We start from the raw sequence: 286,915 nt of genomic DNA on the forward strand, positions 1-286,915 counted from the left end.
GTCTAATCATAGTTGCATTTAAACTCACGGAGTATAAAAATACTGGAATCAGCCTATAAATTATGCACCATGTGTGTTTTCAACTGTCAGGTTGCTAAAACTGCAAATGCCCCCAAAATTACAGAGGACATCAATGACCTAAACAGCAACTGTGGCCATCATATCTACAGTAGGGCTGTGCAATTAATTGAATATCGATTTCGATTTTGGCTCCCAACGATCACCAAAATAGTACAATCGAGAAAAAAAGATTATTTTGCATGTTCTGTTTTGCAAGAACACTCTTATTTTGTCTTGAGTTCTGAATGACACGCGCACATCCGCCCCTCCCGAAGCCACAACCTCTCTCAGCCAGAGGGAGGCAGGTCGTGTGCATATCATCCGCTGGAATTTAAAAACTCAGCGATAGTAAAGATGGCAGAAGGAGGGCAGCTACAGCAGCGTTTGCTGAGCATAAAAGGCAAAACCAACTCCGTTGTCTGGGAACAGTTTGGCTTTGAGGAATCCGAGACAAGCAGAAACATGCTACGTGCAAGATTTGCTACATGGTAGTGGCTGCAACACAAGGGAACACCACGAATTTAGATGGCAAAAAAGGTGTGTTTTTAATAAATGCAACACGTTCCCAAAGTCATGTGAAATAATCGTGTTACATAATCGTGATTTCAATATTGACCAAAATAATCGTGATTATAATTTTTTTTTTTCTCCTCCTTGAACCGTCACCTTACCGTGGTGGAGGAGTTTGAGAGCACTAATGACCCTAGGAGCTACGTTGTCGGGGGCATTTTGCCCCTGGTAGGGTCTCCCAAGGCAGATTGGTCCTAGGTGAAGGGACAGACGAAGAACAGTTCAGAAGATCCCAATGATGAATACTATCCAGAACCCGAGTACCCGGCCCGGAGGGACACCGGGGCCCCGCCCTGGAGCCAGGCCTGGGATTGGGGCCCGTGGACGAGCGCCTGGTAGCCGGGCCTTAGCCCATGGGGCCCGGCCGGGCCCAGCCCGAACCGGCTACATGGGTTCGTCTCCCAGTGGGCTCACCACCTGCAGGAAGAATCAGAGGGATCCGGTGCATTGTGGATTGGGCAGCAGACCAAGGCGGGGGCCTTGGCGGTCCGATCCTCGGTTACGGAAACTGGTTTTTGGAACATGGAACGTCACCTCTCTGGCGGGGAAGGAGCGGGAGCTTGTGGAAGAGGTCGAGCGATACCGACTAGATATAGTCGGCCTCACCTCGACACATAGCGTCGGCAAACCGTCCGACGCCTCGGGGGGGAAGGCGGCAACTCGCTCACAGTGTTTACAGTGGGGGCGGGGAGCTGCTGACGTCAACTGAGGATATAGTAGGACGGTGGAAGGAATACTTTGAGGAGCTCCTCAATCCCACCAACACATATTCCGTAGAGGAAACAGAGCCAAAAGACCTGGGGATGGATGATCTAATCTCCGGGGCAGAAGTCGCCGGTGTAGTGAAACAACTGTGCGGTGGCAGAGACCCGGGGGTTGATGAGATCCGCCCTCAAGGCTCTGGATGTTGTAGGGCTGTCTTGGTTGACACGCCTCTGCAACATTGCGTGGACATCGGGGGCAGTGCCTTTGGAGTGGCAAACCGGGGTGGTGGTCCCCATCTTTAAGAAGGGAGACCAGAGGGTGTGTTCCAACTACCGTGGAATTACACTCCTCAGCCTCCCTGGTAAGGTCTATGCCAGGGTACTGGAAAAGAGGGTCCGATCGATAGTTGAACCTCAGATCGAGGAGGAGCAATGTGGTTTTCGTCCTGGGTGTGGAACTGTGGACTAGCTCTTTACCCTCGCTAGGGTGCTGGAGGGAGCATGGGAGTTTGCCAATCCAGTCCACATGTGTTTTGTGGATTTGGAGAAGGCTTGCAACCGTGTTCCCAGGGACACCCTGTGGGGGGCACTCCGGGAGTATGGGGTGGATGGCCCCTTGGGGACTCGGAGTAGAGCCGCTGCTCCTCCATGTCGAGAGGAACCAGTTGAGGTGGTTCGGGCATCTGGTGAGGATGCCTCCTGGACGCCTCCCTGGGGAGGTGTTTCGGGCATGTCCCACCGAGAGGAGACCTCGAGGTCGACCAAGGACACGCTGGAGGGATTATATCTCTCGGCTGGCCTTGGAACGCCTCGGGATTCTCCCGGAGGAACTGGTGGAAGTGGCTGGGGAGAGGGCCGTCTGGACCTCTCTGTTGAGCCTGCTGCCCCCGCGACCCGGATCCGGATAAGCGGGAGACGACGAGTGTGTGACGAGTGATTTTTTCTATAATCGAGCAGCCCTAATCTATAGTGCCTTGGAAACCCCAGTTAGTTTAGTTCCTACACTGCACAGTAGGTCTGTAAGTGTTCACATAATCATAGCTGCAAATAAATTTAGTGAGAGATCATCAAATTTATGCAATTTGACTTTCAAACATTCACCAAGGTTTGACTACAAACACACTGTAGCTGCATAGGATTTAATCCATGGTTCGCACACCAGTAGTTTCAGTACATCCTGACATTTTTCTAAGGTGGACTTTCTTCAGAATAGGGGTCAGTTTTTATTGAGTGTTACATTCATATTTATTTATACAAATCTATGAGCCATGTAACATTCTCCCTCCCTAAAGATGTCAGACAGGCTAACAATCACAAGGCCATACATGAATCATGAAGGAGCTGAGTCAGGAGTCTCCAGGTCTGCATTTGTGAATGAATAGATTTAGTTTCTTTAGACTTCTATACAGAAGTCATGATTCATGATTAATTCCTTCATTCAATTGTAATCAATCCTGTTTCTAAGCAACATGGCTGTTAAATATCATTTCCAGGCAGGCACAGCATTTCTCATTGAATTACAGATAATTTCCTGGCACTCTTGTAAGACTTTTTAAAAAACTTTGTATTTACTGCATATTTTAACTGCTGACATCTCTAACAGTTCTGTTGGTAGAACAGACATACTATCTATCCAAACACAGTTTACAGTGTGTTACATCCGCAGTAAATAACAGGCTAAAATGTACATTTATTTACCTTAAATACACAGATAGATGTCAGGTATGATTGGTTACCCTGCTCTGCTTTTCCTCTGTTTCCAGGTCATAGTTCACCTTTGCATTCTAAACTTCCCTCCACAGATTTCTTCCGTTACTATATTAAAATCATATATATATATATATATTGCTGCTTGTGATTCCATCATACTCTACTCGTCATAGAAAATGATTGACAAGTATGGTCTACGATGTTGCTGCTGCTGGTGCATATTTGCCTTAAGGCCCATTCCTGCATACTTAAAGCAACACTTTTCATCAAAAGCAAATTTTACTCATTTTCTACTCACCTCCACATCAACCGAAACGTCACTGAAGTTGGGAGGAGCACAGAGTAAATTAGCTCCTGTAGATCAATATGTCACCACTCAAAAACATCAAACAGGATATTTTAACAAGGTATGACTGTTGGACACATGGTCGCTATAAAACACATGAGCTGTCTGCAGAAAATCTGAAACTAGAGACACTAGCTTGTGTTATCTAGCTATGAAAATGGCACTAACTTGCTATGTGAGTGTGGTGGTCCAAGGGTAACCCCTCTACAGGGTTATATTTTGGGTAAAATGACTCCTTTAAATCAGGTTCTTTTATTTTTCCCTGTAAGCAGCTTAAAACACTGGGAATATTATATATGCTAATTCACATTGACAGTATCACATAAAGATCCATTACCAGCTTGTTCCAGCTCTTCAATGAAGAAATAGTTTGTTATTTAAAGAGTGAAATCCATGATTTTAGGGCCGCACCATTCAGTCAAATGTAAGTATTCTAGATTTTTCATGCAGCATTTTATACACATTTCCCCCAAATACAGCCCAACATATCTGACATCTTAGGGAATTCTGGAATCTCCACTAAAAATTTAAATCAAGTTCTTCAGATTTTAACAATGTTTGGCTGCACAGAAATAGTTTGCTCTGTGGCACTGAAGAGGTTAAGTGTTTGATTGTTGGCCAGATATTCAGAACTTGTCCACTACGGACATTTTTACCTTCAGGGACTCACAGAGGAGCTAACTGCAGGACAAAGGCATATCAGTTAAATTTTCATGGGGGGTGAGGACAGTTTGCTAATTAGTTTCCATCCTGAATTTCCATGTTGTTGAGCAACAAAACCAGAGGCCCTGCTCTTAGAGACCAACTTAACCACCTTCATGGTTGTCCCAATAAATACAGACTGTGTATCTGAAGAGGAAATGACTGGTAAATGAGCAGGAAACTCCACTTCCTCTTGTGTGGATTTACAACAACCCTATCTGCCGATGAAAACTGAGGGATAAGAATGCAAAAATGCAGCTTATGTAAGAGAGTAGATAGAAGTATTGCCTGTGTCAGACCTGTCTCAGAGTGTGTTTAAAGTGTAATGACAGACCTGTTGCTGTCTGCATCAAAAAAACTTTATTTCTTAAAGCGCCTGTTCAGAAAGTAGGGACCCATATTTGATGTACACATTAAATGAAGACTAGGCCACTGAAAAGAGAGCAACACTAATACTGTACAGGCTGCCTCTTGCTGTGCAAGGCTAAGGAAGACCCCCCCCCCATTTCTTTTTCATTTTTGGCCAAAAGAATAAGATTTGTGTAGAAACAAACAATGTTTTGCGTCTGTCGTCTTCTTTTAAACCTTCATAAGTCCTTTGCAGATGTAAACGTAAGAAAATAAAAGAAACCTGAACACAACTTCAGTTGAAAGGATTTAAGTTATAGCAATACGCACACTATCAAGTGTACAATTTGTCAATGTTCATTTGATTCTAATAAAATACTTTTTTTAAAACCCATATACATTTCATATATTTATCTTTTTGGGGTATATGGATCCAAAAATAGACATTTAAATCATAAAGAGAATGGGAGGATAGGGGAAAACAAAACTACAAAAGCTTCGAATGGCTGTCCTCTGTCCCGGGGGGGGGGGGGGGGGGGGGAGGGGGAAGAGAGAGAGAGAGAGAGAGAGAGAGAGAGAGAGAGAGAGAAGGAAATGGCGAGGAAGGCAGGGAGTTAGGAGGGGATTGGCCAAGCTATACAGCGCAGTATGACACCCACTTTAGCTCATTACACACGTACAGTCGTGATCAAGGCACAGGGATCTTCTAAAAGTTATTTTTTCAATAAAGTTGTACAAAATAATACATTTTACAGTCTGTACAAGAATAATAGTTCAGCAGTAAAGTAAAGATGGACATACAAAGGAGCGGGAGGTCGGGGAGGAAGGAGGACAGATGGAGGAATGACAGAGGGAGGAATGGCAGGGAGGTGTGAGCAGGTTGTTTGCCCAAAAAAACATTAGTGTCCTGTTTTGTTGTTTTTATCTTCTTGTTTTTTATATTCCAGGATTATTATATTTTATTTTCTCTTAAAACAAAACAGCACTACCAGACAGGTAAAAGTACAGATGGGAGGGTGGTGGAGGGGAGGAAGTGGGGGGTGGAAAGAGAGGGGGAGAAATGCGAAGATGGGGAAGTGAGTAGATCCTCAGAGGAGAAAGAGCAGGGGTGAAAAAAGGATAGAACGACAGAGAGGGAAAGAGCATACAGATAAAGAAAAAGAGCGCACAGGGCACAATGGCACAAAAGTCTACACAGACAAAAACAGCTGTGGAGACAATAAAACAGGGTCAATCATGACAAGATGAGAGCTCTTTTTAACTTATATGGTACTGTACTGCAGAAGGATGCTTTTTGCCCTCCGCTTGTTAAGTTCCAAAAAAGATGGCATATTTTTTGTTTCTTTTTTGTTTTAAACTCAATATATCCTCCTCACGTTTTGCTTCATTACCAACAAGGCAATGTAAGGTGGCAAAACAATTCTGTGAAGAAGTCGAGGGACCGTTGCCCCCCATCAAACATGTCCAGACTCCATCAGAGAAATTCACATCCGAGTCGGCTCTGTTCTGCTTTTATGACTGATCACAACACAGCCCTGGTCCATGTAGTCTGTGGCAACGTTGCTCCTCGGGGCTTGTCTGCACAGTCAGACACTCGGTCTGTTTAATCTCAAAGCACTGTGCCAGAAAAATCCACCAGCAGGTAGACGAGCCTGTCGATCATCAGCAGATCAGTACATTTCTGGATCCACTGCAGTTGTGCAGTCCAGTAAAAAGCAGATGTGATATGTTTCTGTGTGCAAGCAGACCCCGTGGTTAGATTTATGGATGTGTGTAAGTGATATGATCGATTGGTGTACATGGTTTGAGTCAAGTCCTGAGCACAGTGCTTGTGTTTTTTGTTAGATACAGTTTTCAGCTCTTGTGACATGTTTTTTTCCCTATTTGCAGTAATTCAACAGTTCCCACTTCCCACTTACACTGAAGTAGTAGCTCTCTCAGTTTTCATCCCAACCTGAACAAGATGGAAATTTTACAATCTCAACTATAGCTCAAACCCTCCTCACTGCAGGAAATACAGTCCAGACTGGGACTGTCAGGGTTTTTGGAGAGGTGAAGGAAAGGGATGATACGTGATGTGGAGAGGTGAGGAGCTGGGAGTTTGGCTGAAGGTGGAGAAAAGACTTCATTAATGTGTTCGCCCCTCAAACCAGTCCATCAAAACAGCTCTGTCTACTGCAGGTGGGGAGTTTGAATCAGGGGAAATTCTGGGTTCAGGGTGTGTTTACTGTAAGTGTGTGTCTGTGTATGAATGAATGAATGAATGAATGAATGAGAGAGAGAGAGTCTGTGTGTGTGTGTGTGTGTGTGTGTGTGTGTGTGTGTGTGTGTGTGTGTTTTTGGCCCCCGTTCCTTCACAAGAGCTCTCACACTTCTGTGGAAGAGGGGAATTAAGCGACTCAGGGTTCAGGGTTTCTCATTGTCCAATCCGTTTCTGTGTTTTTGGCCGAACCCCTTTCCTTTCCCATCACAACAGCTCGTACTGCCGCAGGTGCATCCGCTGGATGATGTCTCGACAGTCATTGAAGACACGCCGGATGTTTTCTGTGTCGACGGCACAGGTGAAGTGTGGGTAACAGTAGTGCCTCCCGTCCCCGCTTGCTGTACTGATCCTCTGTAAATGAAGAAAGCAAAATGTGAAAAACTGTTTCAAATAAATATTACAATCTAACACATTTTATGATTGGCTGCTGAGGTTTTTACTTTTTACTAAGAACTGATATAATGCAAACACATACAATACACAACACTTGGTGGTGATGCTATATTTAGCTTGAGATTCTACTCTTTTCTCAACAAATCCAATGAAAACACCAAAACCAACAATGTGTTAGTCCGTCTCTCAAAACTTTCTGAGTCACATGATTCCAGTGCTGGCCTCCCTTCATTGCCTCCCTTAGATTTCAGAATGATTTTAAAATTTTATTACTGACATTTAAGGTCTTAAATGGCTCTGCACCCAATTACATCTTTGACTTATTGACAAGGTATGCGCCCAAACGAGAGGTGAAATGTGCAGATGGAGGCCTGCTGGTCCCCCCAAGGTCAAGGCTTGTGGCTAAGGGTGAGCGGGCACTTGCTATTAGAGCTCAGACACTCTGGAGTCCCCTCACACATGAAATCAGACACTGTAACTCTAACTTCCTTTAAATCTCTTCTTAAAACACATTTCTTTGTCTCAGCCTTAGGTATGATACATGTTTAATTATATTGTTTTATACCTTATTGCCTCTTTTTACTTACTGTCAGATCTTCTTACATAATGTTGATTTGAGAGGTTTTTATTATGTGCCTGCAATGCAATAGCATTGAAGGCATATATTATTATTCTGCATACTTATTAGTGTGAATGCTGCAGCACTATTGTTATTCAAATCTTTAGTATTGGTGTGAATGCTGAGGCTACTCCTTCATACAAAAACTATTCAACTATCAAAACATTCAGCTTGTTCTGTAGATTATTGGATGTATACAATTTTTTTTCTACTATTTATAATTTTCAAAATATTATGCTTTTCCTGTGATTTTTTTGTTTTTTTGCTATTCAAATGAATGGAGAGAATATTCAAATCCTTGAAAGGTTCAGCCTCTAGCTTTAACTAATTCAGCATACTTTCAGCTACAGACTTCATTCATACTATAAAATGTTCAAAAGACATTCAGCTGTTAAACTTGTATTCAACGTTTTGATATCTTGTACAGTTTTTGAATTATCACAGTTTTAGTTACATGCTTTTTTCAGTAATTCTTGAGTTTATAATGGGTGTGTATGGCACCGAATGTTCAGGGTTAGAGTGGATTATATCGCTAGAGTGGGAGATGCTATAAACTTTGTCTGAAAAAAATCAGTGTAACTTACGGCCACATATTTCGATCTTGACACATAATTTCTTCCTCGAATTTCATAAATAAATAAAATAAAATAAATAAATAAATTTCTATTGTCTGCAATATAACTGACTCCACATTACATATATTCTAATTGGTGGATTACCTTTGGAGCTCATTCTGATTGGTGAATTAGGTTACCCAGTGTTTTCCAGGTGCTACCTTCTTCAGAGATAAAGAAAGGTAGGCAGCCAGACAGACAGACAGCATTGTCACCATGGCAACCTCTGATTGCAGGGAGGGGATACACAGCTAGGTAAAATTACCTGATTAGAAACTTTTTTGTTTTGTTTTGTTTTATCAACCACTTTACTGACATTTCTATAAAAAAACTGCTACAGACTGCTCCAACACTAAATACAGACAATGATTTACACACCTCTCAACTGTTTTCACTGGAAATATGTTTCAGTCCAGTTGTAATCAGGAAGCATTCGGCAGTTGATTTCAGTTTGTCATTCTAACTGACACAGAAACACACATAAATACAGACAAGCAGAGAGGCGCGCAGACAGATAGAAAGACACACACACAGAGACACAAACAGACACAGGCACACAAACAGATACTCACTTGCACACAAACAGATTCTCACTCACACACACACACGCACACACACACACACACGCGCACACGCACGCACACGCACACACACACGCACGCACGCACGCACGCACGCACGCACACGCACGCACGCACGCACGCACGCACGCACGCACGCACGCACGCACACACACACACACACACACACACACACACACAAAGCTGTTTACAAATTAGTAGTCATAGAGGGAGATACCAGTTCAGACTGGACGGAACAACATTTAATATAGCAGCACACATGTTGAATTTTATCTGCTCCACTAGTGTTATACTCCAGATCCTCCTTTTACTTTCCTTTGGTTGTTAACTACTCCTGCATACTTTGTGCTATATAAACTGTTCAACTATCAAATCGTTCAGCTTCTTGAAGACATTTTTTCACAGTGTAAGTGAATGGAGCTTCATTCAAACGTTAAAGTATTCACAACACTTCCAGCTATTAAGCGATTAATCAGCTTATTGAAATCTTAAATTAAAGTTTCTAATGTTCAGGATGCAGTTCATCTTTCATCATCATTACTTCTTCACATTTTTAAGGCATTTTATTCCTACTTCCACCTATGGTGGTAAATAATTTGTCTTTCAAGTGTTTCAACATGTTTCGGTTATCAGCTTTTGCAGCTAATGGACTTCAGCTCCTCAAGTTTAACATTTTGGCATCTACTTTTTTAAAGCACTGTACTTCTGTTAATATGAGTTGCTTTTTCAACAATTTCAGCATTGTGTCAGAAATTTAGGTTTTTCCAGCTATTTTAGGCCACTTAGCTTTCAACTTTGATGTTTATCTGTTTTTCACATTTTGTATATTTTGTAGTTTTGTGCTGTTTGTTACACTTTCAAACAACAACATAGGCTTTTTCAACCATTTCATACCATTCAACCTACAGCTTACAATTTCTGCTTTTAATCTTCAGCCATTGCATGAGCTACTTGAGCTTTGCTTCAGCAGTTAATTTAGCTTTTCAGCATTGCTTCAGCAATTTCATTCAGCTCTCAGCACTTTCAGCAGGAAATGCATTTTCTAGTTCGTCTTATTCATCTTCCATATCGACATTTTGGCGCGTAACTAGTCCCGCAGCTTTGAGAAAACCCAGACAATATATCAATGCGTGCAGCTCGATCTGGAATAGTGTGCTATGGCCTTTCTAAGCGATTCGAGTAACCATGGGAATGTAAATGGCCATGAAAGGCGAAAAAATTCCCATAGAGAAAAAATGGGGAGATATCTTCAAAACGACCAACTTTGGAGCTCTACTGCTGTGTCATACTTCAATGTAGAAAATTAATGAAACATTATATGGGTCACAAGACTTGAAACTCTTTTGGGTTAAATCAGTATTTTGAAAACTATTAGGGTTTACAAAAAAATCACAGTTTACGTTTTGTGTAATTTTTAGACCGTTTCAGACTTTATAATGGGTGTGTATTGCATGGAATGTTCAGAGTTAGAGTGGATGACATCACCGCTAGAGTGGGAGCAAAAAATTCTAGAACTAGAAACTTCTGTTTAACTCATCCTCACGGCCACATATTTCAATCTTCACGCATCACGGCTTCCTCGATAGTAGACAAATTCGTGCTGCTGTAGAAAGTGTTTACCTAGCACAGAAACTTACAGAATTTGAACATGAGCCTCAAAGCAATGCGATTACCCTCCACCTCTCTCATTGACTACAATACAAATTCAGGAGCTGATTTCCCGAGAAATGCATAAGTGACATTTTTCTGGGAACTGGTTACTGTGTCCACATTTTTGGCTCCAGAAACACCGAAGCCAGTGAAACAGTGCACAAAGATTTTCAAAATCACACCCAGATCTGAGTTAGCTCTCTTTTACAACTAGACACAGGGGTTCGAACTAGCTTGTTAAGAGACTCTTTGATCTCTGTGATGTTTACAAACACAGCCACACGCATGCACACACGCAGAAAGCTGCTTGCATACATATAAGTGCTCATACCGAAAGATTACAATTCAGACTGGACAGTCCAACAGTGGTTGATTTCGTTGCTGTTCTTACCTGGGAACTGATATATATGATAACCTAAAGATGTTCTTTAATTTCCTCATTTTATCATATATCATTATTGACGCCCTATAACATGTTTTACCCCTCTCTCCCCATTTTCAAATGTAACACAGTAACACCTTAACTCAAACATTTTTACTGACTTACTTTGTTTTTTTATCTGAGAACATTTTTCACAGTGATTTACTTCTACTGATGTCTTTACACTAATACAAGTGATGCCGTTCACATGCTGACTTCGGTGCGGTGTCCCATCTCCAGTCAGTTTCTGTTATTGTTAGAGTTTATTGCTGCTCTTTCTGAACAGTTAATGTTGCTGTTTTCTTCATCACAGTGTCTAACTACCTGCTGTACATTCAAACTTACTTACTAGTTCTTCTCTCTCTCTCTCTCTCTCTCTCTCTCTCTCTCTCTCTCTCTCTCTCTCTCTCTCTCTCTCTCTCTCTCTCTCTCTCTCTCTCTCTCTCTCTCTCTCTCTCTCTCTCTCTCTCTCTCTCTCTCTCTCTCTCTCTCTCTCTCTCTCTCTCTCTCTCTCTCTCTCTCTCTCTCTCTCTCTCTCTCTCTCTCTCTCACACAGTGGCACAGCTCCACTCATATAATCCATAATTAATAATGATAATTATTAATGTTATTAGCTGTCATTACTATTTTTATCAGTAGGAGCATTACAGTACTCACTGCATTACTATTGCTGTTACTGCCATTACTATCACTATTATTAATATTGCTATCATTGCACATTCTTGTTCTTTTCCTCTGCGCTCTCTCTTGCTCTTTCTCACTCTATCCCTCCAACCCTGAGTCCGGTTCTGCTCGAGGTTTCTGCTTCTTAAAAGGAAGTCTTTCCTTGCCACTGTCACCTAGTGCTTTCTCTTGGTGGGAATTGTTGAGTCTCTGTAAATAATATTATAAAGAGAAGGTCTAGACCTGCTCTATCTGGAAAGTGCCTTGAGAAAACTTATGTTGTGAATTGGCGCTATACAAATAAAAACTGACTTGACTTGACTAACCGAAGCTAACTGCGATCTCTAACTGCCATCCCTGAAAATTTTTGTCAAAAAAAGTGCTCCTTTAAAGCCCTTTTAAATACCACAATTTCCAACCTTGATTGACAATTTTTATATTAAAAATGTAGAGAATTGTTTTGTCCTGCATCACCCAGTTTTGGTCTCATTCTGACATCTTTTACGGTTTTTGAGGAAGTGATGGGAGTACCCTCCACCTCTCCCACTGACTGCAATACAATTCAGGAGCAGGTGTTACTGGGCAGAAATTGGCAAAGTTAATAAGCTAAATAAGATAACATAAATAATAATACGATAAATCAACAAGGTGTATTTGAGTGTACTTGTGTGTGCATATTGATGTGTGGTTCTTTGCGCCTGTGTACATGTCTTTTTCTACAATTGTGAGGACAATTTTGGTTAAAAACCATTATTATGAGGTCATTTTGACCAGTCCTCACAGACACACACAAACACCATCTTTTTTGATATTCACCTTCAAAATAAAAGTCTCAACCAGGTAAAAAAACTTACTGGAGGTTCTGTTGGGCAGCTCTACTGCCACACACACACACACACACACACACACACACACACACACACGTTGACAGAAACATACAAACACCATCTCCACAATTTGGATTAACCTTCAAGATAAAAGTCTCAACATGGTAAGAGGGAATTACTCTGTTGTACAAAACCTACTGCCAAACACAGAAGTACAAACACAAAATAAGCGTCTCAAAAAGGTAAGAGGTCAGGTAGGTCATAAAAGTTAGATCTTAAAAGCTGCCATCTATATGGGGATATAGTGTTATAGCATGCATGTATACATGTCTTGCTATGGTATTAGGGGCAAATTTGGGTTTGAAACCATCAGTGTGAGGTTATTTTGGCCAGCTGTGACAGCTTCAAAAGGCTTTTTGAGGGACACCTTAAGTAACTGAGGTGGATAAGTCTCTACGACATGAATGAAGCTGAAAGTAACATCCTTTGTGCAGATTGAAATGCGAGGAGTGAAGTACACACACCTAGTAGCAGGCACATTAAAAATTTCTCCAGTAATTATCTAGTTCCTTATTCATCTTCCGTATCGAAATTTTGGCACGTAACTAGTCCAACTTTGCGTGCGTCTTGATCGGGAATAGTGTGCTATGACTTTTCTTAGTGATTCAAGAAACCATGGCGACATAAATGGCGATAAAAAGCGAAAAACTCCCATAGAGAATGAATGGGGAGACATCTTCAAAACGACCAAACCCAGCCCTCTCTGGCACTCATTGTTCTGATAGGAGTACTGTTGGCACCGAGCCAAAATCTCACTCAGCTGTGTCAGCTCTGTGCCTCTCTCTTCCAGCTAGACACAGGTGTTCAAAACAGCTCATTAAGAGACTCTTTGATCTCTGTGATGTTTACAAACACAGCCACACCCACCCACATACACACGCACACACACAACTAACACAGGATCCGGGGAGAAATGGACAAAGCTGATTTTTATTGGCTAAATAGACTCATTAACTTTTACCGTTATTACTCTCAAGTATGAGAGCATTTATAAGGCAAATCAGCACTGTGTATGTGTTCATGTCTTTCTGTGATTGTGAGGACAATTTTGTTAAGAACCCATTTTGGTACACATATATGTACACACATATATTGACAGACACACAAACCATCTTTGGATATTCATCTTATTAAAAAATCAACCTGGTAACACAAACGTTTTGGAGGCTCTGTGGTAGACAGCTCTACTGCTACACAAAACAATACACACACACACGGTTGCTGCCCAAACTTTTACACAACTGACTAATTAGACTGATTAACTCAGGGCATTTTTTACTGTTGTCCATGTTGTTCTGTTCTAGCAGGAGAAATCAAGGTAGCTTTATTATAGATCAACTTCTGTTTGAGCATGTACATGTGTGTATACATGTCTTGCTAAGGTTGTGGGGACAAATTTATGTTCGAAATCATCATTGTGAGGTCACTTTGGCCAAAGATCTTTTTTGAGGGATACCTGCAGTGACTGAGGTCAGAGTTCAGATAATGCTCTACATGAATGAAACTCAAAGTAAAGTCCTCTGTAGAGATTGAAACGTGTGTGATGGATATGCACCAAGCAGCAAAGCACATTCAAAATTTCTTCAGGAATTTTATAGTTATTATTATCATTGTTATTATTTAAGAACAAAAGCATGCCTATGCACTTACCAGGAATTCATCTCTTATGAAGTACTTTGCCCTTGTAACACGTGGATCTTCTCCAGGCTCTGGTGTTGCTGAAAGAAGAGAGAGACACTAATGAGACCAAATTTTTTATGAAATTAATCTGTCAAGAGGTGATTGATCAAACATGAATGTATCATTCATGAAAAATGGCGTTTTCAAAATTAGTTACTCAGTACATATTATGATGAGTAATTATGTAACAATTTGAAAAACGAACCTCACCGGTGTGTATCAAGGATGACCTCTTGTGGTCAATGACACTAAAAGCACTGTCCCCCAGAGACCCCCAAGTTTTTTGGATGAATAACCAGACAAGAATTGTGCACAGCTGTTTTAATAATAGCCTCATAGTGGATAAAAACATGACACTAAAAGTAGATATATCAGTGTTTTTCTTGATGTATCTTTTTGAAAGCATGGGGATGTTTCTGCAGGTTCAGGTTTACAGTTATAAGCACAGGATTTCTTTTAAAATGGGACATATTTAACACAAGTGATGGAAAACTGGGACATTTTTCAGAGACCACTCACCAGTTGGGACAGTTTGAGGCAGTTTGGGGTGTCTGGTCACCCTACTTTAATAACAATGATTAGATTATTTCCTGAAATAAATGAGCTGTTTCTTAAAGGCGATATTCTCAAGTGGAAAAAGGGCAGCTGTATTGGTACAGCTACCAACATGGACAGTATTGCTGAGAATTGAAGGTGAACTTCACATGCTCCTGTCTAAAAGAATGGCCATATGAGGTCAAACATGTGGATGTAGACAGCTCACCGTCATCTGGTGTAGTGTAGCGAGCAAATTCAGGAAAGTATTCCTCGATTTTGGACTTCCCTGCCAGCACCTTCTCTGCTAGCAGGTCCTGTTTATTTAGGAACAAGATAACAGAAATGGTCCGCAGCCACCTGCAGAGAACAAAACACTGAATTTAAATCACAAACTGAGACAAACTGTGTCTGAGTGTGAAGAGAGATATGAGACAGAGTTGGTCAAAATAATTATAAACAAAAATAAAGTGAGGGAGAACTCTATAAGAGAAACTGCTTTTATATTTATTTTAAGATAATTTCTAGAGAATAAAGACTGTCTTAAGGTGTGCAAAATATTGTTCTGTGTCCTGCAGAAACCTAAACACTTCAGAACGTTTCCACTGGACCATGGCATATAATGGGTGATATACATTCTGATTTAGTTCAAGGACAAAAGCATTCAACTAAATGACCACCATGTCTGCTGCGGTGGGAGGTACACTGCCAAAGATCTTGGTCATTTTCTGCCATTCTGCAACTTTAGCATCTGCTGTTAGCCTAGCCGCCCGCTAGCTAGTTTGTCAACTAGTCGCCTAGCTCAGTTTTTTCAGTCCGTGTACCGAAAATCAGCGCCGTTAAACCAGGCAGTATTCAAGCCAAGGGTGTCCGCAGATAGTCCGAACTTTTATTTGCTGGAACCTCTAAATAAAAGTACATGATCCATCTTTGATTGGTCTTACACTGTGTTTGTTGCTAGGGAACCGCTGCACTTGGTTATTCAATCATTCATGAGAAAAAGCAAGCTGATTCATAAAAGGTTTACCAGCCTTGACACTTAGCTTGGTCAATAACCATCATCTGTCTGTAGTTACAAAAATGTGTCTGATTTAGTATCTACAAATAGAGTTCCTTATCGCTTTAAAACTGAGGGTCCATGGGAACACACTTTCCAAGAGACAGTTTTCCAACCATCTTTGCTACAGATCGGCAGAAGACAACAGGCCGACAGCATCTGCCTCTCTTCACCTGTTGTTCCAGATGTTCTTGAAGAGGTTGAGAGCCTCCTGTAATCGGTTTGTCTGATTGTCCTCTCTGATCACCATGTTGTAACTGCTACTGGCCACCACGAAAATGATGGCTGTTACATCTGACAGGACATGAGAAAGGGAAAGATAAACAGTTAGGGACAAAGATATGAGCTAAGTGCAGCGAGAGGAAGCAGAAATTAACAGAAGTTACCGTTAAAACACTGAATCCATTTCCGGCGTTCGTCTCTTTGACCCCCAACATCGAACATACTGTGTACATCAAATAAGAGACACTAGTGAAACACCACCATCGTTTGGAGAAACTTTGTTAAAAATCATCATAAACTAGTAATTGGTGGCCTTTTCTTTATGGTTTTACTTACTGGAAATTAACTTTGTCCACTTGGAATCTTGTCTCGAAGATCCCTGAAGTCAGTACTCTGCACCGCAGCAAATCCTGGTGACAAGGATTTATAGGATTTTGAAAGCTTGCACTTCAAAATTTGAAGAAAACATTAAACTTCACAAATCACTCCTGTGTCCTGGACTTGTTTTCTAGGTCAGGGTGAAAAGCTTCAAGAAAATGGGACACAAGATGTTTTTATTTTCTGTCTCCATTTCCGGACTTGCACAGGGCAGGTTGGTTAGAGTAACTAAATGAGACTCAACTTTGATGGTTTGGACAATTCTGACAAACTTGGAACTGAAAATAACAACATAAAGAAGCAATGTTGCTCTGCTGCAGGTCAAAAATTTCAACTGAAAACAAATGCACAACATCGATCAAGATCAATCTTCAACTCTGGTCCTTTTCACTCTCAAACATGGGTGTATCCTATTAAATTTCTGACTACTGAAATGCCTCTATGGGAAGAGTAGGCATACATATATTGAAGAGTAGGTCATATTAACTTTGTGGTTGCAGAACTTCACCCACCTGATCTGTTGGAGTGTAATCACTCTGTTTCACAATGTCAATCTTGTCTAGAAAGCTGAAGAGATAGAAGAGGAGACAATATTACTCAGATGACATTACTGATCAAATAACTGCTTCATATGGTTGAGGACTTGTACAGATGTGTTCAGGCATAACAATCAGTAACAAACTAGAATCACCCCCTCATGGTCGTCTGCCTCCTCCACTCAGACAAGTTTCAGGTTACATCCCTGTTTATCCAGAGTCATATCAAATATGAACCATTTTTCATTTTGTCAAAATTGCTGTAAAGTCTTGAGTAATGGCTAAAAAGTGTTTTGTGAGGTCACAATGACCTTGGCCTTTGACCTTTCACCACCAAAATCTAATCAGTTTGTCCTTCAGTCCGAGTGAACGTTTGTGCTAAATGTGAAGAAAATCCCTCAAGTCATTACTGAGATATTGTGTTCACAAGGCCAAACCTGCGTTTTGAGGGGTCACCGTGACCTTGACCTTTGACCCCCAAAATCTAATCAGTTCATCTTTGAGTCCTAGTGATGATTGTGCCAAATTTGAAGAAGTTCTGTCAAGGTGTTATTGAGATAATTAGTCCATGAGAATGAAACGGACAGACAACCTCTGAACAATATGGCTGTGAGTCTGACTGTTGGAGAGGAATAAAAACTAAAAGCAAGCTCTTAACATGACAATGGACTTCTCTGCAATAAGCATCATCCCTTTAACAACCATGCATCATGTGTGTCCTAGTAAAAAGGTTAAATAAAATGTTCATTCATACTTAACACCTCAGCTGGGATATCATATGAAATACAGCAGCTGTATTCCCACATAGGTTCTACATGACACATTGGAAAGGGCTAAAACACAACATTTTGACAATGTGACTGAAACTCTCCACTTAAACCAACATAAATTATACCATGTTTTGCTCAGCAGGCAACCTTCAAGGCAGTGGCACTCTCCCTTCACTCTTTCCTTCAATATGCAGGGAAAACACTAAAGCCTTCATCCAATATGTCAAAAAGCATCAGCACGTGTGACAGAAGGGAGTAAATATAGGTAGAAGTGACTGTACACCTGTCCAAAAATTACAGACTTACTACATGACTTTTATTTATTTGTGTACAAATATAAAATCCAGCTCTCCTACCTGATTGGCTCACAATCAAGACATAATACAGTGGTTTGCAGACAAAAAACCTGAAAACAGTTACAACTCGAGACATGACTAAGAAACATTCAATGATCCTGACCACTCTGAGTATCACATGTAAAACAGGTGAGGAACTGAGCAGTGAACTTCTCATCTCACAACAGTAAGAAGATCTGAGGGCATATTTCCCAAAATCTGTGAAAATGACTGAAAACCAAAAAGAAACTGAAGGGAATGGAGATGGTCAGAGGAAAAACTCAGGTGCACAGAGCAAGTGAACGTGGGAAGACAGAGAGGAGAGACAAGAGTGCATGAGGAGTGAATGTGAAGGAGGGGAAGAAAAAGGAGAGAGGGACAGACAGAGAATGAAAGTGTAGTGGCGTCTGTCTGACATTACATAGCAGATTTCAAAAATAGCTCCCCAGCGCCCTGGCCTCCAGCATGGTTACCATGGAGACCCAACCACAGGTGCTATTAATAGTTTATCAGCTCCCGATCTAGTGCGGCTGGAGTAGCTCCAGAAAGAAGACAGACAGACAGACAGACAGACAGACAGACAGACAGACAGACAGATGGAGATGGAGAAAAGGAAGACAGAGGAAGAGAAGAAGAAAAGCAAGAGAAGGATGAGTTTGTGTTTTTTCTGGATGTGTGAGCAAGAAGAGGGAAGGAACAGGAGACTGGGCTGTACCATCTCGACCACCAGGGGGAGAATTTCTCCTCATGTAAACTTTTTAAAAAGACCAAAACCAACCTAAAGTGCCAAAATAAATGCAAATAATATCAACTGAGAGTTATTTACTAGCAAAAAGCTGTTGAGGCTTTGGACTCATAGTCCACATGTGAGCAAAGGTATCCTCCTCTAACACCACCCGTCCACCTCCTTTAAACATCCTCAGATCTGCAGATGACTCAACCTCAGCCATGTTTGCTCCAAAACACTACAAACTGCTGCTGTTACATGAAAACTATGTCACAACAATCTTTCTTTTCTTTTTGCTTTGGAAATGATAACTGGGGATCAGTGTGCTAGTTGCAATCAACTCTGATCTGTTAAAACACATTCAATATGCTCTTTTGCAGTCTTAAAAACACATATGTATGATTTAGATATGACAACTAAAATGTAGAGTTTGAAAGATGCTGGGAGAAACATGGAGGAAGAGGTTTTAAAGAAAGGTGGCAGTGTTGGTCCTAGCTAATAGCTCATAATGTACCGTCTACTGCATAATTCTGCAACTGTATCTGACAAAACTGTCAGATGTGTGTGAGATGTTGAACACACACATCAATAGAGCCTCAACATTTTGCTTCAACTGGTTTTTAAATGTTCCAACTTGGCCCAGATTATCTGCTAGGATTACTCCATACGTGTTGTTAATGTTTATACAGGAAGGAATCACACAGAAGAAACTTTTCCAGTGAACCAATTTTCACTGTAAATAACATTTGGTACGCATAGAGACTGAAGTCATTTCTCTGACGTTAGTTAGTTAAGCTTGTAGTGGTATCCTGTGGCTGTTACTGAAGAGCCAAATCTTACAGCACCTTTGTGACTGTGCATAAACTATTTAGTACTAAGAATTTATCTGGTAAGGACACAGTACGGTAAAGCTGTTGAACGTTTACATCTATAATATGTTATTTGAATATGAAATAAACAAAACCGTACAAGTAACAAGAAACAACACAGAGACTTAAAAAATGGTTTCCTTTCCTAACATATAAGTGGTGAAGTCTCCACATGGTGCACATCAATCTGCTATCTGCTCAGGTGCTACTAGCATGAAAGACAAGTCCATGTGACTTTGCCCTGGTTTACTTGTAATCTGGCAGTGTGAACCAACACAAACCAAATAATAAAAGCGAGTACATTTTGCCACTAAATATTAGCATATTAAATAATATTTATTATTTCACAATAATGACTGTGAGACAAAAGAACTCACGGGGGGGAAACTTACTCAAGTTCTTCACATAAAGAAAAAAAAAAACATTGATACATTAGATTTTTAACTAACATTACATCTAATGTTTTCTCAAGTGTTCACATATTTAGAGTCTCTCTGTTAGAATGTGGTCCAGGGTCAGCTGATCCTCTCTTCTTTGTGCTATGTGATAGTGAACTGGGATTTGGACTGTTAGTCTTCACCTTCTTCACTTTGGGCTTAGGACACCATATCATATCACATTTTATAGACTGGTTGAGAAAATGGTTGAGAAAATAATAAGCAGATTAATTGAAAATACAAATTAATTAGTTTTAATTAATTAATTGCACCCCTAAATCCAATATAATGCCACCAACTTCCTTCAAAAATGACCTGAGCTGAATCAACACCTCTTAGAAACAGGGTCAATAAAAACTGATTATGAGCCTCATAAAGACTGTTGGAGCATTCTGTATTGCATGAGTCTGCCTAATAGATTTGCACCTCGGGGAAAAAGGAACGTGACCATGAAGCCGCAGTGGAAGGTAGTTACTTACTATTGTGCACAGTCGATCAGCTGGTACTCGTTGGATCTCTCGTAACACGCCCTGACCCCCTCGTCCTGCCACAGTGTCTTCGCATGTTCGTAAAACTCCTGAGGAGAACACAGAAATATGTTAATGACAGCAGGCAGAGACTGAAGAGTTAACATATTCATTCTTGTTTGGGTGCGTTTGCCAAGCTGACACCTGATGCACTGGTCGAAAACTTGGTTAAGATTAAATCACAAAAAGCACAGTCAGATCTGTCTGGTTGCAGGGAATGGAACGGTTACATTACATACTGGGTCGTGAGTACAAAATGTTTGATTAAATATTGTCAGCTGACAGTTCATCTGCTCAGTTAAAGAAGGAAAGAGTTCCTACAAGCAGGAGATGTTCTGTATTATTAACTGTGCATTTTATACCAAATATGACAGAAGTTAGAAAAGAGGCCGCGGATGTCTGTCATCCACGGTGCATGTCCGAGGGCACATGGCGCTCGTTTCTGTTGACACCACATGCAGTGTACGTTGTGCTTGGGCGATGCCTGTATACGTCTGTAAGCGTCAATAGTGGTGGAGGGAAAGAGCGCCTCACTATAGACAGACGCACTGACATGCTGGGACACAGTATGGATTAACCACTTCACTTCTTACATTCTTTGTGCTGACTGAACCATAGGTGTCCTCTGTAGATTTCACATCAATCATGTTAGAAAGCTGCTGAGAACTCAGTGATCCTAGCAGCACACATGGGCAGGTATAACAACACACATCCACAGTATGTGCCACACACAGGAGTGTATGTTAACAGCGTGCGAGAAACCATCATCACAATAAAGGACACAGTCACAACTGCAGGATTCAAATTCTTCAGAAAGGGAAGTGAAATTAAATGAGTCCTGGTATACAATATACTACATATATTTAAGATGTTTTTAATTGCATCATGAAGAAAATGTACAGAGTAGATGGTGGTGCCAATAAAACCTCTGAATTTTGGTGTTATTCTAAAATCCTTTTTTTTTCATTTAACAAAATAAGACAAATGTCTGTGGTGATTAGTGTTAAACGCTGAAAATGGATTTAGATCAACAACTGATCAAAGAATATGTTTCAATAAGATGCATTTGATACCAGCTTAGGATATGTGACAGTTTCTGGTATTTGATGATACAAGCACATTTTATTTGACACACAAAAGGTCTTGATGTGCAGCTCTATGTGTGGAGAAGCTGAAAGAATAAACTCACATAACTGTAATGTGGTGATAACTTGATATTACTGCTGGTCAAAACACACAGGTCTTGGACTTTTTCTGTTACCTTGATATTATTGTATTATTGTATGATGTAGATTAATATGAATTGTATATTGTATTTGATAAGTACATTAGATTAGGAATTTAATTAAATGTAAACATGTGTCATGTGATTTGCCACTGACTAAAGGCTGTTGAAAACCACAAGAATCTAAAATAACACCTGTTGTGGCTCATTGGGAAATGCATCGCTTGCAGATTTGTAATCATGTATGATTATTAATAAATGAAGATGATGAAGACACCCCTTGTGTGTGCTGGAATTTTTACTGAATGAATCTTTATAGTATTCATGGATACTGTCGTTGCAATGTGACTATATGTAACGTGGATCAAACAGACGGTCCTTCTGAAACTGAGGACGTTTGTTCGGTTCGTATTATATTACATTTTTAACCTGTAATAACATAATCCCATCAGGCTTAAAAATATCACTGAAATGTACCTGCTGCACCTATGTACCTATCTGACCTGCTCCATTCAATCTCATCCTGTCCAGATTGTGTTTAACTGGTGCATCATTGCTTAGTGTGTGTTAACTCTGAACACTTACTAAAGATGTGATCAGTCAAAAAAATCCACATAGTGCTGAAATGATTAGTCTATTAATCCATATATAATCAAGAATTTGATTGAATTTGATTTGAACGATTGAACATTTAAGTTATTTATTAAGAAAAACAGCAAACATTTCCTAGTTCCTCAAATATGAGAATTTTTTTTGCTTTTCTTTTCTTTTTGTAGATTAATACATAATCAATAGTAATCATTATCTGTGGCCTTAAAACCAAGTAACAGGTATTTTGAAGGAAAGGTAAAGACACAGCCTTTTAGAGTGACTCAGCAGTGTCTTCTATGTTTAAGGTAATTAACAGGAACTCTGTAGTCAGTGTGTCCATGAACTGTCCTAATGTAAGGCAAACACTGAATACTTCCTTCTTCTCCTTCTGTATCACTCTTATATTTACACACCTTATATCATTTAAATCAATTTAAAATAAAACAGATCATTTTACTGTGTCTAATCCTGTGTAGGACGTTATGCAATGTTACTAAAGCATAAAAGACTCAAGTGGTGATTTGCCCTTTGACGCCTGTGAGCGCACACACACCTCTCTCTTCTCACACACACACACCCACCTCTCTCTCTTCTCTCACACACACACACACACACACACACACACACACACAGAGTCAGAAACTGTGCTGTGCCATAAACAACTCAACCAACCAAACAAGTAAAGCCCAAAAGCAACTGTAAACAAACAATTGTTTCCCGACAGCAGGAGACAGCGGCGATCTTGTGGCTGAAGAGAGCGTCCCATGTGAGAAAATCAGATTTGTGAGGTGTCACTGAGTATGATCCCCCCCCCCCCCCGTGGAATAGAATGGATCATTATCTTCCATCAGTAACTTTTTCTTCATGTTTCATAGGGGATTTTTCTCCTCTTCTTGGTCTTATTTATCTGTTGTTTATCATTATGTTTTACAAATGAACACAATCATTCATGTGATGTAATCCAATCATTAACGCACCTGTCAATCATAACCATCCACTGCACTGTAAAACTTTTAATGCTCTCACTTATAGAACATACCGTGGGTCAAAGTTGAAACATGACAGTAGCTTTACAATTCACTCTTTTTTTCAACAAATATTTACAACATTTCTCTTTGTTTTCATTCCTGTATCTCTACAATTGACCTGTGTGTAAAAAGTTGTATTTATGTAAAGACAGGTTCTTCTGTTAAGCTGCTCTGGCTGGGTTGTGGTGAAGAGATGTACATTTATTCTAAGATTAAAACCACAAATCCCTGTAGGGCTACATTTAACGTTTATTCTCATTATTGATTAATATTCCTATTATTTTCTCAATTCATCGCTTTGTCTATTGAAGGTCAGAAAATACTGACAGATGGCCAAAGGCGACATCTTGAGGTTTTTTTTTTCTTTTATCTGACCAATAGTACAAAACCCAAAAATATTTAATTTACATCAGTGTGACAAAAAAAGCACCAAGTCTCACATTTAAGAAGGTGGATCCAGCCAATATTTGGCATTTTTGATTTTTAAAAAAAAAAAAAGTATAAAACGATTATCAATTATCACAGTAATTACTGATTAATTTCCTTTCCACTGACTAATCAATGAATTGTCTTATCGTTGCAGTTCTACATCCTTGTTTGCCTCAGTTGCTTCATGTTGCCACTAAACTTAGAAAATGTCTTTAATTAACCTATTGGACTGGGCGCCCATGCAAACCCCAATTCTCCAATGTGAGATCTGACACTATCACTCCCCATCAGGAGGTCGGAGTGCAGCATCAACAGAGTCACTGCAGCTGACCCTGTCTGCTGAAGGCCGGCATCTATGACTGTGTGAGAAGAAACCTCCACAATCACCATCATACATTAAACATAAGCAGTAGTGCTAATTAGCTTGTTACACAGTTACAAATAAATGCATTAATTAGCAGGCAAGTCAAAATACTCTTCTTGCACGATGCATGGATTCTATAAATATGAAGTTTTAAGGGACAGTGTTTTTACAATGCTCATTTAATACTAATCACAACATACTGGACTTACTATACTAGCTCAGTACAGCACCAGGGTTTTTCAGACTTCATCATGACTTTTAAAAAACTGAATCAATAATTGATTAATTAAAATGATCATTATGAGAAAATTTTAAAAAAGCAACAACAAAAAGAGGATGAGAAAGCAATACTGCTTAAATTGCTGGCTCCTATGTCTCTGGTTTCCCCACAAGGACGTGCCACAGTTGGAAACTCATCAAATTAATCCACACTTCCATCTGCATTCAAACGCCATGATACTTTGACTTTGACAACCAAAATAAATCTCACAAAAACACTGTTACGAATGTCACGGACAACATATTTCAAGCATGATTTTCATACTGCACTGAGATGCACTCAAATAGAAGGTTGCCAGACGGTTAGTTAAAAATAAGGGTTGACTTTTGAAAATAGTCAGCAGGAGGGTTTATATGGTTTGTGATAAATGGGCTGAAGATTCAAACATGGTATAGTTGTTCAAAAAAGAGTGTGTGATTGTGATGTATGAATGTGTGAGTGAATGGGTGAATGTGGTGAGTATTGTAAAGCTCTTTGAGTGGTCAGTAAGAGTAAGTTTACAATTTACACTGTGGCATGATCAATAAGACAGATTCTGGGTTAGACATTTTCTGAAACACTTATTCAGTGTAAATTCTCAGGCAGCAGCAACAACTTTATGACTTTATGAGAGTATTTATCAGCGACAAGTACAAAAGATAGTAAAAAGCTAAGTCTACTAATGAACAGACAAAACTTACATATGAAGTAATCTTTCACATGTTTGTGACTGATTTCACTGTGTGCCATAAAAGATAATAATAACAATATAACACTTGTTAAACAAGACTTAGAGTGAAGGGATTTGAACTGTGATGTGCTCATCCTCCCAAAGTCAGATATTAACCAGCTGATTTTATCTTTATCTTATTCATACACTTATTGATTCAGCTAAGAATATCACTGGTTCTTTTTTTTTTTTTTTTTTTTATATAAAAGTGAATAAATTCAGAACAGGATTTGAATTGATTGTTCTGGTTTGTTTCAGCCAGTTACAGCCAGCAGTCGCTCAGTTTACAACAATAATAAGATAATCAGTTACAGACAGCTTTCGTTGTAGCGTTTCCTTCCAGTTCGTTATTAGCTTAACCAGTGCTGTGTTGTTTTGTAAAAGACACCGGGACTCGGTGGAGGAAACAGATGAAAATATCTCTTTTCTCTGTTGCTTGTTAAACAGGTATTTGGATAAAGTTCGTATAGGCCTTTTACATTTTATTGCACTTACAGTAAAGTTCAATGATAGTTGTCGTCAGTAATCTTCAGTTATCTTTACTTCACCTGGTTCTGTGTCCGGAGTGAGATGTGAAGATATCATAAAGGTTCATTTTGGTTTAAATCGTACTTATTTTCTGTCAGAAGTTGAACATGACAAATACACTGTAGAATATTATATTACTGTATTTCAAATAAATGAAAAAGGTATATACTATAAACTAAAATCTTAACTCTGACCATCAAAAGCTTCTTCTTGGACTGTAAAGGTTTGCACTGTCGTGCTCTTAGAGGATGGAACTACTTCAGATGATATAACACATTAGTGGTATTACCTGTCTTTGTGGGAACATGTTTTCGACACAGTTTGCAGCGCATGCTACGCTGCTTCTTATCAGACTTTAATCAGCCAAAGTATCTCCACACTACAGAATTCCTCTGACCCTTCTTTTCAACCATATCAGCGTCCTTTGAGCCTTGGGCAGTGGCCGTTGGGGTTTCTTCTTCGGTAACACTGTCGCTCTAGTTTCTTTAACATTTTCTGCCGTCATTTTCTCTTTTATCTCTCTCCCACCTGACGTACAGGTGGGCACGGCAAACATTAGCGCGTGTGCCGGTAACGGCTGCTACTCCAACGCTCTGTCCTGTGTGCAATCACCTAACCTGACATGGATGTAAATCTATTCCAGCGACATGATTGATTTGGTGCAACGCTATTCTCATTATCATTGGCTGTTCGTGTTTTCTGTCAAAACATGGATGAATGAGTTCTATCGACGTTGTATCGACCATGTCTTATATTTCTATTGAGGAAAAGTTATTTCGCGATGATTGTGTGTGTGTGTGTGTGTGTGTGTGTGTGTGTGTGTAGTCTGATATTGTACTACTCACTGATGGAAACTCAAAGTCCTTCTGGTTGACGAGGTTGAGGACGTATTCGATGCGGTACTGGTTCTCTGGGCTCACCAGCTGCACTGGCGGTGTCAGGTGGCTCATAGCTGTTACTATGGTCTGTCACAAATATACAAAACCAAACAGAACACATTTATTTAAATGGATCGCAGACAGATGGCAGATGAATAAGATTTTGAATTTTAAATGAAAAAGAGGACTGTTTACTTTATCTGCTCATATGTCTCAACAGTTCTTTTAACCCAAGTAAAAATATGTTTTCATGTGCTATAAGCAACAATTACACCAACACAACCACTTACCTCAATAGCCTCTTTAATATTATTTTTGATGTCCTGAATTTTCTGCTTCTTCTCTCTGAAACAGGTAAAAAGCTTCAGTGACAATCATGTCAGGGATTATTGCTGCACAGCAGTAACATACAGAGTCAGACTAAAGGTAAGAAATACAAAATAAAGAAAGTAATAAAGAAAGACTGAGATCGGATGTGGGCTACAAAGAGTTTTCAGATTTTCAAGTGGGCCGTGTGTTGGAAGAGGAAGGGAAACCCTGATTTAAACTATACAATGTCAAAAAGAGTGAAAAATGAATTAATATCTAATTTAAATCTGTCTTTAAATTACTTATGTCACAGAAGAGAGAACATTTCAGCAGCTGGAAGAAGGAAATATTAACATAAAAACACATTTGTAAATCAATTTAAAAAACTCAACTATGATAAATATTTTCATATGAACAAGGGGTGAAAAAAATACTTGCATGTGAAAGGGGCGTCTTTCAGCTCGTTGTTTTGGCCCGCAAAATGCACTGTTTTCATTCAGCCTCACCGCTTTCATAAACATCAGAGATCTTACATCAGTTTTTTAGGATCTTAGTCTTTCTTTGTATTTGTATTTCTTACCAGTTCTGGGTATAATAAATATCTGCTAATGATTTTATTGCAGCCAAATTGTCCAAACTCAGAGTAAAACTGCACCAATATGTAGCTGCAGATAGAACAAGACACTACGGAATATTACAATAACAATAAATCTGTATAAGTGTGACAGTTTCCAATAAATTCCTGTTCATGCAGAGTGAGAATAACAATCTGACAGCAATAAGTAAAACACACTTAATTACATGATTTAAAATAAAATTACTATTGATTGCATAATGTTGATCACAGTGCACTGTCACTACCACTCATCATTCTCAAACTGACATCTATGGTTAGGACAAAACTAAAATGTGATTTACAGGCATCATAAAGGACACAGCGCTTACATTATCACTACTGCTTACCTTCTCTTTAACACACACAAGTGTAGTTTAGTTAGCAAATAATGTTTGAGTCGACTAAAACAAAGGTAAAGGGAGGGAGTTCCATGTTACCATGACATGGTAAACTCCAGCGCGCTGCATGAAGTTTGTTTATGATGTGGGAGGGACAAACAGACCTTCATTGGCACGTGTGGTAGAGAAATTATGTCTGTGTTGTGTGAAGGATAGCTCCTTGTACTTTTGGTCTCTCTGACAGAAATGAATCTAATAAAGGCAAGCAGAGGACCACTTGGTCTATCTTTCACCTTGAGCCTGCCAGGACAACAGCACATTGTGTTTACAATAGTGACAAAGGGCGAGATGGGCCTCTTTGTTCTGTGCCAGTTTTACTTTTTGACAAGGGATGCTACTGCACTGCTCCAAATCTATACACAGATAACTGAGAGACCGCTGCCAATTTAAACTTGGTTGATTCATTTCTTTAGACCGATGCGATTTCCATGCTCATCTGTTTGATTACTGAAGACGAAGACTGCACAATTGTTCCACACCTTCACCTAACAGGTAAAATCTATTTGGGGGAAATTGTTATAACAGTCCAGGTGAGGGCTGCATGACACATGAGATGGAAGTGGTTTCTAACTCACTCACTTACATTTAACAAGCTGTAGATTGTCCATAGGGGGGTGCTGTTTTGTTACAGTCACACTAGTTGTAGTCATGCCAATTTGTACCTCATACAAGGGGAGTAATTGCAGTAGCAGTTTAGACATGCAGAAGCAGACATATCAATGTTGTCAACTACAGACAAATGAAGCAATCACTACAGTTGGACACTGTCTCAAACAGCACTGTACTTACTCAATAGCCCAAACTCTCATACTGAGTGCATACACACATGGCAAATATACCTTCATGGGCCAAGCTGCCATGAAGCTACACTACAATAAGCCTGTTTTCGCCTTTTATAGATACCTGTCACAACATTTGCTCTCTCGCAGATGAATTAATAACATGAACATAAAAACAAGAGGAATAATATTCCAATTACTAGAAATTGTAGCTTTGACAAAAAAAGAAAGGCACAAACCAAATTCACAAGTCACAACTTATTTCCTTCACAGAACTGGTTCAGAATTTGGTCCAGAAGGGCTTGAATTAAACTACAGTGTGTTGTTATATTCCCACTACAATAATTGTATGTATTGGACTGAAAAACACACACAGACGTAAATATAATTTGTGTAATACTCATTGGCAAATAGTAACAGAGCCTGAGAGGTCACTGTGCACCAAGAAACACAAGAGAGAGTGAGAGAAAAAGAGAAAAGAGGGGGTAAGACAGAGTTTATTGGGTTAGGAGGGAGATTGAGAAGGCCTTGTTTACATTTTCAACATGATAGTCATTAAAAATCACATGGTCGTGTGTGTGCGCATTCTCTAGCTTGGAGAGTGTGACTGATGTCTGTGTGTGGCTAGAGAGGGGAAGAAGACTAGAGGACACGTTTGTCACATTGACCATGTCTAGTGATACGTTAAGGTGAATAAAAGCAGACAATTAACAGTAAGATGTAAACGAAGATGACGGGGACTTACGAGCCGATTATGAAATCAATATGACAACATTTTTGTCATAGATTTTTTTTCTAATCTTATGATAAATGATCAAATTTATGATCATTATATTTAAGTGCACAGAAAAAGAAAAAGCTGGAACTAATGTCCCATGAATGCACAAAAACTGGCACTCCAACCTGGGGCTGCAACTGAGGACTAGCAATTAATGGATCGATTGTTTTGTCAATTAACTAAGCAATAGTTTAGTCCAGTGGTTCCCAACCAGCGGTGGGCCACAAGATATTGCAAGTTGGCCAACAAATCATCTGCGAAACAGTACAGTTTTGATGAAAAGATGTACTTGTAAAAAAAAAATGTAAACATAAATGATGTTTTTAAATGTTTTAAAATAAAATGATCCTTAAAAACATTAAAAATGTTTCAAAACTCCTGTCTTTTTTTGACAAAAACAGCCTCAACTGTCAACCACTTAACAGTTCCAGTAATGAAGCTGGCAGAGAGAGAGCTGAGTCAGTCATTCAGTCCTTTTCCAAATCAGGCCAGCAATTGGAACCAGCAGTCTTCCGGTCATAAGCCAATTACTCTGACCTTAAGGTTACCGCAACATTCAATACATTCACCCAGTGTCTTTTATCACTAATGTTACCGAACTCTTTCAGTCTCAAATCAGTAAATTTATGTTCTGCCTCAGAATCCAGGCTCATTAAAACGTATTACTATGCTTGTCATGTGGAGACCTACAAGCAACGAGCCTGCAAGTCTGTTGTTTTGGTTTTAATAGAACTTCACAAACAAAGATGATTCATTGTTACACATTTGAAAGATTACATTTGAGCGCAAAAAAAAATAATCAACCGGATAATCCAACACAATGTCACAGTTCAGACTCAGAATTATGATGCAGGATTTGTTTATGTGCCTTGTCAATGAAGACACCTACCCACCCCTACAGACACATATATTGACTGACTGACACACACACACACATTCTCACACACACACACACACAGTTCAGTGTTATGGAGTCACGCGCTGGGTCATACGCTCTTTTCTGCCTAAGGTGCTGATTTTCTCTTCTAATCTTGCAAAGAAGATTCCATCCTCATTACAACCACCAGACCAATACATGCCAAGTCACTGACATACAGAAACAAACACAAAGATGAATACTTCAGTTTTTCCTACTGAAACAAGCACAATTCAAGTATGCCATCTGGAAAGCAAAAAGCTAGAAAAAGAAAACAGCAGAATTGTAATCTTTCGTAAGAAACACTTGAGAGTTGTGTGTACAGACTAACTTGAAGAACTGTAAATGAAAGAAGACCAAAAACAGACAAATCAATTAAGCAAAAACAGTGGGACGTCTAGAAGCGGTATGTCTTCTAATGACGTGAGAAAAATAGTATCTGGAAAAATAATTCCAGCGGCTAGTTTTATTCTGGACTATATTGTATATATAACAATATAGAAGCTAGCACCACAGGGATTAGCTCACTGAATAGAAGCCAAAAACAAGTGTGTATGTGACAAACTGTCCATCATCTCTTCCTGCCAATACTGATATATGTTAAATACATAACTTCAATGCTCTAGGCTTGACTTTGCCTCTTTTGCAGAGGGTCAAACATCAATTTCTGCTCTGCAGTCTGACTAGCTTCAATGTCGATGGCAGAGTTTTGCCAAACACACTGTTACTTCGGTCTCTGTGAGGAGGTGCAGATTCAGCCGGGGCACAGGTGATTCACTCAGCAGATACTGAATAAACCCTACTTCTGATGTGCACTCATGTTCAGCAACTCATATCACACTCACTCTGCATTGAAGCCGTTGACATGTAGGATTCTCATCTGTTTCACTATGGTGCTCTTTCCTGACTCTCCAGCTCCTGAGAAAGAGAGAGAAGAAAATATGGATCTGTTGACATGTGAAACAAAAACATGCACACACATATATACATATACATATATATATATATATATATATATATAGCAGTGTTGGGACATAGATCATACACATTTGCCTGAAATACCACTTTACAGTAAGCGTATAATAGTTCCATTTCCTGTATCTGGATAAAAGCATTGTACCTGGCTGAAAGTTCTCAAATTCCTAAGATTGGCCTCTTGGCTGTGACTTACCATGCTCTATTGGAAACTTTCAATGGACAAACACCAGATTTCATACACAACTGTGACTGCTTTGGGGGGGAAACTCGTGGTAGAGGCAAGGACAGTGCTGCTGTCTGTCATGGCTGAAATAATAAAGTAAACTCCACTAGATACTAGAGTTATAAGATTACATTTTTAGACTTAATCATGACTACCTTTAGACTCTTCAATGGAAAGTGAGTTTAACATTTCCCTTTAAAAACAGGTACTATAGTGTTAACTACAAAAGAGTTTGACGGACAGTATACTCCACCACTACTAAACAAAGCTGAGTTAGGCATACAGCCAGAAAAATAAGATAGCTTCACCACCAAAAACTTTCATATTTATAATTTTCCCACTGCTTCGATGAACACCACCAATATACAGTTGCCTTGCTTGCCTATGACAATAATGTCATGCGACTGATTTTGTGACATGCAGTTTGGTTTATTGTACTTTCTATTAGAGGATCTCTTCGTACAGTTACTCCCTCCTTTTGTACCACTACACAAACTGACCTCTTCAAATTTCTGAATTCCCATCTCTCCACTCATGATAAAACTCTTTCTGCTAATAAACAACTAGTTCAGAAGATCTTCATATCCTGTGGAGAAATTATTATCACAGGGTATAAAGTGAAAGGAGCATGCAATCGTGGTTTACGATTCTTATGGTCGATATAATGTACCTCTGTTAGCTAACAATCACGTTTAGTGAATCAGCATTCATTTATTTGGCTGCCAACAAACAGCAGAAGGCATGAAGAGAAAGTGTCAGAATGTAGTTAGTTGGCTGCATTCAGCAGGGCCCTGGATGGTTGGTGTGTATCTGCTGTAAGAATGAAACTTGCAGCCCTTCCTCTGTAATGTGAAGCCTACATGATATACAGCTGCATGAGTGAGCAACATTTACAAGTTGCAGCTCTTTCACACCGTGCAATGCTTTTCCTATCGCTTAAACATGTTTTACTGTTCAGCCGTCTGCTCTATTTTATCTTAATTTTGTATTTACAACTGAAGTGAAGACCAAGAATTAACAATGAGTCAAAGATTTTCCTTATATGAAATACATTTCATATGTTAGGCAAAAAGATTAGAATATTTTGTACATGAAATCAAAACTTAAATGGTACTCTTCCTTGAAAGTCCAAATGTGAAGTTTAAAAGTGCACCATTAAATCAAAGAAACATCAATCTTCACGAAACATTGAAGCTAATATTGAATCTGTCTTATGAGTGAAGATGAAACTAGATCCATATTTACCAACAATAATTCTCATTTTATTGCTGCTCTGAAGCCTACAGTTCAAGGACTACAGAAAATGCACAATGTCGGAATTATTATACACTATCCTTGTACAGCCTCATTTCAAGATGACGTTGCTTGTTTATAGCTAAATGTATAAAAACATTTTAGCCTCAATATGTGGCTAATGGACATGTTTGGATGGGCAGGTTGTGGTTTGTGTTCCCTCAGGTGAGCTGGACCCCCTGCTGAGTTTTTGGTGACTTTTGGAGGAGTGATTAGGGTGAAAACAAGCAGTTATAGCTGTGATTATTCTAAATATTATGATTTGATATAAAGAGACAGGCATGAAACCTCAAAAAGGAGACTTTAACCTCGGCCATGCTGGATCTTTCTAATGGTTTCTAATGATGTTGTTTGTCCAATGTTTTTGAACTGTATTTTTGGGTAAAAGTAGGCACCTGGAAATCTAAACTAATAAAAAAGATTAAAAAAATAATATACCACTTATTTAATGACAATCCCACTACTGAGTGGTTAAACTGACTGGCAGTTTGAAATAGTTTTATATTTGTAGGTTTTAGCCAGCATTTCCCACCCATGAGATGTACTTGTGGCAGTCAGACAAGCCACAGAACAGTCTGGGACTTGGGCATTATGGAGGCTCAGCAAGCTACAGCACATACCATGAACTCATAACATCATGCTCTCAAACCTGACTGATGACCTCATGTGACAAAGTCAGCTCTCCCACTTCTCTCCCATCTCCCTGTCTCTTCACACACACACCATACTGTTTGATGAAGCGAAAATGCCATAATATCTTCCAAAATAAAGGCATTAAAAGTGAAATACAGTAGTGTGGCGGTGACTTGTGCGTCTTGTGTACTAGAAACCATTTTGGTTGCATGTTTAAAAAACACACTGAATCACGTTGGCGAGTAGCAGCAGAATGTGTCCACAATACAAAGCATGGTCAGATTCTAAGACTTATATAAAATGATTTTTTGAATGGTGTGTCTTAATGTATATCATATATATCTGTGTTTTGTTTATGCAAAGTTTTCATTGCGCGGTTTGTTTAACAGCATTAAACACTGCATTTGAGAAGTTTGAGGAACCTGGCCATTGGTTGTTAACATATCTTCAAAATAACAAAAATCTGTTTGTTTTGTGAAATAACCTTAATGAACTCAAGTTGGGTGACTTTTACAACACGAAATATCAAAACTGTGTAACTGTCATCACATGAGATCAGACCAGGTACAGCGGCCATTTAAGTTAGGGATGATACTATAATCTAGCGATATTCTCAGGGGAAGCCTGTAATTTAACTGTTTCTTCCCTTGTAGATATTATGAGACATGGAAACACATAGACAAACGTTGCCACTGGAATGGAGACACAGACGGAAACTGCGCCATGTGTCAGTGAACAGTCAGAGAAAAGTCACAAACTCTGACCAACTAAAATGTAAATTATCTCTGGGGCAAGATTCAACAGTCAATTTAACATTCACTGTAATAAGGTAACAGATGAGTAAAGCAGGACTTTACCATATAACAAACATTTGCAGAGTTTTGTGCACACAGGATTTAGTCTTTGATTTGCTAATATTGTGGCGATATTACATTAGAACTGGACTTATTATTTTACCATCAATACCATCAAGTTCACTTCAATTATAGAATGTCAAGGAAATGTTTAAATGAATCTATGGTCATGTTAGGTAAAAATATAAAGATAGATACACTCAAACAAACAGACTCAAATGACCTCACAAGCAATATGGTAATCAATGCTCCTCAGGTTGCTGCTGTGCCTTTTTTGCTCGATCTGATGGATGTATTATTAAAGACACGACATTAGGAAACTTCACTAAATTAAAAACATAAAAGTTTTTTGTTGGATAGGAAGTCTGAAGTGTAGAGGATGGATTACTTATCCTCATCCTTGGTAGAGGTTCATTTGTTTTAGTTCATAATTAGAGACCAATATATCCATGATGCTTAAGGAATGTTAACTGAGGATCATTATAAATTCAAAATAGAGGCTCTAATCTGTAAAAATGTTATTTGGTAAAAAAATGATTTATATCTGCAACCCCTTAATGAAACATGCTACTAACAAACCCTTTAGACTTTGATTGGCTGATATATTTAACCCAGTGTAGTTCTAGTTGCAGGATACAATTAATCCAATGAACAACAACTTCAGCTGTTGAACACACATGCACAAGTTTTCTTCTGCAACAGACTGACCATGTTTGTGTGTCACCTACAAATAACACAAAAACTGAACAACTGTGTGTCATGTTTACGTTCCTGGGTGAAACTTTCACTGCTTTATTCTTTATGACAAGAATGTGGATTGCACTATTTCAGATACTATGTTTTCCCAACATGGATAAAAACCAAGCACAAGGCCTTGCATACATTTGTTCTCAGCAGCACCACGATTGCATGAGAGTGACCCTTTTATTCTTCATTGGGCTTTTGTTCCTCATTTAAACCTTATCGTCCAAAATATGCCGTGTCATACAATACACCTCCTCATTGGCATTTTTGTAATCAAGTATTAGGATTTTTTTACAAAGAACACTACGACTTCTCAGAAGTGATAAGCCAGCAAATAGACATACGAGGAGAGTACAGAGGAGAGTGGAGCAGGGAAAGTTAGACACTCTTATTTGTCTCTTATGTAACGTAGAGACCCAGCCCACCTCCAGTTCACTCTGACAGACACACACAACCACATGTTCATTTCTTCATCAGGTACATTTTAGTGTGTTTTCCTTTGCAGTCACATTATCTCAAGGCTTCAAACCCACAACCTGACATGTAATGTAACACTTGTGTTAGTTTAGCCAACTTTTACCTGCTTTCAGGATTAGGGCTAAATGAGTGCTGTAGGCCGTGCTGTGTTTTCCCACTGATGTGGTTTAAATGGACGTTTAATAAAAATAAATAAATAAAAAACATGCATGAATTAACTGTAAATTCCAATAAAAAACAGTTTTGATTGATGTCTGTTTGCTTATTCTATGATGACCACTGACAGCAGTTTACCCACCTCACATATTTACCTCTACATTGCTGTACACTCTCAAATCAACCTGTGGACTTTGTTGCAGCATGTTTTGGTGTTGTTAGTGGTAGACTGCCAGTTTGAAAACAACATGCTGAAAACCCAGGACAGTGCTGCATTTTCAGCCTTATGCAATGGCAAAGTCACACTGTTGACAATGTTTCCCAAAACAACATCCCAGAAGGTTATAGAGGGAGGAAGCAGAGCCTCAACTGAGCAGACTGAGGCCTTGTCTGTGAAGCAGCAAGCAGAGAAAGCAAAAATGAACAAAAATAACATACATCATCAAACTCACCTAGAAGTAGTAGTCTGTGTGTTGCTCTGTATATCTGTTTGTCTTTTTGGAGCTGCTTCTCTATCTTTTTGTTTGCTTCTCTTTGTGCCTTCTCTTCATTTCTCTGGTCTTCGGTCTTACTGTTGCCCAAACAACCCATCTTCCCGCAAGAAAAAAGAAAAAAGGGGGTCCAGGGGAGGAGGAGGAGGAGGAGGAGGAGGAGGAGGAGGAGGTGGTGGAGGAGGTGGAGGAAGAACAAGAAGTAGAGGTGGAGGGGGGTATGTAGAAAGAAAAATAAATAAATAAACTAAACTAGTCTAGATCCCTCGTTTGACCCGTAGATTTGGGAGCAATGTCACCCACATTTACACCGTTCAACGTCCCCGGTCTGCTCCAAACACTGTCCGCGGTGCAGCACTGGATAAATTATGTGTCCATAACGCGTATGTTGCTGTCAGAGAAGGGCAGGATACTGTTGCTGACGACACCGAGGCCGCCTTCTCAGTTTGCTGAACCCTACTCGGGCTTTTTCCTCCTTCACATGCACTGTAGTTTTTGTTTAGTTTCCCCCACACTCCCCCCGTCACCTGTGTAACGCTGAGAACTGTAATCCACACTTCTGTTAAGACACCAAAAACCGGGGTTTCACCTCAAACGGAGGCAGAATCAACAGCCTAATTTGCATCTCCAAAAGCCCGGGTCTTGCGTCTCACTGCTGCCCATGACAAGAAGCCGAACACGGCGTGTCCGAAAAGGTCGTCCGTGTTGTGGCGCGGCTCGTTTCCTCGTCTCCCCTCATGATAAACGTTTTCAGAGGTGAACACTTATGCTATCAGCCTGTTTCTCTGTCTCCCCGACCACTGTCTACGTCGGGGCCCTGCAGGACAGGAGGAAGGAAAAGAATATTTACACACAAACGAGCTACATGTGTGATATTCTCATTGCTTCCGTCGCCATCCGGCTCCTTTCCATTCTCTGCATCAAATCAACCCTAAACAGCTCCGAACTCACTGCGGTCGTCTTTTCGACAGGATCCCCACCACCTCCAATTCCGGAGCAGTCCAATATATCCCGGTTTGTCCTCCTTATTTGTGATGGCTCTTCCTCGCTGTTTTCTCCTTCAAAGGGCCTTCTCCCTCTCTCTCTCTCTCTCTCTGCCCCTCTCTTTTGTTGCTGAAATGTGTTATCAGCCCCTCACATCACCACCGAGCCTCCAAAACTGCGCACCGATATTGTTTTTTTTTTAATTGCCGGCTCGGCCCGGATGAATGTCTTCAAGAAAAAAAAACTTAAAAAAAAAAATGAAAAAGAAAAGAAAAAGAAAATGCCACCAAGATGTGAAAATCCCTCGAAATGTATCCACGTTCCTTGCAGGTGAAAAAAGCTGCCCCCGCTGTCAGGCTCAGTTTTTATAGCCTACATACAGCCCATGTATATGCACACACTTTCATGTAAACATACAGACACACACATATTTAAGTATATATATATATACACACATACATATATATGTATATATATATATATATATATATATATGTGTGTGTGTGTGTGTGTGTGTGTGTGTGTGTGTGTGTGTATGTATATATATATATATATATATATATACCTCTTGAAATCCGGGGTGGGTAAATAGGCTACAGGAGACTGCATGTGCATTTACATTAACACAAAATAGGACACGGGGTTGTTGTAGCAGCACATTCCCACCACGAAGGCCGCTCCCCTCCTGGCCGCTGGTTGTGGAAGGTGAAAGACAGAAATAACCAATTCTTGGAGGTTATTATGTTCTCCCTTTCTCTCTCTGTCTCTCTCTCTGTCTCTCTCTCTCTCTCTCTCTCTCTCTCTCTCGCTTTCTCTTTCTCCGAGAATGGTAGCTCACATTGAGGAGCGTTAAAACGAGACGGGGTGGGGCCACACGACGCTCATTGAACCCTGGGAAGGAAGGACCGAGAGAGGAGGAGAGGAAAGGCCGCTTCGCCTCGTCACGTGGCCCGGGCGCAGGGTGGCGTCAGCGTCAGCCATGGACTGTATATAAAAAGGCGTCAGCGCGGCTCTGCATAGAAAACGGCGCCCTCTTCAAAGAAAAAGGCAGCACACGGGTCGGAGGGTGGGAGTCATGCACAACAGCCGGGTCAGGGGCTCTTACATGTCTCTGAACAGCCAGAGGAGGGAGAAATAATCAGATCTGTGACTTTTGTTAAAGTAACACAACAACAATGTATAAATACTGTGTTCAAATATTTCGAATAGTGGAAGAATTAGCGGCAAAATGTACTTAAAGTAACATAAGTAAAAATAGGTTACTCGTCATGCAGAATGGCGTATTTTATATATTATAATTAAGCATTAATGTTCAAGCATTACTTTAATGTTGCAGCTGGTGAAGCTAATTTGAACAACTTTTTGCTGGGTATCTTCAGGGGTGGACAATAACAAAGTACATTTACTTCAGTAGCCTACATATATATATAATAGGCTATAGGCTATATATATATATACTGTGTATCTGTACTTTCCTTGAGTATTGTTTTTTTGTAAATTAGTGACTTTTACTCCAGTACATTGAAAGACAAGTATTGTACTTTTGACTCCACAAATTTTTTATGAAGGACTCTTACTTTGAAGCAGAGCTTTTACTCAGTGAATTTATTTTATTTTATTTTACAAATGTGATCATAGACCATAAACTGTGTTCATCACAGACAGGAGAAGAACCAAAACGATTCTTTACCGGAGCACCACAGCATTATCTGAAGTCCATGTTGGAAATATTAGAAATAAAGAAAGATTCCTCTCATTTTAAATGTTACCTGTGTTTACCACAAAAAACTTCATCACTGCCTATAATAAAGAAATATGAAAACAATACCTCCTTTTGTTGATTGAGTTGTGTTTTTATGACCATTTATACAAGCTTTTTATTCTACAGGTTCTACAAGTAAGTTAGTTCTGTGGAACAATACAACAATATAATAATATTATAGTAAATAAAATCAAGTACTCCAGTACTTTAACTCTGACTGAACAACTTTCACTTGTATTGGAGTTGGTTTTGACCAGAGGATACTATGACTCAAGTAATGAGGTGGTGTACTTTGTCCACCTCTGAGTAAGTAGTAACTACAGCTGTCAAATAAGTATAGAAGAGTAAAAAGTACGATACTTCCTTTGAAATTTGGAAAACAGGTCTAGACAATCATAAAATGGAAATACTCATGTAAAGTACAAGTATCTCAAATTGTAACTAGGTACTGAGTAAATGTACTTTGTTAAAGTACATTCTACCCCAGCTAATGAGACTTGGAGCTGCTAGCGGTTAGCATGCGACCGTACTATCAGAGTTTTCACATGTCATTGCAGTGACTGTGTACATCCCCCCCTCGGCCGTCGCCGCTGCAGCCACAGACCAGATCCATAGTGTTGTCTCTCAACTCCTAAACCAGCACCCCCATTCCCTCCTCCTCATCTCTGGGGACTTCAACCACACGTCCCTGTCCTCTGCTAATCCTACCTTCACCCAGTATGTGGATTGTCACACCAGGGACAATAAAACTTTGGACTTGTTGTATGCTAATATCAGGAATGCATACACCTCATCCCCCCTCCCCCCGCTGGGACGCTCAGATCACAACCTTGTCCATCTGATCACAGACTACACCCCTCTGGTGAATAAACAACCACCTGAGAAGAGGTCTGTGAAGGTGTGGTCCGAGGAGACCAGTGCCAGACTCAGAGATTGCTTTGAAATAACAGACTGGGAAGCACTCTGCAACCCCCACGATGGCGACATCGACACCATGACCCACTGCATCACAGACTATATTAACTTCTGTGTGGAAAACACTGTGCCCTCCAAGTCAGTACGCTGTTTCGCCAACAATAAACCCTGGGTGACCTCCGAGATTAAGGCCCTGCTGAACGAGAAGAAGAGGGTCTTTAGATCGGGGGACAAGGAGGAGCTGCGCAGAGTCCAGAAGGAACTCAAACAGAAAATCAGGAAAGGGAAGGACTGTTACAGACAGAAACTGGAAGAGCGGCTAGTGCAGAATAACACCAGAGATGTCTGGAGTGGACTGCAGAACATCTCTGGCCACGGAAAAGGAGTGAGGAGAGACCTGAGCTGTGGCGACAAGAACTGGGCCAATGAACTGAATCTGTTCTTCAACAGATTTGATTCTGCCCCCTCCCCCCTTACCTGCCCTGCACCCTCTTCACACCTCCGTGGGCCAGCTCGCCCTCCCCACCAGTACAACTGCCCCCTCTCATCCCCCCACCACCCCCATATCCTCACCTCAGTCATCTTCCACCCCCTTCTCCATAACAGTTGATCAGGTGAAGTGTCAAAGGCCCCAGGCCCGGATGGCATCAGCCCCAGATTACTGAAGGACTGTGCAGATCAGCACTGTGGTGTGCTCATGCACTTGTTTAATCTGAGCCTGAGTCTGGAGAAAGTACCGGCCCTGTGGAAGACCTCCTGTGTGGTCCCGGTACCTAAAACCCAGCGCCACAAGGAGCCTAACCATTTCAGGCCTGTTGTCTTGACCTCTCACCTGATGAAGACTTTGGAGAGGATCATCCTGAGTCACGTGAGACCACTGGTGAGCAAACAGCTGGATCCCCTGCAGTTTGCTTACCGGCCTAGTGTTGGGGTGGACGATGCAGTGATCTACCTACTGCATAGATCACTGCTACACCTGGAGGACAGTGGGAGCACTGTGAGGGTCATGTTTTTTGACTTTTCGAGTGCTTTCAACACGATCCTGCCGCCACTGCTCAGAGTGAAGCTGGAAAGTGTGGGAGTGGACCATTACCTGGCTGCATGGATGACTACCTCACCAACAGACCACAGTACGTGCGGCTTCGTCACAGTGTGTCTGATGTGGTGCTCTGCAGTACAGGTGCCCCCCAGGGTACGGTGCTCTCCCCTTTTCTCTTCACCCTGTACACCTCGGACTTCACACACAACACCACACACTGCCACGTCCAGAGGTTCTCTGATGACACAACCATTGTTGGGTGTGTTTTGGAGGGAAATGAACTGGAATACAGGACAGTCATCAGGGACTTTGTCAGCTGGTGCAAGATCAACCAGCTTCAGCTAAATGCCAGCAAAACAAAGGAGATGATTGTGAACCCCAGGCGGAAGACATCCCACTTCACACCAGTGAACATCCAGGGACTGGACATCGAGGTGGTGGAGAACTACAAGTTCCTGGGGGTTCACCTGAACAACAAACTGGACTGGTCCACCAACACCCACGCTCTCTATAAGAAGGGTCAGAGTCGCCTTCACTTGCTGAGGAGACTGAAGTCCTCCTGTGTGGGGCTCTCCTCAGGACCTTCTACGACTCTGTGGTGGCCTCAGCCATCTACTTCCTGTGGTCTGCTGGAGAGGGGGCAGCACTGACAGGGATAGGCAGAGGCTCAACAAACTGATCCGGAAAGCGAGCTCTGTCCTGGGCTGCCCCCTAGACTCCATTGAGGAAGTAGGTGACAGGAGGATGTTAGCTAAGCTGACATCCATCATGAACAATACCTTTCACACTCTGCATGACACTGTAGGGTCTCTGAGTAGCTTCTTCAGCAGCAGACTTTTACATCCTCGCTGTAAGAAGGAGAGGTTCCGCAGGTCCTTCATTCCAGCAGCTGTAAGACTCCACAACTCCTGCTCTTCCTGACCATGTGCAAACTTGCACTTTTTCATGTACATATCGTGTGTATTGTGTATATTGTATTTATTAGTGTATATTTGGTGTATTTTTGATGTATATTTCCATAGATGTTTATTCTATAGATGTTTATTTTCTGCTGTGGTAAATGAATTTCCCAGTTGTGGGATTAATAAAGTTAATCTAATCTAATCTAATCTAATCTAATCACACAGGACATGACAAACTCTCCAACACTAATCCAAATTAAATGCACTCACATTACTGACATTAATAAATAACTTTACATAATTAAACATATGACTAAATATACTGATTTAAAGAACATTGTGAGATGTGTACTTTGCAAATATGCATTTTTGTGTATTTCATTTGATCATGATTGAAAATATTGGCCTGTTTTGCAACTGCCACCCATATCCACAGTGAGAACGTGAACCAGGAACTTCACACTGTGAAGCTGTCATGGTTTGCCATGGCAGACACTTTTTGTTAGTTTTGTTTTGGACTTTCTCACTTCCTGTTTTATTTTGTAATAAGGTTTCCTTGTGTGTCTCAGTGTTTTGCTTCCTGTCTTGGTCTTGTTTGTGTGGTGATTGTCTGCCCTGCCCTAATGTGTTTCACCTGTGTGCGATCACCCTTGCCTCCTTTGTCTATATAGTCTTTGTGCTCCCCTTTGTCAAGACAGTTTGTCTGTTTATCCCTGTTGTCTCTCTGTTGTTCTCTGGATCTTGTGTGAAATAAACCTGTCTGCACCGTCCCCAATGTGTTGGCTGCATTTGGGTCCTACTTACCTCAAAACCGTGACAGAGGCAACAACAGAGCCACTGTACCTCTCTCTTTTTACTGTCAAACAAATATTATTGTGTTATTAGAGTTTTGGGGACGTTTTAGTATTTATACATACAATGTAAACAAAATGATTTATACGACAGGATGAACACTGCACTTGGTGGCTACTTAAAGGGATCAGTGTGTGTGCACAACGTAACCAGCCAATAGATACTGTCTTTTTCATTCAGACCTAGCAAGTTTGTCCAGATTGTGGTTACTAAAGTTTGTGCAACAAGATCTTTGTGAAGCTTATGATATTCAGTTTTTGCTCCCCAAATGACAGTTACCCATAGCCATGATATACACTCTTCATATTAATCTCACAATTGGAAAATTGGAAATTAAAGCAACAAGGTCAGAATCTTTAATATCGTCAAGAGGTTATCTAACTATTTTTGCACATTTATCATACTTACAAACCTTAAATGTTTATAATTAATGTCAAAAGAAGTAGTTATAATAACTAAATGTTTATATACAAATCATATATGAAGTTATTTTTGTCATTTAAATAAATTAATGAATGAATATGCAACTGCTAGAATGATAGTAGGCCTAGTTACTTCCTGAATGGGATTTTACAATATTTTATTGGGATACATATAGAAATTCTATAAATTTAAAACGGTATCAAATTAATTGTGCTATTGAAGAAAAGGTTTATAATTGTTACAGGAACAGTTGCTGTTAGGTCTCATAAACACTAGGTGGTAGCATTCTTTTAACTGAGCAGAAAGGTCTGGGTTAATTCATTAGCAGCCAAATTATAAATCATACATTTCAGAATATATAAAAAGGCATTTTTGATCAAAATGTATGTGAAATGACTTTGAAAAGTAAAACCTGCTGCCTATTTTTTGTCTAAATACTATAGAATCTTCTTTGAGGTGAAGCATCAATTATTAGTTATAATTATCATTTGCAGCAGTACTACAGTGTATGTCCATGTCAGACAGAAGCCATTGCCGAACAGGTCAGAATTTAAGTAGAAGTGTGTAGTGGACTGTGAAACTTAAAAGTTATTTATCATTATGTTGTGATTTTAAATAAAACAACTTGAAAATTACTGGAGAAATTTTGAATGTCCCTGTTGCTTGGTTTTTGTACTTCACTCCTCTTGTTTCAGTCTGTACAAAGGACGTTACTTTCAGTCTCATTCATGTTGTGGAGACTTATCCTGACACTGACCTCAGTCACTGCAGTTGTCCCTCAAAAGCCTTTTGAAGCTGTCACGACTGGCCAAAATAAACTGACACTAATGGTCTCAAACCCAAATTTTTCCCCACAACCATATGTATACACAGATGTACATGCTCTAAAATAAGTTAATCTACAATAAAGCTATACCCCATATAGACGATAGCTTCTAAGATCGAACTTTTATGACCTAACTTACCTCTTAACTTTTTGGGACTCTTACTTTGGAAGTGTCTGTGCTTCTGTGTTTGGCAGTATAAATTGCATAAGGTTTTGTACAACTGAGCCAATAATTCCCTCTTACCATTTTGAGACTTTTACTTTGAAGGTTAATCCAATTCGTGGAGATGGTGTTTGTGTGTTTCTGTCAATATATATGTGTGTGTATGTGTGTGTGTGTGTGTGTGTGTGTTTGTGTGTAGTAGTAGAGCTGCATCTTTTTACCTGTTTTAGACTCTTATTTTGAAGGTGAATATCAAAAAAGTAAGATGGTGTTTGTGTGTGTCTATCAATATGCTGGTGCGTATTGTTGTGTGTGGCAGTAGAGCTGTCTACCATAGAGCCTCCAAAAAGCTTCTGTTGCCAGGTTGAGACACTTATACAGTTAATATCCACATGGTGGTGATGGGGTTTGCGTGTCTTTTAACCTTCAACAGCCCTTTGAAGTTGTCAGGACCGACCAAAATGACCTCGCAATAATGGTTTTTAACCAAAATTGTCCTCACAATTATAGAAAGACATGTACACACATGCAAAGAACCACCCATCAATACATAAGTACCCGCAAATACATGCAAATACATGCAAATACACTGTGTTAATTTATCTTACAGTTGCTCTCATACCTGAGTTAAAAGGCCAAGAATTAATGAGTTTAATTAGCCAATCAGAATCATCTTTGCCCATTTCTGCCCAGTAACACCTGCTCCTGAATTTGTATTGCAGTCAATGGGAGAGGTGGAGGGTACTCCCATCACTTCCTCAAAAACTGTAAAATATATTACAATGAGACCAAAACTGGGTGATGCAGGACTGAGTTCACAGTTAGCTCAGATTAGTCAAGTCAAGTCAATATTTATTTGTATAGTGCCAATTCACAACATAAGTTATCTCAAGGCACTTTACAAATAGAGTAGGTCTAAACCTTCTCTTTATAATATTATTTACGGAGACCCAACAATTCCCACCAAGAGCAGCACTAGGTGACAGTGGCAAGGAAAGACTTCCTTTTAAAGGCAGAAACCTCGAGCAAAACCGGACTCAGGGTTGGAGAGATAGAGAGAGAGATAGAGAGCAAGACAGAGAGCAAGAGAAGGAAAAGAACAAGAAAGTTCAATTATAGCATTATTAATAATAGTGATAGTAACGGCAGTAACAGCAATAGTAAGGTGATGGCAACTGTAGTGCTCCTAGTGATAAAAATAGAAATGACAGCTAATGACATTAATAATAATCATTATTAATTATAGTAAATTTTAGTCCAGTTAGTGAGTGGAGCTGTGCCTAAAGACAGCAGACATCGCTGAAGATGTAGTAAATATAACAATCCTCTACAGTGAAGTTAAAACAACACCACACCAAACCAGAGAGAGGGAGAGACCAAGAAGTTAGTGCTAACTGCAAAGCTAAAGTAGCTAGTAGATCTGAACAGCATGTAAACAACTGCAGAGTATGTGAAAGTCGCTAAAAGGAGAAGAGAGCTCTGAGTGCTGGAGGAGAACTAGTGGAAGTTTAAATGTACAGCAGGTAGTTAGACACTGTGATGAATAAAACAGAGAGTGAAACAAGTTCTCTTCAGAATAAGCGGCTACAACACAAGGTCAGCTAGCCGGTTTTTCCAAGCTACAGGAGTCACAGCTAACTCTGTGAGGAGAACAAAGCCAGACAGGACTTTACTCCATCAGGAAGCCACCCAACTCACTGGACTTTACAACAACACTGGAAAGGACCTCTTTGTTTTGTTCCAAGGACTGGGTAACGTTAACTGACCAGACCTAACCTCTTCTAGCATAGCACAGCACAGCTAAGCAGCAGAAGTCTTAACTTCATTAATGTACCTGTTGATTAATGTCTTGTTGTTGCAATGTTTTCTTAGGTTGTGGTCAATCATACAGTTAATTGAGTACTTGTATGTTCACACGCATACCTGTAGTATGTCTCTTTACATGAGCTAGGCTAACATAGAAACTCACACCTTCCCTTCCTCACACACTAGGTGGTCTCAGCGGCCATTTTGAGTAGTTTCTTTGTTTACCGCCATCTTGGGTAGGCTTCTTTGTTCAGGTTATGTGGTCACAGTGACCACTTTGAATCGGCCATCTGCTTTTGTCTGTGTCCCCACAGACTATTAATATTCCTCAGGCGTAACTCGTCCCGCAGCTTTGAGAAAACCCCGGTAATATATACATCAAAACATGCGTCTTGATCCCGAAAGAGGTGCTATGACTTTTGGTGTTAAAATTCCAATTTTCCCCAAAATTATTCCCAAAATACTGGGAATAAATAATGCATTAGGAATGCATTGGAATTTTCTTTAAAAACCCACAAAATTTCACCTTTTTTCTACAAAATTTCACCTTTTTTCTGAGTCACCCAACTCTCTCATACCTGCACGTAGAAATGTGATTCAAACTATAAAACGGAGGAAAACTTCTGCTCTCTCCAAAACACAACAACTGTTTTTACATAACATATAAACTTTTCAAACTATGAGCACTCAAAGGAGTGAAAAGGAGACAAATAATTCTTTCTCAAAATGTAGACATAGTTGTTGGGATTCATAAAATGTAACTTTGACAGGCAGGGTCTGCACAAAATTTAAACGGGGGTGCCGAGTCCAGCAGCAATACCTGTCTCACTCTCATTGACACCTAATGTAATTGTATTTTTTTTTCAAAAGAATCTCTCTCTGTCTTTGCACTGAGCTTACTCACTCATTTTAAGGAATATCTGAATAAAATAGAGACTGTAGAAACTTCTGGCTTCAGTGTCTGTCACGGTGTTTTCGTTTTTTGAAAAGAAGTAACGGTTTTCTCATAATTTGCAGTTGTTTGAAGCCATGTAGAAGCCAAATTCTGAGCAGATTTTCACATTGCCATGGCAACGGCAGCTTCTGACCTGTGTGTGTGTGTACATGCCTAGCAACCAGATAACCAACTCTCCAAGCTCTGCTAGCTTTACATTAGCCGCATGTTAGGTTTTAAATTACATTTAGTTAGGTCTTAAATATGTAAGTCCATTTACTGCTTCCTTCGTTGCTTTTTGTTTTGTTTTGTTAAAAGAGTGAATGAAGTTGTGACGGTCTCCGCTGAGACAGAGGAGAGGAGAAGCTACTAGCCCTCTCTCGCTGTCAAAAGGTTATGCTATTGCTAAAGGTTATTTTTTACTGCTTCACACACTCTAGCCAACTGACGCTGTCACTCTAACTTTGAAGAAAAAGTGATTTCCACTCCTCCTTTGAGTGCTCATAGTTTGAAAAGTTTACATGTTACGTGAAAACAGTTGTGTTTTGGAGAGAGCAGAAGTTTTCCTCCGTTTTATAGTTTGAATCACATTTCTACGTGCAGGTATGAGAGAGCTGGGTGACTCAGAAAAAAGGTGAAATTTTGTGGGTTTTTAAAGAAAATTCCAATGCATTCCTAATGCATTATTTATTCCCAGTATTTTGGAAATAACTTTGGGAAAAATTGGAATTTTAACACCAAAAGTCATAGCACCTCTTTCAGGGTTCAAGACGCACGTTTTGATGTATATATTACTGGGGTTTTCTCAAAGCTGCGGGATGAGTTACGCGCCAAAATTTGGCGGAAGAATAATAATTGGAGCTGAGCACCCGTGGCACTAATAAGTATGCAAAATAATAATATATGCCTTCAATGCTATTGCATTGCAGGCACATAACAAGATATAAACATTTTCTGTTTGTTGAGGCAAATAAAGTAAAAATCTTCCTGAATCTTCAAACTCCACCCAGCTACATAAGAACACAAGCAAACAGGACATACCATCCTGGAGCATAGTAGCATGGTTTGTCTCGGTAACATTAAAAGCGAAATGCATCTGTGAGCGGACTACAATCTGTGCCAAGCTCTGTATTTGAATTCCCCCAACTGCCCTCCAGGCTTTGTGGTGGGTTTTATTAATAAGTGTTGTGCTGACCTTGTGCTGTACACAGCATGAGGCCAACTCAGAGGAATGTTAGACTGACGTGAAATGCATTTCTGCCCACCTCTTTTCCCCAGCTTGCTTTTGCACGTTATGTAATCCATAAATTTGTCTGTATATGATTTGTATGAAGCCATTATTAACAGAGACACAAAATAGGAAGACACAAAATAGAAATTTTAACCTTTCATCTGAAAAACCTAAGTCTTATATTAAACCTGGGGCCAACTTTAAAACTTTGAAACTGTAAATCTGTTAATTGTCTTCCCGCTAACATTCCTTCACTCCATGTCTATGCTTGTTTTGAAAACATTAGCTATGTCAGTGTATTTACAGACACTTTCTATGGTCTGTATTGTTAGTAGATTCAACATACTATACAAATTGCAGTGCCCTACTGTAGACCTGTGTTGCTTCCTATTTAGCTAGATACACACTTTATCATGAATGCTTAAGACAAAATCTGCCTTTGAACTTACTGTGTAAACACATATATTTTTCACATACTAAATATGCACACTAATGCTGCACATGCTGTACAATTTGAATACTGTTAGTGTGTAGTATTACCAATTTGGACACAGCATTTTGTGTTGTAGTAGGTGATGGGGAGAAATGTAACAGTGATGGAACTTGGCAAATGACCGTATAATATGTAAATGTTAGAGGAACTGATGTGAGACTGTTCCCGGCAACAGATCAATATTGGCTCAGTCTGGTCTCAGGTCTTATGGGAGAAAGTTATGTCCTACTTGTCATTCATCCACCACAGCTCAACCAACCTTAATCCTTTCTGCTTCAGTGTTTAATGATTACCTGACGGCGCCAGACGTTTAGCTACAACACTACTGTGTATGTGCGTATGCCATGGCACATTGCAACAACTTGCGCTGTCCTGTCCTGTTGTTTCAACGGTGCAATAAAACAGTTAGGGAGCCATGGAGCGAGCGCACGCACGCACGCACGCACACACACACAAATGGACACATAAAAAGGTAGAAACGTAGACAGACAGACAGAGAGGCAGATAGACACAGTTCCATTCGGGAAACATTTGGCTGTTAATTTCAGTTTGAAATCTATCTGATTCCACATTACATATATTCTAATTGGCAGACTACTTTTGGAGCTCATTCTAATTGGTGGATTACTTTTGACAAGAGTTTTCCAGGTGCTACATTTTTCAGAGATAAAGAAAGGTTTGCAGACAGACAGACGGACAGCATTGTCATCATGGCAACCTCTGAGTGCAGGGAGGGGATACACACACACTTTTCTCACACATCACCACACAAGACGCTTTTACAGCACGTCCACTCGCAGCTTTTTAACTGCACTGTCATGAGATGTTAGCTGCCTACTCAGCACTCATTCTCATCATAATCAATGTTGATCTACTGCTGAGGAGTAATTGAGTATGTGTTGTTTCCCTCTCATTGACTCAAGGGGTTTATATGTCCACAGAGGAGCATCTAATAATCTACAGGCAGAGGAATTTAGTGTCATGGTGATTAAATAGATTTTTTACGTTTTGCAGACTGAAACAACTGAAGTTCATTTTTCCTAGTTTCCCTTGTTAAGTTGTGTAAAGTTGCTTCTGTTCGACACCACTCAAAAACAGTTTGTTGTTCAATACAACAACAGCAATGAGGGCTCCAACCAAGGAAACTTACATTATCAAATAATATGCAGATTATATTCTCAATTAATCAATTTGTAATTTGGTGAAACTTGTTAAAAAGGCCCATCATCATTTCCTAAAGCCTATAAAGCGATGACACAAATGGCTGTTTTTGTACAGCAAACACTCCAAGTAAGACTTAAGAAAAGCAACAAATCACCATGAATAACGAGCATTAACTTTAAGATTTCTTTGCAAAAAAAAATCACTTAAAATGATTAATTGATTATCAAATAGCTGTCAATTATTTTTCTAATCTTACTAATCCATTAAACAATTAATCATTGCAGCACTAGTCACAAGTGTTACTTCTGCATACTTCTGTACTTCATGCAGCAACCTTGTAGGGTAACTGAGGTCTCTGCATGAGTCTGAATTAAAAAACATGATGAATTTTTATGTTTTCTAACCCCAACTTTAGTCATTTAGATTGTCGTTAAGGAGAATGCATTTTGTGTGGTAACTGCTTCATAACAGATTTTACAGCATCCAATACATAATACTGCTTGAAGCGGCTGTTTAACTTAACACACTCTTGTTCAAATTTCTGTCACTGGTACTAAAACAGCAATAAACTGATTTCCCCAACTCACTCCTATCGGTTTTATATAGACACAGTCACAGCTGCTAGTTTAGCTGATTTATGTTGTTGGTTCTTGTTGCCAAAAATGTCATTTGACACAAAAACAGCATACTATGTTTTTCCAATGTTTGGAATAAAGTTAATGTTTTTGCTAGTCTCAGTCCTTGCATTGATCATTCCTCTGTAGTCACACCAGCTCTTAATGGCCTCACAGCCATGAATATTAGATACACTTCCCTTCACCCCTCAGCGTAAATGTGATGAACCAGCCTGACGCGGCTGAAAGGAAACAAACAAAGTCCTGTGTGACTGTTGTGGTTTCAGATATAAAGGATTCAGACTGCAGTCTCAACATGATAAAAAAAATGCCTGCAAGCACATGCAGAATCAAACACTACTTTGAAAAAATACTTTTTAGCACAATCATAGTCAACGCTGCCATAATATTGTGTGTAATATTGTGTCATTGTTTCTCTCAGTTGTTGCTGTTTGTCTGGATTTATGTATTAGCGGAAGCATGTTTTTCAGACATGTAATGATATCTGATATTCTCCTGTGTGAGATTAGCCTCAATATGAGCATAGTAACAGAGATACTGGGTTACAACCCATTATGTCAAGGAGAGACAGAGAGAGAGGTGAGGGAGGGAAAGGAGGGTGTGACAGAGATGCAAGCAAAGAGCAGAGGGAGTCATCTTCCTCACACAGTTTTTAAATCAAGACTCTTTGCTCTCTTTCCTCTAGTTTTCTACACAGTGCTGGTTGTCACTGGACTCACATTATATCTGTCTTGTTATAATTTGTGTGTTGGACTCAAGCTACTTCTCCTGTATTTTCCGTGCTCTGTTGGAGGATGCTTTGACCGAGGCTGCATTCTTCAGAGACATGTGTGAGCAGGTTGGAGTTTCCCTTTACATTGCTAAGATATTTCCCTATATGTGTGGACATCTGAGGGGTGACAGTGTCTGAAGGAGCTGTGTGGGTGTCTCTGACACAGAGGAGGAGACATGGCAGGGGATCTTGTGGTTGGGATGATCTATAACTTGTTACTACCACTGCTCCTGCTGGCTGGTGAGTTTGATATCTCATTGTTTTATTCATAAACATTTTTTTGTTGACAGGAAAGACACTTCTGGTGCATCCTTCAGGAAAGAGGTCATATTATGTAAAGTATAAATATACAACTGTTTCAGATCTTATTATAGTTGAGATCAGAGTAAGACGAATCTGTAGGTGTCTAGTGGCAACGCTGTACATGCAAAAATACTGAATAATATGCTTTACACTTTTTGTGTTTTACAAACTGTTAAAATTCTCAGGAACATGAAAAAACAATAAGAGAAAAAACACAAAGACAATATGTTTGTGTACTTTCTCTTTGTCTGATTGCAGACGTTGGTGTGTCTCTATTCCATCTCACACACTTGAGAAAAATTTTTTGTTTTTGTTTTGAATGGCAGAAGCTGATTTCTTAAGGCTCTTAAACTTTTATACATCTCACTCTTACTATTTCTTCTATCAACCAATTAGTCTTTAATTTTTTCCCCCACAAATTGCTTTCTGCTGTGGCATTTATTCCTGTATGGTATCCGCACCGTATTATAATTCCTCTTCTTGGTGGAAGAAAGTTAAATTAAAGGTGGTGTATCGATGAAATGGAGTTATTTAGTAAAGTTAGTACATGTGTACTTATACTGTTGCAGACAGCTGTCACAACACCAATTCAGTTTCATAGATTAATTTGGCTTTATCTGAGGTGCATTCATATCTTATGGGTCTTGAGTATAGCTGTTGCATGTTGCAGCATTTTGCAAGAATCATTGTGTTCTGACTGAGATGCTATGCTGACCAAAGACACCAAATTTACCTCAACAGTATTTCTATTGTGACTGAATAGTGAAATGTGCTGTTTTATTGTTGGCATAGACACTATGTGAGCTTTGTGTTTGTATCCATGGCTGTCACTATTTGCTACAAAATACTCAATTTGATACTTAATCTATATATGATCGCACAAAGTGAATTTCCTCACTAAGTGCACATTTATTGAAGAAGATGGTCATAATTTGCTGGTGGGATAAATGTTTTCAGAACTTCAGACATGTTACAGGTTGCTGTTAATGTGATATTGTTGTAATGGATGGATAAATATATCCCTGTCCTTTCCCATATCTTATTCACCATATTAACAGTTTGAGCTGTAGATAGATAGATAGATAGATAGATAGATAGATAGATAGATAGATAGATAGATAGATAGATAGATAGATAGATAGATAGATAGATAGATAGATAGACACTTTATTTATCCCCTAGGGGAAATTCATGTCTCTAGTAGCTGATTGGTAATAATAATAACAGATAATAATAAATAACTAATACATTTACATTATACAAACATTCTTCAGTCATTGTTCGGTCTAACACTCAACAATGTTTGTATAATGTATAACATTTTTATTTTAAATTCTAGTCAACATCTTTAAGTTTTTTCAAAAGTTGCAAAAGAGAATAGGCTGAATTTTAGAGAAATTTGTTCTTTGGTTGATTTTTTATTTGGTGACTTTTATGTGATATAAAAAAGACTGCAAAAATAAAAGGTGGTAAATGATTTCTGAGGGAACAGCTGAGTGAATTAAAACCTTTTCTATAAAACAGATGAAGTATGTGTATTCTTTCCTCTGCACCTCAGCCTCTTCGTTCCGCTACAATGGTCTATCAGTGGTGTATTTCCTGTTTCTGCTCGGACTACCTCTGCTGCCGAACCCCAGCCTGGTCACCATGAAAGGTGAGAGAGGAATAATGACATCATATTTATGGTTTCATGCATTTTTGGTTTGACCCAAATTCCAAAGTGTATGATTGTGCAGACTGGAAAACTGTTGACAGACACTTGTCGGGTTTGAAATTCATTTATGTTCTTTGCCTGGCTTCAGTCATTTGTGTCTGGAATTTAAGATGGTCGCATTCAAATGAGATGATTCAACTATGTAACAAATAATTATCAAAAAAAAAGACAGAGAAAAATGGTAATTTCCCTCATTATTAAGGTAGTATAGAGAAGAGCAAAACCTTTACTATCGTGAAGCAAACATTTCTAGTGATATTCTATGTTAAAATCAAAGTAATGTATATTTTGTGCAGTTTTGTGTGTTCTGCATCACTGATCTGTGTCCATAAAAACATAATTATAACTAAGTTTGACTATACACACTATACACTATACACATATGTTCTTGCAAAAAGTGTGTGTGTGTGCGTGTGTGTGCATGTGTGTGCACGTGCGTGTGTATGCATGTGTGTGTGTGTGTGTGTCTTCTCTCTACTGATCACAGCATTCTGATGAAGTATCTGTGCCCCCCCCCCCCCCCCCCCCCCCCCTAAGTACTTTGTAAAGGGGATGTGGTTGGAAGGGTCAAATCAATTATACATAGCCTGGTAACTACAGTGAGGAATTAAAAGATGTGGTGTCAGCATTTTGACAGCATTTTTCTTCTTTTCCTTTTCCATCCCTCCATCTAAAATTGTTTGCTTAGAAATCTTCACAGATTCCAGTTATCTTCATCTCCCTGATATGGGCTAAGTGGTCAAGTGTGTACATCCTGTGTATGTGCCTTTGTTTCATGGGTTTTGAGTGTCCACCTATACTTGTGAGTGTCTATGTATGTGATTATGTAACTGTCTTATTGGGAAGCAGAGAGGTTTAAGTGAAACAAAGCTTTTAGTAAAAAACCCTGGTCATCAATAGCACATTGGCTGGCTCAGCTAAGGTCGAGCCACATCAGCTATTCATGCTTTTGTATCGCTGTTCTTTTTATTGCAAGTGTCGAGATTATGAACCAGTGCATTTATTTGAAAACACTCAAATTCATTGCATTTGCATTGCTTCAGCATCCAATTCTCATCTTAAATGACGCTTAATTAATGTATGGCACAGAGAACTTGTGGTTTTTAATTATTTTTTTGTCTCTACTCAAATACACACTGTTTGGTTAATAATTTGTCTGGATACGTGCCGTCTGTGATGTTCATTTGAACATTTTTAGTTTGAAGGGCAGTTTAAACTAAACCAGTTGCTAGGAAAATGAGTATTGCTGATATGTATCGCTTCTAACATAACACCATGACTCTCCCTCTTTCCCTCTTTTTGTTTGTCTTTGCTCGTTAGCAGAATGAAGAGGTGCAGGGGAGTGAGTGGACAATTAGTTAATTGATTGCAGATGGCATCGTTCTGAAGGATTAAAAGACATACAAATAAAATGTCAAAATGAAACACTAATAAGATGTAACAAGCCATACTTTATATAAAATTATACAGAACTATAAAAAATGTGTTCTTCATTAGACAGCAAACAAACATAGTTATAGCCTTCTTAGAGGCTACACCTAAATTATGATGCAATCAGAAACTGCACATATTAGATCCAAAATAAATCATGCTTAGATATTATTATACTATTACATCACATTAAACTCTTATTACAAACTAAATAGGTGACTCTAATATTCTGTTAGACACAATTTTATAAGATCATTGAGAAATAAAATACAATGTCATATCAGATCCAAAATATTCTATTCTACAAATTATGCTGTAACACATCACAGTGAAAACGTCCATCGTTGACCTATGATAGCTTCATTGATAGCTTCAAAATTAGTTGGAAAATATACTTTGGTGGCCATTAATATATATATTGTGCGGCCGCACAATAAAGTGTGTGGGGAACTCTGAACTGTGTAACAGGAAGTCATGCTATAACAACAGATGTAGAAGCCAAACAATATCTCAAACCTAAGTGCAAATCCTTTATAAATGTTAGTATTACTTTGTTTTACTTATACATACTGTATATACATACATGGAGGGCTGCAGTACATGAGTTTCCCAGTTAGTGGTACTCATGCAGTTTAGAATAAGTGGAAAATATCTTATTACACAAATTAACTGACAGTATTCAGCCATTTTTGAGTCTGGGAAGTACATCATTGTTGAACAGCATATTGATCAAATGTCAGGTTAGATATGTCAACCATATCTCTCAAGTATGAACAAGTGAGATATTAGCAAGTTATTTCTGTCAGCTGGTTCAGTCAGCTATGTAACAATTACATCTGCTACTTATTGGGTATGATCACTTAGTAACAAGTCATCTCTATGTAAGAACTAGTTTATGTGGTACAACCTGTTTTAATCTAGCAAACGCTTAACGTGATAACTACACTAAAATTGAAATTTTCGAACAGCTGGTGCAATTGGATCTTGGTTTCTATCCATCACCTCAGGGGCAATATAATCCAATGAATATTTGGCTTCTTTGTAAGAAACTTCAGTTTAAATACTCCAGACAAAAAACTAGAAAGTAAATGTCTCACTTTAGCTGACTTATTGAAAATATTCTCACATTGCCTGGTGTCGAGGTAACAATATTCTCCTGAAAAATGTTTTAAAGAGAAGTTGCAGATTGGTCCATTACTGTGTGTATATGTGTGTGTATGTGTGTGTGCATGTGCGTACTCAGATTAGATTCCAAAATCTTGTGTTGGTGCTGTTTCTGTATAACCAGATGAACACAGTAACAGAACACAACAGAGTAGCATGTTTGGTTTATCAAAGGTTATAATTTCATTTCAGTAATTTAGTCAGGAGAAGAGTAGAGTAGAATGGGATACCACATACACATGGTTTACATGAACACAACATAAAAAAATGCTTAAAATAGTTAAAAGTGTGGGCTGCTCCAATTCAGAGACAAAATTAGCTAGAGATTATTTTTATTAGTTAATTTGGTGGCAGTTAAAACTCCAACATTCAATGTCACTTGATGTTCCTTTAACATCAGTTAGTTCTGAATTTATCAGTGAAATGACTCTGAAATGTATTTGTGATTCTGTCACTGTTTGCTGCTCTCTTCAGGTAAAACGGGGCAGTTTCTGCGGCTCATCATCTGCACTAGTGTGATCTTTCTGAACCTGCAGTGCTTCATGCAGATCCCCTTCGCCTACATCCCTCCACACGGTAAAAGCAAACTTATGACAATTCTCAGAATAAGAGAGGAAAAATGTCACCCGTCCTGTGAGCAGACTTCAAGGAAAATTAGAAATAGTGTTTGACTGTAAAAAAAAAAAAGACAGAGAAATTCAAACATCGTGAGCTGCGATGTCAAACTTCCAGGAACTAAAAAAAATTGCTTCTCCTCGGCTTAATAACCAACCATGTGTTTTTTAACAGTTAGCGGCCACTGGGAAGATGTGCTCTACCATGTGGGCATTGTAAGGTATGGGTGCACATTTGACTTACTTATTTCAATCTTATTTTTATATCCAAAAACTTTGAATCACATCTACTTTACATTATGGACAACGATGTTCTGATAGGACCAAACTGCAATTCAGTTGTGTCAATTTCACAGTATGAAAATCAACTTATTGGAGGTTGGAACTTGAGATTGAAATCAGTCACAAATAACATTTAATCTATTTTGTTGTAAGTGTTTCATGTAACACAGCATGACTGATAGAATGCTGACAAAAATAAAGGCAAATAATTGTTTATTGCAATGAATTACCAATTCTTAACAAGTCTCAGAAGATAGATTTTTACACCTGTGTTGTATGAATGGAGATCAGATGAGATCAAGCCTTTGGTAATGCTTGCATTTGTCCAGATTCAGCGCAGTAGATCCAGGAAACATTGTGCGTCTCCTTGTCCCAGACATCGGCCTCGTCTTTTCTTCCCTTTTCATTCTGAGGCTTTGCAAAAACCGACTACGCCCGGCTCCCCAAGTTAGTCTCCATGAAAATGGGATACTCCCATCTGACCCTGAGGTAACTGCAGGCACACTCATCATCTGCTGTAAGATCATGCTTTGTTAACCTGCAGTGATATCAATCTGATCATTTCATGGGTGTGGCAGGATATGGAGACCTCTGAAACAGAGTCTGAGGGAGGAAGTGACACAGAGGACTCGTCTTTTGATAGCTCAGATGAGACTACAGCGCCGGTTCAGACGGATCCACCCCAGTTCATCCAGAAGCTGATAGTGTTTGCAGCCGGACTGAGACTGCTCCTGTCAGTAATCATGAACACAGCAGGGAAAGTGGTGGTGACCTTACTGCTGGCACTGGCAGGTACACTACAGCAGCTGGCACGCAGGTGTATCATAGTTTTACAATGTCCAGACATGTTCCCTATTTCACCTTTTTTTTCCCTCTTGCCTTGTTACACTGTGTTATCTGTGTGTGTGTGTGTGTGTGTGTGTGTGTGTGTGTGTGTGTGTGTGTGTACAGGTATCACACTGCCCTCCCTCACCTCAAGTGTGTATTTTGGGGTGTTTCTTGGGTTAGTATGGTGGTGGGTGTTCAGCCGCTCCATCAGCCTGCTCCTCTTCAGCTCCCTGTGTGTGATGATGGCCATCTTCAGCGGGGGACACTTGCTGGTTCTGTACCTCTACCAGCTGCCCCTGTCCCAGCAGCTGGTACCTCCACAAGATGTCTACGCCAGGTACAGAAGCAATTATACAGTAGGATTTGACCAACAGAGTTATTTATATCTGATCTGGTCTCTTTATTAAGCTATTAGCAATTTGGTGTTGGTTTCAGTCTTATGCAACTCTAACACAAGTAAAAAATTATTGGCTACGATTTTTCTGTTAATTACTCAACGAAAGTACAAACATTTGACTCGACACCTTGCACTAAATCATTTTCCACATGCTTTGGCTGAGACCCTGTGAAAAGTAAACTGAAAGAAACTCTAATTTGTTCTGGATTTATCTTTAATGACCTCAAATGTGGAATTATTACCATTTCACTTTGGCTTTTTCAAAATACATTAATGTCATAGAGGGTAGGGTGTGAAGCTGCGAAAAGGCACATATTCAGGTACAAAAGATTAACCCAATAAGTATTTTCAAGTTGACTTATCTCTTTTGCACTCTCATTATTTAACTGCATATAAGCTCATATTTATTCTAGTTCCTCTTTTCTTCCTATCTCTCTCTCTCTCCCACCCTTTCACCTTACATTCTCCCTTTCCACACTGTTCCCCATCTGCACAGACTGTTCGGCATGACAGGTGTGATCAGAACCAATTCTTCAGACCGGCACAGTCTTGGTCTGCACCCACATGTCGCCTGGCCTGACTTTGTTAACCCTTTGGTTCTGCTGCTGCTGTACTACACACTGGTGGCTCTGCTGCACAAAGGGGTCCACATCATGGAGGAGGTTTGTTTATGTGTGTGTGTGTGTGTGTGTGTGTGTGTGTGTGTGTGTGTGTGTGTGTGTGTGTGTGTGTTTGTGTATTGGAAAAGCAGAAGTTAGATATTGTCTGACATTGTCACAAGTGTGATATTGGTGCTTCACAGGAAATTTTATATAGGGTTACACATACATGATAGGTTTGATAACATCAGGTTAACTATAGTGACCCTGCATGATAGGTTGAAGATGCACCCTGAAATTGTGGGCTACATCATTCTTCACAGTCCTCCATTTTTATACAGTTTGGGCTACTAAAAGAAACTATGAGAAACATGAATTTAAATGAATGAATTTTTATACAATTTTATACATTTTAAATGTATTGGAACTTTTAAATGATGAACATAACCCAACCACAACATAACCCATGCTGAGTCAAACCTATAACTCGGCCACTTTTTGACCCAACACTGAATTAGCAAAAAACCCCAGATTGGTTCACTTTTAACCCAGCAGTTTTAAGTGTATTAACTTACATGATTGGCTTTTCATGGTTACTATGCGTCTCAGGATACTGTTGATGGTGGGGAGTCTGCGAGTCCGGTAGAAAGTCCAGACGCTTCTCCAAGCCTCTCCAGGGTCCTCTACATATCAGGAGATAAGCAGGAGGTAACCCACACACATGGGTATTTTTCTCCTTAATTGCATTGTTCGGTCGCAGGAATGTTGTTAATGTATTTGGCTGATTGTAGGACTGGTTGCTTGTTATGTCGGTGACTGTTCATCCCAGAGATGAAAATAACATCAGCCATGTTAGTTTAGTTTTACTGCTGTTTCACTGCTGGTCGTCACATGTCAGCATTTCAAAAGACATCACCAACTCAAGATTTTCTTTTTTCAGCTTTTGAGCAGCACAGATGATGAAACGTATCTTCCTGATGAGGTGAGCCATTTTATTGCTAGATAATGTTTTTAAGATTGATCACATTTTTATGATTAAACATGTGACGCATTAATAGTGTGACTTTCTAACAGTTTTTTTGTATAATGCGCTCGCTCTCTTTCTTCAGCCAATGATCTTAATGATGAGCAGTTCCTGGCAAGATGTCCATAGAAATGATTTGGAATCTCTCTTAGGAGGGGCAGGTTACACAAACTCTTACCCTCCACCACAGTATGAATGCAAAGACTCACCGCCACATGGTAATCACATTCAGCTCAACAACTCAACAAAGAGTTGTCTTTGATTTAAAAAAAAAAAAGTAATCGGCCTAATTCTGTTTGACCTGTTTACTTAACTCTTTTATTATATACTTTCCTTTGAAGGCGGGGAAGAAATAGAGGAGAAGAGTGAGGAGGTCCCGAAGAGTCCAACAGAGACTCCCCCTCCTTCAGGTCCAAGTGGTCTGGTCTTCTTTGGACAGTTGGTGCAAAAACACAGCTATGTCAGCGCCCTTATCATCATGATGGTAAAGTAAATATACTGATATTGATTATTATTGAAGCGCTGCCTTTGACGCAATTGATCATTCCATTCTCCTGCACCATCTAGAAACCTGGGTTGGTTTTAAGAGAACTGCTCTAAATTTACTATGTTCATACCTCTCCAATAGAACCTTCTCTGTTGTCATAGCAAATGCTTCTTCCTCTGTTGCCCATTCTAACTGTGGTGCTCCTCAAGGTTCTATCCTCGGCCCACTACTATTTTCGATATACATGCTTCCTCTCAGCCAGATGATTCAGAACCATGGTATCTCTCACCATTCTTACGCAGATGATACACAGCTATACATCCCGCTTCAAACCAATAACCCCAGCAGCCTTGATAATCTGTTTGCAAGCCTCAGTGATATTAAATGTTGGCTGTCCCTAAACTTTTTAAAATTCAATAGTGATAAGTCATAATATTTGGTCCCACTAATTCTACCAGCCTGCTTCACAGTGAACTTACTTCCTTGACCAAAAATAGAAATCTTGGAGTTATTTTTGATGCAAATCTCAGTTTTGATGCACAAGTATAAAGTGTTGTCCAGTCATGCTTTTTTCAACTCAGAAAGATCAGATCATTCTTGTCTTCTTACACACCCACTGAAATCAGACAGGCTAAATCTTTATCTTTTACTTAATAAAACATTATTTTATCGGAAAGCTTTTGTTTATGTTGTTGTGTTTTATTTTGTTGTGTTTTATTTTCCCATGATATGGACAATCAATATGTTTATGTAACTTACGTCTGTTTCATGTGATTTTCTCTTTTTTTCTTTTTCTTTCTGTAAAGCACTTTGTAACTTTGTTAAGAAAAGTGCTATATAAATAAAGTTTATTATATTATATATATTGAAGGTTTTGAGTTTGTATGGTAAGTCTTAGAGCAATCATAACTTGTCCCACCACACAGGAGAAGAGATATATCTGAAACAGAACAATTACTCTGGCGTAGGTGTATCATAGGTCAGCTCAGTCAAAGTATGGCAGATAAGGCTGGTTCAGATATAAACCACAGCAGTACTGATAATATAATAACATTTAAAATCTATTTAATACTATAGACCACTGAAGTTTATGACTCTCTATTCATTCTTATGGCAGTTAATCTGTGAATTATATTCTACTTCATTGATTATAGCAAAAAGTGCACATCACAGTTTCCCTGTTCAAAACCCGAAACACATTCCAGTTTTAGTTACATAAAAGAGAAAAGCAACGATTGAGGAAATGGAATAATCTTTTGATTGATAAGTGACATAAATCATTCATCAATTATCATAATAGTTGTGTATTAATTTTCTGTAATTTATTGATAACAAATTTAAAAACATGTAATTGTTATTTTGGATATGTTGTTTGGTAGTTTAGCTGACTAGTTGACATCGGCTGAAAAAATATCCAATAAATTAGGTGGGAAACATTGCAGATATGATATCTTCGGATATCAATTATTACAGACAGAGACACGTTTTCAGTTGCGCTGGCTTTATTGCCCAAAACATAAGAGCAACATTACATGCTAACCACCATGAGGTAACAACTTCTGATCACTCGTTACACCTACTGCGCATGGCACTACCTACACCTGCTTTACTATAACTATTGCACTGGTGCCCCCTATTGGTCCCGAACTACCATAACAGCCAGTCACTTCATAACACCCCTCTTTAATTCAAACGACTCATTAATATACAGTGACTAAAACAACATAATCACAGTAATGCCTGTGTTATTACACACAGCAAGAACCCTCTTCTTACTGTCATACCTATAAAGTTAAATAGGCACCATTAACAGTTCAGACTCATGTAAATTATGAACCAGAAATGCATACAAGGGTGAGTTACCTACTTTACAACAACCCCACTACTTAAAGTAAAGGATGTCTTATCGTTGTCTCTTTGATATGTCCATTATTTAACAAAGTCTTTCATATGTGCTGGTGGTCTCCTGTTTCTTTGAGGTCAGACTAAGTCTTTTGTTGGTGTACCACCAGATGCACTGCTTTGTTATGTTTCACAACAGGAAGGTCTTTGGCATCCATTTGTGCAGTACCCATGTCCTGTTGTCCTATGCCGGTCTTAGGTGGAAGTACGACATCCTCCTACTCATGTGTCACATCTGGAATCAGAACTGGCAGATCTTGCTCCTGTCTGCTCAACAGTTGATCCACGTGTCTCAAGACAACTTTACCATTTCCCAGCAACACTGTATAGGAAACTCCATCCATAGTTTTTAGGAATGATAGTGTCTCCTACCACAAAGTTGTCTTCTTTACGCTTTTTGATTTGCTTGTCTCGATTCCACCTTGTGTTTTAAGTCTGGGTGTATAAGATCCAGTATCCCCCTCAACTTTCTACCCATCATCATCTCAAGAGGTGACAGTCCAGTTGTTGACTGTGGAGTGATGCGATAGCTAAACAAGGCCCTGTTTAACTTTGTCGCCACTGTATCACTGCTGCTCTTTTTCAGTAACTCTTTGAAAGTCTGTAAAGCTCTTACAGCCAAGCTGTTGGATGAAGAACTTTTTGTTTATCAGCAAAAGGTACTGACCTAGGCTTATAATAGCAGGGTGTGGCATCACTAGCTACATGTATTTTTGCTGTGAAAAGCATTTCAAAATCGTAGCTCAAACTTACTGTTTCATGTCTTAAAAAGCACTTCCTGTAGAGGGTCCTCTCTGTCCTCTGTTTAATGTACAGGTTGCCAGTCTAGGTGGAGAGCTTTAATCCAGCCTCGTGCTACTAGATTTGTCTCTGAACCTTTAACAACCACTACTGCTAACCTCTTAGTTCTGCCATTGTGTTCTACTTTAACCTTTGCTGCTCCTAATACTGGCACCCTGTGACCACCATATGTTCTCAGTTTTATCCTGCACTTGGCTAGCATGGGTTTGTTAGTGTCAGTGAATAGCTTGTGAAATGCCCTCCTAGACATAATGGTAAATCCACAGCCAGTGTCTACTTAATATGTCGCATTTTTCCCATCAACTCCGGAAATGACTATTTCTTCACTCATGTTGTACATGGTCATGTCACTAGCCTCCATTTGATACACAATGAAAACGACCTCCTTATCACTATCACTCCGTTCCTCTTCGCATTAGCTCTCCTGTCATGCTTGTTTCTCTCCCCTTTAAAGTGTCTAGTCTCTTCTTTTCCCCCCGTTTTCCTTCTGCAGGCACTCTTAATGTGCCCCACCTTACCCCAGTTGTGGCACTTCTTATTGCCAAACCTGCAGTCTTTAGCCAGGTGGCTCTCCCCACCACATTTATAGCATTTCCTCTGGTCTGGCTGAGGTTTTCCGTGGGCCGTGCTCACCTTGTTCACCTTGTTCACAGACCCCCTTGCTTTAGTCTGTTCTTTCATGCCATGCAAATCCACAATGTCAATTTGCCATCTCCATGGCTTTTTCAAAAGTCAATCCGTCCTTATGCTGCATACCAAACAGTCTCTCAGCATCACAGTTAAAAAATCTTGAAAGCTACAGTCCTGTGCCAGCCTTCACAGCTCTGCCACATAGTCACTCATACTTTCTTCAGGCTTCCTATTTCTTGTATTAAATCATCATTGCATTATTTTTCTCGATTTAGGGTGAAAATGATTTTTCAAAAGCCTCACCAGATTATTGTATCAATTCTCCCCAGGTTTGTCTAGACTAAGCAGGGTCCTCATGAGAGCGTAGGTCTGGGCTCCTACACCACTTAGCAACACAGCTCCTTTCTTTACTTATGGTAAATGGACTTGCACTTATATAGCGCTTTTCTAGTCTTACTTACCACTCAAAGCGCTTTACAATACTTGCCACATTCACCCATTCACTCATACATTCACACGCGGACTGGAGGAGCCAGGGATCAAACCACCCACCTTCTAATGAAAGGACGACCTCCTGAGCCACAGCTAGCTGTGGTCAGTGCCGTTCGACATGAAACAATGGTGCAGAAATTCACAGTATTCTTTCAACGTTTGTGACCTGATATCAAAAGGAGCCACTGAACCCACCGTAACTGTAACGTAATGGCACTTTGCTAATGAGAGCATCCGCCCAACTCTCTCCAAGCCAGCGGCACAACGGCCCGTTACCACTTAGCCTAGCACGTTTTTTTTTTTTGTGTAGATGAACTGATGAAATTGTACTTCAGAATCGCCTTTAGCAACAAAGAAATTCTTTCTCTTTTGGCTCATAAACACAGTGTAGTTGTCAGCATCAGGACTTTGAAGAGATTGTGCTGAAAACTGCGTCTGTTCAGAAGGAAAACCACACAAGCTTGGAAGAGGCGGCTGAGACACAATAGTACAACTCATTAAGTTGTTTGATCCTGAAGGTGTGGAGCTCAGGCAGGTGCAGCAACAAAGGTCCCAACTGTGACAGGGGGAGTTGACTTTATTCTCGACATTTCGACTTTATTCTCGAAATGAAAAAAATAAAAACAAAAATTCCTTCATCTGACTCAGTTCGACTTTATTCTCAACATTTCGACTTTTTTTCTCGAGGTGCATGGTGAAAAAAATCTTCCTCCTCTCATTTTTTTCTCATCCATGGCCCTTCTGCTCTCCTGCACTATATATTTTTTACTTTTGTTTAATACTTATAAGTTAACTTATAACTTAATAAGGAGCGGGTGTCCTTTATTTTTTTGCATGGAAGGTGGCAACCCTAATTGCAGCTGTTTGGCTTCAATAAATTGATCTATATCCAAAATGCATGTGTTTAGGTGTGGAGCATCACCTACAACAACTGGCTAACTTTTGTCCTGCTGGTGTGGTCCTGTATAATTTGGATGATGCGAGATCGACGGAGGTACGCCATGATGTCTGCCCCATTCCTGGCCGTCTACAGCACCTTCCTGGTGGTGCTGGGCTTCCTGAGCGGGTTGCGCCTGAGCCGGGCTGAGCTGTACCCTGGCCTGCCCCCGGCTGTGATAGTGGACTTCGACCTGAGCAGCTACCACCCTGCGCCCTGCATCCACCTGGGAGCAAAGGTGACGTTTCTTGACGTAAATTAAAGGCGTCATGAGGTCATGGGAAGTTCTGAAAGATTAGGCAAAAAGACAACCATAGCTGCTTGTGCCAAGAATCTTTGGGCCTTGGCTTAATTAGATTAGATGATGTAATCTAAGTATTTTAATTGTTTTCCATATATAAAGGTCATGTGTGTTAAAGCACCTGAAAACCTTTAAATCTCCTTTTTAAATTTCCTTGAAATATTAAATATCTGTTAAATGAGAAACAATAGAAGTTTAAAATAGTAAAAACTGACTTATAAAGCTTTAACACAGCGTATTCTCATAAACACTAGTAGGCTGGTGTGACCTGATCAGATTAGATTGGCATCGGCATCTCCCATGGCAGTATACTGTTAAATTCTGATATACCTTTTGCATGGTAGACATTTTGACATTTTACTGGCACAACTGAAAAGATCAGAGCCATTGTTAATGTCATCAGTAACACCTGTGCTTTTCCTACTATGAAAAGTCTAAGAGCTTGCTCTGAAATGATATTGGTGCCTGGAAACATACCACATCCTGACCAAGTGACAAGGACACAGAGCAAACACTGGAATGTAAAGTAACCAATGCTGTTCATATAGGATCCCAACACTCATAGTAAGACACTAATTAAGAACATTGGTTTTCAGGGAAGCACTGTGGTTTGCATCAAACTAAAAATTTCATTTGCACCCACAGACCAGAGTCTGAGAACTGTGCATTGACAAATCATTTCTGCAACTCAAGTTCAAAGAACCTTTTTCTTTTACTCACCACATTATATTGGTTTGGTCATACACATATTATTCAGAATTTAACTGTTCACTATCGCAGATGATAGAACAATGCATTTACACCACATTTTTGTACTCATGATAAACTGTGTGTGCTGCAGGTTTTCTACAGCTTCAGCTTTTGGTTGATGTTTCGTCAGCAGCTGAAGGAGCGACAGGAGGAGCAGAGCTTAAAGGAGGAATCTCTTTATGAAGTCAAAGTCGTGCCACGTAATTTGTTTTTGGATTGTTTTTGTAAAAAGCGTATGGCTTTTGGTTTTAGAGAATAACATTTAGTTTGGAGTAATGGAAGATCTGTGTACTCATGAAAACCATCCTGACATGTGGACAGGTTATACATGTATAACAGACTTCAGTTTGATGAAAAGTTTAAAATGTCTCCTTGCTCCCCCTCTGTTCACTTGTATATTCTCCCTCTGTCTCTCAATTCCTTCTTGTCTGTCATGTCAGTGGAGGAAAATCAGCCATCACCTCTTGTAGCGATGGTGATCTCAGGAGTGAAAGGGACGCTGGTGAAATACTGGATACTCTTCTGCTGCTCTATGTTCTTTGTGGTCAGCTTCTCTGGAAAGGTATCTATTGACAGACTTAAAAACTAAGTGTGGGAGAAGTCCCATTTATGACACATTTGTATTCAGACTTCCCCAACACTCATCTCTGAGCAGTTTTGTGGGCTTCATATGAAGTTAGGAAGCTATGGTGAATTTCATAATAATACCAATAGCATTATAAATTGCATGCCTGAATTTTTCTGCTAAGGGGTTCAGGGCTTTGTTTTGATAATCTTTTGCCTTATTGTCACAATTTCATCTGTTATGATGATGAGGATTTTTTCACAATGATTTAAATTTGCTGTAATGCCATCAGTACGATGGCCCTGAGAGCTCAACACACTGCAACTTCAGAAAACACATGCAAAGACACAAACATGCTGCCGATCCAGTCCTACAACACAACAGGAAGTGTTTCAAGGGGACACTAAAAAGTGATGAACCTTGCTGGGACTTGTTATTCAATGCTCATTTGTGGCTTTTGAAGAGAGAGAGAGAGAGAGAGAGAGAGAGAGAGAGAGGATGATATGGCGAAAAGGGCCATGGGTTGGACTCGAACCTGGGCTATTGCGGTTAGGATTATGCCTCTATAGCAGCCCCAGGACTTTTTCCAGTAATCTTGTTGTCCATGTCATCTTTAATAGATTCTAGCATGTCAAGCAAATAATATACATAGCAATAACTGCCCATCATATTCGATCCATTTCAAATTGACCTAATCTTTACAATGTTTCATTTATGCAGGTGGTCGTGTACAAGATCCTCTATATTGTCTTGTTCCTCTTCTGTGTTGTCCTCTATCAGGTTAGTCATTTTTGGCTGCTTCTAAACAAACAACGTTTGTCATTTGAAATGAAGTGCACTGATATAGGACTCTAGTTATTCAGCTCCTCCAGTAAAGCACCATTTATAGGAAATCCTGCATCCTGAACAGTAAATATGTTAGTCCTTGGTGTGAAGATTGACTTTTATGTATACATGTATTTTCTGACTATGTACTGTACATATAGCAGAGTAAATGAAGGATGGAAATTTGATATTTAGATTCCAGGGGTCAGTAAGTGGAGAGGAAATCTGCTTATAGTTGAGATGCTGTTGCATCACTCACAAAGCCACTTCGGTGTCAGGTTGATCTTATACTTTAATGGGTTGACTCCTAAATTATCATTATGAATCATTTAGCTGTTGTTTGTGCATAAAAAGGATCAGAACGCATTTAGCTGTTATATAAACTCTGGGAATGCACGCGCAAACACACTGTCTAAGGGCTTATCAATGTTATTTTGCAGTTAAAAGTATTGATTATGACTCATAAACACACACGATGCCCTTTTTGTTGCTGTTTTCTTGTTTTTTCTTCCCCATCTTATGTTTCTGCTGACCTTATAAAAACACAGCAGGCACTTACAAGAAAGCCTAATGGTTGTGGAGGTGACGTAAGACACAATAGCATCAGCTGTCTGTCCGGACAACATCTGCAACACCCTGCTGTTTTACATGCTGCGGTGTGTGGTGGGAGGAATAAAGACAGAAGTGTTATTTATGACAGTGAAGATATAGCTACTTTTTTCAGAGATGCAAAACATTGTTTTTTCTACATTCACTCATTTATTTCAGTTACTTCAGTTTACACTTCCACCACACAATTTCAAATAAATTATGTCTTAAAGAGTAACTGAAAGAATTACAGAAAGGTTATGAGAGTAAGAAAAAGGAATATATGCCTCTTATAATGTTAGACTTGAACATAAGCCACATTTAAACTCTGTAGTGGGAGTGCCTGTGGAACGGTTAGAGGAAACTAAACTCCTTGGAGTGATATTAGACAGCAGACTGAAGTGGTCAAAACAGAGTGAAAAAACTGTTGCAGCTATGGGGAGAGGTTTGAGATGTGCAAACATTTTACTGCATCAATGCATTTCTCACATTGTTCAAACATGGTTCTTACTCACTTGGATTACTGCCCACTGGTGAAGTGCATCAAATAAAGATTTGGAAAAACTACAGTTAGTCCAGAATAGAGCTGCACGAGTGGCTCTGAACTGAAATATTATCAGAATGCAAACAACCTTTAGGTTGGTCAGTGGTGAGGGACAGGGTGGTTATTTCTTTGCTTTGTTTTATAAGAAAAATGTCACTGTCTAAAATCGCAAATGTCCTGTACCATCAATTTTAAAGGCCACAACTTTAATACGAGGCATCAAGAGGTTGTTTTTTACTTCCTGTCTCAAAAAATGAATGCAAGGCAGTGCACTGTTCTGTACAGAGGAATGTAAACATGTAATGGTTTGACATCAGAAATTTCGCATTTAAGAAGAGTTTAATGAAATATCTAATGGCACAGAACACCAGCGCCTCTAAACACAGGGCATGTTTTACTACATAATATCTAAATACGATCATTAATGAGGAACTTCTTGGGTTTTGTTTTATTTTATTTTTTTTACCAAATTTTATTCTTCAGTCACTGTATATGCTGTTTTTAGTTGTATTATTGTTTTTGAGCTGTATCAAGTGTGGAACTTGTCATTATCGGTAGTTTTACTGTTATTTGTATTTTTATTATTTATTGTTATATTATTGTTATTTTCTTGTTTCCTTTTTGTCGTTGATTTTTATTTACATTGTTTTGCATTATGATGTAATTTTTACTTGAGTGGATCCCAGGAAGAGAAGTTGCTACCTTGGTAGTGGCTAATGGGAATCCAAATAAATGAATAAATTAAATAAATAAATATTGAAAAAACAAAAACAGTCCACTTAATGCGGATAGTACTCATAAAGTTCATATCGTCCAAATGCTCAAACTCTAGAATTTCAGCTACATTTTTATACACCCATGTTAACATGGTATGAGGATACGAGTTTTAGAAAGTCACAGTTTCTTCTGTGATCATCACTGAAGGCCCTTTGAAGGCCAATAATGATGTTAAGATCTGCAGACTGAGAGAAGAGTTCTCTGTATATTTGTCTGTTTGTCTGTTTTCTTCAGATCCGTTATGATGTGTGGCGGCGGCTCCTGAAGACGTTCTGGGCTGTGGTGGTCGGTTACTCCATGGTGGTGTTGATAGCCATCTACCTGTACCAGTTCAGAAGTGTGTCTGGGCTGTTCAGACAGATCATGGGCATGTCAGAGGAGGGGTGAGTTTCTGAGTGTCTGCACATATAAGTTTGCGAATTGTTAATCATTTTATTAATTATTTTAGGAGTCTTTTTGGTCATCATGCAAAAAAAAATCATTGTGCATTTTGTCAGAGCCTTACAGCACTTTTAGGCTGAGGTCTAAAAGTAAAAAAAATCCCCTCAACCTCGATGGGAAACAAGGAGAATTCATAAGCTCTGATCATGATGCTGCTCAGATATTTCCGGGTCATTTCACTCAGTTTGAACCTTCCTAAGAAAAAAAGACTTTGACCAGCGTTGGCCTTTTTATCATATTGTTTCTTCTCTTTGTACATCTAGACTTCGTGACCTGGGTTTGGAGCAGTATGACACAGTGGAGCTGTTTGCGCGAATTCTGCTTCCTGCTGCGTTTCTATTGGCTTGTATCCTCCAACTGCATTACTTCAACTCAGACTTCCTGACTCTCACTGACCTCGACAATGTACCTGTCAGACAGGCTTCCAGGTGAGATGGGAAGAATATGTGCTGGGAAAAACCATCCTACTCATGTAGAGATACTGTCACCTGACATAAAAATATCAAGTCAAGAAAAAGTACTAAAGCATTACAGAAGACTCCTCTGAGTGACAGATACTTAGTTACTCTTGTCACTATTAAAGGGCCGATATGACAAGTAAATGAATTAATTCTAATAGAAGATAGATAAACCACTACCATTAATGAATGATAGTTACATTAAAACAAGCTCTTACTGTGGTTACTGTATGTACCTACTATATATCTCTGTCTCATTTGTCCATCTTTCCACCCAGAGATGAAGAACTCAGGAGTTCAGTCAATGTGATATCTGAGGTGTAAGAGATGCATTTTTTCCTCCACAAATATTTCTTTCATTCACATTTTAGACACTGTAATTTCCAATCACAGTTAATTGTATCTCACACAGTGGACTGAGTAGATGTAATCAGTGTTTCAATCCTGTGAATCCCAAAGAACAACAATAAGAGTTTGTGTGTTTGTTAACTTGACTTTTTTAATTGTTAGTAACACTCACTGTCTTTAATGTAATTCCCAGCATTAAAGAAAACCTTGCAAAGTTACAGAAAAGGTAGGACTCTTGCTCAACTTTTGTTTTTTGTCCTAATCTAATGACTCACAATTTGTATGTACACATTTTGCTTATGAATATGATTTATGTATTTAGACATTATGAAAGACATTATGTCTCCTGAACCTGATGCTGACGTCCTATGCAGTCTTTGTACATTTCTCTGATTGAGGTATTTCTGATTATTGTGTGAGAATGTAAAGCTCGCTGTTGTCCTGCAGGCTTGTGAAGGAGCAAATGGGAAATAGGAGAAGTCAGGAGACTCTGGACAGTGTCGGACTGCAAACCTCCCTGGATAAAGGAGGAGAGGAGCAAGTGGATTCATCAGGAGAGGGTAACTTCAGCTCACCAAGTGGCTCTTCAGTCTCATTTTGGTGGGTCAGTTAGGAGTGGGGTGAATAACTGATATGGCTTTATGTCGTGATGGGCTGTCCTACAACAAGAATGTGTTGTTTATATGAATACGTTATTCACATGCTGGTGCTATTCACATGGTCTTACTTTTTTATGGGTTTGGATGATGAATTTTAGGTAGTAATTGGTATTTTGACATCCAACTGAGATCTATGAGACAAGTGCCTTTGCCACAGACATTTTAACTTACTTTGAAACTACTCTGCTTTCAAGCTTTTCCAGTTACAAGCAGTTATATTTTCATATTTACAGGATGACATAGATGCACATGGTGATGTGTTTCATAAAATATTTTGCCTCTAATAAAATCATGGGAAACAAACAACAAAAAAACTGTTCACAGTTTGAGGCCATTCTTTTAAACTTTTTTAGGTTATGTTTTTCTCTTAAGTCACACAATTATCTTTGTGTATCATAGATTATTCTTTCCATTAATCATTGTATGAAACCTAGAAAAGCTATTATGTGTGTTCCTTCCCTTGTTAAATTATGGTATTTTCTCTCTTCCTCCCAGGAAATGAACCCAGCAGTCAAGAACGCAAGTGGATTGTGATAGTGGACCGGGTGAGCCTGCTGATGGTTCACGCTCTGTCAGGACTCCTCAAGCTCCAGGAGCTGAGCTGGAGACTGCTGGAACTCCACAACCTCAAAATCGTTTCCTCTGGCATCATTTGGGTGTCACTGCAGGAGGTGGGATGTTTGGACTGGAAAATATTTAGACTTTGATAACTTTGTTGATGTATTCGATAGAGAAAATAACTAACTGTAACTTATTCAAGTCAGGAAATTCAAACCACAGAATTCAGTGTTTGGAAAAATTGTTGGAAGGAACACGTTATGATTTCCATTTTCACAGGTTTCTCTGATGAACTTTGTCTTCCTGGTTTTGTGGGTGTTTGCACTCCCATTCCCACGGTTACAACCTTTAGCATCCAGCGTCTCCGCAGTATGGGCCTGCGTCATGGTAGTGTGCAAGATGTTTTACCAACTCAAAGTCATCAAACCCCTCGACTACTCATCCAACTGCACTGCAGTGAGTCTAACTGTGTGTATGACAGATAATAACAGCAGTATGAACTTGGTCTTTTTGTCATGTGCTTCATGCATCTTCCTTCATTTTTAGACATAAGCATGTGCTGAAAATGACTCTCACCTTCCTCTGTCTTTTGTACCTCAGGGCCTGGTATTTTTCAACAGCTCAATCCTGGAAAATGGAGTTGAGCTCAGGGGGAACATGGCGGAGCTGCTCAGGAGGTCTATTCTTTACATTGAGCCCGTAGACCCCGTCTACTGGTGTGGAGCGCTGCTCAAGTGTGAGGGCAGGATCCTCCCCTGTCTCAGGGTACAGTGAAACATCTGTCCCAGAGAAACTCAGCATCTGACTTTTCTTTGAAATCATAATGGTCACACGAAACTGCTTTTGCATTCCATTATATAATAGGAAGTTCACACAACCAGGTTCAAACGCTGACATACTCACCTATGCATTTACTGTAGGTACAACAAATACTTTTGATAGCTTTTTATAACCAGCAATATGAAAACACAATCCACAATTCCTAATTCCAGTTTTAATACAACACTCCTGGATTTTGACCAAGAGTTTGAATTATTTTTGCCTATAAAATACTGTAAATATTCTGTATAGTGGGTCTGAGTAATGCTGACAAGCTACAACTAATAATGACGACATTAAACAGGCCGAAGTTTGAACAGTACACATTGTTATTAACATTACATTACAAACATTACCATACAAACCTTTTGTTAACCTTATTATAATCAAATTATTAACATTCTTTAATATTTTTAACCATATTTAATATTATAGGAAGATAATTTCTGTGTTCTGTGTTGTAGAACCATTTGATGGTGCTGGGGCTGCTGGCGTTCAAGGTAACTATCCATCGGCACCAGCTCTACTTCCGTCTCCACAATGACCTGAAAACCCCCCCCTTCAGCATCATCTTCCAGGGCGTCACACGGCAGCACCTGGACCACGGCATTCTGCCATGCATCAAGTACTTCATAAACTTCTGCTTCTACAAATTTGGACTGGAGGTACTTTTAAAGGAATTAACTGTGTGTGTGTGTGTGTGTGTGTGTGTGTGTGTGTGTGTGTGTGTGTGTGTGTGTTTGTTTGTCTGTGTGTTTGTGTGTCCACACCTTTTCATGTGTACCTGAATTAACATATCGGACATTGTGTGTGTGTGTGTGTGTGTGTGTGTGTGTGTGTTTGTTTGTCCGTGTGTTTGTGTGTCCACACCTTTTCATGTGTACCTGAATTAACATATCGGACATTGTGTGTGTGTGTGTGTGTGTGTGTGTGTGTGTGTGTGTGTGTGTGTTGTGTGTGTGTGTGTGTGTGTGTGTGTGTGTGTGTGTGTGTGTGTTTGTGTGTCTGTGTGTGTGTGTGTGTCCACACCTTTTCACGTGTACCTGAACTAACATATCGGACATTGACTTTTTCCTCTTAGATCAGTTTGATTGTGGCAGTCAATGTGATTGGTCAGAGAATGGACTTCTATGCCCTACTCCATTCTTGTGCCTTATTGGCTGTCCTCTCACGGCGACGCAGGAAGGCAATCGGGGAGGTGTGGCCTAAATACTGCTGCTTTACAGCGGGGCTCATGGTGCTGCAGTACCTGCTCTGCATTGGCATCCCTCCAGCTCTCTGTGTTGGTATGTCATTTTTAATAATCTGTGGTAGTTCTGTCTAAAGCTGTACTTTATATCCACTTCCTGAAAAGAGTGATGCTTTTAAATATCCATAAAAAGCAACAGCTTTGAAAAAACAGATGAGGAACTGGGGAGCAAGACAAAAGTGCTATTCACAGAAAATTACTTACCAGAAATAGAAAATCCAAGGATGAAGAGATTTACAGTGTCATACAATTATGGATTATGAGAGATGTCATCACAAAACAGTCCAAAAACTAAAAAAAAAAAAGCTATCAACATATGGCATGAAATTCAACAGCACAAACTGAAAAAGAAGCACCTTCCCAATATTACTATTATCAATTTAATCTGTCAAATTTGAATTAATTGATTATAGAATTTCAGAAAATATTAACAAAAGCCCATCACGGCTTCCCAGAGCGCAGGGTGGTGTTTTCAAATAGTTTTATTTATTTATTTTTTGTCCAAAATCCAAAGATATTGAGTTTAAAATGAGAGAATAGCAGCAACATCCTGACAATGGACAAGCTTGAACCTGTTGGTAATTTTGGATCAATGAAGGAATTGTTCCAGCACACAATACAACAAGATTTAACTGCAAAAACATTGCATACAAGTCCCATTCTCTGTTGTTATATTCTCCTCTATTTTATTTCCTTCTCAGATTACCCCTGGAGAACTGCAGTTCAACCTTTGACCTCGAATGTTATTAAGTGGTTTTACCTGCCTGACTTCGCCATGAAACCCAATCCTTCTTTCATATTCTGTAAGTCTATCTTCCTTTCCTTTATTTGTTTCCCTTCTCCTGTTCCTCTGTTCTTCTGTGCTGTCTCATGTCAGTCGGCCCTTCCTCTCCTCCTCCCTGCAGACGACCACCTCCTGCTGCTGTGCTCGTCTCTGCAGTGGCAGGTGTTTGAGGAGGAGAACCGTGCAGCGGTGCGACTGCTGGCTGGAGACAACGTCGAGATCAGCCGGAGTCTGGATCCTTGTTCTTTCAACCAGTTCATACCCGTCAATAACTTCCTTCACTGCAGGTCAGAAACACTAACCCTGCTGTTCAGCTCTTTATTTTGTTTTTTATCTTCTCCATTTTCTAGAGAAGTATTTATTAAACAAAGAGCAGAGTCTTTGTTCTGTGTCCATTATGTCTCAATCTTGTCTTGGTCTGAATGTCAATTTGATTTTTTTCATGGCTATTTATACATCAGAATATGACGTTTAATTAATCATCTTAGCATATAGCACATGACTGACCCTCAAACTCTAAATTTATAGACGCTTTATAGAATAAGTGCAGGAAAAAGCCTAAACTATATAGTCAAGCAATCTCTTCAAACAGCCTCCTGCTCTGTGGGTTAAACTGCAGGTCGAGGATTGGGAACCCATCACGCTGGTTTGTGGTCGCATAATTATAATTATGCAAAAAGCATAATGAGTTGAATTAGATCTTAACTTATGTCTGCTGTCAGACTCATGAAAGCTGTTCTGGTAAAGTCAAATTGCTGGATAAGCACTCATGGACATCTCCCATTTCCATGACATATCAGTGCCTTTGTTTATGGGTTTTATTTCACTTTCTGCAGCAGATTTACCACCATGCTGTCAACAGAATATATTTTACTATGACAAAACTCATATAAAGTCAGTACTTTCCACAGTGGACATTTGACATCAGTCATATTCATTAAAGACGCTGTGTTGTTTTACATTATAAGCAAAACTGAATTTTGGTTTTCAGCTTCTCAAATGTTGAGATTTTCTACTTCTCTGCTAAGGGCATTTTTTCCAATGACTTATCAAATAATCAATTGATCAAAAAAGTTTCAGTTTTTACTTTTTGTTAATTAGAGAGCTTTGAATGTGTTAGCAGTATCTGTATTCTTTAAGTTTGAACAGAGACAAAGTTAAAACCAGCTTATTGTCTGCTGGCTGTAGCTTCACATCCACCACACTGATCTATCTCCAGCCACAGAACCAAATAAATGTATTTTCCCAAAATCTCAAACTATTCCTTTAACTTTAAGTTTTTTTTAAGTAAGATTTTTTTTTTTTTTCTGGGGAAAAAGAAAAAAAAACTTGTGATTGCCCCCCCCCCAAAAAATTTATTTTTTCATTTGCCTCTCAGAGGTCGTTTACACAGACGAAAAAAATAACTTTCTTCTCCCCAAAACCCTGTCTTTCTTTTCTGTAAATACAGAAAAATATGGAATTGTTGGAAGCTGGGAATCTCTGGTTCTTGTATTATTGTATTATTTTTCACAGTATGAAAAGACAAGTGTCATGGTCTCAGCCTGGAGGCTCCAGGATTTTGGTTTTTTGGACTTTCTTTGTTTGGTTTTCTGTGTTTTGGGTTTTGAGTGTTTCTGGTTTGGGTGTTTCTGGTGTCTGGTTTAGTCTTCCCTTTCTTGTGCTCTGTTTCCCTGTGCACTTCCTGTTTTATTTTGATAGTCATGTCGCCCCAGTGTCTGAGTTCTAGTTTTGCTTCCTTTGGTTAATCATCCCTGATGTGTCCCACCTGTGTCTGCTTCCCCACCTGTTCTCCATCGTTAATCAGTTCCGTTCCTTTAAGAAGCCCTTGTACTGTCTTGTCTTTGTGGGATCATTGTTGGTGAAGATGTTTGGTGTGTGCTTTGTCGGTGGCATCGGCTCATGTATGGACTTTGGTTTAAATAAATCCTTTGACGCTGGTTCCCCCGCATCTGAGTCTCTCACCTTCACCCCTGCCTCATCGGCTCCGTGACAACAAGAAAGATAAGAAACAACTTAAATATATTTTTGTGTTATGTTGTAAAATGTCTCTGTCTTCAGGTGCTACCTTGACATGGTGAAGGTGTTTGTGTTCAGCTATTTCTTCTGGCTGGTGCTCTGCCTCATATTCATCACTGGCACAACTCGGATCAACATCTTCTGTCTGGGCTACCTGGTGGCCTGTTTCTACTTCATGCTGTTCGGAGGCAGCGTTCTGATGCAGCCCGTCAGGTACATCCTGCGTCTGTGGGACTGGCTCATCGGCTACACCTGCTTTGTGATCGCCATGAAGAACCTGCTGTCTGTGAGTTACCACACACTGAAGAAGTTAAGTGTGTGTACAGAATAACTTAAGGCATGCAGCAGTTTACTGTTATTTAGCTTTGTCGGGCTCTACAGTGCTGATAACAGCCTGTCTCCGCCTTCACTGTCCTTTTTGTGGTCAGCTCGGTTCTTGTGGCTACCTGGACAGTCTGTTGAAGAACGGCTGCTGGTTAATTCAGGCCTTCAGCATGTTCTGCACCATCAAAGGCTACGACGTCCGTAAGTGTCTGTGACAACAGTGACTGACACCTTCTGTATGTCTGTATACATAATGTGTGGTGTGTTTTAAAGAAAATTAACGTTTATAGTTTATAGAGTGTTTTATATCACATGAATACTGCTGCTGTCGTAAAGCTTTCAGATGTTATTTGCTTTGAATATGAGAGTTTAGTATCACATACTTTGCTGTCACTGTTTTTTATAATCCAGGGTCATTGTGTGCTCATAGTTTTCACAATGTACATTTTATGGGTTCATTGGGTTTTTGCTTTTATTTTTATTTTTGAGTTAAAGTCAAATTCAAATAGTTTGTTAGTTGACTGAAATGTGTGTTTGAGGAGATTTTAACAATACTGTGAAAAGCAGTTTAACGTGTGTTATCTTATGTCTGCGCATTAGTGTTAAAATTAAAGTCAATGTTAGAGTCATGTTCATGACACTTTATTGACCATCTATTTATATCAACTAACAGTCTTGTCTTCTATCGTGTGTGTGTGTGTGTGTCAGCTGAGCCTGACGATGAGTGTGAGCTGCCAGAGGGCGAGGCCGGCATCGTCTGGGATGCGATCTGTTTCACTGTCCTCCTGGTTCAGCGGAGGGTCTTCCTCAGCTACTATTTTCTCTACGTGGTGTCTGACCTCAAATCTTCTAAGATATTGGCCTCCAGGTCTGCACTGCACACATGCTCATCAACCTCCCATTTCCAAATAGAAATAGGCTACAAATGACAGAAAGAGGTACATGCTTCAAAATTGAAACTTTAATCTGCAGAAATTCAAACTAGGAGTCTAACTTTCCTTGGTTGAAGCAGAATTTATTCACAGCTGTTTAGCTTTTGCTGTGCATTTTACAGATAAGGAAAACAGGAACTTCTAGAAAGAGAAACTCAATTTATTCATATTGTGGTTATTATTGGACCATTCTCTTGGTTATGCTAGCAAATAGTTGGAAATAATTAGCATCAATTTACATAGTTCTTTCCTTTTGCACAACACAGTTAAATGTTATGATCGATATCATAACTGTACGAAGATACCAGACAGGGAGAATAGTAGCTAAGCTTCACTTACAACAAGGGTTCAGTGTTAAAACAAACCAGAGCTGTATTCATTTCTAGCTTATTGTATCTTTTGTTAATTACCTTTGAGTATTTTTAGCTTGTGTTTTCTCTCTTTTCAGACTTTTACTAATTGTAGGATATTATCAATTGTGGTGTTTTAGCTATTGACTGTTTTAATGACATTATACATGTAAAAGCCCAACTAGGGACAGCAGTGGAGAATTAAACAGCTATAAACTCTCTGAGAAACAGAGTATTATCATGCCTTGTTTTGAAAATGGCACTGTCTCTATCAAATAGATAGATGTACTAAAAACACTAGCAGCAATGATAAAATGAACATAATGCTAAAAGTAAGTAAAGCCATGTTCTCTTCCTCTACCTTGCTCTATCTCTAAGGGGAGCTGAGCTGTTTGAGGCCAAGGTGAAGAAGCTGGTAGCAGCCAGACTGGAGATGGAGAAGAAATCTGTAGAGACGCTGAAGAAACAGTAAGACACACGCAGGAAAACAGTGATGTGAATTTGTGGATCCAGTTCAGTGGCAACCAACAGATTTTGTCCTCTTGGAAATAGTAAAGTGTAAACTAGAAAATTCCAGGAGAAATTTTGAATGTGCCGGCTGCTTGGTGCATGTACTTCACTCCTCACGTTTCAATCTGTTCAAAGGACATTGCTGTCAGTTTCATTCATGTCGTAGAGGCTTATCCTGACACTGACCTCAGTCACTGCAGGTGTCACTCAAAAAGCCTTTTGAAGCTGTCACGACTGGCAAAAATGACCTCCCCTACAACCACAGCAAGACATGTATACACGCATGTACATGCCCTAACAGAAGTTATAATAAAGCTATACCACCATATCCCCATATAGACGGTAGCTTCTACGATCAAACTTTTATGACCTACCTTACCTCTAACTTTTTTTTTTTTTTTTTTTTTTTTTTTTTGGGGGGGGGGGGGGCTTTTGTGCCTTTATTGGACAGGGTAATAGAGAGACAGGAAATGGGGAGGCAGAGAGAGGGGGAATAACATGCAGTAAAGGGCCGTCCGATGTGGGATTTGAACCGGGGCCTGTTGCAGCGAGGACTGTAGCCTCTACATATGGGGCGCCTGCTCAACCCACTGCACCACTTCTAACCTTTTTTAATACTCCTATTTTGAAGCTTAATCCAAATCACGGAGATGGTGTTTTTGTCAATACATATGAGTTTGTGTGTAGCAGTAGAGCTGCCCAACAGAACCGCCAGTAAGTTCTTTTTACCCGGTTGAGACTCTTATTTTGAAGGTTAATATCAAATGGTGGGTGTGTATTGTTGTGTGAGGCAGTAGAGCTGTCTACCACAGAGCCTCCAAAAAGCTTCTGTTATCAGATTGAGATACTTTTACAGGAAATATCCATATGGTGGTGATATAGTTTTTGTGTCTTTATGGTGTTGGGAACTGCATTAGTTTAACCTTCAAACGACAGTTTGAAGTTGTCAGGACCGGCCAAAATGACCCCACAATAATGGTTTTTAACCAAAATTGTCCTCACAATTATAGAAAGACGTGAACACACATGCAAAGAACCACACGTCAACACGCGCACACACAAGTTCACGCAAATACACTGTTGATTTATCTTAGAGTTGCTCTCATACCTGAGTTAAAAGGCTGGCTAATTAAACTGATTAATTCTTAATCATTATCAGCTTTGCCCATTTCTGCCCAGTAACACCTGCTCCTGAATTTGTATTGCAGTCAATGGGAGAGGTGGAGGGTACTCCCATCACTTCCTCAAAAACTGTAAAAGATGTCGGAATGAGACCAAAACTGGGTGATACAGGACAGAAAAAGTGGAGCTGTGCCTAAAGACAGCAGACATTGCTGAAGATGCAATAAATATCACAATCCTCTACAATGAAGTTGCAACAACACCGCTAAAGTTCAGAGACAGATCTGAACAGCATGTAAACAACTGCTGAGTAAGTGAAAGTCACTAAAAGGAGCAGAGAGCTCTGAGCGCTGGAGCAGAACTAGTGTAAGTTTAAATGTGCAGCAGGTAGTTAGACACTGATGAAGAAAACAGCAACATTAACTGTGTTCAGACAGAGCAGCAATATATTCTAACAGTAACAGAAACTGACTGGAGATGAGACACCACACTGACGTCAGCACGTGAACGGCATCACTATTAGTGTTAATACATCAGAAGTAAATCACAGTGTAAAAATGTTCTCAGTGAAAGAAAAAAGTAAGTCAGTTAAAATGTTTGAGTAAACGTGTTACTGCGTTACATTTGAAAATGGAGAGAGGTAAAACATGTTATAGGGTGATAATATATGATAAAACTATAAAATTAAAGAAAATCTGTGTGTGTGTGTGTGTATTGCAGTGTATGGGGGAGCTACTATGATGGTTGAACAGTTCCTGTAGCTCAAAACTCAAAGTTAATTCAATATGTCTGCTGCTGTATTTACTGTTGTACTGTCCAGTATGAACTGTAATCTCTCTCTATGAGCACTAACTTGTGTGTGTGTGTGTGTGTGTGTGTGTGTGTGTGTGTGTGTGTGTGTCTCTGTGTGTCTGTGTGTTTGTAAACATCACAGAGATCAAACAGTCACTTAACACTTATACAGGAACTACTATCCATATGATGGTGATGGACTTTGTGTGTCTTTCAATGTATGTGTGTGTGTGGTGTTGGGAATTGCCTAAGCTTAACCTTCAAACGGCCCTTGTTGGTTGTCACAATAATGGTTTTTAAACAAAATTGTCCTCACAATTACAGAAAGACATGTACACACACGCAAAGAACCACACATCAATACACACACACATGCAGCGTTAAGCCATATTTTAGGATTTACTCTAAATGGGGCACCAGTCCTCTGGGAGGACAACAATGAATTACTTCATTGATAATTTATCATCTCATATCAGAAGCCATGACTTCTCGATTCAATGGATCTCCAGTCTCTACGTCAAAAGAATACAACAGGACAACAACTGGGTGTAAATAAAGGAGTTTATTAACTAAACTGCTATCTACAGAGTAAATGCAAGGTGTAATAATCATGAAGATGAAAATAATAATGAAATGAGCAGTGTGATGAGTTGGCAATGGTGGGAGAGAATATGTTATGGCTATACACTATGGCAGGCGTCACCAAATGGCGGACCGCGGTCCGGGCACGGACCCAGTGACGGTTATGCCCGGACCCGTGAGAATTATATTATAATTATAATTATAATATTAGGCCTAATAAAAAGATAAATCATTCGTGCATGCGTAGCTAATTTAGGTTATACGACAGAAACGTCATCAATAGCCAAGCCAATCAAATCGATTGTTTACCTTTCAGCACCAGAGAATAGAGGGGGGGGGGGATGGCTTGAGAAAAGTAGACAGTGAAAACCGAACTTTTAAAGATGAATGGACGGACCAATACATGTTCGTCCTGCCTGCCGCCAGTTCTAAACCTGTGTCTCATATGCTGTGAAACTGTGGCGTTAATAAAAAGGAGCAACGTTAAGCGTCACTATGAGACCAAACACGGATCGTTTGATGAAACATCCCCGCAGAAGTCCGCAGTGAGTCTACCCGTGTCCTCACACACGCATTTACAGTGCTCACTTAAGATTGCGTGGATTTTGGTGCAACACAAGAAACATTGAGCGATGGGACAGTGGTGAAGGAGTGCTTTAATGCGGCTGCAGAGATTTTACTTGACAGTAAACAAAAAAACGACATGTGTGAAAAAAATCAAGCCAATGCCATTGTCAGCTTCAACGACAACCAGAAAATCCGAACTATTAGCAGAGGATCGACTGGCACAGCTTGATGCAGCTGTTCAAAACGCAGTATGCATATCCTTAGCTATTGATGAGTCCACAGATGTGACAGATAATGCCCAGCTTTTGGTGAATGTGAGATTTCTTCACAAAGAGAAGAAAGAGATGTGTGAGGACCTGTTGGGTTTAATGCCACTAGTTAATACATGGTTAAAATAGGGGGTGGGCAGCTCAAAGGTCTTTTGTTTAGAAGAAGAAGAAGAAGAAATTCAGTTACTTGAAATGTAGTAAAGACAACTACAGTAATGTTTTCCATTCAAGTGCCATACAAGTTCAGACTTATCAGTATGTTTAAAGTATATAACACTTGAAATTTGACAATAAATGACATAGAAAAGTATGTATGTTGCTCAGGGTGCACTATTTCGAGTGACAATATAAGATTCGGACCTTTGCTGGGAGGACATTTTTGTAACTGGACCTCTTTGAATTTTAATTGAATACCCCTGCACTATGACTATACAGCTAATGATACTACGTCTATGAATTAGGTTTGATGATTAAATATTGCTATATTTCGACATCAACCCAGTCATGAGCAGAGTGTTAAGACCGGCCTACTGTGAGTTGCGCTGCAGCTGGAGATCCTCGGCTGGAACCCAGGTGGCTGTGGTTGCCGTGGTAACCCTGGAGACGCGGGGTCTAGGTGGATTCTCCTGGAGGCCGTGTCCCGTTATCACGATGACGGATTCTGCCGGTGTCTCAGCGGTTCAGCTCTGGTGGAGTTTGCCAGGAGACTTTCTGTCTCGGGCTCTCTTGATTTCTGCTCGGCTTCTCTGCAGGCGGCCGTGCAGAGGTGTTATCTGATGTGAAATAAACTCTAATGCTCTTCACTTTGGTTGGGTAACTTAGAGGAGACTGGCGTTGACCAGATGACTCTAAAGTTGTCAAAATCTTCAAAAAGAAAAACTTGATGATGATTAAAAGTTACAAAATTACTCTGAGGCACTTCTGTTGCTTTGGTTCAGTTGGTCTTGACTTGGTTTATAAAAATAAAAGATCGCGCATGTAGACAAAAATCATGTATCAGGTAGTTAGACACTGTGATGAAAACAACAACATTAAGTGTGTACTCCCATTGTTTTGAGGCTCATGTTCAAATTCTTTAAGTCTCTGTGCTCAGGTAGACACATTGTATGAAACAGGACATATTTTTCTACTACTTAGGACTATTAAGGACAAGTTAAACAGATTTTTTTTCAGACAATTTTAGAGCTTCTCCCACTCTAGTGATGATGTCATCCACTCTAGCCCTGTGGACACAGGAATCTAGTGGTGATGTGAACATTCCATGCAATACACACCCATTATAAACTCAAAAATGAGATGAAAAAAATCATGAAAAAAAGCATCAAATGTAAACTGTGCCAGGCACATAATAAACAAAGCGCCTTTCCACCCTCTTCCTGTAGGATGGAGAAGATCAAATCTAAACAGAGGAGTCGGCCGGCACCAGCAGACAAACCAGGAGCTCCTGCTGATCAGGAGCAGCTTGCACTGGGTAAATCAAGTAAATCTATTGTCTGTTTCTACTGTTAATAATTCAGCAAGGCACGATTGCATAGACAATCACCAAGTCTATTTGTATTACTTCTTAGCTACTGTACTTATATTCTACTTAATATCCATGTTTCTGTGTTTTGTGACAGGAGACATTTTGTGACATACCTATTTAGTTGTATTGAGATCTCTCAATCCTAAATTCAGATACATAGAAGAAGAGTTTTATGATGTAGGATCATTCTTTGCTGTCAAGGGAGGTTCAATCTAGTTTTATAATGCATTTTCACTACTATACTATACTTTATTTGTGTAACCTGTGGAGCTCATCAATCTTTAATCAGGAAAAAAACAACCAATAAGAGCTTGAGCTGTCTTTCTCAGGTGATGATAACAAGGAGAAGAGAGATGCCGGAAAATGGTGGAAGCCTTGGGTCTCTAAGCCTGGAGGTGAGCCACAACCCCACACAACTACAATACTGCTCAGTGCTCTCAGAATGATGGATAGATACTTTATTTATCCCCTAGGGGATATTCATGTGTCCATTAGCTCACAGTTGATAATAAATAAACAATAGTAATTAGATTAGTCCACTTCCTTCGGCTGAGGTGTTGCACAGCCTGATGGCAGTGGGAACAAAGGATTGATGATGCACCACTGGCTAAAAAGCAAAGAAAGCATATCAGAGGAGAAGAGTGAAGACACTGAGCTGCTGTACTGGAGCAGCTTTGTATGAGATGCCTGCTCAAACCTTTACAGTGTGTATAGAGATGTAGTTTTGACACCGCTCTGTTTAACACAGTGGAAAACAACTGTGGCTACCACCTGTTTGAGAGTGACAGCGAGGAGGAGGAGGAGGAAGTTCCAGAGAAGAAAGAGGAGGAGGAACCACCAAAGAAGAAATCTGCTTTCCAGGTAAGAGTCAGAAATTCATTAAATGTTTTCCATCCACTAAATGAAAAGTGAACACTGATGGAGTTTTGAATGTTTGCACATATGGCTTAATTGTAATAAAACCGGTCAAGTTGTGTATTTGTGTTTGTGATGTCGCAGCTGGCCTACGAAGCCTGGGTCACCGGCTCTAAGATGGCTCTGAAGGACCTGAAGAAGGAGAAGAAGAAAATGAAGAAAGAAGAGAAGAAGAGAGCAAAGAGAGAGCTGGAGAGACAGCAAGGTGAGAGAGTGACATCTGATCCCCCTCTGTAGTCAGTCTCTGAGTGTGAAGGTCAAGGTCAGCTGGTTTCATGCAGTTACGAATCATATGAAATGTTTTGATGAAGACTGGAACATTTAGAGACATTCTGAAACTGAAAGGTCACAGGTTTGATCCCACAGGCATCGGTACATCCACCAGCAGCTACAATGGGGTCCAAAAGTCTGAGACCAATTTCCCATAAGTCAAAGTGTCATTGAGGGTGACCCAACAGCTGAGTGGTTAGGGAGAGTACCAGGACATCAGAGCCTTGATTGGCAGGTTCTCAGTTTCATTCCTGGACCATTTACTGCATGTCCTTCCCTGACTCTCTCTCCTCTCATCTCCTGTCTCCCTTCACTGCAGCTGTTGAATAAAGCAATAAAGCATAAACCCCCCCCCCAAAAAAAAACCAACAAATGTCATTGAGCAGACACGAACACCTACCCAAGGGTATAGGTTTGGGCTCAGCATTGGTCAGTACACAGAATCCCCTCCAGAACAAAGAGGACTGGTCAATGCTGTCAACAGAGCGGTTTATGAACTTATGATTTGTATTGATATATAAATAAAAACTACACAAATCAAGGATTAAAAAAAAATACACTGTAGGAAAAGAGAAAAAACTAACTATTTTTGCATTTTTGCATCAACATGTATTAGGTCTGCCAGTGTTGCAGCTCCCCTACAAACTAGAAAACATCTTGACATGGACAACATTGTTGGCCATAGAGGAAAGGGAGTCATCTGAATTACAATATTTTTGCCCATGCTTGAGGTCTGGACTGACACTGACTCCTCCTCCATGTCTGTCAGTAAGTCTGACATTTGTACATGATGTGAGCCTCCTGTTAGTCCCCTTTCAGTCAATCTAATGCTATCATGCCTTAATCGGTTGTCTTGGAGACATAGCGGGCACATGGGAATGATCTAATATGACTTCACTTTAAACATGGTGCGAACGAGTTCACTCAAATATTGATAGGAACATGTCCCTACCGTCCATATGCAAACCTATGCCGTTGCCTCTCCCTGCTCACCAAGTGCAATTCACAACAGAAGAGATGAAAGCTTCACCAAAAAGCGTAAAAGCTAAATTTAATGAATTTACACCATATTTACTCTTATCCTTATAGTTTGCTACTGGAGGCCACAGGGTCATTAAAATCCAAACATTGACCCTCTGCAGAACATGAATGTGCGTGGATTTTTAATAATAAATTTAATGGCAAACTGCTGAGTAGATTGTAAGGAACTATAACTTGTTTGCAAAAGTTTATCCTGCCCAAATTGGATTAATTTAAAAGTTCAATTCAATCTATCCATGAGATGTGAATACTTTTGGTGTAAAGGTGAACATAATGGCATCAGAGGACAGACCAAGTCACCAAAGCTTTAGCATTCATTCAGATTTTTTTTGGTGCCCTCTTGTTCACCGAACTAATGAATATATTGTCCTGATCATGGAGTGTCAGCTGTGGTCAGGAGGTCACCACAATCATCCATGAGCATGACAGTAATCAGACCAGTAGTTGTGCAGACATTCTACCACCTGAAAAAATGATGATCTCTCTCCTTAGGCCTCGATAGAACAGATTCTAGTGAGGATGAGCTGGAGGAAAACTCTGTGGAGGAGGAAGGAGAGGAGGAAAAAGGTAAACGCACACAATCACTGCATTACACTCTCAACAAACCACCATTCTACCAGCGAAATGAATATTTTGTTACTGAATGGGTTCAAAGCAAACACACAGCAGTAAAACCTTCACTATACTTGACTTTACTCACTTGTCCTCTCCTTACAGAAAACATCCTGCAGCGCATCATTAACACCCTGAAGTTTAGCTGGGTGTTCATTCAGTCTCTTCTTGACGACCTGACAGAAGGTCTGAACTCATTCTGTAAAGACAATCTGGACATTTCCAAAGTGCTGCGCTTCGAGCGAGCGTTACTCAACCAGCGACAAAAGAAGGTGGGACAAAACTGATCATGTGAAACCCTTTAATCCCTCAGTATCATATTTATATTTTACAGGGGAAAAAAAAACAGTTAGAATGATGCAGTGGTTTTCAGAAAGTTTACAGTGATCTCGTCGGCACGACAACCTGGACTATACTTTACTTTTACTATAGTAAAGTATGATATGTATTCTATTGAGTGGTTTAAATTCATACACAAATATATAGAACAGTATATACCTGTCACGCTGTGTTTTGGGTGAGCTACAGCCTCAGTTTCTCCTCGCTCTGCAGGGCAAAGAGGTGAACCAGGAGAGCATAAAGCAGTTCTATGAGAACTGGATGTCCCGTCAGAACACACTGTCATCCCAGGCTGACTTAGATGACTCCTTGCCTCCTCCCTCATCACCAGCCACTGTGCCCTCCTCACGCCATGCTTATGCCAAGCTGAAGAACCAGGCTTCCAAAGTGTCCTGGGGCAGCAGCGTCTCCAGGTAGGTTACTGGACGCTGCGTAAGTCACATATACAGCAGGAGACTGTAGGATCTTTTCTCAGGGGTAAGTTGTCACACTGATCATATCTCCAAAACCAGAGGGTGCTATCTTAAAAAAAAAAAAAAAAAAAAGCTGCATCAGCTGCATGAGCCTCTAAGTGTTTTGAAGTCATTTTGCTCTTGACATAGCTCCAGTTACAACCTTCTTCACCGGATGTTATTGGTTAAAACTGGTGGAGGCGTGCTGACATGAGCACACATATTTAGTTTTACAAGAAGATTGAATTTTGATAAAAGAACGTGGAAATATGTTTCCGTCCCCCCCTTTCTCTCGCCTGCGTCCACTGAATTTCTTCCTCTGTGTCCAAACATGCTGCAAATAAGTGTGTAGTTAGAGGAGCAGTTGGACTTTAGTGGCTTTTCTGAAGTTACAACTGCCAGCCAGTCACACATATGCACACAAAATATGTAGGGACTACTTCTCTTTCAGACCATGTATACTCATCTGCTCTCACCTTTAGCTGTATGACAGATGAGACGATGCTAGGTTCCCGACAGCCGACCCAGGAGGAGCTGGACGAGCCTCCTGCTGCTGACCAGCTCAGAAGGAGGCTCCTGAAAACCACCAACATTGACCTGACCTCCTTTGACACCGATGAACTTTCACCAAGGTGAAGGACAAATCTTTGGTTATGGATGATAAACAAAAAAGGCTCAAGGTTCACACACAGATTTGCTAAAGGTTTGTGGGGATAATAAATACAGAGGTGTGCACTCAGTGGTCACTTTAATAAATCTAATGCGATCCAAGACAACAGCTCAGCCACAAATGCGACATTTACAAAATTAATAATGTTCAGTTTTGTTTTCAGGTGTTAATTTAACTGTTGATTATTGAGTTGCAGTGGTGTTTGACTGGATTGCTTTATATTGACAGATGTATTGTTTAGAAACACAAGGGAGGAAGAATATTAGAAACGACACTCACCGAGATGAAAAATAAACAAGTATATAAATTAAAAGTTGTAAAAAACTGAAAGTTTTAGCAGGAACTTAAGTTTCTTTAATGTAGAATTTGTGGCAGATCGGTGGTATTGGATTACATTAAATTGTATAGTTATATAATATATATACCATATATAGGCCTACACAATAAAGTGGCCAGGTGGTTTACATATGTTAGTTCGATGTCAGTTATTTGCCTATGGTAAGTCTCGTCTGTCCCTAACTTTAACACTTATCTCTATCTCCATCATGAGTAAATGCAGTACACATGATACCCTTCAAATTTGGCATGAAACTGTCATGGTAGAGTGTTAGGCTGGACCCAAATGCAGACAACACAAGGGAGTCGGTGAAAAATGTTTAATAATCAGAAGAACTTACAAAACTTGTGAACCAACCAAACAAGAAGCCAAAGCACGATATAACACTGGGGTCTAAACAGAAAGCTGAAGCACGAGGAAACACAGGGGACATGAACAGACGAACTGACACAGACAAAGTGGAGCACAGAGACTAAATAGACACAAGGGAGGCAAGGGTGATCGAACACAGGTGAAACACATTAGGGCGGGGCAGACAATCAATTTGGAGGGGAACAGGACAAAGACAGGAAGTAAAAACATCAGGAGACACAAGGAAAGTAACTACAAAATAAAACAGGAACTGACAAAGTGCAAACATAATACAAAACTCAAACATAAAATGTCCGTCATGGCAACCCATGACAGAAACATTGCAGCCATTCAGCATGACTTGTTTCAGTGCTGCATTAAAACCAGACACCAGGCAAACAACACGGATCAGATTAGAAAATGTTATAAAAAATTTTTTATAGGTTACAGCTTTAGTGGATCTGTTCTAAAGGCCCAGTCCATCATCCAAATGTGAACAGAATGATCATCTCACCGTTTAGTCCAATTTTATTAATAATTGTATTATTATCATTATTATTGTTATTGTTATTGAAAATTATCGATTACATGGAATCCTCCATGTTGTTTTTGCCTGAGATGTTTCTCTGCCAATCATTGTGAAGTTTTTTTTTTTGATAAAGAATAATTCTGGACCCTTTCTTTTTAAAGATGCTTATGTTTTTGCAGCGCACAACACTCTCTCTACATGTTCTGTGCAAATTTCTTTGTTTCTGAAAGTTAAAATGTCCCCGTTTCTATCTTTGTCTCAAAAGCTTTGAAGATGGCGCACCTCTGAAGGAAGACCACGAACAAGAAGAGGATGATGAGGACGATGCAGAAGGTGAGAGGAAGCCAGAGCTAAAACAAGAAGAGACAGAGGAAGAGGAGGAAGAGGAGCAGGAGGAACGGCAAGAAGAGGATAATGAGGTGGAGAGAGAGGAGCTGGATGAGGACCAGCAGCAGAAAGAAGATGATGAATGTGCTGAATATCCAGAATGCACCTCACTGGGTTTCAGGGAAAGTGACGAAGAGAAAAGTCTCGATCTCACACAGTCTCCCAGGCCTCTGAGTCAGGAGAGCAGGAACCTCACTGCCAGCGAGCTGCTGCTCAACAAGTCAGTTGACACAAGACATGTAGTACTTGAAAACAAGAGCATTTTTAGAGACAAGCTGATAATTTCCATCTCTTTCTCTTTCTTTCCATCTCTGTCTTTCCTTCCCTTCCTTCCCTCTTTCCTGTAGTATGTTTGAAAATGAGGAGATCTCAGAGTCTGATAAGTTTTTTGTGATGTTGCCGAGGCCCCTGAAGCTGCTCTTTGCCCTCTACAACACCATGGTGTCCAAGTCAGAGATGCTGTGCTATTTTGTCATCATCCTCAACCACATTGTGTCGGCTTCGCTTCTCTCCCTCATCCTGCCGATACTCATCTTCCTCTGGGCCATGCTGTCTGTGCCCCGGCCGAGCAAACGCTTCTGGATGACTGCGATCATCTACACAGAGGTTGGAGGATTAGAAATATTATTTTCTCTAGGACAAACAGACACCAGGGCTACAGTCAGTTTTATCATTGATAAATAATTCATTCCTTGTTGGTGGAATATTCAAAATGCTCAGATTAAAAATGAAAATTAAACAAGGGTTCATTTATTGTAGCTTGCTGATGTTGTTTGTGTGTTCATATTTTTCGTGATGCTGCACCTATAAATGTGGACAACTTAGCAGAAAGATATTGTAACTCACTACAATCAAAGCTTTAGGTTTAGTTAACTTATAGTATTCAATCTATGTTTTGTTCTATAATTTTGTTTGTTTATTGCACTTTATATAAAACAGACATGATACAACTACTGTACCATTTCTCTCATTCAGTAAAATTGTTTCTAATGATTAAAACTGGTAAAATTAAGATATCAGAATATATATTTTTTATTCTTCATTGTTTCAGCTAATGCACAATCCAGAACTCTTAACTCTTTCTCCTCTGTTTCTCTCAGCTGACTGTTGTGGTGAAGTACTTTTTCCAGTTTGGTTTCTTCCCCTGGACCACCTCTGCCTACAGAGGCATCAACGCTGAGCTGCCCTTTGCCCTTCCCAACATCATCGGGGTGGAGAAGAAAAACGGCTATGTCCTCTTTGACCTCATTCAGCTGCTTGCTCTCTTCTTCCACCGATCTATTCTCAAAGTAACCATGAGAAATTACCTTTGAAATACATCCGCTCATTCAAATTACACCCATCTACCGCTGTATGTCTCGTGAGGGACCACCACTAGTTTTGCATGTTAAAACTCCCTTTGTGTCCGTGACTGTATAGTGCCATGGGCTGTGGGACACTAAGGAGGTCGAGATGCCTGATTTCTTCAAGAAGATGAAGAAAAAAGTGGAAAAGAAGAAGATGACAGGTGGAGATAAGATTGCTGACAAAGGGAAATCTGCACGCCGGCTGAAGTTCCTACCCCTACAGGCCTCCACCAGTTCCTTATTCTGTAGACGAAAGAGAGGCGACTCTTCAGGATCTGCCCATGGTCAGTGTTTAGAAAGAGATGTTTTTATCCAAACATGATCGTATAGTTTGGATGAATCCAAGTTTCCTGTTGTCTTTTGTTTTGTTTCTTTTTAATGTCCAATAGTTGCTATATGAAAAAAATCACCATATATTACTAACATTTCTCCATTTTTTGTTTCATTTTTCTACTGGAGAGGTGAAGCCCAAGAAGCAGCATAGCAAGAAGAATGGACGGCAACGAAACAAGGCTCCACTGACCAGGAAACAGAGGATCAGACAGCGGATCAGAGAGAGGATGCTGCAGGCCAAAGCTGCCGTTATAGAAGTGTACGCTGATTTCTTGTCTGTTGTTTTGGTTCAGATTTTACATCTGATCTGATGGATAATAATTGCATAGAATCTTCGTTTTTTGTTCCTAACGTGAATATTTGAACTTGGAGAAAAGTTTGTTCTGGCAGCAGAATTTTCCTGCTTATGGAGGATTCTGATACTGTACTTTCTTTTTTGTTCTTCAGCGGCCTTCACATTTACTTACCCATAAGGCAGTTTTTCTACGACATCATCCACCCAGACTACAGTCCTGTATGTGACGTCTATGCCCTCATGTTTCTCATCGACGTAGTCAACTTCATTGTCACCATATATGGATACTGGGCTTTTGGGGTTAGATTCAAACCAAGAATATACATTCACATGAATATTACTTAATACATTTAAATGTAAATGTATGTTCTGTACAATATGACACAATCAGGCTGATCTCTGTCTCTGTGTAGAAATACTCGGCAGCAGCTGACATCACAGAGTCCCTGTCAGAGGACCAGGTTCCAGAGGCCTTCCTGGTCATGCTGCTCATGCAGTTTGGTACCATGATAGTGGACCGGGCTCTCTACCTGAAGAAGTCCCTCCTGGTAAAGTGTGTTTTTCAGGTGGTGCTGGTGTTTGGCATACACTTCTGGATGTTCTTCATCCTCCCCGGTGTCACTGAGAGGTCAGAGCTCATCACTTGAATTCATTTTTCTGTTCATTTCTTCACTCCAGACTACTTCGACATTGAGTCCTTGTTTACACGTGTAATGTCACCACACACAAAAAAACTCAAAACATTTTCTAATAATATTGTGTTAAATATGATGGCAGTCTGCTGGGTCTCTACAACAAGAAAACTCGAACAAGAAAAACTAGAATCCCCTTCTCGTGGTTGTCTGCCTCCGCCACTCACACTCCGCCATTTGTGTGAAATTTTGTCATAACTGCCGTGTAAAGTCTTGAGTAATGGCTAAAAAGTGTTTTCTGAGGTCACTGTGACCTTGACCTTTAGCCACCAAAATCTAATCAGTTCATTCTTGAATCCATGTGAATGTTTGTACCAAATTTGAAGACATTCCTTCAAGGCATCACTGAGATATAGTGTCCATGAAAATGGGATGGACGGACGGACAACCTGAGAACAATATGCCTCCGGGTCTGACTGTCGGAGGAATAAACACATCTATTTGGATTGTCTTTCAGAGATGGCTCTATTAAAGCCTGTGCGGTGCTTTTATGTAAGCACACATTGCGTGTGTTTGGCTTCATCCCAATGACTTCTCGGTTACCATCTATTACATTTTAGAAAAGCAAATAAATCACTGGATCTGGTTTTTAAAAAAAAAAAAAAAAAAAAAAAGCTTTTAACATAAAAAAAAAAAACACCTACATCATGAAACTTTCAGTCCTTCAAGCCTCTATTTGTTCAATTTGAATATGAAAATTAAAAATCTAAATATGAATCTGATCTGGGGACAATGACAAGATATTTTCATTGATATCTCCTTCTCTTGTTGTGTGTTTCTTTGCTCCACAGGAGGTTCAACAGGAACCCTGTGGCACAGCTCTGGTACTTTGTGAAGTGCATCTACTTTGGCCTGTCTGCCTACCAAATCAAATGTGGCTACCCAAACCGTATCCTGGGCAACTTCCTCACCAAGAACTTCAATTACCCGAACCTCTTCCTCTTCCAAGGGTATGGAAATGGTCACATGCTTTATAAAATACAAATATATTCTTAAATAGCGTGCACTGAGTGTAACTTCAGTGTACAAGACACATTTTCTACACTGTAAATATGTGTGATAGTGTTTCTCATTTGTTTTCTTGGTATTTAATTTCTTATTTTTATACAAAAGAAACCAAAGACTAAATTTTCTTTCTTCATTGTTGTTGTCTCGTCTCCTCCTCCAGGTTTCGTTTGGTTCCCTTCCTGACGGAGCTGAGGGCGGTGATGGACTGGGTTTGGACTGACACCACTTTGTCTCTGTCCAGTTGGATTTGTGTTGAAGACATCTATGCTAATATATTTATTCTCAAGTGCTGGAGGGAGTCTGAGAAAGTAAGTGAGAGCATACACTACACATGTACTGCTGCATCAGTATGTACAGTATGTACTGAGCACTCTAACTACAATGAAGATATTAAAGCAAAAGACCAGAACATTTGTATCTTCAGGGTTAGATTTATATACACGATGACCAGTTTATCATTGTCATCATTTATCAGGTAATAATACTGATTATATTCTGATTACAGCTTCTAAAGTATGACAAGCTGTAGATTGAATCCATTTTGATTTCTGGCTGTTGGTCAAACCAAATTAGCAGTTTGAAGGCAGCGCTCTGATAATCTCTCAATCTGTCATGTCATGATATTTTCAGGTTGTCCGTCCGTCCCATTCTTGTGAACGCGATATATCTCAGTAACACTTGAAGGAACTTCTTCAAATTTGGCACAAGCATTCATTAGGACTCGAGGTTGAAATGATTAGATTTTGGTGGTCAAAAGTCAAGTTTGCAGTGACCTCACACAACACGCTTTTGGTCTTGTGAACACAATATCTCAGTATTGCCTTGAAGGAATTTCTTCCAATTTGGCACAAATGTCAACTTGGATCAAGGATGAAGTAATTTTGGTGGTCAAAGGTCAAGGTTGTGGTGACCTGACAAAACACAGTATTGGCCTCTTGAATGTTGAGGAAATTTGTTTAGATCTGGCACAAAGATTCACATGGCCTCAAAGATGAACTGATTAGATTTTGGTGGTCAAAGGTCAAGGTCACAGTCTCACGTTCTCACGTTCTTGTGAATGCAATATATCAAGAATGCCCAGAGGGAATTTCATCACCTCTGTCACACTGTGACCTCACAAAACCCGTTATTGGCCATAGCTCACAAATTCATTCACTAATTATTACACAATTTAACTCAAATGTCTATAAAGATAAAATGAAGTGATGACATTTCATATCCAAATGGTCAAAGGTCAACTTGACTGTGACAGTGCTGTAACTCAGGGAGGGGAGACTGTGACCATATTTCCTGTAACTTGGCTGGTTGGTGAAGCAAACAACTGTGAGACATTATTTGTAGTTTTATGTTATTTATAATTTTCTCCCAGAAATATCCGCACCATCCAGGGCAGAAGAAGAACAAGGTGGTGAAATATGGGATGGGAGGATTAATCATCTTCGCTCTCATCAGCATCATCTGGTTCCCACTCCTCTTTATGTCACTGATCCAGTCAGCAGCTGGAGTGACCAATCAGCCGGTGGACGTCTCCATCCAGCTCAGCATCGCAGGATACGAGGTCAGGTTGGACACGAGTGCATTAATATGTGTGATAACTTTCAACTTTCAGTCTTTGTGTGCTTATAAAAACACTGAAGCTAGCTGGTTGATAATCGAATTCGAGACACACCGCCATTGTCAAATAGTCAAATACAGCTACCACAGCAAACACTTCCCTGCAGTACCATCGTCGTTTACACCAGTGATTACAGGTTTAACTGCCCACTGACTCTGCAGTTTACGCCAATGTGGACATATGTCTGTTTGTGTTTTCACAGCCTCTGTTCACCATGAGTGCCCAGGAGCAGAACTTGGTTCCATACAAAGAAACTGGATTCAACCGACTCACCAAAGTCTACGCTACTCATCCGGTACAATACATTTGATTTTACTGTGAACACCAAACTGAGACCAAATACAAAACAATTCACCAATTCACTTGTCTGAATCATACCGACTGGTTATGGTCATGAGGGCAAGTTTTAATTTATTCTCTACCACTTACCCTGAAGTAAGAGCAACAGGAACAGAAACATATATCAGCACCTTACTTATGTCACTGCAAAGCACATGACACTGTTAAGCCAATGAAAGATTTTCTTTTAGGATTAAATTGTAATTGTAAAGATCATATTATTTATTGTGACAAATGTGGTCAAAGCATTTATGAAAACAAATCAGAACATGCTAACACCCCATCATTGTTCATGGTCATGAAGTTAGCGTCTTTGTGTCTAATTTGAGTCAGATTACATTTTGGAAAACTAATCCGTTTTTAAATATCTAAAAGGTAAAAGGAGGTGGAGGACTCCAGCAGAACCATCTTTGTATGAATGAATCGTTCATCTAGGCAAGAAAAATCATTCCGAATATGAGTGTAGTACCTGGTACTAAGATTGACCTTTGACAATATCTGACAACGCCACCTCCCACTAAGGGGCAAGAGGAACCCTTAAATCTTTAACATCTCCCGTACAAGTTGTGACCAACTCTGACTTCCCCCAACAGGAACAATTTACCAGAGGCGTATCTTGTGTAAAAGTTAAGTTGGTTTTATTACAATAGATAAATAAAATTTCCATAAAATATAGGGATGAGGCAATAAGAAACGAACAATTCCGCTGATGTCAGTCAATCAGTTCTCTTCACAATAAGGGCGGGTCGGCTCTACACAGCAACAATAGTGGGAGACAGAAAAGGGAGACAACAGACCTACCACCACACAGATGCACTACACATTAAATAGCATTACACACTTAAACTCTATAGATTTATCGCAATGGAAAACATGCAGTGTCACGACAACTATACACACCACTACAGAGTGTCACCCGTGCTGTGTGTTGATGCAGACCCGGCCTTTCACAAAGTCAAACTGTAGATACAAAGAGAACAAACATTAGCTTTCATCACCATCCAAAATGACTACCATACAATACAGCAATCATGCTAGAAAATACTAAATGCCTCAAGCCTACAAATCAAAATAAACAACAAAAAAAGCTAATTAACAGTAGAAAACAGTGGCTGGCCTGGTCTTTGCAAAGGTACACAAACTCCCATAATTAAATAATGCAGGAGTGAGTAGAAATCCAGTGCATCACAGTCTCTGCCACAGTGGGCGTCAATGGCCACGTCAATCCTGAACCTGACGGACAGGACCCTCGTGTCTGCCTGTCCCCCGTATGAGAGGGAGAGCCAAGTCGTTTTATCACTTCCTGATTGACACCCAGTCACATGACCGCAGACGACCAGTCATGTGACCAAGTGTCAATGACAAGTGTCACATTTTCCCACATGAGATAGGGCTGATAATTATTAGAGCCTAACTAATAACTCAGCCATGTCGACGTACCACCTGACTGATTATATTACAGTGTATTATATTATATTATATTATATCATATTATATTATAATTTATACTAGAACTTGATTTGTTACTGCTGCAAAATAGACAATAAGACAAGTAGAATTTTGGACAGAGGATATTAAACATAAATAAAATGAAAAAAAATTTAATGAAAAGCTTGTTTGTATTATTGGAAGACAGTAAATGTTTTTGTATGTACATACAGATTTTCTATCAGAGTATTTTTGTATTTGTTAAAATATGTATCTGTCATGAGCATAACTGTTCATTTAAATACTACATCATGTTGAGTCTAAAGCATCTCTTGTTCTTGCTGAGAGTACTGGGGAACTTGAAACAACTGTGGAAATCAATCACCCTTCTCTCTCTCTCTCTCTCTCTCTCTCTCTCTCTCTCTCTCTCTCTCTCTCTCTCTCTCTCTCTCTCTCTCTCTCTCTCTCTCTCTCTCTCTCTCTCTCCCAGTCTGCCATGCAGTTCATAATGAACTACTTTGCGGAGGACATTGTTGTTGCCAAGATCAAGAGTGATGCTAGTCTGCTGTGGAGCATCAGCCCAGCCAGTCGAGAGGCCATGATACAGGAGCTCAGCAACTCCTCCCACATATACATGACCTTACGCTGGACCCTGCTCAGGTCAGTGTGTGTGTGTGTGTGTGTGTGTCTGCTTGGATGGTGATTTTGTCTGTGCATGTGTTTCATAGTGCAGAGTCCAGATCTCTAGTTTTCATGTCAACTCATGTCAAGTCAATTTTTATTTGTATAGCGCCAGTTCATTCATTCATTCATTCATTCACAACATAAGTTATCTCATGGCACTTTCCAAATAGAGCAGGTCTAGACCTTCTCTTTATAATATTATTTACAGAGACCCAACAAATCACAAGGGCTTTATGTGTAAATCTATGTGAACATACTGTAGATGCTACATGTTCTAGCTTACTGATACATGTATTTCTCTAAAATCTTAAGTGCGAAAACACATTTTCTTACTTGTTCTACTAGTTGTTCTGTTTTGTATTTTGGTCAGTCTGTTGGTGCTTTGTTGTTTTAAATATCAAAGAAAGGAAAACTAATATTCTCAAAAGTACTTAAGATGAATGGTGAAAGGGTGTGAAAAGCTGGGAGTCTGTGTGTATGAATGTTTGCCTCGGTGCATTAAATGTGTGTCCATTTGTATATTGTCATATTCATTTCTTGGGTATTCAGAAATGTATCAACCCTGCTCGTACTGTACGAGTCTGAATGTGGTGACAGCAAGTGCCACTGAAACATATAGGTTCGGTTTATTTTGTTAAAATTGTTCATTCTGATCTCTTAATGAAGCTGTAAAGTAACTACATGTTAAACTCCTTTGGCTGCATTCGGCACAGATGTACAAAGCTTTGAATAGACTTCGGCTCATGTGCTAGTAAACACAGCTCTCCTGCCCTCCTCAGGAACGCATCCATATCAATGAATGTAGAGAGTGTGGGAGAACACACTGTGAAGTTTGAGGACAAGGCCTTGATGGAAGGGATCGTCAACATGCTCAAAGGCAACAGCAGCAAACCTGTGTGAGTCTCAGTCTACATATACAATCAACTGGTTTTTACTGTTGTGTCTTCTGCAATTTCCTTTGACTAAAGCTGCTGATGCTAAAGAACAGTTTAAAGTAGCCAATCAAAATGAACTCTAAAGTTTTAATTGGCATTAAACTATAAGAATTAAAATACTGTTTATCAACTATTTCTTAACACTTTTATATGTTCTACATTGCACGTTTTCACACATATTTTCTCCAGCTTTGTGCTCAAAAGATGTAAAACTATGTTATTCTGTTGTAGGATCATTAACTCGCTGCTTCCAAAGTTCATCAGGGGTCCCAAAGGACCAGAGTCCAAAATGGCAACCAGGATGAAAGTAGGTTAGTTACAGTTTATTTTACATTTACATGGCTAAAGATGTAAATTTGGTAAATTATAATGCATTGGACTTATATCCAAAGGAATGTAGTGATGCATTTGTTTAATACAACTCCTTATGCTCTCTTTCTATCTGGGTTTTTTTTTTTAACTCTTTCTGGGTATATGAGTGAAGAATCAGAGTGATCAGTCCTGTACATATCACTCCTGCAGTTTAATCTAACGCTGGCGTGTCTTCCCCCAGAGCACTCGGGCCGCCCAGACCTCCAGGTGCTGGCGTTCTTCAGGCCCATGTCAGTCAAACTTCAACAGGTCAACAGGACGTCAGAGAAAGATGCAGACCAGTGGTGGGTGGTGGAGGAGTGCTCGCCAGTTCTCACCTCTGACTGTCACAGCATAGAGATAGTGGTGTTCAATGATAAAGTCAGCCCCTCCAGTCTGGGCTTTCTGGCTGGACATGGGTAGGTTAACAGGACCTCTTTGATCTGCTCTCTGTCAGGAAATTGTTATTATGATTGTGGCTTGACTTGACTCCCCTTCTTTGCAGGTTTGAAGGAAACTAACACAGTAAAACTTGACTGCTGTTCTTTGCTGAGGTTTGAAAGTATTGTCCCTTCGGTAGCTCAAAGTGCTTAAACATTAGTTTTCAAGCACTCAACAGTACGTCTCGTTGCAGATACACCCTGACAGCTGATGATGATAATCCACACATCTCATTTTTTACTTTTGTAGACCAGCGTCTTCCCTCTACATGATGACAGAAGACTAGTGCTTTTACTTTGGCAGAAAATAATCTCATAAACTTGATCACAGCAAGGTCTGTGGATTATCACAAGTAACTGTGTCCTTACATTTTGAAATAAAGTTTTTCAAGTGTGATTTTTTTTTTGAGCATTTTAAACCAAAGTTGCTATGCACTGTATTGGGATGATCTACACCTGATATCGAATCTTTAAGCATAAGCAAATCATCAGCTGATTCTGTAGATAGCACAAAATGTGAGATTTTGGTTGAAGTGTCCCTTTAATGTCACATCTGCACAGCTCAATGTCAATTGATCGAAAGGAAAAATTAAGAAATATTGTTAAAATTTCAGTGAGATTTTGAAAGAACTGTTGTATGCTCACAGACTTACTTGAACCTGTCCACTCTGCTCCTCACGACAGCATTGTAGGCCTGTACATGTCAGTGGTGCTGGTCATTGGAAAGTTCGTCAGGGAGTTCTTCAACGGGATCTCCAGGTCCATCATGTTTGAAGAGCTGCCATGTGTGGATCGGGTCCTGAAGCTCTGCACGGATATCTTTGTGGTCAGGGAGACTGGAGAAATGGAGCTGGAAGAGACGCTGTTTGAGAAACTCATCTTCCTCTACCGATCACCCGAGACAATGATCAAGATGACCAGAGAGAAGAAAGACAACTAAGATTTGACAAGACGTCATCTATTACAGGACGTTGAGAGTGCTATGCCACATTCCATGATCCATTTGTAATCACGAACCCTGTACAAGATTTGAAACCATTTCTGACCTGGCTATTAATTGTGACCTCTGACCTGCGCAGACAGGTGCAGGTTTCACCTGTCCGAAATTTAGGTTTATTTATCTACGTGTTCAGTTCCCTGCCAAAAATTAAAAAAGGACTTAAGGACTTCAAAAGGCAAAAAAAAAATGAAACAATAACTAGCTCAACTGTAATACCAATTAATCTGGACTGCAGTTAAATGAATAAAGTGCCTGCTACATATTTGCTATTGTTGATGCCATTTTCTGCCCACTGGGTTATGCATGCATTTCTGATCATTTTGGATTGTGCTTTTTACTGGTGTGAAGAACACGTAAGATCCTACTCCCTGATTTAGTTTCTTTCAGGAACAATGAAATTTCATCAAACCCTTGATGTATTCATGGATCAACACACACACCTCTGTAAATACCATGTTTATGTGTATGTCTATGTAGTACTAAGTTATTTAGATCAAAATAAAAAATGTAGTTGGACAAAATGTTTGTGTCAGCCTACAATACTATATTCACCAACAAGGCAAGAATACAATGAAACTAATTGTACTTCTGATATTCATCTTTAATACAGTTTTAATTACAAATGAAAAGGTAAAACAGCAATTTCATCCAGGTCCACAGTCCACCAGGTCATCTTGATATCATCCATTTTTTTTTTTCTTCCTTTCTTAATTGTCTGCAGGACAGGACGGTGATAGGACCTCACAACACCAGGAAAAACTAAATCATGGTCTCACATCCTGGAGGAAAAACAAAGCAGAAGAATGGAAACATTAAAAATGTATGAACATTTGTTTTGCACCCGTAAAAGAACAAAACTCTTTGATGTCACTGACTGCAGGTTCTGGAATAATCAACTTGGACAGTAAACCTTTAACACCTGAAATTAAGAAAATATATAACTTTAGTGAGATGCAAAAATAAGTTATGACTAGTACATCATACATGTCGCCTCCCTGGTCTTAGCAATAAGCAATAACCAGAGCACTGAAGGAAATGCAAAACAACCATTGCACCTTCAACATGTTTTCTGTCATGTCACCACCAGATACAGAAATTAAAGAGCAAAAAGTTTTAACCTTTTTGAAAAATGCACTTTTGCATCTAAAAACACAAGGAGCTAAAAGTTTTTGAAAATTAAGTCTTCTTCTTGTCTATTTATTTTGGATTGTTTCACCCAGGTGCAGCCCAGGGAAAGTGGGTGGGGTGGGAGGCTCTAGTATTGGAGGGCTCAATAAAAACCCTTGCTCAGGCAGCTGATGAATGCCAAGATGTAAATGGATCAATAGGAGCAGCATGTTTGTAATTCAGGTTAAAAGAATCCATGTTTAATATTATAGATGTATGCAAAAGCTTTTTGCTGCTGTTTTATAACTTATCAACCCCCAATACTGGGAGAAAAATACACATTTGATCAATCAATAAATAAATAAATAATAATTCTAAATATATTGATGACAAACTGGGTCTTGGGGTCATGCTCCAAACTGCTGGAGTCACCTCACTGGGAAACTCAGGTAGTGAATGCAAATTTTGTAGTTACTTGGTTAAATATTGTGTATTAGTTTAGAAGGAGTTAAGTTTTATCAAACTACAGTGTGACGACCCCTCCACCAGGACACTAGGTGTCCCTGTTTCTTTTTGTTTTCCCTCTTCAGGTGCTGAATGCAGGGAATATAAATAGTAACCTACCTTGTCTAAATACACCAGGGATAGGTGAGCATGTATCAAAGAGTACTGTGAGTGTACAACTTTCATTCAAAACCTGCAACTGGTCAATTCAGAAACCAGAGATTCAACACAGGAGGAACTAACCACAGGCATCACTTGCTAAAGTATGTGACCACTGATGAAAAGTAACTAAACAGATTTACTCAAATGCCATCTAAAAAGTATCATTCTTTTAATATCAATGGTATTCTACACTTCCATTTGATTGCATTACATCAAAAATATAGTATTTATTTTACAATTACTTGAAAGTTTGAGTTATTACTTACTTTGTAGATTAAGATTTTCTGTCTGTTTTTCTATATGTTGTAAAGGCTTCTTCCTAAATTATGCGACATCTAACGAAAAGCTTAACATTGTCACCACTGAATGTCACCACCGCTTCTCCTTCAGACACACCAACTGCCAGGGGCCATGATGACTTAATCTGCCGACATGGTTCAGTCTCTTGTAATTGCTTGTAACTTTCTGTACGAGGTGAACTCACGCTATGCTGCTGGTTTGGGTTTGAGGACTTTGACGTTGGCTTCTGCGGCCTTCAGTGCCTCGGTTTTGAACTGCGGCTTCAGCGCACCGCGCACCGCGCTAGCGCAGATAGCGGAGAAGCGGATGTAGCTGCAGAGAGGACACACTTGTTAGCCACATGCTAAAGGGCAAGCAACAAAGAGAATTATCACTCTGGAAAAGACAAGCATAGCTGCTTCTTTGATGACAACGATATATGCGATGCATTAGCACAAAGAGTAAAATCGTGGTCGGTTGGTGATGTTACCACTGTATGTTAAACACATGGGTGGAAAAGCTAACTCAGGCTAGAAACCTAGCTAGGTAGCTCTGTAGCGAAAGAACGACAAATATTTTGTTAAACTATTCAGTTACGCTAACAAATCTTTATCAAGAACACCGTGATAAGTAACGACCACAAAGCTAACTCGGAAGACATACAAATTCTGCATTTTATTACCTTAGGCCTGCCTGTCTCCAGTATGCGACCATCTTGCCTGTGTTGTGACTTCAAGGACAGGTCGGATATGTGCGTGATGACGGCATTTGAGATAGGCAGTGTTCTCTCTCGCCCAATAAGAACCATGCAGGATCATGATTGACAGCTTTGATGGTGACTTGTCCCGCCTCAAGTCAACACTTAAAAAAAATAATAAAAAATCTTCTTTTAATATCTGCTTAAATGTCATGCAGTGAGATGATTGTAGATGATTGTTCCTTTAGGTACTATTGTGACAGAAATTGGAGTACATTGAATGAATGTGACCAGCACAAATAATTAACTAAAAGGTCAACTAGAAGGTCATATAGCTTAACAGAGGCTTTGAAGCATAACGATATCATTGTCATTGTATGTAATTTTATGTAATTTATATTTTGGATGTTTGACTTGGGCTTTATCTGTTTGGTTTGGTGGTAGTATAATGTCACTAGTCACCTTGAGTCCTGCACATTTTTGCTGTGTTTACATTAAGCACCTCATTGGCATCACTTTGAATTAGGTAGAACTAAGAATGCCGATTTATACATTTTAGGAATCTAGATATAAACGGTATATAAGGTATTTGCTGATGAATTCCCTACTCCCTTGTCCCAATGTTGAAATACACAGAAACATTATGTTTATACAGTGATGTTGCATTTAACTTCATTGGCAGGATTTGTTGGGGAATATGAGAATTATTAGACAATAATGACGCCGAAAATTAGGCGGGGGTGATACTAAGCCTTACGACCGGGGGGGCAGTCACCTTCCACTTGTGGCTGAGGCCTAGGCCTACTTTCAGTCCTGACACATTAACCGTATCTCATCAGTAACATGAATTAACTTTTTTCCCCATATTAGAAGTAATGATGTCTGCACTCAAATCAGGTGGCCGCCTCCTTCCTCAGGCAGAAAATCTAGCGCGTTCGTATTCTTCTTCTTTGGCAATTTGGGATGGCTCTGCCTGATGCACGGATTACGATACAGCGCTACTACTTTGCCGTAGCGTGGCGTACAGCTGCAATTGCAGTTACAAACGTCAAATCCACCGAGTACCGAGAAAACAAATAGGCCTACTAGAATTTTGCCGGGAGGAGAAGTCGGCACGAAATTTGGAGACGCTTCGCAATTCTCTGTGCAGGAAAAACCCTGTTGATGTTTGAGGGAGTTTGTACAGTTGCGAAGGGAAGACAGCCTCCCATGACAAGCAGCTATTTTAAATCATAACAATTATAAATCATTATTATCATCTCATGGTTATAATAATCATAATAAACAATATATTGTTTATATATTTAAGGGATATTATCATAAGCCTGAATGTAGAACAGGACAGAACAGAATGTAACATATAGGCCAAAACATGACCAAATTCCCCTTAATGTTTTTCACATTTATTTAAAGCTGATTATACAGCTTGTATCTAAAATACAAGCTGGTCTATTTGTTGTTTGGAAATACACAACAAACGGATAAATCGGATGATACACAGACTATTTACAGAAGGATTATCAATCTGTTTACACAAACAATATTGAGACAAATCTACCTCCAGTCACATTTCACCGACTGGGCTTTTACAATGACAGCATTGCCTGAGATTTATGAAATAAATGGATTGTTCTGGATGTGCTGCAGCAGGGGTCTCTGCCACCAGGAGGCGGCTGGGTGCTGAGGCGCCATTAAAGCTTTTCTCCTTCGGCCCCTCCCTCCTCGCTCACTCCGGTCACGCTGTCACCAGTCGCCGGCTCCCGAGCCCTGACAGAAAAGCCTGTAAAAATGAAGATCTGGGCGTCAGAGCATGTTTTCAAGTGAGTAGTTTTCTATCTGCGCTGATGTTTTAAATAAGTATGGGTTTTAAGTAACTGATGTCCTCTTGTATAACCAATTTTTTGTTGTTCTCTTTACACTTTTCGGGTCCCAGCTGCTACCTCCTTAGCTGCTAATGCTGCACATAAGTTAGGTAACTATACACAAAGAGCATAAGATTAAGTTACCTAACCCTTTGTCTTGTATGTTAGTTATCATCCTTAGTATAAATCCAAATTCTAGTCGCCATTACGTTTGAAGTTTCCTAGCAAAAATCTTAATTTGTCGGTTGGTTAGCTAAAAGTAAACCGTTTTAGCTACCTGAGTTTACTTTTAAGTTAGCCTTTTCCTGCTGGCCTTGAAGCTAACTTTGGCTAATCTGATGCTAGTTGCTTAGCCAAGTACATCGTTTTGAATTTTAGAACGTATGGCAACATTTCAACCACAAGGTGATAAGAAGGGAAGTGTTTCGTGCGCTTCTCATGTATATTTGCCTTAATCTCGGAAACAAAACCTGCTGCTGAATGTGACATAATGTCCAGCGTTACATAACGGTCCGTCGGCCTGTCAGCCATATACTCTGCGATTGAAGAAATGGAGTGATCCGATTTTTTTTTTTTGCCTTATTGTTATTATTTTTCCTCCTCACTCTCAGTAATAATTATATTTTAATGTTAATTGGAACATATATTCTCATTTCCAGACGTTTCTGTACGAAACCATGATGATGATGTGCTGAGGGGGCGTTCCTCCTCCTACCGAGCTGCATAAGCAAATCATCAGCTGATACTGTAGCTGCACAGCCTTGTGGCTGATACAGCCATGAGGCTGTGCAGCTCCTTAATTCGTTATCAGTTAAACCTATCATCCCCACGTTTTTTCTCATGAACTACTGCACTTAAACAAATGGAATCAAATGATTAAAGTCTGTCAAACATGTAAGATTATCTTTACCTCTTCACTTACTATGATGCAGGTCCAGATGCAAAACAACATTTTACAACAACCAGCTAATGCTATTGTCACTGTTCTTTGTTTTTCACTGCTATTAAAACATAGTCATTGCAGTGTGAAGTTTGTGTTTGCATGGTAAAAATTGTTAAGAAAAATGTTTTTCTTTGTATTCTTGTAATCTTTACAATGATGTTCAAATTTACATGCACATTCGCATTCACCCAGCATACCAAGTTTACCTACCTCAATGATGGAAATGGGAAATATCTCAATCTGATTTTCAACATGTTTTTACATCATACCAAAGCATATTTGTTGGATGGTTTCAGAAATTAAAATCCAAAAAACAAAGACAAGATTTTCATCTACAGTCTCTTGTAAGAATGTTAAATGTTCTGTGGTAAAATGCTGCTTTCTAATATTAGTTTTGGTTTTGACAGCCACCCATGGGAGACGGTGACCAAGGCCGCGATGCAGAAATACCCCAACCCTATGAACCCCAGTGTGTTTGGTGTGGATGTTCTGGACAGAACTGTGGACACAGAGGGACGGTTACACAGCACCAGACTGCTCAGCACAGAGTGGGGGCTGCCTGCCATGGCTAAGTCTGTAAGTTAGATAATGGAAGAAGCACTTGAGTTTAAGGGATGTTTTATGTTGATTGATCATGTTAAATTGTTTTTCTTAATCCCAAGCCTGAGTTGTGCCCTTTTCCTGCAGATCATTGGGGTAACAAGAACATGCACTTATGTTCAGGAGCATTCGGTAGTGGACCCTAAAGAGAAGACCTTTGAGCTGAAATCTACAAATGTGAGTAGTGATGACATATGGTATCACAGTTGAAGAGAACACTTTCAGCAAGAACTCTTGTTGCTTCACACTGACATGAAGTAATACATAATAATATTTCACTGTTTAGCTGCCGTGAATCAAGTATTCATTAGGACAGAAAAGTAAAACATAGATTATTTTCTCTCGTGTCAGATTACGTTGTGGACACATTGTGGAAGACTTGACATTTTGGTTGTATTATGTTTGAATAATTTAATAATATTTAGTTTTAGGGCTGCATATGAAAAAAAATCATAGTGCGTTTATTTTGGCAGATATTGCGATTTCAGCTGGAGTAATTGTTTTTGCATTTCATCATCACTGAGAAAAATGATGTTGTGATTTTTGTTGGTCTTGTACCAAACAAACATGTTCCTTTACGTCTGCAGAACAGGATTTGTAGGCTGGGGCGTCTCTGTAGCAACACAACACTTATGGTGCTAACAATGCACAACGATTTGACATATTTTACCTTCATCAAAAAATTGTAGCTAAATTTGGAATGGGGCCCACTTTCTGTAGGTGGATCAAAGTCCTATATTCAACACCTATGGCTGCAGTCAGGACCAATGGCCTGATCTTGGAATATTTTTCGCTCTACAGAGGTACAAGGCAAGGATGCTGTCTGTCGCCCTTCCTGTTTGACATTGCGATCGAACCACTGGCAATTGCTATTAGATCAGTTGGCAGGATTAAGAGTATTTCCAGGGGTAGGGGTGGCGATATGGCAAAAATATCATATCACGATTTTTAAAAAATAAAATCACGATTTCGATTTTATCACGATCTTAAATTGGAAAAAGAAAAACAGACAATTTAGACCAAAGAACCTTTCCTAACAGATTCTATTTCAAATAGTCGCAGTTTTGCCTGCATGTGCAAACAACGTAAAGTTAAAGGTAAACAACAACATTGGCTCTCAGCATGCTGCTTGGGGTGCTTCCTCTTCAGGTGATTAAACAGGTTCGTCGTGTTACCACCCGACGTGCGAACGGTTTCTGTGCAAACTTTGCAAATTACATTTGCTCGCGCTTGATCAGTTGCGGAAAATCCAAACCAATTCCATATAATGGAGGTGGAATTTTTTTTAGCGACCAACTCCGTTTGGCTTTCAGCCATCGCTCTCCCTGTGCTACCGCTACACACACAAACAAGGAGGCGGGTAGGAAAGCGTGTCACTGCCCATAATTCGCTATGATTGGTCGGTCAGGTTGATGACGTCAATACGTCTGGTGCGTCAGTGCATCAGCATAGAACTGCAATTTATAGAATGTGCCCTAGACGATCCCACTATCTCTGCAGTTTGAAAGTTCGTCTTCAATTTGTAATCCTTCACGATCTAATATCGTCATATCGCCCACCCCTATCCAGGGGTGAAACAAACCATAAAACTTTGCTTTATGCTGATGATCTGCTTTTGCAAATATCAGACCCAATTGAGAGCATGCCCTACCTTCTCCACTGGCTGCAAAAATTCAGTAGCATATCAGGGTATAAAGTTAATTTGTCAAAATCTTTATTATTTCCATTGAATAATCTGGCAAAACAGATCACTTATGAAAAGTTGCCTTTTAAAATTGGAAATGACAAATTTACTTATCTGGGAATAGAAATAGGTTCAATTAAGGCTATTTTTTCAGTATAACTACAGGTCTATTTTAGACCGTACCAAAACTGATTTGGATAGGTGGTCGAAACCTCCATTCTCACTGGCAGGACAGATAAATGCAGTGAAGATGACTATAATGCCTAGGTTTCTTTATTTATTCCAAATGATTCCCATTTTTCTCCCAAAATCCTATTTTGCTCAGCTGGATCGCTTTATCTCTTCGTTCATATGGAATAAAAAAACCTGCACGTATAAAGAAGGCAAGCCTGGAGAGAGTTAAATCTGATGGTGGTTTGGGTTTACCTAATTTTTTATTTCACTGTTGGGCAGCTAATATTGTCAAGCTGACATATTGGATCACCATGTTTGCAGATAAGGAGAGTCCGGTCTGGGCTGATATGGAACTGGGAGCTACACTCCCAGTTTCTCCGATTTCAATCTTAACCGCTCCTCTCCCACTAAATATCAAAGCACCTGAACTGAACTCAAATTTGGTGGTCCAAAATTCGATTAAGATCTGTGGTCAGTTCAGAAAACATTTTAATTTGACAAATATATGTAGCTTCTCTCCAATAATGTTTAATCATCTTTTTGCACCATCTCAAATAGATCAGGCATTTGCAGTTTGGCACAGAAGTGGCTTGGTCTACTTTCAAGATCTCTTCACCGATGATGGCTTTGCATCATTTAAATTTCTATGTGAAGATCATAATTTACCAAAGTCTCATTACTTCAGATCTCTTCAGGTTCGGAGTTTTGCCTTTAAACTTTTCCCAGGGTATCCATCTTCACTCTTTAAAGACCTACTGTATTTAGTCCTTAATGTAAATCCACTCAATAAAAGAGCAGTATCAAAAATATATGCATTAATTCTGGATAGCTGCCCTCATACGTGGGACAAAATCAAGGCAGCATGGGAAGGAGAAGTTGGAGAAGTAATACCGGAAGACACCTGGAAAAATACCATACAGCGTATACACAAATCTTCTCTCTGTATCAGACATGGCTTGATTCAGTTTAAGGTTGTCCACAGGTTGCATTATTCTAATGACAGACTGTCTAAATTATACCCTAATGTTGCACCAAACTGTCCTAGATGTCAATATTCTCCTGTTTCTTTGGGACACATGTTTTGGTCATGTCCGTATGGTTGTCTGGTTGTATGTTATGGGAACTGGAAGGGGAAGAACCCTCCTGCCTATGTTCATTGGATTAGAGAGGTGATGTTGGGATTGGCTCTGGAAAAAATTAGGTATACAGTACACGGGTTGGAGGATAAATATGACAGAACCTGGTCACAGTTCATAACTCATATCAAGAGCCTGCCTTTTGCCTGACTCCTTGTCTTTATTTATTAATTAATTAATTTTTCTTTCTTTCTTTCTTTCTCTTTGACTGCCGTCCTTGTCTTCTCAATGCCCATATTCTGACTGTTGGGACTTTCTTCTTTTTTCTTATGCAAGAAGCCCAGAATGTTGGTGTTATGATCATAATGATCAACACTGATTAGTTTGAGTCTTTTTTTGTCTGTGTCTCTGTTTTTTGTATTTGTGTATATTTGTTTTCTTCTTTAGGAGTTCTGTTTGCCCGTTTGATACGTGAGTGTTTATGTAGATGTGTTTGTGGGGATGCCATCTGGATGGGGTGGGGGGGGCGGGTTCACAACTTTTGTAAGAAATGCTTAACTAATGATGTCAATGTTTTCGATATGGAAAAATGATAAAGTTGTTAAAAGAAAAAAAAAAAGAAAATTGCAGCTCCTGCAGTTTGGATATTGCACTTAGCTATATTGCAATTTCGATTATATTTAGATTAATTGTGAAGCTCTAATATATATTTACCTACACTGCACTTCTGTTTGGCAGAGGTTCAATATGTGTGTTAATTTTATTTGTTTCCTAAACATACCCTTGACTTGTGGCAGATAACTCTGAAGATATTCATCATCTTCAGGCATGTTTAGAACACAGGTGTATTTAAAACATGCTCTTTCAACACAGATGTAACTTATCACATGAATAATTGCTGCTTATCAGTTGGAACTATGATCTATGTTGTTACATGTTCACCATGAGAGAGGTCTTTCAGAGCAATTGTATCAGTGTCGGGGCTTTAAGGCCCTTTCCTATCTGTTCTCTCCTGCAGTTGCTGTTAAATTAACTGAAATTCCTGTAGAGAATGTAAACATTATGTATGATGTAAAAAGACTAATGCCAACTTTATTTTGTCCATCCAGATCTCCTTCACTAACCTGGTATCTGTGGACGAGAAGTTGACATACAAGCCACATCCACAGGACCCTGAAAAGTAAATGGTTTCATATTGAATATTATTCAAGTGAAGTCAGGTTATACAAACATACAAAAGCCACAACACCTTTACCATTGTGTCAGGTTTACCTTTTTATTTCTGTGTTTGTCAGGACAGTGCTGACACAAGAAGCTCTGATCAGTGTGAAAGGTATCAGTCTGAGCAGCTACCTCGAGGGACTCATGGCCAAGACCATCTCTGTCAACGCCGGCAAGGTGACTTAAACTCTTTTTATAAATCGCTGAAAATCTCCCAATAACTCATCATGACAGTATGGCCCAACAATACACCTTTCACTGCCACATTATATGTAGTAACACCTTTGTTTGTCTCAGGGTCGGGAGGCGATGGAATGGGTCATCAGACGATTAAACACAGAAATCGAGGAGTTGGCAGCGACCGCTCGTGGTACGATGCGTGTTCCCATGGCAGCGGCTGTTGCAGACAAATGATCCCGGCCTACTCTACTGCTTCCTCCATCATCATGAAGCGATGGACTTCTCAGACTTTTCCCCTCAAAGGGGACCTCTCATCTGCCAGCACAGCCTAATAACCACAGCCCCATCCTGGTATGTTTGTTGTTGTGTGAATGTCACAAGAACCCGCTGTTCGTCCCTCCTCAGCAGTTTGCACAGACGCGTGTGATACTTGTCTCTGTGGGCATTGACCTGAGTGTTGAGCTGATGACAGTTTCAAAAATAAAAAAAACAAACTGGGTTGAATTGGACTGCACTTGAAGCTCATAGGACTCAGTCTTGTGATGTTAAAGCTCTTTTTTAAAAATTCACACTGTGCCTCCACATCATCTCATCAATTTAATTTCCTCTTTTCTAACCTTTCTCCCCTTCATCCTCAAATTTTCATCTCTCTCTAATCTTCTCTTTTTATTGTTTCTAAATCCTTGTAAACAAGTTGAGCACTGGTAACAGCTGAAATGAAGCCACTTTCTCTAACCTTTTCTGGCCAGCCTTTCTTTGTACAGCAGAACTGACCAAAATATCTCAAAACCAAAACCCACCAATGCATACAAGCTGTACCAAATAATTTAGACTATGTGTTACAAATGGCATCAGCTGTCTGTCTTGTGATACTGAAGCAGCAGTTTTTTTTAAGTCATATACTAAGCAACCTATAACCTTGAGAGATTTTTTTAAATGCCAGGATTTTAGTCTTTCTGTCATGGTGCAAGAATCCAAACAAGGCAACTTCTTCTTCATCTGTCCTCTTGTTGTCTGAACAGTTAATTTATAATAAAGACTGGCGCAGCTCAGAGTCTTGACAGCCAGATCTGTGCAGGTTAAGTGACCAGACAGGAAAACTACTTTGTGGGTGACTTGCATGGTGCTGGAACACAAATGGTGCCTGTCCAAGGTGGAAAAGGGAGTTTTAGCTTAATTTACCTTTTGTACCTTTGATGTAGATGCAGGTCTGTCTGCTAAAGCTGTCGGCTCTGTGCACTGGTCCTCGGAGGTTGTAGTCTCCTCGGGTCATTCTGATCTAGTTTTGGCAAAATGACTTGATAACTTTGAGTTTTCCTTGTCTTTTTCAGTCTTTTCTCTTACACTGATGATGTGCTGTAGTTAAGTGTTACAGATTAAGAACGTGCATACATGAACATAAATGTTAACTTAAATTCAGCATAATTTTTCTATTAAAGGGTTAGAGCTGAAGCAACATGTTGGCATTCACCACAGTGTTTGTGTTGTGAACGCTCACCAGTGTTTTAGGGGGAGCACTACAGGGTTACGTTCAGAATCCTTGAGTGTGCCAATGTAAAGCTAGAAATAACCAATTTAGTGCCCCAAAACACTTAGACACCATATTTATGATGCTATTATTTATGAACAAAGCCACTCTGTATGTGCTGACCATTTCTTTCATACTGTCTATAGATACAATATTTATGGTATATTTGTATTGGTGAACATTGACAAAGGCTGTATAATTGTTTGATTTTTAAAGCTGTTAGCTTGTGGCGTTTTGCAAGTGGCAGTGCAGTTTTGATACTACATTTTCAAGGCATATTCCATGGAGGAATCTGAAATGCAACATTATTGCGTTGTAGGTGACATCATAACCCTTTACCTCACCACTCTTCCTCTTTTCTTCGCTCTAGACATTGTAATAAGGACAGTTGTACAAATTAAAGTTTCCTTTGAAGAGGTTTGTGGTAGAACTGTTTTTCACTGAAGCTCAGCAGCATCACGAGTCTTCCAAGATGCTCCACATTCAGTATCTTGCTCCACTGTCACGCTGTCAGTCAGTTCAGTCTTATTCACAATTGCTTCCAGTTCAACTGAATTTCTTTTTTAACCGCATCTTTCATAATTAATTTCGCATCCCATCATGCATAGTGCAGTTCAGGATCATTCTGTTTAAGGTCTGGTCTACTGCAATCAGCCAGTCGGTATCCACACAGCATCTCCTTTCATGAATGAAGTGTGATGTTTTTCTATGGGGCATATTTTAAGAAGTGGCTGTAAATAGGCTTATATTTATATTTTGGTTGTTACATTCCAAGAATGTGAACATGTAACAGAATCTGAAGAGTGCACACTGAAATGTTTCAAAATAAAGAGATGTCACTGTTTCATGAATATGGTGGTGATTAATTGGTTTGTGTAACATCCTGACTTCCTCTCAAACTGTTGTACAAACATGGGCATTGCAAGGCAAGTTCACTTGGTAATAGGGGTCTGTTGCATTTCTTTAATTAGCCTCAGATTTTTCATTTTAGTGATTTTTACCTCTGTTTTTTTTACTTTTAGTCAAATATTATTATTAGAACTTGACTCTCTCCAGAATTCACCTCTATTGGGCATTTACTGTACATGGGTTTGTATCCGAGAGATGTATCAGAAACAGGAAATTTTATATTAACAATACCAGTAAATTGGTTATTAAGTGAATATAAACCCAAATAATTGTATCCCTGGAAGTCAGGGATTGTTTTAAATGAAAGTTAATTTGCGTTTGAATTGAAGTCCACATGTATTACTTTCTAGTCAAGTAAAACCCTATCCCCTCCATTATTTTGTGTGCCTCTGTAGAGTGTGTGCTATCTGTGTATATTTTTTTTAAATGTGGTGACCCCTGGTGGTAGTATAAAAACGGTACAGTGGCATACAACAATGCACACTGCTGTAAAACTGGTGTTGTCTTATTTTTCTACAACTTAAAATACAGTTTCTTGAAAAATCAATAGTAATGGAAACCAGTGGTGGAGGGTAAAGTACATTTATTTACAATAAGATGTTCAGGTACTTGTACTTGATTAATTCTGTTTCATTACACAGGCTAATGTACTTTAAAATCATTAATACAAAATATTATGAACTAATATATAATGTATTATAATAGATTAAGCTCTCCAGAAGTATGTAACGTAGGTACACTTAGCTCCACCTTCACCAGGTGCAACAGTAAAGTAATGCATACACATTAATGCAGCCCTAATTATAGTTCATGGATGTACACTGATCCCACCCATAACATTATGTCCACCTGCCTAATATTGTGTAAGTCCCCCTTTTGCCGCCAAAACAGCTCTGATTGTTGAGGTATGGACTCCACAAGACCTCTGGAGGTGTGCTCTGGTATCTGGCACCAGGACGGTCGCAGCAGATCCTTTAAAGGGACATATTATGCAAAATGCACTGTACCATGGATTTCTAACAGTAATATGTCCCCGGTCTGACAAGCCCGCCAAACATGAGAAAAGTCCATCCTCTCCGTCTTTTGCTTGCTCCACCTTTCAGAAAATGTGTGCTGACACAGTAGAGATGTGACGTTCACGAACGAACCGAATCTTTTGACCGGCTCATTAACATGAACGATGGGAACCGAGTCGCGTTTGTTTGGGAGCCGTTCTTTTTTCTCTCTCTCCCTGAGTTCACACCTGTGGTTCACACAGATGCTGCGAGCATGGGGAGGAGCGCTTATTTCATATGCAAATATTGCATGAGTTGTGCACGCTCCCTTCACGTGAGTGCCTCATTTAAAAAAAAAAAAAAAACAAAGCGAGTGTCTCGGAGTCGGCAGTGCAGTCAACAGCAGCCTGAAGGAGGGGGAGGACCGTCCGTCCTCGTTCTGCAAAATGAGCCAAAGAAAAAGGAGCAGCATTTGGATGCAGTTTTCGCTTGAGACGGTTTGTATTAGTAGTACTAGAGCTGTATGCACATTTTTTTCTCTCTAATTTATTGTAGTTTTATCTATTTCTTTAATACTTGAAGTATTGTTTTTGAGTTTTCTATCAAAATATTCTTGTGTGGAACGTTTTTCTCTAAGATTTGCACTAAAACAAGACATGGTGTTACTGACCAACAACTTAGTATTTTTTTTTACAGCACCTTTAATCTTTTGTTTTGAGTTTTTCTGTATTGTTAAAAATTTTCTTGTGTGGAAATTTTGCACTAAAAGCTTTTGCATGGAACTTCATTGCAGCCTGTTTTGTTTTTTATTGTGTATTTATAAGTGTTTAGGTGTTGCATGAATAACATAAGTCAGAGTAGTTTTACACACACACACTTTATACAAAGGGTAAATAGTGATCTCACTGTCAACTCAGAGGGACATGGCAGTGGAATATTTACAATGAATCCATATCAGACTTTAAAATCTTGTCCACACATGTCAAATGAAGCTATAATCAATATTTCAGAATAATTTAAACTCAAATATTGGTTGGAAATCTTAGTTCGAAATTATTCTGATCCAAATCTCAGCCCATCATTCCTCCCTGTGATTATTTCCAGGATAAAATGAATTAACCCCAGGCTGGCTTCTTAAAAGTGAATAAATATAAAAATGAGCCAAATGAACGGATCCCAAAGATCCGGCTCCCTCCAAAGATCCATTAATCCCATCTCTATCACACAGGCCAATTGGAGATTTTCCCTTGATGTCTTCATGAAGGAAAATAACACCTCCCCCAGGTGGGTGACACTCCCCGAGCTAGGTGTGTGTTCCGCCCGCCTTGCAGCCGCTATCGTTTATTCCCTCGCATCACCGGCTCTGGTAAAGCTATGTCGAAGGTACGAGCGATGCACGCTAGTTGCTCGGTTGCTGACTGTACAAACCAACACAGAAGTCTTTTTACCCCCTGAAGACCCAGTGGATTTGTTTTATTTTATTTTTGATGGAGATGTCCCCGCTACAACACAACCATTTCATTCGGACTGCTTTCTCAACGAGGGCCAGTACATCGCTACATTCTGAAGATAAAGCAAAACTAGTTAAGACTGAGCCGACATTCTATAAGTGTTATATTATTTTATTTTTCAACCAAAAAGGTTTTGTACACATTGTATTAAGTATTGCACATATAATGTTATGACAGTTCCACCAACAACAAAATACAGTAAAGAAAATGTCAGGAGGTAGTTAGAAACAGACTTTCAATCATTGTTTTGTAAAAAAACAACAAAAAAATTAAAAAAAAAAAAGGAAACAGGATCTTTTGTGTTTTATCAAACAGGGTATGTGGTGGACCTCATATCTGAAAAAGTCTTTGTTGACCTGGGACCATACACAGAAGCTGCTTTGGCCATCCCCATCCCAGAGGACCTCACTGCACAGTTCGAGCGGCCTGAGAAGGAGGAGGTCATATCCAGCTCTGTGTCCCGGTTCTATCATGGTCCAGTCTAAAACCCACGTACCGGCCTGTGGCGTAAGGAAACTGCATGGATGCATAGGACCAGGCTGGAAAGACGACCCGGATTCTGCGACCAAGGAAGCACCAGCACCAGCTCACAAAGATCCTATAGGCTAGATACCTGTACTGACTAAAACAACTGGACAGGACATTTAGTCTTGCAAACATATATCTATGTTGTGTCTCACAATTTTTTTATATGGATCCAGTGAATCCTACAGTTTTTTTATTATCACTGATTATAAGTCCCTCATTTGATGTAAATAAATGCTTGATTGTTACTAAAGAAATGACTCCTCTGAATTCATATATTATATGCACACTATCTGCTGATAGAAGAACTTTACAAATCAAAGAGCAGCTAAACTAATTTATTTGAGTGTGTGTTACTCTATTTGTGGTGTGTTATTACCATTGTAAAATTATGTGCACTGAAGTAAAACAAGACTGCCTAACATCTTTTATTTAGATTGAAACTATGTTTTTACAAAGAAGCAAATCATACTGGTGTATTCCTCTCAACCGTAAAGGACCAAAGTGAGTGCGGTACATGTTGCAGGCAGAACACATTGAGGCAGAGCGGCTCCAACCCAGGACGGTCTACCATACATGGTAAATCTTCGTCAATCTCCCACAGCCGTCTGGTAACCTACAGTGAATTGCAAATGGTAAATGCTATGGTTTATTATAAATGTAATGTAATCAAAACAAATTAGTGATTAGTTTGTCCAGTGAGAATGCTACCTGTGGTATCTCCTAGCAGCAGATGTTCTCAGCTTCTGTGGGCATGGTTGCACAGTTTCCACAGGTGCACCTGTCCAAAACAGAGAAAAATGGTAACATTCACCAAAATATAAAGCTTATGAAATTCAAACACTGACAGACAGTGGAGCTAAGGTGGGTAAGAAGTAAGCTTGGCTACATATCAAGTGCATATAACAGAGGTAATTTATAACATGTCACTTATTGCATATAATGTGGAGCTTGACAACAGTGTAGTGCAGAAAACACTGCACAGCCTCGTCTTTGACTAAAGATTACTGTTGCTGTCAGACATGTTTATGCTGATTTACAGCTTTTATTGTAATGCACAAAATAAATTTACTACATAAAGGAAGATGTCATGATGAGCATCTCTGCTCAAAACATGGAGAAAAATTAATAAAATAAAAATGATTTACTTTGTCAGCATCTATTAAAATATCTGACTAGTACTGACATTGAACACCTGTAGCAGTCCACATACAACAAACATTTTCAGACTGTAAAAGTATATCTAAGGAGGCATGACAGATAACTACATTACACAATTCACAATAGCGCTTATTTACCAAAAGAAGCTCCCAGTAATGACGAGACAGTAACAGTTAGCATTAGCTACCTAGCTACATGTTAGTAACTGTGTGCCAGCACTCATCAACAAACTGAAAATGTAAAGTCAAAATACACAAAATTGGTTACCAACCATTCAGAAACGTCCTGCTGCAGCTGTAGAGTTTGAACTTCTTCAGCAGCCTCTCCCTCTGGCTCAGATTCTGGATAAAAGTCGTGTGGTCGAACCAAAGCGCTTCCGATGTCAGGTCGCCGGACACGGTCACCGTAAACATTAGAGCATGGTGCCAGAAGCCCAAGCCACATCCCCTTCCGAAGAGGGGCGTGGTCAGGCACAGCTCATTTGCATTTAAAGCTACAGACACAGAAACAGCCTGTTCTGAACAGGGCTGAAAAACAGGGGTTTACAGGCATGCTGAAATATAGGATCGGAGTGGATTTTTTAGCAAGAAGCTTCAAAGACATGTTTTGGGGACCTCTGAGACTTATTCAAACTTGTTGAAAAGGAGCATAATATGTCCCCTTTAAGTCCTGTAAGTTGCAAGGTGGGGCCTCCATCGATCAGACTTGTTTGTCCAGCACATCCCACAGAAGCTCGATTGGATTGAGATCTGGGGAATTTGGAGGCCAAGTCAACACCTTGAACTGGTGTTCCCCAAACCAACTATTCCTGAAGCATTGTTTTAGTGTGGCAGGAGCATTCACTGCCATTAGGGAATACTGTTTCCATGAAGGAGTCTACTTGGTCTGCAGCAATGTTTAGGTAACTGGTACGTGTCAAAGTAACATCCACATCAATGGCAGGACCCAAGGTTTCCCAGCAGAACATCACTCAAAGCATCACACTCACTTTTTGCCTTTTTCCCATAGTGCATCCTGGTGACATCTCATTCCCAGCATTCATTATAATAAGATAATCAGTGTAATTTACTTCACCTGTCAGTGGTCATAATGCCATAGCAGGTCGAAGTGTGTCATTCTGAAATGGGCCATTCTGCATAGTGAGTATTTTTGGTCTTAACATGTTTACATCAATCAGACAGTGAAAAATATTTCATTATATATATATTTTTAATTTTATTTATCATGTAGGAAGAAAAAAAAAGATCAGCTGTATACACACAAGTATTGTTGTTGAACTGTAGACTTTATCAGTGTTGATTTGACATGATGGTTGTGCATGTGTTAATATTAAATATAGACATTTTGATTATCTACTGTGTAGCAAGGCTTCTTAACCATTTCCAGAAGAGGTAAATTTATCTTTAACACATCAGTGCTTTTGTCATTTGGTATCAGGCATAGCAAAATCCCATCCATTGACTGGTTTAAAGTTTAATAATCTGAAGTGAGTTGAAGACCATCATGTTTGGTGAACCTGAGTTACACAAGCCCATCTCTCTGTCGGTTGAAGCGTCTTTCTGTTAGCAACACCTCAGCATCTGAAAAGAGGGCTATAAACCCCTGTTAAGAACAAAGACAATCATCAGCTCAAAGACAGTTTCTACTCTTGGTTAAAATTTGCTCCAAAGCAAGTTTTTTTTACTGATACTGACCTCCTGCATCTTCAGGACTGAGTTGACCAGCTGTGCATGTTTCATTCTGGGTAAATCAAAACCTTTGCCCAGTTTCTCTGAAACAGCAAAGTGAAAGTCAACATAAGGACAAAGTACATAGTGCATATTATACAATACATTTTCATTTACTGTAGCTGTCCACCAATATGGCAACAGTAAAGTAATGAATAAGCATTAATGAAGTGCAATGCTTTATGATCATACTCTGAAGGAAAAGTTGCTTCTGTGTTGCTCTAGTTGATAATGATGACGATAAAGGATGGGAAAGCTAAACTCTCTGAGGTCAACGGATGTGTCTAATACAACATTGAAATATGGTTTAAATGTGAACATCTGCAGACTCTCCGCTTTCCGTTTCATATTGTTGCAAGATTGTAAATGACTCTCATTTTAGGCATTTATTATCCATTTATTCACTATTTCACTCATATATTGCACTATTTTTTATGAACCTAAGACTTTGGTAAACAAATTTCAATTCATCCACATCAATAAAGGTTTGTTTTCACGAGTGATTTGAAGAATTTCAAAAACTGGGCTTCAGTTTTCAGCATTGGGGCCAAATTAACTTTTTGCACAGTGCAAACACACAGGGTCATAAAAGGGGCGTCATTATAGAAAGGGCTGAGATAGTTCTGTAAATTGTGAGATAAACACGTGGGCATTATGTGATATGCAACTCTTTAAAAGGTGAATTTAAGAAATAATGTAGAAATTAAGAAAATATCCTCAGACCTCAGAGAGATAAGATGAAAGATGAGTTTATATAGAATACTGGTCGGTTGGACTGAAGAAGAAAACAGTCATGAAGTGAGAGGTGAACACACAAAAAAATGAAAAATATAAATAAGACTCACGATTCACTTTTGCCAAGGCAAAATTAATTCCCATCTTCGTCGTTATTTCCAAAGCATCGGTCTGCAGAGACGAACATGTCATTTTTTACAGTCTCACATTAACATAAAATGTGATGCAGCATCTGAAATGTGTCACGTACCTGAAAGGGTCCCACTTCACTTCCTGCCAACATCAGTGTAAAACTGTTTGAGAGAACACAGCATAATTACTTTGTGTTTGTGTTTGTGTTTGTGAAGGCTCAGGTGTGTGTTTTAAAATGCTAATGCTCACTTGTCCATAGAAACTGAACCTTTCGCTCTTCCACCAGAAATCCAGACTTTACTGACGAATTTTGAGTCCTGGAAGAACAAAAAGGTGTGAATTGGAGCTGCGACCAACAGTTATTGTAATCATGAGAAATTTGTCTGTTATTTTTCTAAGTGTTTATACTACAAAATGTCAGAAACACCAATTGAGTGTAAATTGAGGCTTAAACCCAAAAGATATTCAGTTTACAGTGATAAAATAACAGAAAAGAAGCAAATTCTAATGAGAAGCTTCAACCACAGAATGTTTGCATTTGACTTAAACTATTAATCACCTATCAAAATAGTTGTCCATTAATTTTCTATTGTTAACTATTACATTGACAAATCCTGGTGAATCATGTATCAAATTATTTTTCGCGTAATAATATTTTCTCTACAAAATATAATTTATGTGCTTGCACATAAATCTTTTTCTGTGGTCAACATGTGCCATGAGACTCAACTATAACACCACACTGTGCAGCTGTTGTACAAGATGTACATGTACTTCAACAAACACTTGCATGTGTTCATCCTGGGGAATATTGACAGGCCAGAAAAGGAAAGTTACTCACAACATTGAGTTTGAACAGTGGGGTCTGGGTACCGTTTGGCTGGATGGCGAAGGCTTTTACAGCGACCTGGAAGTGCACTTTAACAGCATCAGGCTGGAAGGAAAACATTGGAACCTCTGTGGCATAAACCTGCAGATCCATCAGCAGACCAGGAAACATCTTGGGAAGCTACAGAGAAAGAGAGAGAGAGAGAGAGAGAGAGAGAGAGAGAGAGAGAGAGAGAGAGAGAGAGAGAAGTTGATGGTAAATATTTAATGATTAAATATTCTGTTGACTTCCTCAACACTGCCATGTGAAGAGGAGCAGGAAAATTGGAGATGGGAAAGATGGGATCCTTTGATGCATGATAAATGTAATAAATGCATCACAATACTCAATTAAATAGACTCCACAGGATTCTGTGTCAGGATGTTTAAAATAGATACTGTATGCATGTATCCCTGAAACCTAAATGATACATCTGGATAATAGAACTTGGCTGAACGCCTGGTAAGTGTGACTATAAATAGTCTTTTGTATATGAGATTTGCCTCTATGGTCCCTCAATGAGCCACAGAGGTTTAAACAAACACATCTCTATAGACATTCTTCTCAACGCCCTGCTGTTTCTATTAAAGTTGGTTTGCTCTTTAAAAATTCTTCCTCTGTAGAGTTAGATGTCTCTTTATTGTTGAATGTAGCGGACACTCCAGTTGAACAAATCTGTTTTGCTGTTTCTCATAAGAAAAATAACACAGCTAATCGTGTTTTGTTAGATAAGATGCAGTCTAAATCTGTTTTTCCAATATTTGCTGGATGCTGCTGCATAGATTCCAGATTAATTACAAAATAAAAGAGGTTTCCTTTAAATTATTACACAGATTTTATCCTACAAGTCACAACCTGAGAAGATTTGTAGAAACGATGAACCCCAGTTGTATTTTTTGCAAAACTCAAACTGACTGTCACAAATTTATTTTGGGATGACACTTTTCCAGAAATCTTTGGAATGAACTAACTGTTTTTTTATGTCCAAAGTTTGTAATACTTTTTTCCCTTAAATGGGGATATGTGGGCTATTGTTTGGTTTCCATGACCCAAATATGGAAGGTGATAATAATTTTTATTTGATAATCCTTGTTTGTTTGTTTGTTTGCTTGTTTGTGTAGTGACCAACCTTTTCAAAGAAAAGCTCACTTCTCATGTTGACAGATCTATCATTCAGAAATGCACATTTTTAAACGAGTTTTATCATGAAATTTAACATGTGGGCGAATCTATCAGCGATGCCACGTGTCTGTCTCTTCATCTCTTTTCATGGCTGTGAACAGTGAAAACACAAGATGCACACAATGCTAAGGAACAGGAGGAACAAGTCAGCCTGTAAAACGTCCTTACCATTAAACCTATCATGTTTCTGGATGTCACACCGTACACAAGCGATATGATGCCATATGCTGTACAGGGTGAGGACTGCTCCCATGAATGCTGCTCCTCTAACTACTGTTGACACTGTGCTGGACTATGGCTACTTCAGCGACAGCAGCTCTGATTGTGGCCTGAGGCAATAAGATAGTAGAAGTAAAATAATCCTTTGGGTTAAACCACTGAAAACAGTTCAAACATACAGTTGCAAGAAAAAGTCAGGGAACCCTTTGGAATGAGCTGGTTTTCTGCACTGACTTGTCTTAACATGTCATCTGATCTTCAACTAAGTCACAAATGTCCCTAAACTAATACAACACCAACAATTATAATGTTTTGTCTCTTTATTGAATACATCCATTAAATATTTATAGTGGTAGTGGAAACAGTGAGTGAACCCTTGGATTTAAAGTGGAGTTTAAAGTGGTTGAACCTCATTTGGTTCCAATAACCTCAAACCAGCTCTTCCAGTAGCTGCTGATCAGACCTACTCGATGTTCAGGAGGAAGTTTGGATCATTCTTCCTTATAGAGCTGCTCCAGCTCAGACATATTCTTAAGATGTTTGGTTTTCATGTTTCTCTTTAGCTCGTCCACAGCATCTCTACTGGGTTAAGATCTGGGCTCTGACTGGACCACTCCAGATGGTGGATTTTCTTTGTCTGAAATCATTCTGTAGTAGATTTTCTTCGATGTTTAGGGTCATTGTTCTGCTGCATCCCTCAGCTTCTCTTGATCTTCAGCAGACAAACCAGATCTTCAAATCATCAGGAGACCAGCCACTGTAGGAGAGCTCAGACAGATCCTGGGTTTTGTCTCATATTACAGATGTAATGTAATGTAATTGTATGCTCTCCTCTCTTCAGGCAAACCTAACTCAGGCACTCCCAACCCTCTGTCAGCCACAGCAGTCAAGGCTAGGAGGAACAGACCAGCTAAAAATTCCAACCAAAAGCCCTCCTGCACCCCCATCATCTAGACACAGCTCCACCAGTCACACCATCAGTGCCACCAAGGTCCGAGTCACTATGGGGAGAAAGAAACCTACCTGGGAGAGTCTGTGTGTCCAAGCACTGAGTCTACTCCAGGATACCTCCTCCAATGCTTTAGGTTAGGACCATTTGAGATGGTCTCCATCGATTTCCTCCACCTGGAGACCTGTAAATAGGGATTTGAGTACATCCTGGTTTTCATGGACCACTTCACCCAATTTACACAGGCTTACCCCACTAAAAACAAAGAGGCTAAGACTGTGCAGATAAACTCTTCAACGACTTCATCCTCCAATTTGGCTTTCCATGTAAAATCCACCATGACATGGTAAAAGAGTTTGACAACCAACTCCTTCAGAGATTAAAAGAACTGAGTGGTGTACGAGGGTCCCATACCCGCCCATATCATCCAGAGGGAAATGGTCAAGCAGAGAGGTTCAACTGGACCCTGCTGAGCATGTTGAGAACCCTGACAGAGGAAGAAAAGGCAGACTGGAAAGCCTCTGTGCCTGAAGTTGTTCATGCATACAACTCCACTTGCTCAGAGGCAACTGGCTATTCCCCCTATTTCCTCCTGTTTGGCAGATCACCAAGGCTCCCCGTCGACCTTTTGTTTAACCTGAGTGTCAGTGACAAACATGAAAGGCATGAGGACTATATGACCTATTCCATCGCCAGTAAGACAGCAACCAGGGAGGCTGCTCGTGGAAAGGTGCACTACGACAAGAAAACATATGGTCATGAGTTGCAACCTGGAGACAGAGTCCTGGACAGAAACTTGTCTGACCGTGGGGGACCACTCAGATCATACTTGGAAGAGGCAAAGCAGCAAGAGAGGGCTCCATCATAACCATCTTTTACCCTGTGGCTACTTACCTGTGGAAGGACAAGTCAAGTCTGCGGTCTCTGAAGTGTGCCCTAAAGAGAAAACTAAGAGGCAATCAAAGAAAAAGAGAGGAACACACTCCCCATCACAAAAAGGCAGGCAGAACAAAGTGGAAGTGACTCACAAGGTGACTATGAACTCAGATACCCCTTGCAGAATCATTCCCATATGTCCTCTTCACAACAGTGAAAGGAGATGTTTTGACTGAGAGATGATCCTGACAGTTGTTGAGGAAGAAAACAGCTGAGCCGAACTCCCACACCATGGACACTCAATGACAACTTTGTGACATACAGTGTCAAAGGCAGCACACCTGTCTATTTATCTTCTGTTGGTTGTTCCTGAAAAGTAAAGGGTGTATTTCAATTGGTCTGACAGTAGTGGGGTCAGGGATCTAAGATACTGTAGGTTTGTTAAAATAAGACCATTACCATCATTTACACCTAAGATATCACATATGTCAAAGTTGATAAAGATTTTTGTATAGAAGGTGGTTTCCAGAGTTTGAATACCTTTTATTATAAACACTTTGAAATTGTATTTTGTGACTAATTTTATTTATTTCTAAAATTCTTTCTGTATCATCTTTTTCTGTTTAGGGCGACCAGCACAACCACTGTAAGGGTTTCCTCTGCACCCAAGTGTAGGAGTAAGAAGCATATTCTCAGATTTCAGCATTTCTTTTATCTAACCCATATGACTTCAATAAAACAAACTGTCTGCAGTTATCTAAAAATGTAATAGCATTGTAGAAATGCAAATTATGAAGTAAAAACGGATTCAATTTCTGTGGATTTGACAGTAAAAGAAGGTAAAAGTGCTGTTTTTTCCTTCCTCTTTTCACTGTTGGTCACTTCATATACTTTGCATCAATCACAAATTATACTTGTTAGTGTCAGTTGATCATGACATTAATCTTCAGCTATCCCCTCAGACTCCGAGCATTGTGGCAGATCTAAAGAAATATGAGGCTTCACCAGTCGAAGTTGCAGTTTTCTTCATAGCAGCAGCAGCAGCAGCAGTTCTCTATTTAATCTGCAGTCTTTTTACCAGAGGTACTGCATTTTTCTAATTTCTCTAAAATTATAATGGTTACTCAAGATGTGAGGATTTTGCTGCTGAGCTGTTCAGGAAAAGGGAAGAACACAGTATAAAAAGATAAACTTCTGAAGCACATCATTGGAGAACTAAAACAGGAAGTGGAAACTATCAAGCAGAAATTCAAGCAGAGAGAGAAGGTACATACAATACAGAAAGTTCTGGATTCATCATCAGGTTCTTTTTTCGACGGTTAATTGTTCTTGTGGTTCTTGAAATTGTGATGTAGAGTGTGACGAAGAACCTGCACTAATGTTAACAATCTATGTAGATCTTAACCTAGAGAGCAATAAGTGAGAGAATCAGATGATGTCAATGTTTCTGTCTGCTCTGGACTTCTTCTTGACTCAATTTCAAACAGGTCCAACATCTGTAGCTTATCAAATTCTTTGTCCCCATGCCAGTGGTGGAAAGTAAGTACATGTACTCAAGGATTGTACTTGAGTACAATTTTGAAGTACCTGTACGTTACTTGAGTACTTTATACTTCCAATCCACAACATTTGAGGGTAGGGGTCATTTGACGTGGGGTTGTGTGAGGTAGTCATGTGCATAGTCAGTGTGTTACCTGCAGTATATTCAGATCAGCGCGCTGCCAGTAAGGAGAGGCAGCCATTGCTGTATTGGCACTTTTACTTAAATAAAGGATATGAATACTTCTTCCACCACTGTCAAATGGCATAATTGATTATATGTGTTGACACACACAAGTGTCTTGTAATTTGCTGTGATCATTTCACATTGAAGGTCATTCCGTTTGATTGTTTGCGGGACTTTTGCTTTGTGCTGTTGATTTTGACTAACCTTTTAATTCTTTTAAAAACCTTGTGTAGTAGATTTTTGGAGACTGAAATTTTTATGTATTTATGATAAATGTAGGGGGAAAATATTTTTTTAGAAGCAGTAATTCTTTTTGAATTGGAAATATAAATTCTGTTTTAGGCTGCTGGTGAGTAGAAACACAAAAACATGGTACCACCAACTTGTCATGTTTTTATGCAAGAGAGAACAGAAAATCATGTTCTGTGTGTTTCAATCTAACAGCATTTCTTCTTGTGCAGGTCTGAGAAAACAACGAGCTGAACCTGGCTGGAGGCTGCATGGAGCAGCAGGGTTCAGTCTTCTTGCTTTGGCAACTTTTTTACATAGAGGAAATTGATATTTTGAAATGATAAATACAATATAATGAGTTTATATTTAATGTCAGTTAAATGTAAGGATGTGTCCTGCATTTTTCAGTTCAAGACCTCTGATTACCTCTTCTGTTTTATGTGCTTGATGATGGAATGTGTAAATCACATGATGTCACAGCAGGATTGTGGTCCATTCAAAAAGAATCATTTTCATTTTCTATCTTTTCCTCTGTGGATGTCAGAGCTCTTGCAAACTAACCCTAAACCCAAGAGAAAATTGAGTGGACTGTCAAGAGTTTTTTTTAAACTTTGGTAAAGACCCAAAGAAACACTTTCAAATGTTGTGTGGCATGGAGGAGGTAAGCCTGACCCTGATCATGTTTAAAATTGATGGTGTTTAAAGTTTAATATCAGTGCAGTGTGAACCAAATGTAACCCCGATACAGATAAACTCACTTGAGGAATGAAGGGTCCCATTAAGCTGGTATTTAGGTGCACAGGAGAACCCGGAGGTATCTGAGAAGATGAAACAACACGTCTTAACCATAGACATTGTTTAGGGAGGAAAACTTCAAATGAAACTTAAATTGTCTTGTTTTCTTTTCCGTTTTAGTCCTCTCCATCCATTTACTGTACGCACCATTTCAGCTCTACTTACCATGCTGTTGTTGATGAGGACCTGAAACCCTCCAGCTGAGTAGAATCCATATGAGGCAGAGTTCAGAGTGAATTCAGACAGGCCCATTGACAACATGTAGCCTTGCTGCTCAGGCATGGTGAAAGGCTGGGCCTCAAATGGAGGATCCGCATGAGTTTTGATATTGTAGAACTCTCCCTTAAAAAAATAAAGTTGCAAATGATCGAAAACAGCTAACACCACATGTACAAGCTCTCATGGTAACGGCCTGATATGGCTAAAAATCAGGGTGCCTCCACAATATGCAAACAGATAATACATATTTGGATTATATATACTATATATATAATATATAACAGATGGATATGAAACTACCTCTATGTGTGTATCCTTACCTTGAAACCCAGATTCAGTCTTGAAACATCAATGAAAGGGAAGTCAGTGAGAGAGAGGTCGAGAGTAAGAGCTTGATCCACGTCAAAGGAAACTGAATAGAGTAGATATCATTTGTAGACTGAATCATCTTTTCATACATTTAAATTCATGCATGTTATTTTACTTTTGGCTTAAAGTAAAGTAACTAGTACCAACGTGTGCATTGTTTTTGTATTTGGGTTCTTTATCAAAGTGTATTCTTCTGCAATACCATTCATGGCCTGTAGGTGGTAGTCCAGGTTCACAATCATTTCCTTCACGAAAGGGCAAATCTGGGGTGGGAACAACAGGGCAAATGTCCTGAAATGTTCACCACTGAAAGTCTTTACATTTGGTTTCATCTGAGCATTAATGAACATGCAGGAGAGACCAAGCCTCCACTGATCCACAGATACACATGACAAAGAGAAACACTCACTCTGCTCTCTATTTCACCCCTGATACGATCCTTGAAATGGTTCACAAACTGCTGGACAATCCAACTATTGACAGATAAGAATAGAGGGCTCATATCTTTACATCAATATTGCCCCTCTGTATCTCTCTCTCTCTCTCTCTCTCTCTCTCTTCCTTTTTTACTGTACCTGGCTCCACCATGGAATTCCATGTCCACATCTCCAACCTGAGCATCACAGCTGTCACTGTTGACAGACAGATGCCCGTCAGCGTTCTTCCCCAGCTCCACCACAGAGGTCACACTCACACTAAACACAGCCATGTCGAATGATCCCCGGTCATGTCTGAAAATACACAGAACAAACAAATCAGTGCACGTTGTTATCAATTATTTATTCAGCATATGGCAGCGAAGCCTCTGCCACATGTGTGTGTTTGTGCATTCACATAAAGTCAGCCGACTAACTGTCGGCCCAGTGACTTGTCCAAGTTACACTTTTTAACTTATATATGAATTGTAAATAACACCTGATTATGAACCTGTTTTTATATTTCCTTATTTACAGTACATACAAATGGTCATTTATCATCACTGACACGTCAAATGACAACAATTCTAGGCTCTTGTGACCAAATAATACATGTAAATCTGGATTTAGAAAAGTTACATGTTAAATTGAAACGCTAATTAAAATATAGGTCAATTTATTTCTTAATTCTCTATACTTTAATGTTATCATGCCTGTTAAAGTAACTCAGTGGAGTGCACACTGCAGTCCTCTGTCTAAGTCCAACAATACAACCATTAAATTTAGCTTTCACTTTCAACATTTAGTTTTACACAGATTCTGAAAGAGGTCGATAACGCAAGTGGAAAGAACAGGAAGTCACCAAAATCACGGGTTTCTTTCTTTTGTCATGTGACTGTGAACAACAGTACTGTACTGAGATTAGCTGACTAACTTTACTGACACCATTCGCATTTGGTTGGGGATAGCGAAATGACAGTAAAATGATTGTTATCTTTTTGTCACCTAAAGAGCAAAATAAAGATGAATTAAATTTAAAAAGTAAGGATGATGTAGCATAAGTGAACAGGTGATTTTGTATCTTTGTAAGAGCAAAGCCAATGAAGTTCCACACAAGAATACAGGATCAACAACATAGAACTGGAGACACTTACATGAAACCTTTACACACACACTTCCTTTTCTAACTGAACCCAGATTAACACAAAGACCTTAATCTCAGTTCCTCACTAAGACTGGACGCACATTTATCTATCAACATTTCAAACAGAAGTGCGTTGAAAAGGCTATAGCTTTTAAAATGATCAAATTTATATGCAGTCACTCTTTTAAAACACTTTGTGTCAGTGTGAAGAGGATGATCACCTCAGTTGCTCTGAAGATTTGTCCTCTGCCTGAATCCAAAACCTTTTTGAGATTGCTATAAACGCTGAGCTGTGGAGGTACTGGCTTCATGATCAAGGAGTTTATATGTAGGGCAGAGAAACTCACATTATGCCATAGTGTGTCATCCACTCGCCGCTTAGTGCAACACTGAGGCCTAACACGGATGTCTTGAATCCTGTGTCATCCGGATAGAACTCAACAGACGGCTCAGGAAGGTCACATTTGATTATTCTGATGCTAAAGCACATGGGAGAGCAAAGACAGTTGTTAATAGGTGGCTGACACAGATCTGAATACTGAGGTCTGATGAAATAAATCAAGTACACAGTAAACATACAGCGCTAATGGTTTTCAGAGTATCTAACAGGACAGTTACTGGATTATTCGCCCTGGAGTTCAAATTTGTAAAATCCAATCAGCCTATTCCTTTTATAGAGTAAACTGGGTGAAGAGGTCATCTTAATATATCAATATACACCTCATCAATATACCTCAATATACAGGGATGTGAAATGTAACCCTACCTTGTTAGAGTGTAGTCTATGCTGCCCAAAACGCTGATGTCAATTTCACCCGTGATATCGGGGAGAGTGACATCCTCCAAGTTCTTCTGAACCCAGTCTGTGGCTTCATGCTTTCCTGGGACGAACAGCACATGCAGAAAGTTTTAACTGTTGTGAATGAAAAATGTCTCAGGTACTGATCACAGTAACATATTTTGCTGCTACTTTAGGACTGCCTCACCATACTGAAGTCCTTTGTTGGTCAGGGTGACTTGTATGGCAGGATTTTCTCCACAGGTGCAAGAGAGGAGCATAAGCACTGCTATCACAGTTAGAAGCATGTTGCTGGGTCCCCTGTGGTGCAGGCACAACCGATACTCTACTAAATAAAACATTTGAGCAAGAATGGAGCCACAAATTCAAAGAACTACTGAGGCAGGTTTTTTTTTTTTTTAATAAGAAACATAAATTCTAAAAGCAAAGGTGTTATTCACGGGAATATTATGTAGCATACCTGAATGGCTGGAGGATGAGGTGTTTATCTGCCAAGCTGAAAATGGCTCCTTACGTTTGTTCTACATGAGAACAAATGTCTTCTTTGCTTCTCTGCTGTTGGTTTGTATCTGCAGCTTTAACTTCCTGCACCACGAGAAGTGAAACTGCCTGACGTCTCACAATTTGCCTGGGAGAGACTGTTGAGTGCTGGTGTGAGGAACAAGAAACTATTTTCTTTTTATTCTGCTGCCTGTTTTAAGTGTGTAACCACCACCACCACCACCCCCCACCCCCCCCCCCCACCCCCCCACCCCCCACACACACACACACACATTCAGCAAGATCAACAGTCAAATAGGAACTATAGTGTTGATAGAAATACTCATATATATTTATGCTGAATGTACAATGTAAGTGTTTTTGAAGGTGGATGTCGGTCTGTCTTATCAGAAACAAACTTTTTTACAACATCCTCTTTTTCAGAATAAAGGCAGGTCATGGTTGTCTAGCCTGTGAGAGGAAGTGAAACTTACCAGCAGTTCTGTTGACTTTTAGCAGTAAGTGTCTTTATCGTTTCTATATGAGATCAATAAACTCAAAAATTCTCCTTTAATCCACGTGCTGTTATTCTTGTTTTGAATACACAGCAGTCCTGGCTTCTAAGTGCCAAGCTGCTGCTGTTATACAATTGTTGTAAACGGCACCATGTTTCCACCCAGTCTGCTACAAGCTGTTCTGGAGGCCTCTGCATCCTGTCAAAAAAGAAGCTGCACACCATTCGTCACACAAATATGTAGCTGCACATCTCACTCTCGTCTTTGCATTTTCATTTTAAGAAAAGAGGAAGCTTAACCAACCTTTTTAAGAGGAAGCTTGTCGGGGCCCATGACAGTAAAAATGAAAGTCTCCACTATTCAGTCATGCCTGGTCACATATAGGGCAAGGAAACGTTAGAATCACCAGCCATAAAATATTTCATTTATTTTTCTCTTAGTTCAACAAATATTCTTTGTCTCACACACCATGTTTAGTTCCATTAAATCACAATTAACAAGGTCAATAGGAAGAGAATATTATCAGACAGACATTTTTCATATAACACAATTAGGACCCACTTGCTTGCACTTTGAATCACTTCATCCAGAATGACACTTGAAACACCAAGAAAACAAACAAGCCAACAGGACAACTATAAGATGGAAAATCAAACACAAAAACAAACCAACTGAAAATAAAATAATTCGGTTTAAACAACTACACATAAGTTATTCATGGTTTATTATAATGCACAGAGCACCATCTGATCTGAGGGGTGCCTTGCTCTTATATTTTCTCTGAAGTGGGATTAATGATTATATCTAGCAGCTCAAAACCCAACAATAACATACTGTATTCTTCCCATTGTTTTCACATATTTCATTCCCCAGCTATAAACACGTACACACTCACAGTTAGACCCATGGCGGACATTTTCATTGGATCTTTGACAACTTTGCATCAGGACTGATACCTGGACGGGTTAGTTAATACCCGCATATTTAATCACCCCCTTTCATGCGGTGGGTGTATTCCTCTGTCCAGTCAATAGCCTAAAACATGTTTTCTGGAATGAGCAGACTACTTTACACTATGATTGTAGAGTTTATTATTGCACATTATCACGAAGGCGAAATAAAAAGATGTACAGTTCACACAAATAATCCTCCTCACGAGCTCCTATGTGAAGTGGTCAAGATGATATTTTGATAAGGTCTGCGTCATGACAGCCGGCGCAGCGCGGCCTTATAGGACATCACCGTTCAGTAAAGGTCATCTCTGAAGCTCTCAGTCGTGGATATTGTACCTGTACGCCTCTATGAGTCCTTCAATCGAGTGAATGAAGCCTGATATGGCGCATATGCCTCCAATAACAAAGATGGCAACATCGAAGAAGACGTGATGCCACAGGAGATTCCTCCACTGGAGCTTCAGGTGGAACAGGCTTGGCAAGAGGAAGCACAGGCCAGCGCCGGTGAGGCTCCCAGTTAAGCCCATCAGCAGGGCGAAATGGGGGACAAAGACGGCCATAAGCAAGGTGAAGACCACCAGGGCAATTCGGAGGCCCAGACCCCATGATTTCAACTGCCCACCCGGACCGTAGCAGTCAGGAAAGAAGGCTCTCCCGCCATCCTGGAAAAAGGATTTCTCCAGAACCTCCACAGCAGCAAAGAACGGCAGCGGGTAAGACAACAGGGCCTTGGCCACGAGGAAGATGTTCACCACAGCTCGGATAGTTGAAGGCAGGTTGTCCGTGATGACCTCTTTGGTGGCATCTGCCCATGTCAAGTAGGCCACCAGGGCAAAGAGGCCCTTGAGGACGCAGGCGCTGATGTGAGTCCAGTCCATCATGCAGTGGAACTCACTAGGCTTCTGCATGTTTCCCTCCAGGGAGGGGAGGAAGATCTGGGAGGTGTAGCTGAACACGATGATGCCAATTGAAATGGGGAATTTCTTCACATCGATATAAAACTTGACCTTCTCCCAGGCCCACTCCCGCGCCCTGGACAGGCAGTAGGCAATCACGAGGATGTTTATGACGAAGTGCGCCACAGTGCAGAGGAAGCTGAACTTGGACACGGCCTTCAGGTTCTTCAGGAACGCGCACGGCAGGAGCGCGACCGTGGCCACCACAGACCAGGCTTTCTGAGAGACGGGAAAGCCCGGGAAGCTGTTGTACATCAGGTTGCCGCTGACCACAACGTAAAGAATACAGGTCATGACCAGCTCGATAATCTGAGCCACGTTCACAACGTGCCCGCCCAGCGCTGGGAAGCGGGGCGCGCAGCAGGCATTGGCGATGTCCACGTAGGAGTCCCTCACGCGCACTTTTATTCCGTCCTCGTTGTCTTCGTAGAGACACGCGATGAGGATTTTGCCCGTGTAGCAGCACACCACAGCTGCGAAGATAATGAGGAAGAGACCGAGGTAGCCGCCGTGGAGGATGGCGTACGGCAGGCCGAGGACGAACATGCCCTGCGGACAGAGAAGCGCAGTTGAGTGGTAATGGACGAGGCCCACATCGCAGTGACAGGCCGAGCCAGCCCGTGCATGCACTGACACGGCTCACATCTTACATAATAACACTAACAAAATATTAGAATGACATTTTTACACGTTAAAATGCCGCTGAAATACAGAAATGTGGGATTTATCACCGCTGATTATTCCAGTGTCAGCAGCACATTTATTTTCTTTCTCCTCGCCTTTGAAAAACAGGCGTTTCTTCTGCGTGAGCTACAGGATTAATCGAAGTAAATCATTAAAATACGATTTACAAACGAACTTTGAAATGAATGTGATTAAAACTCAGATTTGACGGGGCCGCTGATAAACACGTGGGTGCTGCTGAGCCTCAGGGCTATCACGGTGAACAGGCCCTGCCTGCAGCTCCACTGATAAAAAGATTTGAATAAATACATTCTAAAACCATCGCTGCAGTGGATTCACTCAAAAACCATAAATAAATAAATGATCAATTTAATTTAATGTTGATGCAAATGTAGCAGGCTTTCATATACTTGAAAGCTCGATATAATGTTATTCCACTCTATTTGGATATTTTGCCTTATAATCTCGGACTGTGTGAAATGATGCGCATGTTCAGAGTCTTCTCTGTCTCCCTGCATAAATCTCCAAATTTTCAAGGTGACATTTTGTCCAGTTGCAGGCCTGCACGGAGCCTGCAGCACATGCTGTTTTTGATAGATGAAAGTCATCACAGTATATATATATGTTTATACACACACACTATAGACTACCTGAATGGCATTGGTGACGTTCCAGCCAGCTTCCCATGACGTGATTTTGGGTTTATCCTCATCCAGCGAGCCTTCCGTCTTCAGGGACGGAGGCCTGGGGCCGGTGCCGTCCCTCTGGTAGTGGCTGTCTCCCTCCAGCTCCACCTCTCCTTCCATGTGCCCCTCTTCCTCTTCTCCTTGAAGGACATCCATTTGCATCCCTTGCCTGTAGTCATAATCCAAGTCGTCGCACTCGGCGAAACCCAAACCCTCTTCGTCCGTGGCGGCCTGGAAGCCCAGCCGGGCGAACACCCCGCTGACCTTGGCCTGAGATTTGTGGGACACCGTGTGGGCCGCATTGGTCAGCTTGTTGGTGAGGTTGTGTCGGATTAGGTGAGCCATCTTTATCCCAATGAAATACGGTCTTCAAATGAAAATGATAATAGTGAGTAGAAAGCAGAGAGGCAGGTGCATGCAAGGAGATTTCGGCTGCTGCTACTGTAGAGTCATGCCTGTTGCCTCTTCGATGGCGTCGCGAAGTAACCAGCCTTCTAACGGCTCCCTAACCGTCTCACCCAAACCGTTAACAGTCCTCAGCCGCTTTTCTTGACTTGCTCATCCATATTACTCCCTCAAAAAAACACTCCCTGGCATCTGCCTCGCGATGAAACGCCCCAACACAGAGACAAGAACGAGACTGTGTCCTCATCTGCGGCTAAAAATCTCTATTTCGCTTTTTTTTTTCCAAGCAGTTTTTTTTGCAGTTGGGGGTCCTACTGGTGACAGCGCGAGCGCTGGAATCTCTGACCGCATCACCCAATGAGAGAGAGAGAGAGAGAGAGAGAGAGAGAGAGAGAGAGAGAGAGAGAGAGAGAGAGAGAGAGAGAGAGAGAGAGAGAGAGAGAGAGAGAGAGAGATTTAAAAGCAGCAGCAGGATTGCAGAACTGTCCCCGACATTACCCGTGAATGATGAGATCAAAAATTTCACCTGCTTTAAGCTCCATCCTGTAACAGGTCGACGGGCATCAACAAACAGCAGGCGTCATGTTTTAGGCCTGTGTTAATAAATATCTAACAAAAACTACTGCGTCAATTTATCAAAATGAAATTAATTTAAAATAAACAATCTTTTTTGAGGTCTTATAGTTTGTGGATTCCATCTTATAGAGGCTAAATTAAGCATATATATATATATATTATATATATATATATATATATATATATATATATATATATATATTATATATACTATATATATATATTAGTGCAATAATGATCTATTTTTTTCGTTAGAAAAAATGATTCATCTTCCACCTGACCTTCTTAAATGTATTTTAACAATTGAAATGAATCCTAAATGTGTGAAATGAAGCATGTCCTCTGAGACTGAGTACAGTTATATATAGAGCCCTTGTCACACACATCTTTTCGGTAAAGACAAAAGGCCTTATGTTCCATGGGGAAGCGATATTTTTAGTAAAAATTAAACTGTGACTGTTACATACTGTGACAATATTTTAATGTATTTTCCAAAACTGTATTATTAAAATATGTTTTCATTGTCATTCTATAGTAAAAAAAAAACAAAATCTAAGGACCCGCCCGTCAAAAGCATATTCCTGTTTCTATATTTTCTATAACGTAAAAGAATCGCAGTTTATACGGATCTGTCTGTATGAATTTCTCATAGACGCACACAGCTGCAGTTTAGAAGATCCCTGCTCATTTAACAGCTTGATTCCAGATGTGCATGTTCAGTAGGCGGTGGAGGGAAGCAACTCGTTGCTGATATGATGAACATCCTGCAGCTGGTATTCTGCAGAGCACTCAGCACCACGGACAGCTCCCTACACACAGCGGCTCACACTCACTACAATACATTTATCCTTTTACATTTATTCTTATCTCTCTAGCTTTATTCTTGTTTTTCACACTTATCTTGTCTTTTACATTTAATCTTTTAGATTTTTTCTCGTCTTTTACAATTATCTTATCTTTTACCTTTAAAAATTTACATTTATTCTTTTACATTTATTCATATATTTTACATTTATCTTGTCTTTTACATTTAATCTTTTAGATTTTTTCTCGTCTTTTACATTTATCTTGTCTTTTATCTTTAAACATTTACATTTAGGTGTTTTACATTTAATCTTTCAGATTTATTCTTTTACAATTATTCATGTCTTTTAGTGGCTACATTTACTAAAGATGGAGGGAAAGTTTTTTTTTTTTCTCCACCTCAGCTCTAATCATCGGGAATACGAAGCACCTCGTCTCTGCCGCCATAATCTGCTGTGACACGGCTGAGCAAAACTGTCATCAGTTTTTTGCAGTCTGCTTGCAGAAATGTAAGAAGGCTGAAGTAGCCAGGGCATTTCTCTCATAGCTGCGACGGTTTATGAGCTTTAAAAAAACACTGAACACTTCTGCAAATTAAGGATGTGTAAACAAATTGAGAATTTTTTCATGACCGATTGAAATAGCCCTGGACCGGCAGAATAATGCGAGACAATCATGTACGAGCGAGAAGCATCTGAAGACAAACCAAACCAAAACATGGAGGAGAGGTCTAAATTTAGAAAGCAGCCAGAGGACAGAGAAAGTTCCGAATGTTTTCATGCTTGGCTTGGGCTGCTTTGCCAGCTGCTGTGTGTGTTCAGGCCAACACACTGTTTATTAGTGAGTGTGTGTCATCAGTGTCTAAGGGTATGTGTGTGTGTGTGTGTGTGTGTGTGTGTATGTGTGTCAGCTCGAGGTTTGTGCATGTGATGGGGGGAGGGAGAGAGGAGAGATGCCTCAAGGATTCTCCCTATATTTCCACTCACACACACACACACACACAGACACACACACACACGTGCGCACAAAAACGCAAGCACGCAAAGATAGCCCACATGAAGCATCAGCCTCAAATCTGCACAAATGAAGGAGAAATGTAAAAAATATAAATATACAACATAAAAACACAGAAGGCAAAATTAAATTCAGTCCAGCACGAAGATGTAGGCTGTTTCTAAACTACTTCCTCGTGACAAACTGGATTTTTAGTCTGTCACTGTTCTTTGAAAGGGCTCAGAGATTGGTTGCTGTGGCGACCAATTTAGCTTCTGAGGCTACAAAGAGAAGGATTAATTCGGGCTCGATGTGTGTGTATGAGTGAGAGACATCGAGAGAGAGAGACACTCAGAGAGGGGAGTGTATGCCTGCTCATTGTGTGTGTGTGTGTGTGTGTGTGTATGGACGCCAGAGATATGGAGGAGCTTATAGCCTCGTTTTATAGCCGTGCAGCCCTGACTGAGAGCAATAATCTCTGATAGTTGCCATGGCCACAGTAATTGGACAGGATGTGTGCATGTGTGTGTGTGCGTTTTGGAGATTGGAGATTTTGGAGAAAATAGATTTTCCCAGTACGGGATGGTTTTTTATTTATTTATTTATTTTTTTAAAGTCTTGACTGCCTTGGTGGAAGGAGGATCAGACGCATTCAAGCCCAACATTTTTTTCTGGTTATAGGAAGGGAGCGAAAAAAAAAGTCAAAATAAAATACATAAATAATAATAATAATAATAAAATTACAGAGCAGTCAAATAGCAACTGATTTTTTAATATGTGCATCTGTATCCGGATCTGTGGAAGGCCTAATGCTGATTGGCTGATGATAACCATGATGTTTTGAGAAGGCCTAAATCCTGCGCAGTTTAGGGCTTTGTAGAAGAACGCACCGTCAAACTCCTGAACATTGATTAGATTATTTAAATTCATCATGTTTTTGTCAATAAATTCATCAGAATATAATTGTGCAGGATCGCTCCTTTCACGTTTATCAGAGCCCCATGCGCACTGCTTTGACATGTGTACAAATCCAAAGCTTAACACATGCCAAGTTCTCGTGGCTATGATTGGACAATTACTGTTTGGGGGTCGGGTTTGGTGGGAAGTCATTTCATGGCACAGCTTCATCAGCTTCTGTGCAAGGCCAAACATATCTGACATTTTAAATGCCTGCTTTCTAAAGAGATGTTGCTACTGTACAGACATTTTGAAGAAGACAGAGATTGAGGACATGAAACATACACATATTCACACACACACACACACTCTATTTGTGTGTGTGTGTTTGTGTGTACACACACACAAATAGATATAAATATGTGAATTTTTGGAAATAGCCTTCCCACGCTCACAGTCACGTGCACTCATGCACACTCTCCCACACATACATGAATGCATGAATAGTGACAGGTGCACAAACACATTAATCACTATATGGCCCAAAAAGATCTGCTGGGCTCATAGGGCCAGGGACTGAGGAGAGCAGTAGTGACAGACTGTGTGTGTGTGTGTGTTTGTGTGTGTGTGTGTGTGTGTGTGTGTGTGTGTGTGTATGTGTGTGTGTGTGTGTGTGTGTGTATGTGTGTGTGTGTGTGTGTGTGTGTGTGTGTGTGTGTAAGTGTGTGTGTGTATGTGTGTGTGTGTGTGTGTGTGTGTGTGTGTGTGTGTGTGTATGTGTGTGTGTGTGTGTGTGTGTATGACAGAATAAAAGACAAAGAGATGGAGGTTACAGTGTATGTGTCTCAAAGAGGAAGATTGTGTGTGTGTGTGTGTCTGTGTGTGTGTGTGTGTGTGTGTGTGTGTGTGTGTGTGTGTGTGTGTGTGGAGGCGTGACAGGGTATAGAGGAGAGTCATGGAGGTTGCTAGGGGTTTTGTCCGCAGTGTGGCTCTGATATATCAGAAGTGCTCAGAGTCAAGATTGTTACGTAAACTGGGCTCTATTCCTCCAACTGTCATCCCATCACTCTCTCTCTTTCTCTCTCTATCTCACACAAACACACACACACACACACACACACACACACACACACGGGTGGGGGGGGGGGGGGCTTACACATTCACAGGTTAAAGTTAATCCATAGGAGTTTTTGCTCCTGTAAAATCATATGAACAAATGAACACAGAGGAACAGATTTGCTGCACTTAGTCTTGGCCATTCCAATAAAAATAACAATAAATTATTTAATTTAATTCTCTTGTGACATCATGAAACAATACAGATAAAGCTACATTTTAATTGCAAAAAAAGGTCATCTGATTCCAGGATGTACACTGATTATAAAAAAAAGGTTCCAGAATTCTGTGATTCATAATCACATTCATAATTGTCACTGATAGATGTTTTCCCCCCAGAGCATTCAGCAAAAAAAAAAAGAAAAAAAAGAAAACATAGCATATTGTCAGTGAGAAGTCACAGTCTTTTCTGCTTCCATAAAACCACCATTTGAAGAGGAGGTGGAAACCCTCAACATGTTCTGAAGAGAATTTGTGATTGAAGTGTTGCTGGTTCTTGTCCCCGGAGAACTGTGAGAAAAAGAGAGGGACTGTCCCATAACTGCCTATGTGAAGAAGACACAGTATATGAAAGAAAAACATGAAGGATTTTTAAACAAAACAAAAAGTGTAATAAATGATCCGTGAATTATTCCTCAGTAATCCTAAATATACAGCGATTCCCTGTATTTAACATTTCATTTTCTGTTTTCACCCCCCCAATGAAAGACATGATCACATCATGGTATTGTTCATGAACACTAAACATAATTGGCCCTATCTACCATTGTAATTCCCTCCTCCTTCCCCTTCCCTGTCAGTGGGAACTAACAGTCTGTTCATTCCTCCACAAAATGGAGGCTGCTTGGCGTCACGCGTGGCCGTCCCAGAGAGCTTGTAGACCATTAGTTCCCCTGTGCCTCACCACTGCTGCCTGGATGACAAGCACAGCAAGCACAGAGTTGCAAGCATCGTGCATGGACAGCAGCACAATGTCATGTCTTGCCTCCCAGGAGTAATGGATGCCAGTATGTGTGTGTGTGTGTGTGTGTGTGTGTGTGTGTGTGTGTGTTTCGGAGGAGAGAACGTAGATGGGGGTGTATTTGTATAAGTTTGTGGCCGTATGCAGCCGTGCGCGTGTGTGTGTGTGTGTGTGTGTTTGAGAGGGTAAGCTGACCCAGATCTGCTTATTAGCATCAGGAGGAGGGGGACGGCAGTCACTTAGAGCTTTGTGCCGGAGCAGTGAACTGTGTTATGCTTCAGTGACACACCATCAAGCTTCATACAGTAACACCCCTCCCACACATACACGCAACACATTTTCCTTCCTTTGTCCTTTTCACCCTCTGCTCCCAAATATCTGTGCTGTCCAGGAAATAAATCCAATCAATGCCCTGAACACACTTCCTTTACTGTTAACTGCATGTCCCTCTACCAAAAAAAGGTTAAAAAAAAATGGTAATACATATAAATGACACTGCAAATAAAAAAAAATGATCAGAAAAGCAAAACTGTCATATATCCAAATGGTAAGAACTGTTTTGCATATTTCCTTGCTATGAATTATAATAATATATTGAACAAAATATGCACAAATAGCCATTTTATTTTGCTGCACCACCATTACATCAAATGGAAATATTGTATATGTCTTGTACATTACTTTATGTATAAAATACCAAACATATTTGATTCAAATTCAAAAGTTCTGTGGGGTGTAACACTGGCCTTGTAAAGATTGCTCTAGATGCTGCAGTATTGAAGAGTTTAACTGACAGTTCTATTCTATTAAAAAACACAAGACAAGAAATAAGAGCATATGAAGGATGATTGAAACTGCTGTGATGTGAAAATTGAAAAATACTTTTGTACGATAGACGCATTGTAGATAATGCATAATCTGATGTTTCCATTTTAATCCAATGTAGATTATTTCTCTCGTAGATTAATCTCTGGGATTAATATTTGGTTAATTAATAGATTGCTGAAGGAAGGTATGTGAATGAAAACTTGAAAATTCTGTGTCGTTGATTTAGATTTATTCCTCTAACGAGTTATGGAAATTTAGAAGAAAAACTGCACACTTTGTTTATTATCTGACTACACTGTACTGCATCTCAATGGGTATTGCGTTAGATCATACACTGCAGGGTAACAAAAAGATCAGATGTGAGATCTCCAACATGTGTATCAACAGAATGGTCTGAAATGAAGCTGGGACATGCAGTAGCTGTCATGTGCAGGTGTGCCACATCACCAGCTGAGGCTTCACCCGGTCAGCTGAAACTAACAGGATGGCAGACACAAAGAAGTCAGGGATCTCAGGCCTGAGGGAAAATGTCTGTTCACATGGTTTCATTGTAACTTCATCATGGACTCATCTAGAATATATTTCCAGTTGACCCCAAATTTTAGTTGGTGAGTGATGATAAATGGCAGTCAGATTTGTAACATTTCCTTTATTTTGCACACAGATTGGAAATAGCTCTGTGATAAATGTGTTGGCTTTTTAACGGCTGTACCAACTTTGGGATCGCCACAAGAATTTAAAGTTGATGTCTATGGATTTGAAGAAAGTGTGGCTGCACACAGCATGTGTTTGCACCAAGTGGCCAAACAATGAATCAGTCAGATTTAAGTGGTAAATTGAAATTACTACCTTCTGTAAATGGGAATTGCTATTTTATACACATCAGTTTAAAAATACTTAAATAGTAAGATATAGAAGTGTATTATTCTTATTTATCCTACAGTGTGACTTAATGATAAACAGGCTAATCTGAGAGACTGATACCTATTAATTCACCAAGGATAAATCAATGTCTCATTTCACAGGGACTTATTACACAAAGTGGACTGCGACCTCTGGTGGTAAAAGGGAGATATTTTTCATAATTGACGTTCATTATAACTGTGCATATTCAAACACAATACATTACTGTTTCCAATCTTTTGTTGCAGTGCAGACAAACAGCTAATGTTTAGTTGGAAATTAAAATATAAGTCATGAAAATGTGAGGTCATTTTGTTTGTTTTTATTTTTGAAACACTACAGCTGTTATACTATGTTATAATATATGAATTTTACTTATTTTTGCTCAAGTGCTACTCAGATATTTTTACTGCATACTGCTCTTCACCGATCCAATACCTCTATGTTGAGTCGGAACTTAAGTCGACGGCACTAAGCTTCCACTCGGATGTATTTTTGCGGTGACGCATTTTCAAAATGGCTTCCCTAGAGCGACCGGTTTGTCAAATCTTCTCTTTTCAGGACTGCAAAACCTCTCCCGACCCGATTTTTGAGCTTCCCGCCCAGTGTCTGACCCCTACGTCGGCCCCGATAGTGATAGATAACGGCTCCTTCCAGACCCGGGCCGGCTGGGGGGCTCCAGCGGCGGAGTTTGCCTCTCCGCGCCTGCTCTTCAGGTCGGTGGCGGCGCGCAGCAGAGGAGCCGCTCGCAGCGAGACCCAGATCGGGAATGACATCACTAACCTGGAGCCGCTGCGGTGGCTGCTCAAGAGCCAGTTCGACCGAAACGTGGTGGTCAACTTCGAGATTCAGGAACTCATCTTCGACTATGTGTTTACACACCTGGGCGTCGCCTCTGAGGTATTAGTGTCAGGGGGCTGGTGTTGTGCCGAATTTGTAACCCCCAGCAGATGTGTGCACATGTCTTCGCTTTGATTTCACGAGAAGGAAGATGCTGACATCTTATTTTAAATTTCAGTTCACCATATAATATCTTTTCTTTTCCTATCAGAGCCTTTTCAACAACAGCAGGAGTAGTTTGTTGTAATGTTGCATAGACCCCAGTCAAAGACAAATACAGGGACATACTTGAAAAATGTATATACAAGCAGACATTGGGGCTCTAGCTAACACTTCATAAAATTTTCAATTAATTTGTCATTCAGATTAATAATTATTATTATTATTTAGTCTGTAGTCTGTAATAGTCAGAAAATAGTGAAAATGCCCATCACAATTTCCTGGAGCCCAATATATCTTCAAATTTATCAGTGTTATAATAATAACAACAACAACAACAATAATAATAATAACTTTATCTATATAGTACACAGAGTGTTTGAGCTATAATAGTGAGCGCCCGCTCACAAGCCTTGACCTTGTCAATAAATCGAAGATGTAATTGGGGACAGAGCCATTTAAGGCCTTAAACATCAGTAATAAAATTTAAAAATCAATCTAAGATCTAACAGGGAGCCAGTGAAGGGGGCCAGCACCGGAGTCATGTGACTGTACCTGTTTGTTCCAGTAATAAGACAAGCAGCAGCATTTTGTACAAGCTGAAGATTGACTGGTGTAGTGAGGCCTGGCTGATACCCAAATAAAGTGCATTACAATAATCAAGCTGAGAAAAGATAAAAAGATTACATAAAAACAACTTTTTGTAGGTCAGTGATTGATAAAGATGATCTGATTTTTAGAAATGATCCTGAGTTGGTAAAAACAATATTGAACCACGTTTGACTTGGTTATTAAAGTTAAGTGCTGTTCGATCAACATTCTGTCTGCCATGACAGATGGTTTTGCTTAAAAATGATTTATCAAAATTGTTGCTGATTTATTGATTACATATATAGACTACATTAATATTTGGAATGGTACCTTCAGTTCTGGCATCATGATATTTTCAGTTTGACCAGCCAAAGTTCCTGAGGTCAAGCATAATAAAACAGATGTCTGTATCTAAGATGTACACATGAGAAGTTCATGTGTTTTATTTCTAATCTGACACACAGATATTTTTATGTTTCTTAGCAAAATGAGCTGTGTGTTAATTACACTAATGCACACTGGTAGTGTTTTATATGAAATGGCAATGATGACCACTCTGCTTTTGCAGGGCAGCGTGGAGCACCCCATGGTGCTAACAGAGGCACCATGTAACCCCCTGCACTGTCGACAGATGATGTCAGAGCTGCTGTTTGAGTGCTACCATGTGCCGTACGTCTCCTACGGTGTGGACGGCTTGTACAGTTTCAACTACAATAACTATCACAGGGACATCCGTCCACCACACACTGGCATTGTTCTGTCCTCCGGATACCACTGCTCACACATCTTACCAGTTATAAATGGCAGGTGAGAATTACAGACACAGACAACTGTGTCTGTGCTGTTTCTGCCCTTCCACGGTTCATTTTATATCTTTCTGCAAGAAATGCTCTTTTTTCCTAATAAGCTTTTGTCACAGATGACAATTTGACATGTCTTAGTATGAAAACCAAAGTGATGTGTCAAAATGTCTTTAGTGTATTAGACCATTGTTTTTCCCCTTTAGTGCCATCATTCTCACACTGTCATCAGAGTCTAATTTTGAAATGGTTGTGATTCGAGGTTGGATGCGGTGAACTGTAAGCGTGTGAATGTGGCTGGGAGCCAGGCAGCGTCCTACCTGCAGCGCCTCCTCCACCTGAAATACCCAGGTCACCTCGCTGCCGTCACGCTCAGCCGCATGGAGGAGCTGCTGCATGAGCACAGTTACACCGCTGTGGATTATCATGAAGGTACAGCATGTTAGTGCAGACATACATTTTACTGCTCCAACTTACAGCAGTTAATAACCATTCAGTTTTTGAATAGTTCAAGAACTCCCAAATTAATCTTAAGTAACATGAATAAACTGGACACAGACATGACTTCTGTGGTGGGTGGTTGTAGATTAAAAGAGCTAGAAGACAACATGGTGATAGATGCACACCTTTTCTTCCTTTCTTCTTTGCTTACCTTCCACTTCCATTGTTTTCCATAGAGCTGGAAAAGTGGCGCAGCCCAGACTTTTATGAGCGGGAGGTTCACCGTATGCAACTTCCCTTCTCGGGCAAGGTGCCAGGCGGCTGTGTGAGCGTGGAGGAGAGGCAGGAGAGGCGAGCTCAGCAGCTTCGACGGCTTCAGGAGATCAATGCTCGCCGCCGGGAGGAGAAGCTGCAGCAGGACCACGTGAGGCTGGACAAACTTATGGCAGTGCAGGCAAGGAAGCCATTGTTTCATTTATAGTTTACTGTGGTGCTCTTCAAGTTTCTCAAGTAGTGTTTTATTAAGTGTAAGACTCAATATCAAAGAAGACTGTAAAAAGTCAGTTTGTTCTTCTAAGGAATTGAGATGTAACTATAAAAGTGTTTAAAATAAAAATGTAGCTCCTTCAGCTGATCTGAAAACACAGCTGGTGTGTGCTGCACAGTGATCATAGAATTCTGTGAGTGCAGGAACTGCTGGACGACGGCCTGTTGGATCAGTTTCATAAAAGCCTGGTGGAGCTCAACATGGACTCGGCTGAGGAGCTGCAGTCGTACATCAACAAACTGCAGCTGGCTGTGGAACAGGGCAGACAGAAGCTGCTGCACAGTGACGGAGCAGAGGGAAAGCTGGAGGTTGGTGTGACTCCACCAAATCAGAGAAAAACAGCAAGTCTTGATTTGTCATTTTGTAAGCGCTGTGCCCATAGTCTGAGGCTGCATGTCTGGTAAAACATTTAGGTAATTAAAAACCAATAAAAAATCCTATGTTCCATGACAATTAATGCAAAAAACATATAATATATATAACATATATATAACCTGAGTGTACAACAGAAAAATAAAAGCAGTGGTTCTCTGTCTGTTCGGCATAATTTGGCTCTTAGCTAGGAATGTAAATGCATCAGTTGCCAACACTAACAAGGAAACAAAGTGGTCAAATTACAATATATTCATACATACAATGTAGTTTCCTATACTGTGTAATGACAGCAGCTAATAAACTTAAACTCACTGAGGTTAAGTCAAATTCAAATGATCCAGTAATTATGTCTGCATGTCATTACGCTGACTTGAGGCTCTGGAGGACTGTCCCTGTTTGCTGCAGCTCAAACGAAGCCTGAGGCTGTTCTGTGGCTCTCTGCAGGTGTCTGAGCTGGAGCAGCCGATGGACGAGGGAGACGGAGTGATGCTGATGGATCCTGACTTCCCTGAGGACACGCTGCCGGAAAAACCTGCTAATGTGGTTCAGGTAGTGGCACAGAGACACTGCAACTTCCCAGACAGATATTTAGACCCTTATTAATGCTGTGCAGGCAATTCTCTGCCAGTTTAATGTGTTGCAGAATGTATGAGAAAAGGTTTTGTCTTGTACAGTGTCTCACAAAAGTGAGTACACCCCTCACATTTTCACTGTGAGGTGTACTCACTTGTGTTGCCAGCTGTTCAGACATTAATGGCTGTGTGTTGAGTTATTTTCAGAGGACAGTAAATCTATACTGCTATACAAGCTGTACAATCACTCCTTTAATTTATATCAAAGTTTCATTCCTATAGTGTTGTCCCATGAAAAGATATAATGAAATATTTGCAAAAATGTGAGGGGTGTACTCACTTTTGTGAGACACTGTATATTGTTTTTGTGCCAAAGCAGTAATGAAGCTGGCTAACTTTGCCCATGACCTGAAACATTTGGTGCCAGTGCTTTCCACATCAGTGAAAAATAACTTTGCTCTTGTCTCCAGCCTATGTTCAACATGGCAGAGTACCACCAGCTGTTTGTAGGGACTGAGCGTCTGCGCTGTCCAGAGATCCTGTTCCAGCCCTCGCTGACCGGAGAGGACCAGATGGGACTGATGGAGACGCTGCAGTACGTCCTGGCCAGGTAATGATAGCAAGTGCAATCGCAACATTAAACATTAAATTGGTGTACAGTATTTAAACCTAGCCAGATACAAATGAAGACTCGCAACTTCTCTTTTTAGCATCTATAAGATCCTATTTCTCCGATTAACAATAGCTGTTTTGAAGAAATGGCACTTGAAAGGTTACAACTCTGACACATAAATGTTTTTCGTACTTCTCCTAAACTACATACAGGTACACTCCAGAGCAGCAGGAGGCGCTGGTGAGCAATGTGTTTCTGACAGGAGGGAACATGCAGTACCCCGGGATGAGGGAGAGAGTGGAGAGAGAGCTGCTGGCTATGAGGCCCTTCCAGTCACACTTCAAGGTACAGCTTTCTAAAACACTTTTATACACACTTATCCAAGGTGTCACAGCATGAAGCTCTGAATCACACCCCACTTAACATGTTTCAGACCTCGACTAATACAGACTGAATTCTGTCAGAATGTTTGACTTTTTTCATGTTTGATTGCATATATTGCTAACTCATAGCACAACGTTAAGGCGGTCACTTTCACCACTTCAAACTGAAAATGAGAAGATACAAATAATTTTAACTGATTAGATTTCTGTCTTTGTTTATACAGACTATAAATGATCCATTAATGTACCCAAATGACTGTTCTTACTAACAGACAGTCATATTACATTGCAAGGTTTACAAGGTTTTACTCTGTCTTACAGTGGAATCTTACATCCAAGTGCATCTAAACTGGATCCTTACATATACTGTGTGTGCACATATATATATATATGTGTGTGTATATATATATATATATATATATATACACACACATATATATATATATATATATATATGTGTGTGTGTGTGTGTGTGTATGTATGTATGTATGTATATAAAAAATGCATATGAAAGCCTGGTTTTAAAAATATAAAAAGTGATGTAAAAAAGTAGGAGAAAGTATAAGAAAAAACTAAAATCTACAGAAACCAGTTGTCTGCACTGGCCAACTCTTTTTCAGAGGGGGTACTTTAGATAATCCACAGCTAACCTGTTTTCTGTTACATTTGCACTCCTTCCCAGGTGACCATGGCATCACAGCCAGCCCTGGATGCCTGGTACGGTGCAAGAGACTGGGCTCTGGAGCATCCACCTGGAGGAGAAGCAGAGGGATGGATCAGCAGACAGGACTATGAGGAGAAAGGAGGCGAGTATCTGAGTGAGCACTGTTCCTCTAATGTCTTCATTCCCATGAAGCTCGCCAAACCAGTTGCTGCTCGCCCCACCGAGTCCTCCATTACCACACAGACTTCAACAGCAGCTTCTGCTGGCATCTCCATGATTACATCTGCCCTGAATCCCTCCTGCTCTACTGTTGCTGCTGATGTTTCCGTGGTAACCTCCTAAACTCTCAGATATCACGTGTCTTATTTTGTAAGTGAAATGTTTACTTTTTGGGGCGCCGACCTTCATTTGCTTTTTCACTTCACGTTTGTTAAGTTTCCCAGCATGCCTTTCAGCAACCCCCAGACAACAGGTGTGAACTTATTGTCAAAGGTCTGTAAGATCTTGCTGTTTGATTCTGATGGACCAAAAACAATGAGTTAATGCTGTTAATATTTCAGACAGCTGCAAAATGTCCTGCTCATGCACATGAAATATCTCAGTGTGGCCTACTGACTGCGTTTCTCTGTGGACATAAAAAATACACAACCAGACAACAATATAAGCTCAGCTATATAAGAAGCATTAGCAGTAGCTGCAAGGGAATGTATTGTTGCTTTCTGTAGTAGCAAAGTCACCGTTCAGGAATGTTGAATGAGAATCAGTCTGCAGAGAGACACTGTCTGTTTTATGGTCTCCCGTCACTTTTGTAACAGTTTTCTTTTATTTTCATTCTGCTTGAGGAAACCACAAGAGGCTGTTCATATTGAACAGCCATCAAGCCATCAATGCTCTTAAAAGTCCTGTTGGAATATTTTTCTATCATTATGTAAATAAAATTTGCTGATTTGTGTGTTTTTAGAAAAAAAATAAAAAAAATTTCACTGATGGAAACAGTTCTTTGTTTGATTGACTGTCAGTTGAGAAGAAAGTGGCAGATGTCTGATACTGCTCGTTACAGATGATTAGACATCAAGTGTTCACTGTCTCCTCTTTTCAGTACGATCGTTTTCCTCCCATCTTTTTATTCCTCCATGCCGGCTACAGTCAGAGCCGGAGCCATGATGTTCTCAGGTTGTCCCTTCCTCTCATTCTCATGGACTCAAATTTGGCACAAACATTCACTTGGACTCAAGGATGAACTGATTAGATTTTGGTCGTCAAAGGTTAAAGGTCAAGGTCACAGTGACCTCAGAAAACGCTTTTAGCCATTAGTCAAGACTTCACACAGCAATTATGACAAATTTTCACTCAAATGGTTCATATTTTAGTGGCGGGGTGGTGGAGGCAGACAACTGTGAGGCAGTAATTCTAGTTTTCTTTACTACAGCTCACTTTCAAATCAGTAAAAGAGTCATTTCGCTCAAATTACACAGACAATAGACATTCACCTGTAGTTGTTTCTATTCATGCAGTTATTTTTTTACTTTATTATGCTTTAGGTTTTATTTGATTTCATTTAATATTTGCTGCCCAGTTTATTTGTGGTGCACAGCATTCAGAAAATTAAAAAAGTCCAACTGCAACGTGTCCTTCTTGGTCTGGATTATTTTCATTACCGATTGTGGAATCTGTTGATTAATATTGTTTAGTCTATAATATTTAGTCTGACACATGCCTATTACTGTTTCTCACAGCTGTAGATGATATTTTCAGATTACTTGTTTTGTCCAAGCCTAAAGATTTGAATATTTGGACAAAGATAGCAGAAATAAAAAGGGAAAACCCTCAAATCTTCACGTTTGAGTAGGTGGGACCAGAGAATGTTTGCACTCAATCATATACAGTCAACTGTATATAGGGACTATTTTTTTCTGTATAAAGTTATACAGGTAAATGCCTCTAAACCTGGACCAATAAAACCAACAATAACTCAAAACTACAAGAGGTGAGTGATAAAAATGTTTTATTTTCTAATTTGGGTGAACTCTCCCTTTAAATGCAACATACAGGATTAGCTGTTGCAGTGTCATGTTGCACCACTAGATGGCACAGATTAACAAAATATGTAATGTTCTGTCTTCAGTCTCCACAGTGTCCACTCAGCTGCTGTGTTTCGTCATCAGCGTAGTCACAGTACTAGATCTATTATACAGTATTACACTGACTCTATAGGCAGTTATCATAGACTTTCATTCTAAAGAGCTGCTGTGTCACTTTCTCACTGCAGGTTTCAACTGATGCTGTGGTCTACTGTGAATGAGAGTGGACAAAAATGCACTTTGTTTTTAACGTACTACTCTTAATAAAACTCTTAATAAGCCCAATATTCAAAAGAACATATGACAGCAGGGATCTTTGAAGCTTGACACTGTGTGTCTGTGTGGAGTTCAATTCTCTCTCATCCACTCTAAAGGTTTTGTGTTGCAGGTGTGTTTGATCTACTTGTTTGATCCTTGTTGGTTCACATTAACACACCAGGCTTCTGCTGTGTTCTGCTGTCTAATAGTGTTATGTGGTGTTAAACTGTCCCACAGCTGAAAGTTCAAAACCTCAGACAGCTTGTTCTGCTTCTCCTCAAGCCAAAGGAGAAGTGCCAGCCAAACACACACACACACACACACACACACACACACACACACACAAACAGCAGCCTGGTTTCCACAGCAGGACAGAGTGGTGCTAATCAGAGCTGAAACAGGCCTGTGACTGCAGGGTGACTCAAATTTAACAAGAGGGATTAAAAAGTAAAATTAAGTAAATATTTTATTTGCAAAATTAAGTAAGGAGGATTTATTTCTATGGCTACACTACATTTCAGGAAGGCTTTCTTGTTAATATTCAGGGAAAAAATCAACTGCAAGTGCAATTCAAAAAAGACATTTCCATTTCTACTAATTTCCATACAATACATATTCATTGTGTTTAGCTAATGGACCTGCCATCTTGTCATCTTGTGGTTTTTGAAAAATACAAAGATGTATTTGATGGTCACAATAATCTGTGGCTATGCTCTGTGTTAATGGTGGTTTCTCTGAGCTCTTACTGATGTGTTGTGGCTCAAATTCAACAAGAAAAAACAGATGTGCTGGGATGTTATGGCGTCCACCTTTATTTCTGTTCACACCTGCTTAAATCTCCCTCTTACCCACGTCTACCTCCATTTTTATTCCTCTGTGCCGGCAACAGTCAGAGCCAGAGCCTTATTGTTTTCTGGTTGTCTGTCCATCCCATTCTCGTGAACGTGAAATTTCAGTAACACCTTGAGAGAATTTCTTCAAATTTGGCACAAACAACTGATTTGATTATGGGGGTCAAAGGTCAAAGGTCATAGACATGGTGACACAGTTTTGGCCTTGTGAATGCAATATTTCAGTAACGCCTAGAGGGAATTTCTTCAAATTTGGCACAAACATTCACTTCGATTCAAGGGTATACTGATTAGATTTTGGTGGCCAAAGGTCAAAGTTCAAAGGTCAAGGTCACAGTCACCTCACAAAACATGATTTGGCCTTGTGAACATAATATCTCAAGAACTCTTAAAGGGAATCCTGTCACATTTCGCACAAATGTCCACTTACACTCAAGGACAAACTGATTTTTGGTGGTTAAAGGTCAGAGGTTAAGGTCACCGTGACCTAAGAAAACACTTTTTAGCCATTACTCAAGACTTCACACAGAAACTATGACAAAATTTCTCACAAATGTTTAATATTTTATTAGAATCTGTATAAACAGCGATGTAATCTGAAACTAGTCTAAGTGGCGGAGGCAGATGACCAAGAGGAGGTGATTCTAGTTTTCTCTGTTGTGAGCACTGTCACCACCTTGCCAGATGTCAGGCATGTACAAGTCAAATTTACTGCTAGGACCAATAAACATCATCATTAGGGATTCCTAAATAAACTGTCTATCAAACAACTCAAGGGATACTGTAGGTACACAATGTAATTTTAAACAATTCTGCACTGTATTGAACCCTGTTTTTGCCATATTCTGCCCAGTGTCCAATTAGGGGATTTATGTGAGAGCTGCAGTGTTAGTGTGCAGTGCAGGTCAGCGGGAACACCAGGCAGGGTTGAGCTCATGTCACACAGTCCTGTGTTGGAGGTGAGGATAAACTAAAAACCCACAGATGGCAGTGTGACAGATGCACAATGAGTTATTTTAGTGGTTGAAAAAACTTTTATTTTATTTTTCCAGTTTAACACTTGAGCTGTAAGAAAATACACAATTCACTTGTTTTACCATGACAGCAAGGTCTTCATGGTTACAGAGTTTAAAATAGCCTTTTAGCAGAATGTCCTTTTGGCATAGTTACACTGCTGTTGATTCAAAGAACGTTATGACCTCCACCATTTTTCAAGTGTCCACAAGCTGATTTTTATCATTTATGAACTGAGGTCTGTTTGGAATGTTGGATATTTGTAGTAAATGGGCCAAAGCATACAGTATAGTAACACTGATATGTTATGCTTTCATATTATTATATTCAACCAGTTGTTCAACCATAAATATTCACAATTTTAAAAGTGTATTCCCTTTAGAGTTTCTTGACTGCTGAGCTTCCAAACTGGAGTTTCAACATTTCATCTCTTGTCATTAGGTTCCTTCAACAGAAGTGTTGGTTCAGAGTCAAACCAGAGTCACCTGCTGCTCCCAATGAGAAGCTCACTGATCAGCAGGAGCAGCAGCTTCAGCATTAAAAGCAGAATGACCCCAATAGATTCCTGCCTGGACAGAGAACATGGAAAGTTTGTGAGATGCAGCTGTCTCTGTATCATTCATGTCCAATTGTAATTTGAATGGTATTCATTTATTTGATACTACTTGGTATTTCAGTTGACGGGTACTACACTATTTCTCTTCTTGAGTATAAAACACTCTTCTGCTGGAGTTTTGAACAGTTGTTTTAAAAAGGCTAATGTCAGTTTAAGTTTAACTATTTCTGCAGCATAATCCACTTCTCTGATGTCTACTGAAATGTGGTTCAAAGAAGACAATAGTCAATAGCAGTGTGATTTCTTAACTAATTTATTAGTTAACATACTACATACTAAGTATTTGATTTGACAGTGGAAAAGTTGACTATGTTGCAGGAGCAGTTTGAAAATTTGTCACTTTGTGAATGATTTGAACCTACAAACTTTTCAGAGCCACGCTACTGAAAAGGTAGCCCCTGGATAGAGTATCACTCAAAGTTAGCTGTGTAACACTGGTTAAATGTGCTCAGATTATTATTGTTATTTGTCCCAAGAATGTTCCACCTGGCTACAAAGTCCTGAATTCAGTTAGGCAGAATTGGCAGAAGTGTTTTTATCAAAATAAGTCGGGATGGTCACAGTTTTATGTACTCTTAAAACCCACCTGGTCACAGGCGACCAGCTCTGATGAATTCTCCACAATTCAACTGTTCAGTTCATTTTACAGAAACCATGAGTACAAAAGTATTATTCATTCAAATTTACCAACATCATAAACCATCAAGACAGTGAAACAGTGGCTGCTCCCTTCCTTTAAGGTGGTTGTGAAGTCATTATTTATATTCCTTTAGCCTGTAAGGGTAGCCCCTCTGTTTGCCAAAACAAGCACAACGCGAGACATTTCCAGGGATAGCTCCAGCCAGGCACAGGCCACCAAAAATGGGGACTGTCCCAATAAAACGGGAACATCTGGTCACCCTAATACACACACACATACACACACACACACACACACACACACACACACACACACACACACACACTCATTCACACACTCTATCCATGATGTGTCATGCAACTTATACATTGTGCAAATTCCATTGCTCCTTCTAAGCAATCAATTTTGAACCTACACTCAAAAATACATAGATGCCACTCTGAATTATAAATATATACTGTATGTTCTTCTTAGATGATCATCATGTGACCTTAATGGTGCCGCTTTATTATCTGCAGACACACGTGTGATGCCTGGAAAATAATGAAACATCTGTGAAGTTGTAAGCAAAGTACTGCTGTGCCAAATTTGTTTTAACTTCCAATTAAACTGGAGTGCAATGAGTCATAGACACAGGTCCATTAAACAGAGCAAATATTTTCTATTGAACTAATGTTGTTAACTTGGAGGTGACATCTTTATTGAGCTCCTCAGGGCTCACCATTATGTTATGTTTGTTTTCATGTTATATTTCTCTTTGGTTTTCAGCCTGGACCCTTTCAGATGGGGATGCTTGGCTTAAGAGATGATAATCATCCAGAGCCAATCTTTTCCAGGTTGAACAATGTTTAAATCACCTGCTGGGTCAATGTTCCTTTATCTGATTCAACATTTTAAACAGGAGCAGTTAAAAAACACTTCATTTGCAATCAGTTGTCAAGGAGCTGAATTTTCCATACTCTCTCAGTGTACATTCTGGTCTTTCACTTTGCCTCCTCATGAGATACAAACACGGTGATCATGGTCCTTAATTATGTTTTGGAGTAGTGGACGTTGGTTTCCAAAATCACCAGACAGAGAATCTGTCATTAGGCAGAAGAGGGCCAATCTCTCAGAGTGTTTTGAAGAACAGGCAACATGAAGGCATCATGGAAAAGCAACAGACTTCTGTGCAAGTATTTATCTTTTCATTTGATTTTATTCATCATGTATTGTGTTATTTTTTTGAGACTATTTTCTTTCAACCTCAATTTTGAGAACTAAAATACCCCCACATCTCTCTTTCTCTCTCTCTCTATCTCTCTCTCTCTCTCTCTTTCTTTGTTGTTTCAGCTTTCTACTGGACTGTATGTTTTCTGGGATGTTTATACACTGTCTTCTTGCACTGGAATCTTTACTGATATGACTCGGGCAACTGAAGAGGTCCATAGACATAGATATTCCCCAGTGCCTTTTTTAAAGGACACTGTGTTTGTATGCTTTTCTGTTTTCCCCAGTCAGTTCCCGGAGGGATGAAAAGTCAAAGTGAAGAAGTGAAGGAAATGAGAGAGAAAAGGCCTCGGAGCTCTCTGCAGGAGCTTACACAGCTTCTTCTGATTGAACACCCTGATATGAATAATGAGTTAATGAATATTTACAAGGATGAAACCTTATCATTCAAATATAAACTGTTCCACAGTGTCCAGCACAGTGTAATCACCCCAACAAGGGAGCAGAAGTAGTTCTAATCAGATGTAAATGACCTCTTTCTCCTCCCCCTCCTCCTCTCCTCCCTCCACATGCAGAGAACAACAGGTCTTAATCCTGTCTGTGCACGGCTGTGCAAAGCGTGTGGTTTTTGATAACAAGGGTCTTAGTTATTGACTGTGAATTATTTGTTCCAACTATAAACTGGAGCAATGATATTTCGGACAGCTGTAGAGCATGCTAAGAGGCACCCTGGCGTAAGTAATCTTTAACTAGTTCCTCTCTGTTACTTGTTAGTACTTTCATATTTTTAACAAATTGGTTTTAACCATTTTTCTCATTAAAATGCTGCATGTAGGTGAAGTTTGCTTATAAAATATGATAAAAATAAAATAACTGAGGAGAAATGATTGGCATGAAAATGACTGAGAGGTGGATGCAGTCAGCACAGTTCCAGTGTTTGTAATCATTCATTAAATAACATTCTTCTTTTTTTGTTTCATCCATTTATCCTGCCAGAGCAATGCACATTATCTAACATCAGTGCTACATTAACATCAATGTAAATATAATTGAGTGAACTGCATCCATAGCCCGCCCGGTTAGAAGTTACACTGAGTGGATCTGTTGCGTCTGTGTTTTATTCATGTATTATTCAGTGAACAGTACAGACGGTTACACACAGGAGGGAGACTGTGATGTGACAGATTGTATTATAGTCTATAGAGCACCTTGCTGAAGCTAAATACCTTGCATGATTTTAATGCACATCTAGCTGTATATACTATAGTAAAATACTAACTAAACTTTACTATTAATTAAGTTCAGGCCATTTTATGATAAAATACAGTAGAAGAAAAACCTGATGATTGCCTGCAGTGTGTTTTTATAGTGTTAGTGTTAGTGAAACCAAGAGACGTGATCTAAATCTACTTTTGTCTCATCTCATCTTATTTTTATTCTAATTAAGTAGGTTAAGTTGCTTCAGAGGTCCATTTGAAATCAAGTCAAACTTAGAGAGGAGAAGACTTAAAAACACTCCCATGACTTTTATAAACCTCCTAAATCTAAACTGACAAAAATCTGAGCATTAGTTGGAATAAACTAAACTTAAAAATGAGAGTTGTCCCTACAGGGGACGGGATTATTTCTGTGTTTTTTAACGGCTGTGCTGTCAGAGAGTGGAGTGACAGAGTTTTAACTTCTTGTCATCGGCCTCCCAGTAGACACAGAGAGAAAGAGAGAGAGAGAGAGAGAGATCTGCAGGGAGGAAATCCCTATGAGACTCTACCAGAGCTCCTTGATATGGTCTATCATCCGGACAGATAGACAGGCGGAGAGGCAGTGAGGAGAGCAAGAGAGAGAGAGAGAGAGAGAGACAGAGAGAGGCTGCAGGGAGCAAATCTCTGTGAGACTCAACAAACCTCCTTGATAAAGTTTCAACAGTCAGACAGACAGACAGAGACAGGCTGTAGAGAGAGGGAGAAAGTTTTAAAGTCAGAGATACAGACAGAAAATCAGCCAGACAAATTGACAGGTAGTCAGACAGACACACAGAGAGTCAGACAGACAGACAACCAGACAGACAGAGATGAGGAGACAGTCAGATGGAGGCCACACAGGTAGCACTGAGACAAAATGACAAATGGAGAGTTGGTCAGATGGTCTTCAGGTTAGTCCCACTTTGTGTTATTTAAATTTCTGAGAATTATTGTGACCTGTAAACAGCATAACTGCTGCATTTATGCAATGATAATGGTCATATCTCAGTTTTGCATCTATTTCTCACCATATTTTTTTTATCTAAATATTTTTTTTAAATTTACCAAGTAAACTACACATTCTTATTTCATTACTACAAATCATCCACTGGTTCACCCCCTTGACAGATATACATCTTTTTATATTGGTCCTTACCCTTTTTTTAAATGTACTTTACTCCCCTCAGTTCATATAATTTGAATCAATGGCTGGTTTTCTCCCTCTCTCCGTCTTTCACCTGTGGTCTTTTTCTTCAGTAAAAGTAATAAAACTATTATATACTATTGTAATAACAATAAAACAGTGTACTTACTGCATTATAGTAAAGGTATTGTCAGAAAAATGTAAAGCATCAAAAGTAAAAGTAAAAGTAAAAGTGATGGAGGCCGATTTAGCAAAAGCCACTGGGCCAGTAGCTGATGCTTCAAACTGTGGTTGTTCAGCTGCTCAGACCAACACAAATACAGAATGCAGTTTCTAATAAACATGGAGTTATTGTTGACACCTGACATGTGATACAGACGAGTCTCTCTTCAGTAAGTAGGTTGAATTATCCCCCCCCCCCCCCCCAGTTCATAAAATGCTGCATCTGCTGTTTTTTAATTTAAGAAGAAGCTCTTACATTTGCATATTCACTGAGACACTCAGTAAATGTCAGGAGTCATGAGTCTGAAACTGACTGAGGCTGATGCAACTTAGAAAAAGAGTTTCTTTTTTCAACCATGACACCAGCTGCTTATCTTGTATAAAGGATTATACGCTAACTTTACAGGCTAACTTCACTTTAGTTTTTATGACCAGCAAATCAGGGCACAGGTGGTGGACTACTCTTTTGCCCTCAGTATGTGTGTCGGTGCACTGGTATGCAGTGAGCTCAACACACCTCCAGTAAAGGCTTTGACTAACAGTACAAAGAAAATGTTCTATTAGCAACATCCTCATTACTCACTTAATACTACTTGTACTTTACTATGCTTGTACTTGATTTTGTCTTTTTTAAAGTTATATGTTACTGTGTACACCATAGGAGAAGGAGCTATTTCATTCCCCTATTGATGAGCACTGTATATGGAGAGAATGAGAAGCTTGAACCCTCACTCCGTAGGTTAATATAGTGGCTAGCCAATTACCTAGCTGATCTAGGATCTGACTTTGTTTCCACCTCTGGCTGTGAATCACAGCTGTCTGTTCCCTCTGATCCTCAGGGCTCCAACCAGTCAATCAATCAAATGTCAATCAAACAAAGATGCAAATACACAAAGAGGCGTTTTGCTTTTTCAAATGTAAACTCAGTATCTGTATATTCATAAATAACAAATCAAGAAAGGCTAAATAAACCAACATGATATAAGATGTAAGAATTTTAATCTTGTGATTCTCTCTCTCTCTCTCTGTCTTCAGCTCATCCCCCAGTTCTTCTTCATCTGTTTGGGAATGGGCGGAGCATGTCTGTATTTGTTTCGTCTTGCCAGAGCACCCTACATTATGTAAGCACCTTCACATGTCACCCTGACTTCTGATCACATGCTATACAAAGATCATCTACATTTTCTTGGTATTAAAGACGAAGCAGCAGGTGACACATTTTTTTCATGGTGTTTGGATCAAATGCTTCACTGTGCAAATGGAATCTGCTAATTAGCTTGTTAATAGTTGTGTTTTTCCTGGTTAAAACACCTGTTTCCACAAGGAAATGTTGATTTTAGACTAATTAAACTGAGAATTTCTTCCTCTGTAAGTCCTACTATCATCCTAAAATGAAGATTTGTCAACATCTTTAATGAGGCAAGTGGAGGGCAGATGAATACTTTTTCACTCTAATTAAACAGAGGGATTTGTTTTATGAGTGTTTCTGACACCAGGGTTCCCTGCCTGCTTTCCCTTCCCCCTCAAGCCATATGTTGCTTGGACGTCCTCTCCTCCCGCTGCTATCTAAACTATTGTTCTACCCTTAATGAAACTCCGTCTCCTCGCAGGTCTTTCATCATTTCTTTACAGCAGTGATTGTTTACAAGCTTGATGAAATCACTGGAGAGCGAGTCCTGGTGGTGGCACAGTGGGCTTAAAGCACATACTGTGTGTTGAGTTTGAATGTGACCCTCAGCTTTTGCTTTGTGTTTGCTTCCTTTTTTTTATTCTATTCTATACTTTATTTTGTATAATCTAACAATGAAAGGGGATCAGATTACTGGGAGTGGTAGGTCCAAATGAAAGATTTATCCTTATATCAGATTCCCAAACAGCCTAACTGTGCACATCTCTTTGTGTGTTTAGCTGGAACAAAACCAATAACCCAGAGCCATGGAATGAACTTGACCCCACATACCAGTACAAGGTAATACAGACACAAGTATTCAGTGTTAGGAAACGGGAGTGACCTTTTGAGACACAGTGTCACTTTGGATACAGATGTTATAATCATCAAGCCTCTGTTGAAGTTGATCTTTTTCTTCCCCAGTTTGTGGCCATCACCACTGACTACAAAAACCTGAAGAAGGAGGGACCTGACTTCTAAATCTCACAACCCAGAGTGGAAAATCAGAGAACATCCTGATCTACGGTCAGATTCATTCCCCTCCTCATTGCAGGTGGAAAGTGAAAAGGATCCTAGATCAGGATAGTGTCGCTGGTGACAAACTTGTGACACTGTTAATGTGACTGGGATGGTCAGTCAACGGATCCTGAGGGCACACATGAAACCTGAAAAAGTTAAATATGTAACATTTCTACATACGTACAACATATGCAGGAGACATATGACACATGGATGCACATGCTCGCTTTATGTCTAAACCATCCTGGCCTGTTTCGCTCATACATTATAAACCAAGGAGTTTAGATTTGGTGACATTTTCCAGCGGTATTGAAAAAAATCACAAATGCCTTTCATTTTATTAACCAGTCTGCTGTGTTTTTGAAATTTGAATGCATTCATGTGATTGTTCCAGGTATCTATTAATATACATTATTTGTAATTTAGGAGCTTACATTTGCAAACACTATGATGTGCTTCTTTGAGCTTTGTTTCATCTCTTTGGTGTCTGAAGGTTGAATGCAACACAGTCTTGTCCTATTCCGCAGCTGCAAGGCTTGTGTTTCCTTATATATTCTTCAACTAACTGTACCACCTTCTCATAAAATGACAATGGCCTGCTGTATTGCATTGAAGGTCCAGTTAATGTGATGGAACTGCATGTGTTTCTTCATAACTGTCACATGATTGCAGGTTTAGCAGCCACTAAATGCTACAATGACTGTGTAAGTTATGAAAACTGAGCTGAACTCTCTCAATAAATAAAGTGTATGATTCATGTTTGAATTAGAGTATTCTCTTGCCAACACACACACACATTCACACACACACACACACACACACACACACACACACACATACATACACAGACAGGTGACTTTCCTCAAACACCTGCATGGAACTGAGTCAGATACAGATCTTTTTCCACATCCTGAGATAAAAATACAAAACAGTAAATCAGTAACTATGGTGGAACAGATCCATCTGTTGGCAGTGCAGCTCTCACTTTACAGTCTGATTAGTGCTTCTATAACCACACTTAGTGGAGTGTGTGGGAGCTTGTGTGTGTGTGTGTGTGTGTGTGTGTCTGTGTGCACCGGTGTGTGTGACAGCAGCCCTGTGTGTGTCTTTGATCAAGGACAGCAGTGGCAGGATGTTGAACAGTCCCCCAGCATGGTGTTGATGTGTGACAGCAGAGCACACTGTGTGCAACCTGAGCACACACATGCACACACACCAGCCCACATCCAGGTACCACTGTCTCTCCATGCTGCAGAAACAAGCACACACAGTGCATACGGGCTGAGAATGAAAGACAGTGATGTGGTGAATCAGGTTAAAACTTTTAACACCTATTTGTTAAAAAGAGATGCAGGTGAAGAGGAAAAAAGTGGTTCTAAAGATTTTAAAGTCACAACATCTCAATCGCAAACACTGTTTTCATATTCAACTCTGCTTCTTCCATTCCTGCTTCATTCTTTTGAAGATGATACTGAGCACAGAACAAAGCACTGATTAAAGATACCCTGAATATATTGTAAATGGAGTATTGTTAAAATGACTGTAATATAAATGTGTGGGAGACCAAAGGCTGTGTCAGTCCCTGACTTCAGACTGGATAGCATACAGTATGTTGTCCTGATTTCTGAAACTATTCCCTCTGTCGTATTAAATATCAACATACACTATTTGTCCTTCCCTTCTTTCCTGCTGTATTAACTGCCTCAGTAACTCCCACACTCCTTCTGAAGGATAAATTAAACAAACTCTTAAATTCTTACAGGATCTCTCAGCTTTGTTCAGTGAAGGTGAGACTCCTTTCATCCTCTTAAGAAACCCCAGACCTCTCCTTCGGCTCTCTGTGCTCTGAGCCCATATTCATCTCAGCGTCTCTTGTATTTTCCTCCTTGCAATGCGACAAAAAGACAGAATAAAGACAGAATAAAGACAGAATAAGAATAACAAAGATAAAAAAGAAAAAACATCCTCCTTTTGAACACCACAGGGATTGTTGCGGAAATTAGGATAGGGCTAGTGACCTAGAATGATGGAACATGAGGGATCCAATGCTTTCCCTAAAGGATATTTAAAAGCCTTAAAATTCACACACACACACACACACACACACAGCCACACACACACACACACATACTGCGTCAAAGCAGTTGTCGGGTCATGAGAAACAGGAACAGAGATGAGTCGTTATTTGTATTGTGATGCTGCGTGTGTGTGTGTGTGTGTGTGTGTGTGTGTGTGTGTGTGTGTCTTTTGATGACAGAGCTGAGAGCTTCCCTGATCTTTGACCTGTGATTCAGCCGGGCCACTCTCTGTGGACGGGACACATTCCTGTCGCAGAGGCTCAAGCAAAAAAGTAAAAAGTTGAAAGACAGATTAAAAAAAAAAAGAGGAGGATGCAAATAAGACTGACACTAAACAAAAGCCCATTCAGTTCTTTTTTTGGCCATTTTTGCCTTTATTCTGACAGGACAGTGAGAGATAGACAGGAAAGTCAGGGGATGACATGCAGCAAAGGGCTGAGGGTTGGTCTGGAGCCCATGGCTGCTGAGGTTAGGACTAAGCCTTTGTGATTCGCTCCACCAGGGGAGCCACCAAGGCGCCATCATTCAGCTCTTTAATGAAATAAATATTAAGCGCTCCAATAGGCTCCAGCAGCTGCTTCATGTTGCACGGCTCGTTTATAAAGCACTTTATGTCCCAGAGGAAACGTTCCTCTTAGAACAAGAAATAAACTCATCAAAATAAAACAATAGCAAACATTGTAATTACAACCCAGAGTGAGAGCAAGAGGAAGCTAGCTCTGTTTATCTGTATAAAGAGCAGACTGAGCGGGAGAGGATGCGTTTAAATAAACAGAAATGGAAGTTCTGAAGGATTTGTGAGGACAGTGAAGAACTCTGGAGCTACATAATCTTCTCATCTTCTCCTGTATATGTCTGTGTATATTAGCATAATGTGGGGCAACAGGGTGACATAAAGACACAGTATCATAAAAATAAAAATAGTTTAGCTGGAAGTAGGAACCTCTGCCAACAGCTGAGTGAAGGTGCTCCTGGTTGAAGAGAAGATTTTTTTTCAGGGTGTGAATCTTTGGCTCCAACTATCTTCCTGTCCGATCTCTGTCTCTGTCCAGAGCTGATTTTCTTCTTCTGGACTGTTCCCTGAAGACGACAGTGAGAGGAAATGACCGGAGGAAATGCCAGCAGCTTAACACGGATCAGTGTTTATTTAATCTGAAGAGCCTCTTCCCTCCTTTCACTGTAAACATAAATCATCTGCCTCCCTATCAAATGTTACACAGCAGCAGGCTTTCATCCCACAGCCAGACCAACGCAAGTGACAAGAGAGCCTCTGAAAGGAAAGTCATCAAACATTCAGGATGGCTTTTTATTACACTGAAGAAGATCTACTGTATTTACAAGAGCAAATCAAAGTGAAGCTATGGGTGATTTTTGGTTTGTAGTTTTGTGGGTGTGAACTGAGCGTGTGTTCACTTCCCAACACAGCTACTGTGAGTTTCCCAGGGCCTAACGTTGATAAGAGCTTGGGGACAAAAAACCAATTACCTAAAATCACTTGTGGTCTGTCTATCAAGTGAAAACTGCAGCAGCTACAGATGATGTACACTACTGTGTAACATTTTTTTATTAAATCTTTTTTGTTTTTAATGAATTAAATCTTTATGGAAATGATCAGTATTATTGACCTGGTCATCTCTTGCCTGCACGAAACCAATCCTTTTCCATATCTAAAAGGTTCAAACATAATTTCCCAAAGTGGCTGATGAGAATTTTGCCCCCTACTCTAATAAGTTGCCAAAGTGTAACGAGTTGTTCTGCTGAATGAGATCATTTATTTAAACCTGCTGATGTGATAACCTGCTGCAATTTAACATCATCTCATTATTGTGACGTCACTTCATCAGGAGCACAAGACACTGAGGTAACACTAATTTACTGTAAGTCTCCTTATTTCACATTTATAAGCTGTTAATGAACACTTAACAAATGATTTATAACATGATATAATGTAGCAGTAGGTAAGGACACATTTAAGTGTTTTACTATATATCATTCATTAGCTTTTTATACACCAGCCTCCATTCATTGAGTTATAGTTGTTGACAAATTATTTAACCACTATATATATATATATATATATATATATATATATATATATATATATATATATGTAACCGCTATATCTGCTTATTGCTATATCATAATATGTTATACATAAAATAATGGGACCACTTGTAATAAGTTATTACATTATTATTACACATTAGCATTATTGTTACAGCCATTAGAAAATAATAAACATGTGATACTGAAATTATATGAGTCAACACTTGATCAAACCTTTCTCTTTTGATCTGACGTGGTGTTTTTATGACTAGCCTAGATACATGTGTCTGTGCTGTTGTCAGTGGTCAGTGAATCCTGGCATGGGGAAGGGCCTGGAGAAGAGCTCCACCCGCTGGCGGAGCTCTGTGACGCGTGACACTGTCTCTGGGTCCTCCAGAAGGAAGGACTTGAAGCTGGCCAGGTTTCCTGTTGGGAGACAAGTGAAGTATTGTGAAGGTGTCCTCAGTATGTGAGGGACTGTACAAAAAGTATTGGGGACGGGAGCGCTTGTTAAGATAGAAGATTAGATTTTTCTTTTCATTTGGTGCACATCATCATGTCATTATCAAGCGTTCAGGTGTTCTACAAACAATATGTCACCACTCCACGGTTCTCTCTGATAAATGAAAAGTTTAGACACAATAAAGAAACTTTGTCTTCTCTCACCAGTCTTCTTCTTCACATCCAGTGCGATCTGGATCCCTTCATCAATAAATTCCACAACTTTCTCAAAGTCTGCCTCGCTGAACTGTCTGGAGGTCAGAGCCGGGGTTCCTGTGGAAAAGTGACAACAGATAAAATCAAGGTAAGAATATGAAAAAGATATGACAAGATTAGCTCCATCACGATTGATAAAGTTGATAAAGAGGGTTAAGACTGGTGCGGCTGAGAGAGACATGCTGACAGACTGACTGACAGGCCAACGGACACACAGACAATAACAGACAGACGAAAGCAAACAGAGACACATCACAAAGACAGGCCCGCAGAGAGAAGAAAGGATTCACTATCATACGGGTAGGAAGACTGACTGGTTGACAGATTCCGCCCAAACAACCTCCACTCCTGCAGCTCTTCACCAAGAATAATCCCTTTACCAGCCCGTCCTGCTCAAACTCTTATGTTTTTATTAGTCTACCAAGCCGGAGTCCTCCTGGAGTCAGGGCGCTCTTGTCTCCGGGGCAGGTGTTCTTGTTGGCAGTGATGGACACCAGCTCCAGGACCCTCTCCGCCCGAGCCCCGTCGATCCCGCGAGGTCGAAGGTCAACCAAGACCAGGTGATTGTCCGTTCCACCTGAGAGAGAGAGGAGAGATTAAAAATTAATGATTAGGATAAAACTAAATTGTGTTGCGTTTAGGGGTAAGTGTGTCTAGCAGAGAGATAAATTTCCATTTCCATTCAATCTACTGTCAAGTGAAGGTTAAATGAACTTTTCCACAGTCATAGGAACAGAATGCAAATGAGGTTGGAGTGAATAAAAAAGTGATCCAAAAGTGACTGAATCAAGAGATGCAATATTAGTACTAATTCCATAGTCAGTGAGAAAAGATAAACATAAAAAGATAAACAAAGAGCTTATGTAAATGCATGTTTTTTTATACAAGAACAAAAATGTATGAAGCAGTTGCCTCTGTACCTGACACCAGGGTGTAGCCTCTCCTCAGCAGAGCGTTAGCCATGGCCTTGGCGTTCAGCAGCACTTGAGTGATATACTGTTTGAACATGAGAGTGGAAGCCTGCCGAGATAGAAATTATTCGTCGGTTCATATTAAGACACTCCAGATGACAACTAGGACGTGTGATTTATACATGAGCTACTGAACGCTGAAGCTGAGTTTCCTATATTCTGCTGAGAATGATTTTCTCTCTGATTTGAAGTATCTGGACCTGTTTGAGGGCGACGGCCACCCCAGCAATGGCGTGATTGTGAGGGCCTCCCTGAAGTGAAGGGAACACAGCAAAGTTCACCCTGTCCTGGAGGTCATAGGTCACCTCCAGACCTTTCTTATCCACAGACCGCACACCTTTCCGGTAGAAGATCAGACCAGCCCTGCAGAGTGGAGACAGAAAGAGAGCCTCAGCCTGACATGTCTCTTGAAGTTTTTTATTCAGATAGCGAAGCAAGAGACAGACAGGAAAATCAGGGAGAGAGAGAGAGGGGGTGACATGCAGTAAAGGGCCATGAGTCAGATTTGAAGTAAATCTTAACAACCTGACCTGACCTGAGTTGACACTTGTCCTGTTATAAATTATTTTTAAAAATCACACACAGCATCCTGGCACTCACCTTGCTCCACGTAGGGACTTATGGGTAGTGGAGGTGACCAGGTCGGCGTGTTGGAAAGGAGAGGGAACAGCTCCTGCTGCCACCAGGCCGCTGATATGAGCCATGTCTGCCAGCAGGTAGGCGTTCAGCTCCACACACAGCTGAAATACACAGTCACACACACTAAGTGATAAAACTCATTCCCATGTTCAGGCTTTTAAAACATTGTACTTCATTCTTTTTGTGTTCCCTAATTTTATTGTTGTTATATTTTTCTGCTCTTAATTTGGGAATTTAACAAACTGCTTTTTAATTGTTGGTTTTACTACTTGTACCGCTGCTACTTTAGAAAACAAGATGGTGCACAGGATAATCGTTGATGTAAGAAGTACCTTCTTCATGCGAGCGTAGTTGATGAGGCGAGCGTAGGCACTGGTCCCTGCGATGATGAGTCTGGGTCTAAAGAGTCGGGCCGTGCTCTCCAGCCGGTCATAATCTATCAGACCTGTTTTAGGCTGAGATGATACAAGGGGCAGGTGATGGAGGGAAGAGTTTTACAGTCTGATATCTTTTCAGCTGGAGCATGTTTTTCTTCTATTAACAAAAAGTCAAACAAATGATTACTCACATCCAGTTTATAAGGCATTGATTCAAAGTAGATGGAGGTGGCTGAGATTCTCTTGGCATCTGTCATGTAGCCGTGGGTAAGGCTGAAATGTCATGGAATAGAAATAAATAGATTCATAATTCAGTGTGCATCAGATCATCAGAACAGCAGGTGAGGGTCTTCTGCAGCATTGTGAACGTGTTCTGACCTCTGTAGCTCCTGATTTCTTTTCTGACAGTTTATTTACATGATCAAATATAGTAAAAATAATTTCTATGAAACTGACCTTCCTCTCATCTACTGCTCATCTTTAGTGACTGTAGCTTGTACCTGAATGTGTCTGCTCATGCAAAGACTAAATCTTCTTTATATGATATTGTTATATGTCTTTTGAAAATGCTCTTTCATGTTGTTGTCTTTAGCTTCTGGGTGCATTGTTCTGCTATTTTTATATATGAAATATACTATGTCTTCAATGCATATTTGTATAAATGTTGACCTTCCATCAGATAAGTTTTACATGGTGTTAGTCATGCAGTATAAAACTTGGTCTGCATTCATAAAGTGAACTCTCACTACAGCCTTAATATATTTTGAGTGTTTGTTTTCATTTCCCAAGGTTCTATTACTGTAGTTAAAGCATTTCAAATATATTTCTTTGAAAGAGGGAGGGATAATGTGACAACTCCCGACTGTGTGACTAACAGTTTGTCATTTACATTAATGCATTTTGACGTTAAGTCCGAAAACAACATCCAGTTTCATGTGGAAAATATCTCAAACCTTTTCATTTCATTGTAGCAACTAATAATGTATTAACTGTTAGACATTTAATAAAGTGTCCAGTTAAATGAACCAGGTCTATTTAATAATTCATTGTTTTGAATTCTCAGTAATAGCATACGATCACATTATCATTACCTAGCAATTACTACTTATTTTATTTTTATAGAATCATTTACAAGATACTATTAGTTATTAAGTCACTTTTTATTAGATTTTTGATCAATTTATTAGTTATTTCCATTACCTTTTGAAAAAAACTGTTGTTGCAACATCACTTTCTACACTGACAACAAACGAGAGAATCCAGAAGGTTGACACTTATGAAAACGATAATATGTTCACTCACTGTCCTCCGTCGGGCAGATCCAGGCCCATGATGCGGTCATGAGGCCTCAGTACAGCTGTGTAGGCTGCAAAGTTGGCGGGGGAGCCGGAGTATGGCTGGACGTTGACACCCCACAAATCTGGGTCCAGACCAAAGGCAGCAAGCGCTCGTTTCTGACACAGCAGCTCGATCTGGTCCACGATCTCTGCACCTCCATAGTACCTGAGATAAACAAGAGGCCACCATTAAGATTTGATAGGAAAAATGCTGAAAAATCCCTGTGTGTTTTGAATATTCTGCTTCACAGTCACCTTCCATTGTATTTTATCACATTGTTATATGTTGTCTATGATTTTGCATGGTTTCATATTGTATTGTATTGTATCATATTGTATAATTTTGTGCTGTATTATATTGTATCAGATCATTTTTTATGATATTGTATCGTATTGTATTGTATCGTTTCATATTGTATTGTATCATATCATATTTTATTGTATCATTTCGTATTGTATTGTATTGTTTCGTATTGTATTGTGCCATTTTGTATTGTATAGTATTAAATCTTATCGTTTCATATGGTCTTATTATATTGAATTGCATCTAGTCCCAAGCCCGCTTCACTGACATTTTAAAAATGAAATTCTGTGATTTTCAAAAGCTCCAAATTTCTTGTTCACAATCTTAAATCACATGCACTATAACTTGAAAAGCGCATTATCCATGTAGTTACCTTTGTCCCGGGTATCCCTCAGAGTATTTGTTGTTCAGACATGAGCCCTGGGCCTCAAGCGCTGCACGGCTGCAGAAGTTCTGACAGGACAAACAAGCACAGTGTCAAGATCCAGAGCCACACACTGTGCATTTTTTATCAAGCTTATATATTCAGAACACTGTCACCATCCAAATATAACCTTTATTTACCTGGAGAAGGGTGACTGAACACTACTGCTCTTTTTCAGCAAGACCCAGCGACACAGTGCAACCACACTCTCCAATTATAAAGACAGTAAGACAAGTAGAAGGATAATCAAAGCAATTGAAATCAGTTAGATTTATTGCATAAATCTTGCAAAAGGTTTATAATAGTTTGTCTGGGAGCTGCAAAAGGAGCTTTTTTAAAAAATATTAAAGTATAGTCAAATTAAAGAAAGAATCTAACTGATACTGAATCCTGTGGGGTTCAGCACAGCTTCAAATCTCACAAAGACACTTGAGAGTCAGAGGACAGATGGAGCTGCAGAGAAGGAAATGAATGTAAATGAATAATTTTCCTGTCTCACTTCTGCACATATTCTCTCTCTCTCTCTCTCTCTCTCTCTCTCTCTCTCTCTCTCTCCTCTCTCTCTCTCTCTCTACAGCCACCTCCTCTGCCTTGGTATTAAACTAAACCTGTCGCTGTTCAGGGATCCCTCAATCATTCCAGTGGGATTTAAAACCAGTCCCAGATGTGACATAAAACTCTCTCTATGACATTTCAAAACACTATCTCAACACAACACAAACACACACACATCCACAATCGCCCCTTCTCCTCTGTCTCAACTTAAAATGAGGAGATCAATGGCAGAAATCAGTGAGGAAACCTAATGGGATCATTTGACTGTGTTCCTGGAGAAAAAACAGGGGCTCTCTCCTGGGAGTCAGTGGTGACTGACTGACAGCACATGAAGATGAAAATCTTTCAGATGTCATTGTGACTGATAGTGTTGTGGATTCATAATTGCTGGAGAATAAAAGAATGAACGCTCCCTTCTTTTCCTACAGCTTCTACTAGATGAAATCAGTGACTTTCAAGGGGGAAAATGAAAAGGAAATCTCACTGAAGAAAACAGTTCAATTCCAGAAACTACAGCTCTGGTGAAGAATTAGTGAAACTTCCAATCATTATTTTAAATCAGCAAAATAACCAAAGGGACCCAGAGTCTCCAATATTGTCTCATTACTCACAATCACTCTTCACCCTCTGTTCAACTGTCAGTTCCGTGATTTAAAAAAGGAATCTTATCAATAGTTAGTACTAAATAGTAAGTAACAAACAGTAAAAGAAAATCAGAAAACAGTCCATGAAATACAAAACATATCCACTGTACTACTTCTGTCCATCCTATTTTTTAAAAGAGATTTGGATCTCACCTCTGATGCTATGAGCTCCAGCCCCCGACACTGCCGGTCCTTCTCCTGCTGGAGGAGGATCCACATCTCTGGGTCATCCTGGGCCAGACTTTCCTGTCCCGACCACCCACGGGTACTGCTGAGGCCTCGCCTGCACGACTCCACAGTGATCTGGCGACCTTGGCCCAAACATCCTGAAACCCTGTGGAAGAAGGGCTGCAGCACGGGGTGGTGGATAATGGCACAAGAATGACAAGAATCATCAAAGTCAATGACTAAATATCCACTTCTTAAATAATGGTTTTAAAACTCTTCTCTGTCACTGAAAATAATGTACGACCCTGGAGAGATGCTGCTCTACAAAGTTAATTAAACCTAAACGAGGATACAAATGCTAAGTCACAGGAGCCGGTGCAACTCTCCATTGTGCTAGAGTTGAAAAGTTTCCGAGGGATTCAGTTTTGTTGTTGTTGTCCAAGATTGCTCCTTTGGTGTCTTTTGAAAACCTCATGAAAAGTAAGCCTGTGCAAAAACGCTTTCATCACTCAAAATACATTGCACCGGGGGTTTGGAAACAAGGGAGTTAGAATAATGTGTCTTTTGATGTTCTAAACAATCCATTAAATGAAAGGCAGAGAACAACCAAACGTGTTATTCAGCAGAGCGGTTATGGAAAACCTTGGACATGAAAAGTGTAATGTGGGCTGGCCAGGCACACAAGTGACTTGGTTATCAGGGCCTTGTTTGTTGAAGGCAGCATGTAGCTGCATGATAGTTACATAACTATGTGCTACTTTGGCCTAATACACAGATTACTGTTCAAGCATAAAAATATATTGAAGCAAGTCTCCTTTCATCTTTTGTGTTCATTATGTTTTCTAAGCCTTGACCATATTAAGTCTTATATAAAGCGCAGACTGTACAGTCAATTTTCCTCCAACAACAAAAATTATTCTGGGACAAACAGTAACTCTCTTTTCTCTTTCAACAACCTGAGATCATCACAGTTCTCAGACAAACACGGTGACACTTATGCAACTGGACTGACAAACCAGACATGTCCATCAGGGGGGAGGTAACCTGGGGTGACAAGACTGACCTAGTTTTCAGAAATGTGTAATTTAGTCACAACTGCTATTAGGAGCAGAAGAAAATAAATGATATGTGCATGTATTCTTAAAAAGCTCTAAAATAAATACACTGTTAAAGAAATGTACTCACCTGTAATGTGTGGCGTAATGACAGAGTAAGCATGTCTGTGACAGCAGAGGCCCGGAACAACCAAAACTCTCAGGGTGCAAAGGGTGAAAGTAAAATCAGTACTGGACGGGAGCGTAGGACATGTGACTACAGCTGTTTGTCATCTGGTTCACGTCTTTGAAGTAGAAATATCTAATCAATCATTGCTACTGTGCAATGAACAAGCGCTCTTCAAGTCAGTTCATGCTTCCAGAACTACAGATGATTCTTTCCCTAGAGATGAATCTATTTTGTTTTATTAATGAGTCAAGAAGTCACATCTTTCACATAGTAAGTAACTAGTTTCGGTTTAAAGTCTTCACATTAATAATTAATACATATTCAGAAAACAAAATTCACAATACACAAAGTGATATGATGAATCAGTCAGACTGGGTGAGTGTAGTTTCAGACAACAACAAAGCTCACGTTCTGCTATCAACACATTATCATACGTCTCACTGACATGTTGAAAATGAGTTTTTAGCGGCGTATAAAAACAGTCAACCTCAAACCCATTTTTGAAAAACTGAACTCATGATTTTGAAGGATGTGTGAAAAGTCAGAAATGGTTTGATGTCTCAGTTTCAGCCTTGCAGAATCTGTCAACCAAAGTGCTGCTGGTTCTGCTCTGTCTGGAAGTTGTGGTCTGGACAGATTTTCTGCACCAGCCTGTAATCGGTGCTGGTGAAGGCGATGAAGATGCATATAACCTTAAAGGGTTTGGCACAGATCCAGGCTGCCTGGGACTGGGTGTTTTCTGAGTAGCAGGTCTGCCCCGGGTCATACATGCAGGGTTTGGTCTTCTTGGACCGGTTGGTTTTCTGGTATTCAATCCGGCAGTTAAGTTCGGTCACCATCGTCATGTCCTGCTGCTGCTTCTGCTGGTCAGGGGGGGGGGGACTGGTCGACTGAGGGGGGCTCTGGAAGTGAGACATCACATCCGGAACCAGGACTGAGTTTTTGGTGTGAGTGCTCTGAGTCAGAGGATCCAGAACTTCCCATTCTACAGCTTTGGAGGGCGGGACGATGCTGACAGATATGTTCCCCAGACGGGAGGAGTTGTGCCGGAAGTAGACGCTGAAAGTCCCGTTGATGTGGTCAACGATTTTCCCCGTCACCAGGAGGCTGAACTTCATTGTTTTCACGTTGAAGTAAAAATCACCCCAGCCCAGGATCTTCTTGGCCTTTGGGGATGTTTTAGCAGGAGGTTTGGATTTGGGAGCAGGGCGGTACACGTACTGATCCAAAGCTTGGGAGAAGTTCTGTGGCCAACCGTACGGGCCGAGCGAACCGTAAGCAGGTGTTTTGTGTTTGGTGGAGATTATCTGTAAATCTTTGGAGATATGTTTAACCTTCAGTGCAGCTCCCACAGCGTCTCCTCTTCCTCCTTCCTCCTCCCTCCATTGTGGGTTCTGTAAGTAAAAGGGCCTGGCTGTTTCTTGGACCTGCACAGAGCAAAACATAAATGACTATAAAATTTTGTTGTCTCATTTAGAGTCGATTCAACTAAATCACAAAAAAACAACTTTTCCAGGTTTTGAGATCCTGTTATAACAGATAAGAACACGATTTGTTTGTGATACTCACAGTACTGAACAATTATATGTCAAAAATATTAAACTTTATTTCTGGAAACTGCATCTTTGTTATTGTCATTGTGAACAGTTTTCATTGGAACTCCCACCCATCAAAAGTAACAGTAGCTCTGTTTCAGCACAACAAACCAAATTCTGATATTTCCCTCAGAGATCTGAAAACTCTTTGCATGGCCAGATATAACTAGAGGTAAGTGATTAAATGTGTTTTTCGGATGAACCAGCCCCTAAATTCACAGAATAAAAGGAAATGTATTCCGTGTTTTGACTTGGGAAAAGCTCAGGAAACCATGTCAGTGGCTCGACATTGCTAAGAAGTGACAGTCAATGTTTGTATCTGTACAGTTAACCTTTTAAGAACCTCTCTTTTTATGATCCAAAATAAACAGTTTGCTCCATTTAATTTCGACAGTGAAAGTGTGTTACTGTATAAGTAACAAACGGACCTATAGAGTAAATGTTTTCCATTGAAAGATATTGTAGGCTCACATTTTTTCTGAAGCTGAAGTTGACATGACTGAGTTACACAAATCAAACAGGCTTCTTCCAGAGTTTCAGTCTTTTTAGTATAAAAATCCCTTTTTGTGTTAGTGTCCCTCCACTGCAGCAGCACAGAAACACTGTCTATAGAAATACAAAAACCACATTTTGTTGTAAAAAGACTTTGACTCTGGCTGACAAGTTGATTTGACTAAAAAGATTTCTCGGTCATTTAAGGTTCCAGGAAGACAAAAGAAAACTACAATTCCTTTCCATTAATCTCTGACATGTTTCTCTGGCAAGACTGTAACTCTGAGACCAACATCATACTCATATCGTTTTTAATAGGTCTATCATATCAATATTAGCACCATACTATTAAAAGTGACAGGATAGACTGGAGAGAGAAAGATCTTTAGACCACTAGGACAACCGCAAATGAAGGACAGTTTAATTTTAGCTTTAATACAAGGCAGCAGATAATCGATTCAAATAATTATGCTTTGATGTGTCAGATCATCTGAAATAGGACAACAACTTGAAATTGATTGTGATCAATACTGTAGGTCAGCTCCTTCAGGCAAGGACTACAGAAAGGAACATGCACACACCCACACACAAAGTCACATTCATACTACCATTAACACATTTTAATTATGGCAGTCCTCCCTCATACTCACCTTCCTTAGTATAAACACTTTTCAGTGCGACCTTGATGATGAACTGCATCTATGGGTTTACTAATCCATATGCTTAGCAGAGAGGGCACATAGTCAACACACAAGTCACTGTTGAAAATATGAAAATGGTAAAATTGTGCATCTTTTCCATATTGAGCCTCTTCTCTGCTGAACATCTCAGCCGTCTCAAAGAGACTAAAAATCCCTTTTCTCTCTTCGTCCTCCCCTTGAATATTCCAGTTTCCATTCTAAAGTTGGTTTGGATTAGATACTTGAAATTAATACTGTATTAAGGTTCCACCTGGATTCACCTTGTCAAGTTATCACTACATCTGTTTCATCATTGCATTTGCCCATCTCCATTCACATCCCCCTCCATTCTGTGACTGTCCCTGACATGTTTGTTGGAACACTGTATGAAGGTATCTGGAACAAACAGTAGCCTAGAAAACCCACTTCTCTTACAGATATGGGTAAACAGCTTGCAGATTATGTGCAAAACTTTAGCAGCGCAAAATCTGAACAAACTGCCTACTAAATATTAGAATATCATTTATTCTTCCAATCAATACAGAATATGGAGGGACAACCTCCTGATGCATTTATAGAAAGTGCAGCATTTATCGTAGCTAATTGCTCAAAATGTTGAACCCTTTGAGAAATAGTAGTTGTTTTTGCCATAGAAGTATCAGTCATAGTTTGGATTTCATTAGCGCACACAAAAGAGAAGACATCAGTTACATACAGAAACATGGTTAATTCCACCTGACTGTTCCACTCAGTTAAAAAATAGCACTACACAGAAAATAAAAAAGAAGTGCGGCTGTGGAAATTAAGTGCTTGTTCAGATTGATGAAGCAGCCACCTACTGTTTCAAATCCCAATAAATCCAGTCATTAGCGAGGATGTTTATGTGACTGATATCTCACAGTAGTAGTGCAGCAATGTGATGTGTTTGAATATAGCAAATGTACAGACACAAAATGTCAACAAAAATCAGTGAATTAAAAGTAAAAAATAATTGGATCACCTCACTATGTCAGGTGAATCCAGGTTTCTGACTTTATTTTCTTAATTCATTCATTAAAAACATTTAATTTTCAATTGTGGGAAACTGGTTTTTATGCTTTTAGAGAACTCAGACATGAAATGTGCAAAAAAGTTCTGCTCACTTGTTGTTTAAGACTTCATTTCTGTTTCATCATAATGTGTCGAAGCCAGATGGAGGTTGAGGGTGATTCTCCCCCAGGTTTCTGAATAAACAGCTCCCACTATATCATTATTTCTCACCAACAAGTGGGATTCACATCACCCTTAACCACGCCAGCCCTGTGTGCCAATCTCTGCCTCTTCCTGTAACCAAGTGAGCTCCAGCTGTGCCTATTGTTACTGAGCCTAAATCTCCAACTGTGTGCTGTTCTCACCCACCCTAATTGGAGCTCACTGTGTGACAGCCGTGTCATTGGCTCTGTGTCAAGATGCCAGCACAGTGACTGCAACTGAGCAACAGCGTTGGAGTGGAAGCAAGCAGAACAACACCTGTGCAAAAGCACCTGCACAGGAAAAAACTGAGAAAACTGAGAGCTGTAATTGCATTTTCGAGGACAGAGAGTACATTCTTGCCATTGGCTAAAAAGACACTTAATGCATCAGTTTTTCAGACTTAACAAAAAAATGAAGTGACAGTGTTTCTTTAGCCCAAGGGGGATAAAAACTTTTTCAAACAGACAGAGACTGAACAATCATTTAGTTCAAGTAATAAAGTACAAAACGAGGTGTCTTTGAGGTTTCACCTGGCAGCTTCAACGTTAAAGGTACAGATGTTGCAAATGGCTGCTCATGCAGAACAGTTAAGAAAGTTCAATTAAAGACAGGAGAGCAGATTAAATTACAATTATGTCTGAAAGAGAATTACAGACTAGAGTGAGAGTGGAAGAGTGGAACAAATTAAAATTTTGAGGACGGTACATATTCATTTTGGCTGAATTTCACAATCTGTTAGAAAAGTCAATTTTGATCAAGACTTTCTCAGATCATGAGATGCAAGCATTCAATTCTGAGTCTGTCTGTAGAAAACAGAAAAAAAGACCAGTGCCACGTTTGTGCCTAAAAGAATAAAACAGGGTATTTCAAACTTTTCAATGGAAGATTTTGAAGATGTAAATCTCAGAAAAAAACAAGAAGTCAGTAAAATTCTTACTGGAGTCAAACCTGAGCACAAATCATTTGACTTCTCACTTCTGTCTACTACTCCAAATGTTACATGTAGTTGTCTATTATCCTTTAATTAACGACCAGAAAGCTGTGGATGAATAATTTGAGCCTACATTTGTTTATTTTTGTAACAAAAGAATTGAAAATCTTGATTCTCATACACAGGACCAACACATCCTTCCATCAAGAAAAAAAACTAAACAGTTGAAAAAAGCAAAGCAAAACAAGACCACTGCCTGATTGTGCAACAATGCTGCAATATGATGAACAGTAGCAGAACCAAAACATGTGGGAATTTGAAATGAATTATTTGACAACAGCACAGATAAGTAGATCTGCAGAAAATGAAGCCTCCCGCTGCCACTGCAACAATAGCTGATGTTAACAGTGAGCACAGAAGCCCAGTAGCAGAGCAGAGATGATCACTGATTATACTCACCGCTGAAGGGAGAAGCCAAAGACAGGTGATGGCAAAGTTCAAACACAGCGCCTTCATTTTGCAGCTGCAGCAGCAACGTTACTCCATCCAGAGATTCAGATTGTTTGAGAGGCAAACTGCCCGAGAGAATAAAGGTGATTTACTGAGTTAAAGGCTTCACTCACTTCAAAAGTAGAGAGGACATTCCGCAGTGAGAGACTGAAAAACCCCCAAGATCTGGAGTGAATACTCAGCTCAGTGCTCCTTCTCCCTCCCACCATCTCTCTCTCTCTCTCCATCTTTTTTCCCTCTCTCAATCCTTCAACACACACATACACATACACACACACCACACCACACCACACACACACACACACACACGCACACACACACACACACACACACACACACACACACACACACACGCACACACACACACACGCACACACACACACACACACACACACACGCACGCACGCACACACACACACACATATTCCTCACTTGCCTCCCTGCTCATTTTCACCACCTGGCCGGCCCTTATTATGACTCATCAACCCGGGGAAAGGCGCTCTCAAGCGGGCACAGTTTGACAGCCCGCCCCGCTGTCCCTGCATACTTTAGCCACGGGGAGGCTGACAAAATGACAAGGGCTCTCTCTGGGAAATGTAAAAATCACTGACAAGTTTGGTGAGATTCTGCCACTGCCTCAGCCTATCAGTGGAATTTCAAGCCAACAAATCACTGCATGTAGGACTAACATACACGTGGTTGTGTTAAATAAAGAGGCATAATTAGAGCCTGACTATAAGAAAGAAACATAAAGTTTCATGGTTCAAGCCCCTCAACATTCCCTGAAAGAAAAATAAATTCAAACCTATAATTAAATTGGTTTTAACAGGGTTTAGTTTTCAATGTCTGTCTTCTCTTCAGCTAAATAAAAGGGTTATTTAGTGTGTTACTGTAGGTGAGAAAAAGTTTCAGTGTTCACTGGAGAGTGTGAGTGTGATGTAATCACCTTCACACATGGGAACACCCAAGAAAGTGTTTGCAACATGTCTTACATCTAGACCAGTCATTAGCCCTCACCTTTACTGAAGGACACACATGTTGGATTTTGTTTTCCTGCATGTTTTTAACCAAATGCTCAGGAGTTTATGTGCGTTGGTTTCATAAACCAGGGCTTAACATAATGGAACTTGACCAGACCACATTAGTAGCTAAACTTAATAGAGGCTATATCTGGATGGCCGCTGCTCTGAGTGATAGTTGGTGTATTTAAAAGTCCCCATATCTTGTTGTCACAAAGAATGAAGCTAGCTAAAAACATATCATCTACAGTTAGGCTAAATACCCGTGTGTCCTGATAGGACAGGGGCAGAACCATCAAAGATCCTCTATTAAGAAGATGACACATTACAGGCAGCGCCAGTGGTTTGAAATGGTTTCTGTTTCCTAAATGGGCGAGGTGGTGATTGTGCATGTGTAGTATTAGTTGCAAGTAGCAGAAAAACTGTAACTATTTCAATTTATGTGAAAAGCGTTTAACATTCCCACTTTACTCAAGAGTTGCGCGATTGATCGTCAGTGACAACAAAAAAGAGGCGTGGTTAAGATCAGTTACAGGCTAAGATGTTTTCATTTATCTCTCACACACAGCCTTTTTGATACAACTATTGGAGGTTTTCAAATTTTTGCAAACAGTTATATATCTGAATTCAAAATAATTTCAATAAAGCTATTTTTGTACAGTGAAACGTAAGTGAGGATCCTGAGGTGCCGAATGGGGTGGGCCACAGAAAAAAGTTGAAAACTATTTTTGTTTTCCTATAGAAAATATGTATCTCTTGCTCCTATGGATAAATACCTGTGAAGGATGGACAGAGTTATACCTAAACTTATGACTCCCTGTGCATGTGAGGTTTTGAGATATTTCACATATCAAGGAAATAAACTATAAAAAAATTGTATAACCTTGAGCTACACTGCTTACACTGCCTATATTGAGTATGCCTTTTCAAAATGGCAATCAATAATAGAATGATTGATTTTGTTGAAGTGTAAATTTATACATAGTGTAAACACAAAGTTTAAGAAGTGAAGAGTTGTAAACAAGGAAGCAGTCAGGCTATGATTTTTGTGATGAAGTTTAGTCTTGTTAAACACAGCAAACATTTAAAACTAAATGAATCTTTCTTTACTTCTAAAGCTTCAAACACAGACCTCAGATCAGAGCATGGTCTCTGGTGAAGAATCTTCTGCCTCATCTTTATCTAACGTCGCCATCGTTTGGACACTGACAGGTTCAAACATGACCGATGGTGGAGGAGTTGACTGTGATTGTTTTTTCTCATGTGATGAATACAGTGTATGGTCTATCACATTTTCAAAATAGAGGAGAGTTCAGTGAAATTATATTTCTATAAGTGCTGCTCTGTGACCTTTCTTTCCACACACCTTACCCCATCACCCTCCGTGTTTTCATAAAACATTACTGAGATTTAATTTCATGTGTCAAAAGTCTAATGTAAACTTGTGTCTGTGTTTAAGAACATGTGTTTGGGGGAGTAAACAGTGTGAAAAGATTCTGCAAAACAGTAATGTTTGGCACATATAGTCACATATTTAGGGTAACATTCATAATCTTTAAATTAAGAAACACTGAACAGCTCTTCCGTTTACTGCAGTGAGTTGTGTGGACAAGCTCCTGCTGTGACACAGGTGAACCCATGCTACAGGAAGTAGACAGTTGTCCGACTTTACTGCAGTCGTTTGATACTCCGTCCCTGAAGTCAGCGGCAGCTCGCAGTGACCACAGAGAGAGGATCGTTGGTGACCATTATGTCAGGCGCAGTCAACTGAAGTAAAACTCCAACCCAGATAAAAACTTTTGCGAGATCCCACGTGGATCTCACAAAAGAACACCTTTTTTTTCAACCTTAATTTTTTTTCTCTCCATGTCCCCTCCCTGGCTCCGTAGAATCGGGCTGTGGTCGAAAAGAAAAAAAAATTCCTGTCCTAAAACGCCGCGTGGTCAAGGGAAGATGTGAAGGAAAATACATGAGGACTCAAAGACAACACTGCAGCCACGACTGATTGGTGTATCCTCATAACCCCTGACTTGCGGAACCAGAAGTGTCACTTTGACAAACAGGGCATACTTTTTTTTTTGTTGTTTCTACAATTCAGGCAATAACTTTGTCACGTTAGTGCAATGAAACAGATGTACACTTCAAGGTAGGTAATTTAAGACTTCTTAACACAATAACACATTCAGCTGCATAGCCCAAATTCAATTTTCAGCATCTTACTTTTAGGCCACAAAAATGTTTTTTTTTTTTTTTACTTGTCATAAGCTGTAGCGTTATCTTAATTTAGAAATAGAACAGTTTTATGTTGGCTTAAAGGGAATTTATGTATGTTTTCTCTGCTAGGAGCTGATGGTGGTGATGATCGCTTGCCAAGAGCTTCAACCATCATTGCATTTACAATACAAGAGGTTTTAATATTCCCTCTGAGAAGAGGTGTTTCTTTATGGCACTGTGCTGACACTACAGTGACTGGTGCTTGCTGGTTAGCATAGAAGAAAAGAATTTATAGAAATAGAAACAAAACAACAGTCAACATTAGCATTGTTATCCACCTCAGGACACAATGAGTAGCAGATTAAAGTTTGATGCTGAACTCTTAACTTTTCCACTAGACTGGTAAGTAAACAGCTAATGATGCTAGCATTGGCATGTAGCGATACAAATAGCTTCTTCAATAGAAGGATTACTTAAAAACTAACTTTTGACTGGTACTATATATTAAATTCAGCACGTTCGTAACAGTAAAATATTATAAAACAGCCTCTCACCTGTGAAATGTTATTTATTACCTGTTACTTAGTTTTGGGAACAGATCACAACCGATAGCCAGAACTGTAAGTTTCAAGGTGGGGCCTCCATCGATCAGACTTGTTTGTCCAGCACATCCCAAAGATGCTAGATTGGATTGAAATCTGGGGAATTTGGAAGCCAAGTCAACACCTTGATCTCGTGGTTCTCAAACCAACCATTCCTGAAGCATTGTTTTAGTGTGGCAGGAGCATTCACTGCCATTAGGGAATACTGTTTCCATGAAGGAGTCTACTTGGTCTGCAGCAATGTTTAGGTAAGTGGTACATGTCAAAGTAACATCCACATCAATGGCAGGACCCAAGGTTTCCCAGCAGAACAATGCCCAACGCAACACACTGCCTCCACTGGCTTGCCTTCTTCCTGTGGCAAGAGCAGGGTGGATGCTTGCACTCGGATGTCAAATATGTTTGAGAGATTTATATAGTTGCTCAACAACGCCACCCTGGGAATTGCACCCAGGGAAATTCGGTTCTAACTACTAGACACACAGGTTCGTTCTATTCAGGTGGCATGAGACGGGGTTCGAGGTATAAAAATATATTTTATTACAATTAGTTAAAATAATTAACAATCAAAATCATTCACACCAAAAAAAAAGGGCAACTAGTCAGGAGCAGAGGCTTACCAGGTGGGCAGGTACTAGTGAACAGGAGCGGTTCACCCAAAATAAATAAAAATAAATCACCCACACACACACACATTGAAGGAACCACCACCAGGGAGCACAGCACATCAAATGAGGGGGGCACCACCACCAGTCACCGACGCCACCACCACCACCGGCCTCTGACAACTGAAACAAAAAGAAAAGATTAAGAGAGTCGCAACTCAACCAAGAAAAACAATTAATGGGCAAGTTAAACCTAAAAAAAACAGATGTATAACTAACAAAGAAAAACCTAAATGTCCAAATAATAACTGCCCAATAGAAATCAAAGAAAAATAATTCAAAGAAAGTACACAATTCAAAATATCATTTAACACAGGAAAAACAAAGGAAATCTAATTAACTAAATCAAAAGAAACACAAAGAAAAGAAGCAAATTAACCTAAGCAATTAACCCAAATTCAAATCATATAAACCACACCTCACTCATACAATCATATTGATAAAAGGGCAAATCCAGCTTAGCACAAGCATGCCATGCAGAGATACTGTAGGGGGGACCTGAAGGCTCCAGGTAGCCTGCAGCAACGAGTCTTATTTTGAAAGAGCTTAATAGCTTTTTCAAAAGGTCCGTCGGAAACTGCAACCGCCAATCGCCACCCAAGCAGCAAGTAAAACAGCAGCAAAGCGGCAAAAGCAGGACGCAAGCTGGAAGTGAAGTGGAGACAAAGCAGCAGCCGTCCGATCTGTGGTTTCACCTTTAGCAGAATATATTATTAGCACTGTTCAACTAACTGAGGATGATGCAGTTGCAGCAGAGACAAACATACCTTTAGCAGAAGTGGATGCGCGCACACACACACTCATACAGGTGGGCGGACGAGAGGGACAACTCTGGACATCAGCATTTCCTACGACCACACTAGCATTAGATGTCGGAATGCAATTACTATGATGCAGAGAGAGAGAACACTTACCATGCCAAACAGGAGCATACAGGAGCAACAGAGCAGTACACACAGCGGGACGCACGCTGTGGTAAAAAGGAAGCCGGCCTGCTACCGGAAGTGAATTGGGAAGCGAAAGAGCAGGGGAGAGGGCCGTCTTAAATACTGGCCCCTGCTCACGGATAGGCTATCAGGCCATCAAGGTGCGTTCAAGGCACATTAGGTGCAGTGCATAGACTATGCTGCCACATTCCCATAGTGCATCCTGGTGACATCTCTTCCCCACTAATGCACCCAGCCATCAACACGATGTAAAAGAAAACGTGATGCATCAGACCAGGCCAACTTCTTCCATTAGTTCTGATGCTCACGTGCCCATTGTAGGCGCTTTCAGTGGTGAACTGGGGTCTCTGACGGGCTGCGGCTACACAGCCCCATACAGAGGTAGCTGTAATGCACTGTGTTGTGACACCTTTCTATCAGAACCAGCATTTTTCATCAATTTTTGCTACAGTAGCTCTACTGTGGGATCAGACAACACAGACTATCCGTCACTCCCCATGCACATCAATGAGCTTTGGGCACCCATGACCCTGTCACTGGTTCACCAGTTGTCCTTCCTTAGACCACTTCTGGTAGGTACTAACCACTGCAGACCAGGAACACTCAACAAGACCTACAGTTTTGGAGATGCTCTGGTCATCATCTAGCCATCACAATGTGGCCCTTGTCAAAGTCGCTCAGATCCTTACACTGCCCATTATGCTGCTTCCAACACATCAACTTTCAGGACTAAATGTTCACTTGCTGCCTAATACCCAATCAGGGAGGATTGGGTATTATGCTTCTGAAACGTGCTGCAACAGGACAGGTGGGATCACAAACATGATCTAGAGTGGCCCAATCAGCTCCTGGTGGCCTTGTCACAGCCGGAAAACTGCAGTCGAACACAGACTTTGTCTTTTTGTACAGTGTACTGTTTTTGTGATGTTTTGATTGTTCTCCAAGGAATTAGTACACAAACTTAAAATAGCAATGCTGTGGTTTAATGTATAGAGACATTTATTTACAGAACAATACAAGTCATAGTCAGATCTTCATCACTTTATCCTCCTCATCTGAGAGTTGCAGGGAGTAACGAGTGGCAGCATATTCGTCCATGTTGTTGAGTCCGTACACCACGCAGCAGCTCAGGGCACTGCGGGAGATCTCCATGTCACAGACATCAGACCATTCACCAGTTTCCATATTATAGCATTCAACGTCAAGGGTGGTGGTGAAGCCGTTGAAACCCCCCACCACAAAGAGGCAGTCATCGATCACTGCGATGCCAAAGTGACTACGGGGGTTCATCATGTGTGGCACATTGTGCCAGGTGTTGTTGTTGGGGTTGTAGGCCTCAGCAGTATGCAGACGGCTGGTTCCATTGAAACCACCAACCTACACAAGGAAAGGTGAAATATATATATATATATATATATATATTTTTTTTTTTTTTCTAAATTTGACAACTTTCCGGGACAAACCTCCATATCAGAGGAGCAGCCTCAGCTCTATTTGAAAACTGCTATCAACATCTTTTCATGCCTCTGTGTTTCTCAGTGTTTCTGTGTTAGGTGATGGGCTTACTGCAAAGACATGGTCTGAATAGGCCATGACGCCAACTCCACTGCGCCTGTTGCCCATGGAGGCGATCAGTGTCCACTGGTTGGTCTCTGGGTTGTAACATTCAGCTGTTGACAGGCACTCGTTCCCATTGAAGCCACCACAAATGTACACCTGGAGAGAATTTAAGAGGTATTCATTTTGTGAAATGGTTTTCTAGACTTATTTTTTTTCAATGTAACTTCATGTTTTTCTTTATGCAAGCCCAAATGCTCGTAGAGTCAAACAAGAAATGTGCAACTTCTGTGCTCTCCCTGCCCCAACATAGTTCCATCTCAGTTATTCTCAGCTGCTCTTCAGCTCAACCCACCTTGCCATGAAGGGTTGTGCAACTGGCGTCACTCCTCTGCTCGTGCATGGATGCAATTAAAGTCCACTGATTGGTTCTAGGTTGATAGCGCTCAGCAGTTTCGAGTCGATCGTGTCCATCATAACCTCCCATGGCGTATATGTACCCATCCATCACAGTGACGCTGACATAGCATCGTCTGGAATGCATTGGTGCTACCTCCTGCCAGGTGTGCATGTCCAGATCAAACCTGTGCATACTGCTGAACTGTTCAACACCGTTAAAGCCACCCACACAGTACACTGATCCATTGAGGAAAGCAGTGCCATGGTAGGCCCGAGGAGCCTCCTCATCATCAGTTACACTGACCCAGCACTGTCCACGGACATCGTACGCCTCGATGCCATTGGTGGGACTGCCACCACTCCAGCCTCCAATGGCCAACAGGACTGCCGGGGGCAGGCGTGGACGAGCCAAAGAATGAAAAGAAATAGAGCTGGAGCACCTCTTTGTTCTGATATCAAGCATGGCATCCATGGTCTTAAGGAGAATTTGTCGACACTCTCCACTCGCCTTCACCACTTCGTTGTCAGTCACATTCTCCATCATGTATTCTGGACTCATCAAAGCCAGCCTGACCTGCACAGAGACATGAAGACAGCATAGAGCATGACCAATACTCCGGCATGGCTAGTATTATCAGCTGATTTTTGCTTATCTTAAATAACTTCTGTTCACAGAGTCATCAAAATAGTAGTATAGATGGATGATGAAAAGGTTTAGCTCTCTTGCAGATAGAGCTACATTTCTCTTCCCCTTACTTAACTTTGTTAGCTCTTATTTTGTCTTGACCTCTTTACATCTGGCCTTGACTTAAAATTTATTGGCCTTGATACAACTGACACAGTTTACTCAGGGGGTTTTGTATACATGGTAACAGCATTAGCAAGATGAAAGCGATGCCCAGGGGAATATAGCGGCGGCTCAGCAGTTGTTCAATGCTCATTTACCTTGGACAAAAGCAGAGAGATGTATTCTCTGCGTTGCTCAGGTGCGTAGGTGATCCAGCGGAGGATGGCCTCAAACACTGTTTTCTCCTTCTTCACACTGAGTTGGTCATTCTCAATCATTTTAGCAAGTTCCTGCACAGAGAGCAGCAGGAACTCCTCTGAGGTGGCAGCAACCTCCTCAAAGTGATTCAGAATGTAGAGGAAGGTCTTGCGTCTCAGCTCGGGGTAGTAATAGAGGTCTGTGAACCACCAGATGCCGATGCAGTTCTGTGGGGCCAGCTGCTCCTCCAGGATGTGACTGCAGGCTTCCAGGATGCCCATTACATTGAACCTGTCAGCCGCTATAAAAAGCTCTTGTATATTCTCTTGTGTCACATGAACAAAGCCGGTGTAGGCAAACTCAATGATGAGCCTCATCATGTCAGGTGACACATTGGGAATGTCAAAGACCTGACTGTCTGGGGTCGACCAGTGGGTAAAGAGAGCTCTGTGGGCCAGGAAGGAGACAAAACAAGGGAGTGAAAATAAAGTGTTCCAAGTGTTCCCTTCATATTCACACTTAACAGATAAAAGTAACAATATAAAGCCTCTGTTACCCTTTTCAAAGCTGCTGTGGCCAAGTTAAAATGAAATGGTGAACAGAAAACAAGCCCCGTCCTGCCACTGCACAGACTGACTTATTTTATAGATGATGTTTGTTGAGAAATGCACAAATTGGACCTTCAAAGTTAGTTAGTTAGTTAGTTAGTTAGTTAGTTAGTTAGTTAGTTAGTTAGTTAGACTTTAGTGTGTGAAATTCTTATAGGCTACCAGATGTTGTGTTTTCAAGTGAGACAGAGTTAAGATCTACTTTGGCAAGTATTTTTGAAAACTAGTGTTTACAATCACAAATTTAACTGAAATGATAAACTGATACTATTACTATTTGTAAATCAGTGTAAATGAAAAACTTGCTCAGTGTGTGAAGTCAGTGAACATGCACCTTTAGTACAAACTTTAAGAAAACATTGGTTTCTTTTTAAAACGAAATGTGTAATGTGTTAATATTTCATATGTTCATCTGTTTTTTGGTGGATTTATATCTTCACTTGGTTGATACAACTTGTTTCTCCATGAATCATTCATTTATATTGGGTTGTTTTTTAGTTTACAAACTCTATGAATCATGCTGCTATTGTTTGCTCATTTGAAAAGTATAGAGCAGCTTTCCCCTGTTAAAACGTAATAACCAGCTCACCTGAAGTAGGTGCTGCAGTTACACAGGAGGAGCTTGTGTACGTGAAATTCAACGTCGTCCACTCTGATCACGGCGTCACAAAGCTGTTGCTCCAGACGGAGCTCATTATACACTGAGCTGTTCTCACTCATCTTTGCTCTTCAATGTGACACCTTTAACCTTTGTATCTTTAGGTGCAGGTTGTGTGTGTTGTGTGAGAGAACTGTGTGCACTCACACAGGTCATGATTGGATTTTAGAATGGATCACTATGACATCACAGAATCTTGTCACAAACAGCAGCATTCTGATGCAGAACAACTTCATCTGTGTCTCATTGCCCTGCTGTAACTCATGTAATGTGTCAGCTAAACATTCCTTTAGCTCATTCATATTTGATTTTCTGCAGAAGTGCAGTTTTATATAGTTTTCTTGGTAAATTAAGGCATAAAGACTTAATGAAGTTAAGAGGCTTTGCCCAAACTTGTATGCCACAGTTACAGTTTTCTTTCTGTTTGCTGCTGGGCTTTCAGCTGTATAAGTTTGCCAGAAGCCATTTCACAGAAAGGTATACCCTCTTTGTGGATTTCTGTCCTCTCTACCTAATTTTTTCCTGTTTCATGTCAGGTCCTGCAGATGCAGACTTTCACCAATAAGAAACTGTGAAACTGTGCTATTAGGACGGCAAGCCACTTTTTCTTCAAAGGCATTATTTTGTTGGCTTATTCAAGGCACACTTAAATCATCACGTCAAGAAACTTAAATCTGACAAGGGTCTCTGATGGTCAGAAAGTCTTCTGCTGATCATACATAATATTTATCCCCTCATATGGTCAGGCCTTGATGGGTCAAATATTTAACATCGATCATATCTATCCAAGATCTTACAAATGTGTTAAACCATATACAGTTGCCAAAACAAACACATTTAACACCCTGAGGAAAATACATCAGAGATGGGGAATGACAAAAAATGCTTCCTGGTCAGTGCCTTAACCTCCAGGCAAGGGTTAGTTAGTGAGTGGGAGGCAAGTCAGAATGTGACATACAGTATAGGGGCTTTAATGAACTAAAGCTTAAAGGATGACCTTAAAGTTAATGAATATCTAACACTTTTAACTTAATGACAACATCACAGTGACACTCTACGGAAGCCGAGAACGGCCATGCCCCTTTTTTATTGTTTTTTCTTTTTTTGGCACTGTTCTCTCGTTATAACGACTTATTATTTCGTTATCTCGATATAACAAAGAACGTTTTCTCGTGAGAACGAATTAATTATTTCGTTATCTCGATATAACGAAGGTCAGGTGTGATGATTGTGTGATGATACTACATGTTACTGTACCTTACCCAAACTACACTGATGATTATTGCAGTCTAAAATAACTTTAAGGTTGTTGTTAAACATATATAACAGCAATTTCACTGTGTGTTCAACATAAATTAGATTTGAAAAAAGAAGATTTTCTGTCCTTGGGAATATACTGTGAATGTGGTTGTATTCTTGTGCTTTGTCCCTCCTCCCCTCCAGCTTTCTGCAGTCTGGTCTTTCTCCCACCCACACTGCTTCTGAAGGGGATGACAGGAGCTGACGTGATGAGTAATATACTTTCACCACATGCACCACATATCCACCAAAATTACTAAAATGTGTTGGTCACACTGTTGAAGCTATATTCAATTTGAACTCATGATCATACAGAGTAGTGATTAGGTGAAGGGAAGGATGAGAAACTCACGTGTAGAGTCCCCAGGAAGGCTCAGCCTTTGTGTAAATATAAATAGATGACATCTTTGAATTTGTCACTCATATGCATCATGTACAGCAGTTGTTGTAACAATCAAGAAAAGTATACTGTATGTGCAACTGTCATCCAATGTGGAAAAATGTTTGTCTTTACTGTGAATTTACTTTAACATCAATTTAAGGAGAATATTTAGATTTTACAAACTTCATATTCTTTTATTTTCATTGATGAAGAAGAATCATAGAGCAGTGTTTCCACTCCATGCCTGAGAAACCCTTATTAGGCAGTTACTTACATACTGATTTCATATCTTGCCTCTCTGTTTCCAGTTATAGTTTGAAACTTGTCGGTCTCTCTCTGAGATCTCAAAATAAAACAACAGAATCATCTCATTTACACACACTAAGCAGAGTAAACACTTTGAGCAGACTGGCACCGACTCCGCTGTATTACGCGTCTCTGACCACGAGAGGGCGCACACTTCAAAATAAACACTGATGGAAAACACTTCAGTTATGAATACTCAATCATTTCGAAATAACCTGCAACAATAATAATAAGATAATAAGAAATGATCAAGTTTAATATGTGAATGCTCACACCTCCATCGCGGTATAATAAAACTATCAAAAACACTATATAGACTTCTTTGTTTCCGGGCAGGTGGCAGAGACATAAAGACCTCTGTATGTTGAGTGTCAGCATGAAAACATGTGGCTTTAACAACATTTCTGACATGCATTGCTGTATGACCGCTGGATGGGACACGAGTAAGATAGCAACAGTTCGCCAAGTCGCCTGTGCGAAGCAGAAACGTCCGAGCGGCGAATTCATCTGAAGAAGAAGAAGAAGAATGAGGCGAAGAAGGAGGAGAAGAAGATGAAGAAGCAGTGACGTGAATCGGTGGTGGCACAACGTGGCTGTGAATGGACAGGAGATTGCAGAGGGAAGTGACGGATCAGGAGGAATGGAATTTTTTTATTTATTTATTTATTTATTTATTATTAATGACAGCACATATTCAAAGGAAGGCACAAAAGAAGTAGCCCAACATAATTAACAAATGCACAGCGCCAGGGGTTATAATCAGAGTTTGACACAATCAAATACAAACTGAAAGAGGTATAGTAAGAAGGATATTTTTAAAGAACAATACTAAAATTTATATTAATATTTTAAATTTGGAGCACATATTGAAGGTTTTCACAGCTTTATAGTTACATGAGGTAGATAAGGTTCTGATATAGGACTCTGCTTCCTAGTACAAAAAGAAGGTTTAGTTTTTAACACCTTACATTTATGGATATAAAACTTGGCAATAATATGATGAGATTGCACAGGAAAAAATAGTTTTCTAGATCTTTTGTAAAAATTTGTGAACCCAAACAATACATCCTTCAAACAAAGTAAAAAAGCATCATAGATAAAGTCCAAAATGAAGCAAAAGACGCCTTGCCACAGATTACGGGTGTGTTCACAAGTCCAAAACAGATGCTGGGTGCTTGTCACAAAAAGTGCAGTTTACGAAGAGGAATGGAAGTTGGAAGCGGGAAAGATGAAAATTGGAGTAGCCCACTGAGCAGAAGATTAACGGCAGACGAAAGCGTAAAACACAGAGGCAGCAGAATGTACACTACTCACAATAAGTTAGGGATATTGTTATTTACATGAGTGCTTTTCCTATTTGGTCTGAATTTTAATGAAATAAGTAAAAGTTCCCTTTGATATTACTAATAATGAATGAGAAGAAACACCATTTTCATTAGTTTAATATTTATTACCCCAAAAAATTTGACAATAACAAGGATAGCCCCAAATAACAAACATTGACAATGTCAGTAGCGGGTGTTTCCACCATTTGCCGCAATGACAGCTTGACAGCGACGTCTCATGCTCCTCACTAGCCTCATGATGTTGTTCTGAGGCAATGCGTTCCACTCTTCCACAAGTGCTACATGCAGTTCTGCTAGGTCACGTGGGGGTGGGGTACGATCATCCAGTCTCTGCTTCAGCTGGTCCCAGACGTGCTCTATGGGGTTCAGGTCAGGGGACATTGCTGGCCATACCATATGAGGCACTCCGACTTCCTGAAGTCGAGCTGTGACAATTCTGGCACGATGTGGTGGAGCATTATCATCCATGAACAGAAAGTTGGGGGTGTGCTGGCGGAATTGGAGGATGATGATGTCTCTGAGGTAAGAACGTGCAGTGACTGAGCCACCAAATCTGTTTTGCGCTGACTGGTGATGCCTGCCCAGACTGTTGCACCTCCTCCACCAAAGCGAACCCTGGGGACCATGTTGACCTCGGCGTATCGGTCACCTCGCCTTCTCCAGCAACGCTGACGACCATCATTTCTGTGCAAGGTGACCCGACACTCATCAGTGAACAGGACGGTAGACCACTGCTGCATTGTCCAGGTCACATGGTCTTGTGCCCACTGCAAACGTTCACGGCGGTGTCTTGGTGTCAGTGGAGTCACCTGCAACGGTCGTCTGGCATTCAAGCCAAAGCGGTGGAGTCGGTTGCGAATGGTTTGTCTGGAAACCCTAGTACCCCTCACATCTCGTAAACGGGCCTGCAGCTGTGTGGCAGTTGCATAACGATGTCTGAGTGCATAGGTCCTTAGGTACTGGTCATCGTTGCGGTCTGTCACTCGTGGCCCCAATATGTAAGGCACATTGTACACAGTGAGACCATTACGTGGAAAACACAAAATGAGGTGTGTCTATCACCCCAATACAATTGCCTCCCCATCCCAAAAATCTCTGAAGTGAAACAAACACCGTATGTATGAAATCCACTGAGTCTCTCACAATATCCCTAACTTATTGTGAGTAGTGTAAGTTCTCACTTGGAAGAAACCGATAACGAGCATAACATCGTTGCAACAAGAGATCATAATGAAGAATATAAAGTAATCATTAAACTGGCTCAAGAAGGGGCATTGTTTGGTGAATGAAACCCGATTCAATGGAACAGATTAAAGAAAATGTGATAAGAGTGATGGTGGTAGAGGCAAAACGCCTAAAAACCACTCGTAATGGAGAAAAATGTGAGAGTCTGTCGGTAATGGTGAAATTTGAAGAGGAAAGGCTTCCGTCCAAAGTTTACATAGATATGTGGTTAAATCCTATGTCCCTCCGCCATTGAGGTGCTTTAAATGCCAGACATATGGGCACGTAGCAGCAGTGTGTAAAGACAAACAAAGATGTGGAAGATGTGCCGGTGAACATGAGAATGGAAAGTGCGAAAAAGGAGCGAAGCTTAAATGCTGCAACTGTGGAGGAGAGTATATCTCAGCGCACTGAGGCTGTGAGGCTAGTAAGAGCAGCAGAGGTGCAACGACTCAAAGGTTCCCAAGGGATCACACACGCTGAAGCAGCTGAGAAGGTGGTAGTGACGCCAGGCAAATCTAACACTGAGATAAGCAGTGCAGTAAGCAACAAAACAAGACTGTGTGAGGGATGTAATGATGTTAAAGAAGATACACTGATTGTAGGAAAAAACGAGTTTGTGTTGTTCATGGTCGATGTAATTAACTGATCTGCACAAACGGACAGGAGGCCGGAGAAGATCAAAATAACTGTTAAATCAGTAGAAATATATCTTGGGATCAAAGGTCTAGGGTGGGAAACAGTTGAAATGTTAAGCTCATAGTCACAATCATGGGATGGATGCTCATCATGGTCCTAATTATTCTGCAGTGGAATGCCAGAAGCGTCATCGTTAATGGTAAGGAATTTAAAAAAATTTGTCTCAAATCTACGAGACAAACCCATATATATATATATATATATATATATATATATATATATGGGTATATACAAGAAATATGGCTGAACTCACAGTGGGATTTTGTAATACATGGCTACACAGCAATTAGAAATGATGGGAAGAATGGGAAAGGTGGTGGGGTGGCAACATTTGTGCAGGATGAGACAAGATTTAATACTGTCAATATAGAGAAAGAACATGAATCAATAGTGATCCAGATCTGGACAGGGAAAGAGGAAATAACAATAATTAATCATTATAATCTATGTAATAGACTGTTTGGATACATTGAATACTATGGGTGGGCAAATATATGGTAAAATGGTATGGTGTGGGGATTTAAATGCACATAGCACATTGTGAGGGCGTAAAACTAGATGCAAATGGTTTAGTAATAGAGGAATTTATAGAAGATAAGGGTTTAGTATGTATGAATGATGGGAAGGGCACTAGTACCCTTCCTGTCATGAATGATGTGAAGGGTACAAAACACAGAAAGTGTGGTAGATCTGGCATTGATTTCAAATGAAATGTTGGGTATAACAACTTGGGAGGTGTTTAGTAAGTCACCAGTGGGGCAGTGATCATTATACAATTATTGCAGATTATTATACAAGAATTAAAGTGGGAATTGAAGTATAGCAAGAAGAAGAACTGATGATACTGAGATGGAAAATGGAGAAAGCAAATTGGGACATCTTTCAAGCAATAAATAAAAGTAGGTGTGAGCACTTACTTAGAGAAGATATTTCACATGTTGATGGATTCAATAAAAAGTTGGTTGGAATCATTAAACAGTCAGCAGAGGGAATTATATCAAAGGGTGGAGGGAAGAGAGGTAAAAAGAGTGTACCATGGTGAAAAAGTTGTAAGAAGAAGGAACAGGGCATTTAGACTTAGCATTTAGCATTTAGTTAAATAAACACTAATCATTAGAAACATTAATTGGGTGTAAAATGTCACAGGCAGTAGTTTGGAAGACTATAAGAACAACTAAACGGGCATATTGGAGACAATATTGTAATAAAATAGGGAGAGAGACACAGGCTGATATATGGGGAAGGATTAGAAAATGAGTGGAATTAGGAAAAAAAAAGTAACCGGTGTTGATAAGTGACAACAAAACAGCTGTCAACAATATAGAAAAGGCAGAACTTCTGGCAGAAACTTTAGTTAAAATTCACAGCTCAGGAAACCTATCAGTAAAAGCTAGACAGTGTAGGGATAATACTCTTGCACTGAATCCGGGTGTTAATGTAAGAAAACCTTCAACAAGCGAAGATTTAGATAAACCTTTCAGATTGTTTGTGTTAAAGAGGGCCGTGTTAAATACAAGAATGTCTTCTCCAGGGAAAGACGGCATCTGCTACAGTATGGTAGCTCATCTGGACGATAGTGGAAGCACTGCTTGCTATATTAAAGCTGCTTAATTTACTTTGGCACACAGGAAAAATTCCAGTAGTATGGAAACAGTCAGTCATTGTGTCAATTTTGAAACCTGGTAAAGACCCCTCAGACCCCTCAAACTATAGACCAATAGCTCTTATATGGCAATTAGGGAAAACAATGGAAGGAATGATTACGAGAGGTTAACCTATTTTCTAGAAAGTATAAAATAGGGAAATGGGAACAAACGGTGGTAGCTGTCTTTTTCGATGTAGAAAAAGCATGTGGAAAGAAGGACTTCTCATTAAATTAAGTAAGTTAGGTGTGGGAGGGAGGAAAGTGTGGGAGGGAAGTCATATAACTGGGTGATTGACTTCCTATTTGGTAGGACAATAGAGGTAAGAGTAGGTAAAGAATTCTCAAGTAGAGAACAGAACCCTGCAGGACAGTGTTTGCAGTCCAGCGCTGTTTAATATCATGAGCTATGATGATTTTGAGAAAGTTGAGAAAGGGATAGGCAAATTGCTGTATGTGGATGACAGGGCATAAGAGGACGGAATTTAAGATTTACACAAAAGAAAATGCAGACTGCCATTGAGATGGTGAAGCCACTGGCAAATACGCAGGTATTTAAACTATCTGCTGCAAAAATGCAAGTGATATGTTTTTCCAAACATAAGACAATATCTTTGAAACTTTATGACTAAACACTTGAGCAGGTCAGTGTAATTAGGTTTCTTGGAGTATTATTTGATTAAAAGTTGACCTGGAGGCAGCACATCCAAAAAGTAAAAGACAAACGTAAAAGAGTCAACAATATCTTATGGTGCCTGTCAGGACGAGACCAGGGAGCAACCAGAGCATCATTGTTCAATATATACCAGTCCCTTATGAGAGTGACATTAGATTATGGGTGTGTAGCTTATATGTCTGCAGCAGAGAGTCATCTTAATAAGCTGGATGTGGAACAAGCTCAAGGGCTAAGAAAAATGTAGTGGAGCATTTAAAACATCAGTAGCTGCCATACAAGTGGAAATGGGGGAATAACTGCTTGACTGAGTAACTGAATTTGAAGAGTGAAGCTTATGCTGGCATACTGGATTCATTTGCTGGGTCATAGAAGCTCACACCCTAAAGGCCATCTTGCAGGACTGTTGGGAGCACAATGAAACCCATTCAAGTTTTGGGTGGGTAGGAAATAGTAAAGTCGAAGATGTAGGTTTAACTAACATTCAGTGCAGTCCAACAGTCCCTTCTTCAGCCATTCCTATGTGGTTATTTCATATATCATTAGTCATTTAAACTTGCACCAGCAATTAAAGAGGAAATCCAAACAGGCATATGCTGGGAGTATAGCACAAAATTACATTGAACAGCACTATGGGGATAAATTATTGGTATTCACGGATGGGTCAAAAGATCCTGAGACTGGACACACAGGAGTTGCAGCTTTCATCCCACAGTTCAGGGTTGCAATAAAGGAAAGACCCACAGATCGTTTATCAGTATATGCAGTTGAACTTGATGCTAATCTGATAGCATTCAAATGGTTAGAGGAGAACAACAAAACAAATACATTAATTGCATCTGATAGTTTGGCAGCACTCACAAGCATTAAATCTGTGAAATCATGTAGACAAGATATTATTATACGCAGTATAAGGGCTTGAGTGTCTGTTTTGTTTGGGTTCCTGCCCATGTAGGAGTAGAAGGGAACGGGGATGCTAACATACTGGCAAAACAATCACTTTATTTGCAAACAGTAAACATTAAAATCCAGTTAAGTAAAGCAGAAGGTAAAACAATCATAAAGAGTCAAATGCAAAAGATATTACAAGAATATTGGGACATGAATGACACAGGAAGACATCTTTATAGCATCCAGAATCATGTGGGTTTGGGAAGGAGGGTGTGCAGGAAGTGAAAGGAAGAGGCAGTCGTTACTCGTCTCAGGATAGGACATACTGGAATACATCAGACACTACACAAAATATGTAAACATCCAACTGGTAGATGTGCACATTGTGGAGATACAACATCAGTTAAGCATGTGCTGTTACAATGTAGGGGATATGAGGAAGAAAGAAAGGCTCTAAGAGCAGCATTATTCAATGTTAGGAACCTACTCAGAGAAACATCAGGGATAATGTTTATTCATCTAATCATGTATCTCAAAACACAGGGTTGATAAACAGAATGTAGTCCTTTTTTCTTTTCTGTTTTTAATTATTATTTTCCTTCCATTCTAATGCTCCACACTCCAGTACGGCAGGTGGCGGTAATGCACCTGAAAGCTGGTTGCCAACCACCAATCAAATCAAAAGAAGAAGAAGATAGAGAAGAAGCGCAAACAGCAGCAAAACAGAGGAAAGACAGAGAAAATGTCAAACTCCATTAAAACATGAGACCACTCTGTCTCTGGCACGGACAGGCTGGAAGAAGGTTTGTTTCTGTTGTGCACGGATTTATTGTGAACATCACTGACATTTACCAGAGAGATGAGGAGCTCCTCTGCACCGACTTTGTAGAACGCATAGACCACACACTACTACTACTACTGCTGCTGCTGCTGCTGCTGCTGCTGCTGCTGCTGCTGCTGCTGCTGCTGCTGCTGCTGCTGCTGCTGCTGCTCTGCTGCTGCTGCTGCTGCTGCTCTGCTGCTGCTGCTGCTGCTCTGCTGCTGCTGCTGCTGCTGCTGCTGCTGCTGCTGCTGCTGCTGCTGCTCTGCTGCTGCTGCTGCTGCTGCTGCTGCTCTACTGCTGCTGCTGCTGCTGCTGCTGCTGCTGCTCTGCTGCTGCTGCTGCTGCTGCTGCTCTGCTGCTGCTGCTGCTGCTGCTGCTGCTGCTGCTGCTGCTGCTGCTGCTGCTCTGCTGCTCTGCTGCTGCTGCTGCTGCTGCTGCTGCTGCTGCTGCTGCTCTGCTGCTGCTGCTGCTGCTGCCTGCTGCTGCTGCTGCTGCTGCTGCTGCTCTACTGCTGCTGCTGCTGCTGCTGCTGCTGCTGCTGCTGCTGCTGCTGCTCTACTGCTGCTGCTGCTGCTGCTGCTGCTGCTCTGCTGCTGCTGCTGCTGCTGCTGCTGCTGCTGCTGCTGCTGCTGCTGCTGCTCTGCTGCTGCTGCTGCTGCTGCTGCTGCTGCTGCTGCTGCTGCTGCTGCTCTGCTGCTGCTGCTGCTCTGCTGCTGCTGCTCTGCTGCTGCTGCTCTGCTGCTGCTGCTGCTGCTGCTGCTGCTGCTACTGCTGCTGCTGCTGCTGCTGCTGCTCTGCTGCTCTGCTGCTGCTGCTGCTGCTGCTGCTGCTCTGCTGCTGCTGCTGCTGCTGCTGCTGCTCTGCTGCTGCTGCTGCTGCTGCTGCTGCTGCTGCTGCTGCTGCTCTACTGCTGCTGCTGCTGCTGCTGCTGCTGCTGCTGCTGCTGCTGCTCTGCTGCTCTGCTGCTGCTGCTGCTGCTGCTGCTCTGCTGCTGCTGCTGCTGCTGCTGCTGCTGCTGCTCTGCTGCTGCTGCTGCTCTGCTGCTGCTGCTGCTGCTGCTGCTGCTGCTGCTGCTGCTGCTGCTGCTCTGCTGCTGCTGCTGCTCTGCTGCTGCTGCTGCTCTGCTGCTGCTGCTGCTGCTGCTGCTCTGCTGCTGCTGCTGCTCTGCTGCTGCTGCTGCTCTGCTGCTGCTGCTCTGCTGCTGCTGCTGCTGCTGCTGCTGCTGCTCTGCTGCTGCTGCTGCTGCTGCTGCTGCAGCTGCTGCTGCTGCTCTGCCGCTGCTGCTGCTGATGATGCTGCTGCTCTGCTGCTCTGCTGCTGCTGCTCTGCTGCTCTGCTGCTGCAGCAGCAGCAGCAGCAGCAGCAGCTGCAGCTGCTGCTGCTGCTGCTGCAGCTGCTGCTGCTCTGCTGCTGCTGCTGCTGCTCTGCTGCTGCTGCTCTGCTGCTGCTGCTGCTGCTCTGCTGCTGCTGCTGCTGCTGCTGCTCTGCTGCTCTGCTGCTGCTGCTCTGCTGCTGCTGCTCTGCTGCTGCTGCTCTGCTGCTGCTGCTGCTCTGCCGCTGCTGCTGCTGCTGCTGCTGCTGCTCTGCTGCTGCTGCTCTGCTGCTGCTGCTGCTGCTGCTGCTGCTGCTGCTGCTGCTGCTGCTGCTGCTGCTGCTGCTGCTGCTGCTGCTGCTGCTGCTGCTGCTGCTGCTGCTGCTGCTGCTGCTGCTGCTGCTGCTGCTGCTGCTGCTGCTGCTGCTGCTGCTGCTGCTGCTGCTGCTGCTGCTGCTGCTGCTGCTAAGGGAAGGAGAGGAGAGGAAGAGGGACTATATCTGGAGCAGCTAAAGGTCCACTTGTAAAATCTCATCATCCTGTAATCTGCTGATCATTGTTCCTATAGTCAGAGCTGATTCTGCCAATAAAGTCATCAGTTGAAAGCAGTCATAGAGACTCATGATGTTTTAAAGACTGAGGATTTCACAGACTGACACTGCTGCTGGTGGTTATCAACAACAACACGTGGGGGACAGACCACCAATGAAAAAGCAAAGGAGGAATAAGAGTGCCATCTGGAAACCTGTGATGATGACGTGACCAAGGTGGTGTGCAACATATGTAAGGGAGTTGTGAGCAGAGGAAAGGATTTAGGGCATCTAACCGCCAGCGACCACAACCATATGTATTACAAACATCACAATGTGGCAGGCATCTGTAGCACTCAGTGTAGCAGGAGATCACAAACAAACCAGGCCCCTCACCCCTTACCAGCCGTGGCTCCACCTGTTTGCCTGAATCTCCAATCAGGAGCCCCAGATTCACTGAACTGCCAAATGACCCAGACAATCACTGGAAATGTGGGTGCAATGATTTGCATGGATCTTTTGCCATATTCATTTGTAGAATGTTAGAGCCATTTGAGGAAGCAACACGCACAGTGTGCCAAGATGAGACATCCGTTTCCTCTGTGATTCTGTGTAGAAATAAGGATGTGAGTGATCTGTTGGAGACTAACAGGTTAGTCACTTCACTGCAGAGCCCCCTGGAGGAACAGTTTCAACACCTCTTTGAAACACCCACCAACATCTACACTACATTAAAGCCCCTCTCTTGGACCCCAGATTTAAGATCTGCTTAAAATGCTGCTGCTCCAGACTACAGACTTCTCCCTATGAATGTGCCACAGCTGCCACAGTTTTGTTTATTTGTTTGTTTTTATTCCCATAAAACTGTCATTGATTTGGGGGAAATGTGTCAATGAAATAATGGCGGAAAAAAGTATATCAATGCAAAACATACTGCATGACTGCTTAATGCAAGGCCATTAGACCCTATCATAAGCTTTGGCTATGGTTAACATCACCAGGTTATTAAGCCAATTTGCAGATCACAGTTAAAGAAAGTCAAAAGACAAGATCTGAAAAAAATTATTTGTAAATGCAACAAATTCTGACAAGGAAATATTTGTGAACTTAATGAAACTCGATGCATCTCCTTCTATCGTCTATTTTGGTTTTAAGTACTATGTTGCCTTTTGGAAACAATTAAATAATTTAGCCGTGCACTTCAGGTTTAATATTTAAAACATGTATACTTCAGGCATTCAACTAACTATCAGCAGGAATAAGTGCAAACATATTAAACCATTTAAGCACTTTTGCTTTTTTACACATTTAGACAGATTTTCTGCACTTTGTCAGGATCACATATGAAATTACATGCAAACCCAATCTTGAAAATTGTCTCTGCAATTTCTTTTAATACAAAGTTATGTACATGCTGAAATGGCTTTGGAACAAGCAGTAAAATGTAAATTAATAGTAACGTTAAATGGGACTAAAGAGCTAGTTGAACAACCCTAAAAACTAAACATGGAGTCTTTGTGTTTACAGTTTGATTCACTATTAATTTTCCATTTGCCACCCCTGCCACCATTTATCTATGATACCTTTAAAAACAGTTTTTTCAAATTGATTTAGAAATACATGGCTACATTTCTTTAATCTTATTTTAAGCCTTTATTAGTTGTTTACCCTCATATTAATTAATGAATTGCTTTATGTACTTCTGCAAGGCTCTCCAGGTTTTCAATGCAAGCTACTGTATAGTCAGCAGATTATAACTTAAAACATCTGACCGTCTATTAGTTTTTCAAACTGTCAAATCATTCATCTCAAAGGCACAATTAGATCAAACCAAGTATATTTCTGCAGTGACAGAAACAACAAGAGCAATTTCTTTTACAAATATAGAAAATGGCTGAAACATTAGGAGGATCTCAACATTGATGGCACTAGTTTGTAATGAGATTTAAAGAGTGTTGGATGCTCCTTCATTGCATGTCCTGGTTTTTTATGTCACAGTGATCTCCTGCAGCAGATCAGCAGGGAAGTAGCCCAGCTTGCGTCCAGTGCTGACCTTCAAGTAGCCGCCTTTCTCATCTCCTTTCTTCACCACAATCTAAAACACAGAGTGACCACAGTGTCATCAGTATTAACTTATTATTGATAAGATTAACATTATACTTGGACAGGAGGTTGATGTAATGATGTTGCTTTCTTTATTCTCATAGATCTCTAAGGAAAGGAAAAACCTTATTGTTAGATAGATCTTTTCAGCCTATAAGTGAGCAACAATAGCACGACCACATGAAAAACGTATTACAGTGTTGCATGTTATTGCTGTTGTTCAGTTATACGTACACTTACACACATTAGTGCAGTTACCTGATCTTTCTTCAGTGTGATTTGTCCCATCTCTCTGTTCCCTACAAAGGAGCGTGTCACCTTGAAAACTCTTTCTGATGCACGCACTTTAATGAGGTAGTTGGTGGGGAAGTAGCCTGTCTTATCCCCCATCTTTCCCTGAGAATAGAGTGAACAGACTTCAGCACAAAACAAGGAAAATAAGAACACAGAGGGACAGTACAGAATCAGCACAGTTCAGATTCAGATTGAAGTTAAACTCACCCTCCACCACTCTTCATTGGAGTCATCCAGGACTGTGATCCGGTCACCAGGGCTATACATAAACACATATACAATCAGTGTCTTTCAGCGTTTCCTTTTTCTTTAATAATTAAATTCAACATTTCACTTATTGAAAATGAAGGTAGATTTACTTGAATAAATAAAAGAATAAATGATTTCTACTGAATGAATGTAATTGCAATTACTGCATGTTAAGCATTTTTGTCTTTCAAACTTACTGGAAGTCGAGGTCGTCCTTCTCAATGGCCTTGAAGCGATAGAGAGCCAGGTAATAGTGGGACTGGGAGAATGTACCTTTACTCTGCTGATGAAACAGCACAGATGCTACTGCATATAACAACTGATACTGATTTATAATAAAAACAGGTGGAGGTAGAGTAGTGCAGCTGGTAAAACAGGGCATTAGTTACTCTGCATAGATGCTTCAGTGATTTCTCACCTTGTCATCTGCTTTGTCTCCTCCTTTCTCCTTCTTATCATCAGGCTTTCCTGTATGAACATCAGACATCAGAGTCACCAGCAAAGGCCTTGCTTTTTTACGGTAAAGGTTTTAAATCCAGCTATTTAGAAACTGAGAATGGCTCATTTCATGCTATCATTACATTTGGGATTTGTAGCATCCTAGTTTTGTTCTGTATTTTCATTACACAGAACATCTTCCGGAGTGTATGTTTTTACTAAATTCCATGTTCAATAGAGGATTAAGGGCAAAATGTAAATTTTTAACATAACTAATATTCACCACAGAAATCATCTAACCATCTAATTTATTTGTTTCTTTGTACCTTCTCCTCCCTCCTCATTCTCTTTAGGTTGCTGGTTCTCCTCTTCCTCTTCCTCCATCATCATCATCATCTAGACAACAAAATAAATAATATGTTAAAATATGCACTGGACACAAATATCATATTTCATATATTAATCAATACATGACATCAAATCCCCTCAAAATGTTGTGTTTGCTTGAATATCTTGTGTGTGAATTTATACTTGATTCATTTTTTTCCACTGGTGTCAGTGAATGAACGTGTGAAGTTTTATTTCTGAGAATGTCAGTTGTTATGGTTTGATTATGATGTGTATTGTACACTCACATTTTTCTTGTCATTTTCATTCTTTTTGCGCTCTTTGTTTGCCATGATGACACCGACCCGCAGGGTATCAAAGACGGGGTCATTCCGGTTCGGGTTGTCTGGTCATGGACAGAGTAGTTAGTCAGATAATTATTGGTACAGATAATTAAACAATTATTCTTACACAAATATTCTATTGAAGAGCAAAATATGATGTATGAGGGCCGTCGCCTTGATTTTAGAAGGTCATGAGTCCAACAACTTTTTGACCAGACATCAACATTGATCATCATTGAAAGTTGAGCTCATAGGACTTGTTGTTACAGTCCCTAAGAATAATCGGCATCTTGTATCTTGAGTGGGGGAGGGGTAATCACTTCATCTGAGTCATTAGGTGGACACCCTCCTTCGTTGGTGTTCGTTGATAGGCCCACGACACCTCCAGAGGGCTCAACAGCAACTCCTGGCTTCCCAGGTGTGCGCCCCTCCACTTTCACCCCTCATGCTGGACCTCTTGCAGCCCAGTTGGAGTCCTTCCTCTTCCTCCAAAGCCAGTTGCCTCTTCGTTCAGCAGCCTCTGATAGTGACCTGACTCGATCCCCCATACTCTTCAGGAGCCTGGTTGTTGATGTTGCTACAAATCCTCTACACCCAACCTCTACTGGGAGCACCTGGGTATGCCAGACAAATTGTTGGCCTCGGCTGCTATGTCTGTGTATTTCAGGCTTTTGCATTCATTAGCTTCCCCGACTGCAGCCTCCTATGGTGCCATTAGCTCCTCTATGTACAGGAACTTCTGCAAGGTTGATTACAAGATCAGGTCCAGTCTGAGATTAGTTGTACTGATCTTTGGAGGAAAGATGAGTTTCTGATCACTGGAAGCTGTCCTGCTCTCACAAAAGGGGTGATGCTTGGGAGTCCAGGCACAGGGGGAGGGAGACCATTGGTGGTTCCTTCTATGGGGGAATTCTATGTATTTTAGCTTTTTAGCAGCTGTTTACTTACCAGTGTAGGGGAAACATGGCATGTTCAGTATCAAACTTCATTCCCTTTCAGCAGTTGAAAGCAACCCTCTTGATTTGCCTCTATTTCTATCACTTCTTTTGCTCTACTGGATAGCATGCCAACCAGCTAGCTCTGGTCCAGTCAGCTTGTCTTCACTCCAGTACTGAGTCAATGTGGTTTCCAGTAGCGTGGGCATTTTATAACCTTTTGTATTGCAAATGCAACAACTGATGAAGCTCTTGGCAGGACAGTAAACAGCTGTTAATGCTAACGCTGGCTATGTAACAATAGCACATAACACTTACAAATAGCTCCTTTAAATTTCTAAAAGAAGACTAGATTACTAAATATGGAGATAAGGGATTTCACTGGAAAATTCTATTTACTGCGTTAACTATTCGTTTTCTTCTGTAAAAAAAAAAAAAAAAAAGAAACTTGAGGTCAAAATGTTGTTTAAACTCTCCTGGTGGCCAAAACCTACTAAATGTTAAAAACAAAATGAGGACATGACATAAGTCATATTCATGTTACCTACAGCCCTGAATATAAGGTTAGGCCTGGATATACATGAGACACTATGGTTCAGGACTCAGTTGACTCACTTTGATCTGGTTGGTCACTGCTGTACAGGGGGGAACTGTAGGCCCTTCTGAAGCCAGGTGGCTAGATGGAACAAAAAAAAGAACATCACGATTGAATGTTTCCAACAGTATTAGTGATAACTACCTGTTTTACCTTGGGAAAAAGTAAAGGGAATATGAATAAGTTTAGTGGCTTAGTATGAAATCCATTCGCAGAGCACGAGACAGCAGGAGGAACAGGACTCACAATTTTGCCAAAGCATCTCTGGAACTCAACATATGACTGACATGAGTGGTGGATGTTGGTCTTGCAGTTTTTACACCTCAGAGCAAACTTGTTGTTCACTGAAAGATAAACAATGGAACTTCTGTGGGGTCAGTAGAAAAAGACTCTGAAAGCTTTATACTGTGTGTAGAACACAGGCTAACATTATAAGAAAATACAATATAATGTTGTTGATGTTTGCGTATATATTTTCCAGTACATACAGACTATCATGCGAGCACAGACATCGCAGAACTTGGGTTTCTTGCAGTAGTGGTCCTTGAACTTGTGGGGTTTGTCGTTGACCCGGATAACTGGATCAGGAGGAAGTTCTGGTTCTGGTTCCACCTCCACCTCCTCCTCATATATGAAATAGACCTGGAGACACAAAAGACTCAGACTGTCATTTAAAAAAATACACACACATACCCAATTCATGGGTAACGTTTTCATGCTGCTCCTGAAGAGGAAAAAAAACATAATAATGTGGACTAGGTTTGTGTGAATAACATGGTATTGTTATGGATAAAATGTAAAAATGTTGAAATATTAGCCTCGTTTGCCAACATTGCCTGTGTATCATGGTCAGTAGAAAGGCGCAGTGATTAAATGTCAAATTTGTGTGAAATGTTTTGTGGCAAATTGTTGTGCTCTGTAGTCTTGCCCACTTGTCATCATTGGAGACCTGATATGTTAAAGCACAGTGCAGTTTAGCATCATGTCAAATATGTTGTGTTGAAATGTGTATACTAGAACTGATGACCATTCCAGAGTCTGTTTAATTTCTGTATTCTTCACACATTGGACTACACAGCCAAAGCCCCAAGGGTAGAGGACTGGCATTGAATGGTGCACCTTTTTTCAAATATACTTTTATTGGAATTAACCATAACTGCAGAGTAGTACTATTCAGGATTTAAAGAATCACCCTTCTAATTAAACCTACAATGATTGTCCTCTGCAGGTAAGTCAGTCATGTGACTTTAACCCACAGGGGAATAAAACACAGACACACCAAACTCAGAGTTCATATTTTTCCAATTGACTCTACATTGCGTTCCTGTCCCAGCTGGTGGCTATTTAAAACTGCTCAGGAATGGCACTGCTAACGGTGGGGGGGTTGACATAGTCCTGACACTCACGGTGTCTCCGTCCTCCCTCACTACATTGTCAGGAGCTGGAGGGTTGTCATGGATATCCACTGAGTCTTTGTCATCCTCCCTGACACACACACACAAAGAAAAAAAAAAGCACAGCAATGAGTAAGATCAGATCATGCAGCTGTATCATTACTCTGTTGTATCTTCAATGTGTTAACTTTAGTTTTTTCATTTCCTGTTAGTACATAGGTGAACATGTGATACTTAAGCATAGGCATATGAACTTAAAAACTGCCAATGTTGGGGTTAGAAGTTTTCACAGGATAACGCCATGGAGTGACCTGATGTAGCTGACGTGCTTTGTGCCCGTATCAAATTGCAATTCCACCTTAAAATAGTTAAGTGTTTATTTATTCTGGCAGATACTCAAATGAACTTAGAGTTAGAACTTAGAGTTGCTTTAACATTATTGTATGTGAATATAGACAGACATGGATGATCTATGATGATGATGCTTTGGTGCTTTTCAGTCCGTGCTGTACCAACATTTAACCAAATAAAATTTCAGTGGAGACTTGCAGCGATGGTTGAGAGGCGCAGGCTGGCAAAGTAGGGCAAGCAATATGTTTGTATTGCAGAGAAAATTGAAGTGATTTCAGAAAATGTACTCACAGGTCCATGGTGTTTGATGGTGTTTGTTGGACAATGTCAGAGCTTCCTCACCTACAAAGATATTTATATAATAATTACTAATTTAAAGCATTTCCTCTTTTTATTATCTTTTTGTGAAGTTATGTCTTTTCCCATATTCTGGGTAAACTCAACAAGCACCACAAGCCATATGTGCAAACCTCTGATCAAACACAACTGAATGAAATATACAGGCAGCAAATTAAGTGATTAAGTGATACTCTTGTTTAAGACACAGACATGTGAGTGCAGATATACAGGACATATTCTTGTGTTTGTATGAACACATAAAAAAGTTACATGTAGCTGTGCACTTATTGCATACACACACACACACACATACTGTGCGAATGCACTTATCCACTTGACCCAAGCTATTCAAGGACTGTGAAATTGAATCTAATCACAGCTAAATATGGCTGCCCTTTCCTGTCAGGAAAAGAAAAGCAAAATTCACAGCAATACAAATTAGTCTTTGTGAATAAAAAACATTCCCGAAATGGCAATTGTTCATCTAGTATTTCAGAGCTTTATGTAACCTAACTGTTCCATTGGAATTAATTCAAATAAACACACTTTAACACTTTTTATAATAGAATAGTCCATGCTTCAATCCTGGAACGTGCCTGTTGTCAAAATTCACACAGATCACAAAGAAGAAACTACAAACCCAGTGTGCTGGTAAATCTCTGTGAATGAGTCCTTCACCTGCTGGCGATGAATGGAGTGTTGTATGGTCAGTGGATCTGAGTCTAACAAACCAGCCGACCAACCAGCCTCGTCACTTCAGGCCCTCGGGATTCTAACACTCGCACAGCCGGGACCACCTTCTTTATTCCTTCTTTAGTCTGTCCAGGTGAGTTCCAAAGTGAGTTTCAGGCTAAGGGTGTGACCATACGTCTGTATTTGTGTGCTTATCTATAATTTTGTGTGTGTATGTTTGTGAGCTTGGTAGGCTGAGCACTCATGTGTCAAGCTGACTGTTTGCGACAGCTGGGGACCTCGGACTGAGCACCGATGACGAGAGGAAATCAGATACTTTCTCTCTCTCTGTCTTCATTGCACACATATACACATCTCTTTCCCCTTGTCCCACTTGTTCACAAATAACAGAAACACACATCACAGAGACACACTAAGCCTTTCATACTGCTCACTGTCCTTGTCCTTTAATCCCATGAATAGCGCAAACAATGCACAAATTTTATCTGATGATTACTATCAATGCTGTATATGAATTACTGTGTATATGAATTATTGTGGTCGTAGCTACCAATGAAGACACTGTTATTTCACTGTTTAAAATTACATCATCATTAAATAACATATACAAAAAATAGTTTAAAATGGAAAAGGTAAAAAAGTAAATAAAATGGAAAACATCTTGCTTTGTTTTGGAGGTTGGTATTGCGTAGGGGAAATTTTTACTCTTGACCTCTGTGTTTCTAAAACTCTGGCTGCTGTCCTGTTATGGGTTATGCAATATTGTATTGTGCTTCAATGGACCAGGACTTGTCACATTTTTACTGTTTGCACTAGACAAAATTGGAGAATTATTGTTGTCTGTATTAACTCATCTCGATGATTGTCACAGGTCTACAGATTCACACTTTCACATTACATACATATACATTATTTGAGCAAGTCACCATTACCCTGACGGTGAGTCACTAAAATCAGAGTTTTTGCTTTTTATGTTAGAAATATTAATGTGTGTTGCAAATGTTGTGTATTTACAACCTGGAAATGCTGTGTATTTAAACCACTGAATGGTCCTAGTATAAACATGGGCTTTGTGCCCCAACTGAACACCCCCTTTTCCAACTATCTTGTAAACTCATGTAAACTGAACTAATGAATGCATTAAGAAGCTACTTTTTAACTTAGGGTTGCTCCACCAGAGGGGGACTCGAGATTTTCTTTTCACACTTATACTTATACACTTATACACTAATATATGGATATAAGATAAAATACGTGTTTTCTGGGCTGAAATTCAGTGCAGACAGGTGAGCATGAATGCATAATTGTGAGCTGCAGACATGAATCCCGAGCCTATTATTATTGTGTCATTATCATGTCCTCCATCAGGCTGCTCCTCTCATGTCTGTCTGGAGCACTACAAAGGTCCCGGTGCATGTCGGGTACAATACTCCATGAGCACTGAGTGCGCATGCCCGACAGAAAACTCCATTATTTTTTTTTCTCGGAATCTGTAAGAAAAAAAAAAACCAGTGGGCAACTGTGAATTTGGGATTACATGGGCCGTTATTATGGTTTTCGGAATACATATCACTGCAAGACGGTTTAGCAGAACAGAGAGCAAAGTGACGGCTGGATAGCCGAGCAGCGGGAACGGGACATCCTCCGGTGTTGTCGGGACTCTCCACAATCAAGTAAATTTCAGTCAGTTAGCTCTGCTAGCCTAGCTGCTGGCGTTAGCACCGACCTCCCAGGCGCAGGAAAATGAAGCGTTATTGCCCTTTGTTTTTAAATCCGACTGGCAGACGTTGCATAAACGCGGAGAGCTGACTAATCGCGCGAATACGTGATTTGAACGGCCGAATGATTTATTTCACGGTTATTTATTTAAGTATCAGCCGTTTTCAAAACACTCCGCTAGTCTGTTAGCTAACCAGCTAACTCTTGATTCTCCCGCGACCCAGAAAAGCCAGGACTCCAAAACTTCGCCAGAAGGCAGAGAGAGGGTCACAGGTTCCGCTAACACAAACGTTAGCTAACGCCTGTCATTAAATAAGTAAGGGCAATCTGGTGTCCACATTCATTGAGTATGTTTTGCAAAGCTGTGTTGTGTATTGCTCGTTATATGTTACTGTAGCTAACACGCAAGAGTTTCGCATTGGAGTGTTTTGTGCGCCTGACAGCTGTCACGACAACACAGTACAAAGTAGGGTAGCCTATTAGCTTAGCTGTTAGCCTAGCTGCCTTCTGCCGTGTTGCTGGGGAAATATTGTTCCATGGCTGCACACTGCAGATATGTTGACCTGAGCTCAGTTGCTTTAAGGTTTTATTTTAAGCTCCGTCCATGTTGCTAGGTTGTTAGCTTCTTGGCTGCTTTTTATTGTAACTAAACATCAGTATACCACGGGCCTATCAAAACACACTCTCCCACTTCAAAGTAGCCGCAGCTTGTTCAGAAGTTGTTTTCTTTTTTAAGAATAATGCAACTGATGCAACATTTTTAAGTACGCTTGAATCACATGAATTGCAGGAAACTGTTTATTGCGTGAGTTATTTACCCTGGTTATCCCTGTCAGATTACATAATCCACCTCCACCTTTCTTTGCAGGCTGCCCATCTTCATCCAAGCCCCTACTCTGATGTGAACTGAACAAATTCATCTGTAGGAGTCATCCTCTAAGTTGAGGAGCTGCCTCATAGCTGGGGAAAGTCCAGGTGTTTGGGCCTCAAGTCAGATTTACTGGCAGTCTGTGTGCTTCTAACCCACCAGCATGCACATTGGACAGTGGATACCCTAGCCAAAACAGATCCTGGCTTCCCAAAGATGACAAGGTATGCAAAAAGTGCTTCAGTTATTCTTTTTTTATTTCTCTACCTTGGCATTACACTGAAATACTTCTTTTGCTATGGTCACACCCAGCAGTGTTTACTTCATATTTTGAGTGCCACACATCTGGCATTCAGGTTTTCTTTAATTAGAGCATTGCTATTCCTTAGACCGCAGAGATATTTGTTTATCCATCTTATACATGCATGTGTTTACTTATTTAGTGACTCCCACTGAGCCACAAACTTGCATTTTATAAGCAGTGGTAATTCTGGTAGTGTCATTCCATAATGGCATTCAAACGTCATTGATAAGATTACAAAAGTAAAATTCATTATTGAATAATGGTGATGCTATGAGACAACTTTAGCCTGTAACTTTATGAACACATCAAAACATTTTAGACAGTGACATTGGTGAAAAATCCTTGTTTTGTGTCTATAGACTCAAAGTGGATACTTAACATTTCAAAGCAAAAGTCTTGGCTCTTTAAAGAAATTGAACTCTATTATTATGGGATTAAAAGAAAAGATGTATTAACATTGGCTGATTTTCCAAGGTGCTGGCAGGCTGCAGCTACAAAATGATGGGAGGCAGTGAGACTGTCACTGGGGACAAGGATGGGGTCCACACCACTGCAATACAAGTCCCCATCGGCTGGCAGAGGAGAATGGAGAGCGGGCGGGTAATCTATGTCAGGTGTGTTGGTGTAGTTGAACAGAAAGCACATGTATACTTTTTGCAGATATTTACCAATATTTTAACAAATGATTCTGATGTGAAGGCCTATTAATGTGTGTGTGTGTGTGTTCGTGTGTGTGTTCGTGTGTGTGTGTGTAAGCTACATAAATCATTTTGGAGAAATGTGAATGCTGGTTGTGCCACCATATTTGGGCGGATATTACCAAGAAAAATGATGATGCAGTCATTTTTTTTCCCAATAAAGACTTCCCTTTGGCTTATTTTCCTTGGCTAGCCCAGGACAGAAGACACCATTTTGATTGGAATGCACATATTTCATTGAACAGTGGTTTGGATCTTGTTCGAAGTAAAAGTGTACAAAATGTGACATTTTAAATATAAAATTGTGTAGGACCTCTGGCTATCAAGAGAAGGTCATTTTTTCAACTAGTCAAATTGAGATGCACATGATGGCTGAATCACTGAAACAGCAATGAGCTGTTTAAAATATGACGACTGCTGCTGTTTTTTAGTTTTTTACACAAGAGGAGAAAAGAGAGCTCTGTCTTTTCTCTAACTAATGTTAGGCCCATATTGTTTGGGCTACAGATGCCTCATATCCAGGTCAATTCACACACCTGTGAGTAAAGCATACAAAACTCTATACCTGATAATGACAGCACAATGATTATAACAACAAGCACAGGGTAGGTGTCAACAATGAAGCAAGCAACGCTGATCCCAGATTCAGGATTATCATTTGGCGAGGGGAGAACAGCAGCGTCCCACATAATTGATGGCCTGGGGCCCAGGGCCAGAAAAAGTTTATGCGGACTGCGTTGAGCTAAACCCCTGTGCTAACTTCTGAGGTTGAGTTAAAAGTCCAGTACTAACATTATTGCTGTGTGGTGCTCAGCTGTGTTTTATTATCCGCTATTAGATTTGTTTTCAGCAATGTGACTGGCATCAGATGATGGTGTTTGTTTGCTGCTTCCTCAACACACAGAGTGCCTGAAAGGGTTCATTTGATTATTGTTCCCATCCATGCCAAATTTGTGAACTGCCTCATTATTCAAGATGTCGTTTGTGTCAAGCAGGGACTTAACTAATAATGAGAAGAAGTACAATTGTTATTATTATATTTACCTAATATCATATAGTGTAAGTGCATGATTGAATGATCTTTTTACAGTAAGTGTTGCGATGCCTATAATTATTAGATTATGAAAAAAAGATTTTATTGATTTATTTTGACTTTTGGCTGCTGGGTCAAAGGGCCTGTAAAATTGATCTACTGGCCAAGTGGGCCAATGGGAAAACATACTATGTTGGACACTGAGCAGTCCTGCAACTTCTTGTGAGTATCACTAAGTAATGTTAAAGCAAACTCACTCATTTGATAGGAATATGTAAGGAAACACATGTCTGTGAAATAAACAACGTTCGGAAGATCCATCTTGATACAAAGATGGTAGATATTACACATGCACGTGTTTTCTTCTTCCTGCAGGTGGGCCTTACTATGCATGCAAAAACTGTCAATCTCAAAGATAACAGGCAGATTCCCTCACAGAGATATTAACTTTCTATATTATTTGGATAGGATTTAGAGACATGTTGTAAATGCAATTTATTAACCCTGATTCTGACTCTAACCCTAACTTACAACTCCATCCTAGGGGAACTGATATAATGTAACAGCAGTTTATTTATACATAGGCTTTCACCTTGATGTGTGATCAGTTAAGTCAGCGTTAACTACCAAGCCAAGTAACTGCATTATCAATCATTCAAATAACCCCTAATAGGATATAACATGGTGACAGGGAGCTGAGATCACATTTTAATCAACTCTACTATAATAGGTCTTATAATAACGCTAATTTGTCATCACCACAAATATCATGTGTACTGTGCATAATCTGTTCTTGTTTGAAGAGCCACTTAAAACACAACAGTTTGTTGTTTGTGTATGTGGTCCTGTAGGTGGCTGTAAATCCTCAAATGTCAATGGGATTTTAAATGTGGGGATCTTGATGTGTGTTCAGGTTTGCTTCTCAGAACGTTGCTCTATTTTGAAAATGTCTTGTTACATGTCCTTTTCAATTCACTTTGAGTTTTCTGTAACAACTGGGTGTTGCTGCCTTCTTCCTGTAGTCCCAGTGGCACTGCCTTGTCCTCTCTGGACGAAGTCAAGACCTATCTGTTGACTGATGGTACCTGCAAATGTGGCCTGGAGTGTCCACTCATCATTCACAAGGTAAAAGCCTCTCTTCTCACTCTACGAATACAAATTAAAACATTACTAGTGTGGTATCCACAATTAATAGCCACTTAATTGTGCAATTACACATATTTAAACAACATGGTGAGGACCTTTTAACCTCTTAAAACTCACTTGATCAGTGTGGTGGGTCACTTAGTCTTAATAACAGTTGTGTGTTTTGTTTTCTTTGTGTGAGTATCCATGCATGCATGAGTGTGACACACCTCCACTGGAGGCTTTAAGATGTCTTAAATTTAATGAAACGTCAGGAAAAGCTTTCTCTCTGAATTCTGTTGAATTCTCTTTTGTCTGGTATCCTGCAGGTATTCAACTTTACTGTGGGAGTGATGGTGGAACAGTGCAGCCAACCGTTAGGCAAAACAGAGCAGGACATGACCAAACTGTGTAACCACCGCAGGAAAGTGGTAGCGATGGCTGCTCTGTGTCGCAGTATGCAGGCCTCACAGCTGCCCTTTCCCAACCTACATCATTCAGGTAAGCATTGAGCATTGTAATATCAAACAGTCTAATAAATTCATAAACAAAGCTGTTGAAATAACTCTTTTTGGTGTGATGGAGTCTCTTTGTAAGGTGTCAAAATCTGCAATTTATCCACCAAATCTATTGATCTTAGTGTTGAGTGTGTTGAGTGTGCTTTGTGCACTGTAGTAACCTCACATCGAGGGCTGCAACAGGTCTATGATCTTGCAGCTCCCACAGTACCCAACACAAATTGGCTGTTATGTGTGTGAGAGCACATGCTATTTCACCATGGGATGAATTGGAGATGAGATTTAATTTATAATAAGTATATGAGACATGCCTCTGAAACCACTTCTTTTCTCTCTCTCTCTCTCTCTCTCTCTCTCTCTCACTCACCCTCTTTCTCTCTTTATTTTTAAAAAATATATATATATGCTGTGTTTTAAGGACATTAAACAATTTGACATCAAAATCAGTCCTGTAAGCAATAACACCAACTGCTACACTGAAGACGTTTTATTGTCTGGTTTGTGTCTGTTAATATGGCAATTTCCATTAGATATCAGAGACACAGTGACATTTTTAGTTTCTGCTGCCTCAGGCAAAATCCATAAAAGTGCTAAATGTATCTTATTTTCTCTGTGGGAAGGCGCCAGACAGATTTTTGATTTGGGGAACAAAAAAACACTTATGTGTGATCAGAATCACCATAGGAGTGGGTGGGAGAGGGATCTTGCATCTGTGTGAGCAGGCAGTGATGGCCGGAAATCCTCTGAGAGAAGGTGGGTGTGGGATTGACAAAATAAGTGCTGGTCAGTGTAGCAGCTGTCAGCCACACAGAATTGAAACTACTGATATTTTGTAGCAGTAATGTACTTCCACATTGGAAATAGCAGAAATTCAGCGTAAAAATATGGTATGTGTAAACATCAGGATGCTCTTCCTGAACACTCGCTCAGTCAGTCATTATGGCAGAATATTCAGACGTGTGTGTGTGTGTGTGTGTGTGTGTGTGTGTGTGTGTGTGTGTGTGTGTGTGTGTCCACTTTCAGAGGTGAGCAGTCGAGGGGACAGCCGTGATCCAAAGGGCCAACTCATGGAGCAGGAAGAAGAGGACCGTGGCATTTACCATCCCAAACTCCATCCAGTCCCTGCTCGACCCCACAACAACTTTCACTCAAATCCCTGTGCCAGTCCCAAATCCCCCCACCAGTTTATTTACCCTTATAATGGTTCCTCCCCCATTCTTCACACAGCCACAAACTCTCACCATCCCTTGGATACTTTGAGAAGGCTTCACCATCCTCCTCCTCTACCTGCATCCTCAACCTCTTCCTCCAACTCCTCATTCCCCTCATATAGCGCTGCCCAGAGGTCACCCCGCACCCCCACACCTCAGAACGTCAGTCAAGGTCAAAGAACACCCAAAACCCCGGAGACCCCTGGCTCTCCTCGGCTAGGGCCCCTCTCTTCACCTCCTCCCTCTTCCCCTATGACACTTGGTGCAGGAGGAAGAGCAGGACATACTCACACTCATCACCCTCATGGTGTTATTGTGGGAGGCTCCACCCTCTCTCCATCTCCCTCCCTCTCACCCTCTGTCCATAACATGAACTGTGTTTCTCCTCACCAGCGGACCCACCACCCTTCAGCCTCTCCTTCCCCTTTCTCTGAGCAGGGCGGAGGCTCAACATTAGCAGAAGGAGGACAGATGGGAAGTAACTTGTCTCAGAGGAGGAAATCCACCTCTTCCTCTCCACACTCCCCTCTCCCTGGTGGCTCCCCAAACCCCAGCCCCCACTTCCCCAAGTACAAGCTGGAAGATATCTTGGAGCAGTTTAAGAACTCAGGCAACAGCAGCACTAAGAACCACCATCTCCTAAACCCTAGTAACCCCTCCTTACTGACCAACCAAAGCAGTAGCAACCCTCATGCTCTCTCCTCAAAGACCTCAAAGAGCATCATGAGTCAGACTTCCAGCACAGGACCACCAGGTTTTGGGTTGAACTCTGCAGGTCCCTCTAATTTGCCTCTGGGGGCATTTCTGAACCACCACCACAACCATCAGGGCAAAATGCCACATCCAGCTTCTTTTCCTGCAAGTAACTTGCTCTCTGCAGCTGCCAAGGCTCAACTGGCTAACCAGATAACCCAGAGCCAGAGCTCAAATGCGACCAGCAACCCAGCAAGTTTGCCCTCTTCTCTGGAGGTCTTGAAAGAGGCACAGCAGCAACAGTCATCAAAGGTAACTAACAGCACTTTACATAACAGCCACCCTCCCTCCTCCATTGCTTCTACCAAGCCTCCCCATTCCTCCCTTGCAGCAGCCTCTGCCATCCTCTTTCCTCCATCCCACGCTCTGGCCCAGTCCCTGGCTCCCTCTCTGCCCCACCTGCCTCCCACAGCGGAGCGCAATGCGTCGCACAGGAAGAGGCAACGGCGGTCTCCGACAGTTCTCAGCATGCTTAGAGACACCCAGCAGCAGGCTAATGGGCCACAGAAGACCCCACCAGGAGAAGCTGTTTCTGCTACAGTTATCAACCTTTCCTCGTCTTCCTCCCCCTCCTCCTCGTACTCCTCCTCCTCTTCCTCTACCTCAACTGTGCAGAACCAGAATGCTGTCATGTTGGAAACCCATCATCATCTCCTCCCCGGGCAGATGCCCAGGCTCCCTGCTTCTCGACAGACAGCACACCTTTCCAGGCCTCCTCGACAAAATGAGGCTCTGGATTTCACTACAGGTCTGACTCCTACACCTCTTGACTTGGATCCTCCAACCCAGCCTCTGTCTGCTCTGTTACACCTGCTCAGTGTACAGAATGCACAGGCCACAGCCTCAACATCAGCATCCAACGTTGCGTCCGCTCAGCTAGGATCTGAGTCTGTTGAAGGAGGTGGACACACTAATAAACAGAGCCCTAGACTCTCGCCCTCTTCTCCCACTCCTCATTCTAACGTCAGGCACCCGCAGAGTCGGTCACCCTGCCTAAACAATGACACTAACTCTCAGCTCTCGGTGCCACAGCCGCTTTCTCCTCCCCCCACTTCCTATCAGTTCAGATCAGTGCAGTCTCATTTACACCCTCAGTCTGCTAAGTCAAATCCTCTACAAAGACATTCTCCTTCTGCAATAGTGGTGCCCAACTCAAATGTAACTTTACACAATAGCAGCAGCCCATCTCAGCATAGGTCCCCAAATCCCTCAGACAAGCATCAACCAACTGAAAATCACATTCCTACAATAGACTCTGTTTCCCAGGCACCTTTGCAGGAAGCCGCACCAGAGGGCACTGTGGCAATGGAGCTCAGTAGTAACAGCTTATCAACATCAGTTGACCTGAGTCATTCTCAAGGCAGTGTTACTATGGCAATATCCACCTCCCCAAAGCCTCTTGATCTTAGTAACCATGTCCTGGCCCTTCTCGCAGCATCTTCTACTGTGCCACAGGGGGAGGGCAGCTCCCCCAATAGCACCATTGATGTTGACATGTCTTCCCAAGAAAATCACACTGCAGGTGAGGATATTCTTTAGTCGGAAGTGTGTCATTAGTCTTAAAGATATATCTGAACTTTTGAATGCATATAGAAGTAAATCGGTTTGTAGAGATTTGCAGTTTATTGAAAATGTTCCTATACAGAAGATCCTTTCAAAAATGTTGCTTATACAAATGTGATTAATGTGAGTTTTGTGTGTGGTCCTGAGCTTTCCCTGTTAGGCTTTACAGATGCCCATATGTCTTAAGATGGTTCAGGGCTCATGATTGCGCCCTCTATGGGTGTTGCTTTGGGACGATATGAGTGTGTTTTATTGATGTGTTATTTCTAGCTTGTGAATTTAATGCTGTTTTCTAGCTCACTGTCAGCACTCACTGCTGCCCCAGATTCAGCCACACAGTTAAATCCTATGTGAGAAAATATATTTATTGTATTGATTTGTGAGTCACCCTGAACAGAGGTGAATGATTCATGTTTCTCCCTCTGCAGGGGCAGACGAGTCTGGATGTGTGGACCCGAAGGTCTCCACAGTGACCAAACCTCCAGCAGCCCCCAGCCCTGAGCCCATCACCTCTCGTCTTGGGGATAATAACAACCCCCCGACTCCTTCAGCTGTGGGTGACTCAACCCCTGCCTTACATCTGGCAGAGGCCTTCCCCTTTATGAACCAAGAGCAGCTGCTTCAGCTTCTGTCATCCACAGGAGGGGTACCATCCCTCCTGGACCCTACAGTTCTTGCTTCATTGCCCCTAGGGGGGCTGTGGTTGGGAGGACAACATACACAGATACCCGCTGCCAGTGCTACACTACAAACACCACAGAATCTTGCAGAGCAGCAGCAATCAGAGCAGCAGCAACAGCATTTACTGATTCAACAACAAGAGACGCAGCAGCAAAACCAGGATCAACAACAGAAGCAACAACATATAAACAACAATCCTCTGTTTCCCTTGTTGCCCTTGTTAAGTGGTGCTCAAGGAGAGTTGCCTCTGAACCTTTTGGGCCTATTGAACCCGCTCCTACCCCCAGCCACAACCCCTACCCCAGGACAGGAGGCTGATTTAGGGCTAACAGAAAAACCCAGCCTTCAGGCTTTGGTTATGGCCTCCTTGTTACTTGGGCAACAGCAGGCATCTTTGTTGCCTCTGTCTGGGCTGGGTCAGTTGAGCCAGGTCAGTTTGGAAGTTCCTCTCCAGCAACCACAGCAGATCCCCACCACACTGGAGGGACTAACCCTGGATAAAGCCTCTGGCCTCCTGGATCCATCTACCCTAACGGGCCCGGGGCTCTTGGAGGTCGCCCAGGGTCTACTCCCCATTCCTCCAGGAGCTGAGGGCACGATCCAAGCCCTGCAGTCTTTGCTCCTTCCTGCCACTCTTCCTCCTCCCCCTGCAGCCTTCCTGCCCCTCAGCCCTGCCTTGCTCACTGCTGCCCTGAGCTCTGCAGAGCTCCACCCACCTCCCCACACCCAATTAGCTCCTGCACAGCAAACCCAACATACCCAACCTCAGGTAGGCTCCCTTGTCTCCCATAGGTCTTTCCTCTGAGCTCCGCTTAGTTTCCCTTGAAAAACCTATGAGCTCATTTCCTGATCTGCTCCATTGTTTTGCCTTGTGTTAGTTGCTTTTTTCCCTAAACTACTTTTTAAATGAAGCCCTCCACAAACAAAATGATCTGTTTGGATTGATTGCAGTCTGTCACTCTTAATGTATTTGTAAATTCAGATATTTTTGAAAGCATTTTTATTTTGACGAAATTGAAGACTTGCCTCTGTGTATGTCTCCAGCCCTGTCTCTACCTTGAAACTCAAATCTTCTCTCTTGTCCTCTACTCTCCAGGTACCTACTGATGCTGGTGTTGATACCCTCATACCCCTATCTCTCCAAGGCAAAGACAACCCCATCCTCCAGCAGTTACTTCCCACTTTGCTCAACCCTGCTGTATTAGGTGAGTAAGTGCCCACACTCTGTAACGTGTCTTTCCTGTGTTTGGAACATATCATCTGTTCTGTTAAAACACTGCAGCCATTCTGTAGCAATAAGCCATTATATCAGTGCATCTTTGAAATGTGTCTTCTGTAGGAGATCTTTCTGCCATCACAGGCCTCCATAACATGGTGGGGATTGGAACAGGTTCCATCCTCCTACCCCCTGTCCAAACCTCTGCTTTGGGCATGCCTCTGCTGCAGGGTCCAGATGGGGCCATTAACTTGCTCAACAACATACAGGTAGGTTACTGGAATGTAGCTTAGTAGATGAAGTATATCATTTGGCTACGGCCAAAACAGTGAAATTTTTGAGATGTGTGCACTTAGATTGTTCAATTGATACTTTAACTGGAGATATCCTGAGCCAATCCTAAAGACTGGTGTCAGTCAAAATCAGAGCTTTTCTTTAGTGCATTCTACTGTGTTTTCCACATCAGCATGCTAGTGTTGCATTGCTGCTGTCCGTTATGACAGCTGGGCTCTACGCTGCAAACATTTCACAGCACATGTGAATGAGTGTTTTAATGCATGTATTCTGTTTGTGCCCACTAGTGTAAATTACTCTTGAGTTCTGACTCATTGGACGTTATGTTACCTGAGTGTGTCCTGTTTTGCTTGTACCTCTCTCATTCTCAGCAGGGGGAGACGCATAGAAATATTGTCAATAATTTAAGCTTAGAAATGTATTAGTTTTGAACCAGGCCCTTCACTGTTTTGATGAAGGAGCTTGTGAAAAAAGGTGTGGCAAATGTTGTACTCTATAGCTGTTACTTTAAAGTGTCAGAAACGTATTTAACATTTACGTAAAAAGGTAAAAATTTAGGTTAAAAAGTATAGGATGGGACTTTGTGATGGCAGATACGCAGTGGGCTGTTATAGATTGTCTGTGGCTTATTAATGGATTTGTAAATGTGGATAGCTTTTGGATTGTTTTGTGTCAAAGAGAAAACATGTTGTTTGTTCTTCATAATATTTATTTGGGAATATTTGACTGCCTGATTGAAGTGAACTTGTTCCTTTTTTCCCCAGCTGAACCTTGCACCACCTTCAGAGGGAGAGAAGCCAGTCTCAATGCAAGAAACACAAAACCCTGCTCCACAGGAAAATATTCCAACCAGTCAGATTACTCCTGATGTGGTTCCCAGTCCTGCTCCAGCTCTGCCTCAAGGTCCTGCCCCTGCCCAAGAACCCACCCCACCCCCCCAGCGAGAATCTGAGGGCAGGGCTGTGATCGATCCTTACACATCTTTCATGGACACGATTTACACCTCCTTCCTTCAAGTCAATGCTAAAGAGCAGGAAGACGGGGCCCATCTGGGTCCATCTGACCCCACTTCACCCTTCTGTGCCTTACCGCCGGTTTCTTTCCCTGTGGCGCACCATACCCCATCCACCTCTGTCCCAACTCTGCCACAGGCAAGTTCCCCAGTCTCATTGAGTCCACGCAGGGCCTGTTCCCTCCGCAACCCAGACTTATCCCGACTCAGCCTGGAAGCAGCAGCCCATTCCCCAGCCCAGGGGACGCCCAAACCCACTGAGGATGGGTCTACGTCACCCTTACAAAGGAAGCCAGTCATAGTAGAGGGACATACGCACCCAGAACCTCCTATGCCACCCATATATTTGGAAGAGGCTAAGACAGACTGTACTGGGCCTGCTGCAGCTGTGTGCCCTTTCGTGGAGGCAGGGGGGGATAGACAGGGGCACCTTCCCCATTCAGGGTACCTTAGTCCCATGGATGGATGCAGTGGTAGGCCCAGTGAGGAGACAGCTGGGACATTGCTGCACACTGAACAGGGAAGGGTAAGTGTTTGATTCTGCATCATCAACCTGATGAGTCATCAGAATTTGCACTTTGGAATGAACCTAAGACTGTTAAAACAGAGGGATGTAGCATTGTGATAATTTTGTGTGGCTGCATTTTAAATCATGATGGTGTTGTAATGTGATTTCTGATTCTACCTACCAAGGATCAAGCAGGAGCAGCGGGCGGAGCCAGAAGAGGAAGGAAAAGGAAACAAACGTAAGTTGTCTTGTTAACGGTTCATTTTTCAGATGGGGACAGGGAGACCTTGTTCTTTAATCTTCAATGCATAAGACAAGCTTTTAGTTTTGCTGATGCTTCATTACAACTGTATTTGGCTAAATTGTGCTGTATTGAGTACTAGTGTGTTCCTACTTTGTTAGGCTACAGAATGTGTTAGAAGACTTCAGAGACATGGATGCTACAGCACTAGAGGAAACCAAGGCTACGGTAAGACCCCATTGTAGAATCATGCAACATTATCATATCATCAGATTTTCATATACTGTATGAAAGTAACAGTAAATGACAGTGGTTTAATTTGCTTGTCCCAAGGAAACTGGGTCAGTGCAGTGCAGAAAAACCACAGAATCAGAGAGTAGCACAAAAAACACATCAACCAAGATGTTGACATTCCAACCCAGGAGTTATTACATGAGTACACACACAGACTCACAAGGTGAAAACAATACCAGTCAAAAAGATCACATGACTTTCATGAGCAGATAATGCTGTTCATTTGTCTTAGAATAACAGATGATTTAATTTCCATTCTCATCCGTGTTGACTAAACAGCTGAGATTCATTCTTGATCTTCAAAACAGCAGTTGAGAAAAAAATCTTATCTTGTAGTAAGATTTGTTCTATCAAGGTCAAGAATGAACCTTTAACCTCAAAAGCAGTGGGCTTCAAGTTTTTGTTCAGATTCCTAAAAACAGTGAAAAGCAAAGACGGTGGATCTGTGCAAGCTGGAGCATCATGTTTTGTAGTCTACACTGCACTCTGGCTATGAAAGGTTTGCTCCAGGGAAAGTCTGTGCTCAGCGCTGGATATCTGGGAGTGACTGTGCAGTTCTGACCACAGTGGTAAAGTCATTCCACCAGGAGACAGGCCTGATGTGACTGTCATCTTTCTCTCTCTTGTTCCAGACAGCACTGCTGAAGCCTGAGAGGTCAGTCCGTGGCAGGAGGCGACGAGGTGCCAGGTCTCAGAGGCAGTGATTAGTGGAGGGAGCTGTCAGTCAGACCTGTTCACCAATCAAAGGTGGCCAGACGCCCCTCTTCCCCCCTCCATCTCTCCACTATCATCACCACTGTTTAGACCTTTTTTTTTTTATAATTCAACTGCACTAATATTATGTTGTTGTCATGTCAACCATTTTTATGGCAACCACTATGAAAAACACATAGGAGAGATCTAGTTTGAAAATGTAATTTATGAAATGTTAAAAAAAAAAAAAAAAGAAAAGGAAAAGAAGGAGAGAGTTTGTGGAAACTTTTTCACTTAAGTCTTCTCTTAGGTCTAGTTCACAAAATAATGGTTGCTTGACATTGTGATCAGAGATCTGTTAATTATGGTGTTAGAATTATGTCAATGAGAAAACAAAAAATAAGCAAGAGTACTGTTTTCTTCTCATCAGTGTGTAACTGTGAGTCAGGATAAAGCCCATCTACTTGAACGATGCTCTCTGTCGAAAGTGTGTCTGTATGTGTGTGGATGTTTGTGTCTGAGTGTGTGTTGGACACCTATTGCTGAGCCCCTCACTGTCCAACTTTTAGTCAAATTTATTTTTATTTCAGTGAACAAGACCCTGTCTGTTAGTAACATAAAGAGACACAGCGGTTGAATTTTAAAGAAACGTTGTGAGGGGTGCTGGAAGAGAATATAAGAAGGAACAGACTTGTGTCTTTTCTTCTTCAGTATGAAATAACCGTTGTATGGGACAAGCCAAGAAAATAATGTGGTTCACCCAATCAGGTTTTTAGCCAGTTTTCATCAACCACTTGCCACACTTTTTTAATCTTGATTCCACATTCTGTGAGATTTTCCTTTAATGGTTTGTATGTCACCAATAGTTTTATGAACTGAGAAAACGTTAATTTTAAAAATGACGTTTTTTTTTTTTGTCTGACCACACCCAGTTTTTGAAATTGTCCACAACAAATCTGGAACACTTCAGAAAAACTTTGAGCACCATTTGTCCCACTTTGATAACCCACTTACAGTTCACATGCTGTCTCATTTGATGCCATGAAGAACTACTTGTAGCTGTGGTGTGATGGAGACTAGTTATATGTTGACACAACACCTACCCAAACCCCCACCGCCCTCCAGCCATGAGATAAATATGTGGATTGAATTTTAAAAGAGAATATTTGCAGGAACCCTGAGTTTATAAGAAGTACAGTATGTCCTTTGATTGTATGAACGAATGGCTGGAAAACTTAAACGCAGAGAGCTATGATGTCTTACGTGGATCTGTTGAGTCCGTGTGTTACTGTGGATTTGAAGTACTATCCTCCCTCTTGTCTCATATCACTGTTTGAGCTCTCCTCCACACACTGCCCCGCCCCAAGTACTGGCATCTCTAGCTGTATTTAAAAAATAAAGTGAAAAAGAAAGCAGATTATGCAATTTCTACACTTGGAGATTTGTACATATGTACAGTTAATGTGTTTTATTTTGATTTTATATTGTTAGAGAAGAGACGAGAGAAAACAATGAATTGTGAATTTTTTCTGGGAATTGTAATTAAGTATTTTTCTCATTCTACCCCTTGCTTTCAATACTTATGTTTAAAAAGACGATTAAATTGTGGACTGTAGCTTTCTTTTTTATATGGGAGTCTTTTTTTATTTAATATTAAACTATTTACAGAAAAGTTACCTTGTGTTGACTTCTCTTCAGAAAAGGGTGTGAACAATTTTATGATGCAGTTCATACTGTATGTGAGTTGCAACCAAAGATACATATTGTTGAATAAGAATTATATATATTATATTGGATGTTTGCATAATATTGTTTCCTGGTTGCACAAAATGAATCAACAAATCTGTCATTAGTAATTGCTAATACTCTGTTTAGTGATCAGAAAATAACAGATTTTACAAGGTCCACAGAAAGCCTACATGAAAACAGTAGTGAGTTTCTGCAGTTAGTCATTTCTGACCTGTGAGCAGGTGTATTAGACGTTCAGGTTTCCGGTCTCGACTTGTGTTACCCTGCCAACGCTAAAATCCAGGGGCAACTGCAGCAGCGTTTAAGGTATTTATTATTAGTACAGAGTTATTGACCTTCAGGATCCCAGTGGTTGACCTCACTGCAGGATGTTATGTTTTCACACTTCTTATCAGGTTTCATGTAGATAATTATCCATATTATTTTCTTTGTTTTCTCATTTTCACTATTGTGCAGCCTTCATGTTTATGTGCTTTCTGGATTGTAAACAAGGATGAGATTTTTTTTAACGGGCATGGTAATGTGTTTTCAGTTTTCAGTGTGACTTTGTGCTGCATCATCCCTACCTCATCAGACACTGTAAAGCTCCTTAAAGGTGAGGCCTGAACTCATCTTTTAATCAATAGTCCTCACTGCCTTCCCATAATGGCTTCTTGTACCTTCCAAGAAATACAGTCAGGCAGCGGAGAGGGGCCAAAGAATGGCTGCGATGATTAGTCACTGAATCAGCAGGCCGCTCTACAGGAGCTGTAATGAACTTCTTCATCTCTGCTCGGATGTGACGCAGCACTAAGGAGCTCTGGTTTCCGCCCGCGCGTGAGGATTCTGAGCTGATGATGCTGAGGCTGTGGGTACCACTTTAAAGAGGCGGATGCAGACCACGCCCTTTCTCGACCCGCCGATAGAGAGCGCTGTGGCGACCCAAGAAGGCCGATCATCAGCAGCTTTACCTCACTGCCCTTCCAGCAGCATCTCACCTTCAACCGGCCAGACGCACATCCAGCGCCGCACCCGAAAAAGAAACGGAAAAACGCGAGAGAGAGAGAGAGAGAGAGAGAGAGAGAGAAAGAAAAACTGCGTCTAATAAAGCACAGAGGAAAACGAGCAACACCAGAGTCTCTTGTTTTAATGATGTAGGTAGAGCATCGTTTTGCGCTTGACATCTAATTTAGCCTGCCCGCCTCACTGCGACACGGAAACGCCGACCAGCTGCGCATAAATAAAGCCCCCATCAGTCAGTCAGGATAAAACCGTCCAGCCTCCCGCCGACATCAGAGTCCTCTCGACGAAGAAGGTCGAAGTCTGCGCGTCCCTCGTCCTTTATTTTGACGGTCAGATCAGGCCCCTCTCAGTCCGTCCGCCTCCAGCCCCAGCAGCATCTCCGACCAGCAGAAAGCAGCATCTTTCCTCCTCACTGAATCTGCGCAATGGCCGATGTCCCAGCGGAGTGCAACATAAAAGTGCTGTGTCGCTTTCGCCCTCTCAATCAGTCGGAGATTTTACGCGGGGACCAGTTTCTCCCCAAATTCCAAGGAGATGACACTGTCGCCGTCGGGGTGAGTACAGGAGGCGCTTTGTTGTGCACACAGGGCCCTCATCAATAAACCATCAGCTGCTGGACACATCTGTTTGGGTTGTGGATAATAATCGGTGCAGTACATGTTAATAACACCCCCACCCCTCAAAAAAAACAAAAAAAAAAAACAGTTTTTAACAGAAGATGACAAAGCAAAAAAACATGGAGCCTGATGTTGTTGAGATGCACCTTTATCAGCTGACTGAGCCACATCCTGCCTAACAACAGGCTTACAGGCTGCAGCTCACTAACATCGCACACTGTAAACTGTATGTGGTGTTTTACTGTGGGCCCAAATCACACAGTCATGCTCCTGATTATTAGCACACTCTAAAACAACCTACATAGGTACATCAAAATGACTGTTACTGAAGTGTTTTCCAGGCTCACATTGATGGGCCCATTCATTCATTCTGAGTGTTAAAGTTAATTAGCCTCTAATTAACCTCTCCTTAATGAGGGTTACAAACTTGTGCTCTGGAGTGGGTGTATTACCCGGCAGATGTTGACAGTCCACGCCGCAGATGTCTGGTGATGATTTTTGTTGTGGATGTTGAAGTTTGGAGGCGGATCCAAATATGATGATGCTGCATGTTCCCTTCACTCTGAGGATTAGTTTATGTTTGCGAGGCAAGATCCACTTACATGCACATGTAGGTGCATAATTCAGTGTCTTTAAATTCTAAATGTGTCGGCCTAACGCTGCTGAAGCTGCTGCCTCTTATGTGTTGTGAAAGCTGCGTTTCACTTAGTCTGAACTAAGAAAGAAGACATTCATGTCATGATAATCAAAATGTATCCAACACCGCAGAATATCTCCATCTCATTACAATATTAACACGTTATTCACACTTCCCACTGTGGACTTATTTTAGTGTTAGTTTCTAATACAATCATTTTTTTTCCAATAATTTTCTGGAATCACATGCCATTGTTCTTTATTTGGATCTGTCTTATTCAGTGTACTTGAATGAAATAGACACACTAGAAAAATCTCGTTATTGGAAACGGACCAAAATAATCCCACTGCTTATTATTGTCACTTGTTTCATCTATAGACAAAAGGTTTGATAAGTGGAGATTGTGCTGTGCAGATGTAAATGAGGATAGTCACTTGATCCCATCTCTTGTTGGTCAAATAAATTCTACAGGCTTGTAGATCAATGACTTTAAAAGATGTCTGCATGTCAGCCTGTACGAAATGAGAACAGCTACTGATTTAATTGCGTTTTGCTTATATATGTTGCTGGTTGTCCCTCTTCGGAGTTAGAGTTTGATTCTTGGGCCAGGAGCTCATGTCTGCAGAGGATGAGAGGAAACACAACCAGAGCACATGACGACCACGCAGAGGAGTAGTTAGCTCTGCTTCTCCTCTGGCTGAGAAATGTTGACAGATAATGTTGAAAGTTCCTCCAGCGATAATGGAAACATCCCAACCTGACCTTCCTCTCTCCTCTCAGCATGACGCTGGACAATAGAGTCAGAAACTGATTCCTCTAATTGCCTAAAGAGAGAATCGATAATCATCATACATCACTTACTGACCTGCTTTCTCTTTTCTCTGTCGCCATCTGTCTGTCTGTTTCTCTGTCTCAATTTTTCCTCGGTCTCTCGTTTCCCTCCCTCTCTTTTGTCTCTGTCTCTTTGACTCTCAACCTAACATTTCTCTTTTGCTCATCCATCTCCATTTTTATGTCTCTTTCTTCACCTCCTCCGTCTTGCCCTCCCTCGCCCCGGGACTGAATGTCTCTCTCTCTGTTAAATCACTCCGTCATGGGGGTGGGTCTGCAGATGAGTCAATTTGTTAATGATATTTAATACGGCTCATGTTCTGGCAGCTTGCATGATTGTGTTGCATTGTGGTCTCTGTGTCAGATGGGACGGTGACATTCAGGGTTTAATGGCCTTGTTTCTGCAGCGAGGATTGTCAGGGCTGCGTCACACTCAGCTAATCGGGCGACACATTTTGAAATAAACAAAACACATTCAAGACTATGATGAGAAAACAAATGAGAAAAAAAAAAGACAAAAAAAAAATTCAACAGTACTTCAAAGGAGTTTCTTGAAAATACACACACTCAAGATTCAAGAGCATAATGTTTACATGTTTACAGTATTAGTACTAATTAAATATATAGTCTTTACGCCCTTTCTACTGAGCTTTGTAGTCATTTCAGTTCAGTAAACAGTGGCAGGAGTTTGTTGCTCATATTCTAAATGAATTGTAAATCCACTACTCTGCTGGATTGTATATTTCAGCATGCTGTCATTTTAAAGGATCATGTTGGGACTTACTCTCATTTGCTTTTTTTTTCGAGAGTTAAATGAAAAGATCAATACCACTCACATCTGTTCAGTAAATACAAAGCCACAGCCGGGATGCGGTTAGTTTAGCTTAGCTTAGCACAAAGACTGGAAACAAAGGGAAACAGCTAGCCTGGCTCTGTCTAAAGGTTCAAAATCCTCGTCGTGACTGAAGTGTTGCTGGAGCAACTTCAGCTTTTCTACTGATCAAACAAATGGGATTAGAGGTGCTGATAGGCTGCCTTTGTTTCTGGTGTTTCCTGACTTTGTGCTAAACTGAACTAAGCTAAGCTAACCATGTCTTGGCTGTAGCAGCAACTCTTTACAACTCTTAGTGAGAAAGTGATTGAGGGTATTTCCCAAATTGTTAAAATGATTATTTTATTACTCAGTAAAAACATTTCCAATGAGTCTTGGTTCCCTATCCGAGCCTCATGGCTGCAGTGATTGTTGAATACTAAGAAAATAATTGCTCAGAAGTAAATATTGATGTATGTTAATGGTCTATGAGAAAACCCACTGTTACAGATGCTAGTGCACCTACACCTGGGGGCACAGCAGAGAGCTGGTAATAATAGCTACATACTGGATACATGGCTACTAATGAAAGGTCTGTATTGTCTTTCATATGACTTTGGTCTCTGTGAGTTTGTTAGGTAATAAGCTAGCAAAGGAGAAAGAGCATTTTTCTAACGACATTGATCCATTGTGCGATGTTGCCAGGTCCTGGATGAAATATGGCTCTGACTAACTGGGAGAACTGGCTTTCTCCCTCTCTGCTGATCTCATCCTCTTTGTTGTGCACTTACTGTCAGGGAGATAAACCAGCGTTGAACAAACCATCCATAAAACTGGTAGTAATACTAAAGCATTTTTATGTTTTAACCTGAGGTGAGTTACATGCTCCTCTGTGGCTCTTTGGCTTAATTAAAGTGTCATCAATAGTTAAAATCAAGGCTGTCTCTCATGTTTTTAAATCTTGGGTGATTTCATTCAGCAGTTTTAATCAGCAATGAATTATAAATAACAGCATACCTAATATCAGTTTGTGTTGTGTGTCATCTGAAAGCCATTTAACTCAAAAAAACGGCTTGTTTTTAACTTCAATGTGGTTGTAACATTTTTCCAAAGAGTGGATGAGGATTGAAAAGGAAGATTGTTTTTTATGTTTTCACACAACAACAGCAACATGTTGCCTTACATAAATACACAGCATAAATATGTGTTTTCCTAAGAGTGGTGAGATTTAAAGGTTTCAGATGAGTGTATATCTTATTCTTGGTATTTTTCTGGTCAGGTACGTGAGGATGAGTCAGTCAGTTTCGAGCCACTGACGGCCTCACAGGGATGACATCATTTCTCAAAGCTACACACCACTTGCTGTTGGAGAATAAATTATTTCAAAAAAAAGATTTTTACAGATTGTGTGTCAGATAATATTTCTTCACAGTAGTAAGTTGTAGGACATTTTTAATGAATTTTCATTATTTTGCAAGAAATAAAACATAAAAGAAAATGCTATACTTTTTAAAAATTATTATTTGAAAACTGAAAATTGGAAAACAATTTGGTGATAAACAACTGTATTCTCTCTTATGTCCCTTTTGTTAATCTGTTGGTTTGTGTTCATGGTGTTCACAGGGGAGGTCCTATGTCTTTGACCGAGTGTTTCCAACCAACACCACCCAGGAGCAGGTGTACAACACCTGCGCCAAGCAGATCGTCAAGGGTACGGACGGATAGCTGCGTTCAAAATACTTCAAGTTATCTTAAAATGCATGTGCTGTGCTTTCACTGTTGTTCTTCTCTGACTCAGATGTGCTGTATGGCTACAATGGCACTATCTTCGCATATGGACAAACCTCCTCCGGGAAGACTCACACCATGGAGGTGCAGTGTGCAAAGCAATAAACACTTTCTTCAAATGAACCTTGATTTTATCGTGTACTGCAAACATGTAACTGAAGCAACACGCAGAACCTGTGTAAAATTTGATTTGAATGTTGCCACAACTGACCCATTAGCTCCTCCTCCAACACTGGGTTTCTGTCTTTTAATGAGACTATAGTTTGTTGATTAGATGTTTGGACAGGGTAGAATTTTCTCTTTATTCTCCCAAACCTGTGATTGAATAAACCTGTGATGAGAATTTAATGTCATTATTGCGTGAAGTCCCCGTTCACACCTACTGATACGTTTATGTGTGACTTCCTGCTGCAGGGGAAGCTCCACGACCCTCACCAGATGGGTATTATTCCACGCATTGCTGAGGACATTTTCAACCACATCTTTGCTATGGATGAAAACCTTGAATTCCACATAAAGGTATTTGATGAGTAAATGTCTGTTTCTTATTTCTTATGTTCAGCTGTGTTGGTTTGTGTTTGAACATTGCCTTTTAAAAAAGTTTTTTATCACATTTTTCTATTGTGATCACGTTTCTGCAGATATGTAGTTTAGTCTCAGACCAGTCAAAGAATAATTTAACTTGCATCTCCTGTCAATGCTATACAACATTTGAATGTTATTTTATTTTGGCTCCGTCATTTTCTTTCTTCCCCAACAGGTTTCCTACTTTGAAATCTATATGGACAAAATCCGTGACCTGCTGGATGGTTAGTGCTGATAAACTCTTCATGAATCACCACCAACAATTTTTTTCATACTCTATTCCGATGCTTCCTAATACTTAAAATACTCATCAGTCTCATTTTTCTCTACTTTTAGTGACAAAGACCAACCTGTCTGTGCATGAAGATAAGAATAGGGTGCCATATGTCAAGGTTTGTGGAAAGTAGTGCTTAAGGTGAAAGTCTGTCTACAGGCTGCATCACATCCTTGATATGACATCTGTCTCCTATTCTGTCTCAGGGCTGCACTGAGCGTTTCGTCTCCAGCCCTGATGAGGTTATGGATGTGATTGACGAGGGCAAAGCCAACCGTCATGTTGCTGTGACCAGTGAGTCTTTATCTTCAACTATTGATTTTGCATCACAGAATGTAATGTACATCAGTACATGAACATTACAATTCATGAAAGAAATCTGATTGTTTTAACACGGTATACAGTGCATCGCAAAAAGTATAGACACCTTCACTTTTTTCACATTTGGTTATGTTGTAGCTTTATGCTAAAATTGCTCGGCTCTGTATTTAAAACAAAACAACCCAATAGACGAATATCTACAGTGAAACCTTTGAGCTGAATAAAGGAAGAGTAAAGCAGGAGATCCAGTGTTGGTTTGTTGGTGGCGGTAGCACTCCCAGCTCGGTACTGACGGGAGAACTGGCAGCTGAGTTCATGTAGCCCGTTATTGTGTCTTATTATGTAATCTTCGTGTTACAGTGTGATATAATTTTCAAGCTTCAGTCATTGTCAAGAAAATAAATGAGATCCTGTCAGATGGAGTTCACCGTCATGTGACTGGCAGTGATGGACAGTTATTTCGGAATTGGAGAAAATAACAAAGCATAACAACGTTTCTGCCCACAGCCATTATCTCAGGCTAATAAGCCGGTGTGTGACAGAGCAGTATTCAGTAATTGATTTTATAAAAATAAGAGCTTCCTGCTCTGTGTTCTGGCCTCCGAGCTGCCGACTCAGTAATAATATCAGACTAATGGCTCCAGTGCTGCAGGTTTACAGGTCAGAGTGATGCTTTAGCTGCATTAAGCAAAACGTCATTATAATGCACAGCAGCAGCTAAAGAACATGTGACCTAATTACCAGTTAACCCGCTTATGACACTACTCAGTGAAATCCATTTTTAAGCAAATAAGAATTTTTAAAGAACTGTGACGATGGTTTGTGTTTTACATGTGGAAATATACTCGTTTTCATTTAGGAACTTTCTCTAAATTAACTTTGTTTGCATTAAATTTCAATGAGATAACCATGTACTTAGTTAACAGTTCTTACTCTAATTCATTAGCAATGAAACATAATGTAAGTCATTCAATGTATCTCTATTTTAGACAACACTTTAGCAATGTACACACAGCTGGTCCTGCAGCACAGATGATTTATAATGTCTTGAAAATGTCACAGAAAATGTGGCGTGAGAACAAACCCACACAGAGATCACTGAGGCACATAAAGCATTCACTGAGCGGGTTGAAACAGTCCCGGTGTTTCTGTTGAGAATCTCAAAGCTCATCTGATTTGTGTGCAGTTGAGTTCACACTAATCAACACTAATCAATGAATATACTGCCTTGTTGCTCAGATGGATCTTACGGGAGGTTCTTTTTTGTCTTTTTGAATATTGTAGGCCTCTGCAACACAAAATCTGCTTTGATGATAGAAACTCAAACTTGTTTAATTTCTTATTTTTATGAACCGCAAACACCACAGAAACCAATATATCCCATCATCGAGTTCGTTTAGTTTAGTTTAGCTTAGTTGATAGAGACAAAACAAGGCATGATAATAATCTGTTTCTCGGAGAGTTTATAGCTCTTTAATTCTCCACTGCTGTCCCTAGTTGGGCTTTTACATGTATAATGTCATTAAAACAGTCAATAGCAAAAACAACACAATTGATAATATCCTACAATTAGTAAAAGTCTGAAAAGAGAGAAAACAACACAAGCTACAAATACTCAAACAAAGGTAATTAACAAAAGATACAATTAACTAGAAATGAATACAGCTCTGGTTTGTTTTAACACTGAACCCTTGTTGTAAATGAATCTATGTCTGGAGTTCATTTGAATTCAGTTGGTGATGTGTTCCAGAGTTCACAGCCCTTTATGCAGAAAGCTGTTTGTCCAAGTTTAGATCTATGATGTGATATTTTATTTTACAGTTGCCATTCACCAGCTCCTATTCAATCATAAAGTAATTACTATTTCCTGCTTCTCAGTGCAAGTCCTAATCACCTTTACCTTCATCACTGTGGTTTATCTGCATATTATGGTCTCAGCATGCAGGTAATGAGCCAGTGAGACGAATCACAGGTCAGAGTGAAACTCACTTTCAAAATAAAACTCTGCTTGTTTGTTACGAGTCCAAGTAAACAGTGTGATTGTAATGGGGTTGTATAACAGCCATGTGTGTATATTATGAACCAGAGGATTGTGTGGGCTTGTGTTTTGTGGGAGAGATGATGGACATGTTGCTTATTAATTGGATGCCCAAACAAATTTCTTCTTGGGGACAAATTAGATAAATGTTATCTCTTTTAAAGAAGTGTAATAATCATCCATATTTAAAGAAAGTCCTCTCTGTAGAGCAGAAGTAATCTTAAGCTTTTTAATGGTAATAATGTGATAACAATCAAATTATGCAACAATCCAGCCTTGAAAATGGACTGAATGTCGACAGCAGCAGATGAGATTTGCTGAAAGCTGTGTTCCTGTTTCCTACTGATGCTTGCTGACTCACTGCTGCAGAACAGTGTGCTGATAGCAGACTAGTGGCGCAACACTCTGCAGACACTAAGCTGCTGCCCTCAGATATCATCTGCAGAGAAACCTGAACTTTCTGTCTGTGAGGAGTCCAATGATGATCAGAGCTATTTTTTATCTGCACTGTGAAAAAGTGACGTCGGTCTGCTGCGGACATTGAACATTTCATACTTCTCTTTAAATCCACACATAAATGACCTCAAATTAATCTAGTATTTTCAGAGTGAAAATCTGAAAACCTGCTGATACTGAATAGGAGAAAGTCTTTATGTTTTGTGAAACAAAGATGTCAATACGTCATTATTTTTGAGTTAAAATCATTTTGATTACAGACGGTTAGTTGCCGTCTCTCTTTCATTCTGATTCTATTGTGACAATAATGTTTTTTTCCTGGTACATAGGCAACATTTGGAGGAAAAAGAAATAAAAGAAAACGTTCATGGCATTGTTTCTGAAAAGCTAAAGTTTGATCAGATCTCATTTGCGAATTCTTTATCCCTCGAAAAAAACGTTTTTAACACCAGAAGTTTGTATGTAAAGTTCTGAGCCGTTTGCTTCTGGTTGTGTCTTTGCACAGACATGAACGAGCACAGCTCTCGCAGCCACAGCATCTTCCTGATCAACATCAAGCAGGAGCACGTGGAGACGGAGCAGAAGCTGTGTGGAAAGCTTTACCTGGTGGATCTGGCCGGCAGCGAGAAGGTGGGAGACGCTCCCAGCCTGTGATTCCCCTGCCTCAAATCAATTAACTGGATTATTTTTATTTTTATTGACTATTTTTATTGACAATTGACTTCATCTGTGTTTTCTATGTCTTTCTTCAGCTCTTGCATCATGTTTGACTTCACTGTCTCTGTCTTCATCCTTATACAGGTCAGTAAGACAGGAGCTGCAGGAGCCGTTCTGGACGAGGCGAAAAACATCAACAAGTCTCTCTCTGCTCTGGGAAATGTCATCTCTGCCTTGGCTGAGGGCACGGTGAGACATTTCCACCCAGCTGCCCTCCTTTTTACTACACAATAGAGTAAAAATTGTGCTTGATATAGTTCTTCATTTTTAGGTTAAGTGAAATATATTTTACCTTTCCAACAACTGAAGCTTGATTCATGTGTAGAATCTGGGGATTTTAAATAAACTGAAACAGGTTTAATTCCCATTTCTACAACTAGTCCAGATAATGTAGCAAATAGCTGCTGTCTCATTTCTAACGCTCATGTCCTGTAGCTTTGTCCCTCCTGTTGGCTTGTTAAAGAAATGCCCACACCCTTCTTTCCTCTCCGCCAACTCAACAGCAAAAAACAGCCACTTCCAATTATAAGATTAGTTGGATGCAGCACAATCAATCTGCCTCTTTTGACAGCAGTTGTGGGGTTTGTAAGAATCCAAAATGGAGAAATCGAGAGGAATAGGAAAGTGCTCATTTTTGCTAAATATAATCTGCTGATGAATCTCCGCAGAAGCACAAAATCAGGAGGCAAACAAAACACACTTCAAACATTTCTTTCTCTTCTCTTCAGTTCCAAATTGTTTCTCGATCTTGATCTCGTCTCCCTTCTTTCTGTTCCTTCTTCCTCTCCACCCTTCTTCCTCGCTCCCCTTCTCTCCGACAGAAAACCCACGTGCCGTATCGTGACAGCAAAATGACCCGCATCCTGCAGGACTCCCTGGGTGGGAACTGTCGCACCACCATGTTCATCTGCTGCTCTCCCTCCAGCTACAACGACGCAGAGACCAAGTCCACTCTCATGTTCGGCCAACGGTAGATACATCTGTGGATAAAAGTCAAAGCATGTTTGAAAAGAAAATGTGCTTTTAACTTTTTATTTTTTACTTTTACACACTGATGATACTTTTCCCTCAGAGCAGGATGCTGACCTAGATTGGGTGTGGCCTAATAAAATCCAGACGAGGCAGATTCATTTACACTGCGCCCTTCGTTATGTCACGTTCAGTGATGACTGTACAAGCAGATTTACACATGAGCAGGAACACAGTGAAGAGTTTTTAAAGAGACCTCTCACACTCAAACGTCAGGTGACCTTGGAATATATCACCAACATAAAACTGGTTTTAGGCAAATGATCCAGTAGAACTGTTACTGAAACAGCGTCAGTCTTTGTCTTAATCACTTAAAAATAGTTTCACATTGTCCCTCTTTGTCTCTCTGTCTTCGTCTTCCTCTGACATAGTGCTAAGACCATCAGGAACACCGCTTCCGTCAACCTGGAGCTGACGGCAGAGCAGTGGAAGAGGAAGTTCGAGAAGGAGAAGGAGAAGAACAAGACCCTGAAGGACACCATCCAGAAGCTGGAGGCCGAGCTCAACCGCTGGAGAAATGGTGAGTTGCACCGAGCGTTTTCTGACTGACTGACTTCCAGGAGAAGCTTTGTTTTCAGCAGCGTGGCAGAGACTGTAAACCAAATAGCATGGTTCTCATGTCCTGTTTCTATGTCCTGTTCGTCCCTTCATACATGACTTCAGGAGAAGATGTCCCTGAGACGGAGCGGACTACGTCGGACATGGTGACCCGGTTTGAGTCAGTGGAGGAGCGCCCCATTTTGGACAATGACACCTCCTCCATTGTGGTCCGCATTTCTGAGGAGGAGCGTCAGAAGTACGAGGAGGAGATCCGCAAGCTGTACAAGCAGCTGGACGACAAGGTTCAAACACACAAACATGATCATTATTACCAATTCAACACAACTCAGGTCTCAATTTTCTAAATGAGCTCGACTGTAATTCCATCTCTATTGAATGGTGTAAGTGCAGATGTTATTAATTATTATAGTTCTTTTAAATTCAAGTTTTATAATCAAATTTATATGAGAATGTGTATGATTTATACAGGATGATGAGATCAACCTGCAGTGCCAGTTGGTGGAGAAACTGAAGCAGCAGATGCTAGATCAGGATGAGGTGGGTAAATGCAAACTACACACATACACAAAGTCACACAAACACACACACTTGCACTGTCTTGTGAGAACTCAAACATTCAGTTCATGAAAATAAGAACATTTTCAAAGTGAAGTCAACACACCACATTTCCCTCCCTCCAGCTCCTGGCCTCGTCCCGTGGGGATGGGGACAAGGTCCAGGCTGAACTGGGCAGGCTGCAGGTGGAGAGCGACTGCGCCAAGGCGGAGGTGAAGGAGGTGCTGCAGGCTCTGGAGGAGCTGGCCATCAACTATGACCAGAAGAGCCTGGAGGTGGAGGAGAAAGGCCTGCAGAACCAGCTGCTGGCCGACCAGCTGGCCCAGAAAATGGTACATCTGAGGAGGAATGCTGTGAATGTGAAATTGACAGAATGAGATAAAATCAGAGAGAGGAGGTGGGACAGAAGTATCACCATGGAGACCAGCACCAGGAATTACATGTAAATCAGATACTGGAGAAAAACCACTAGACACACCTTTTTACATCAGTCTCAGCTCACGGCCTCTGTCCAGGCAGTTTTTAGTCTCATCGTGTTTTTTAGTTGGATTCTGTCTTTTCTGGTTTTTTACCAAATGTGGCACATAAATATGAATTTCATTTTTGCTAAGTAATACTGTATTTTGTTTTAGGTGTGTCCTAATATGATCTCCCATAATTCTTGACATTATATTAATAGCTGCAATCAAATTTAGTTGTCGGATGCATCTACTCTGATCCTGCAATATGCAAAGATGTTATTTTGCCTCTAGGTGGTGCTAGCAGCTTGATTATTTTAAATGGCCATAAATCAGGGCTCATGAGTAAGTGAGCGTCTTGTGAGATCCGGATCTATATTAAACATTGTGGTCTTATCTTCACTAATGTCTGTTTCTGTGTAACAGGCCAGCCTGATGGAGCTGGAGGCGGAGCTGTCCCGTATGCAGGAAGTGAGCGGTCAGCAGAGGAAACGTATCGCTGACGTCCTCAACGGTCTGATGAGGGACCTCAGCGAGTTCAGCACCATCGTGGGCAACGGGGAGATCAAGCTGGTAAGTGGAATTAGAGGGCAACATTTACATATAGGTACATTATAAAACACACAAGAGTGTGTGTTCGTCATGTGTTTCCTGTGAGTCCTGCTGTGTCACGCATGACTGTGGGGAAACCTTCATTTTTCCTCCAATCTGCAGCCGGTGGAGATCAGCGGTGCCATCGAGGAGGAGTTCACTGTGGCTCGACTCTACATCAGCAAGATCAAGTCAGAGGTGAAGAGCATGGTGAAGCGCTGCCGCCAGCTGGAGAACATGCAGCTGGAGTGTCACCGCAAGATGGAGGAGACTGGAAGGGAGCTCTCCTCCTGCCAGCTCCTCATCTCTCAGGTGAGGACAGAGGGGCAGGAAGAGAGAAACATAATAATAATAATAACGATAATAAACTTTATTTATAGAGCACTTTTTATAAAAGAGATGTAGCTCAAAGTGCTTTACAATAAAAATAAAAAAATGTTTAAAAAAATCCAATAGTACAATAAAGGGCGGATTGAAGCGCAATAAAAATAGACAATAGAAAGATAGCAGATGATAAAATGTAAATTAAAAACATGAACCAGTAAGAATAGTTGTATGTAAGTATGAGGGAATTAATTAAAAGCCAAGTTAAAGAAATAAGTTTTCAGTTGTCATTTAAAAATGTTCACAGAGCATCTCTTACAGCTGTTGGCAGGTTTTCCATAGTTCTGGATCACAGTTTTAAAAAAAAAGCTGCACAGCATATTTCCTTGTGTGTAGAACTGTGTGTATCTAAAAGCCTGAGGACCTGAGAGCTGGTGAAGGATAATAAAACCACAGAGTCTGCAGTGTGTGCTTATATTGCCTGCTTCAGAGGAGCAGTAAAAAGAGCATTTCAATAATCTATTTGAAATAAAAGCATGAAGAAATTGTTCAGCGTCTTTATAGATCAGGAACAATCTATAAAGATGGCGATATTTCTGAAGTGATAAAAACCTTCTTTATGTGTGAAGTAAAGTCTGAAGTGAATTCTAAGATTATGGCATGTCACTTGTGATTTGACTAAAGGGCCAGATGTTCACGAGAGGGTAGTTCTTTTTTAACTTATAGACATAGGTCATGGATGGATGATTAGGTGAGCAGGGATGAATGAGAAATAAAGGGGAAAAAGGTGAACATGGATGATATTTTATGTGGGTGTTTGTGTTTGTACAGCATGAGGCTAAGATCCGCTCTCTGACGGAGTACATGCAGAGCGTGGAGCAGAAGAAGAGGCTGCTGGAGGAGAGCCACGACTCCCTGAGCGAAGAGCTCGCCAAGCTGCAGGACCAGGGTAAAACACACACAGAAATACTGCTGCAAAAAATACGAACACAGTTACAGAATTAATATGCGAGTACAAAAAGACAGTACTGTAACCTTTTATAGATTTCTTGGGAATTTTGCCTCAAGCTGTTTTTACATTGTAACTTTGATTGCTTTCTTTCTCTTATCCTTGTTCCAGATAACTCCCTGCTTGAGGAGAAGGATGCAGAGAAGGGTGAGACTGAAGATGGAAATGTGAAGGTAAGAATATTTTACTTGAGATTCTGTCAGGCCCAGACTCTCTTCACACCTTATATCTCTCTTACATCTCTTTCTCATCTCTTTCTTTCTCAACATCTGTCGTTCCACAGAATAACCTCACCCCGTTTTACTTCCTTAGTTGTCACGGCTTTACTGCGGTAGCCAGAACCTTTTAAGAGATTCTGTGTGTTTGCTCTTTTCATGTGCAAAAGGCCGTTCGTCAGCAGGGAGAGTCTCACCGCGGCCTTCATCACAAGCAGCTGACCCGCCTGCGAGATGAGATCAATGAGAAGCAGAGGATCATCGATGAACTGACTGAGTCCGTTGTGTTTACACAAAGATACCACACGTGGCATCATTTGTTGTTATTAATCATTATATACTATTATCATTATTATTAAAGATATCTTTTCAGAAGTTTACCTGTTATCTGTAACCTAAACACTAAACTCTAAACTCCTCCCTTTTTCTCTTCCTCCTGAACATGTGTCATCACTTCACTCCTCCAGTCGGAACTCCAAGTTGGAGCTGGAGCTGGCTCAGGTTCGTGCTGACTTCGAGCGCCTGAAGAGTCAGGACAGCAGCAAGAGCGAGCGCCTGGAGGAGCTGTCGTAAGTGTTAGGAGCAACATGTTCTCTGATAACACAGATAAGAGTCTAAGATGAGAGAATATTGGAGGAGTGACTTGAAACAGTCCAGTCTACCTCTGAAGTTCATGATTAAAACAACAGTGTTGCTTTTCCCGTCAGATTCCTGCATGAACGTCATGAGCAGACTAAACAGGACTTGAAGGGTCTGGAGGAGACTGTCGTGAGTAAAATATACACCTTCATCCATCTGCCTGCTTCTCCTCTGAGACCTTGTCCCCTGCTGTGTCTCTCTCTTTCCTCTTCCCTTGCTGTCTTGTCTTTCTTCAGTATGCTCTCCTTCTGTTTGTGTAACCTTTGTCTCATTTCACAGTGTCCAGAGTTGTCTTCCTAACCTCGTCCCAATCTGTCTGTCCTCCAGGCCCGCGAACTCCAGACCCTTCACAACCTGCGCAAGCTGTTCGTTCAAGACCTCACGTCGCGGGTTAAAAAAGTAAGCAGCTTTCTTTATTACTCCCTGATCAACCTCAGTAGAAATAACGTCCTCCATCCCTCTTACTCCCTGGACTTTTTGATATCATGTATGTGACACAAGACTTCACTTTTTATGTAGAATAGTGGAATAAAGTATGTATTATATGTCTCTAATAATAACTCTAATAATGAATTTTCTCATTTGTCTTCCATCACTGAGCTGTTGAAAAGCTGAGTAGGTGGGTTGAGAGGGATGTAGAAGGTCAAGGTCAGGTTATTATTAATGTGAATAATATTAAGGTGGAAGGTTTTGTTCCACAATGACTCAAAAGTGAGTTTGAGAGCAAGAAGTTTCAGAACTTCTCTGGTCTTTATGAACGGGTCAGGTGTTACAGTCGCTCTCTGCCAGTAGAGTGGTAGAAAACCTCTTCCCACACACAGCTCTCTTTTTCATTTTCTCATCTCCTTTGCAGAGTTCCGAAATGGAGCCTGATGATAGCGGGGGGTCTTGCACCCAGAAGCAGAAGATTTCCTTTCTTGAGAATAACCTGGACCAACTTACAAAGGTTCACAAACAGGTGAGACAACCACAAAAAGAACCAGAGACACTGTAACTTTTACTGACATTTGAACTGTTCACATCTACAGACCCGGAGACAGTGAAATTCATTCAGTGTTTTCATTCCAAGACATTCAGCAGTTCAGCAGTTCAGCAGCATCATTTGCCAACTACTTGCACAAAAAACATAAAATATACGTGAAACACTGAGAAATAACTACAGTGTGTTCAAAACCCACAGAGTGTTTGTGACAGAAGTCGATGGCGTAGTTCTTTTCTTTGCCCCGCACTAAATGTATTTTTCTTTGTGGCTGCTGAAGGTGAAGACAAAACTAGATGTGATTAAATTATATTGCATCATAATACTGTGGCTGAGTGGCTTTTGTGTGTTTTGATTCAACTCAGCAACTTCGAACTTTAAAGGTTGTACTTTAGTAATAGCTCAGTTTTCACTCCCCTCTCTCTCTCTCTCTCTCTCTCTCTCTCTCCTCTCACCGCTCCAGCTGGTTCGTGACAATGCAGATCTGCGTTGTGAGCTTCCAAAGCTGGAGAAACGTCTTCGGTCTACTGCTGAGAGAGTTAAGGCCCTGGAGACTGCACTGAGGGACGCCAAGGAGGGCGCTATGATGGACCGCCGCCGCTATCAGCAGGAGGTCGACCGCATCAAGGATGCCATGAGAGCAAAGAACGGCCTGCGGCGCCCACATGCAGCACAGATAGGTACTGAAAGCTCCATCGTTTGATTTATGCTTTTGTTTGTGTCATTGAGGAAAATGCCTGAAATGCAACACGTTCCAGGATGTTTGTCTTTTATACAGTGACGCAGTTTCATTACAGTCCAACCCTACCTTACATCATTGTATCATCCTGACAGCCAAGCCAGTGAGACCGAAGCAGCTGCCAGTCTGCTCGCCGACGAACCCGTTCTACACTTACATCCGTGCCACTGAACATGCCAATACCTACAGCAACGCCCTCTTCCAGGGCAACATGACACAGCCGAGCACCGCCAGCGTCAACTGCAACCCCAACTCTGTCCAGAGCAACACGTGAGTTTCAATCCTTTCTTCCAACTTCTCCAGCCAGGCAGTTTGTGGGTTTAAAGTCAGGTCAAAGTTTTGGTGTCATCACAAACGTTTTTCTATAAGGAGAGCAGACATAATATATCACATGGACCAGTTGTGTTTAATGCGTATCTGCCTTTATTAGGATGTGACGAGTCATCTTCATTCACACACTGTGCTGGTGTTTGACTGTGTGTCTGTTTTCGCTCTGTTTCCCAGAGTCTCCACAGCACTGGGCTACAGAGCAGGCAGATATAATGGAGACACACTGGAGTCCTACCCACTCAACATTGACAACGGTAAGTAAAGGAAGACACATGTGCCTGTACGCACACTAATGTTGACATGTGTGCACAGTATGTGGTTCCTTGTTTTTATATCAGTGTGTGCGTTCTTTAATACATTCTACAATCAATTATTACATTATGGTATCAATTCATTCATTCAGGAATAATAGTAATTAGTATTACTAAAGTAGTATTAGTAATTATAGCATTTATAAATCAATGAAATCAAACCGTTGTTTTGTTTCCAACAGGTAACAGCATCAGTGAAACAAGAGACATCAATGACAACAGGTGAGGAAGTCAGTGAACAGAAAGGATGCGTCTTGTTCCTGGTCACTTTATCTAACTTAAGACTAAGTGAACAGCTCACCTGCTTTCACAATATTAGAGAAAAAAATGAAATGAAAATTCTGGTGTTCAATTGACTTGTCAGTTTGGCTTCTGTTCTTCATGGGACTGATGTTAAATCCAGCGTCCAGAAGGAGTTTTACACACAGTGAATAATAATAATAGATTTGGTTGTGTTGTGTTTGTGTCATTAACAGGAGTGATGTTCACTGTGGCAGCGAGGTGGATGATTCAAACAGGCACTACATCATTCAGCAGGAGACAGCTGCAAGTTAATGCCATGGTAACGGACCACACACACACACACACACACACACACACACACACACACACCCGTTGAAATCTTCTTCATCAGTGCGGTTGCTTGAAGTGTAAAAATGGTTTTGCACATTAACTACACATTTCAATTCATTGTGTGATGAATTGAGCGATTCTGTCTTTCAACTTGTTTGACCTTATCAGTCCATCACAGTTAACAGTCATGTTCACAAAGATCACAAATGTCAAACTTTAACTGTTGTATGGTAATCTAGTTTCATTTCTTTTTTTTTTTTTTGCTTTTTTTCTTTTAAATTGCTTTCATGGACAGTTTGACATTTGAAGCTGCAAAATCACATTATCCTTTTTACAGTCTCCATGTTTGAATATTGTTTTCTAAATTTGATGTTTGATTGACATAACTCATTAATTCTTGTTTTTTCTTCAGATTTGTAGAAATCAGAAAAGTTTTTCTTGTATGTGCAATGATAATACAACTAAGACTAAAACTGTTTGCTGTGATGCGTCACCTATAGCATCTTATGCAGATTTTAATCCACGCAAGATGATTTTCATAAAAAATGGTACGGTATCATGGGCGTATGAGAATCAGTCCAAAACATGATGGCAGTTTTTAAAAACACAGCAGCAGTGATGTCAATTCCATTAATGTTTTTTTTTTTTTTTAAAGAAAAATTAGAGCTGAAAATCCCTGAAAATCGCCGTGTAACATCTTTTTCATTCAGAGGGCAGTATGGTGTTCATTTAATCAGTAATCACACATTCAACACAAACATGTCTGTTTCATGATGACTTTCTCCCATTGTCTTTCTCCAGAAGATGACCAAACACTGTACCGATCCAAGGACCCTCCCCTCCCATCTGCATGCAGCCTGTCTCCCCTCCACTGCATCACTGATGAAGATGACGACGAAGATCTGTAGCCCTGTAGTCCTCTAACTAGATGAAGCACCACCCCCCAACCACCACCACCCCCCACCCCATCCCACCCACCCCCCAATATGGTGACCGCTCTCATCCTCAGGTTTGGGGTCCTGTCCCTTCCAGTTCAGATAGTCAAGGAAATACATGAAATCAGATTTTTTTTTTATTATAGAATTTGCACCGCTAATGAGAACGTGTGAAAAGATGTCACTGATGCTGATTGAGGTGTTTGAACTGGAGTGGGGCTGACTCCATCCCTGGTTATTTAGTACATACATGTTGTAAATAATAGTGCTGTATACTCCGGTAGAGGTTTTGGACCAGCAACTGTTTGTGGGAATGCACAGCTCCACCGTCCCCTACACACATATCCTTAAGGGCATCATGTGGATGACATACTGTAGGCAGACATGACCTTTTTCTCTGTCGTAAATAAGAGTATAGTGTGTAACGCCAGCTTGTAACAGAAGACCCACACTCTGCATGCATGTTGCTTAGCGGGTTAGCTTTCAAATCTTTGCATGTGTCATGATTCCACTCAGGAGCTGGTATGCTGTGAGTGAACCGTCTGATCGACTTTGACAGATGTCACAGAAAGACAGAGCTGGCTTCCCTTAATCCTGACCCTGGTCTTAGTGCTTTAGATTTTATATATTCATCTAAGTTTGAGTCCAACACTGGGTTGCTGTGGCTCTATCACAGGAAAAATGACAAAAACCACGTCTGGGTGTAGTTTTTGTTTTCAGAGAAGAGGACATCAGATGCAGAATGTGAGGGACACTCAGTCCAGACTGGGGCTGTGTAGAGGAAACCTTTTTGTAATTGCTTTGATACTGTGATGTTGCAGCTGTATGACACCATTGTAACTTCAGGTAATGCTGCCCGTATCCATTTAATGTGGCTCCCTCCCTGCATTGCACCCACACCTTGAGTCTTCTTACCGAGCCTTAACAAGAGATGCTTTCTCGTGATCAAACTAACACGCTGTCATGTGCATACATTTGTAATTACTACCTCTAGAGCTACTAATTATACATCGATCACAGTATACTAAGATATCACCTTTTCAAATGCTAAATACAAGCCGCATCTTAGAGTAAGTTGCAACTTTAGTACAACAATAGTTGTAAGTAGATTTAAAGTCTGGGTTCACCACATCAGGGCAGGTCAGATAGTGTCAGGTTCACTGTCAAACCAGAAATATACTATATTGATATTCAAATGTTCCTTAATTTTCATATACTTCACCTGCCTTTTCCAAATTTGGATTTTTAAACAGCCGTTTAATAACATCTCAGAACTTATTAAGCCTGGATTCAGTGTTTTGTAATGAGGTCCATCACGAGTCCGGTGATCTGGGAGTGTTGGATGTAAACGAGCCCCAGCTGAGCAGCCACCAGTCTGGCATGGACATACAGTTTGACAGAAGGTTAGAGATTGTTGTCGGTCGTGATGTAATTCTTCTCTTAGAAAACCTGACCAGCCAATCAGGATAGAGAGAATGCGGCATGACTTAGGTGGGTGAAGAAGAGACAGATGTGTTTGACTGAGTCCTTGAGGTTAAAGGTCAGATTAGAGCAGAGGTGTGTTGCTCCTAAAGAAAACACGCAGAACAACCTGGGTCAAATGAAAAGGCAAGGTGAACAGTATTTTCAAGCTAAATGTGCCTCCGAAGATAATAAATGACTTAAATATGATGTTACAGATTTGGATTTCCATTTATAGTTCGTATTTAGACTATGACCAGACATTTAACTTCCATTCAAAGTGTCTCTGATCCGGTTGCTTTGATTTTTATTGCGCCCTGTTTCTATTTGAGTAACAAAATCTTTCATTTTTATACTTTGTGGAAAGTTCAGTGGATTACATTAGATTACTACTTTTGCCCAGGTAGGAACTCAGTATGATCCTCAGTCCTCATTCATGACAGCACCGCTCGGTCTCATGTTCTTTCTGGCATTAACAACATCTCAGGGCCTCACATTCACATTCACAATCACAGCGACCACAGGCCACCACCACCACCTTCCTCATCAACTTCCAACTCTGTGATCGCAGATGAACAATCAGGTCAGTGTGTGTTCTTCGAGGCTTAGCAGGGGAACGGGATGATGACTCCAATATTACAAGAATAACATCATTTTATACATACGTAACATTTCCAGCCTAGCACATGACATCCAAAATAAAATAATCCCTCAGCCATACCCTGGTCAGACCCCACTGTATGTGTCCAAGCAGACCCTCTATTTGACATCATGTTTTAAATGTAATAAATCATTTTAAAGGAGGGGGAACGTGTACTATATTGTCACCTGCTGTTCCACTGTCTGATTTCAACATATCTAAAATTTCTGTGCTATATATTGTTAATCTTGTAAGTACAACAGTGTGCCATGACATAGTAAAATGCAAAAGACAGGTACACGCTAACTTTGTTAAAGAAATGTTTGTTTGATTTTTTTCTGTATGCCAGTACTGTAGCGTCAACATGATTATGTGAAGAATCACAGTGCAAAATTTCTGTATATATAGACTGTAGACTATGCTGTATTGTGTGTGAACCATTGTGTTGTAGTAAAAAGTTCAATAAACTAGAAAGGAGTTTGTTGAGGGGGAATCATTCGGGTCCAAAGGATTGTTTGAATATCATGGATGATGTTTTAGAAAAAGGAGATAAAAGAGAGAAAGTGTCCTTCACTGTCGGTCGGAAATGGCTCCATCTAGTTGAGGGAAAAGGAAATTATAAGACTGATTTAGACTAAATTGAATGAGAAGTCACTTTGCTGGCTGCCTGTTCCTCCTCTGTCAGCAAATCTCTGCAGCTGCCTTCAACCTAAAGGAGAAAGTGACTCGATAAAAAACATTTTCCAACACAGGCACAGTCTCGTTTGAAAGAGAGGGTCATTCCTCATTTTAAAATATCTATAGTCCAGTATTTATTTTACTACATTTCCTGTAACTGCCATCAGTAATTGCTGGTGAGCTGTTGTACGTTGGGCACTCTTGTTATTACAACCCCTGACCTAAACAGGAAATTAATTTTCAAACTATGTTATCAATGGACCATTTGCCAAAAACGATGACTTGAAAAAGAAATGGCCGTTGAATAGAGATGAAATACAGAACACAGAGTGAAGCACTGTATCTTGTATTTCAACACTGAAACATTCTGTATGAAGATATGAACGTGATGATTTCTTGGTAAACTTGACAACTTGACTTAAAAGAGTCTTTGAATGATATAAAGTGAAGTGAAGCAGCTTGTACTGGAAACATATTTAATGTGGGAAAATGCTCAGAACAAAAAACAAAACAAAGTTCATTCCTACACCACGGACACTTTAACTGTGTCTTTTAAATAATATACACTAACAATAGGTCAAGTTTGCCTCCCCCTGAGGTCAGTCAGTTGAAACGTAGGCCTAAATAAAGTCCAATCTGTACTATCATTGTATGTAAGATAAGGGTGGATTTCCTGGTCTATGTGCCTTTATAGGATATTAATTTTTCATCTTATTATGCAAAAAAAAAAGTCTGGGAGTGTCACATTAAAGCCATTAATTCTCTGTATGAACACTGTAGTCAGCCACATTTCCCAGATTCTTCAGAAGTGATGAAAACCTCAAACTCCACAGGAACTTCCTCCGTGCCTCTCATAGTATAATAAGCTGCTTTTCATCGTTCCCACGAGAAAGGAAGCAGTGTTGTAAACAGCAGTGGCATGTGAAGCGTAGTGTGTTTGTGTGTGTGTGTGTGTATGTGTGTGTGTGTGTGTGTGTGTGTGTGTGTGTGTGTGTGTGTGTGTGTGTGTGTGACTGTGACTGTCTCTTGGAGAATTGAAGGTGCTCCCCTGTGACAGAGGAAGAGAAGAAGCAGCTTTATTAGAACATTTCAGAACAGGTTTTTCCCACAGTGCTCAAATTCATTAACAATTCTAGTTGTTAACTTGCTTTTAATATTTCATCCTCTGGTCTTATATCGTCATTGCCTTTAAGTAGACTACAAGTTTTACCTTTACAGTGTGACACAGAGAAGGCTGCCATTTGAAACAGTGATCCACTTCAACGGTTCTAAGACGGTCTCAGTGTGGAATGGACACGTGATGCTCAATGTTCCTGAAATACGAGTTGTTTGGTTTTTTTTTTTTAATTTTTTTGTGTTTGATTTCATTCGCTCGCCACGCGCTCTAAAGGCTGTTCCTTGACTTCCACTAACTCAGCGCGCACCCCAGCTGTGCGCGCGCACCCCAGCTGCCCCGCGGATCAGACACCCGAGACTCTGCGGCACCAGGAGGACGCCGCACCGCCGACCCGGACAACAGAAGTCCCTCCACACCTCCAGGTGAACACTCAGACGCCTCGAGGCATCTGTCTCGGTGTGGACACGAGGAGCGACACGGAAGGTAGAGAGCTCACACTCATTAATGCTGATGATCGATCTGAGTGTTTGAGAATGATCATTCATGTGTTTGTTTCATCTACAAATGCTAAACCACAGCCAAACTGTTCAACTTGTGCTACAGTGAAATGCTTTGTGTTTGAAGTTGGCACAGTAGTGACTGATGATGATGATGATGATGATGATGATGATGATGATGATGGTGATGGTGGCTGAATACACAGTGCTTGCCCTTTGGCGGGTGGCATTAATGAAGATGGAACAGGTCCCAGTGTAATGGATGAATGTGATGTGTAGTCAGTCACTTCGGCTGAAGACAGTTGGCCTACATGTGCTCTCATCACTGGAGCTGAGGAGAGATTAAATAGTGAGGTTCAGTTCATGTGTATCTGCAGTATGTTAAGGTTCTTCCTCTATGACTGACTGCTGGATGATTTTTAGAATGATTTCATTTGAGGAATGATTTGAGTCGACATTCAGATCCAGTTTGATCACCATATAAAACCATATAAAACACATAGACAGGATCATCAGGTCTTAATAATGGTTCAGTTATGTCTTATTCTCAGACGCACATCGGCACCCAGAAGAGTGTGTGTCACCCGTCACTCAAAAACAGCATCAGGAGAGGAGTGTAATCTATGTAGATATTCTTTTAATCAGAGGCCAAAGAGAAAGTGATAATCTCCCCAACTATTTGCTCTGCTGGCGGTTAGTTACATAAACTGATGATGTGGTGACACACACACACACTCTCACACATGCAGGACAGTGTGCTTCCGTGTCACTCTGGAGATTTGACCCTCCTCTGATATTTGATCTCCATCACTGCAGCTGTTATTCCACACGGAGACGTTCTCTAACACCCACACCTCTGCAAACCCTTTTTATTGTAGATATGACATGTTGTTTCATGTCACATTTTTCTTCAGTTTCTTCAAGTGATGATTTACGCTCATCTCTTCCTTGTTTATCTTGCAGTTAAATCAATCAATACACGTGGGAATGATTTCAATTTCATTTGCAAATTTATTCATAGATTTATTATTTATAAATATCACAACCCCTTTTGAAGTGAAGGAAATTACTGCTCATGAACAATTAGCCAATTAATTGATGAAATTAGTGCTAGAAGATCAAGTAATGTACATTTTGACTATTAATTATAGCAGATTATCAGCATCTTTGATTGGCTGAATTGGACTGAAGATTTGTTTGTTTCAGCTTCACAGATGTAAAGAATTGATTTTAATCCTCAAAGGAATGATAGTGGACGTTTTTAGCAGGAGGTGCTTTGTGTTTAATGTGCTCCTCCTGTGTGACCTGGACTGTGACCAGCTGTTACTGTCTGTCTGTGTGGTGCGTCTTCTCTGCTGTGTGGGCGAGGTTATAAATAAGAGGCTGGAGACTTTTGTGTGTGTGTGTGTGTGTGTGTGTGTTGTTTAACCAGCTGCTGGGGAGGTGTGTTTGTCTCCTCTGAGTGCAGGTGTACTCACTGGCCTCTGTTCTCGGGCCTTTTTTTACACCCCCACCCCCCCCCCCCCCCCACCCCCCCACCCCCCCAATTCACCACTTACCACCCTGCTTTTACCTCAAGGGTTTTAGTCCATTTGTGTTGGGTCTGCATCACCTGTTTGTTGTTGTTTAGCTTTGTGTGTGTGTGTGTGTGTGTGTGTGTGTGTATGTGTGTGTTTTTGTCTAGATGGAGAGAGGCATGGGAAAATTTGCAGGGCAGATCTAAATATTGACAGCTTGATGTCCACACTAGTCACATGTTTCAGAGTTAGCTGATGATGACAAAGCTCAGTTTCATTCAAACGCCTTCCTTTTATGTCATAGCATCAAACATGATGGCATGTTGCTATTTCACCAAAAATAACACTTTTATTCTTATTAAATGCAAGCAACAACAAAAAAAAGAATAAACAGGATTGTTCAGCTACACAGTGAGAAATGTCTGTACAGTGTGTAGATGTAGATTCATAGTATGAGAGAGAGAAGAAATCTATAAAACAACTATGAAAAGTAAGTTAGTAGCATAAAATCAAATTTAAAATGAATTAGTACTTTTCATGAGGCTGCCAGATCTTAAAATATAGGTTCATCTTATAAACATTTTTAACAAATCTCTAAGCCTGTGTGAAGGCAGAGTAGCAGACCAACAGGAAAAGCTACTTTTCCTGCTGAAATCCAAACAGGGAAGAGTGGCCGCACCAATTTAAATAACCTGTTGATTAACGGAATATTTTGACATTATGGGAAATATACTCATCTGCTGTGTCGCTGAGACCTGGAGGAGAAGACTGATACCACTCACACGGCTGTACGGTAAATGTGAAGCTGGAGTTAGCTTAGCTTAGCTCAGCACAAAGACTGGAAGCAGGGAAACAGTCTGCCTCTGTCCAAAGGTAGCAAAACACTCCATGGCAGATGAATCTATGGTCTGTTGTCTGTGACTGATGAATTATTCTTTTAAGTCAAGTCAGTCTGGCCTGATTAAAGCGAGATGAAGAACATCAGCTCACTGTTCTCCCTGTGTCTTTGAGAGGTACTTTTAATTTACACAAACCACAAGAATATGTGTGTCTGCGCTCTTACTGCTGTTTGTTCATGATGCAATCAATGACTTTTTCCTCCAGGCCTGCTGTGGCTTGACATTCAAGGGTCAGGGTTGCATGTGAGTCATATGGGAGTAACAGCATCACAACCTGCCTAAAGAACATGTACTGTATGAGTCAAACATAAAGGTCAAGCAGGCCACAAGTGGGTCATGGCTGCGGACACAGCAGCTGGTCATTAATGCACTGCAGCAAGCTGTAGGAATATCGTTAGGAATGAAAATAATAAATAATCATAAGTGAGGGGTCACACAGACAGTTGGACGGCCAAAATAGATCCCTCTCCTTTGTGATCGATTTGTCGCTCTCAACCCAGAGCTGTCGCTGTGAAGCAAGGCAGCCTCGATCTCTTGGTCCAGTCTGTTAAAACTCCCAGACTGGTTGAGTTTTTCTGTTGCTCGGTGTTGTGCCATGCTGGGTTTAACATCAGTGTGGTATAACATTAGCACCCAATGGAATACTGAGCACTTTTGTATGTCACATGGAGGTCACGACTATAACGATGACATTCCTGTCTGCAACTTTGTAAAGTGGGTCAGTACATGTGCATGTTGTTCACTCTGCTGATGTTGCTGCTGCTGGACCACACTGGGGTTGAATTTACTTCAATAGAAAATTCCAGAACTTTAAGGTAACAGCACTGAGCCCAAGTGGAGGTGGCGCTCACTCGGTGGATTCAAGAATCAGCTGTGCTGGTTTCTGCATTGATGAAAAACATTGGTGAAAACTAATGTTGATACAGCTGAGTGCAGCTTTGCAAAGAGACCATAGGGTTTTGTGCCAGGTGTTTTCCTTGTCCACTGACCACAGATTACAGATCACAAGATACATAAAGAGTCTGGAATGAAAAGCTAGTGGTTAGTAACACAAGTTCACTCTCAATCTGGGCAGAAAATAGACATGTTGCTGCAAAAACAAACAATCAAGAGACCGTGACTCACATAAAAACAACTTCTGTTGCAGCTGACACAGTTTGGCTTGCAGCTGTGCAGCTGCAGCAGAAGCTTCTGTAGCTGTTTAGGCTTCCTTTGGAGAATACAACTGTTTTGATCTGCATCTTCAAATAATTATTCATTAATGACTCAGTAAGGTGTCTCTTTCATCTGGTTTGAAGAAACCCAGTGAGAATGGGGAAGACTCACGTGACAAAGAAAATGATTGTTGATTGATGAAATTTTGATTAAAATGACAATATTAGTTGTTGTTATGGAGGAAGTCGATCTTCCACTAACTTTTGGGAGAAAACACTGTAAGAGCCATATGCAATTTCTTTAATTTAAATAGCTGTCAGAAATCTACAGCAGCTGCTCATGTGCCTGCTTGTGTATGACTCACGGCCTTGACAATGTGCCTGTCTTGTTTACCATGAGAAACATGTCTGCATCTCAAGAACTCAGTATAAAAGTTTAAGAAACACTGAAGCAGCCAATTCCTCATAAAAGTGTCAGTTATATGAACTTCCTGTGCAGCCCAGCTTTGACCCCTTGCTCACTTGAGGAAATGTCTCCGGCTATGTTAACTGCTTTACATAATGCTAATGAGGTGCTAGCTGCCTAAGCCAGAGCTTGGGGAGATGCATGCTTGAAGTGCTGAGGATGCTGCAGGCAAAAATAGAAGGCCAAGGCTCGAGGTGCGTTTGTTTCCATGACTGGCTTGGATTAGCAGCTTCTAAACACTTTGTTCCATTAGGGCTACTGTAACAAAGTAATCTGACACTACTCTTCCAAATACAGTAGAGCCCGTGTTACATGGCTTTTTTTATTGGCTGTTTTTATATGTCTGGATCTGTTGATGTTGCTCAGACACATTCACAGTGAGGACAAATAGAAAGATGTACTTTTTGTATCATGCATTTTATCTGATATGAAGTGTCTGACAAAAAACCTTTAAAATCCAGACTACACTTATTATCTTTAAGATTTACAGTGTAAAGCCCCCTTCACTTTTTTCCTATTTTGTTATGTTGCAGCCTGATGCAAAAATTGTTTAAATTATGATTATTATTATTATTATTATATTAAAAAGGGAAAACTGAAATATCACATTGACATAAGTATATAGATAATTTGCTATGCATTTGAAATTTAGCTACAGTGGCTCCTATTTCTCTTGATCATTTCTGAGATTATGCACCTTGATTGGAGTCCACTTGAGGTAAACTCATCTGATTGGACAAGATGTGGAAAGACACACACCTGTCTATATCAGGTCTCACAGCTGACAATGCAGATCAGAGCAGAAACCATGAGGAGGAAGGAACTGCAGCAGAGCTCAGAGACAGGACTGTGTCGAGGCTCAGATCTGGGGAAGGCTCCAACCTCTCCTGCATTGAAGGTTCAAGAGCACAGTGGTCTCTATCGTTCTTATATGGAAGAAGATTAAACAACCAGGACTCTTCCTAGAACCGGCTGCCCAGCCAAACTGAGCAATCGAGGGAGAAGAGCCCTGGTAGGAGAGGAGGTGGTCACTCTAGCTGAGCTCCAGAGATCCTGTGTGGAGATGGGAGAAACTTCCAGAAGGACAGCCATCACTGCAGCTCTCCCAACAATCTGGGCTTTATGGCAGAGAGTCCAGACAGAAGCCTCTCTTACTGAAGCATATCAAAGACTCAGACTGTTAGAAACAAGATTCTCTGGTCCGATGAAACCAAGATTGAACTGTTCAGTCACCTCATAACTAGCCCATCACCTGTGCAATAAATAAATATGTAAGTAAAGTTGTGGCAGCATCATGCTGTGGGGTATTTTTCAATGGCAAAATGGCTGTCCACCGACTGTCTCCATCCAACCTGACAGAGTCTGTCTGAATACCTTCTGAATGCACTGTATAAGTTTGGAGTGTTAAGATGATCATATGACTTGGTGTCTCTTGAAATTCTTGAACCATATTAACAAGTATTAAAAATAGGAAGAGGAAGTGTAAATAAGCAAGTGCTCAATCTATTTCTCACCTCAGATCTATTCAAAAGCTGCTTTGACAGATAGTTTAGGAAATGTTTGGTTTGCAGTCCAAAGACTGAAAACTGTCAGTCATGTTTTCATATGACATCACCAGATAATTCTACTGTGGCCTATCCAGACTGGGGCTGCAAGTAATGATTTTCATTACTGATTAAGTGATAGTAAAGTCTGAGGTCCTGATAAACCAAAATTGAAGGATAAAACCTAAACATATTTCATTTGCTATCACATAAGACAAAGAAAGGTAGCAAATCCTTATATTTGAGAAGCTGGAACCAGAGAATGTTTGGGATATTTACTCAAAAATTAAATAATAAATTATAAACTAGAAAATTACTGAAGAAATGTGCCTGCTACTAGGTGTGTGTACTTCACTCCTCGCATTTCAATCTGCACAAAGGATGTTACTGTCAGTTTCATTCATGTCGTAGAGACTTGTCCGCCTCAGTTACTTAAGGTGTCCCTCAAAAAGCCTTTTGAAGCTGTCACAGCTGGCCAAAATAACCTCACACTGATGGTTTCAAACCCAAATTTGCCCCTAATACCATAGCAAGACATGTATACATGCATGCTATAACACTATATCCCCATATAGACGGTAGCTTCTAAGATCTAACTTTTTACCTTTTTGAGACTCTTACTTTGAAAGTGTCTGTGATTCTGTGTTTGGCAGTATAAATTGCATAAGGTACAAACATATAAACATATTTTATATATATATATATTTATATATATATGTGTGTGTGTGTGTTTGTGTGTAGCAATAGAGCTGCCCAACAGAACCTCCAGTAAGTTATTTTTACCTGGTTCGTTACCTTATTTTGAAAGTACATTTTTTAAACTAAAATTGTCCTCACAGTTATGACATGTGCAAAGAACCACACATCAACACGCACACACCAGTTCCACGTAAATACACTGTGTTGATTTACCTTAGAGTTGCTCTCACACCTGAGTTAAAAGGCTAAGAATTAATGAGTATAATTAGTCAATCAGAATAAGCTTTGCCCATTTCTGCCCAGTAACACCTGCTGAGTAACACCTGCTGAGACACTGCTTGCCACTGATGACTGTGGCCGCCAGGGGGAGGAGGGAAACACGTACACACAATCCCACAATCTCCTTAGACAGACAACAGCTTTTAAGATGAAACTTGAAATGGGATATTAGAGGGAAAACTACAAGTCCTATTGAAAAGATCACCTCACCACAATGCTAAAATGGTTGAGAAATCAGCTCTTATTAATTAATTAATATTAATTTATTAATTAATCTTACTAATCATTTTTTATATCCTGGAACATGCACGTGTGGCTTGCCTTTTGGTTCTTTTTAAAAGAGTAAAAGACTACACTGCCCCTTTTTTTAAATACAAACCCTACACAAGCCCCCCCAGATCCTTTGCAATGACACAGAGGACAGTAAATGGAGACAAGGTGTTCCCCCAAGATTACAAAATGTATTCAATAATTCAACTAAGTAAAACAAGGAAAACCAATGAGAATCAACCAATTCAGGTAATTTGATAAAAAACCTACAATATAAAAATACTTGATCTATAATAAAAGGAGGAGAGTGCTAGGGGATGGTGGGCTGCAGGCGCAAGGCGGAAGTGGGTGGAGCTAAAGCCTGATCAGCAGTACGGTAGGCCAGGAGGGACACCTCACTGCTGGCTACACACACTCTCTTGCACATCCCAAATGACAGGCCAGTAAAAACTTTATGGATGTTTGATGGTCCACATCCCACCGATGCAGTGGCCCACTACGATTTGTCCTGGTGTGACCAGTGGCCAGTCTGACAGTCTTACACTGCACACACAGATAGAGAATGTGGATTTCTCTTTGTTAGACTTTTTTTTTTAACCAGGAAGATTGTAATTCACAACAATGACCTGACAAAGAAGCACAGGAGGTGTCCTGTGTGTAATATGTAAGAGTGAAACGGAGAGAGGGAGGAAGAGAGACTGAGTAAGACTGGGATTTTGAGAGCAAGAGAGGGATACAGAGAGATGAGGACAAGGGCAACAAGGCCTCTGTTGCCCTTGTCCACGACCAGTTGAATCAACAGCTTCTCTCCTCTGGCTAGGACATGCTCACTCTTCTCAAGCCTAATGCCACAATGATGCTGTCACACACACACACACACACATTTTTTTCTCTCTCTCATTTCCCCCTCCCTGCTTCTTTTTCCTCCACTCTCCCTCCCTCTCTCTCTTTCTGTCTCTTTGTGACTTTTTGCACATTTGCCTTGTCACCCAGTGCAGTCAGTGTCAGTGCATTAACAGAGCCTGGAGGAGGACCAGAGAGAGAGAGCGAGAGAGAGAGAGAGAGGCAGGAACATGAGGACAACAATGCTAGCTCCAGTATGTGACAACAACAACAACAACAACAACAACATCAACACACATTTGTCCTCGGGCTTGTTCTCAGCGTGAAGTGGAGAGAGAGGGCACGCCATTCTCAGATACATTATGATGAATAAGTTGCTCTGTTGCTGGGTAAGATACATCTGATATTTCCCTCTGTTCTTATTGGTGCATCACATTAGCCATTGCTCATAAAGAGTGGCAGGCACACAAAAATGGCTCGGTATCATTTAAATATTACGCTGTTTGAGTACGCATTAGCGCTGAAACGATTAGCTGATCAATCAGAAAATGGCATTTATCAAGCTAAAACACCAAAATAACCTGGTGTCATCAAATGTGAGGATTTGCTGCTGTTCTCTCCATGTATTAATATCTTTAGGTTTTAGACAGTTGTTCAGACAAAATGTTGAAACTTCAACTTGTGATGACTAAATCGAACTATTTTCTGACACTGTATAAACTAAACAATGTATTATATAATATAATGCACTCTTTTATCAACCATGATTGTTAGTTGTACTTATTTAGAAATATAAAAACTTTTACAAAACTTTTATTTACAGTAATAATATATAGCTTGCCATGATTCCCCTCTGTTTAATGCTGACAACAAAAGTAGCTTTTAAAGTGTTGCTACAAGGCTAATGTCAGCATTAAGCTGATTATCTTATCAGTCTAAGTCAGTAAGTCTTTTACTCACCAACAGCTGTCTCCAGTTGTGGAAACAAACACCAATGTAAACCCTTGTGTCAATCACGTCTTTTCTTCTGCTGAAGTTAGCATGCTAACCAGCTAGCATCACTTTGTGATACCGACTCACTGTAGTCTGCAGTTAGTCCTGAAGATGGAGCACTGCTCAGAGGCTGTATTATAACCTCCTGTGTTATTAATACCCCTTTTAGGTATAAACTGTTTTTTAAACATGGTTAAACCCACTAATAAAAGCCGATTGACCCCTTTTCCACTGCCAGACAAGTTTGTCTTTCTGTTCGGACTGAGGGCACACACAACTGCAAGGAGTGGTGTCATCATACATAGTCTCATCTCCAGGTTGGTGCTCCTGTAAAACTTATTTTGAAGCTGCAGCTCACTCTTTCATCCTTGAGCGCAGTGGAGCCGCAGCGTTTCTGGTTGAACAGCACCGTGCTGGACAGGTGGCAGGATGTGTCTTCGGTATGATCAGAAAGATGTTACAGCAGGAAAAGGGGTGTTGTGTCTACTGCAGAGTCATGTGAACCGGGTGTAAATGCCAATTGAACCCTTTTCCATTGCCAACAAAAGCCCAATAGTAAGCAGGTCTTAGCAGGTTTTTTGACCAATGGAAAAGGGGCTTAAGACAACGAGGGTAGAAGCTCTTGTCAAGCGACAATCATCACCACCTGCTCCAAGCAATAAACCACGTTCAACAGCAGAGAAGACTTACAAATAGCCCCTTTAAAGACTTGAATATTATACAGCATATCCTAATATTAATGAAGCTGTTTGAACTCTGAAGAGGACAGAAAGTGTCTCTATTCTACTGCCCTTTTTTTTTTTTTTTTTTTATCAATTTCTCTGAGCTAAACTTTTCTTGAAATGTCTGCTGGGTGTCCCAGTACTGCTTGGCATTACATTACATGTACATGAGGCATTTGTACGGTGGCCTGCAGAGCCCTGCAACTTAAGAAAAGACATGCAAATACAAACGCGCTGCAAATTCAGTCCTACAACACAACAGGAAGTGTTTCCAAGGGACATTAAAAAGTGATGGACCTGGCTGGGACTTGCTGTTGAATGTCGAATTGTGACTTTTGAAGTTAAAAGGATTGAATAACAAGTGCGTCCCAGCAGGTTCATCAATTTTGTCCTTTTAAGTTATTTTTTTATTACTATTTTTGAAGTTATTAATTCAGATAGAGAGAAAGAGAGAGTGAGAGAGAGAGAGGAAAGTCAGAGAGAAAGAGAGAGAATGAAAGAGACTCAGATTTGGCACAAACTTTCACTTGGACTCGGAGATTAACTCATCAGAATTTTATGGTCAAAGGTCAAGGTCAGTGTGACCTCACAAAGCACTCATGAATTCATATGCTATTTATGACACAATTTCACACAGATGTGTAGCGCCCTTAGCACTTCTTGAACAAAACTACTACTAAAACTACTGACACCTACTCTAGGTTCGGATAGCTGGATATAGTTATTCAAATGAGACAACATGAAGTTAACAGTTGACAATTTATTACCTCACACAGGTAAATTTTTGGCAGTGTATGAAACATAAAAATTACGAAAAATAGAGCTCCTTCATGAAAAACAAAATTAAAAAAGTTCAAATAAAAGTGTCCCTCCTTCATTATTAGGAGGTAAGAGTTCAACTCTGTTCTGTGGTGTACGTGTAATGTTCTGAAATGTTCAGTTCACTACCCGGGTAGATTTGTGTGTTATTTCCTTATCTATGTCAATGAGTGAAGTGAGATGATCTCTGGGGTTCTTCGGAGTGGATCCCACGGCTGGCCACACCGTGCACCGTTCCGTCCAAGTCGCTCGTCTTTCCTGGCTGGCCACCGAACCTCCACAGGCTCGGAATCTGAATCAGTTCCTCACAATAAAAAAACAATCTACACGTATAGTGCAGAAAACATATCCATTACTCTCTATTCAATCACATGAGATCATTCTACTTTCAGTTTTCACTCTAAATATCTTCCATATCTATACCCAAATGCAGGATATACAGTATTCAAATCAATTTAAAAGAGTCTGTATACATTTACAGTACAGTATAAGTATTTTTACCATGACAATTATTCACCATGAACTTATATTTTAAAATAAATGCACTTACTTATCTTTTTAACTGCAGCATACGTCTCTTTTTAACCGTAAATGAACAGTATTAAGCCACTCTTTTTAACCAACATAAATATTTAAACAACTTCAGTGCAATAAAACACATTATGTGCATCTCAGTTATCAGAAAACAATATTTATCAAAACCTGGGACCATATCAACACAATTATGCATTATGTGCTGTCTCTATTTCTCTCGTAAATGTCAGTAGCAACACGTTAGCTTACCCAGCTAGACCGTTAGCACTCACGTTACAGATTACAGGTAATACCTGAGCTAGCATAGCGCTAGCATCACTCGCGGCTAGCGTTAGCTTCGTGCTAACTTAGTTAGCGATCTTTTCCTTTCAAGTCGGTTTTCACGGTTCACAATGATACAGAGAATACCACGGTGGGTCCAAACATTAGGACACATTCCTCTAACTCCGATTGGTTTAATAAAAGTATCTCAATGAAAAGCATTTTCACATAACTCTCTTCATTGGCTTCCTGTCCTTTATAGAATTGATTTTAAACTTTTAATGTTTGTTTTTAAAGCTCTTAACGGCCTTGCCCCATCGTATGTATCTGAGCTTTTAACTGTCCGAAATCCTGGTAGACCTCTGAGGTCAACAAATCAACTCTTGCTGGACGTGCCCAGCTCAAAATACAAACACTGGGGTGACCGAGCTTTTTCTCTTGCTGCCCCCAGGCTCTGGAATAAGCTCCTTGCCCAGATGCGTCTTATTTCTGACCTGGGCCTCTTCAAATCTAGGCTAAAAACCTACCTATTTAGGATGGCCTTTAATACCCAGTAGTATGATAACACTTTTAACTTATTTTATCTTAATCAATTTTGTTGTATTTTATTGTTCTCACTGTTCTTTTATTTTTTTTTTTAAATTGTTTTCACTTATTTTTCTCTTTATTTATTACCTGTTGTAAAGCACTTTGGTACGCCGAAAGGATTGTTGTAAAGGGCTGTATAAATAAAGTACGTTAACATTTACATTTACATAACAAGCAAACAATGAGGCCTAGCCTCTTAGCATGTAGCAGCTGTTGTATTGGATGGGGAATGATGTCACTGTCACATAGTCTTGAATGGGTGGTGCTGGAGAGGGCATCCATTGGGTCTACTTCCCCAGTAACTTAACTATGTATGTTCCAAATTACAGTTTAATCATCCAGTGTCAACCTTCACCTCTAATCCAGTTGTTATCCATTCAGTCAAAACCTGTATGGATCAGTGATGGACGAGGCTTTTGATATCTGGTCAAGAAATGGAATTGGTTAACTATATGATCTCTATATATGAAACAGGTTTGCCTCCTTTTTACAGTTAGAACAGAAATTTAATCTTCATATGTCCCATTTCTATATGAAATGCTATTTACAACTAAGAGGTTTTATGGCCTCTAACTCTGCCTGCTTCCCATTGTGCCCTCCTGTGACTCTGCTAGACACAATTTTTAAATGTAAAGTTGACACAAAACAAATTATAAGCAGCATTTACACATTACTTAACACACATAATGTGAACACTCTGAATTCTCTCCGAAACAAATGGGAAACGGACCTAGATGAAACAATTTCAGAAGCAATCTGGCAAAAAATGATACAGAGAATTTACTCCTCCTCGATATGCCTTCGGCACGCTGCGGTTCAGTTTAGAATAGTGCATCGTCTTCACTGGACCAAAGACACACAATCTAAGATTAAGACGGATATTGAACCTGGGTGCTATATAATAAGCTTTTATTCTCTGTTGGCCAGAGGCTTATTTTGTTCAAATGGAAGGATGCTACCCCTCCAACATATGGCCAATGGATTAGAGATGTTATGTGTCATATCCACATAGAAAAAATGAGATATACCATTAGGGGGTCCACCAGTGCCAGCGCAATGAGCGCATATGTATCCAGAAGTCAGTACATTAACACACACAAGCAGTCTGTATCACGCTGTATTGAGATGGTGGGGTGTGTATATGCGCAGTGTGTATATGCATGTTTTTGGTGTGCACGTGAAGTTTTCATCGTGTATGTGGTTAATTTGATGTGTATGTGCACACTTTCATGGTGTTTTACCCTAATCGGCCTCCCATGAATAAGCCGACTTTCTTGTGAGCATGCGAAACTTTCTTGTGACTTAACTGTCCCATGTTCAAGTTGTATGTTTTTGGTGATATGTTGGAAAATAAAAAAGACCCTGATCAAAAAAAGAAAAAGCTCTACAGGAATGTGCTGTATGGACTCGTCTGTCTCACACTCTGGGTCAGAGAGAGAGAGAGAGACTTCACTATCAGTCTATCTCTCTCTGTCACTCTTTGTCTCTTCTTTGACATGACCAGTTCAAACACAGACACAAGATCTTCCTGCTACTGGTTCCCAGCAGCTGCTGTCCGTATGATGTTTCACCCGATATCACCGCCTCTTTTTCTTCCCTTCTCACATCTTCTCTTCTCCTCGAGTCCTGCTTTGCTCCTTCTCTTCTCTTGTTTCAATTTCACTCTTTGAAATATCTTAACTTTAACTCAGCTTTTTGTTTGTGTTGTATATCCGCAAGTTAAATGTGATTAATATGATGCCTCTTCAGAATTCATGTGTCTCCTCTTTTCCCACTTTTTGATTGTTCACATTGTCGATGCCCTCTTTCAGTTTGTCCTCACGATGATCTTGTGACAGGGAGAGAGAGGCAGTGGTGGATGGTGGTTTTGCTGCCACGGTGACAGCATTGAGTATATCAAGGACATGCTGCTGTCGCTTTGATTGCGTTAGCCAGCGGATCAGCCCTCTGGGAAGCTGATTGATTCCATTCTGATTTTAGAGGTTTGGACAGATTAATGAAATGAGAAAAAGAGCTAACTGTGTTTTGTCTTTTTTTCTTTCTAATTCTTGGTTGAGACCTAAAAGCTGCTCATGTGAACTGTGGAAGTATTGGTTAAGTAAATACAGGTTCAGTGTATAGAAGCATAAGTAAAGGTCCATATGATTAAACAGTACATTTTACATATTTTAAAATGTATTTGTATTTATTTATGTCCAGTCTGCATGATTGTGAAAGCATTGTGATTTCTTGTGTGTGTGTGTGTGTGTGTGTGTGTGTGTGTGTGTGTGTGTGTGTGTGTGTGTGTGTGTGTGTGTGAGAGAGAGAAGATAATACAAAAAAAAATTTAAAAAGAATTGTGCTTGCATGTACTTGAAGGTTTCTCTTTTCTCTCTCTTTTCTCCCCCCCATTCTCAGCTCTCCTCGTGTTTGGTCACACTGTCCCTCTCAGACAAACATAGTGCCCGGCACTCGAAGTGTTGCGAGAGGAAGAGAGCAAACAGAGAGAGACAGAGAAGCAGACACAGAAAGCAGAAAGAGCACAATAAATCAGACAGGGAGAGAGAGAGAGTGAAGGAGGAAACAAGACAAATCACAGACTAAGTGCAGTGCAGCTGAGGACTCAACGAATGCTCGTCCAGCTGGCTTAAGGTCGTCCACACTCACTGTGCTGTGAACGAGTGTCTGGGCAGAATGGATTACATTTTGGTCCAGCAGCCTCGGAGCAGCAGCAGCAGCAGCAGCTCTGTAGACGACCATCCCTCCTCTTGGATTATTTCAGCTGCCGCTGCTGTTGTGATGAATGGGAATGACAGCACACAAACAGGAAAATGGTAATGTTACAGTCTGCTCCGTTTGCTGTGAGACGCCTTTATTTCCACCCTGTTCTGCCTTTGTTCAGAGTGAACACAGTTTTAAAGTGGTTATAAGGAATACATGTTGAATCATATTTAAACTTTAAAATTGAATCTTAGATGACATCCTCTTTCCTCTCTGGCTGTTATACAGTAGCTGTTACTAACAGGCTAAGACCTTTGATTTCATTTTACTAATTTATAGCTTTGACATCTCTGTCGAACCCTGAGGCTGTAGTTATATGAACAAACCTGTCAGAGGGTGTTGGACGTCCTGTGGAGTTTCTGCTTTGTGTCATTCAGCTCATCATTTTCCTGAGCGAGATGACGGAGGAGGGAGAGGAGCTTCATGCTTCTCCTGCTTTAGAAGTTGACTTGAAATTCTTGAGTAACTGTTGATTAATGGATCAGCTGATACATTTCTATAACTGATTACTTTTGTTGTCATTTATCAAGCAAAAATGTTGAAAATCAGCTGATTAAGATTTTCTGATTCCCTAAGGTTTTGTTGGACAAACAGTTCATTCTAAGACATCACCTTTCACCCTGAAAACATGTAATGGGCATTTTTCACTAATTTGAGTTTGGAAAAAAAATCATGAAAGTCAGTGGAAAGTGAAACATTCCAGGTACAGCACTGTTTCCTTTTTAAATTGTCCTGCAGAATCATTTATTTATTATGTCCTGACAAGCAGCCCTTTATGTTGAAACATGCACGTACTCTGACTGTGTCCAACACACAGCATAGCTCCCAGAGCTTATACTGGCTGCTGCTCTCTGCAGGAGTGTTTGGACTCAAGGTGAAGGTCTCAGGTTACCAAGCATAGGGACAGATTCCACAAACCAGCCACTGTATCTGCCTCTTTCCTGGATTCCCACTTACTGGAATGCAAGTCATTCAAGAGCTAGAACGGATCTGGTATGAAGAAACCATCCTACAGCGTCAGGGAGGTAACGTTGGAGATCAGCGCCATCTGATGTAGAGATTTGATCTGAGAAGGTCTGTGTTTACTGTTGAGAATCTCAGCCTGCAGATCCTAATGAGGAAATTCCTAAATGAATGTATTTTCTATGTGTTGTTACACCTTCCTTGGCTGCAGAGACGGTGTGACCTGCTTATACATAAAGTTGATTTTGTTTGGCACTCACCAACTGGGAGGATGATGTTCAGTAGGGAGCGGAATTTTTAAATTTAATTTTTTAAATTTATTTATTTTTTTATTTAGAAATTTAAAATAAAAATAGGTTTGATTTGGCAGGGCTCTCTCTCTGTGTGTGTGTGTGTGTGTGTGTGTGTGTGTGTGTGTGTGTGTTTTTCCCAACCTCTTTCCTGCAAATGCTCTATGTTGTTGGAACCAGAGTCCATTAACCCGACTATTCCTGCTCTGGGAGTGACCTCAGTGTTTGGGTATTTGTTCCTGTGTTGACCAGGAGTATCTTTTCTCTCAGCAGAAAGACTTCTTGTCCCCTGCTAGTGATTCAATGAAAAATACACAACAGTCAGCTCAACAGCCCTGTTTGCAAAACTGCAAATCATCTTTACCTGGAGCCTCCTAGTTTAGTTTAAAAGACACACAAACTCCATCACCACCATGTGGATATTAACTGTATAAGTGTCTCAACCTGGCAACAGAAGCTTTTTGGAGGCTCTATGGTAGACAGCTCTACTGCCACACACAACAATACACACCAGCATATTGATAGACACACACAAACACCATCTTACTTTATTGATATTCACCTTCAAAATAAGAGTCTCAACCAGGTAAAAAGAACTTACTGGAGGTTCTGTTGGGCAGCTCTACCACTGCACACAAACACACACAAACAAACACACACACACACATACATACACACACACATATATTGACAGAAACACACAAACACCATCTCCAATGGATTAACCTTCAAAATAAAAGTCATAATATGGTAAGAGGGAATTATTCACTCTGTTGTACAAAAGCTTATGCAATTTATACTCCCAAACACAGAAGCACAGACACTTTCAAAATAAGAGTCTAAAAAAGATTAGAGGTAAGGTAGGTCATAAAAGTTTGATCTTAGAAGCTATCGTCTATATGGGGTTATAGTGGTATAGCTTTATTGCAGATCAACTTCTGTTAGGGCATGTACATGTGTATACATGTCTTGCTATGCTTGTGGGGGCAAATTTGGGTTTGAAACCATCAGTGTGAGGTTATTTTTGCCAGTTGTGACAGCTTCAAAAGGCTTTTTGAGTGACACCTGCAGTGACTGAGGTCAGTGTCAGGATAAGTCTCTACGACATGAATGAAACTGACAGTAACGCCCTTTGTACGGATTGAAATGTGAAGTACACGCACCAAGCAGCCGGCACATTCAAATTTTTTTTGTTATTATGACTCCTACATCATGTGATAGGATAGTTATGTGCTCTTTAGGTGCCAGTACACCTTTAAGAATTAAAAAGATTGAACGTCATGTATTTCAGTGTGAGGTGTGATGAGTGTGACAGAGCATTGTTAATCTGTGTTTTTTATGTATCTATGTAATCATTTCTGCTTGTTAATTATGAAATCTGCTGGTGTGAGGTACATTAAGCACAGCTGTGGGCTAATTACAGATGAGACTTGTGTGTCAGTGAAAGCTAAGTCTCACTTTGCTGTAATAACACGCCACACACACACACACACACACACACACAGAAAGAGAGAGAGAGCGGAGACACGTCAGCTCACTCATGATTAGTTTAAAGATGTGCTTAAAGCCTCAGCTCATTCATGATTCCCTGACGTGTTTTTAATGACTTAAACACAGGCCTCACTGCGTCCTGACTGCTGCTTTACTGCCACCCTCAAACCGTCCTGCTGATCGAGGTCAACATGATTAGTGTTTTCCTTCCGCAAGCTCCAATTTGCAGATCCCCGTGAAGCTACTAAATATACTGTCTGGCCCTTGCAGTGTCTCAGTGGTCATGTACAGCAGCTCTGCTCAGTGTTTATGTCCAGCTCCAGGGTTATATGGTTTGTGCCTGTGCTCAGGTGTCATCAGGTGTGTTGAGGTAGAGACCCACAAAATGCTGCATTCAGAAAAAGAACAAGATTTAAAAAGAAAAAAAAACTTTTTAACTTTGTACCTTTTAGTCTAAAGGTGCAGCTTTTAGGCTAAAAGGTACAACACCTATTAGGTACATCCATTTACTCCAGAAAAGTGAAGCCCCCCTGACACAAGATGGAATTTGGGACCTTTTTTATATATATATCTTTTCATGTTGCAGATTTATAGAAGTTGTAAATAGCACAGGATATTAAATATTTACACAACTAGAAGGACACTCAGAGAGCGCAGACCTCCACCAAGGCTAATGTCAAACAACATACACCAGACTTCATTGAAACAAAATAAAATTCACAATAAATGAGCTGCATCTGTCCCAGAATAAGTGGTTCCTCCCTGGCCCCGGCCCCGGCCCCGGCCCCGGCCCCGGCCCTCCACAAAGTTCAGTTCAAACCGGTTCAGTACTTTCTGCGTAATCCTGCTGACAATAGATAGAATATAAAATAAACAGACACGGATGAAAACATAATCTCCTTGGCAGAGGTTAAAAAGAGAAAAGATCTGATACAGTGTGTGTTGTCATCTCACATCTCTATTTCTATAGTGACAATGAAGGAAAAAGATAAATCCTAATAATTAAACGTAATTTGGGGATAAAATTTCAATGAAATTTAAATATGGGTCCTTCAACACAGAAGACAAACAGGAATAAAACATAGTAAAGAGGGGCCCTTAATTATGCTAATTAGTCATTTAATTGTAGTTGAGGGTTGAGGGTTGGATATTAGTTCAAAGCTGAAAGAAGTTCTTGAATAGTTTTGACATGTTGCTTCTTCACCATGAAAGAATCTCAATCTGTTTTAGCTCGTCATCAGTTCACGCATTGTGGAACGTTCCTGCTGCGACACTCTGCTGTTCTTTATTGATTGTTCTGTGGTTTGTCACTCCTGCAGCTTTTGCGTCAGAGCTAATCTGTTTATTGCACAATTGAATTTTTGTCCAAATGACAAAATAGTTCAGATTGTTTGTCACTGTCAGTATTTCTTGGTCAGGTCACATGTTTGCAGAGAGCTGTTGTCTGTCAGAAAGTTATCTATTTTAGTGAATGGCTCAGCAGAGCAGCAGGCTGAACACACACCCAGGTCATCAGACTATTGTGATGCACATGTTAGTGACGGAGTCCTTCCCGCTGAAAAGAACTGAGCAGAGGCAAAACGTCTGCTGTTTTAGTTTGTTTTTGAGGTTGTGCATTGTAATCTTGTTTATTTCACAGCACCTCCCAGTTCCTGTTTTTTTTTTTTTTTTTTACTGTGGGTGGAATTACAACACTTGAAGCTCATGTTCGACTTCAGTCCAAAAATGTCAAGCTGAGTGGACAGAAGTGATCACAGTATGACTGAAAAGACAAATCTTGATCAAAGTTCCTGAAAAGTCCAGACTGATGGAGATCATTCTATAACACTCAGAAGATAAAAAACTCCTCCCTTCATTTCTGCCCTTCAGCTTTTCTCTGTGTGGGCAGCAGACAGCAGCATTTGTGTATATCAGCTCAGATGGTAAACCACAGATGTAAACACAGGAAACCGACTCTTTTCATTCTTATTTAGAAGCTCTATCAGCGTCTGAAATGCTTTGAAGTTTGGCCAAATCACATCAGTTGTGCTTATTGTCCTTTACATATTTCTCAAGAATGTTACTTGTGAGGATACTTCATAAACTGATGGGATGTACAGTAATTATATAAATAATGAAGTTGAAGTTAGTGTCATGAAAATTGTCATTTCTGGAATCAAACGCTTTTAATGACAGTATTGTTGTTTTCAGTCTTTCCAAAATGTAGTGTGTCCTCATCTATTACCACGGTTGAAATTAGGGATGGAACAGTTCATGAAAAAAATCCATCCCATTCGGTTTGCTTGTCTCGGTTCGGGGCATGTGTGTATTGTTCAGTTCAGGTTATGTGCAAAAAAGCCTTGCACCAGTAACCCAGTGAAGTTTTGTTCATGTCCAATATGTTGGCTCACCTGACCCAGTGTGGGGGGGGGGGGGGTAACAACTGTTGATAACTATTATATAGAATGTGATATATTATAAAGGGACAATGGAGTCACCTGGTGGCCTACTTTAGTGGATGTGTATCATGTAGTCTCAACATCCTTGTTTGAAACCAGGCCGGGGACTTTTGCTGCATGTCATCTAAAAACAGTAATGTCACAGTTCAAGACACACTGCAGAAGGGGATAAAAGTCCCACAGGAATGTATGAAGTCATCATGAATGCTTTTATTTTTTTCATTGTAAAATATTTTGTTCTTGTCCAGGCAGGAAGCTGCCTGACATCAGGAATGTTCAAAGACTATTTCTGTTTCATAATGATACTGGGCAGAGATTGTCAAACTGTCTTCAGCTCGCGCACTGGGACATCTTATCCAGAGTAATGTGAGCATCGTCATTTATTTCAGTGGCTGAGTGAGAGAGGTCTGGGCGTTTATATAGAGCCGTGTGAATCTGCAGCAACAGTATGCTGGCCCGGGCAGAGAGACAGGTCCTTACAGCTCATACACCACATACTGGAAACAGACTCTCAAATATACACACACACTCAACAATGCATTCATGGTTTTACAGCATTAAGTTTTCAAGTCAGTATTTAAATAACTGACATAGAGAAACCTGTAACCAGCTGACTCATATTACCAGCAGAGTTCATTAAATTTAAATTTCACTCTTGTAAGCTCTACAAAGGCTTTTTAGCCTTGGCATGTTTATTCATCCAGTAGAGAGCACACAGCATCAGTTTCCTTCTTAAGATCACATTCATTTACATTTCAGCTATTTTCAAGCTGACCTTTTCAAATATCATCAGCCCAAATATAGAGTCCCCAAGTGAGAAAAACAGTGGAAGTCACTGACATTATTTGATGATGAAACAGGTGCTTGTTGTCTTCAGGATGGGAAAACAATGAATTTAAAATTCATGAGCTTTGAGCTAAAATTGCTCACAGTACATAATGTGCTTCTGAGCCTCCAACCATCCTCACCCCCCACTTATTTGACAGCCATACCCACTGCTTCCATTACTGTCCTCCTCCTCCTTCGTGTTATCATGATGACCATTGCTGTGTTTTGTCCCAGCAGGGTGTGGCAGGACTGACCAGAAAGCTCTGAGTCACTGTGTTGTTTGTGGAGCTGTCAGAGCTGCAGACAGGCTGAGAGTCCAGCTTCAGACTTCAGTTTCAGATGATAATGTCGCAGGATGAGATAGAGGGGGTGGTGATGAGCATTGTTGCTCGACAAAAAAAAAAAGGGGACAGGCAGTGGGAGATACATTAGAAACAACAAACATCCAGACACAGAATAAGGAAAAGAACTCAGTTAGAAAGTCCATTTAGTATAGAGTGCAAGTCTTAAGGCCTTTTCAAAGATTTGCCCTTTCAAAGGTGCAGAGTAGGAGATGCACAACAGATAAGAGGCAGTGAGCCAGTGTTGGTGTGAGGGGACATAATTCATCAAGCCCTGACACACCCCTCTCTGTTTCTATCTGCATGTCAGTCTGTCACTGCTGCTGGGAACCATTGAGGTGTGTGGAAGGATTTAACAAAATCACAACGAGAAAATCAAAATATGACTCGAACATCTTTTGATATGAACCCAGTTTTAAATGTGTGATTGGTGGGTTTTTTGTTGTGATGACAGTTTTGTCTTGTTCTCCTGGTTCTTGTTTTTATGTCAAATAAAGGAACAGTTGGACACTTTAGGAAATACTTCCTTTCTGACTGAGAATTAGAGGAAAAGATTGATACCAATGACATATCTCTCCATTACATATCATGCTGTGACAGAAAGTGAATAAACCTAAATGTTGAACCATGAAGCATTTCCTCTGCTTCTTTCCCTACACTGACATTGGTGTTATCACATACAGTGAAATCACTGAACACATACCTGGGAAAAAAGGGCAGCAGCATTCATGCTATGCGTCAACATTCACACATCACCCTTCCTGATACCATATATCTCCCCACAGAGACTCCATGTATGTATATATACATTAACCCCTGAGGTCTGCTGCCGTGGCCTTTGCCAAGCTAAATAAAGCAGGGCCTAAAAGTGGGTAGCGGGCCATGAGTTCAGGTCAAAGGGAATGTGAAACCATAAACCAGGAGGCTAGCTAGCCTTGAGACCAGCCATCACACGACTGTGTTTACTTGGTTGTTTGCTGACAGGCTGGCTGAATATATGTTTAATGATGAGTTTGTGTAGCTATTCTCTCAGCAGGTCAGGAGGTTGAGGACAAGGCCTCTGTAATTTACTGTAAGACCTCAGTCAGATGAAAGTGACTGACTCCAGGTTTCCTGTTGTGTAGCATTGCTGCACATCACAGAGGATTTATATAATCTGTAACTTTTCTACATTAAAATGTCTAATAATGACTAGACCTATGTTATATATTTTTTTGAGTTGTGTTCATATATTTCTATCAATTCTCAAACCTAGAGAAAAACGTAATTCTAATATGGTAATGCATGTGGTCTCCTGTCAATGACATCATATCCTATATGATCATGTGACAGTGGTTTTGTTTCCTGCCAGAAGCTCAGCATTTACTTAAATACATTTTTTACATACACTTGGTGGTTTTCAGCTCTATATTTGAACCAGATGAAGGATTTTAGTCATCGGAAGTCTGGATCTGAAGCTCAGCTCCCAGCTGCTGGAGACGTCTTGTCCTGTGTCACTGAAGAGCATCAGTGAATCTCTGAAGTTTAAAGTCAAACTGCTTTCTGGGTGTTTCTACTGGTTTTAATCTCCTGGTGTGTTTGTTATGGAGAGGAGGACACCTCTGTGGATAATTCAGCTGCTGGTAAAAACCTCCTGAACATCTGGTTCATAAGTTATCAGAGAAACAATCAGAACAAATGTTAGTGTCGCTCAAACACTGACTTTAAATGTCAAACTGCTTTATTCAGTGTTTTTAATGGTTCTAATCACCGGGTCTGTTTGATTTCCTGAACCACTGACACTGAAGGAATCCAAACCGGGAGGAGCTAATGGTGATGGTGATGAAGACAACAACTCCCATGATCCCACACTATTTCATGACGTCACCCAATGTCGCCTTTTTTTTTGTTTTGAGAGACCCCTAGAGGCGGGTGGCAAGAGGAAGAGGAGGCAACATGATAAATTGAGTCAGTTTCAAGAATTTGATTTATCATCATTTGTAAAGCAAACATATTTAAAATATTTGTTGGTTCTGGCTTCTCGGATGTGAGAATTTACTGCTTTTCTGCTGCTGTTTTATATAATTGTGAAACTTAACATTTATGAAACTGTGATGCACAGTTTTCAAAATTTTCTGACATTTTTTATACTAATAAATGAATCAGAAAAACAAACATAATCATTAGTTCCAGAGTACCAGCGATTGAACATAAAGATTTCATTCAAAAGGCATAAACATTTCATGCTAAAGGCAAAGTAATATAGTATAGCATAGTATTTCGCAGTTTGCAGTGACTCGTTTATGTTATTGTCTTCCTTGGCTGAGCAGCTGAACATGTGAATATGTGGGTGGTATGTGAAATTACATCACATTGCAAGGTTTAAGTTTGAGAAGTTAGTGACTATTTCCATTTGAACTAAGTTTTCATCCAAGTGGTGCATGTTCGTACACTGTCACTCACAGAATATGGCTTTTTGACCTTGAAACTGATAAACAATGATTTTCCTAAGCCTCTGCTTTCTCTCCTGTGTCTCTTCAGAACCTTGATTCTCTGGAAGGCTCGATCCAGAACTTGCTCTCGGTGCTGTACCCGCCCTTCGAGGCCACCGCCCCCACTCTTCTCAGCCAGCTCTTCCAAATCATTGATGGTCGTTATCAGGGAGACGCCCTGCGGTGCCTGCTGGAGTTCCTGGTCCCGGCCGAGCACATCTTGAACATTGTGCAGCAGGCTGCATGTGTAGGTCAAGAGACATACATACAAAAAGTAAAACATACAAAGCTGCACTGAGATCCTCCTGCTGGACTTAATATCATAATAAAAATCTTGATATATTTGTCTTTCTCTCTTTTAGGATCAGTACTCTGATGTACTCTTCCTCTGTGAGGGCTGGCCTCTGTGTTTGCATGACCAAGTTGTCATCCACCTCGCTCCCCTCAACCCCCTGCTTCTTCAGCCGGGTGACTTTTACCTCCAGGTGACACCATTTTGTGACCAGTCAGCTCGCATTGTGGTCTCCAGCCTCCTGGAAGAGGAGGGGCTTAGAACAGAGGTAGTGGAGGAGACCCCAATCCCTGAAACTTCCTATCCTTGTATATTCAGCTGTGATTGGTTAAAGGAGATCAACCAGGGCCGCCATGGAACACCTCTCGGCCAGTGCCTACTTGCCACCGAGCAGGGCGTGGTGAGGTTACCATGGGAACGGGTGGCTCTGCCTGATTTTGTGGGCGTGCCAGAGTGTGCTGGGATTAGTATGGCCTCTGTTCCTCCTTCATATCCTCCTCTACCACCTCCGTTTCCACTTCCTCCACCTCTTCCTCATTTTTCTGAGAATTCTTCATCAAATCGTTCATTTCCTCCGTCTCCAGCAAAGGAATCTGCACAGTGTAATATAACCATTCAAAATTCAGTTTTAACAAATTCACACCCCTCTGCCTTCTCTGTGGAGACCAGAATATGTCCAGCCAAGCACGGCATTGCTGTGTCACTCTGCCTGGTGGATACTAGTGCTGCTTCTTCAGCTAGGCTGGTCAAAGAGAAAGAAACTAACACGGAGCCTAAGCCTATAGGCTGGGTCTCCCCAAATACATGGGACAGCCGTTTTACAGGGACAGATCCAAACACAGCTACAAAAACAAGCACAGTTTCAGGTACATGCACTCCTGCAAGTACGAATACGTGCAGAGGTGCAGATAAGATTCAGATTGTTTCTGAAACTAAAGGGCAAGATAAACATAAAGTCACAAACCTGCAAGACTCAGGCTGCAGCGGGTCAGCAGGCCAAGCTTCTGCAGAAGGAGAATATATCGATATACTGCAGGCAACTATGCTTTTTGTTAAAGCTCAGTCAGTAACAGAAGAACAACAGAAATTAGAAGTGCAAAGGCAGCCACACACAAAAACCCAAGCACAAATCCAAAAATATCCACAGAAACAAGCACAAATGCAACCACATGCACAAATAGAGTCATACAGGCAAACACAAAGGCACCCAAACACACAGACATCAGCTCAGGCACAATCACAAACACACAGTCCTTCAAGATCAGAGGCTCTTGTATCATTAACGCCCAACATTTCCACAGAAGCAGGACCTCCATTTGCTCTTCACCATTCCCAGTCACACCACACTCACCACAACTCCCTTGAACCCTCTCAGTGTGTCCGCACTGTCCGCTTCTCTGAGAAACCCTGTACCCCCTGCATGACAAGGAGACAGGGCGGGAAGGTTTCCAGAGCTCAGGAGCTGAGATGTCGATACAGGGACTCCTACCAGGCTGCTATACAAAACCCTGTTACCTTTGGCCAGGAGAAGAGGGGGAATATGTTAGCTGTGCTGGAGGAGGATTGTGATTTCTCTGTGTGTGATGACAGACAGAAGCCACCAGAGACTGAAGCAGGGGATCCATGGTGTAATGTTCAAGCAATGACACATGATCATGGGATCCAAAACCAGTCTCCTGTCCCTGTTAGTGGAACCATCTGTAAGGAATCAGGAGAAGCAAACACTGTTCCATATTGGAAACCAGGAGATTCAATCACTGCCCACTGTCTGGAGTACAGGGCCACAAATCATTTAAAATATGGTGGGCTACCAGAGCAGGCACCTGAAAAAACCACTGTGCCATTCAGGGAACCAGGGGATGCACACGCTGCCAAACCTTCTAGCTATTTACACAGTGTGAACAGAAAAACTTCAGCAGCAGGAACGTGGATAAACACTGATAGAGATTCCTCAAGCTCAAATGATCCTAAACAGTCAGATGTGATCTCTGCCAAACACCATGGATTACTGTTTAGTTCAAATGAGATTTCAGGGATGAGCATGACCCTCAAGCCTCGTGAAAGACTTCGAAACAGAACCACAGGGATGATTCCAAAGTCTCTTACAGTGCCACAAAACAGACAAGAATGTATGTCAGATGGAAGATGCTCTTCCCTCTCCACAGCAGTGGTGGACACCTCCGAGAAGTGTGCACTGGTCATTGTTGAAGGTCAAAATGTCAGGAGAAGAGAAAATACTGACTCCTTAGCAGAGATTCCCCAGCTTCATGTGGTCAAATGTAAAAACAGCACAGCCTTTGGACTGGTTTCACCCAAGATCAACAGGAGGAAAATGGTCATTCCAGATAGACATAGCCGTCAGACAGAGAACCTGTCACAGACAGATCCACCTCCAGCAGCAGACACACAGAGGATGTCCCAGTCTGCCTCTGCTCATCCCAGACCAGACCATCTCCCCCTAGGATCTCCAGACCCCAGATCTCACCCCCTCTATCTGGGAGTAGCATCTCTCACAGGTAAGTTCATTTGAGATGCAGTAAATTACATCAACAGCCACGATACTCATTATAACCCACATACATGGTTTGTCAGCTTCAAGAGCTACATAGTTTGTCAAAGTGTTTAAAATGACAACACAGAAAAAAAAGTAATAACTTGTTTTAATTTAAAGGTGAATTGCGTGTATCTAATTGTCTTTTGTCATGTTATCAATGCTTTTCTTTCAATGCTTTTTCTCTTTTCTCTTTTCAAAATGCAGTCGAACTAATCTACCTAGCTACAGTAGTTCTTACTCTTTACTTTAGCTGTCTTCTCATATTTTCCTTTAGCTTTTTGGTCCTTTATTATTTCCTTTCTTATGCTAGTATCAGGTAGCATACTTGCACTGTTGTCTGTCAAGCCACCATTGTTTTTGCACTTGAATTTAGTTTTAAGTGTCTTCTTGAAAAAAACATCACAGTACCATGAAAACGAATTATTTTGTATGTCTGGGACAACATGCAGAATAGCTACTTTAATGAAAACTGTACTTTGTTATAGTTTGACTGAACCCTTTCTGTACTTCCATGTGAGACTGGAGGTGCCAAAGTACAAAATGACCTGTCTCTCTGAATGTCTCTCTTCACCAAATATTGGTATGGCTACAGGAGAAAAATCCTCTTAAACAGAGAACAGCTTTTTAGATGTTCCCTGATCTTTTCCCTCTCTAACCCCACCAGGCGGCAGAGACAGGACAAGCAGGGCAATAGTTGAGCTCTATGGAGACCACGAAGGATGGAGATCAGCTGTAACAAGCCAGGAGCTCTTTCAGATGCTGCTCTACTTCCACTCAATCACCAGGTAAGGTGTTAACATCCATATCCCTGGGAATCAATGAACGAATCAAGAAATAAATGAATTAACCAAATGATCCACCAAAAGATTCAAACAAACCCACTGTATATTTATATAGGACATTCTGGCATCTCTGTGGTCACTGTTTTGTACTAATTTGTCTTTTATCTCTGTGTGTAGGAGAGAAATCAGAGAAGCTGGGATGACACTCATTTTTGATGCAAGGAAGTCACATCCTCAACCACAGCTCTACAAGGCCTTGATGACACTTCAGGTAAGAAACACACAAATGTCTGCATCACAGCAGATCAGAGCTCTCACACTGGAGGTCTCCTGAGCATAAACAGCATGTGACAAGATGTTTTTCCTTCACTTATCTGTAAGCAAACATGCATCCTATATTATAATGATATACAACTTGGCCTTTAATTGAATGACTGTATAGTACAGTTCATACTGGGAAGTGTGATATAATTTTCTAGTGTTAATATCAGTTCCATTTACTTTCTCGCTTAAAATGAAACATGGATTATTGTAGTTAAATGGCAGTAATTACATGTGTAACTGTTGCAGGAGCAGAGTCCCCAGGCGGTGAACACTTTGGTGCTGCTGGTGGACAAGGACTGCAGCCCCCGGCCTGAGAGATGTCCTGGGGTCCAGGTCAGGTTTCACCCTTCACAAGCTTTATTATAGAACACTGCATATGGAGAAAGACTTCTGTTTGGTTTCTTACAAAGTGTTATAATCTGAATAAGTTTCTATAAATACTTTTTGATCAAAGTGTATTTCTAGCCGTGCTTGGGACAGCAGTGTCCCAATGTCAGTTGGTTTGTCTGCACATCACTTTGATCCAGACTAAAAGAAAGAAACAGTATGGCTACAGACATTTACTCTCCAGAGGATGAATGCTAATGACTCTTCATATCATGACAAATATTGGGTGGACTGCTATGAAATTACACCACAAAACCTTTCCTCTAGTGCCACCAGCAGGCCACACTTTTTACTGTCACCTGTCGGTGACACTATCAGGTGTTTTTGTCTTGATCTCCAGCTGCAGCTGTTTCAACCTGCCCCTGATCTTCAAAGATTGAAGAAAATGTTTCGAGTTGCCTTCACCATGAGACGTCTTTGCATTTAAGCTAAAACCATACTGAATGAACAGTAGTCATTGTTCTCGGTGAGACAGATTTGGTAAGAGGAAAGAAAAAATATGAGCAAAACAAAAAAGGCTACAGATGACCATTATGGCCCAGTCACCTAAAACATTGCTGGCCCTCTATCCTTGATTCCAAAATATCAGCTTGGTTCATAAACAGATGATGAAGTGGGAAGTTTTGTTTCAGTTATAAAGATTGGAAAAGCAGCTAAATAGAGTTATTTTGTTGATTAGCACTGAAGCTGTGAAAACATGTTGGTGTTACTCTGTTACCTGGAGCAGACTGACTTGGTGACCACGATGAAAGCCTTGCTGAAGCTGGTGGAGGGGAGTCAGCTGAGCTCCCGCCTGGATGGCACACTGTCTCACAGCCACTGTGACTGGATGGAGCTGCACCAGGTGAGACTCTGCCTCTCTCATTAGGCGGTGCACTAGTTTTTTCTCTTCTGTGCTCACAGTTCATTTGTGTGCACATCTTCTAGAAACTCTTCCCATTTGTATGTGATCTTCATGAGGCGTCCAGCCTGCTACTGAGAGCCATCAGTAGGTTAGAGGAGCCCCAGAGGACTGACACTGTGCAGGTACTGTAATGCTGTTCTTTGACTGCTGAGTTTACCCTGTGTTATGCAACTGCCTTCATGGATAATATAGTATGAGCAGTATAGTTTTATGGGAATAATATATTGGGGAAAGTACATAGAAAAGTTTTCAAGATCATTTCACAATATACTGTAGCAGCACAGGAAGTTCTTCAAAGTTCTTGATATGAACGAGTCACATTGTTTGCTGATGTTAAATGTTTTGTTAATGTTTTGTCCAACAGACTGTGCAGCAGTGCATGATGAACCAGAGGACTCTGATGAGGGATGTACTGGAGGACAGCAGATTGGTCAGCCTGCAGAGAGAGGGTGGAGCTGTCCTGGCGAGGCTGAGGAAGGAGAATGACCTCAAGTATCCCCACTGTGAGGACCTCAGGTAAGCACTGAGGAAAAACTCCTGCTCTTACCTGCTATATTTACATGTGCAGAAAAACCCAAGGGTTGGCCTGCAGACAGATTTGGATTGATGGACACTGTCCACTGACTTTGTTACATAGATAAAGATCACTATAGTACAAGTTAGTAGAGCATATTGCCATTTCTTAAATTCAAATACAAGCACAATATCACATCTGACTTGGTACAAAAGTCAAAAGCAAAAGTAAAAGGAATAAGATGTTTTAACGACACAGGTATGGATATGTAACTGCTGAACACCTAAAACTCGCAAATAATAGGCTTTATCCCTCAGTTGCTGTTTGTTTTTCTGGGTTATTAATCCATGGTATTCTACCTGACTCCATTCCATCTATTATACTTGTTTCTGTGGTTAAAGATAAAGCTGGGAAATAAAACAGTTCGGAGAACTACAGGCCTGTAGCCTTAGCCAGCATCCTATCTAAAGTGCTGGAGAGAATCCCACTAAATAGGCTGGAACAGTTTGGGTTTAAATGGAATTGACATGGACTGGAACTGGAACATGTGTGTATTTGCTTTTAAGGAGATTTTAGATAAATGTAAAAGGCAAATTTCCACAATTTCTATGTGTTTTATTGATGCTTCTAAAGTGTGAAATTAAATTAAAATGAAATTATACCAAAGAGGGGTTCCTAGATTTCTTGTGAGAAACGTTTTCTTGTCTGCACATCAGACAATGCAGGTTAGACGGGGAAATTTTATATCTGATCCGTTCAATGTGAATAATGGAGTTCGTCAAGGCGGGATTTTATCTGCTTTTCTTTTTAATATTTATATGGATGATATGTCACTGCAGTTAAATGGATGTGGAACAGGGTGCGTGTTTGGTAATTCTCTCATTAACCACTTTATGTATGCAGATGATTTGGTGATTTTCTGTCCATGTAGTGCTGGTTTTGAAACAGCTATATAATGCAAACAAGAGTAATATTATGATTGTCAGAAATTGGGAAGACAGAAAATTGTAATTTGCTCACTTCTTCCTGTCAGGTGTTGAATATTCAGGACATTACATAACCAATGACCTATCAGATGACAAGGACATCTACAGGAAGTGTCAAAACCTATACACACAAGCAAATATGTTGGCTCATAAATTTAGTGTGTTCAATGACTGATAAGATTTTTTTGTTTTGATTGGATTTTATGTGGATTTCTTTTTATTTGCTGTTGTTTTCTGCATATGGACCCCATGACATGTGTCCGTAATAAAGATATGAATGAGTACGTTTCTTTATATGCAAGTAAGACTTTTTTTCGAGGGAGATCATCAGTTTTTGTTTTTTTCTGATATGTATTTACTCAAGGCTGTGATCTGCCTTTTTCCTAAACGCAGTGATGCAGTGGACTCAGTGACCCGCCTGTACAACCTGGTGGAGGAGCAGGCTCACGTCCTCGTACAGAGGTCCAACCAGTCGCTGGAACACCTGGAGTACCTGCTGCAGCTCAGAGAGATGGAAGGATACTTCACCCAGGTACTGTACCCTGTCTTAACTCACCATAAATGTGCCTTTAGATGAAGGCAATTTACTTTCAAATAAAATGAAGTCTCAACAGTTCAGTTATTGACCTAAGAAATGATAATGTGATAATGTGAGTTGGCCACTGCCTCTTTGTTTTGAAGTGAACATTATAACCAAGAGTGAAAACATGTGCAGTTGTGCATTCCCCTTTACAAATGATCAAGGATTTTATACAGTGTGAGATTGTATAAAGAACTAGAATATTCCTGGAGAAATGTAGAATTTTTAATGTGCCTGCTACTTGGTGCATGTACTTTACTCCTCTCGTTTCAATCTGTACAAAGGACGTTACTGTCAGTTTCATTCATGTCGTAGAGACTTATCCTGACACACGTACATGCCCTAACAGAAGTTGGTCTACAATAAAGTTATACCACTATGTCCCCATATAGACCGTATCTTCCAAGATCGACCTTTTATGACCTACCTTACCTCTAACCTTTTTGAGACTCTTATTTTGAAAGTGTCTGTGCCTCTGTGTTTGGCAGTATATATTGCTTAAGGTTTTATACAACAGAGCCAATAATTGCTTATTACCATGTTTAGATTTTTATTTTGAAGGTTAATCCAATTCATGGAGATGGTGCTTGTGTGTTTCTGTCAATATATATATATATATATATATATATGTGTGTGTGTGTGTGTGTGTGTGTGTAAGAGAGAGAGTCTGGCTGTCAAAGACACAGAACTCATGCAAATCTATGAGAGAAAGGGGTCAGCAAACCTCTCAAACTCCTGCCATTTAATACAAATCAGTACATAATATCAGCAAAATTATCACATGTTCAGTGCCACAAGATTCTCCTGAACACCTCTATGTGTTTTTGAGCCAAAAATGTGGAAATAGGAGCGAGTTACAAAAAAGGGTCTGTTCTGGTTTTGTCCTGAAATCAGCTCCTGAATATGTATTGCAGTCTATGGGACAGTTGGAGGGTACGTCCATCAGTTTGAGGCTGACAGTTTAAATTCTCTGTGTCTCTGTGCTAAGGTAGACACTTTATATGAAACAGGACAAATTTGTCTACTAATGTCAAGATCGATATATGTGGCCGTAAAGACGAGTTACAGTTTTTTTTCAGACAAATTTGACAGCTTCTCCCACTCTAGCCCTGAACATTCTATACAATACACACCCATTATAAACTCAAGAAAAAGCATGTAACTAAAACTGTGATAAAACTGTTCGAGATATATAAAAAGTTGAATACAAGTTTAATAGCTGAAAGTCTTGTGAACATTCTAAAGTTTGAATGAAGTCTGTAGCTGAAAGTATGCTGACGTAGTTGAAGTTTAAAGAGGCTGAAAGTTTCAAGGATTTGAACATTGTATTCATTCAGCAATCCCACCAATAATAAAGATTTGAATAAGTATGCAGGATAATAATATATGCATTCAATGCTATTGCATTGCAGGCACATAATAATAACCAAACACAACACTGTTCTGCATCTTCCGTCCCTGCAGATGCAGCAGTGGTTTAATGTAGAAGGAGAGCGCCACCTGCTGGAGGCAGAATCAGTCGAAGACTCTGGAGACAGAATGGAGCAGATCCTAAACAGCTTCACTGGTTTCCTTATTGAAGCTAATGTGAGTCTAAGTTTTCTTGCGTCTGCCATTGTTTCTGTATTTATATTCCTGGTGTTTCTCTTTCTGAATCTCTCCCCTCTCCTTCCCCAGGACCGAAGACACCACTCCTTGTCACTCGTGTCAGAGGCAGAGAAGCTCCAGCGGAGCGGGCTCTCCTATCCAGAGACAGACACATTCTGGACTCTTGCCTGCACCTTCAAGTCAGGCCTGGAGGACTTCCTGTGCAGGGCAGAGGCCTGTGGCAGAGAGCTGCAGATCATGGTCAACGTGTGTGATTTTTGTGAGCAGGTTTGTATAAGATTAGTATTTAGAAATCAAGCACATGAGATCAACTCTTGCCCTGTAGGAGAAACCCACAAAGACACTGGTTTGTTGAAAGGATTGTTGCTCTGTTAAATTTATCTGTTACTCTTGCAAGTACCCTTTTTGGAAGGAATGCAGTTACAGTGTATATAGGTTTATATTCACCTATACATTTAAATGTAGAATATTACAGGGTCAAATTAACCAGTCACAAACAAATGTAACTTGTATTTTTCACTTGAACTAAACTGAAGTACATTCTAAAATCAATAATTCTGCTTTAAATGAATCAGGTTTTTTAAGTATTTCTAGTCAAGAAGATTTATAAAGTCATAATAAATATTGCTTTGGATGCACCTTTGTATAGCAATCTCAAACTCATTTTAACAGATCATCACTTATAATACTGAAATTGACACTTTTGCTCAAAGCAAATATATTTAGATATCTGTCTATCGTGTTCAAAAGAGCTACTGTGTGTATATGTGTGTTTTTTTTAAGGATATTAGAGAATTAAGGGAAAAAGGCAATACTCTAGCATTAATGAAGTCCAACATTAAAGAGCTGACAATGTGCTGATTCTTCTCTATGTGAACCTTCATCAGAGCATACATTAATCATGCAAACAATCAACAGGAAAACAATGACACCTGTTTTACTCTTGTACTTTAGAGTAAAGTACTTTATCACTACTCTTGTACTTGTACTTTATCACCTAGTTTTAAACATTGGTGAAATCTTACTGTTACTTGAATAACATTTGAGTCACGTTACAACACTACACTGAGTACAGGAGCATTATATAAACAAAGAAAATAAGTAATGTTTTTTGTATAGTAAAAGAAATCCTCTTTTACCACCAGGCTGTGGCTCTGGCCAGTGAATGCACTGATTACCTGGACCAGAGTCAATCAAACATTCAGCCAATACAACAGCAAATCCAAGACTCTGGACCGAGAACCCCCTCCCTTTGCCAGTCTGACCCCCCCACAGCTCAGGGCTCTGGTCCAACCACCACCAGTGCTTCACTGTCGGGCAGTGACAGCTCCATCCTTCAGACTTTCCAAGACAGGTTCCTCCAGTTTAACCCAGAGAAATTTCAGGAGGTGAAGGCAGAGGCCAGCGCTCTGCGGGGCTCCAGGGGGATGGGAGTCTGGAACGTGGCCTGGCTGAGATGTCAGGAGGCCAGACAGCAGCTTCAGGAGAGGATGCAGGATGTAGGTGGAGTTCACCACCAAAAGCCAGATTCTAGCAGCTGGTGTGAAGGTCATTATGTAGATGTGGTGAGCACTAATATTCAGACAGCATCACCCGGTGGCCAGTGTCTGGTGGTACAATCGACCCCCGGGCCTCGGCACCCACAGTGGGAGGGCATCATGTCAGGAGCGGTGGATTTAGGGAAGAGGAAGCCGATTCTGGGCATGAACAGGACTAATTCAACAAATGTAGTCGGCTGTAACATCATCATCAAACCTGAGGATCATGGTGATGCTGGAACCAGTCAGGAGTCAAAGGTCACTCCACAGTCACCTCACAGGTAATTTAACTTCTTTGTTCATCCATTCATATCACTTGATTAGGATTTAACCACAGTAGTTCATTCACTATTTCTGCCACACAGTCCAGAAATATTGCTGCTAGCACTCCTTTGAGTCTTCTGCTGATATTTGTAATAAGAACACATTTTCTTTCATTCTGCATTTATCTAAAAGTGATTGTAACCCACTGTGTCATTCATACATATCTTGATCAGTATAGGAACTGTTCCCAATCACAGAAATCCTGACACTACATAATGAATAAAAAAAACAAATGCAACAAAAAGCAGCTGGATAGTAAGTACTACAATAATGTATTACTCCTGGATATTTAGTTTTCCCTTTGTTCCCCCCTTAAATAGTTTCAAGGCAACTTATTCCAGTTACTGGGCTGCACCATCCATCCTGTGGATCATTTTACACATATTTTCCTTCTACAAAGCTTGGCATTTTTTTTGGTAAACTTCGGGTTCTCTATCATGTCAAGACTGTCTCTCCACCCTACATATATTCCGTATGTACAGGGACTCCTACGGGGTCAGCTGACATGGATACTCGTTAAGAAACATCACCTGTGGTGTCCACGCAGTAATTAGCAACACCACGAATGCGAGGCCTCTTTGATTCCTTGATTCCCACATAGTCGAGCAGACGCGTGTATCTTGATATTTGAGTAGATGAGATTGAATGTAGCATTTGTTTTTTTTAACATCAGCGTGGTCCACTTACCTTGTAAGTTGGAGAGCTGGTCTACGGGCCCCTCTCTGGCCCGCTGCATAGTCTGACAAATGCTGCTTCCAGACAGAACGTAGCTTGCGCTGCGCTCGCCAGGAGGACAGACCAAGTTTTCAAAACTTATAGCGGGACCACAGACTGTATATGAGCGGACCAGTGGCGATTGCTCTAAGACTGCAAGGGAAGCTCAGCTTCCCCTAAAATGTCAACAAAATAAGTGGTCAAATATGTTCTGTTGTGTGAACATTTCACTGACTAAATATGCACTAGAACACGTTCATCTTTTGTTCAGAATTAGCTCCTTATCACAGGTAACCGACACGACTTCCTTCTCATTCATCCCCGCAGCGTCACAGAGCTTTACACAGTGTAGACGCCGAGCGTCTCCTGACGTCACTGGGGAAGCAGAGAGTGGGTTGTTCCACTGCAGCCAAACTAGACGGTCATTGGATAAATGCTGGGCTTTGTCCCGCCCATCGGACGCTCAGCGTCTCTGGGGGTCTATGGGGCAGTGGGCTGGCCCGGACGCTCGGCTTCTGCATGATGATTGGATGATCTGTCTGAGGCTGAGTCCCTTTTTGATTGACAGCGAAATGAGCGAATAAGCGATCTTGAAGTATAAGCATCCACCGGAGAAGTTTTCAAGTTTTTCATTCCGTTGTTCGGAGTTGATCTGGAGACGTTACTGATCCTCAGCGACTTTGTCTTTGTTAAAAACGACTAGCGTTGTGTTTGGCGACTCTCTTCTGTCACTCTGCGAATTTACATATAAATAAACAGACACATTTTATGATGTAGGCCGAAAATGAGCTTCCCCTCCTTATAAGACCAGCAACCGCCACTGGAGCGGACATATCCACACTGCAGGTAACCTCCGGTGTGTTCGGTTGCTGAAAGATGTATCTTTCCTGTGCTCAGAAGAAAGCGTTAGCACTACATTTACACATGCCTGCCTACAACAAGCTAGACTGTTAAAACCATGGATTGTATATCTTGAAACACACATGACATCCCGACAAATCGGCCATTAGAAATAATGGGTTTCAGAGCGCAGCGGTGCCGTTGCCGTGTTCTGTCTGAAAGCAGCACAACACTCACAGCCCTTGTTCCTCGTGGAATCTGACCTCGGACGACGCGAACGAACATACTTTAGCTGCGTGTGATTTCAGGACGTAAGCAAGGGGAAAGCCGGGTGACGGGCATGCTTCTATCTTCCACTTAGGCTTCGAGTGTGGGATGTATGAGGGGTGAATAGTGCTACTGGTGGCATTTTCCAGCGAATCCTGAGTTGCATAAGCATTCACATAGATTCAAACATATCAATTGTTTAAAAAAAATAAATAAATAAAGCAAATCTAGTAGCCCACACCTGTTCTGGTTGTGGGATAAAAATGCCAATGGATGATGGTCACAATCACTGTGTCCATTGCTTAGGGCTGGACCATGGCCAGCCAGGACCCAGCATCCTGTATGAACTGTTTTATTCTGCCAGCTAGAGTGAGGGAGGCTAGGGCTCTAGCATTCTCTCACAAGTGTACAGCCACTTTCATTGGGCAGCAGGTGAAGCAGCCAAAAGTGGTGGTTTGGAATGACCAATTGGGGGTGAAGCCTCAATTGGTCAATACCCTGGGTGCAGTCATCAGAAAAGTGCTGGCAATGCCCTTCCCTGTGTCAGCCCCATTTACTGTACAGCAGCCCTCCTCTGGCCAGGTGAGGCAGGGGAGCTTGATAGTGCATTCCATATCTGATGCATCGGATGAAGGGGGGTTGTAGTCAGAGGTCAAGGACCTCCCCCCTGGTCAAGTGTGTGTGGAGGCAAGGCAGGTAGAGGAGGCGCAGGAGCAACCACCTCCCCTCTATTGCCAACTCATTGTCCGGGCCGCTCAAGCATTGCAAATTAAAATGCCAGCTGAGATAAGCCAGGCAGCCTCCCGTTTTGATGATGAGGTGAGTCAGCCACGCTCTTTCTCTGTACCGCTGCTTCCCAATTTAGAGGAGCTGTTACTGAAGTAGTTTGCTAAACCGTCAGAGGCCCATCACTGGTCAGGTCTATGTAGACGACTAGCATGTGTGCATGGTCGGGTCGAGGATTGGCTGTGGACCACCACCTCCCATGGATCAGGCCTTAGGGGCCTTGGTGTCCCCCACCAAGTCTGTCTTGGGGAAGCCGAGCTGCCCAAGCAGGAACACTAAAATTATGGATGCCATGCTTGCCCGAGTGCATTGAGCTATGACAATCCAGGGACAGCTGGTTAATACAGGGGCTATTTTGGTCTTGTATCAGCACCAGCTGGCCAAACGGTTGGAGGAGAGAGGTTCTGACCTGGTTGCTGAGGTACAGCAGGTGTCCTCGCTCCTAGCTAAGCTAATGAAGAGCAGGCGGTGGCAACTGGCAGGACCATGGCCTCCCTCTGGATGGTGAGGCATCATATCTGGCTGTCTCAGGCACAGCTGCAGGGGGAAAACCGCACCTGTTTGCTTAGGCTGTCTGTGGTGCTATCTGCAATATTTGGGCCAGATGCAAGTAAAATGCTCAGCCCCTCAGCACAGGAGGGTTGTGGCTGCAGTGATCGACACTCTCCTGGTAAAGAAGGCCATCAAAGAGGTGATGCAGGACAATCAGCAGGCTGGGTTCTATTCCTGTTATTTTCTCATTCCCAAAAAACATGGGAGGTTGAGACCAATATTGGATTTGAGAGGGTTCAATTAGTTTGAGACCCCTACGATGCAAGATGTGTGACTGGGCACAGATGCAGTGGCACATAAGTGGCCGCAGGGCCTCCTGGCTTTGGGCTCAGGGGCTCAGACTTTGGGCCTGGCGGAGGGTTGCTGTGACCTTATTGCTCAGTTTCTTAAAGGTGCCCATAAGATTTCTCCCTACCAAAGAAGGCCAGCTGTCCCCCCATGGGATTTTGAGCTGGTGTTGTCAACCTTGCAGCATGAGCATTTCGAGCCACTGGAAACAGTTGGCTTTCTCTCAAGTCGGCATTCTTGTTGGCGGCTATGTCAGCAAAGTGAATGGGAGAGCTTCATGCTCTTTCGATACACGAGGAATGCTGCCACTTCTTCCCAGGTGATGCTCGGGTGGTGCTGTGCCCAAACCCTGTATTCCACCCTAAGATCTGGTCCGAGGCCCAAGCCGGTCTGTCTATTGAGCTGCACCCCCACAACACCGTCCTCAAGACGGTGTTGTGGGGGTGAGTGAGACATCACTGTTGTGCCCTGTCAGGGCCTTGACAGGCCTCTTGGTCGACCCGATCCACTTTTATCAGGTTCTACTGCATGAATGTGGCAGCCAGTACCCCATTTGCTGAGCATGTGCTGGGCACAGTGCAGCATGACAAGGCCTGACAATCTATGCAACTGGGACCAAGGCTCTTGCAATAAAGATCCTTGGCCCATACATATGGAATATGTAGGGTGGAGAGATAGTCATGACACAATAGAGAATGGAATATTATGTATGTAACCCAGGTTCTCTGAGTGGAGAGAAGCCGCTAGAAGCCACTCCAAAATGATTCCAATCAAGGTTAACCAAAGAGGCCACGCATGCATGGTGTTTATATAACCACATGTTGCTAATCAGTGCATGGCCACCACAGGTGATGTGTTTTAAAGAGTATCCATGTCAACTGCCCCCGAGGGGGTCAGTCCCCATACATATGGAATATGTAGGGTGGAGGGATAGTCTCTCCACTCAGAGAACCTGGGTTACATAAGTAACCTTCTATCTCTACTGGAATTTGAAATAAAGTTCTGAGTTGGAGGTACAGCATGAGTTTGTAACATCATCAGTGAGTCTGTGAGATTGAGGAGGTGAAGGGTCCAGTTCTTGGTGCTCCTGCTGCAGCACTTGCTGACTCAGTGTGTCATTTTCAAATAGATCATCAAGGAAAACAGAAAGAGAGACGAGGAGGAGACAGGCGAGCAGAGCCAGGAGTGAGCGAGACGCCGCTGCTCTGTCGCAGTCCCACACTGTCGGATGCCAATGGTTTCCATGGGGACGAGGTCTCAGAGCGAGGTCAGTGAGCCAAGACTCATGCGCCATAGGAGCAGCGACAGCAGGGTCATCCGCTCCTCGAGAGAAGCGGGTTCAAACCCCGTCGTCCTGCACCCACCACGGTCAGCCGTCTTGTTGGATTCTCAAGGAGGCACAGAAGTTCCAGATCTCCCGCCATGGGAGCTTTTGCTCAGAGGACTCCTGCATGAGCGACCGGGGCGCCGCAGGGGGTGATGGGACTCTGTGCTGCAAGCATTCCAGCCTGCCCATTGGGAGATATGAGGGAGATTTTTGTTTGGCAAATCCACAGGAGAGTGGCAGCAATGCCCTGTAAGTTTATCAGAGTAGATGTGGGTGAAATGAACTTGCATTACTCATAAAAAAAGATTTGAATTATCAGAAATTTGCTCTGCAAGATACTACTCTGTGAAAATTCAATTATACTAATCTTGTGAGTCTTGTGAGGCTTAAATAGATTTCATGCCCTCTTTTTTGTCTCTAAGCTGACAATGAAGTGCTACAGGTATTGTTTCTTCAGACTTTTTTAATTTGGGAACATGAATGGATTACAGAATGGGTAACAGACACAGACCCCAAGCTTGAAGTGATTACTAACGATGAGATCTGACCAGCCTATCGTCCTTAGGCCACACTAAACTTAGCAAAGCCATTCCAATATGTTTGAAAGCAAAAGCTGTAGGAGAGGAGCATTTTATTTTTGTGCCCAGGGTCCTGTTGTCTCATAATCCATCCATGCGTGGCATGTTTCTTGTGTATCACAGTGCATATGGAGAGTAACAGTGACAGCATGTGACTGTGTCATCTAATGAGACTTTGACCATTGTTGATAATGATGCATAACTTAAGATAAGTAAATATCAACATAGTGGCCAAATTGTATTTATGAACAAAATCTGTACAGCATGTTTTAATTTTGCTCAGCCAGAGAGCAGAGGGCTGGAGAACACTGATTCATCAATTAATGAATCAATTACCAAATTGATTTTATCTATATCCTTTCATCACATGCATGTTTCAAAAGACACAGATCTTACACAGATCTAACAAACTAATAATCAATGACAGTATTTCGAAATTAAAGTAATGTATCATTCAATAAGGAGAGGGAAAGCAAAACAGAATAACGTGTTGGAGAGGATAGTCTATTAAAAAGCAGCTCTACCAACCTTAGACTTAATAACAACCAATATACATTCCTAGTATCTAAATTGAACTGATACAGTAACAACATACACTATCAGTTATTCAAAGAATTAACAGGTGAAATTAGTTAGCTGCTAATTCTACTAGCTAATAAATATATCATTAAATATCATATTGAAATGTATTTATACAGGTAATAGTCTGTGTTTGAAGTTTATTTGTCGTCTTTGTCTCATCAGGAGACTGCAGCGTGTCCTGGAGGAGCTGGTGTTCACAGAGAGGGAGTACGTTCGCTCGCTGGGCTACATCATCACCCACTACCTCCCTCTGCTGGACAGACCGGACATCCCCCAGGACCTCAGGGGCAAGCGAGGAGTCATCTTTGGAAACCTGGAGAAGCTTTATGACTTCCACAGCCACTACTTCCTGCCAGAGCTGGAGGCCTGCCAGAGGGAGCCTGCCATGGTGGCCCGCTGCTTTCTCAGACATGTGAGTAGTAATCAGTATAATCATATGTATGGTATACATGTTTTTTTATAAATAACCATAAAAGGTAAATGATATCAATCTGTTTTCATTGCAGATAAGCATGTGGCTAAGCTGGTATCATTGATTAGATACATTTTCTAATATGGTTTTATGTGGGTTGTCTCCACAGAGTGAGAGTTTTGGCCTGTACGCTCTGTACAGTAAGAACAAACCTCAGTCAGATGCCCTCATCCTGCACCGTCGCCATGACATCTTTAAGGTCAGGGTTTATGTCCTGTCTTTCTCTTAACTGAAGATACAAGAAGTTACGTTTTCCCACTGTAAATGTTCTTAAGCAGATGTTTTTACAGCACAGAATACAAATTCTCAGCACTCTATCGCTCCACTTGTCTGAAATACAGTCATTTTAAAGTTAAAGTAACACTGAGAGCAGCTCAGACACCACCAGAGGATCATCTCATATTTTTTTCTAATGATTTTTAGTCTTGATCTGTTATTAATTACTAGATCACTTGAAACTTAATATTCCTAAAATCCCTCTTAATGTATCATTTCAATAGTAACACACAGTTTGGCATCTTCACATTAAGTTTGTTTTTGTAGCCGCATGTACTAGCACTACATTCAAGCTATAATATATGACACTTTGGCTTAGAGTAAATTGAGTACTATTATAAACAGAGGTGGACAGTAACTCTTTTCCACTATATAGTGCACAATAGTATCAGGAGTGATTCTGAACCTTTAGATAAAATAAATACTGTTGCCTGTAATTCGGTCTGTCATTCTGTACTGTATACTAGATCTTGTCTACAATTGAAAAAGAAGCTCTTTAAATAGTTTCAGAGAGATGAGTCTGTAATGATGTATGATGTGTTTTTGGGATTCTTCCCCTTCAATCATCAGGAATTAGTCTGTTTGGTGGACACATGTTTTGTTGGAGGCTGCACGGTGGTGCAGTGGTTAGCGCTGTCGCCTCACATCAAGAAGGTTCGAGTCCCGGCTCGGCCGTGGGATCTTTCTGTGTGGAGTTTGCATGTTCTCCCCATGCAAGTGTGGGTTCTCTCCGGGTTCTCCGGCTTCCTCCCACAGTCCAAAGACATGCAAAATGGGGACTAGGCTAATTGGATACTCTAGATTGAGCATAGGTGTGGCTGTGAGTGTGAATGGTTGTCTGTCTCCGTGTGTTTGCCCTGCGATGGACTGGCGACCTGTCCAGGGTGTACCCCGCCTCTCGCCCCAAAAGATGCTGGGATAGTCTCCAGCCCCCCCGCGACCCTACTAGAGGATAAGCGGTAGAGGATGGATGGATGGATGTTTTGTTGGATACATGTCCAGCTCCAGTGGCTGCAGTAGTTATAGCCCTGACGCTTTCCCTTTCCAGCTTCACAGTCCACTGTGTTTCCCCTGACAGAAAAAGCAGCAGGAGCTGGGGGACATGATGGACCTTTCATCCTATTTGCTGAGGCCCATCCAGAGGATCAGCAAGTACAGCCTCCTGTTACAGGACATGTTGGCTCTGGCCGGCTCATACAGGCCAAAAGACATGATTCAGGATACACTGCTCGCAACAAGTGTGTGCGCACAAAGTGCATGTGGCCCGGGTGTGCATGTGCCTGATCTGACGAGCATTGAGAGGGAGCGGGAGAGAACTGAGATCCAGGCTGCTGCAGACCTGGTTCGATTTCAGATGCGCCATGGCAACGATTTGCTCACCATGGACGCCATCCAGGACTGTGATGTAAGATATTGAAATGGTAGATCGGATATACTTGAAACACAGCAGTTAAATGCAGTTAATTGTCTTTTCTTTTCTGCTCTGCTGTGTCAGGTGAATTTAACAGAGCAGGGCCAGCTGATCCGCCAGGATGAGTTCACAGTCTTCTTTAGAAAGAAGAGATGTGTCCGCCGCATCTTTCTCTTTGAAGATCTGATCCTCTTCAGCAAGACCAAGAGGACAGATGTTGGCAATGATGTTTATGTCTACAAGCAGTCATTCAAGGTCAGCACACAAGAGTGTTGGAGCCATAATACTCAACCTTATTTTGAGCTGTCGCCATATGGAGTGTATTCTACTTCACAGGTTTTTTTCCCAGGTGTTTTTAGTAACACCTCTCAG

General features: G+C 40.7%; 15 protein-coding genes and 2 long non-coding RNA genes across 27 annotated transcripts in view; 7 read left to right on the forward strand and 10 right to left on the reverse strand.

Annotated features, from left to right (window-relative positions):
- Positions 1–4,429: 4,429 nt before the first annotated feature.
- On the reverse strand, positions 4,430–37,709 carry gnas (GNAS complex locus). Its single transcript, XM_056384516.1, has 13 exons — positions 37,232–37,709; positions 36,242–37,097; positions 31,277–31,349; positions 26,926–26,980; positions 26,603–26,722; positions 20,556–20,653; positions 16,915–16,969; positions 16,361–16,434; positions 16,189–16,247; positions 15,976–16,096; positions 14,975–15,105; positions 14,182–14,249; positions 4,430–7,054 (listed from the first exon to the last, which is right to left on the reverse strand). The coding sequence occupies exons 2-13, from the start codon at positions 36,378–36,380 to the stop codon at positions 6,908–6,910; spliced, it is 1,140 nt and encodes a 379-aa protein (XP_056240491.1). The 5' UTR covers positions 36,381–37,097; positions 37,232–37,709; the 3' UTR covers positions 4,430–6,907.
- Positions 37,710–51,357: 13,648 nt separating this feature from the next.
- Positions 51,358–100,552, forward strand: si:dkey-11f4.7 (piezo-type mechanosensitive ion channel component 2). The gene is made up of 56 exons (XM_056386106.1): positions 51,358–51,421; positions 53,043–53,138; positions 56,268–56,369; positions 56,583–56,628; positions 57,019–57,178; positions 57,268–57,481; positions 57,641–57,854; positions 58,411–58,588; positions 59,123–59,221; positions 59,454–59,495; positions 59,623–59,752; positions 59,867–60,021; positions 64,758–65,024; positions 65,929–66,037; positions 66,278–66,399; positions 67,123–67,182; positions 69,371–69,519; positions 69,841–70,005; positions 70,314–70,355; positions 70,577–70,609; positions 70,831–70,943; positions 71,538–71,713; positions 71,880–72,056; positions 72,201–72,365; positions 72,884–73,084; positions 73,501–73,705; positions 74,370–74,471; positions 74,574–74,739; positions 76,514–76,757; positions 76,900–76,996; positions 77,504–77,663; positions 78,456–78,545; positions 83,302–83,390; positions 83,774–83,839; positions 84,193–84,305; positions 84,444–84,564; positions 86,163–86,237; positions 86,388–86,554; positions 86,835–87,034; positions 87,556–87,705; positions 89,226–89,567; positions 89,695–89,953; positions 90,448–90,636; positions 90,767–90,977; positions 91,153–91,285; positions 91,474–91,621; positions 91,735–91,949; positions 92,805–92,963; positions 93,182–93,329; positions 94,391–94,579; positions 94,839–94,931; positions 96,894–97,063; positions 97,867–97,983; positions 98,254–98,333; positions 98,576–98,792; positions 99,498–100,552. Exons 1-56 carry the CDS (start codon positions 51,358–51,360, stop codon positions 99,751–99,753), a joined length of 8,250 nt encoding a protein of 2,749 aa, XP_056242081.1. The 3' UTR covers positions 99,754–100,552.
- atp5f1e (ATP synthase F1 subunit epsilon) lies at positions 100,394–102,673 on the reverse strand. Its single transcript, XM_056386107.1, has 3 exons — positions 102,548–102,673; positions 102,071–102,198; positions 100,394–100,592 (listed from the first exon to the last, which is right to left on the reverse strand). Exons 1-2 carry the CDS (start codon positions 102,577–102,579, stop codon positions 102,072–102,074), a joined length of 159 nt encoding a protein of 52 aa, XP_056242082.1. The 5' UTR covers positions 102,580–102,673; the 3' UTR covers positions 100,394–100,592; position 102,071.
- Positions 102,674–104,154: 1,481 nt separating this feature from the next.
- Positions 104,155–112,681, forward strand: LOC130175144 (PRELI domain containing protein 3B-like). The gene is made up of 6 exons (XM_056385446.1): positions 104,155–104,382; positions 105,775–105,943; positions 106,055–106,144; positions 110,011–110,081; positions 110,197–110,299; positions 110,420–112,681. Exons 1-6 carry the CDS (start codon positions 104,351–104,353, stop codon positions 110,534–110,536), a joined length of 582 nt encoding a protein of 193 aa, XP_056241421.1. The 5' UTR covers positions 104,155–104,350; the 3' UTR covers positions 110,537–112,681.
- Positions 112,682–115,843: 3,162 nt separating this feature from the next.
- Positions 115,844–117,298, reverse strand: LOC130175123 (uncharacterized). The gene is made up of 3 exons (XR_008828703.1): positions 117,203–117,298; positions 116,482–116,551; positions 115,844–116,386 (listed from the first exon to the last, which is right to left on the reverse strand). It is a non-coding gene; the product is annotated as an uncharacterized LOC130175123 (long non-coding RNA).
- An 823-nt stretch (positions 117,299–118,121) lies between these two features.
- Positions 118,122–129,925, reverse strand: bpifcl (BPI fold containing family C, like). 3 transcript variants are annotated; one of them, XM_056386049.1, is made up of 16 exons: positions 129,779–129,925; positions 129,506–129,643; positions 129,286–129,400; positions 128,867–128,998; positions 127,535–127,690; positions 127,369–127,432; positions 127,162–127,222; positions 126,911–127,002; positions 126,537–126,713; positions 126,335–126,394; positions 120,367–120,534; positions 119,775–119,842; positions 119,644–119,686; positions 119,504–119,564; positions 118,626–118,702; positions 118,122–118,533 (listed from the first exon to the last, which is right to left on the reverse strand). In XM_056386049.1, the coding sequence occupies exons 2-16, from the start codon at positions 129,603–129,605 to the stop codon at positions 118,453–118,455; spliced, it is 1,455 nt and encodes a 484-aa protein (XP_056242024.1). In that variant the 5' UTR covers positions 129,606–129,643; positions 129,779–129,925; the 3' UTR covers positions 118,122–118,452. The 3 variants fall into 3 exon arrangements, with proteins under 3 accessions (XP_056242024.1, XP_056242023.1, XP_056242022.1); XM_056386048.1 differs by having other exon boundaries at positions 129,506–129,646; positions 129,779–129,924; XM_056386047.1 differs by having other exon boundaries at positions 129,506–129,618; positions 129,779–129,923.
- Positions 129,926–130,715: 790 nt separating this feature from the next.
- On the reverse strand, positions 130,716–134,346 carry LOC130174325 (vesicular inhibitory amino acid transporter-like). The gene is made up of 2 exons (XM_056384044.1): positions 133,557–134,346; positions 130,716–132,771 (listed from the first exon to the last, which is right to left on the reverse strand). The coding sequence occupies exons 1-2, from the start codon at positions 133,935–133,937 to the stop codon at positions 131,584–131,586; spliced, it is 1,569 nt and encodes a 522-aa protein (XP_056240019.1). The 5' UTR covers positions 133,938–134,346; the 3' UTR covers positions 130,716–131,583.
- Positions 134,347–141,582: 7,236 nt separating this feature from the next.
- actr5 (actin related protein 5) lies at positions 141,583–148,668 on the forward strand. The gene is made up of 9 exons (XM_056383829.1): positions 141,583–141,975; positions 143,234–143,472; positions 143,728–143,897; positions 144,143–144,360; positions 144,597–144,761; positions 145,273–145,377; positions 145,871–146,010; positions 146,226–146,358; positions 147,079–148,668. The coding sequence occupies exons 1-9, from the start codon at positions 141,592–141,594 to the stop codon at positions 147,400–147,402; spliced, it is 1,878 nt and encodes a 625-aa protein (XP_056239804.1). The 5' UTR covers positions 141,583–141,591; the 3' UTR covers positions 147,403–148,668.
- A 5,635-nt stretch (positions 148,669–154,303) lies between these two features.
- Positions 154,304–159,278, forward strand: ndufa4l2a (NDUFA4 mitochondrial complex associated like 2a). The gene is made up of 4 exons (XM_056385118.1): positions 154,304–154,463; positions 157,369–157,454; positions 158,242–158,302; positions 158,426–159,278. Exons 1-4 carry the CDS (start codon positions 154,419–154,421, stop codon positions 158,480–158,482), a joined length of 249 nt encoding a protein of 82 aa, XP_056241093.1. The 5' UTR covers positions 154,304–154,418; the 3' UTR covers positions 158,483–159,278.
- Positions 159,279–160,944: 1,666 nt separating this feature from the next.
- Positions 160,945–170,085, reverse strand: LOC130175526 (serine hydroxymethyltransferase, mitochondrial-like). Of its 2 annotated transcripts, XR_008828747.1 has the most exons (13): positions 169,967–170,085; positions 168,767–168,961; positions 167,364–167,443; positions 166,652–166,852; positions 165,541–165,622; positions 165,305–165,427; positions 164,934–165,073; positions 164,534–164,696; positions 164,283–164,382; positions 163,784–163,939; positions 163,312–163,419; positions 162,880–163,071; positions 160,945–161,679 (listed from the first exon to the last, which is right to left on the reverse strand). XR_008828747.1 is itself a non-coding variant. In XM_056386069.1 (12 exons), the coding sequence occupies exons 1-12, from the start codon at positions 169,997–169,999 to the stop codon at positions 162,944–162,946; spliced, it is 1,509 nt and encodes a 502-aa protein (XP_056242044.1). In that variant the 5' UTR covers positions 170,000–170,084; the 3' UTR covers positions 160,945–162,943. The 2 variants fall into 2 exon arrangements, 1 of the variants encoding a protein (XP_056242044.1); XM_056386069.1 differs by having other exon boundaries at positions 160,945–163,071; positions 169,967–170,084.
- Positions 170,086–170,225: 140 nt separating this feature from the next.
- Positions 170,226–175,741, reverse strand: LOC130175527 (neurexophilin-2-like). The gene is made up of 2 exons (XM_056386070.1): positions 175,396–175,741; positions 170,226–171,432 (listed from the first exon to the last, which is right to left on the reverse strand). The coding sequence occupies exons 1-2, from the start codon at positions 175,450–175,452 to the stop codon at positions 170,590–170,592; spliced, it is 900 nt and encodes a 299-aa protein (XP_056242045.1). The 5' UTR covers positions 175,453–175,741; the 3' UTR covers positions 170,226–170,589.
- A 4,056-nt stretch (positions 175,742–179,797) lies between these two features.
- On the reverse strand, positions 179,798–181,076 carry LOC130175024 (uncharacterized). The gene is made up of 2 exons (XR_008828676.1): positions 180,861–181,076; positions 179,798–180,794 (listed from the first exon to the last, which is right to left on the reverse strand). It is a non-coding gene; the product is annotated as an uncharacterized LOC130175024 (long non-coding RNA).
- An 843-nt stretch (positions 181,077–181,919) lies between these two features.
- On the reverse strand, positions 181,920–184,281 carry LOC130174822 (kelch-like protein 10). Its single transcript, XM_056385034.1, has 4 exons — positions 183,795–184,281; positions 182,806–183,423; positions 182,460–182,609; positions 181,920–182,270 (listed from the first exon to the last, which is right to left on the reverse strand). The coding sequence occupies exons 1-4, from the start codon at positions 184,212–184,214 to the stop codon at positions 181,920–181,922; spliced, it is 1,539 nt and encodes a 512-aa protein (XP_056241009.1). The 5' UTR covers positions 184,215–184,281.
- A 13,320-nt stretch (positions 184,282–197,601) lies between these two features.
- stac3 (SH3 and cysteine rich domain 3) lies at positions 197,602–204,550 on the reverse strand. Of its 3 annotated transcripts, none has more exons than XM_056383920.1 (13): positions 204,275–204,550; positions 203,549–203,599; positions 202,919–202,997; positions 202,001–202,154; positions 201,759–201,856; positions 201,533–201,593; positions 199,947–200,044; positions 199,638–199,707; positions 199,292–199,341; positions 199,071–199,156; positions 198,832–198,883; positions 198,589–198,726; positions 197,602–198,322 (listed from the first exon to the last, which is right to left on the reverse strand). In XM_056383920.1, exons 2-13 carry the CDS (start codon positions 203,554–203,556, stop codon positions 198,215–198,217), a joined length of 1,002 nt encoding a protein of 333 aa, XP_056239895.1. In that variant the 5' UTR covers positions 203,557–203,599; positions 204,275–204,550; the 3' UTR covers positions 197,602–198,214. The 3 variants fall into 3 exon arrangements, with proteins under 3 accessions (XP_056239895.1, XP_056239896.1, XP_056239893.1); XM_056383921.1 differs by having other exon boundaries at positions 199,071–199,153; positions 204,237–204,549; XM_056383918.1 differs by having other exon boundaries at positions 204,237–204,549.
- A 1,210-nt stretch (positions 204,551–205,760) lies between these two features.
- On the forward strand, positions 205,761–220,696 carry mbd6 (methyl-CpG binding domain protein 6). 2 transcript variants are annotated; one of them, XM_056385544.1, is made up of 13 exons: positions 205,761–205,962; positions 206,877–207,100; positions 207,655–207,794; positions 209,934–210,036; positions 210,366–210,537; positions 211,578–214,040; positions 214,510–215,531; positions 215,859–215,967; positions 216,102–216,247; positions 217,037–217,810; positions 217,978–218,030; positions 218,195–218,261; positions 218,960–220,696. In XM_056385544.1, exons 3-13 carry the CDS (start codon positions 207,679–207,681, stop codon positions 219,029–219,031), a joined length of 5,097 nt encoding a protein of 1,698 aa, XP_056241519.1. In that variant the 5' UTR covers positions 205,761–205,962; positions 206,877–207,100; positions 207,655–207,678; the 3' UTR covers positions 219,032–220,696. The 2 variants fall into 2 exon arrangements, with proteins under 2 accessions (XP_056241519.1, XP_056241520.1); XM_056385545.1 differs by lacking the exon at positions 205,761–205,962 and adding an exon at positions 206,020–206,324.
- Positions 220,697–221,007: 311 nt separating this feature from the next.
- On the forward strand, positions 221,008–242,677 carry kif5aa (kinesin family member 5A, a). Of its 2 annotated transcripts, none has more exons than XM_056385548.1 (29): positions 221,008–222,325; positions 226,291–226,378; positions 226,466–226,539; positions 226,870–226,974; positions 227,216–227,264; positions 227,377–227,432; positions 227,521–227,608; positions 230,635–230,759; positions 230,931–231,035; positions 231,668–231,816; positions 232,247–232,395; positions 232,539–232,717; positions 232,905–232,973; positions 233,117–233,323; positions 233,876–234,022; positions 234,164–234,352; positions 235,196–235,313; positions 235,485–235,546; positions 235,759–235,865; positions 236,056–236,157; positions 236,296–236,356; positions 236,555–236,626; positions 237,081–237,185; positions 237,670–237,886; positions 238,041–238,215; positions 238,450–238,529; positions 238,769–238,808; positions 239,063–239,148; positions 239,964–242,677. In XM_056385548.1, the coding sequence occupies exons 1-28, from the start codon at positions 222,197–222,199 to the stop codon at positions 239,139–239,141; spliced, it is 3,126 nt and encodes a 1,041-aa protein (XP_056241523.1). In that variant the 5' UTR covers positions 221,008–222,196; the 3' UTR covers positions 239,142–239,148; positions 239,964–242,677. The 2 variants fall into 2 exon arrangements, with proteins under 2 accessions (XP_056241523.1, XP_056241522.1); XM_056385547.1 differs by having other exon boundaries at positions 221,009–222,325; positions 239,961–242,677.
- Positions 242,678–258,569: 15,892 nt separating this feature from the next.
- The window catches only part of LOC130175196 (uncharacterized), a 32,963-nt gene continuing 4,617 nt past the window's right edge, over positions 258,570–286,915 (forward strand). For 3 of the 4 annotated variants that reach the window (XM_056385540.1, XM_056385541.1, XM_056385543.1), the window contains exons 1-18: positions 258,570–258,888; positions 267,707–267,904; positions 268,020–270,465; positions 271,168–271,288; positions 271,463–271,556; positions 271,856–271,942; positions 272,724–272,840; positions 272,924–273,022; positions 273,265–273,416; positions 274,794–274,932; positions 276,445–276,567; positions 276,658–276,855; positions 277,734–278,407; positions 283,027–283,473; positions 284,547–284,796; positions 284,966–285,055; positions 286,211–286,537; positions 286,628–286,798. In XM_056385540.1, coding sequence (XP_056241515.1) covers positions 258,886–258,888; positions 267,707–267,904; positions 268,020–270,465; positions 271,168–271,288; positions 271,463–271,556; positions 271,856–271,942; positions 272,724–272,840; positions 272,924–273,022; positions 273,265–273,416; positions 274,794–274,932; positions 276,445–276,567; positions 276,658–276,855; positions 277,734–278,407; positions 283,027–283,473; positions 284,547–284,796; positions 284,966–285,055; positions 286,211–286,537; positions 286,628–286,798 — 5,736 coding nt within the window. In that variant the 5' untranslated portion in view covers positions 258,570–258,885. The remainder of the gene's footprint in view (positions 258,889–267,706; positions 267,905–268,019; positions 270,466–271,167; positions 271,289–271,462; positions 271,557–271,855; positions 271,943–272,723; positions 272,841–272,923; positions 273,023–273,264; positions 273,417–274,793; positions 274,933–276,444; positions 276,568–276,657; positions 276,856–277,733; positions 278,408–283,026; positions 283,474–284,546; positions 284,797–284,965; positions 285,056–286,210; positions 286,538–286,627; positions 286,799–286,915) is intronic. The other variant, XM_056385542.1, reaches the window with a different exon arrangement.

The sequence above is a fragment of the Seriola aureovittata genome, chromosome 9 (genome assembly GCF_021018895.1).
Source record: "Seriola aureovittata isolate HTS-2021-v1 ecotype China chromosome 9, ASM2101889v1, whole genome shotgun sequence".
Classification (NCBI taxonomy): Eukaryota; Metazoa; Chordata; class Actinopteri; order Carangiformes; family Carangidae; genus Seriola; species Seriola aureovittata.

Bases quoted from the DNA above. Each gene is read 5' to 3' on its own strand.
- gnas (XM_056384516.1), bottom strand. From the start codon at position 36,380: ATGGGTTGTTTGGGCAACAGTAAGACCGAAGACCAGAGAAATGAAGAG. The intron at 15,106-15,975 runs GTGAAGAGAGGC...TGTTCTCTGCAG, and splicing joins AAGAACATCTGGAACAACAG to GTGGCTGCGGACCATTTCTG. The intron at 7,055-14,181 runs GTAAGTGCATAG...CTTCATTTACAG, and splicing joins TCATAAGAGATGAATTCCTG to AGGATCAGTACAGCAAGCGG.
- si:dkey-11f4.7 (XM_056386106.1), top strand. From the start codon at position 51,358: ATGGCAGGGGATCTTGTGGTTGGGATGATCTATAACTTGTTACTACCA. The intron at 65,025-65,928 runs GTGACGTTTCTT...TGTGTGCTGCAG, and splicing joins GCATCCACCTGGGAGCAAAG to GTTTTCTACAGCTTCAGCTT. The intron at 98,793-99,497 runs GTAGGTTAACAG...TCCTCACGACAG, and splicing joins GGCTTTCTGGCTGGACATGG to CATTGTAGGCCTGTACATGT.
- atp5f1e (XM_056386107.1), bottom strand. From the start codon at position 102,579: ATGGTCGCATACTGGAGACAGGCAGGCCTAAG. The intron at 102,199-102,547 runs GTAATAAAATGC...TCCTCTCTGCAG, and splicing joins TGGAGACAGGCAGGCCTAAG to CTACATCCGCTTCTCCGCTA.
- LOC130175144 (XM_056385446.1), top strand. From the start codon at position 104,351: ATGAAGATCTGGGCGTCAGAGCATGTTTTCAA. The intron at 105,944-106,054 runs GTAAGTTAGATA...CTTTTCCTGCAG, and splicing joins TGCCTGCCATGGCTAAGTCT to ATCATTGGGGTAACAAGAAC. The intron at 110,082-110,196 runs GTAAATGGTTTC...TGTGTTTGTCAG, and splicing joins CATCCACAGGACCCTGAAAA to GACAGTGCTGACACAAGAAG.
- bpifcl (XM_056386049.1), bottom strand. From the start codon at position 129,605: ATGCTTCTAACTGTGATAGCAGTGCTTATGCTCCTCTCTTGCACCTGT. The intron at 127,691-128,866 runs GTGAGTTTCTCT...GTGTATTTTCAG, and splicing joins ATGACACACTATGGCATAAT to ACATGACCGGGGATCATTCG. The intron at 126,395-126,536 runs GTAAGTAGAGCT...TCATCTTCTCAG, and splicing joins TCCTCATCAACAACAGCATG to ATACCTCCGGGTTCTCCTGT.
- LOC130174325 (XM_056384044.1), bottom strand. From the start codon at position 133,937: ATGGCTCACCTAATCCGACACAACCTCACCAACAAGCTGACCAATGCG. The intron at 132,772-133,556 runs GTAGTCTATAGT...CTCTGTCCGCAG, and splicing joins ACGTCACCAATGCCATTCAG to GGCATGTTCGTCCTCGGCCT.
- actr5 (XM_056383829.1), top strand. From the start codon at position 141,592: ATGGCTTCCCTAGAGCGACCGGTTTGTCAAATCTTCTCTTTTCAGGAC. The intron at 141,976-143,233 runs GTATTAGTGTCA...CTGCTTTTGCAG, and splicing joins ACCTGGGCGTCGCCTCTGAG to GGCAGCGTGGAGCACCCCAT. The intron at 144,762-145,272 runs GTTGGTGTGACT...GGCTCTCTGCAG, and splicing joins GAGCAGAGGGAAAGCTGGAG to GTGTCTGAGCTGGAGCAGCC.
- ndufa4l2a (XM_056385118.1), top strand. From the start codon at position 154,419: ATGATATTTCGGACAGCTGTAGAGCATGCTAAGAGGCACCCTGGC. The intron at 154,464-157,368 runs GTAAGTAATCTT...CTCTGTCTTCAG, and splicing joins ATGCTAAGAGGCACCCTGGC to CTCATCCCCCAGTTCTTCTT. The intron at 158,303-158,425 runs GTAATACAGACA...TTTCTTCCCCAG, and splicing joins ACCCCACATACCAGTACAAG to TTTGTGGCCATCACCACTGA.
- LOC130175526 (XM_056386069.1), bottom strand. From the start codon at position 169,999: ATGCTTACTCTGTCATTACGCCACACATTACAG. The intron at 168,962-169,966 runs GTGAGTACATTT...CCCGTGCTGCAG, and splicing joins CATTACGCCACACATTACAG to CCCTTCTTCCACAGGGTTTC. The intron at 166,853-167,363 runs GTAACTACATGG...TGTTTATCTCAG, and splicing joins GAGGGATACCCGGGACAAAG to GTACTATGGAGGTGCAGAGA.
- LOC130175527 (XM_056386070.1), bottom strand. From the start codon at position 175,452: ATGAAGGCGCTGTGTTTGAACTTTGCCATCACCTGTCTTTGGCTTCTC. The intron at 171,433-175,395 runs GTGAGTATAATC...TGCTCTGTGCAG, and splicing joins TTTGGCTTCTCCCTTCAGCG to GTCCAAGAAACAGCCAGGCC.
- LOC130174822 (XM_056385034.1), bottom strand. From the start codon at position 184,214: ATGATGAGGCTCATCATTGAGTTTGCCTACACCGGCTTTGTTCATGTG. The intron at 183,424-183,794 runs GTAAATGAGCAT...GTCTCTGTGCAG, and splicing joins TCTCTCTGCTTTTGTCCAAG to GTCAGGCTGGCTTTGATGAG. The intron at 182,610-182,805 runs GTGGGTTGAGCT...AATTCTCTCCAG, and splicing joins GCACAACCCTTCATGGCAAG to GTGTACATTTGTGGTGGCTT.
- stac3 (XM_056383920.1), bottom strand. The intron at 199,708-199,946 runs GTGAGTGTACAA...TTTGTTGTCTAG, and splicing joins ATGAAAATGACAAGAAAAAT to ATGATGATGATGATGGAGGA. The intron at 198,323-198,588 runs GTAACTGCACTA...TCTGTGTTTTAG, and splicing joins TCACACTGAAGAAAGATCAG to ATTGTGGTGAAGAAAGGAGA.
- mbd6 (XM_056385544.1), top strand. From the start codon at position 207,679: ATGATGGGAGGCAGTGAGACTGTCACTGGGGACAAGGATGGGGTCCAC. The intron at 217,811-217,977 runs GTAAGTGTTTGA...CTACCTACCAAG, and splicing joins TGCACACTGAACAGGGAAGG to GATCAAGCAGGAGCAGCGGG. The intron at 218,031-218,194 runs GTAAGTTGTCTT...CTACTTTGTTAG, and splicing joins GGAAGGAAAAGGAAACAAAC to GCTACAGAATGTGTTAGAAG.
- kif5aa (XM_056385548.1), top strand. From the start codon at position 222,197: ATGGCCGATGTCCCAGCGGAGTGCAACATAAAAGTGCTGTGTCGCTTT. The intron at 222,326-226,290 runs GTGAGTACAGGA...TGGTGTTCACAG, and splicing joins ATGACACTGTCGCCGTCGGG to GGGAGGTCCTATGTCTTTGA. The intron at 231,817-232,246 runs GTAGATACATCT...CCTCTGACATAG, and splicing joins ACTCTCATGTTCGGCCAACG to TGCTAAGACCATCAGGAACA.